Source organism: Crinia signifera, chromosome 7 (assembly GCF_055691185.1).
Source record: "Crinia signifera chromosome 7, ASM5569118v1, whole genome shotgun sequence".
In the NCBI taxonomy this organism is placed as follows: Eukaryota; Metazoa; Chordata; class Amphibia; order Anura; family Myobatrachidae; genus Crinia; species Crinia signifera.
In genome coordinates, this window is record NC_139223.1 from 118,709,920 (window position 1) to 118,998,277 (window position 288,358).

At 44.4% G+C, this 288,358-nt stretch overlaps 5 protein-coding genes and 1 long non-coding RNA gene across 14 annotated transcripts; 2 read left to right on the plus strand and 4 right to left on the minus strand.

Moving 5' to 3' along the window:
- Nucleotides 1–837: 837 nt before the first annotated feature.
- Nucleotides 838–45,455, minus strand: ERCC3 (ERCC excision repair 3, TFIIH core complex helicase subunit). 4 transcript variants are annotated; one of them, XM_083153670.1, is made up of 15 exons: nt 45,223–45,455; nt 42,692–42,894; nt 39,294–39,530; nt 38,395–38,444; nt 37,121–37,256; nt 32,162–32,326; nt 31,847–32,051; nt 31,275–31,589; nt 28,270–28,454; nt 19,500–19,702; nt 17,021–17,117; nt 16,257–16,374; nt 11,100–11,218; nt 2,930–3,082; nt 838–1,472 (listed from the first exon to the last, which is right to left on the minus strand). In XM_083153670.1, the coding sequence occupies exons 1-15, from the start codon at nt 45,248–45,250 to the stop codon at nt 1,341–1,343; spliced, it is 2,346 nt and encodes a 781-aa protein (XP_083009796.1). In that variant the 5' UTR covers nt 45,251–45,455; the 3' UTR covers nt 838–1,340. The 4 variants fall into 4 exon arrangements, 3 of the variants coding, with proteins under 3 accessions (XP_083009796.1, XP_083009795.1, XP_083009794.1); XM_083153669.1 differs by having other exon boundaries at nt 42,689–42,891; nt 45,223–45,454; XM_083153668.1 differs by having other exon boundaries at nt 42,689–42,894; nt 45,223–45,453.
- A 10,132-nt stretch (nt 45,456–55,587) lies between these two features.
- MAP3K2 (mitogen-activated protein kinase kinase kinase 2) lies at nt 55,588–111,906 on the minus strand. 2 transcript variants are annotated; one of them, XM_083153673.1, is made up of 17 exons: nt 111,523–111,906; nt 101,158–101,228; nt 91,818–91,936; nt 91,038–91,078; nt 88,991–89,090; nt 82,917–83,030; nt 82,496–82,595; nt 78,390–78,520; nt 76,945–77,024; nt 76,787–76,854; nt 73,625–73,717; nt 73,061–73,267; nt 72,805–72,953; nt 68,455–68,586; nt 68,233–68,362; nt 67,027–67,204; nt 55,588–64,047 (listed from the first exon to the last, which is right to left on the minus strand). In XM_083153673.1, exons 2-17 carry the CDS (start codon nt 101,159–101,161, stop codon nt 63,822–63,824), a joined length of 1,872 nt encoding a protein of 623 aa, XP_083009799.1. In that variant the 5' UTR covers nt 101,162–101,228; nt 111,523–111,906; the 3' UTR covers nt 55,588–63,821. The 2 variants fall into 2 exon arrangements, with proteins under 2 accessions (XP_083009799.1, XP_083009798.1); XM_083153672.1 differs by having other exon boundaries at nt 101,158–101,231.
- Nucleotides 111,810–145,286, plus strand: LOC146020492 (uncharacterized). 2 transcript variants are annotated; one of them, XR_014450798.1, is made up of 3 exons: nt 111,810–112,253; nt 128,932–129,054; nt 144,852–145,286. It is a non-coding gene; the product is annotated as an uncharacterized LOC146020492 (long non-coding RNA). The 2 variants fall into 2 exon arrangements; XR_014450799.1 differs by lacking the exon at nt 144,852–145,286 and adding an exon at nt 131,186–131,345.
- LOC146020428 (speedy protein 1-A-like) lies at nt 131,926–140,149 on the minus strand. The gene is made up of 7 exons (XM_083153557.1): nt 140,139–140,149; nt 138,923–139,006; nt 138,477–138,583; nt 137,872–138,013; nt 135,537–135,705; nt 134,737–134,951; nt 131,926–132,079 (listed from the first exon to the last, which is right to left on the minus strand). The coding sequence occupies exons 1-7, from the start codon at nt 140,147–140,149 to the stop codon at nt 131,926–131,928; spliced, it is 882 nt and encodes a 293-aa protein (XP_083009683.1).
- Nucleotides 145,287–153,696: 8,410 nt separating the features above from the next.
- On the minus strand, nt 153,697–174,967 carry PECR (peroxisomal trans-2-enoyl-CoA reductase). The gene is made up of 8 exons (XM_083153675.1): nt 174,803–174,967; nt 171,398–171,531; nt 169,420–169,585; nt 165,886–165,967; nt 164,850–164,946; nt 163,207–163,317; nt 159,846–159,957; nt 153,697–154,359 (listed from the first exon to the last, which is right to left on the minus strand). The coding sequence occupies exons 1-8, from the start codon at nt 174,912–174,914 to the stop codon at nt 154,271–154,273; spliced, it is 903 nt and encodes a 300-aa protein (XP_083009801.1). The 5' UTR covers nt 174,915–174,967; the 3' UTR covers nt 153,697–154,270.
- Nucleotides 174,968–225,880: 50,913 nt separating this feature from the next.
- On the plus strand, nt 225,881–252,914 carry TMEM169 (transmembrane protein 169). Of its 4 annotated transcripts, none has more exons than XM_083153676.1 (3): nt 225,881–226,039; nt 243,001–243,384; nt 251,129–252,914. In XM_083153676.1, exons 2-3 carry the CDS (start codon nt 243,075–243,077, stop codon nt 251,749–251,751), a joined length of 933 nt encoding a protein of 310 aa, XP_083009802.1. In that variant the 5' UTR covers nt 225,881–226,039; nt 243,001–243,074; the 3' UTR covers nt 251,752–252,914. The 4 variants fall into 4 exon arrangements, with proteins under 4 accessions (XP_083009802.1, XP_083009803.1, XP_083009805.1 ...); XM_083153677.1 differs by having other exon boundaries at nt 225,893–226,046; XM_083153679.1 differs by having other exon boundaries at nt 225,900–226,013.
- Nucleotides 252,915–288,358: the final 35,444 nt, after the last annotated feature.

Below are 288,358 nucleotides of genomic sequence, written 5' to 3' on the forward strand. Positions count from 1 at the left end.
ATCTGGTAATGTCTGAACCAAACTACAAGAAACAATTTTCTCTCCAAAGATGAAAAATGGACAGAAATGACCAGATTTTCATTCCAACCAGTCAAATTGGAAAGACATTATAGTGTGTATCCATCTTGAAGCTGGGTAACACACCAATAGATATATCTGCTGGTCAATTGATCTTCTGATAGATCTACAGACGGATCGGGACTGACATTACAATCAGGCCCATTGAGCTGTCAATCACCGGTGGCTCCTGGCACGGCTGCACGATCGGTTGGCGGAATGCCTGTACACACAGTACGATGCGCCGATATATATATGCACAACCGACGCGATAGATCAATGAACGACAGCGTTTACAGATGAAATGTCAATATATCAGCCAGTGTGTATGCAATTTAAGAGTGATATATATGACTGAGTACATGTGGTTAAAAAATATACTAAATATCTGGACTGTTAGTGCACTTTGAGGACCATGGTTTGGAACCCCTGGTCTAGGAGTCTTACGGCCCATACAGCTGAAAGCTGCTCAAAACACCAGGTTTGAGTGTCTTTCAGCTCAAAGCCTCCCAGTTTGTAAGGCCCAGCGATGCAAGCTCCGATCATCATCATCGCCAGGAAAGCCGTTCATCTCTGCTTGTGTAACCAGCAGATGAGCAGCTCTGGGGATGGCTTTGCATAACGCAGCCCCCCCTGCTGACAGCGCAGTGTGCATACACACTGAGCTGCTTTCCCCCCAGTGATGACAACAGTCATTGCTGTCCATACACATTGGGAAAAAAATCAACCAGTGTGTATGGACCTCTAGGCTGAAAATTAAGCAATAGAAATGATCAAAAATAAATAAACTGGTTATGTTTATTATGTGTTACATATAATGACACTTAACACACAATATTGATATTTTATTGTAAAATCACTTTAATGTGTATCTACATTTTTAAATAGCATAAAAAAGCAGTTTCAAAGCACCTTAAATTACACTTCAGATAATAAGGTGCTAATCTGGAAAAACAATTATTGATATTTCTTTATTGACAAGGAATAAACCTGAACAGCAAAAATGAAAGAAAATTACAAGCCAAAACATTCTTCTATTCCACGGTAAGGAATATTCCTGATTCTAGAGTCAGGATACAAGAAATTGCCTTAAGTTTTATTACTTTCAGTCATTGAAATGTAACATTTTCTGTACATTACAAAAATACTAAATGAATTCCAACTCTATCGAGTTCTACCTATGAGACAGTTTGCTAGTTTTACACACCAGGCTCCGCCAGTTCCATTATTCTGTAGAAATGACTTTCCTGTACAGCCTGTATGAAGATGTGGGATTCTTATTTTTATTTACGGAAGCGTTTGAAGAGAGGGTGCACATGCTTGCTGTTTGCGCCCTTGTTACGGTGACTATATTCCATATAAACCGTATTGTCTGCTCCAGACATAGAACTCATGGCACCAACACGCCGCGCCAACTGCAGAGAAAAAAAAAAGAGAGGATGTAAAAACCAACAGAATGCTTTACCGGGATTTATTTTTTGCCAATTAAGTTCTTCATGAAGCAGAACTATAAATTTTTAATAAATATAAAAAAAAACTTTTGTGTGTGACTTAGAGATTGACTGGACTTCTGGTTACAGTAATTTCCATATGTTCTAGCGGCTTAAAAAAAAAGTTCACTGATTGACAATATGTTGCCATTTCTTCCGAAAGACGGAAAGTGATACAGCTGCATACTTCACTCAGCATGAGCCTAATAAGATACGTCATATATTTTGATACGACCAGTAACAAATCAACTAAGCTTCTGCCTTAATCAGAACCATCGCTAAAGTAATGCGTAACTGTACTCAGTCCTCACATTCCAGTGCCAAATTTTCTGTATATTCATAGGTTTTTTTTATTGATAAAGTAATTAAGACGAATATTTCTCAATTTTTTTAAATCTTTAGAAATGGTTTCTCTAACCATAATCTTATGGTGCCCATACACGTGAGATGGCATGCGATTTCGATAAATCGCCATGACAAATCACATGGATCGCATGCCATTGCATGTGTCACCCGTCGCGATGCGCTGCCCCACCGGTCAAATCTTGCCTTGATAGATCTTATGTGCTGGACATAATATCTATCGCATTGCATGTGCGATCCCATGTGTTTTTTTACCACATGCGATCTGCAGTGGTGGTGTAGCGGAGCTGGCTGTGGGCAGAAGGAGGACTGGCGGGCAGCGGAATTTGAAAAAAACATTTAAGAAGACTTAGCAGCCCACTGATTGGCTGAGCTCTCTGATTGTCAGTGGTTGTGTACTCCCGATGTGTCTGTTCACTTCAGCCTTGCAGCTCAGCCGATGCCACAATATGGGATATATTCAATTAAAGTCAGATCCATTCCGACATACATTTGTTGGAATGGATCTGACAATACCTATTCATTTGTGCGTCCAAATCTGGGACCGGGTGAGCAGCAGCAGCGGGAGGACTGCGCCAGTTGAGCAGCAGTAGCACGACCGCCGCTGCTGCTGCTGCTCACACAGCGCCAACCTCCCCGCCTCAATCAGACTTTAAAAGCGGATTGAGATTGCCGGAAATGGGCCAAAATCTGCCAAATTTGGTCAAAGCATTCCAACCTGTCTAAAAAAAAAAATGTTTTCAGACAAACGGCAGTTTCTGACGACTTAATTAGACCACAATATCGGAATGATATATAGGTGCACACTGGCTGCACATACTGCCAACAAATTTAAATGCAGGCCCAGTATGGATGTCTGGCATTACATATTAAGCGGCCGATGGTAAGGGTGTATAGCTTACCTAATCGGATGCTCTGTCATCGCCGCAGCAGATAAATATTTAAAGTGTGTGTACCTATCCTTACATGTGTGGAAGAAGCAGAATATACACGGAACATATATACAGTACTATTCTTACATGTGTAGACTTAGATCCAAACTCCCCAGCAACGATTTCCTCCTCTGCATCGAGGTCAGAGGCCGCCAACACTTTCTGCAGAAGCTGCTGCTGGTCTTCCTTGGTGGAGAACCCCAGATCCTCCTCTTCCATCCCAGCGAGTTTTGTAATCACCTAATCCAAAAGCAGACAGCAATCAAAACCTACGTCTGCTGAATAGCCACATGCACCAAGTACTTTATATTATATGAGGTGGATAGATTGTTCAGAACAGGGATTAATAATACCTATTCTGAGTGAAAACCAGAACAAATTAAGCACTCGAGTAATTAAGATGCAGAAATCTTACACACATCAGGTGCTTCCATCATGAACCTGATAATTAAGCAAACCCATAAGAATTATGTTAAGTAGAAAAATGCAGATGAGAATTCCCAGTTGGCAAATACTTAGGCTATAAAAACATGCCTGAAGATAATAGTATGTACCATTTACTACTATTACTGAAGGGGATACTTGGTCACTATACTTCATCTAATTAAGGAGAAAAAGGGGATTTTTGGTTCTTACCTGTAAAATCCTTTTTTCAGAGGCCAAGGTGGATGCTGGGGATGTGGGTATTCCGGGCACCAAGGAGTAGAAACTTCTTGTGGCTAGTGCAGCCCCAGGCTCCGCCCCCCTAATACCCCTTCCTGTCCTCAGAGACCAGTTTTTAACTTTAACAAGCCGAGGAACAGGTATAGGAGAGGGGAACCATTCAACTTTTTGAACATTCAGTCAACAGAACACTAACTGTGAACTATAACTAAGTAACTGCAAGGTTTGGAGCGGTAGGGCGGGCGCCCAGCATCCACCTTGGCCTCTGAAAAAAGGATTTTACAGGTAAGAACCAAAAATCCCCTTTTTTTTTACGGCCAGTGGTGGATGCTGGGGATGTGGGACGTCCTAAAGCTGTGTCCCTAAGGGTGGGACCGCTCCCGAGCTGCACTGAGGGCACCCCTGCCAAAGGCCGCATCGGCCGAGGCGAAGGTGTCGAATCGATAGAATTTGATGAACGTGTGAGCCGAAGACCACGTGGCTGCCCTGCAGATGCTCTCCGCCGAGACCCCTGCCCTCAGGGCCCACGATGCCCCCACAGACCTGGTGGAATGCACCCTTATCGAATGCGGTACTGGTCGCCCCGCCAACAAGTACGCTTGCCTTATGGTAGACCTTAGCCACCTAGCCAATGTGCATTTTGAAGCAGGCCAACCCAGCTTCCGGGCATCAAAGAGAACAAAGAGAGAATCAGACTTCCTTATCTGTTCTGTTCTGGTCACATAAATTTTTAGGGCTCGGACAACGTCCAAGGAAACATCGTTATCCTGCGAGTCCGTGGTTGTATTGTACACTGGAACTACTATTTCCTGATTTATATGAAATCGGGATACAACCTTTGGGAGGTAGTCCAGTCTAGTTCTGAGAACTGCTCTATCTTCATGAAAGATAAGCAATGGGGCCTTACAGGAGAGAGCCCCTAAATCTGATACTCTGCGTGCCGAAGCAATGGCTAGCAAGAAAATGGTCTTCAGAGTGAGCCATGAAAGAGAAACTGATTCCAAGGGTTCGAATGGAGCCTTCATCAAACTTTTTAGCACCAAAGTAAGATCCCATGGGTTTGCTGGTGGACGTATGGGAGGTTGTAGGTGAAGAGCTCCCTGTAGAAATGTATGGATTGTGGATGACGTAGCGATCTTCCTCTGGAAAAGGACAGAGAGAGCCGACACTTAAACTTTCAAGGATGAATGGCTCAACCCCATGTCCAGGCCTGATTGTAAAAATCCTAGGACCCTATCCAGCCTGTATATCCTTGGGTTGAACCTCCTGGGCTCACACCAAAGAAAATACCTTTGCCAGACTCTGTGGTACACCCTAGCTGACGATGGTTTTCTTGCCGCCAGCAGTGTCTTAATGACTGTAGGGGGAAAACCTCTCCTGCTCAGGATCGACTCTTCAATAGCCACCCCGTCAAAGCCAGTCTGGCCAAGTCGGGGTGTAGGCACGGTCCTTGTGACAGGAGGTCTGGCCGGAGGGGCAATGGAAACGGTGGTGCCCTGGCCATTTGTAATAGGTCTGGATACCATGATCGTCTCGGCCAATTCGGGGCCACTAGGATCATGGTCACCCTCTCTCTCTTGAGGCGTCGCAGTAGCCGGGAGATTAGAGGAATTGGTGGAAATGCGAACACCCTTTAAAACGGCCAAGGGGCTGATAGTGCGTCTACCAGACACGCCTGTGGGTCCCTTGTTCTGGCTCAGTACAGGGGGAGTTTTTTGTTGTGTTTTGAGGCCATAAGGTCGACCTGTGGCATTCCCCACTGGCTTGTCAGGATTGTGAACGCTTCTGGATGGAGGGACCATTCCCCTGAGTGGATCGTCTGCCGGCTCAGGAAGTCCGCCTCCCAGTTCAACACTCCTGGAATGTATACTGCCGACAGGGTGAGTAGGAATTTCTCTGCCCATAGGAGGATCTGGGTCACTTCCCGCATGGCTGCTCGGCTCCGGGTTCCCCCTTGATGGTTCACGTACGCGACCGCCGTCGCGTTGTCTGATTGTATTTTGACTGGTCTTCCGTGAAGAAGGGTTCCTGATTGGTCGAACGTCCGGGAGATGGCCCTTCGTTCCAATACATTTATTGGTAACTTTGCTTCCTTTTGTGACCACCGGCCTTGGAATGACTGATCCAGGGTCACAGCTCCCCAGCCTATCAGGCTGGCATCTGTTGTCACAATGATGAAATTGTGGCTTGCAAAGGATTTTCCCTTCCTCAGATTGTCCGACAGCAGCCACCACTGTAGAGACTGTCTGACTATGTTTGATATGGTGAGGAACTGTCTCTTCAAATCCGTATGTGATCGGTTCCAGCGAGACAACAGGGTCAGCTGGAGTGTTCGGGAGTGGAACTGTCCAAATTCTAGCATCGGAAAAGTGGATACCAGTTTCCCCATTAGTGTCATACAGAGATGTACTGACACTCTGCGTTGTGTCAGAAACGCCTGGATTTGTGAGTGAATGTCCTGTATTTTCTTCTGGGGAAGAAACACTCTTTGGGCATCTGTATCTATTAGTGCTCCCAGATGTATCATGGTGGATGAGGGAGTCAAGCTGGATTTCTTCCAGTTGATTATCCACCCGTGGGATTGGAGCATGTCCAGAGCAATCTGGAGGTGGGTCTGGATTTCTTCCTGTGACTGTGCTACTATCAGTAAATCGTCTAGGTAAGGAAGAATTCGAATGCCTAGAAGGTGCAGGCGAGCCGCCATTACTGCCATGACTTTCGTAAACACCCGGGGGGCTGTTGAGAGCCCGAACGGGAGAGCACGAAACTGAAAGTGGCGATCCAATATTGCAAATCTGAGAAATCTCTGATGCTCCTGTTTGATTGGAATATGCAAATATGCATCTTGTATGTCCAGTGAGGTCATCTGATCTCCTGGTTCTAGAGTGCTTAGAATGGAGCTCAAGGACTCCATCCTGAACTTGGGTACCCGCAGGAACACATTCAGTCTCTTGAGATTCAATATCGGACGGAAGGACCCATCTGGTTTGCTGACCAGGAACAGATTCGAATAGAATCCTGTCCCCCTTTGGGAATGTGGAACAGGTATGATCACTTTCTGTTCCAACAGGGTTGAGACTGCAGTCTCGAGGGCTACCGCCTTGAGCGGGTCCAGTGGGAGGCCTGTTGTAAAGAATTGTGTTGGGGGTCTGGAGCAAAAGGTCAGAGCATACCCGTGCGATATTAGATCCAACACCCAGGAGTCCGATGTGGAACCTGACCAGGTCTCCGCAAACTCCAGAAGACGGCCCCCCACCCATGGGACTTTCTTGGTGTACCCGGCGTCAGGCCGCTGGCTTTTCAGCCTGTTTTGGGGCCTGGCGACGAGCTGCCCAACCCTGTTTGGGCTTGGACTTCTGCGTCTTTTGGGAGGACTGTTGTGACCTAGTTGGCCAGGATCCTGTATAATGTGATCTGCCCCTGAAGGGACGAAAAAAACGAAAGGCCTGTTGCCTTGGTTTGGAGGTTCCTGTGGGCAAAAAAGCAGACTTTGAGGCTGCAATGGAAGTGACAATCTTGTCCAATTCCGTTCCAAAAAGAATGCCCCCCGTAAATGGTAAAGCCTCCAAAGCTTTCTTGGAATCATTATCGGCCTTCCAAGATCTAAGCCAGAGGGCTCTGCGTGCGGCCACTGATACTGCAGAAATTTTTGATGCAAAGATTCCCGCATCCAATACTCCCTCACTTAGGTAGGAACTAGCCTCTCTAATATTGTCCACAAAAGACAGCAACTCAGATCTTTTAGTCCCTGCTTGAAGGCCCTCCAAGAGCGCATCTGCCCAGTGTGCTATAGCTCTGGTTGTCCAGGCAGCCGAATAGCTAGGTCTAACTGCTGCCCCTGCATTAGCGTATATGGACTTGAGAAAAACTGATCCAGTTTTTTATCTACTGGATCTTTCAAGGATGTTACATCAGGTATGGGCAGGGCCGTTGCCTTAATTAACCTGGTGACATGGGCGTCCACCTGAGGCGGATCATCCCATTTCTTGTGGCTGTCTGGTAGAGGATAAAAGGAAGGAATCCGCTTAGACACAAGAAATTTCCTATTTGGATGCTTCCAGGCTTCTTCAAACAGATTATCCAACTGCTTTGACTGAGGGAAAAAGGCACTATCCTTCTTTTTGCGTTTGAACACTGGTTCGGTATCTATGCCCTCTGCAGCAGCCTGTGTATCTGGCTCCTTTATGTTGAAAGTGAGCCGTATCAATTTGATTAGGCTATCTACTCTGGCCTGGGACATATGATCCTCAGTATCAGCGCCCACATCATCTGCTACATCAATAGCGCCCCCGTCCTGTTCGTCTCCAGTTGTATTATCATCATCATCTGTGTCCTGTAAAAGAGGCTGGGTTGCCTCACGTCTGGACGGTCTATTTGCACTAGACCCTGTCAGAACATTTTGTAGTGAGGATGAAACCTGCACCAAACCCTGGACTGACTGAGATAAACCTGCTACCCAAGCAGGTTCTGGCTGGGGCTGGACTTGGGGAGCCGGTGCGGCAGCGGGGTTACGTGACGCTGCCAGCTGGGAAGCTAATTCCCTCATCGCAGAGGACAGGTCTGCAGCCCAGTCCGGTCTGCAGGGAACATCCGCATTGGGTTGCGAACTAGGTCCCGGCTGAGAGCAACGGTCACAGAGGCCTACGTGGTTCTGCTCTGCACTAGCAAAATTTTCTTTGCACACTGTGCAAGTATATGCGTGCAACACTGGAGCGGGACCAGGCCTACGGGATTTCCCCTTTGCTGACATGATGTGTGTATGTATCCCAGTCAATTAGTAACCTGAGTTAACTAAGTACACCAGTAATATTGTGTGTGGGAATTGTCAGTCACTAAATAAAAGAATAAGTGAACTAATACTGCGCTCTCTGTCAATACTACAGAGAGAGATGTGGTATATGAATACTCACATCAACATAACAAACTGTGGAAAATAACAAAGACAGATAAAGTACACTGCAGTATATTCAATCCCCACACAACACATACACACAGGAATTCGGCACTTTGTTTCCTACACCTTCACCATATAAGTGAGGTGAGGATAATACAACCTGTCACTGATAACAGTGGAGGCAAAGGGGGGCGATTTCTTAAGCTCCTCTCCGTTTAGCAGGCAGGCAGCAAGTGAGCTAAAATGGCCCCCGCTGTGACACAGGGGGGAGGAGAGGAGCGCTCGCTGCGGGAACCCAGGACAGGCCATTGCCGCGAGCACGGGGGCGGAGTTATCTTGTAACTCCGTCCCCTCCTGGAACCACCAGCGTAACTCGTTCTCCACAGAGAGAGATGCTTATGCAGAAAACCCTGGTGGTCTAGCGGTTTCTCAGCATGAGCTGAGTACTGCTGCCAGGCCTCCGGCGGCGCCCCCTCCGCCGGCGGTGTGAGCCGCGATATCCAGCTCCCCTCAAAGGGGAAGCCGCTTACCTGTGCTTCTCCCGGCCGCAGCTCCCTCCAAGTGCCTGAGGTGTCTGGTGTGAGCGGCCGACAGGTCCGTCCACCAGACGCCGGGAGAGGTCTCTGCCGTCAGCCGCAGCAGCGCTGCGAGTCTGACGGCTGTGTAAAAAAAAAATATATATATATATTTTAAAATAAAATGAAGTTAACTAGGGCAAAAATTGCCCTCTCCTTAGCGTGGTGCCTGTTCCTCAGAGCACCAAGGAAAAAAACTGGTCTCTGAGGACAGGAAGGGGTATTAGGGGGGCGGAGCCTGGGGCTGCACTAGCCACAAGAAGTTTCTACTCCTTGGTGCCCGGACCTCCAGCCCGGAATACCCACATCCCCAGCATCCACCACTGGCCGTAAGAAAAATGTAAATACACTGTAAATACACTATAGGTTACAGTGATAAAGACACAGATTTTACATACAGAGTAGACTGATATAGTATACTATATCGATCACGGTGCTGGTCATGTAGTGTAGTGTGTATGTGGTACTAGTAACACAAATTCAATTTCTGGCGCAAAGTATGTGGAAGAAGCAGTAGATGGCTAAACATGCAGAGATGTCACAAGTGACAGTGATGTCTAGGGGACAGCGAGTTTAAAGTGAATCCTGAAATTACCATAAGAAAATTCCTGCAACTCATTGGCATAACATCTATCCATCCCACATGCATTGAAGCTGTTCAGATAGCACTTGATGAGCTAATTCCCTATAAAAACTGGACAGACACACAAAACCTTATTCAGGTCTATTCACTTCCCCACGCGTTCGCATGGGGGTGAGCAATGTTTTTGCACATGTGCGGCCGCTTGGAGCGAGCAATCACGGCAAATTGCTTATTCGCTGTACCAAGAACACCTAGCAGTGCAGGCAGGGGGCAATGGGCTGTGCCCATGGGAACACAGTGTTTCATGGGTGTTCCCATGCTAATGTGGTCGTGACACGAGTGCGGGCAGCTGACGTCCTGTACAAGGTAGCTGCAGATCTAAGACACCAGAGTGTGTCTTAAATTTGTGTGCACCTTAGAAATCATTCGATGGTTGGCGACCATCGAATAATTTCCTCCCCGCATGCAAACTGCAGATGGATGTTTATGCTAAACATCCATTCGCACACATGCCAGGGGGATTCGTAGTGCAAAGGGGGGCAGCATTCGTGCGGGTGGGGTTTAAACCACAGGAAAAGCGGCAAATTTCACAGCTTTGCGTGTGAACCTGAATAAGACCCACAGTCATTTTATGAGGCAAAACAAATAATCCTGAGATCGTAGCTCATTATTTCTTTAGGGCAGTGGTTCCCAACCCTGGTCCTCAAGTACCCCCAACAGTTAATGTTTTCCAGGTCACCCAGCAGGTGCACTCATTATTCAGACACATTTTAAAAGATCCACAGGTGGAGCTAATTATTTTATTTGTGTTTCTATGTGAAGAACTGGAAAAAAGTGCACTGTTGGGGGTATTTGAGGACCAGGGTTGTAAACCACTGCTATAGGGATCAGGACATGATAAATAAGTAAGTGAGTCAGGCAGGCCTATAGGACACTAGTGAGCAATGCCTCAAGGATGTCTGTTATGCTGCGTTCTCATTGCCGCCCCTGCAAAATCCCAGGTTTTTCTTGCCGGATTTTTGGCGGGGCACAGAGCTTCTCAGCTCTACAGACCCCCTTCATACTGCACCTCAGACCCAGGAATTTCCCAGGTCTGCCCCTTTCACACTGCTTTCCATGGTCTGCCTTCCAACAAGTGTGTGGAATTTGATTGGATGTTGGGAAATTTGTACAAATTGCTGTGATTGGCTGTTTAAAAACCAGCTTTTATTGGCTGGCTGTCTCATATCACATGATTACATCCCCCAATGAACTTGCTTTTTTTGCATTTTGTGAGAAAAACCCGGGTCTGTGCTGTTCACACTGCCATACACCGGTGTATTACCCAGGAAAAACCCTGCAAAAAAACAGTGTCTAATTCCCAGGGCAGAAAAAAGCCAGGAAATTCCTTTCACACTGAGACAGGACACAGGAAATTACTGCTTGCCCTGGCAAATACCCGGGTTTTTGCGGCAGTGAGAACGTGGGTATTATTACCCCAAAACAGATACCTCCATTAGGGTTTATAAATCCCTAAATGTGAAATAAACCTCCAAAATTTACCTTAAAGCTGTATCCTTGATCTACGAGGAATCTCTGTCTTTTGGTGGAATAGGCCATTTCCTGTGTGTCCTGAGACACCAGAGAGTAAAAGAAGGCATTATACTCTTCAGCGACCATTCCTTAAAGAAGAAAGCACAAACACTCTTTATATAGGGTCCCCTCATTGCTTTCCAACAAGCAGTGGTTAAGGACTAAAAATCATTATCGCTAAAGGTTTCCGGAACAGACATGTCTCTAAATTACAACAATCAGAGATTGAATTCCACTTAAGTAGCGCAGCAGATACATGTAGATCTCAAGAGATACATCTTGTAGTCTTGCTGGGAGGATATCCATCTTAGCCTGGAGCAGAGCCTGTTACCCAGGATGACGGCCACTGCTTTCATGCGCTATTTGAATGGTTTTCCATCAGTAAACTTGTCTTGTACCCAGATACGATTGGAGTATTTTTATTGTGATGTTTTAATTGATATTAAAACTGTGCTTCACTATAAATCGATTTGTTTTTCTCCCTATGTTTTAATGCCTACAAGATGTATCTATTGACAGCTACATTCCTCAGCTGCGCTAGTTAAGTGGAATTCAATCTCTGTTGGGATTTTTGGTGAAAGGGATAAGAGGAAGCCTTTATTTTTATTCCACCCTATAAGCTGCGGTTTGCGCACTTTACTCGATTTTTCACATCTTTTTGTTTGAGTTATGACTCTAAATTAGCCACAAAATGAACTTCCGCACGGCTCCTGAAACACTTCAGCAGAAATGAGTAATGTGTTAGAAGCCTTCACCTAACGTCATGGGTTCCTGAAACCTAGGAGGTCATTCTGGTCCCTACTCACCATTGGGAAATTTTCAAAGGTGAGAGATGTTTGCCGATTGGGCATAATGATTTATGCGCTTGGTGCGAGCGGCCACAGAGAATTTATTATTCAGCACTGCGGGTGGGGGCCGTGGGGTAGTGAGCCATCGTTGCGCCCTTGGGAATGCCCAGCGATTCATGGGCATTTCCATGGTAATGCACCAGTAACGCAGGTGCAGGGGGCGGGCCCTCTTCCCGTACATGGAGCTGGCAGATGTAAGACACCAGAGAGGGTGTTATATCTGCGTGCACTGTAGAAATCATTCGATGGTCGACGATCAAAGGATTTCTTACCCGCACGCAATCTGCAAATGGATGTTTATGCAAAACATCCAGTCACATGCATGCAGGGACATTTACGGTGCATGCGGCAGGCAGTATTTAAAGGACACGTAAAAGTGGCAAATTTCGCAGCTTTGCATGTCAACCAGAATGAGGGCCCTAATCTCAGCTGAAGACATAATTAAAGTGCACACATTAGTAACCACACTGATTTGCTTTACTGTTCATCATTGCAGGGATTCTAATCTAAAACATAAACAGGGGTGAGCAATGTCCGACACCCCACAGAGATCTTTGGTACAGCTACAGACATAACAATGCAGCTTGGCAAAGGAAGTGGTGGGGTTATGTCCCTGACCCTTCCCCATACAGCTCTGTTCTTGTACTTCACAGCGGTCTCCACTGACAGCAAACTGGTGACCTTTTGTGAATGGGAATAAAACCATTATTCAGTTCTAAATGGGGAGGCAGATTGTGGACACTTATGCTGATGATAGTGAAGAGGTCAACAGCATATTGTCAACTATAGTTTCATCAAAATAAAGCTGCATTTTAACCGTTGGAATTGCAGACTGATAAAATGCTTTAGAAAACATTTTTTGGCTTTAAGCAAAACGTATCAAACCTGTGCAAATGAACCTGAATGAAAGATACCAGGGTTCCCCATATAAGTATTTTAAAGGGACCCTTCTACAACAGCGTTTAATAAACAAAAATAAAAAATCTGAAAAGTAAATTTTGTAATTGAATGTTATTATACACTCATACAAATTAAATAAAAACGCCAATACAAACAGAAAAACACGATTACACTAGTTTATGTTATGCAGAAAAGCAGGAGAAATGTGTAATGCCTGTGCATAAATCAGAGAATTCCATAGGCAGTGCTAGGGATGGCGGGAATGAATTATGCTGCAGATGGGGCCCAGCGGGATGCACTGAATCAAATTCACCCTCCCACCCTCACAAGGTAACAAAGTGATAATGTTACAGGTCGTGAGAAACGTTCAAGCCAATTAGCTGTACTCAATGAGTGAGGGAAATGCGTAGGCTTGGCGCTGTGATCGCACCTCATCACCCAACTTGCCAATTCAAAGCTGCAATCTGCTACTGTTACAGGGAACTGTGTCTATGTAGCGGTCATTTACAGTGCATCCGGAAAGTATTCACAGCGCTTTACTTTTATGCACATTTTGTTATGTTACAGCCTTATTCCAAAATGGAATAAATTCAGGTTTCCCTCAAAATTCTACATACAGTACCCCATAATGACAAAGTTAAAGGTTTTTGGAGATTTTTGCAAATGTATTAAAAAAAAATTAATAAAAAACAACACACTACGAAATCATATGTACACAAGTTATTCACTGCCTTTGCTCAATTTGTTGATGCACCTTTGGCAGAAATCACAGCCTCAAGTCTTTTTGAAACTGATGCCACAAGCTTGGCACATTCATCTTTGGGCCATATTCAATGAGAAAAATTTGCCGTGCATGGCGAGAGATTTTTTCTCTCGCCATGCACTCGCCCTGTTCCGGAGGGCTCGCTGCCACTCCTGCTCCCACTATTCAATGTGGTTAAGACTCGCCGCCACTCGCGGCGAGTCTTAACCCCTGCAGCGGACGAGCGTCCGCGAAAGGGAACCGGGGGACGGTGGCAGCCAGGGAGATTAAAGTCTCCCTGGCTGCCCCAGAACATATGTGGAGGGGAGGAGGGCTCCCCCGGGACCCAGGCAGCACAAGCTGCCCCCCCCCCTATAGCCAGCGGGGGACCCAGTATTCACTGCACCTGATCGTGCATATGTAATGATCGGGTGCAGTGAATATATGAATATCTAATGAGCGGCTCGAGAGCTCCGGCCCCCTGCTGGCTGCTCTGTGTAAAAAAAAAAAAAAAATATGTATATATATATATATATTTTTGTTTTTTAATTAAATATATATTCATGTGCTATAAGCACATGAATAAAAATAACATGCTCCTTCACAGAAAAAAAATCCTGATTTTTTTACACCAAAAAAAAAAAAAAAAAAAAAACCTTTTAGTTTCAAAGTTCACATTCCAGTTCTCCATAAAAAGATGGAGAATTGCTACACGGAGAGACACGGCGAAAGTCACTTAGAAAGACGGCGAAAATATCACATTGAATAGGGTAGTTCACTTTTGGAGAGCAAAATGCTCCTTCCAACGCGAAAATAGCACAAACTCGCCATAAAACACGGCAAATTTTTCTCATTGAATATGGCCCTTTGCAGCACCTCTCAAGCTCCATCAGGTTGGATGGAAAGCGTCGGTGCACAGCCAATCAGATTCAAGTCTAGGCTCTGGCTGGGCCACTCAAGGACATTCACAGAGTTGTCCTGAAACCACTCCTTTGATATCTTGGCTGTGTGTGAAGGGTCGTTGTCTTGTTGAAAGATGAACAGTTGGAGGTCAAAAGCGCTCTGGAGATGGTTTTCATCCAGGATGTCTCTGTACATTGCTGCATTCATCCCTCTAATACACCAGATACAGTAGTTCAATTGTTGTCTGATCGGACCAGAGATTTTTTATTTATTTTTTTTAACTAAGGAGTGGCTTCCGCCTGGCCACTCTACCTGACTGGTGGATTTCTGCAGAAATGGTTGTTCTTCTGGTAGGTTCTCCTCTCTTCACAGTGGAATTCTGTAGCTCTGACGGGCCCTTCTCCCCAGATTGTTTAGTGTAGTTGGCCGGCCAGCTCTAGGTGGTTCCAAACTTCTTCCATTTAAGGATTGCCATTGTGCGCTTCAGCAGATATTTTTTTGTATCCTTCCCCAAATTTGTGCCTTGAGACAATTCTGTCCCAGAGGTCTACAGACAAACCCTTTGACTTTATGCTTGGTTTGTGCTTGGACACGTACGGTCAAGTGTGGAACCTTATATAGACAGGTGAGTGAGCCTTTCCAACTCATGTCCAATCAACTGAATGAAACAAAGATAGACTCCAATTAGGCTGTAGGAACATCTCAAGGATGATCAGTGGATGCACCTGAGCACAATTTTGAGCTTCATAGCAAAGGCTGTGAATACTTATGTACATGTATAAGTCTCTTAAAAACTTTTTCACGTTCTCTTTATGGGGTATTGTGTGTAGAATTTAGAGGGGAAAAAAAGTGAGTATTCCATTTTGAAATGAGGTTGTAACATAACAAAATATGAACACGTGCTTATCAGCGGCATTTATAGGGGTAACTCAGACCTGATCACATGGCCAGTGTTTAGTTAAGATGCCCGCCCACTAGAGTTAAATCCCGCCTTGTGCATTAATGTGATCGCTGTGCAAATGCATGTGTACGGCTACACATCAATTCACAGCCGCGCGAATATGACCAAAGCTCATTGCAACAGTCTCACCATCTAAACATTTTTAAACTGGGCCCCAGTCATCGCAGGCTCATAGTAGCCAGAGACTTACTGGGCAGCTGCAATGAAAACAGGCATATCTGGCCTGTTGCTGGCATCATACACCCCCCCCCCTAAAACCATGCTTACGGTCTGCACACTCAACGTGCGATTCCAAGACACCTACTTCCTTGCGAACGGTGTGTGAATAAAAATACAGTAGCAGGATTTCAACGCAGCATGGCCTCACAACTATTGCAAACCCTTACACATTTGCAGTGTATCGATAATGATCCTTTTATGCAAATTCGCAGTTGTGCAACCAGGTCTGAATTGGGTCCTATGTACTAAAAGTGCCGTACCAGTCCTGTTCTAAGTGAAACTATTTATTGAGAGCAGACAACCGGATTCCTAGTTGTAATGGAACTACAAATCCCTGCATGCTTTACAAACTTTCCCATTATGTTTAGGACATCCACTGATGGGATACTGAAGATTACAGTATATACATTAGGGATTTCTTGTCAGTACAAGAGAAATTTTACATTAGTTTTATTTTGTTTTATGACTATGCAGCCAAGTTCTTGTTACCAGTGGGAACTGTTAGATAATGGGAAGACAATGGGGGAGCAAGTGTAAAAGAAATCACACTTTACCTTTTTTTGCTCTTAGCACACGCCCCAAGCGCTGGGCTTCCTGTCTGCGAGACCCTCCATGTGATGATATCTGGATCAGTACATTGGCTTCAGGTAAATCAAAGGATGTGTCTCCGACCTACATCATACAACAGCTATTTAGTATGGAGCAATCTTTAAAGCAGTGGACTAATTTATTGTTTATCTTAATAGTCCTCTAGTTAACACAGCCTAAATTACCCTATAAAGTATAGACTGTTAGCTGTCGACCAGGGCCCTCTTACCTTTTTGTCTGTTATTGCCTAGACTTCCTCACTATTTTGTGCCAAACGGAAAAGCACAACAGAATAAGCTACAAGTAACTATTGATAAATAAATGACTCCAGATTGGACTAATCAGCATTTAATGGGCCCCATACATCAGCAATTAATTGTGACAATCCTCCGTTCTAGAGATGATTGTCACAATTAATCTTTAATGTGTGGGCTCGCCCTTTTGGCGATCCCAATCAAAAATTAATAGGGATCACCAATTGATTGCTGAATCAGATTTTTAAACATGTTTAAAAATCTGGTTTTATTGGAGTATCATTTTTGTATGTGTGGGCATTCTAACAGGAAAAATCTGCCGATCACTGAAACAAATCTGTAGTGTGTGGGCAAGTCAAATAGATTGAAGAAACAATTTATCTGGGAAAAAAAAAAAAAAAAAAATCACTGGATCTGAGAAGCAATTAATTATGATCGCAGGTGTATGGGGCCCAATACTCATTAGATTTACTTACCTTTGATATAAAGATGGTGTTAATTTTTGGATTGTGTTTAAAATTTTGTAGAATTTGCATTCTCTCTCCTTGGGAGGTTGGACCATAGATATAGGGTCTAAGAAGGAAGAAATTACATGAACCAGATCAACATAAAATGTGTTTTTCAAAAATCTTACTTACTTTAGAGGCCGCTGAAATGAACACACAAAAGTTGACGGTAGATTTACCTTCAATCTACCAACAATATAATACAAAATAAAAAAGGCTGCAGGCATGTTAAATTGACTTGGTACACCCATTGGCTGCAGTATACTAATGTGAACCTGTTACCACAAAAAAAAACAGATACCTACAGGTAGAAATGTTCAAATCCCAAAAGTCTAAGGGGGATATATATCAAAGCTTGGAGAGAGATAAAAAGATACCAGCCAATCAGTTCCTGTTATTTTACAAGTAGCGTTTGTTAAACAGCAGGAGCCCATTGGCCACACATTGCTGTCGCCGGCTGCGATTCAGGTAACCATTCTAAGCAATTTTGATGCTGTAGTCAAAATCACTTAGAAGAATCGCCCCGTGTGTATGCGGCTTAAGAATGGCATTACAGTCTGACCATATTCGGTCACCTTCATGAATATCCTCATTATATCAGCTTCTCAGCCACCTGAAATATAGCAAACTATGTTGATGAACATTTTAGGCTTTATGCTCCTTTAACCCCTTCAGTGGTGTTTTTTTTTTTTATTAAGGAGTGCTCCCCACTGGGCGAGTTTTTTATGGGGAGCACTCCCTAAAAAAAAAACCAACACACTCTCCCTGGGTCCGGGCAGCGCCGCTGAACTGTGAATCAGCCACTGCCCGGCCCTGCTCCACGCCACCCCGTCCCTGGCAGCCGGCTTGTCATAAGCCGGCTCCGGACAGGACAATACAAAAGCCGCAGGGGAGGGGGGAGGAGGCGCCGCAGAGGGGAGGGAGCCAGGCAGCGCTGAAGCTGCCTGAGATCAATGAGTGAACTCGACAGCGCTGCCTGGCTCTAAACTATGGCAATCCCGAAAATGTTCCGGGCTTGCCAGACTGGGCACTGAGGCACAGCCAGGAAAATTCTCGGTATTGCCACTGAAGGGGTTAAAATCGACATTTCTGCAGAAAATCCAGCATGGAGGCCACAGAATTTCCAGACACTGGGGTGGATATACAGTAAACATAACATTTTTATAAAAGGAACTTTGAGCTCTTTCATTGCCACTCACACAGAACAAGGACTGTGCCTAATAACATTAAGTGTCACTTTGTATAATCTACATTTGGGCTTATTTAAAACAGATTAAAAGCTTTTTCTCATCTAGGATCTGAATAAACTAAAATGGTGCTATTATGAGTGCCAATAAATGACTTTCAGTGGACACACAAAATACAAATACAAAGAATTTTTACATATTCTTTTCATGGACAATGAGTCCAAAAGGTATATGTTAATGAGTGAGATTTGCAGATGCTATGTTGTTGTAATTTAGAATGATTTTATAGGCACCTTTCACCTGCTCAGTATGCAGAACGGGAACTCTCTAACAGTGATAACACATATGAATGGCTCTAGTTCCCCGGTCCACAGTGTCAGCTGGGCAATGATGCCTGTATAGCAGGACTACTGCCCAGTGAGGTCATTGCACAATGCTCCATATGCAGATGGCCTCCAACAACTGCTCTTATGTGGTCGCAAGGTCTAGAACATAGTATGGAGGTTACCGCGGCTACATCTATCAATTACACACATAGAAGGTAAAGATGGCACCACACAATCAATTTCATGTTATGTCAAAGTTAATGTCTAAATACCAGCATTTTAAAAATAAAAAAAATACTAAATTACTACAGCTTGCAGGTGACTTAAAAATTAGGAACCATATTACTTTCTGAAGCTAATGGAGTGAAACAAAAAGATAATGGGGGCATCAAATCAAACCAGCAAATGGGCAAGGCAAGCAGTGAGAAAAGACTGAAAGGGACAGTGAGGATAAAGGGTAAAGCCTGGTTGATGGGTCTACAAATGAATGGGTTCACAAAGGTTGCAAAGGTGAACTCCTCTCTTAAATTGGACCTTTGTCTAGTCTCACTACAGACAGAATGCTGAGCGTTGTATGAACAGCGAGCTGGCTCAGGAAAGTGCCGCAAGAGGATAAAGAAAAGGAAGTAAACAGACTGCACATCTACACAGCAGGAAAGTACAACTTACGGAATAAAAGGGGATCACTACAATACCAGGTTTGCAGTGTATGCCTAGGAATCATCATCATTAACAAATTAGCTGAATAAAGGAGTTGTGAAGCGCGATACTACATTGTGAATGACACAAAAGTTTGAATGAAATAAAAGCTTCCTATCCACTGCCAGCAGGATACAGTGAACCTAAGAAACCCCATGAAGCCGGTACCTCAAATAACAAAGCGACTATTCACATGGCTACAGACCCTACACCTCATTGTAATGCAGGGCCACTTACTTGTTCAGCCTGATGGCATACTCCTTCAGTGCAAACACATTGTCTGCAAACACAATAATCTTGTCATTCCGCCGCTCATGGAACTTAATCAGGAACTGGCAGGCTCGAAATTTATTTGGGTTCATGGTGTACAACAAAATTCTCTTCTTTGTTTTTATGGCAACGTATTCTCTGTAAAACTCGGGAGACATAGGGCACCAAACCTGGGAAGGGGGGAGTAGAGAGGGAGCATGCAGTTAGTGTGGAAATCCAACGTACATTCTAAACACGCATTCACTGGTCTAACACAGAACGGGCTGAATAGAAACAGTGGCCATCCCCTCATTGATCGTACAATACAAGCAGCAACATCTCATTTAACCACATCAACAGGCTTGTCTGTAAATAAAGGCCTCTTATTAAGGGGTTGGAAGCTTGCATGAGTTTATTTAGAACAGCGGTTCACAAACTGTGGGTCTGGACCCCAAAGTGGGTCCCGACCTTCATATAATGGGGTCGCGACTCCAAACTGCTGACTATCAGGCTGATGACTTTACTAATCTCAGTCAGTGATTCAAGGATTCTGACAAATCTGTTGAATTTTCTGTTATTTTAGACTCCTCCCATCATTTTGTGCCTCCACAATGCTGCCATGTATGTGCTGTCTGCTGACTACACATGTGAGGTGATTACCTTCTGCAGTAACTTGCTGGGGTCCTGACATTATTTTTATGGTTTGATAATGTCAGAGCGAAAAAGTTTGAGGACCCCTGATTTAGAACATAGAAAAGGCTATTTATCAATGAAAGAAAAAAAAAAAAAAAAGTGATTTTGGTTCTGAAGCAAACAGCTGAGTCAAGACAAGGGGACATAACCATGTCATGAAGAGCAAAGTATGTGCTACTGAAAGGACATAGAGAAGTGCTAGAACGTAGAACAATGTTATATTGCCATTTTTTTTTTTGACTTTTACACACGCCAATGGCAGGAATACACCTCCCCAACTGCCAAGCAGATCAGGGCAATGCAGTCCCAATCATGATGGCGAGACAGAGCCCTCAAACAGGAACAGTTCTACCAAATTTGGGATGGTTGGAGGTTACGCGTGTCTAGGTGTTATTTCATACATGTAACCAAAACAATCATACATACATAAGTCACACTTAAAGACAGATATCCCCTCTGTCTCCTAATTAATTGAAGTCATAAATAGAAATTAATTTTTTTTTTTTTTTTTTAAAAGCAGTAGATTTAAGGAAACAAGTGTGCGGCCAAAACTCTTCTTTGGGAGAATTTCAAAAGACCTTTACACGTGTATCTTCCAATGCTCTCTGAGGAAGCTGCCAATGGGAGAAGGTGGAGAAATGTGTCAGTTTGGTACCAGGACCCCTGATTATACCTCCTGTGGCAAAATATCGTAAGGGCGGGCTCCAGACAAGGTGTGGTGGAGTATTAACCAGCTGGGAACAGTCAGACAGGAATCTATCCACAGGTGGCCGTTTAGTAAAGCCTTGCATGTTTTGGCAACACAAGAAGATTGCAGTGGAGCGGTAACTATTTAATGAATGCCAGTATTGTGCACAATTACTCAAACACCTACTAACATAAGGAAAATATTGCTGCATTATCACATATATTAATCCAACTAACGGAATCCCTCTCTCTGATCTGTCTAACATCTACTAATAATACGATCTCAATCATCTAAGATAATTACAGTAGCTATATTCAAACATTACCACCAACGCACCTGGTGTAGAATCTTCAACAGCATTAGTGTTTTAATTTACTGGTTGATATTTATTGTAATATTTTGGCTTATTTTGTACTGTGTTTTTTTATTTGTTATTTTTATTATAGCTATTTATTTTTATTAATAAATCATTCTCCTTAATATTCTTATGTCTGTCAGCTTCCAATGCTTCCTGCCTATATTATTGTCATCATTATTACTACTCTTGTTATTATGCAGAGTTTACTTTAGGTGGATACATGTGGTGTATATAATGCTGCGAACAAGTCACAAGAGAATGCTTCCTTATATACCTCCAATACAAACTTTACTTTAAGTGCAGGAGATAACCATACAGCTATCACTGCAATAAAAAGGACTACAAACAACAGGTAGTTACTGCTGCAGTGATGTTTTATCATCACAGATACTAAAAACCTTTCCTTCAGATCACACTCACTTCTGCAGTACGCTCTATGAGAAAATGACAGGGCCAAATTGTGCCAGGGAGATGTACGATATTTATATCTACATATTTAAAAAGGAATAAAGTGCTGGAGCGAATATTTTATTCAACTTCAAGTCTGTACCTTTAGTCCTGTTACGGTTGATGACCTTTTGAAACCACAGTATACAATACACAGCGCTATATAATCTCCAAAGTATTAATCACAAGGTCTGTAAATCATTTAATCACAGACAGACGTATAGCTGCCTGGAGTTTACATATAATACACACTAAGGAAAGCCTATTACATTTCTCTTTTTTAAAGGAAAAACAAATGTAATATTTATTCTATACATCCTATTATTTCAAACAGATTTCTGCAGATTAACTATAGAAACCCCTTCGGGGAGCTAATTTAAAGCCATAGTTACCTCCCCTCCTGCATTCTGCAGGAGACTCCCTGACATAGCAGCAATCTCCCTCATTAGTCTAGCAATCTCCCTCATTTCACCTAGCCCACATTACACTGTTACATCATAGTTACCTCCCCGTCTGCATTCTGCAGGAGACTCCCTGAAATAGCAGCAATCTCCCTCTCACTGAGTAGTCTAGCAATCTCCCTCATGTCACCTAGCCCACATTACACTGTTACATATTTGGGGAAAAAATGAATGAGAGATAGATACATTTACATTGAATCATCAGCAGCATTTCCCAGCACTTTACCAAGTTTAGTATCTCTTACTAACTGCTTTGGGGCTCATCTACATTTGGATATAAATCATTTTTAAAAGATTCCTCTCAGATGTAGCAGTGCACAGCCACGCTTCTAGGTGCCACGTTCACAATCTCTTTTCACAATCTCTCCATATATGGAACTAGACATGCCCTTTGGGTGGAGCATGACATGCCCCCTCAATGGGGCGCTGTGCAAAATTCTACTACCAACTATAATCTCCCTGAAACTAGTTTTCAAAAGTAGGCAAGTATGTTTAAAGCTAAATCTCAGCTTTACAACGAAATTCAAAACCACCATAGAATGTGGATAATCTGAACATTTTAAATCGCAAGCGAAAAAAACAAGTGAATATGGGGCACCTATAACTGTGGGCTAGCTGCAAGAATAGTCCAGAAATGGAACACACTTGCAAACTATATGGATAAGGTGTTGAGAGCGCCCATATACATGGTGTTCCTGAATATAAGCACCTATACAGGCTCTGAAGCACAACCCTGAAGATGTTTTGTTTTGTTGTTTTAGTTGGTGCTCAAAATCACCCGATAAAAGGGAGGTTTCTTATGCAGTGGAAGCATGTGCAATATTTAAGAAACTGCAAATAAATAAATGTTCTGTGCTAAACACTCTTATCCATCTGCTAAATTTAGCCACCATATCCAAAGTAAGTGATAAGCACCATCTAGTGGTAAAATTATGGAATTTTTAAACCAGAGAGAATTCCCATGACGACATTTACATCTGTTTATAAACATGAATTAGAAAATATGAGCATTTAAGGTCCCCATCCATTAGTGTGATATGGGCATGTTCCACTTGATTCGGCCCCTGGAATCGTATGAAAAGGGCCCAAATAGCTTGTGTTTAACCTCCAATTCGGTGCACTTTGGATCGGAGATCATAACTGCTGCACAGATCCCACAGCGGGCGATGGGATTGCATGCAAAAGGACCAAATGCGATATATCGCATGCGCACCTACCACCCGGGATCTTCCCATTTTTCTGCAGACTTAAAAAACTCTTTGGTCCACTACACAAGAGTCAGTGTTGCTCTTTAGATTGGACAGCAGAGGGCAGCAGGGTCGGAGAGCTCAAATAGTGCGCAAACAGTGTCATCCAAAACACACTCCAGTATCTTTCCGGGTGGCTCAAGGGGGATTAGCTGCTCCTTCTCCCCTCAGAGACGTTGTAGTTGTGGATGGGGGCCTTAAGCAGCATAGTTTGAAAAAAAGAGGTAAAAGTTGTAACACAAAGAGGGTCGGAGATGTAATAACCAAGATTAGACTACATTTCTCTGCCCAATACAATAACGAGGGGGGACAAAGAGTCCACTCAAACCTTCATTGCAGCATGAAGAAAGCAGTCACAGACTGCAAAGGCAACCAGTCAGAAGAAGAGGATAACCTAGCAATAAAGCAGCTCACTGTATTACGGACGGTACAATAAACAGCACCAGTTTCAAATTATAAATTATATTGTGATTGATAGCCCTGTATATCAGGAAAATCCCTTTCCTTCCTATACAGGGTAAGATAAGATAAGATAAGAATACTTTATTGTTATTAACAATACATCACAACAATGCACCGTCAACAAAACTTAAATACAAAAACCTACACAAAGGAAAAACATTTAGGGCAATTCCCATGTCACTTAACAGCATTTAGCATACGAACAGCAGTAGGAAAGAAACTATTTGTCATACGCTCTGTACGTGCCGAAATACTGCGATATCGTTTTTGCGATGGCAAAACTTCAAAAGCCTTGTATTCTGGATGGCTGGGATCTGCTAAAATACAATTTGCCTTCTTTAGCAATCTATTTTTGTATAAGTCATGGGCGCATGGTAAAGACATCCCTATAATTCTGCCTGCAATTTTAATCACACGATCTAACGCGGTCCTCTCAGCCACGGTGCAGCTCCCGAACCAAACTATGATTCCGTAAGTTAAGACACTCTCCACAATGCCTCTATAGAATCTAGCTAGTGTGTTAATGTCGGAGCATACAGCTTTAAGTTTTCTCAAAAAGAAAAGCCGTTGCTGAGCTTTCTTAACCACCGTGGTAGAGTTTAAAGACCACGTAAGATCATTTGAAATGAGTAGCCCCAAAAATTTAAAAACCTGCACCTCCTCAATAGGCTTATTCTCAATAAAAATGGGAAGTATTGGCCTACCACAGCCTCGCCTAAAATCTATTTTCATCTCCTTGGTCTTATTTGTGTTAAGGTGCAGACAATTTTGCCTACTCCATTTAAACAGTCTGCAAACCTCAGACCTATACGCTACCTCGTCGTCATTTGTTATCAGGCCAACCACAGCGGTGTCGTCCGCAAACTTCACCATCTGCACGGATTCTGAAGTTGACACGCAATCATGCGTGAACAAAGAATATAACAACGGGCTCAGGACACAGCCCTGTGGTACGCCTGTACTAACCATGACCTCGCCGGAGATATGTTTTCCGAGCTTCACTACCTGTGGTCTATTCACTAAAAATTGTAGGATCCAATTACACAGATACCCATTTAACCCCAAATTAAAAAGTTTGGAAACCAACGAAGTAGGAATAATGGTATTAAAAGCAGAACTAAAATCCACAAATAAAATTCTAACATAGGAGTCCCTCTTTTCAAGATGGCCCAACGTTTGGTGCAGAACCAGCAGAATCGCATCATCCGTAGACCTATTTTCTCTATAGGCAAACTGGAATGGGTCAAAATTTGCAGCAAAATGAGACTTTATGTGTCCCAAAACCAAACGCTCAAAGCATTTCATCACCAATGATGTTAAGGCGATGGGACGATAATCATCTAGACCCTTCAGGGGGATTTTTCTTTGGAATTGGGATAATCGTCATAGCCTTGAGACATTTCGGGACAACACAAGTCTGTAGCGAACAATTAAACAGCAATGTAAAGATCCATGCCAGCTGCTCACTACACCCTCTAAGGACCTTCCCTGGTATCCCATCCGGGCCAGCTGCCTTCCCCAGGGCAACACCCTGTAGGCACTTCCTAACTTCCAGCTCGTCTAGTACAATTTGTACTTCATCTGGTCTATTTATAATCATGCTTACAGTGGACATGTTATTTTTATCAAATCTAGTATAAAAATCATTTAGATCTTCCACCAGGATTCTATTTGCGTCTAGGGGCTCTGTTTTTTTCGGTTTATAGTTTGTAATCTCCTGCAACCCCTGCCACATATCTTTAAAATCGTGGCATTCTCTGAATCTGGCTTCCATCCTACCCGAAAATTCTCTCTTAGCCTGCCTGATCCCTATCCTTAAATTGGTCCTAGCTGATTTATAAGCCTCACTATCACCCATTTTAAAGGCGTTATCTCTAATTTTTATTAGTGAGCGTATCGTAGAATTCCACCAGGGCTTGTTATTGGCAAAAGTTCTAATCCTGCGTTTAACAGTGATGCTCTCTATGCTACAATTTATGTAGCCCAGAACCATAGTTGCTAGTAGATCCACATCAATATCCTCGCCTATCGTGGACTCCCTGATAAACAACTCCCAATCAGTAAAGGTTAGAGTATCCTGTAACCTTTCTATTGCATTTTCCGGCCATACAGTAACATCTTTCGGTACTTATGTAGTATCTGGGCTGCCGATTTCTAAATCGGGTCGGATCGGGAGATCGCATCGCATCGCATGCGACCATGCGATTCGATGCGATGCGATGCGATGACCCGATTTTTCCATAGGAATCAATGTTAAAATGGACTGAGTCCATTTTAACATGGAATTCAATGGGAAAAATGGGTCCTTTTCATACCCCTACTATCCAAGTGGGCATGGAGTTGGATATAAACCTGTGGCGAGCGTAGCGAGCCACCGAGCCCGAAGCGTGGCGAGCAAAGCGAGCCCCGCGAGGGGACGAATACCGTTCGCTCGCCACGCTTCGGGCTCGGTGGCTCGCTACGCTCGCCACAGGTTTATATCCAACTCCATGCCCACTTGGATAGTAGGGGTATGAAAAGGACCCATTTTTCCATAGGAATCATTTTAACATTGATTCCTATGGAAAAATCGGGTCATCGCATCCGATATCGGATGCGATGCGATGCGATATCGCATCGCATCGCATCTGATTGTATGCCTTAACTTAAGGCATACAATCAAAAAATCGGCAGCCCAGATACTACATAAGTACCCATCTTTCCTACTTGGTCTGACTCGTTTAACCAGTGGTTTGTACTTAGGTAACATAAATAGGGAAACATGATCTGATCTTCCAATATGTGGGCAAACAACGGCCTCGTATGCATGCTCCACATTCGTATATACTTGGTCCAAGATATTCCCACCCCTTGTTGGGACAAAGACATTCTTGGAAAATTTCCTGAGTACTGATTTTAAGTCACACTGGTTAAAGTCGCCAGCAACAATAAAAACAGCATCCACATATTTAGCCTGCATATCGGCCAGGGTCTCATATAGGGTGCCAAGTGCACATGCTACACCTGCCTGAGGACATATATAAACGGCCATAACTATTACCACCGAAAATTCCCTAGGCAGATAATAAGGTCTACATTTGACCATTAAATATTCCACATCCACCGAACAATAGGATCCAATAGCAACAGAGTCTGAGCACCATTTTTTGTTAACATAGATGCAAACACCCCCTCCCTTACTTTTCCCCGACTCGCGGGTTCGATCAGCCCTAAACAATGCTCTGTCCATAAAGTCCAGCGCCGTATCGGGAATATTATTATTTAACCATGTCTCGGTAAAAACTGTAATAGAGCAGTTCCTCAGGTGTGACTTGCTAGCCACCTCCATTTCAATGTCATCCAATTTACTTGGCAGTGATTGAACATTTGCCATAAACAGGCTAGGCAGGGGGGATCTTAGTGGGCACAACTTATGGCATTACTTATTATTATTGACCTTTATTTATACGGCGCCTCAGGGGATCCACAGTCCACTAGACACAAAAAGAAAATATGAACACACCAAGCATTCAATAACAAACAAAATTTGTAAATTAAGTTAAACTGATTACGTACAGATCACAATATAAATGAAAGTTATTGCTATTAAAAATAGGTGTTTTGAGTATACTAAGGGATACTAATGGAAATATATCTGTTCACATAGTTATTAGTTATATGCTTAACCCTTTGAGTGCCAACATCCCTGCTGCTAAAAATGCCAGCGTCGCTCACGTTTTTTATATAAATTCAAATAAAAAATGTTGTGTAAAAAAAAAAAAAAGTTAAAAAAAATAAAATAAAGATACTTCCTATATAAAAAGGAAAACATTTTAGGTAGCAGCGGTTCTTGCCTCTACGGAGATGAGGTGAGGCGCCCCCCCTCTGCTGCCGTTAATTGTGTTCGTGGTCACCGCCCATATCCTGCCCGTACTAGACATGCGCGGAACAAGTTTTTAGAGGCGTCCCAGCGGGAGGGAGCACCTCCCAATGGGGCTGCCTTTGGATGCTGGGAGGTCAGACTTCCAATAGGAAGAAGTGACTGCCAGTCAAAGTGAAGCCAGAGCAGTCTCACAGACTGCATCTGGCTTCACTACAGTGGCAGATCTTACATGGGGGGCTGCAGCCTATAGGCAAAAACCGCCACTGATTACAGGTCATTATGATAAATAAAAATGTTTGCTTGCCAATTTTTACACCTATTTTGACAAAATTCCCTTGGGACTCAAAGGGTAAACCCCATCAAAGGGAGTGTTGCCCCTTAATGGCACCTGGTTGAGGTTACTTGTTTAATATTTGATTTTAGTTAGGAGGCTTCAGGGTTTTTTTTTTATTGAATTTAGTAAAATGGAAGTGATTGTGTGAATTAAGTGACTAGATCGATTTTATGTTTTTGTGCCCAAGTACTGACAGAGCAGCTCACCTCAGCACACTGCACTTTTGCAATGTACCCATTGTTCTGCAGCTCCATCCAGTTTGCTTCATAGAGTTTAGGACCAATTAGAAAATTTAAGTCAACGATTTTGTCATCTTCTCGGACCAGAGTGGCAGTGAGTCCCAGCTTACAGTGGGCCTGGACGATTGTCAGCACTCGCCTGAACATCTTTGCTGGAACAAATAGAGATTGCAATTAAAATGAATTAGAATGGAATAATCATGAAGATGAACACTTCTTAATTTTACAATAAACAGGACATTTATAGACAAATGGAGGTTATAACTTTAAAAAGTTACATCATATGGAAGTGTCATTTAGTCATTCAGTACTGTCAGGGCCCGGTGTAAGGCTTCTCAGCACCCTAAGCAAAACTTCAACCTACTGCCCTCCATACTGCCACCAATACCCACTTTCTAAACCCTTAAGGCATACTTGCCTAACATTCTGGAATGGCAGGGAGGCTCCCAAAAATTGGTTGGTCCTCCCAGCCCCCCAGGATGGTGGGCAAGTCCCCGGCATTCCCTGGAGGCATCCTATTGAGACCCATGACAGAGTGCAAGGAATAGGGGGCGGCAAAGTAGGGAAGTATGCCTCAAGGGAAAGTATGGAGGTGAGGTCTTAGAAGTTCCACAGCAGCCACCTGCATTATCTACAACAAGGATAGACATTTTTTTTCTGTAACCATAAGATTTGATAAAAAAAAAAAAGTTACTCTTAGCTCTGGTATTCTGTGTTTTCCACTTAAGCCCCGAGAGGCATGTTACCAATTTTAGGCGCTAAACTTGGTACTCTGGCTGGTGGCAGTAACCGCGCTGATTTACCACAAACACTGCGGTAATCAGTAAAGTGTCATGGGCAGAGATTCTCAGATTGGCATATTTGGGGAATCGCAAAGCCTGTAATCCTAACAATTTGAGGAGCAGGGGCGATGTAATGGTTAGCATTGCTGCCTCACAGCATAGAGGTAATGGGTCTGACCCTGGCTCTGTGTGGAGGTTGTATATTCTCCCCTGCTTGCATGGGTTTCCTCTGGGTACTCCAGTCTCCTCCCACATTCAAAAAAATATACTGGTAGGTTACTTGGTTCCCAAATGAACCCTAGAATGTCTGTGTGTTCATGTACATGCGGTAGGGAATATAAACTGTTAGCTCCACTGGAGAATATATATATATAACTTGTAATAGGTAAATAAAAAAATACAATTATAACCTTTAAATGAATTATGAATTAATATGCCAGCGGTTCCAAATCTGAATGGAATCATGGCACTCAAAAGCATCAGATGCAGATTCAAACATTAATTGTTTCACTTATAGAAATAAAAATATGTACATACTTGTCAAAATTTGTACTAATCCCAGTTACAGAGGATCGAAAGGTGGTCATCTAATTTATAGAGGTTAATAAACTGCACCAACGTCACTTAAAGAGGGCCTAACTGTAATCATCTTAGTTATGTAGGTGCTCAGTCTCTATTAAAGAGGTTTGGTGCAAAAATGCTGGGACCTCATAGAAATTTCCCACTTATCCAAGTTTTACTGTAAATTAAGTTAATGGTCTTTATAGGTCATCCTTCAGTTCCGTTATATGGAGAGGACAAGATTTGCTTCCGTTAGTCCACATGTTTTAATGATGGGTAGCCAAAAGCACTGGTTTTGCCTATTACACTGACCATAAATCACCCCAAGGAGTCATGGCACCCAATTTGGGTACTACTGGTATATGTAATGATATTTAGACAACTAATAAATTAATACTTTTTACACAACAATCGGCTATATATACTTTTTTACCTATTGGGTATATCCCCTGGATAATTTCCATTCTTCAGTGGAATATTATATTATCTGAATTATCGGCCTTGGAAAAGTTTTGGATATCTTTCAGTTTTGGGTACTTATGTAGTATCTGGGCTGCCGATTTTCTGATTGTATGCCTTACCTTAAGGCAGGGCTGGGCAATTGCGGCCCTCCAGATGTTGATGAACTACACATCCCAGGATGCTTTGCATCAGTTTTGCTATGTGGCCATGCTGAAACTGATGCAAGGCATGCTGGGATGTGTAGTTCATCAACATCTGGAGGGCTGCAAATGCCCAGCCCTGCCTTAAGGCATACAATCAGATGCGATTTGACGCGATTTTCGGCAAAATCGCATGTGATGCGATTTTGCCTAGGATTCAATGTTAACAAGGTCCTGTTCATTTCCCCACTATCCAAGTGGGCATGGAGTTGGAAATAAACCTGTGGCGAGCGTAGCGAGCCACCGAGTCCGAAGCGTGGCGAGCGAAGCGAGCCCTGCGAGGGGACGCAGATTTCTTAAAAAGTATTCTGTGTCCCCTCACTACAGGTTTATATCCAACTCCATGCCCACTTGGATAGTGGGGAAAGGAAAAGGACCCCTTTTTCCCATTGAATGCTATGGAAAAATCGGGACCATCGCATCGCACACGATTTGGTCGCATGCGATGCTACCGATCCGACTTCTAAATCGGACGCCCAGATACTACATAAGTACCCAGTTTTGTTCACATGAAACCAGTGTTAGAGGAAGGTACAAAAAACCATACAGGCTACAGACCTCTCCACATTGGATATTGAAAGAATACATCCATTATAATGTTAGAAAAGAAAGAGCGCCACCTTTCTGGCTTTCCACTGCATTTTATATGGTATTCTATATGAATGTTAGGGGCAATTCAATTAATGCCGAACAGATTTTCCCAGCCAAATGTTACCAACAACCAACGCACTTTATGGTGTCGGGATCTCGCTCAGTGTTTAATAGCACTGAAAGGAGAAAGGGGAGCAAATCATGCCAGATGACAGGCGCAAATTGGGCTACCATTGCCGGTCTTTAAACAGCATGGCATTTCCCTCCCTTCACCCATAAATTAATTCCCCACTTAAAGTGCTTCAGGAGTGGACTAAGCTGCTATTTTGGGGACACAAGTTTAAAACACTTTGAATCTTCCAAACCTATAATTTACCTGGAATTGTATGTACTTCATCTAGTATCATCAGACCCCACTCCTGACTTTTTAACCAATCCATTACTCGTTCGGCTTCCCAAGACCTCTTTGTTGTGTGTCCCAACATGGAGTAAGTGCTGATAGCAATTGAACATCCAATTGGCTTGTCCTTGGCATCAGATGTAAAGCGACATATCTGGCTGTCATCAATAGTAGACCACATCTTAAACTGCGCTTTCCACTGTTCCACTGAAACAGCAGAATTCCCCAACACCAGGCACCTTTTTCGGACTGTGCAGGCAGCTGTGACACCCACCAGAGACTTTCCCGCACCTGCCAGACACAAGTTTCACAAAGTAAAAAACAGGATTCTTAGAAAGTCTTATTCAGTATTAATTATTCCTGAGAATTGTAAAATTATAATAATGTTTATGACAAATGCAACCAGTAAATTAAATTACACCAATACTGAGGGAGGAAATGAGATAAATGACAAACAACTGAGAACAGCTGAGTGGTTTTGTGTGACTCTTTCCCTGATTCTAAACTAAATATGCAATAAAATGAAAACTTTTTAATAACACCCTTACCGCAAGGCAGAACAATCACGCCAGAACGAGCCCGGCCATTGCCAAACATCTTTCGAAGACTCTTTTCTTGGTACGGGCGAAGGACAGCGGTGGGCTTCAGGTCAATGTTAATGTCCGGATTCATGTTGTCATTCCTAAAATCATACTCTGCCAACAGGGGGTACTCCATGCAGATGCATTGCTTCTGGAGCTCCTCAATCTTTTCCTAACCATAGGTAAAACATGATGAGATCAAAATTCACAGAGACACAAAGTCATTGTGGCCACAATGCCAAAGACTTTGAGGAGAACCCTTCAAAGAGATTGGGGGTTTACCTGTTTGACCTCAAATGACACCGTTTGCATCTCTTCTTCCTCCTCCTCTTCTTTGTCCATTTGCTCATAAAACTCAAACAAGTCAGCGGGGACATCGCTCTTATTCTGCGTTTCTGGATCCTGGGAGGTGGAGGGGCCACTGGATGGATCACTGGTCTTGGAGATCTAGAAAGAATTCCAGCACAGGCGATGGAACAGATAAGCACTTGCATAATGTACATACATGGTCCTTAGTGATGATATGTACTGTGTTATGCTGATATGAAGCCATATTTTTAAAGAAATATAAATGTTCTGATTGATTTTAAACCTACAGCTTCTCCTTCCACTACATTACGGTCAGTCTAAAGCAGGGGTGGTGAAGCTTTTTGTGCCAAGGGCCGTTTTTAACAAAAATGTAAGATAATGTAAACTTTTAACGATATGGATGTAAAAGTCCAAAATCATATGACTGATCATATGTAGTGATTGGGAAAATTCTCCATCAAATAAATAGAAAGGCACAGGAGGCCCCATTATTATTATTATAATTTTATTTATAAAGGCGCCACAAGTGTTTCGCAGCACCGTACAAAGGAACAATACAGGAAGACAAAGCTTGGCATAACATTGAATAAATAAAGGGATTTTTGTAAGAACTTACCGTTCGAATCCCTTTCTCTGATATGGTCCTGGTGACACAGCTCAACATTGGGATGTAGGAGGGTCCGTAGGAGCCAGGCACCTATCCTAAAGTTTTAGAGGGTAGGCTCCTCCCCTACTGCATCCCAGACTCTTCAGTTCAATCTTTCAAAGCCACTGGAATACATTAACTCAGTACAAACGCCTGCACACATTATATGCACATTTTTCAAAAACAACTTTTAACCATATAACATGAAACATCATGAACCTGGCATACTTACTGAGCGTAAGGGAGGGATCGCTGTGTCACCAGGACCATATCAGAGAAAGGGATTCGAACGGTAAGTTCTTACAAAAATCCCTTTTTCTCTTTCAATGGTCCTGGTGACACAGCTCAACATTGGGATGTTCCAGAGCCGGTCCTTTGGGTGGGTACGCTCAGGTCTGCAGCTCTCATCACTGCTCGCCCGAATGATGCGTCCTCCGACGCGAACTCATGGAACCTATAGAATTTGGCAAAGGTATGAACAGATGACCAAGTGGCAGCCCTGCAAACCTGCTCAGCTGTTGCCCCATGTCGTACCGCCCAAGAGGTGGCAACCGACCTGGTGGTATGCGCATTAATCCTGGCCGGTACAGGCCTACCAACTTTAGTATATGCAAACGCTATAACAGAGCGCAACCACCTAGCAATGGTCTGCTTAGAAGCAGGCCAACCAATTTTGTGTATGTCATACAAAACTAACAAGGTGTCAGTCTTTCTGACACTCTTAACTCTGTCCACATAAACGCGCAAGGCGCGCACAACATCCAAATTCCTCAATTTGTCCCTTTTCCTTGAACCCTCTGGGGGTTGAAACACAGTCAGAACTATCTCCTGATTTAGATGAAAAGCAGAGACTACTTTTGGTAAAAATTGGGGTACTGTCCGAAGAACAGCCCTATCATCATGAAATATAAGGAAGGGAGACTTGCATGACAATGCCCCCAACTCCGATACTCTTTTTGCTGACGCCACTGCCAACAAAAATACCAGTTTCCATGTAAGGAATTTAAGGTCAGCTGACCTTAATGGTTCAAAAGGTGCCTTCTGAAGGCACTCCAAAACCAGAGATAAATCCCATGGTGCTACTGGTTGTTTGTAGGGAGGTTTCAATCGGGACACCCCCTGCAGGAAGGTCTGTACTTCCGGTATTAAAGCAATCCTTCTCTGGAAGTAAATAGACAAGGCCGAGATCTGTACCTTGTTAGACCAGGATGCCTGGGTATTAAACATTATATCCCAGGGTTACAAAATTCCCTTCAAAGGTCTTCCTCCGAGAAGAATATGCCCATGCGTCCCTGAACTGTGTGACAGACGCCCCCCCACCTTGACCACCGCCGGGCCAATCCCCTGGCAGTCATGCGGAGGGTTTGTCCTCTCCTTTGGTATCTTATGAAAAGAACCAAATTTTGACTTTGGGGCCTTACCCCTGGAGGACTGAAACTTTCCCCTAAAAGACTGTCCTCGAAAGGACGCACCTCCTCTAGGGGAGGGCCGAAAGGACGGCCTGAAAGCAGAAAATCTTGATGTCTGCTTGGCTGCAGGGGCAGGCAGGAAAGTACTTTTGCCACCTGTGGCCTGTTTAATAATCTCTCCCAGTTCAGAGCCAAATAACAGCTTTCCTTTGAAAGCTAATGCTTCTAAGGCCTTCTTAGACTCGTTATCTGCCTCCCAAGCCTTAAGCCAGAGCACTCTCCTGGCATTGACAGACACTGTGGAAACTCTAGCAGCCATTTTGAGAGCTTCCTCCTCAGCCTCTAGCACATACTCTGCTGCTGCTTTCAGCTTCTACACAAGCAATAACACACAAGGGTCAGCATGTAAAATGGTGCACAAATCATTGGCCCATACAATCATGGCCTTAGAGACCCAGGCTGAAGCAATCAGAGGACGTAGGGTGTATCCCACCCCTTCAAATATTGCTTTTAGGTTACGGGGTCCTTAAAAGCTGCTCCCCCTTGCACTGGTAAAACAGTAGCTTTTGACAACCGTGCCACAGAAGCATCAACCACTGGAACTTTCTCCCAGAGATCTGCATGAGACTCAGGCATGGGGTACAGACTTAAGAATCTCTTAGGCATCAGCAGCCTTTTATCGGGCGTTTTCCAAGCCCCTTCCAATAAGTCCTGTAAACCTTCATCTGAAGGGAAAGTAACAGCTTCCTTACGCTGCCGTTTAAATACACCTTTTGCAGGAGTTTTATCTTCCACAGACAAATTTAAAGTCTGTTTAACAGCAGTAATCAAATCCTCCACCCCTGCGGCTGAGGAATCCTCAGAATCATCACCCTGCTCCCAGGGAATGTCTGCATATGCTCCTTCCTCCTCATCAACCAATAAAGGCACTGAGTAAGACCTTTTAGGGGTCCCCACAGCATCCACATCAATCTTGTCTAGCAATTCACTAAACCTGTTAATCCCTTTTGCAGTATCCTGCATCACCTGTAGGAAAGCAGGGTCTGCCTGGGTAAGAGGCAAGGAGCCAGAGGACTGCTGTGATGATGACATAGGTCTCTGAGTATCAACCAAAACATCACTCTGTTTGTCCAGCAATTGCACCAAAGCATTTACAGACCTGCCCAGGGCACTGGCCCAGGTGGGTTCCAATTGCTCTACCCTCTGGGGTTCACTCCCCATGGGTTTAACAGCAGCGCAAGCAATACACAAGCCCCCCTTGGCCATCTGCTCAGGGATAAATTTCAGTGTGCAAACACTGCAAGCGCTCAATGTATCTGGGGCTCCCTCCCCCAAAACCACAGACTGATGCACAGACATGATGTTCACAAATAACACAGTCACAGCGCAAAATGTACAGGCGTTTACACAAAGCCAATGTACTCAGTCACTTAGCTGTCTGTAGTCTTCAGAATAGGGAAAGCGATGCCCAGGAAATCCAATCACTCTGTCAGGATCTGTCAGCCAGCTCAGCTCCGCTGCAAGCGTTCCGAATGGCGCCAAAAACAGAGTGAGGGAAGAGACCAAGTCCCTGCTGCTGCGGGGTCCGTGACTTTTAGCGCCAAGCACCCCCAGACAGCCGCTCCCTTAGTAGGATCTCCTAGTTCCAGTATCTCCCCCTCAGCTGGGGACCCCTTGGAACATGCCTGTAACACACTGCTGTCCTCTCAGATAGGAGCTCAGTGTGTAAGCTCCGCAGAAAATGTCCGCCGCCATCACGGAGCGCCTGTCCCCCATGATCCCCACCTAGCGTGAAGCCGGTTTCAGAGCGCTCCGGAGCCCAGGCAGCTTCTTAAAAGAAGCTGTAAGCGCTGCACAGGGAGGCCAGACAGCGTCTCCCCTGTGCACAGCGAGCTGACAGGACGCGCTTCTGTCAGCTCCTGCTGCGCTAGCAGTGTGAGGATTCACTAATGAGAATCCTCACACTGTGCCTACCTAGCTAGAGTGAAAAGTTAATAAAATAATAAAAAAAACCTAACTACTCTAATCCTTCGGCTGCTCCCGCAGCCCTTTAGAATAGCACCCACTCCAGTGGGCACCTAACACGAACTGAAGAGTCTGGGATGCAGTAGGGGAGGAGCCTACCCTCTAAAGCTTTAGGATAGGTGCCTGGCTCCTACGGACCCTCCTACATCCCAATGTTGAGCTGTGTCACCAGGACCATTGAAAGAGAAAACAAAAATACAGTACAAATAAAGAGCGCCACAGATCAATACACATTACAGCTTAAATGTAAGTAGTGAGGACTCAATCAACATACAACTAGAGGCTTGAGGACAATGATGGAGAGGAGTATGCAGACGAAGATGGTCACTGAGTGTTGGAGTATAGGAGAGCTGTGAGTGAAATGTGAAGAGAAGTGGGCTTTGACAACAGGAGGGAAGAGGGCCCTACTCGGAGGAGCTTACACTCTAGTAGGAAGGGGAGACAGACAGATTACAAGAGGTGCAAGCGAGGGGGTGGTGGTTAGATAGCAGGATGTAAACAGGCAAGGGGTCGGAGAACCAGCTGGTTTATGCAGTGGAAGGGTATTAAGCAGCACAGTAGGCCCCATGTCAGGATATTAAGCAGCACAGTAGGCCCATTAAGACAACATGACATATGCAACTTGTATTTACAGGTATCTATCAGCTAACAAGTTAAAGAGTGAAATCTCATTTGCATTTGGCTCCTATGATTTTAGATATACACTTTGCTGCAGGGGGACCAAATTGTCAGCGTACCCCACAACATTGTTATGGACCCCAAGAGAGACTGATCCAAAAAAACTTTATGACATTGGAAAAGTGTCACCAGAAAGGCCAGTTAAAGTACCAACCAGCAGATTGTTACACTCACAGCAGACTTGCTAGTAAATGTCTCTGTAATAAGCTCTGTTTCCTCGCCCTCTTCATTCCTCAGTCTACAGCCTCGAATGGTGGAGTCTTGCAGGAGATCCTGGATGACTTCAGGGTGAGCACTCTCAACAAAGTACCTGGGGAGGACATATGATCAAGGAAACATAAAACAGTAAAGAACCAATCATACATAACCTGCCACGAATGCAGGTGCTAACCATTAATAACGAAAATCAGGTATAAAAGTATATTATTTTAAAAAGATTTGGATATTGTGTAACTATAAAATGGCTTTTGCACAAATTAAAAACCATATTGTGAAAAGTGTTAAACTGTGTCCGGGAGCATATTTCAAATTGATAGGTCATGTTGACAATATCTGCATTGGCCTAACATGGGCCATTGTTAGAATTTAGGAATACACTGAGGGCCAGATGTAACAAGCTTCAAAAATTGGTAAATGGAGAGTGATAAACAGCCAGCAATTCACCACTTAATTGTCATGTGATATGCTGGGTATGAAAAAAATGAAAGGCAGGAGCTGATTGGCTGGTTGTTTATCACTCTCCACTTTATCACTTTTGAAGCTTGATACATCTGGCACTCAGGGGTAGATTTATTAATGTGGCCATACCGTTCCTTGTGTTCCCCCTTTCGCTTCACAACTTTATCGTGGTGAAGCGGTGCCGCTCTTCTCCTAAATTTACTGTGCGTCTTGCATAGGTTATGGGAGTGCGTTATCCCCAGCCGACGGGGATACGCTTCCTCCCATAACGGATGTGCGCTCCCCCTGCTGCCAAGTTCTGCGCATGCACCGGTTACCTGCTCTTGCGATGTGTACCGGCACATGCGCAGATACATCCATCTGACGGCGGGGACCAGCAGGCGCCGGGGAGAGAGAACACTGTCAGCCGGGGAGAGGACCGATAAAGTTAATTGAAATGCACAAAAAAAAGGAGCCTTTGAATTACACAGCGCCAGAAAATTCTGGCGCTATGCACTGCACGTTAATGGAGGAGTGTGCGGCAACCTGGACCCTTCATAAATAAGGTATGAGCCAAGAGCTCCTTTAAAATACGGAACATGCATTAGCCCTCCTCCCCCATAGTGCTGCATGCTAAACACACGCATCGTGGGTGTGATAGATCAGGGGAAGCGCTATCCCCTGTCTTAGCGCACGGGGATAGCGCATATGCCCCTGATCGAATGTTAATAAATCTACCCCTCAGTGAGTGTGACAATGCAGAATGTACTGTATGTGCTACTACACTTTACCTGTTATGTTTTAAGACCAACTTCACTTTTCCATAACTGACTGTGCAGAGCTGCAGGAGATAAAGATAATATGTAGAACACATTAGTAGCTAGTAAATGATTAAAAAAAAGATGTATCAGGTCTACAGTTCATCAGCAGTGATTAGAAACCAATGGCAGTATCCATAGAACTGGGTCTCATCAATACTGCCATGAAGACCGAACGGTGATAGATGGACATAATATACAGTAGGTATATACTGTGGTACTAAATCTAAAAATAAAAAAAAAGTCCCCTTATTTGCGGCAGTGATGGCTAACCTTGAAACTCCAGCTGTTGTTAAACTACACATCCCAGCATGCCCTGCATCAGTTGTAGCATGGCCAAATAGTAAAACTGTAGCAGGGCATGCTGGGATGTGTAGTTCAACAAAAGCTGGAGTGTCAAGGTTAGCCATCACTGGTTAAGGATGTTCTTTACAGTATATTGTTCCTTTTAACTTATCTGCATTAATTTCCTGAAACAACTGGGTCTTTCAAATACGCCACACTAAAAGTATGGTGATGCATAACATCAGGAACTATCGCTATATAAAATGCTTACTTTCCCCCTATGCAAGCTACTGTAAAACAGGCAGAGGAGTGGAGAGCACAGCACAGAAAGTTCCATGCCTATTGACAAAAAATACATACTAAGAAGTTATCAGTAAAATGATTCATCAAATACTGTAAGATAATGGATGCCATCTAGTGGCCCAATAAGCCCTGACCTAAATCCAATCCAAAATCTGTGGCAGAACATCAAACCATCACAACAAATCCCTGACACAATTAGCATCCAGGATTTTAGCATGGAAATAAATGAAACATTCAGATTTAGGAAATATTCCTTAGGTTACATCAGCGCACACAACACCCACCTTAATGAACTGCACTATGCCCTCAGGGACCCCGGTTTTGCTCAGTTTCTGTAGATACTCAACAATATCACTGGTTTGCAGACCCACGCTGACTGCTGCATACAGCGAGTAAGCGGTGAGTTTATACTCATGGACATGCACTGGTCGACAGACTGGCTCCGAGATGGCAACAAGGAAATCCTGGGCGTATTTGTACACTGGAGAGAAGGCTTCAAGGAAGATGTGTCCATCCGGAGCCTGGCAACAAAGGAATACACATCAAGATGCGGTGCTGTAGAAATTATACATCACAAAATACAAATTCAGATCAGATGCAAAGTATCTTAATTTGTTATATGTTCAAATGGTGACTAACGCAAAGATTAATAGCGGGAACCAAAATGACACATTTTACATCTTACAGTATATAGGTCTTATCAAATACAGTTCTGTCAATCATAAGCATTGTTCAACATAATTGGTTACAAGCACATTACATAATTGATCACAGAAAAACAATAAACACACCTCTTATAAGATTAAGCTCTATAATGATACAACTATATTAGAATGTTCTGACCTAATCAATAATACAAATAGTATAAGTATTGCTTGCTCTGTTATGTTATGAACAGCCATTTTGCGTTCAGTAGCCATTTTACCTTCATCTAGAATCTCGCCTACTATCGTTGAACTAAAGGCCCCATACCTTCCTGTTAATTCTACAAGGGGAGAAGTTGCAGCCATCCCCCTTGAATAAACGGCACAAAAGCTTCCTGGGCAGCACAACCTTTTGAATGTGATCCCAGCAAGGACTCTGATAAAACGTCGTTCTTACTAGCGAACTATGGGCACCGATATGATGATCAGAGCTTAAACACATCCGACTTGCAAGTTTTCATCTGATTAATTGTCCCAATGTGTCAAAATCAGATGAAATCAGGCAAAATCAGACAAGTATATGGCCAGATCAAGAATCTGATTCTGAGTTAAGAGTAAAACAGCAAGTAAGTTTTGCATTTGGAATAAACCATGATGCAATGCAAGGGGTGCAAATACTTTTATTGTGTTTTTCATGCAGGATAATAATGGCTGCTTTTACATGTAGCCCACAAATTCTGGACAAAAAAAAAGCTTTATTTTTACAGAGCAATTTATATTTGCCTTTGTACAAACACCCTCCTAAATCTCCCTGCACATTTTAGATTTGCCCCACCTGCAGTTTGGATGTGTATTTGTAAATCAACAATATTGACTACTGGTAGGAAGTGAGGGAGGGGATTGCCAGGAGTTCCATCTCTACTCGAATGAAGGAAACATCCTACAAACTTTACTACATAAGTACTACACTCAAGATGAATTGTCTAATAAATGTTCCCCTCTTCTGCTCCTGGCAGAAATGTGGACACAGGGCAAATATTTCTCCATATTTGGTGGACTTGCCCACACATTATTCCATTTTGGAGAGAGGTCCTCTCAATTCTTAACTCCTGGACTTTTGGGTATTTCTACTTTCAAAACAATTTCTGCATATATGGGATTATTCAGTAAGGATCTCACATGCAACAAATCTTTTTCTAACGGGCAAAACCATGTGCACTGCAGGTAGGGCAAATGTGGAAATGTTTTTCGCAAACTGATCGATTATGTTTGAGTTGCAGGGTGTGTCCACGATGGCACAAAACAAAAATGTTTGAATTTATTTGCAGTCCGGCCGCAGTTTGATTGGGGGTGTTAACCTGCCATTTTCTGGGTGTATCAGTAAAAACCCAGGGATGCTCAAGCTGTTGAAAGGTCAGATTTACGCACACTTGTAGACTTGGGAAATGGATTTTCAGCTGGCCGGCAATATTTTTGAAAGTCATTCGCAGGCTTTCACAGGGCAGGATTTTAATTTGGGTGGCAACTATTTGATCGCAGACCTCTTCAATATCGCACAGCAGCGATCAGGTCTGGTTTATTGCAAGCATGGAAAAGATTACTGGATCTGGTCTTGCGCCCCTGCCTCCCAAAGAGGGTGATCGCCCCTCACCCCCCTAGTTTGTAGTCAACTTTGAACCTCCAGAGATCCTACACTGAATATTTGCCTGGCTGTCCCCAGAGTCTTCCTCATTGAATCCAGTTTACTTGCTGTAGGTTTGTTCCCTTAATCATTCTTACCATTTATGTGCCCAAATCTACATGGGTTGCTAATTAGAGAATTTGCAATCTGTTCAATTATCAAATAATGCGTATGCACAGAAGTTGCAGTTTGATTAACAGGATGGCCTGTTCTGGGTGTGTTTGAGAAAATGCAGGAATTTTTTAGGGTGGGTCTCGAACATCAGCGATGACCACTTCCAGGCTGGTTCTTCGAAGGTTCGGTTTTTCCAATTGGATCTGCAAATGCAACGCTATTTGCATTGAATTTGCAATTTAAGGGCATTTATTTTGTTTAGGAGGTGACTTTTTGACCGTAGTTTTGTCAAAATTATAGAACTGCAACACCCGGCAGCAGCATGCCTGGGTCCTACTCCACTAAAATGAGAACCACTCACATATTATTGGTAGTCCCCTGCCTGTGTTGGGTACAGCTACCACAAGAAAAAACATATCCGCAATCTGCTCATATCCATTATCCGTCCACTTCACAAGTATTTAAAATGTATGGAAGGTACTTGTGTAGTTTCACGGTGCCAGCATGGCGAGTGTAGCGAGCCACCGAGCCCCGCAAGGACACAGACACACGGCGCCATGAAAGTACACAAGTACCGTATGGAATCTTTGTGTTTTATCCCTTTCTAACCATTCAGGAACAGAGTGCATCAAGGCAGATAGGGTAATTTGGCACAGATCCTGACCTAATGCTGCCCATACACTTATGCGATGGGACATTGCATCTTGTGGTACCTAAAGTACCCTCTTCCAACACACAATGCCGCATGCCATATGCGATGCCACATCGGGTGCTGGAAGAGGGCATCCGGCTGAGTAGCTTAGAGCTGTGAAGGAGCGCTAGCGGGTGGCAGGGGTCTGCAGTGGTGGCAGAATTTGAAAAAAATGGTTTAAAAACACTGGGCGGCCCTCTGAGAGAACTCAGCCAATCAGAGGGCCGGCCAGTGTTTTAGACAATTTTTCAAATTCTGCCACCACTGCTGACCCCTGCCACCCACTAGTGCTCCTTCACAGCGCAAAGCTACTCAGACGGACACTGTCAGCAGTTCCTCCGGCCCCCTTTACCCAAACCAAATGCCGCCGAAAGTGTAAGTGTATGGGTTACAGAAGAAAATTGACACATCATGTTTAGCATATTTGGTATAGAACCAGCCAATCTATATAGGCTTTTTAATTCTACCATCTGCGGTCACCAATAACTCATTCCCTACACAGTATGGACAGAGCATATAGGGAGGGTTACACAAATGCAGGATACATACTACCCAAAGTGGACGGGAGGAATGATCTCCTTTCAAAGGCATTTGAAGTCTATAGTCCTTGGCTCCGTATTCGTCATGCTTAGTGCTGCCTTCTTCCACCTGCTTTCCTGCAGCAGAAGGCATGGCTTCCTGGTCGGTACCTGGTAAGTCATCTTCTTCATCTTCCTCATCATCATAGTGACGCTTCTTGGTTTTTTTCTTGTCTGCTGTGAAGAAATTTGACCAGAATGAGAACAAATTGTCAAGTAATTTTGGTCAAAATCACTGACCCCATTATAATACAGCAAAGATATCTGCTCTGTAATAGATGAACACATTTTATTTTAAGCTTCACATATATAATAGCCTCCAAGTTCAGTGGCAGACAAACTCTGAGGGTTTTTTTAACGGAGCAATCATTTACAAGGCATTATTTAACCTAGAGATGTGCAGGTTCTGATTTACTCTGATTTCAAAGCAGGTTCTTATTGGCTATCCCAAATCACATGACAGTTGTGGACAGTTGATAGCCAATAAGATCCTGCTTTGAAATCAGAGTAAATCAGAGCCTGCACATCTCTAATTTAACCTAGAAAATCATTGCCTCTTAAAAAAAAAAAAGTGTTCGGTTGGCATCCTGCACGTTGAACTCAGAGGCTATTGCATTTGGCCATTGATGTATAAAACCAGTACCTGTTTTGGCAATTTTAATACCAAATTAACACACAAAATAGATTCAATTTAAAAACTTTTTTCCCTTTTCTTTTTTAAAGTTATGACTTCACCACCTCACTACCAGGGCCATGTACCACACAACGGCAATATCAGTGGAAAATCAAGGGTACTTGTGAGTTATCCGGGCGTCCGATTTTCAAATCGGGTCGGATCGGGACATCGCATCGCATCGCATGCGACCATCGGATGCGATGCGATGTGATGCGATGCGATGACCCGATTTTTCCATAGGAATCAATGTTAAAATGGACTGAGTCCATTTTAACATGGAATTCAATGGGAAAAAGGGTCCTTTTCATACCCCTACTATCCAAGTGGGCATGGAGTTGGATATAAACCTGTGGCGAGCGTAGCGAGCCACCGAGCCCGAAGCGTGGCGAGCGTAGCGAGCCCCGCGAGGGGACACGGAATACCGTCCGCTCGCCACGCTTCGGGCTCGGTGGCTCGCTACGCTCGCCACAGGTTTATATCCAACTCCATGCCCACTTGGATAGTAGGGGTATGAAAAGGACCCCTTTTTCCATAGGAATCATTTTAACATTGATTCCTATGGAAAAATCGGGTCATCGCATCCGATGGTCGCATGCGATGCGATGCGATGCGATATCGCATCGCATCGCATCTGATTGTATGCCTTAACTTAAGGCATACAATCAAAAAATCGGACGCCCGGATAACTCACAAGTACCAAATCAAGTAATATAGAATGTGTAAACCAGCTAGCCACCAAACAAATAGCCGTAAGATTAGTGTTCTGAGGGCAAAAATTTGCATCTATTGGCATCCATATAAATAATTTCAACAAGCTAGATGTCAACAGTCGTTACTGTAGGCAAATTCTCCACCTAGTTACATCCAGCCTGATTCACAGCCCCAGCTCCAGACAGATCACACACATTTAAGACACAGAACACAAATGTATATAACTCGATGACAAGACAGACACAAAAAGCCACAATATCACTACCACAGTGCCACACTACCTTGTAAAAAAAAAAAAAATAATAATACAAACTTCTGTGGAAACCTATACGCTCCAGCATCACATGCCAGCCTCATGTGTGGAACTACAAGCCCCAGAATCCCATGCCAGCATCAGGTGAGGAACTGTAAGTCATGACATCACATGGCATAATAATAGATGGTGTGGAACTACAATACCCAGCAGCACAGGTCAGTCCCTGATGTCACACTAGTAGCCCCAGCAGTTAGTTGGTCAAGTGGAACTACATCTCCCCAAACATTAAATACAATACTCTAGTGTGGAACTAAAAGCACCAGCATTGCAGGCCAACCTCTGGTGAGGAACTAGAAGTCCCTACAAGGGGGGGACTATGTAAAAACCGGACCCGGACTTAACTCCGGACAGGACATCAAAATCTGCAGTCCGGAGCTTGTAGGGTCCGGTCCGGGGGGTGTCCTGTCCGGGGGTGTCTTGTCCGGGGGTCCCTGTTATAGCTATCACCAGGGACATGGTGGAGGGGAGATTACAGCCTCCCCGTGTGGTCCGGACCGTCCGTTTTTTGCTACATGCCCGGACCATACAGGGAGGCTTTATTCTATCCCCTCCTCCTCTACTTGGTGACAGGTGTCACAGGCAGCCCCCCGGACAGGACACCCCCGAACAGGACACCCCCCGGACCGGAGGCTACAAGCTCCAAAATGCAGAGTTTGATGTCTGGTCCGGCGGTCCGGGGGTTTTGTCCTGGTCCGGTTTTCACCCATACCCCTACAAGAGGCTGTGGTGCGTGCCAGCATGTGTACACACATAGGGAGCCCAGGTTGCTGCATGGATGAAGCAGGTATGTGCCATCTCATACCTCTGTCAGGCTTGTCCTTTTTACCCATGACACTGAGAGCAGGACCCCGCCGGGCACAGGCTATACCCAGCAAACTGGCACAATACAGTAGCTGATTATGGCAGCTCCTTACAGGCTGTTATGCCTGATGGGCACCATGGAAGCAGACATGGCTGCCGCTGCCAGTCCAAACCGTAGATGATTGGCTGCTGCTATACTCGGTTTCCCATCACTCTCCGATGGTACGCCCATACGTGCCACCTACGTCAAAGGCCACTGATTGTAGCCTTGACCAATCAGCGCTAGGGACATGGATGAGATAACGCTTCGCGTGTATGTGTACGTTAACGTTACGTGCCTGAAACCCGTGCGCGCACTCATGCCCGCTGCATTCCCACAAGGAGGCGGGGCCTAAGGCAGGCGGCTGCGAATGAAGGTCTTCGGCTTCGGTGTGTTCGCCATCGATGGTTACCATCGATCTAAACTGTGAAGAAGAAAAACCGATTGATGGTCTATGACAGAACATCGATAGTTCTGCAATCGGATATTGACGGATGATATGTGGAAAATAGAAAATAGAGACTAAAAAGAAGAGACGCAGCTCTGGAGCTGCTCGGGCTCAGCCTCAGACTCAGAGGACTGGCTCAGCATCACGTCACGGCTCAAGTCACTGCGGCTAACGTGCTCAGTCAGCGAGCGTATCATCCAGTTGGGCTGGCTGGGGTGCAGCAGACATGCGGTTACTGCTGCTGTGTGTTCTGTTTATTTTACTTAACTCAGCTGTGGCAGCAGCCAGGAGTTGATCAAACTGTTCCCTTTAATCACTGGTACTGCAACCTCATTCTCTCCCCTACCAGCACACTGCCAAGAAATACTAATTGAACAGGGAGGCAGGCTTGCTGATGACAGCAGCACTCACCACTCAAAAGACACATATCGGTAGGTAAAACTACCGAAGGTTGCTATTGAGTAACAGCAGAGTAATGGTGCTTCTCAACACCATAAGGCTATATTTGCAGTGGTTCCCAAACTGTGTTCCTAGGCTCCGTGGGGTGCCTCAGGACACTTGCAGGGGTGCCTTGGGTTGGTGGACCAGGATCAATTCATATTATAAATGGTCAATGTAACAGGCAAAACTAGTGCTGGTGGCTGCCAATCATAATATATGTGTACAAACAGGAGCAAATCCTGTCCCTCACCACATAACTGTGACATATAAACACAATGCACTTCATTTAATATTTTTTTTCTAAAGTTCTCAATAAGAAACATTTGGCCTAGGGGTGCCTTGAAAACATTTTGATGCTCTAGGGTGCCGTGATTCAAAAAAGTTTGGGAACCCCTGCTATATTGCATACAATCATTCGATTTTGACTGCATCGGTGCAAAAAATTTAATGATTGTGCAGTATGCAAATTTTGAGACCCATGTTACACGATGTATAAACCCGCCAGTTGAATTTCACGTTGGTAGATATTAGGTGCTGCTCATAATATCTAACGAATTGCATGTGGTTTTTAACTGCATGCGATCGGTCAAATGCAATTGTCAGGCGATGGTACCGCTTGCAGTCGTCGGGTTTGGGGAGAGGGAGCGCTGGTAGCATCCATCATAGGTGTAGCGTAGTGAAGAATTTGAAAAAAAAAGTTAAAAAGCTGAGAGCTTTCTCAGGCAATCAGCAGCTGTCTGAATGGGAGGCTGCTGATTGGCTGAGAGAGCTCTCTTAGCCAACCAGAGGGCCACCCAATGTTTTAAACTTTTTTTTTTTTAATTCTGCCGTCGCCCACAAGCTCTCTTCATAGCACTATGCTACTCTGCCACCCACCCTCTTCCAGCACCCAATGTGGCATTGCAGAGGGCATGTGACATTAGGTGCTGGAAGAGGGCACTTTAGGCACCATAAGATGAAATTGGATGCAATGAGACATTGCATAAGTGTATGGGCACCAGAACAGTAGGGAAGCAAAGGCGTTGTGCGCATGCTACCAGGGGCAGGTTGTCCTTGGTTGACGTGAATGAACACAAGTCAGTTACTATTATAGCTATTGTATAATGTATAAAACTTAATCATGGCCATAACTTTAGTTCCTGATATGAAATGCCAATTTGAAGTTCAGATTTGTAATCAGCACACAAAAATTAGTCACAAACACCTGGATTTCCTCATTAGCTGAAAATAAAAAATTGTTGTTGTTGGCTAGTGTTATCAAGCACTAGAGCACACTAGCAGTGCATGCTTTCCAGGGTATATGGGTCATTAGATCGACCAAATTAAGGTAGACATACATTTGGTCAACAGGCCATTGGTTGACACAGACAAAAGGTCATCATGCCTAATGTCGACACATGCATTAGGTCATCCACAGTTAATAGGTCGATGGATTTAATGTTTTTTTTTTCATCTCGTGTGTCATCAAAGTCGCCATGGACACCGTATTGGTGCACCGCTGCACTCGACATACATCGGGCACAGAGCCTCGCTACGCTCGGCCCACTCTTCTGTTCTCCCTCCACGCCCTAGTGCAGGCATGTCCAAACTATGGCCCTCCAGCTGTTATGAAACTACAAGTCCCATCATACATTGCCACAGTTTTGCTATTTGGGAATGCTAAAAGTATGGCAAGGCATGCTGGGATGTGTAGTTTCGTAACAGCTGGAGCGCCATAGTTTGGACATGCCTGCGCCTAGTGGATGGAATGGGGAGAGCGAATGCGTCTGTTGGCACATGTTGGCTAGAAAAAAAATAGCAAAAACCCTTGTTAACCTTTTGACTGTTGACCAAATACATGTGTTGACCTTTTGACCCTGTCAAACCGATGCCTGCCGACAATGTTTGTCAACCTTAATTGTGTCGACCTAACAACTGTGTCCCACTTTCCAGGCCCTGGGCCTACAGCACTGCAAGGGAACTCAGGATTTTGGGGCATACTGACCATTCCTATGACTGCAAGCATGAAATTTAGGGATCTAGAGCTCAAATGTGTTATACTGTTTAAACAAGGTGCGATTTGACTAGTCAAAATCGCATAGTACTTAGTGCAAATGGCACTGTGCTATGCAGCACCCAATACCAATTCAATCCCAATGCACAGACCTGTAGCATCATAATCACCTCCTCCCTTTTTTTTTATATGTATTTCTTTCATTATCTCTAAAATTCATTAATTAATTTCCACCCCCACTTTCTCCAATAATCTACTCCCTACTTACAAAATACCTTCTCCTTTACCATTTTCCACTCATGGTTGTCTTTCCTTCTCTTTAGTTCAACGTTATAGTCAGAACTAGTGCTGGTATCAGCCAGTCGGGAGAGAATTAAACAAACTGTCTTCCAGAACATTATAGATCTTACAGATGGAGCAGCTATTATTCACCAATGGACAGATGGGGGTGCTCACGTGCCACGGTCTGTCAGAGGCTGTAGCAGCACTCCACCTGCTCTGCCCACAGCAGGCAAAGACGCCGCTCCCTGCCCCCTTGCTGACAGGGGTGCCGGATGACTGCCCGATAGGAGGAATCCCGACGGTCAGTATCCTGATGTCGGAATCCCGACTGCCAGTGCTCCAACAAGGGAGATCCCAACTGACAGGGGCTATTCTCCCTTGTGGAGATTCACGACCCCCATAGAGGGAGAATAGAACCTGAGGCGAGCCACTGAGCCCGCAAGGGGCTTCTTTGCAATCGTCCCCGTCGCAGCACCGGCAGTGGGGATTCTGACGTCGGGATACGGACCTTCAGGATTACCCATCGGACCATCTATATCACACCCTCTGACGCGCGAGCGTGTGAGATGGTTGCGCAATCCCAACAGATGGAGCTACCATCTGCGCCAGCACAGGAGATCTGGCGATGGAGTAGGCTGGCTGACGGCTGCTCCATCTGTATGTGGTAACTTTTCTAAGAATTGTGTTTGTCCAAGAATGAGCATGCTGGGCATCACTGAGATACACGAGTTGACTAATAATATATTAGTGCACTGCATCACGTTTGCTCACATGCACGTTTAGTCATATTACAATGAAATCAATAGACCTGCATGAGAAGCTGCCTGTTCTGCAAAATCCAGCAACGATCAGTATAATCCCTACAGTAAGTACAGGGTAAGTATCTCTTACCAGCAGCATTTTAGATAAGGGATTATTCCGGAGTATCCAGACAAGGGGTAGACAACAAAAAGGTCGACAACCATTAGGTCGACAAACAAGAAGATCATGCAAAAAGTCGATATTCAAATAGGTTAACACAAGCATTAGGTCGACGTGGGGAAGGTTGACAGTCAAAAGGTCGACGTGGGATTTTTCAAATTTTTTGGGATCCGACAGGCGGTATTTCATGCCCTACCATCCACTAGGGAGTGGTGGGAGAATAAAATAGTGTGCTGAACGCAGCGAGGCACCATGCCTGAAGCATCGCTAGGGGACGCGGTGCACTTTAACCTGTGTCCATGTCAACATTCAAGCCAAAAAAAAGTGAAAAAAACCCATGTCAACTTTTTGACTGTTGACCTTCCCCATGCCAATCTAATGGTTGTCAACCTTTTTGTTTCCTACCCGTTGTCCCACGCCCTATTCCGGAATTTGGAATATTTTAATACTCAACTGGTTCAAAGGCTTCCACAACATCCCCCAGTGTCCATCTCCTGAGCATTTCCAGTCCAAATGATGCACTGCACGGGTGATGTCATGATGTCACCTGTGCAGTGGTCAGGAGATGGATGTGGGCCACTTGAACCAGGTGAGTGGGGCGGGGAGTGGGTGGATAAGGGAAACTCAACCTGTAATAGAGTAGGCTGTGGGAAGGTGAAGTTAGGATCAGGATGCGAGGGGGGTGGGTTAAGGGAAGGGTAAGGGTTACAGTACTTACCAAAATAGGACAATCGGAATGCTGCCGTCTGTATTTTGACCTTTGGTAACCTCACTAAGTAAACTGTACCCAACCTGTGTGATCCGTGCAGTGCTTCGGGGTTACGGTGAAAATAAATGGTTGAAATGAAAAAAAAAATAATAATAATAATAATCCGGTAGCAGCTGTATGCTCCCATCGTATGCCATAGCCAGAGTAACTGCTATATAAAGTGGTTGTGATTGGCAACCTTGCCCTCATGGTCAAGAATATAGCCACGGCACTGAGGGGGTTAATTCCTTGTGCTGCAGCACCATTTTCATATCTTCCATAACTATCTGTGCTAGCCCCAATGTACGGTAAATATTTATTTGGTCATGTTTTATGTTCTGTGTGCCATTGTAGAATTGCCTTATTCGGTAAATGCATGTGTAAATGTATTTAAATATTTAGTATTTATAAGGAATTGACATTTTCTGTGACATAGGAATTCATATGGTAATTTAGCTGGCATGGACAAAGACCACAGGTTAACATAATGCAGTTTATTTTACATATCTTTGACCCATGGTGATCTCCTGTGTCTCTGTAAAATGAACTGTGTAATCCACATCGATACTTTGATTCTGTGGCAGCTATATCATAGAAGGGGCGGCAGTTGACCACTTCCTGTGGAATATGGATAAAAGTCACCAACTCATCAAGTGCCATTTCACATACACCACCCTTGTGTAATTGGTGCAGCTGTACTAAGCCTTGAAAAGTGGTAAAGAACCAGCTCCTAACTGCCATGTTACAGGCTAGTTTTGAAAAATGACAGGAGCAGATTGGTTAGTAATTTCTTACTCTAGTCTCCCACCTTTTCAAGGCTTGATACATCTGGCCCATTCTGTACTGTATAAACATATGTCCTGTCAGCACTGAAAAGAATAAACCATCGGACATTCATACAGGACTGTACTTCTGAAGAATATGCCGTTGAGTAATTCGACGAGAGTCAATGGTTCGCTCATCGGCAGTCAGTAAGATGGGAGCCCAAAGAAGATCTGTTTGGGCACAATCAGATACTGAAACATAAAGCAGACAAACCCAACCAAAGTGCATGACAAGAAGAAAAAGCTATTGACTAAAAATCTGTGTCAGCCTGGCAGAGCAGGGTCATGTATTTTACCATTGGTGATATGAATAGAAAAGAGCTTACCTCTCTGTAGATGGATATAATAGATTGAAGTGTGCCACTAAATACATTGTGTATCTCATAAACAGGCAGGACCTTCAGAGAGAGGATGATGGTACATCAATCATCTATCAGAGCACCTATCATCATTATGGAATAAATTTATTGATAATCTTGGACCATTGTTTTATAGGTTTTATTCCTGAGTCTTTGTGAGTAATTTTCTCCTGGTTACTGTTGCTATGTTTTGATACGGTTAGTCCTGATACATGTATTTATGACTTCTGCATCAGTTTCATATTTCTACATCTGTTTTATACACTGTGACACTTCTTTGATTCACTAATCTTGTGTAGCTAATTTTTTAGTTATTGTGATAACGGGCACTGGAAAGTGACAATTTGCAAGCGATGATTTCTGGGTACTGACACCACTGTTAAGGTGCCTACACACGATGCGATGGTCCGATGCGGTTTCAACTTTTTAGAGTGCAATCGCATTCAGTTCACATGGCACTGTGTTTCGATATGGCTTGAGATGCAATGCATGCTTCCACACATCCCATATAGCAAAGTACACAAAGTACGTGCAGGCGGTACTTTTTGTACAAAATCTTGTACAAAATGCACATATCGCACCATGTGTGGGCACCTTTATACATGGTGAGGTGTGAGTGTTATTTGTATTTTATACGCCCGATAAAAAAAATTGGTACTTGTTTCCTAGCCTGACGCCCATCGCATGCCTTAATTAGTGGTATGCGATGGGACCCGATTTTCAGGTCCTCAGAGCCGCACTGTACAATTTTAATATCGCATCCCATGCCATTACAATGGCATGCAATGCGATTTCTAATTGTACAGGCACCCTGATGGGTGATTACTATGTAAAAATGCACCCCCATTGTTAACGCCACCCCCACTATCAACGACAACCCGAAGTGTGGCGAGCGGCGGCGTTACGCATCCTCCGACCTTTTCATACCCCCACTATCCACGTCGGCGTGGAGTTGATTTTTTATAGTGTGGCAAGCGCAGCGAGCCTGAAGCATGGCGAGCCCCACAAGGGGATGCGGAATACATGTGAAGTATCTGGTAGGGCTCACTGCATTTGCCACGCTTCGGGCTCGGTGGCTCGCTGCGCTCGCTACACTATATAAAATCAACTCCACGTCAACGTGGATAGTGGGGGTATGAAAAGGTCGGAGGACACGTACCACCGCCCCTCGCGGGCTCACTACGCTCACCACGCTTCGGGTTGGCGTTAATAGTGGCGGTGGTGTTAACAATGGGGGTGCATATAACATACTAATCAACCATCAAGGTGCATGTACAATTAAATCATCATTTTGATCGCATCACTTGCGATGCAATCAAAATGATGTAATAAGATTAAAATCGTGGGCGCCGTGCTAGGAAACAAGTACCAAAAAATGAAACAAAAACATTGATAAGGTGCCTAACCTCTCGAGTCATTTACCAGCTCCACAGGTGGAGGGCATTCCTAGACCAAAAAAAAAAAAAATGTAAACATCCAAACAACTACACATTGTTAGTTCTGACATTTCACATATAGATCAGTTTTCGGTTACAATTTTTAAAGTAGTTGTTTGCATATTTAAAGAGTTTCTTTAGAGACTGTTAGCACCATCCTCATATGGGTGGACAGTACACAAAGTACTGTGCAAATGTTTTAGGAAGGTGTGGAAAACATGCTGCAAACTAAGAATGCTTTCTAAAAAATATAAGTGAGTAAGGCAACAAAAAAGTGAATAAACAAGAAATAAATATAAATCATATCAATATTTGGTGCGACCACCTTTGCACAAAGTGAGGTACTTTGTAGGATTATAGACAGGTGAATGATTAACCAATCATACCAAACAGCTGATAATTATAATTTTCATATGTAGGTTGAAACACAGTCATTAACTGAAACAGAAACAGCTGTGTAGGAGGCATAAAACTGGGTACAGAACAGCCAAACTTTGCTACAAAGGTGTGGTTGTAGAAAATGTTTATGTTACAGGACACACACCATGGTATAGCAACATAACACAATGTAGTTATACTACATCATGCACAAGGCAAAGATTTTAAAGCAGCATGGGGTTTTAAGATGTGCTGTTCAAGCTCTTTTGAAGATGCACGAAACGGGCAACGTTGAGAACTGTAGACCCATTGGGCAGCCAAGCATCATATGAATGAAACATACTTTTCTTCTAAAGCCGAAGATGTTCAGCAGTATCATCAGCTCTGAAATGGCAAATACCAGTGGTACCAGGTACACCTATCTACTGTTCAGAGAAGTCTGGTCAGAAGTGGTCTTCATGGAAGAACTGCAGCCAAAAAGCCATACCTTCGATGTGAAAAAAAAAGCTAAGCAACTAGACTATAATCATAGGTACTAGTGTGCTGAAAAATGACAGCAGATGCTCTAGACCAGTGGTTCCCAAACTCTGTCCTCAGGACCCCCACACAGTTCACGTTTTCCAGGTCACCTGACAGGTGCACTCATTACTGACTGGACATGTAGTTCCACAATAGCTGGAGGGCCATGAGTTTGACACCACTGCTTCAAAATGTCAAGCATGCCCTGCCAGAGTTTTAGCAATAAATTATATAAAATCTGTGGCAAGGCATGCTGGGATGTGTAGTTCCAAAACAGCTGGAGGGACATGAGTTTGACATCACTCTTAAAAGATCCACAGGTGAGGGAACAGTAATGAGTATCTGCAGGCAACAGTGAAACATGGGGAAGGTTCCTTGCAAGTTTGAGGCTGCATTTCAGCAGAAGGTGTTGAGGTGTTTGTCAGGGTTAATGGTGCCCTCATGCTGAGAAGTACAGGCAGGTACTTATTCATCATTCAGTACCATCAGGGAGGAGTCTGAATGGCTCTAATTTTACTCTGCAGCAGGAAAATGACCCTAAACTGGTGTGGTATGACAGACAACAGTTGGGATTTCGATGGTCAGTATACAGACATCAGAATCCTGACTGCCGGTACTCCGACAGGGGGCGAGTGCAAAGAAGCCCCTTGTGGCCTTGCTGCGCTTACCAGGCTGGGGATTGTCTACCCCCATAAGGAAGAATAGCCCGCCAGTTGGGCACCTGAACAGTCAGAATGCCGATGTTGGTATACTGACTGACGGGATCCCGACTATCGGGCCATCAGCTGGCACCCAACCCATAAATATAGCCAATGTTATTAAAAACATTCTTCAGCGTAAGGAGGAACAAGGAGTTCTGGAAGTGATGCTATGGCCCCAACAAAGCCCTGATCTCAACACAGAGTCTGTCCGGGATTACATCCACAGAATGTGTTCAGTTCTCCAAGATGTGTGAAAAACTTCCTGTTGAGTTCCTTCAAAAACTTTGTGGAAGTATACGAAGAATTGACTGGAAGGCAACGGGTTGGCACACCAAATATGCAGCATTTTTTTCACACCTGGCTAAAGATTTTGCACAGTACTGTACAGTATATACAAAGTGCATACTGCTGCACCAGGATGCGGTCATTTGGTCTACAGCATGAGGGTCGACAGTTATTAGGTCGGCATAGGAAAAGGTCGACATGGTTCTAGGGCGAAAGGTCATAAGTTTAACAGGTTGTTAGTTCGGCATTGTCTAGATCGTCAGTCAAAAGGTCGACATGGGGTTTTTCACTGTTTTTGGAGCCGACAAGCTGTATTTCATGCCCTACCATCCACTAGGGCATGGTGGGAGCATAAAATAGTGTGCCGAGCGCAGCGAGGCACTGTGCCCGATGCGGTGCACTTTAAACTGTGTCCATGTCGACTGTGTTGACATTCAGGTAAAAAACTGTGAAAAAACACATGTCGACCTTTTGACTGTCGACCTAAACACTGTTGAACTAATGACCTGTCGACCTAGACCCATGTTGAACTTATGACCATCATGCTGTAGACCAAATGATCCCAACCCGCTGCACCTCTGTATAATGCCCAAATGAATTATCAGGTTTGAATGCAGTATGTATTTGTAAATCTACTTCTGTCACTAGCCAGTGACTTACCAGCCACTGGCCTCACCACACCAGACTGCCAGGAAATACAGCTGGATGGAGCAGGCTACCAGATCTCTGGTTAGGGAGAAAAGCACCAGGTGAATCAGCAATTTAAAGAAAATATATTGTGTGCATACTATTTACCGACATGGCGATAATAAAGGTCATTAGCTGAAGCTTTTTTTATAACATGTGAGCAATTTAAATCCATTAAAAACAATTCAAAGTCATTGTATTTGTAGAATGTTGCTGGGTATTTTACAAAAAGTTAGACTATTTTACCAGAAACTTTAAGACCTTTTTATACAGAAAAAAGATGCACAAGGACAAACACAGAAAAAATTATTGTAAAGTAATTTATAGTTTCTTTGGAGAAGTTTAAGAACATTGTAATCAAAGCATTAGCAAGAAAACAAAATAACATTTTTTCTTTACAAAACAGAAAAGACACCGTCCATCGCATAGGGTGGCCTTTACATATTATATAGTATTAATGCACCTTTTCATTTCCAAAAACGCAAAATAAGTTTCAAAACTTAAAAATAAAAAAATATTATTAGAATATCAGCCAGCTGAAAATAGATATTTTGTACATTCTCAGAAATTGTATTAGATATACATTTTGAAAAAAATATTATAAGTCAGAAATTATACTGAGAAATGGCCTTGAATTTTAAGTTCCGTCTTCGAGCTACGTAAGACAGTAGTCAATAGGATCCTTACGTACACAAAGGTAGTCATTGTTGGAGCTGAACAATTACAGGTATCTATATTGTAGGGAGGTCAGGTTTTGTTTTCCGGATATGGTTTTTATCAGTACCTAAAGTTAGAAGCCAATGCTTAAGATATAATTCACACTTTAAATATCTTACCCTCTGGAATTCTCAATGTATTGTTTTTCCGCACAACAGATGCCATATACCAGAGATGGGAGCATATTATTGCATTAGGAACCAATGTCACTGAATTAGGAGGCAGAACTTGTTTCCTATCTCATTATGTCATTAGTTCCTAGTGAATTGATTAGCCACAGATCCAAAAATATAGATTATTGGCTACCACTCCACATTCAGGAAACACAACCACTTTAAGAAGTTAAGGGAAATATTTATTTGAAATTACTGGAAAGGTTTATTATTTCTTTGCAGAAATGCCATAAAAATTTGAATTTCATATTTGAATTAAATCTAAACTCAAACATTCTAAATCAAGAAAATTTCCTCTTGGAAAGAAAGTATAGATTTGAAGCAGATTGCGTTTTACAGCCAATACATTTTGCATTCGTAAAAACGGTGTTTTGTGACAAGTAGTTTTGCCATCACCAGTGCTGACCACATAGGTGATCAAATTATTTGATGCGAATAAAACAGCACGACATGAGTGTGCTTGCATGGCATTTTCGAAACCTTTTGTATATGAATTCAAACAAGCATTTCAAATCAAGTGCAACCATTCAGTTAAGAGTAGAAAGCATGGAAAATAAAAAAAAAAGCAAACAAACCAGAAAAAAACATTTTCATCATAAAACATAACAATAGTGTTGGATCCAGCCTCAGACACATTATATAATATGTATTCAAGTTTACATTTCTTCGCTATGACAGGTCACTTTAAACGCCTTGCTATCACAGTTGCTTAATGAGCTAGCCATTGCATCAGCAAAGGTGGTGATCGGCTTCAGGACACAATTTAGTACACTATGAGAACACCCAGAAGCAAGGAAGTAGCTCAGTATTTTCACCTCTCACTGTTTGACAAGCACAGACAGTAGTACGTCGCACAAACGATCACACACACACACTCACATTTACAGCTGCTCTGAATTTTACAATCAATTAAAATAAAATCTTTAAAAACAAAAATTGTGCAAAACATTTACAGAGTATAAAAAATGCTGTACAGTGCCTAACAACTGGCTTACAATCACATGTATAATAACGGTTTATAATGGAGAACAGAATTTGGATGATTAATGAATTCTTCAGTCACAAATACCAGCACTTATAATGGAGCAATAATGCTCTTATTAAATTGTACCAGTCACCTTGCATACAGCAGAGATTGTAGTATGAACCAATATGTGAATTCACTAGGGGCTAGTAGCATCACAAAGGCACAAGTGCCTCATACATACAAACTAGTTACTTGTAGTGTGTGAAGGTGGTTGGTAAATGTTACTTTAATACATTTAAACAAGTTTTAAACTATATATCAAATATTTTAATAGGCTATGTTCATTGAAGTAGAGTTCTCACCAAAGCAATGTTACTCCTGCAAGTTTAAGATTGTACCAAGACAAATCTATACTGTGAAATATATATGTTTTGTATTAAATATAGATAAAGTTTTGGATTTGAAATGAAATCTAAAAAAAAAAAAAAATATTTACAGTTTTTAGAGCAGGGTGACTATACCCCAGCTTTAACCTGTGTTCATAATATGTCTAATTAACCCCTCCCCCTGGAGGACAAATAAAACGGTTGGTCATTTTCTGCACAGGTAACTCATATATAACTCCTCAGTCCCTATGTTTAAACGATGATTATACAGCTTAAAGTGCACACAATGAAGACCATTCCTACTTTAAAGGATGAACCAATATTCACATGTCCGGAATGTACCAACAAAAAAGGCTGAATAATGTATTTGGTTCACATAGTAAGGGGACAATAACCTCACTTTGTCAGACACTAATGGGGTGAATTGGGAATGGCGTGAATTAGGAATTGGGAATTCAATCATGGAATACAACGGAGTCATGTAACACAAATGGTGGTCGGTAATTGTACATTGTGTACATAGAATGCCTTTTATCTTCAGCAAGCTCTGCAACAACATTTAGTATCACAAATCATTAGTGGAAATACCAGTTGTATAAAACACTGCATATAAGTATAAGTAGTCTACAAAGTGCCATAGACAGAGAATACCACAAGAGTGTACGTTAGACTTGAAGACACCACACATCGAAGACACCACGCATCGTGGACAGCAAAACAATCTTACTCGCATTTTTTTGCCCTGTAATCTACACACATTGCTGCTCATTATCATGGGCACTGCTCACTGAAAACAGGGCAAGCATTGGTGTTGCCATTTTACATACCAGTATGCTGCAATTAGCCAACAGCAGGAAAGCTGATTTGTATTGCTGCATTAAAGTATATGAATAGGGCAGGAGCAGTTGCCATGAGGGAGGGGCCTGCTTTATTTTCAGTGTTGCCATATCACAATAGGGAATAACGTCAACTATTACCGAGTACAAATTTAAATGCAGAGCCCCACCCCTTAACTTCCACTGATTGAAAAAAAAAAAAAGAAAAAAAAACAGAACTGCTGCTGTCTCCAGTCATCATTACCTGGATAGCTTACAACAGGCATGTCCAAACTATGGCCCTCCAGCTGTTGTGAAACTACAAGTCCCATCATGCAGTGCCACAGTTTTTCTACCAGGGAATGTTTAAACTATGGCGAGGCATGCTGGGACATGTAGTTTTACAACCGCTGGAGGGCCACAGTTTGGACATGCCTGGACAAGTAAGTCAAAAGGGATGCAGCACCTGATTTTCCAACAGTAGGATTCTCAATCTTGCTTTGAAAACTTGTGAACAGCAACAGTCCCGATAACAGCAGGGAACACAGAAAAGAGTAGACAATTCCTACAATAAGCAGCAAGCTCCGATAACAGTGGCAGTTTTTAGCTTCGAAAGACTGAGTTTTGAGTAGAACAGTATATGACAAAACGGTCATAAACACACACAACTGAAACATCACATAAAATTGTTAGTACTGAAGGCTCTGCAAATGTTTTCAGATTCAAGGCTTTTCGTGAGAGCAGCTGAAATACACACATTGATCAAAAAAGTAATAATTCTAGTACAAACACAATACATCTTTGGCATTAATATGTTAAAAGTGCCTTAAATAATGCACCCAAAAGCTCAGCCAATCCTGTAGCTTTTTTGTGAGGGTCCAGTTTACAATTGGACAGTCTATCCAAAGCTGCTCAATATGACATTTGTGAATAAATACTATTATTGATCATTCCACACTTGCAAAAAGTCCAGTAAAACAAACATAGAATATAACAAACATGTAACCTCATTTTAGAACGGATTCGTAAAGCACTGTTTTTGCACCCAAGAAGTTATGCATTCCAGAAAGACTGCAATAACAGATCATACAGTATGCTCACAGTCCTCGAGTAGAGCTTAGTATCTATAGGAATGTACAGATATCACTTCACATTTGGCACTTTCTGTGTAAACACAGCACGAGGAACCGCATCAATTTATTTTTGTACATATATATCTTTGTCATACATACATACGTGTATGTATACAAGTATACATAAAAAACCTATAACCACAAACATGTATACAAACAGATACACGCAGACATAAGTAAAAGGCACTATTATAAACTGCTAAGGACCAAGATGGTCAATAATGGCTTTAGAGACAAACCCGTAGCCTACAGGTCAATGCAATATTTTAACAAATTATTTTTTCACCAGTTACTGTAATTAAAATCTATATGGTTGTAACGTGATACACGCAGCATACATACTGATTACCAACACCAAGCATCGTAACAGTCACTGTGCCACCACCATTGAGAGAACGAAGAAACGATTACCTAAAAATGAAAACCAGGTGATGCAAGAATACATTTCTAGAAATAGTTCTCAGTGGGAAACTTGTTTCTATAGGCATATGAGCTGCAGTTAAAGGGCAAAAATAAATACAAATTTAACCAAAAGTTCAACAAAACCACAATAACGTTTCCTGTGTTCCAGATTTCACTACCGTTAATTTGAAAAATTTCCTTGTTAAGACACTAGATAAATTATGAATGCAGACCACTTCGTTTGCGTGGGTACAATGGAAAATCTAAAATCCCAGAATATAAATGGGGCAAATGGAGCTGCTGAGAAACTCCATAACTTTCATGTAGCATGGGAAAAGACAAAATGCAATGGGGATACATCTTCTACAAACGGTGGGATACATCTTCTACATAGGTTACTCAAATATCTGCATACAGGAAAAGCTCCAGAGCTAAACAGACTGGATCACACTTTAAAAATTCCATAACTACAGCAACAATCCAACCTTCAATTTTTATAATATAATCCACTGTCAGAAAAGCAAAAACATCTGAAAGTAAACAGGATATGCATACCACGAAGCAGAAGTGGCGAGTACCTAAATAAGTAGGCAGACATGGGATCTAGACGTACAAATGTGCCCTTCCTCATCTAGCCTCCATACGTAATGAGTCACGGCAAATGGTGCATGGGAGTAGCCGCTTCCATGAAACTCTGACATAGGGCCTATATAACATGTGCAGAGAGAATTAGATTTGGGTGGGGTTTTCCTTCAAAGTGAGATCTATATTGCAGTGTAAAAATAAAGCAGCCAGTATTTACCCTGCACAGAAACAAAATAACTCACCCAGATCTAATTCTCTCTGCACATGTTATATCTGCCCCATCTGCAGTGCACATGGTTTTGTCGATTTAAGAAGGCATTTGCCTCTAATAGTGAACCAGAATAAGGCCCAGAGCCTGGAATCCTTTCCCCAGAAAAAAAAAAAAAAATCTTATTTGCATACCTATGCGAATAAGATGCACAGCATAATTTGCTGATTAAAATGATATGCGGCATACATACAGATGGAGCCGGCCTGGTCTTTGCAGGGGATGGCGGCAGAATCGCCAGCCGCCATCTGATATGCGCACGCGTCCCCTTCCCACGGCACTTCCCCTGGGTCCCTGCCGGCTTGTCGGTGGTCACCCGGGGTCCCCACCGCCTCCCCGCACCCCCTAACCCTGTCAGTTTCCCTGAAGCGGAGACGGACAGGGTTCCCGTCGCCCCGCCGCCCGGAAACAGAGACGCGTGTGCATGTGAGATGCACGCGCGTCTCAGTCAGATGGAGCGCCTTGCTGCTGGCGAATCGCCAGTAAGAGGGAGCCCGGCTCCATCTGTATACAGGTTTAGTATCCCTTATCCAAATTATTCCGAAAACCATACATTCCGGAAAGTGACATTTTGCCAAAAGCACTATAGGGGACACCTGTGACAGCACTACTGAGGACATGATATGTAACTGGCACTACTGAGGACATGATATGTAACTGGCACTACTGAGGACATGATATGTACCTGGCACTACTGAGGACATGATCTGTAACTGGCACTACTGAGGACATGATCTGTAACTGGCACAAAATATGTGCAATAAAATGATTGTTAAGCATTCAAAGTCAGTGCCTGAGGTAGTACATAAACTTTGTTTCATGTTTTGAAACATTGTTTTATGCACAAATAAAATATATTTGTTTGTATTTCATGTGTTTGATGTTGTTACCTCAAGATACATCACTGAAATATAAAATCACTGAAATATAAAAATATTCTGAAATACAGAATAATCCGTTACCCCAAATTCTTCGGGTCCCAAGCGTTTTGGATAAGGGATACTCAACCTGTATTCTGTTTGCGACGGCCCCTGTATCTGCATACAAAATGCAGAATTAGTGTTCTACTGGAAACCACTGTAATGCAGCAATTCGCATACAGATACAGGAGCGGTCGAACACAGACTATAAATATGCTGCATATCATTTAACTCAGCAACGTCTGTGTGTGCATCTTATCGGCCTAGCTATTTTAGGGAAAAATGCACAAAGAAAAGCTCTGGCTTAGTAAATGTGCTTGCGACTAGAATAGTCGTGTAATGTGACTGCAGCAACAATAAAGGATGACACATCTGTATGAGGAAAACACAAAATGTCCACTCTGGAGTCTTTACCGCTTTACTAGCCTGCATCATATATATCGGTAAGAGATTGGCCGTTATATATAGTATGCACTTGACAAAAACTTTTCAGGAAGGTACCAGCTGTAAGTAGATAAGTCTTCCACCACCTGCACACTGATAAGGCACCACAGGATCACACCTTGCCGTATTTTATGAAAGAAAAACAATTATCTATAGTCCACACAATGTTTGATACACTAGCATATGGGGGGGGGCGGGGGGAGCTTTAGAGTATAATATAATGGTAACCTGTGTCAGATTGCAAGTAGTAATTCCTCCCACCAAACTCCATGTCAAGGTAGCAACCATTCAAAATTTAGGATACCCTGTAAGTGGTTATACATTTTAGAAGTCACCCTGGATAACCTATATAATATTTATACTGTGACGCAGTACCCTGGCGACAAACAATTTCAAAAAGTGAGTTATATTGTAAATGCTTCCCCTCTTTGGTATTACTGTTACTTGCTGTAGGTGGTCTGCACCGCAACATTCTCCTTAGGCAGCAAAGTACTACAGAGAAACATTCGAACAAGAAGCTAAAAATGATCAACATTATTCATTCCCTTATTAGGTGAACTGTACTGTAACACAAGTCGCATGCCACAGCCATGGTGCACCCTGATAAATTCTAACAAACAATTTTGTTTAAAATGGTTAAATCATCCGCTTTCCTACACAAACAAATGCAATCTTGGGGTTCAATGGACTGAAGAATAAACCATATAACCAACCACAACAGGGTGGTTTCATTACACATGTTATCAGCTCCTTTTCTCAGGTCTCATGTGCCTATGCCTACATTAGTCAGTGTTACGGGGGCTGCCACAATAGCTGAACATACTACCAGGAGTTTTCAAAAAATAAAATATGAAATTGAATCTATTTAATTCTAAATCCATGATGCTCTTCAGTTCTTAAAAAATATGAATTAAAAAAAAAGTGCTTTGGGGTTGCTCAAAAGCACGATGGAGTCTAAAACAAGTAACAAAAGACAATATGGGGCCATTAAGTACAAAGGATTCCTGCCTACAGAAAACAGAACATGGACCCATGTTACTATAGTTTGCGACTTTTCTACCAATTATTCTTCAAGTTTACTTCTGACATGTACCAAATATTTCCTAGGTTTGCACTTTATTTTTTAGCAGTGTTGCTAAATCAGAATCTAAGACACAATGTTGCTTCAGTCTAAAATCGATCTAACGCTAAAACTTTGTACCATAATGTTTACTTCATCTCCACATACTTAGGACAGAAGAACCTAAATAAGTTTGATAGACAGGTCAATACACAACTGTAATACCCAATCTTATTAAAACCAGTTAGACTGATATATAACTGAATAGAAAAAGTATTAACAAAAACACAATCTACCCAAAAAAGGTGGAGCTGCCTCGTGCTGCTCAACATGTACATGCTCTTCAAAACTATTTGTTTCCTCCTTTGTAGCCTTAGGTTCCCAATTCTATGGGACAGGAAATAAGAATGTTCTATAAAGTGCTTTGACTTGGAGTAAAGGCGGTTGTACCTTGTGGAAAAAAAAAAGTCCCAAGCTCCAAAATCTGGGATTTCAGCCGCAATGTTCACTAGATCAACAAGCTGCAGCCCCATCCCAAATATCTGAGTAATCGAGAGGAATCTAATGGTCTCTCTTGTCATTTTATGAAGTCTTTAATTGGCTTTTAAAGTGCCATCAGCTTTGGAAGAATCGCAGCGAAAAAGGAAGAGCTGATCACAGGGAAGTCGCTAGTGACACTGGGCAAATGTGTGCCGCAGCAGTTCTTCAGCTGATGGCCTCATCTTGGCCTCTACAAAAATCCTTTTCAGGAAGTCCCGGGTATGGTCCGACACATGTGCTGGCAGCTGCGGGTTGGTGGTTTGGGTGGCGATTTTAAAAATGGCAGCCATGGCCTCAAATTCTGCCCAAGGTGGCTTCTCGGTAAGCATTTCCACAACCGTACACCCCACGCTCCTGACAGAGAAAACAAAGTATTTAATTAATAAGTTACATTAACATTTAAAATAACTGTTTTTGCTATGTGAATTATTAACAGAAGAATACAACCATTGGTGTCCAATTGAAAACATTTGCAAGAAACAAAATATATTACAGATGCAAACAGGAGGAGAAAGCCACAAATGTAATAAAACCTATGCATTTTTGTCAAATGACTTCAGCCACTGTTCGCACTGTATTAAAACATGCCCTTAACTCCCCTATTATTAGAAAAACCTACAGTTGATCCTAACACTTGCCCTCATTATCTACAACTGCCTTAATGCCTTTTTGTCTTCCCATTACATGCCATGTTCGCATTGCCTCCATAGCAATATCAAAGATCATCTCCGCTCAAAAGACCCTATTTACACTGCACCTCCGACCCGAGAAATACCCGGGTCGGCCCCGTTCACACTGAACATGGATCTGTCCATGCAATGGGTGTGAATAATCAAGAGAGGAGCTTCGGTTGGCTGGCAAATCAGCTCCTTTCTTTCAGACCGCATCATTCAAACTGGCGACTGCAAAGTTCCTGATCAATAGACCTTGGTAGATGCAGTCACACCCGTTCACAATGAGCCACAACCTGGATCATTAGAGCTTATCCCTGCAACATGCCAGGAATTTCGGTCAGTGTGAACGAGGTACAAGTCTGGCTTTTGTCCAAGAAAACTGCCCTTGTGAATGTCAGCATTAACCTCTTTGCTGCCAAATCAAATTGACACTGTGGACTAAGCTCTCCTCCCACAGTTCCTTAATTTTCTCGGTCTGTGATACTGCCCTCATAGCTCTCAGTCTCCTCTCATAAATGTAGGTGTGCCCCCAGGTTCTGTTCTCCTATTCTCCCTTTGTACACCCTCTCTAGTTAAGCTCAACAGCTAATTTGGTCTCCAATATCATCTCTATGCAGATGATGCTCAGAACTAACTACTTTTCATCCCCTGGCCTTCACCACGGTCTTCTCACTTAGTCAATATTCTTAATGATGCGCATCGCAACAGGTCATTAATGACCATCTGTACATGTTGGGGGTCGAGTGACATCACTGACCAATATCACGAATGATATCAGCGAGTGTGTATGCACTGTATCATTCTCCCACAGCACCACTGATATAAAGTAACTATATCGGCAGCTGCGGAAATAGTCTTTTGGTGTAAAAAGCATCACATTCTCAAAGTCCTCACCCAATCCTGTCCCAATTATATCTCTGACCTGATCTACCGTCAAACTCCCGCCCACCTGCCACATGACTACTTCCTTTCACACCCGCCTTCATGATTCAGCACATGCTGCTCCCTACCTCTGTAATTGCCTCCCTCTTAGACTCCCCCGCTCTCTACAAAACTTCAGATGGGTTTTCAAGATCAACTTCTTTATCAATCCCATCCAGCTCATCCTAACAGAGTGCTCCATGCTCCTTCCTCAGTGTCTATACATTGTGACACTGCTGTTAGTCTGTTCCCGCTCTTGAGAATGTAATATCTTAGAAGCAAGGTCCTCTTCCTTCATGTGCTTCACTTTTCCCATCATCTGGAGCAGCCAGGAGTAAGGACACCTTACTCTTGGCTGCTGTCTCCCTGCTATTTGAGTGTTAAGATCGCTGATGCAGTTTATACACCATGTCGTGCTAGGTTTTGATTTTTTCCTCATTTGCTTATGTACTTTGTAAGGCAACGCAGAATCCTTGTGGCACTATATCATTAAAGGATAACAATATTAACAATAACAGAAAATTATATATCCTCCAAACTTGACTTCGGTTTTATGTAACATTGTTAAAGAGAAATCTCATTGAATGGTACCAACATCTGTCTCAAGAGCAGTTTTTAGAAACTGGATCTATATATATATATATATATATATATATATATATATATATATATATATATATATATATATATATATATATATATATATATATATATATATATATATATATATATATATATATATATATATATACACATACACCTGTTTATGAATATCCAAGTGGATGTAAATGGCTAGGAGGTGTGGTCAATAATTATTCTATCAAACAGAAGCCTAGGTTTTTCCGCCTGAGGCTAGTCTATAAGATAACTTACTGAGATCAGTGTGACAGAAGTCTAATATCATTACTCTATACTGCAGAGAACCCTGCTTCTACCACTGTAGAAATCATTATGTGGCTTCCCACTACTTCCCTTTACACCTTTTCACATTATGACACTGCCCTGTAGCTTTGTCCTAACATAACTTTTTCCATATATACTCTGCTGATGGGGTATCATGCTCCGTACACTACGTTATATAGCCAAGTCTGTGGTTTCCTGCTGTCATCACTGCCCTTCTCATATCATGACACTGTCATTGCCACAGGCATCTCTATCCTGACAAAAAAATCATATCCTGCTATAAAGGGAAATGAGCAGGGTCCCCAAGCAGCACAGAGTATAAAAAAATGTAAGGGTAGGAGTTTGGGAATGGAACAATAAATAAATATAATAACAAAAAATCCCTATGCCTTAAATAACACAAACAAAAATATTGTTTAATTTCATAAAGAAAATCTTCCACCCTTCACAGCAATGTTTCCCAACCTCTGTCCTCAAAGTACAAAAACAGACCAGGTTTTTGTAATATCCACGCTTGAGCAGATAGTTTAATCAAAAGAACTGAGGTACTAATTAAATCACCTGTCTTTAAGGATAGGGTACAACTCTTAAACCCTGGACCGTGGTTGGGAACCCCTGCTCTACAGCCACTGCATCAGATAATGCATATGCTTGAAGTGCATTGTATAGGTTGACCCCTGAACTATGTGACACTGCAATAGCCTTATTGCATTACACAAATATCTCTGTAACAGGAATGACTATTAGCACAGTGTTCTTTTCCTGTACTTTTTGGCACTATTAAAGATTTAAAAAGTATTCCAGAAAGTCATATATTTTTTTTTATATAACTCACCATATATCTGCTTTTCGGCCATACCCTTCTCCACTGATGACTTCAGGACTCATCCAGTAAGGAGTGCCGGTGACTGACTTCATACCAGTACCAGAAAGGCAGATAGTCTGAAGGCGCTTGCTGGCTCCAAAATCCCCCAACTTCACATTGCCTGAAGAGTCCCGTAGTATATTAGCGCCTGAGAAAGAAAATGTTGGCAGTGAGATAAAAGCATGTTGCAGTAGAGACCCCACCATTAATAATGGGATCAATACCTCTAAGTACATATATGGAATTGTGCTATGAACAATTTTTTAAAGAGGCCAAAATAACAACAACAACAACAACAACAACAACAACATTTTATATATATATATATATGTGTATATATGCATGCATGCATGCGTTTAATTGTATCAAAGACATCTCAGAATTACACTCACTCATTAACAAACCAAAGTCAATAATAAATTAGATATACAGGCAGATGCCCAAAATGTGGATGTTACTCTGCAACCCTTTTTCACAACTTCTGATCCCGTGGGCACATTTAAAGGTTTTGGTACAAAATCATGAGTTAGTTATCGGACTCATCCTTCATACCCTTAAACGCTATACCACTTCTCTTCGCTAATTTTGATAACTGGAACCTCTCAGACTGAGAAACGCCTTATCCCATTCCTCACTACATTGGTTACAGCAGCTAAAAAATCTGATTCTTAAAATCATGGATATCAAACTGCACCCCTACTTTAGGTGCCCTATTAAATTTTCTGATTCAGCCAATAACCGAGGACAAATATGATGCATCTCACTCCTCACTGAGTAGTACCATTTAATTCAAAGATCTTTCCTTATAAAATACCTGCCTTACCCCCATATGTTACTAGTATCGCATGTGTTATGTGAATCTTTTCAACTTACTGTGCTTTCCATTCATTGACGGCTTTGATGTATAATGTTAGACCTATGAACCTGTTTAGTGTTAGTACATTTGTGCACAACGAAATGACCCCCCCACACATAATTTTGTTTTTATGCAATCTTTACTCCTCTCTCAATACTCTGTTTTGACAAAACATTCTTGTTCTATTTCATTTGTATATGTATATTGTTGTCCTAACTCTGACCACTAGTGAATGTTGTAAAAATATTTGAAAAACTCAAAAAAATTGAAATTCTCCAAAAACATAAAATAAAGTATACACCTCCGTGGGCTGGACCCACCTTTAATATCTCGATGTACAATCATGTTACTGTGCAAATAATGTACCCCATCCAAGATCTGGCGGGTGTATTTCCGGGTAACAAATTCTGTAAGTGCTCCGTAGGCCTTTAGTTGGTCCTTTATTGATCCCTATGACCAGAAAACAAAATGTTTCTAACTATCGATGGAATCTCTGCACAGGTCTTCTGGTAACAGAATGCACAGCATTATGCCGCACTTACCCCAGGCATATATTCCATGAATATGGAGAGGGTCTTCTCCTGAGGGTCTCGCAAGCAGCCGTAATACTGAACAATGCGCTCGTGCAGCAGATTTTTCAGCAGTTGAATTTCGCACTCCAGTGCGTTCACCTCCTTTAAAAAAAAAAAATTATGTGCCACCCCTATACAATTAGAGGACATTTCAAAGCATAGAACTTTTCTGACAAATCTAAAGTGTAGAACATTAATAATCTTCAACAAATGATGATGAGACATATCAAGGCAACTAACAAAAGAGGCCATATATAATAGCCTTGGCCCAATGGGGCTGATTCAGACTCACTGCAGATACTGGACACAGCAGAAGGATGCCTGTGGAGGGACTAATTAAATGCACAGAAATGTTGCGTCTTGTGCGAGTGGTGGTGTCACTAAAAAATTGTTGCATACAAGGACGCTCAAAATACCCATTTATTTATTTTAGTTATTATCGGTTTCTTATAAAGTAAGAATCTTAGCAAATTCCATTGCACTTTACAGTTGGAAACAAGAGTGATAAAACAAAACTGGTTAATAACAGTCAAAGAGGTGCAAGAGCTCTGCTCACAATTTATAATCTATAGGAAATGAAAACTTGATACACAAGGACTGGTGCTATCTATTGCAATATGGTCCACCAGATTGCAAAGGTTCTTGGTGTGCTGTATGATATGGTAACAGCAATTTTAGCATGGGGTCAGCAGGATATTAAATGAACTATACAGTAGGAATGTGATTAGATAGGAGAGTTCATGAAGGTTATGTATATGCTTGTCTGAAGATGTGAGGTTTCAGGGAAAACCATCAAAGGTTTGGTTTGGAGACTAGGAGTTTTTTTTGTACATGGAAGGGCATTCCACAGAGTGGGTGCAGTCAAGATATGCAAAAAAGGAATTACCAAAAGGTGAAAGTAAGCACTTGGTCTTGTGAAGCTGCTCACAATAGGGATGGTTGGTTCCCTATAATGTACAACAATTGGGGAAGGGGGGGAGGGGCTTATGTGTGAAAGGGGTATACCCAGGTTTTTCCCGGATTTGAGGTGTAGTGTGAAAGGGGGTCTGTTACTAAAATCCCAGGAGTGACCTGGGTTGAAAATCCCGGGTAGTATGTCTAAGAGGGGTATTATAGTGTGTATAGCCCCGATTGTTCCTATTGTGCTTCTTAAATATTTGTGGAATGTAGCCCTCAGGTGGATTATGTATAGTCAAAGTATAATTGAATGGGTTTCCACAAACCTGTCTTGGTTGCCGCTTGGGAGTGCAGTGCACTGCAAGGGCTCCTCTTGCACATGTACACCGGCTGCAAGGGCTGTGTGACCACGCACACTAAAAAGAAATAGTTTTGGCTTCAGCTGGAAATTTGAAAAAACAAATTTCAGCCGAAGACCATGCTTTTTGGGGATTCTGTTCTGTGCAGAACTCCGATAAAAGTGCAGGCTTAAGGGGCCAGACTTATGTGTGCTGGTCTCCTGATTATGGTCTGTGGACCTATGTCCAGATAGGTGTGGATCATTTGGTCTACAGCAAATACATCTTAGAAAGGTCAACATGGGTTAAGGTCGACATGACAATAAGTCAACACAAGCATTAGGTCGACATGGGCTAGGTCGACAGTCAACTGTCATATTTCAAACACATCTGATTGGCTGGTGCATTATCGCCTTCCACTTTATCTCCAGTTTATCTCTTCACCAGGCTTAATACATCTGCCCCATTAGCCACAAATCTACTTTACAACAAACAAGGCTTCATATAAACCAAAAAAGGTACTTGTCCAAACAGCACTACGTACGCAAGGTGCCCCTTGGCACTGGCAGACTAAGTCCCTGGTGCTACAATACTTAAGCTGGGTACACAGCTAAAGATTTATCTGTCCAATCTGTCTGGTGGAAAAAAAAAATTGTAATTGTAATTGATCAAATGACAATCAACCATTTGCTCCCAAATAAGGGGATTTTGGTCCTACCTGTAAAATCCTTTTTTCTGAATCCATGGTGGACACTGGGACAGTGGGGTGTGGGTGGAGCTTCAGCTACAGGCACCAAGGAGAATAGAGTTCTTCGAGTGCAGCCCAGGCTCCTCCTCCTCCACGCCCCTACAGGCTTCAGTTTGTTCAACAGCAAGGTACAGGAAGAGGAAGAGAAAAAGCTAAGAAACCAAGCAACCAGAAGGAAGAATAAGTTTCGGGAAGGTGTATGCCATCCCCCTTTACTGTAGATCAGTGTGCGAGGGCGGGCGCCCAGTGTCCACCATGGATTCAGAAAAAAGGATTTTACAGGTAGGACCAAAATCCCCTTTTTTCGTTCATACCAATGGTGGTCACTGGGACGTCCCAAAGCTGTCCCTTTACGGGAGGGAACGCACCTGAGCTGCACTGATGACACATTGCCCAAAAACAGAATCTGTCCTGGCGAACGTGTCAAATTGGTAAAATTTTAGAAAGGTGTGTAGAGAAGAGCAGGTGGCCGCACAACACAACTGTTCTGCAGAGGCTCCCAAGCCTCAGATAAAACCTCCTCTAGGTCTGTGCTAGAGGGAAAAAGGGCCAACTCCTTTTTCTTTTTAAAAAGAAGCGTGTCAGGTGCTGCGGTGTGGGTGTCCTGTATATTAAGAGACATCCTAACAGCCTACCCTGGAGTCTACCCTGGACTGGGACATCCTTTCCTCCTTATCAGGTTCGTCTGTGTCCAATCATCATCTGTGTCGACAAGCACCTGGTCGTCCAAGTCATCACCAGTATCTGACTGATAAGAGACTAAAAGGAGCCTGTGGTTTGCGTTTAGGTGGAGCCCTCAACGCCGACTGCAGTGAAGCAGACACCTGGACCAAATCCTGAACAGAGGTGGAAAAACCCTGCACCCAGGCCGGCTCAGATGCAGCAGTAGCAGGCTGTGTCGGCAATGGCTGCAGCTAACTAAGTTGCCAAGTCCTTCATGGCAGATGAAAGTGGCTGACCAACTGGGTTCCCCCTGCGTTGGGTCTGAGGGGCCCCCAGGGAGCCTTGTGCAGAACAGCGTTCACACAAACCGGCCTGGTCATGTATGGAGGAGTAATTCTTCTAAAGGTATACAGATGGATGAAAAGGAAGAAAGACACTATCCTCTCTGACCCACAGCAAAATACTGAGGTACAGAGGGCTGCTGAAAAACCTGGTCCTGTAGCGTGTAGAGGAGCAGGAATCCCGGTGCACTTCTCCCACAGTGAGTCCCGCGTAATGGCGTCTTCAGTACGCTGCTGGGGCGTGGGAAAGCTAAGCTCAGGCGGGAAACAGACACTGTGCCGCTCTGAAAGTGGAGGCGGGGAGCTGTGGATCGAGACCCCGCCTCCCCTGGAACCATCAGTGCCCTGCGCCCATTAACAAAATGGCGCTTCACAATACGGCGCCCTGGTGGTCTAGCGGCCGCGCAGAAAAGACTGGGTGCCACTGCCAGGGTCACCCAGGCTGCACCTGCCCGGGTGACTTGACCGCTTGCGGTGCGCGCTGCTAACAGCGCGCGTCACCCCACATGGAGGTACTTACCTGTGGTTGGAGCGCGGTGTCCTCCGTGTTATGAGGAGAGCGGCGGGTCTGGCTATGAAAGTCAGCTCGCCGCTGCCAGCCACAGGGGAGCAGCGTTGCGCTGTCTCCGTGTAAAGTAAAAAAATAAAAATAAATTTGAAGTTTACAGACAGGGCTCGGAGCCCTGTCCCTTAGTACCTGTGCCTTGAGGCACCAAGAAACAACTGAAGCCTGTAGGGGCGTTGAGGAGGAAGAGCCTGGGCTGTACTCGAAGAACTCTATTCTCCTTGGTGCCTGTAGCTGAAGCTCCACCCACACCCCACTGACCACCATTGGTATGAACGAAACATAACTTTATTAAAACAAACATATTTAACGCATTTGTTAGGTTGATTGTCATTTGCTCAATTACATTCCAAGATTTTTGTTTCCACCAGATAGAATGGACAGATAAACCTTTAGGTGTGTAACCAGCATTAGCCCCCCTACCAGGCATCAGCATGATGAGCAGCAAAGCTGAACAAAGTTTAAATCTCTTCTACTGCAATCAGCCCTCTTCCCCCCTACGGCTTTGCAGGTCTGAAAACCTGGACCGGAGCCGTGTGTTTGGGAGCCCACTCATCTCTCTCCCAAACACATCTCAGAGACTCATTCCTGCCTTTGCAATGAACCAGGTTCTGTTACCTGGCTGCTAAGCACTCTCTCTCTGAGGATGGAAGGCTCCTTAACCATTAGTCCATATAACTACTGTATACCAGATTGTTTTGTAACAAGGATGTTACTGCTGGTGGTTCAAGTAAAGAGGCACAAGACTAAGTTTATTGGACATCTTACCTTACTGGTCTCAGGACTGTCTGGATCAAACTGCACTTGCTTCACTGCCAGTTCTCTCCCGGTATCAGCATCATAACACAGATAAACTCTTCCAAATGCCCCCTGTCCTAAAAGTTTCCCAAGTCTCCAGTTTGATGGGGCACGAGGTGCTGAAAGCAATCAAACATTTATGTCAATAATTAACTGCAGTTACTACTTACAACCCTTTTAAAAACAAACTAAAAAGATCAACAAATCAGTCTATTACTGCACTTACATCGACTGGGTGGGCTTATGTCCATTACGGTCAGAGTTGGATTGTCTATGTCACTCCCCCTTCTCCTCAGCCGACTGTCTTCATACTCTGGCGTGAAGACACTACTCCCACTGCTGGTGCTCAGAGAGTGATCAGTGGGGCTGAAGCTAACAGGAGATCGGAAGCTGTTCCCTTGGGTTCTTCTGGCCCTTGGAAAAGTTTTGCGACCTTGAAATATGGGAACATTGAGAGTTTCCTTTAAAACTATATAATGTGGTACAGCTGTAAAAGCCTGTGACTAGTCAGACGACTACTTTGATGCCTAGTCACTACATAATGCGGATATTTCCCCACGTTTACATACCTACCAGAATTAAATATTTAATAAGGGATAATCATTAACCATTTTAAATGTGGAAACCTGCTATGTCGATTTGCTGAATCTACCATGTCTCAATCTAAAACACTGGGTGCAGGGAACCAATAAATACTCTGTAAAGCATTTTATTATGTAGGCACTGTATAAAATAATTGATCGAAAATAATAAATAATTCTTATCTGTGCATATATAAATGGTTACTTACCATCACAAAAATCCTGATGGTGGTAGGAAATGTGGTATCTCCGAGGGTAAGTACCACCCTTTCCAAATTTCTCAAATACTGGAATGTCATAATCTAAGACCGAGAACAGAGGTAACAATCAGCAAATAACCCTTGATGTAAACAAGAAGCTGGAATACACCATATGTGGAGTACACGGTTCACAGACCAGTCGGGTTGGCGTTGATAGTGGCGGTGGCGTGGGGGTGCATTTAACATTGTAAGAACCTATTAAGGTGCTTATATTAATTAAAAATTGTATATACAATTTAAAATCGCACCACATTGCATTGTATGCCATATACAATGGTATACAAATTTTAAATTGAATACAATGCCATACGACTGAATATCGTGGGCACCGTGCTAGGAAACAAGTACCATACATACTGATCTCAGACGCTTCTTCAACGTGAATATTTTTTAAATTAATTGCCATACTTCGCTCTGAATTTCGGGACTGGTGCAACTGGTGGCTTTCTTGTTTAGGGAGAATCAGTGCTGTAAAACACATTCCTTTTAATATCTTCTCCAGACACTTCCAGTCCATACACAATGCAGTTAGAGATTTTGTTTAGGGGAGTAAGAGGCCTCGCTTCAAACACGCTATACCATGGGTGGCCTTCAATTGCCCCATTTCTCATTGTACTAGGATGCCATAGTCCTTAATAGGATTATGGAATGGTCTTTACCTCACAATGCCAAACAATGGTTTATTGTAGAGCATGGATAGGCAAGGACACTACACGGGTTAAAGCAAGCAAAAAGTTTCGGGGTCTGTGAACCCCTTTTTCAAGGTGTACAAAAAAACAACAGTGCAAGTGACCATTTAAATACATACAGAATGTGCTCACAGTATCCTCGCTCCGGGCGGCTGAGCGGCATCCGTGTGTTCTTCCGGTCAATGCGGAAGTCGTGATTACAGCTGGCTGCGTCAGACGGTGGAGGTTGTTGTCATGTTGCCTGGCAACCCTCTCTCACTGCATAACGGAGCCGCCATGCCGCTGCTGGGACCGCTGCAGGCGGATAGAAAAGCGGACTGTCTAAACTTTTGAAACTAGCAGTGCCACACTGCTAGTTTCAGGAGTTTAGGCGGCTGCTTTTCTATCCTTTGCGGTCCGGAGATGGACCGCGGTCCGCCAAATGCCGGTCCCTGTTGTAGAGTGCTACCTTCTCCTCATCACTAGCTCAATACCCGTGGCGCTCAAAGGTCCCTGCTATCACACACCCCACCATTGGCCCTACTCTATCGCGTTGGAATAGGCTTAGACTACATCCATATGTTTCTTCCAAATTCTCCCACTTGACCCGGTTGTTTAATAATTCAGACTTTCCCCAGGCACATATGGTAATAGCTTTGACTCATGGCAATCAAAAGAGGTAACATGTGTCGGCTAGCTGGTGGAGGCAGGTGTGGGGATACCCTTTTCTACCATGCAATCTAAAAGGAACTGCCCATCATTGGAGATATGGAAATATCTTCAATTGAAACATTTTGTTCTAAGTACTAAAGTTCGCCCTGGCTCTACTAGACCCCCGACTGTTTTCTCAGGAATGAGTTTAGATTCCTGCTGCCCATTTCTTTTCAAGATGCTATGGAATTTTGATCAAAAATAAGTTCCCAGACCTACCTAAATACACGACAGATTGGAAACCGGATCTACAGCTTGATTTAACTGTAAAGGACTGGGAAAAGAGTTTTCAGGCCACTTTTGTTAGCACGATTGAGACGTACTTTAAAGTTTTGTCACACTGGTACAGATGCCCCTTGATACTTGCTAGAATGATCCCTGGTGTACCTGACACGTGTTGGCATTGTGCCAATGGCACAGATAACCCCCAATTCATATTTGGTGGGAATGTCCTTCACTTCGCCCCTTTTGGAATAATGTTATTTCAATCTCTAGGCTGACCGTGGGTCCGGACGTCCCCTCCGTGCCTGCTTTCTGGAATTCTAAATTTAGTGCTGGGTTCCCGTTCAACATATAAAAAGTCCCTGTTAAAATTCCTTAAAAGTGAGGCCAAAACGGTTATCCCTGTACGGTAGTGATGTACTACGCCCCCTACTGTAAAAGGAGTTAAAATAGCAGGATAGCTATGTACATGACTATGGAAGAGATGAGAGTGACACTAGAAAGAAAACAGAGGTTCACAGCAACATAGTTGCCATAGCTGGATTTCAAATCTTCCCAGGCATATGAGCAAGCACTATATTTTTGGCTACACACCCAGTCTATGCGTGATTATTATTGCAACGAGAGCACAGCTTTGTAGGTTTTGAATCATTTTTTGAATGCCAGAACCCTTCTCTCACCTCACCCTTTTTCTCTTGTCCTCTTTTTCCTTTTCTACTTATGTGTCAAGTATTTTATTGTTTAGCAGGATTAGATACTCAGACAACAGATTGTTTGTATTCTCTGGGACATTATTTTTGATTTCATTACTTTTTATGGCTAACAGCTGTATTCCCATTCCACTTTCGCTGTTTTCCATTGTAATGTACCTCCCTCTTTCTTTGTTTTTTCTTTATTGTGTCAAAATTTTAATAAACATTTATTGAAAAATAAAATAAAATGTATTCTATGTGAGAAGGACCCCAACTTTATAAAGTCAGGGGCCCCTAGGATGCACACATATTTTTCCCTGACTGCGATCACTGAAACTGCATTTAGTTTCCATCATACCAGTAAAGATAACACAATTCCTGTACAGAAATGTATCCTTAAGATGATTGTTTATATAACACCTATAGCAGTGATTTTCAACCTTTTTACCTTGCGGCTCACTAAATAAGATTTTAAAATTGCCAAGGCACACCATGAGATCCCCACAGAGCAAAACACATTGGCCCCACAGGGAAAAAAATATAAAAACAAAACAAAAAAAACAATCAAACTGGTCCCCACAGGTAACAAAAGTAAGATACATTTTCCCTTTACATGAAAAGAAGAGACCAGTTGAACTGGTGGTGGCTGTAAACTGGTTTGGGCATCTCTAGATCTGGGGGCACACTTGAGAACAAGCTCAAGGCACAATAGTGTGCCACGGCACAGTGGTTTTGAAAAACACTGACCTAGAGGCATATATTTCAGTCTCTCTGGACTTATGACGTTTATCAGGAGAGCACAGGAATCTGCACCTCACCTGAGAACTCCTGGTAATTGTCAGGGTAGCTCTGTGCTCGAGGCATCCTGGACTTGTGATAGCTTTCTCTAGAAGTTGCAAGACAAAAAAAACACATTAATGTTTACTTTTTAAAAATATAATCTTTTAATTTCCATACTATCACATGTTTAACTCACCCGTCTAAAGGGCTATCAAGAGACGGGCAACTGCCCGAGCCAGAGTTTTCAGGGCTACTGAGTGACAATGGATCCAGCATCTGCACCACAAGAAATCAATCAAAAACACAAATATTATACAAATACATCATTATTGCAAAATAAAAATATTACTTCTTTAAATATATGTATTTTTTAAAATCAGGTATTTATAAAAAAATGTGTAAAATAAAAAAAAGCCCAACAATCATGTCATCATTAGCAAATACATAAGTGTAAAATTGTATTCCAGTTAGAAACCAGTTTATTGAACAACAAGGTGCGCAGAGACATACAAATTATCAATTAAGCAAACCAAATACAATTTAGAGAAAGCTCAGGAACAGATGTGGTGTTGAAATCCAGAAAGGATACACACCACCACTAACTGAACACGAATACAGATAATCTAGCATTCCGTCGATAAGCCCTTGGGGGGGGGGGGGGGCCTAGGCTGCGGGGTGAGAGGGTTAGGGAGAGGGTTAGGAAAGTTAAGGTTTAGACACTAACAGGGATAGGGTGTAAGAAGTTAAGTATACTTACTGGACCTCTGAAGAGTCTATCAGGATGCAGACGATGGTATTCTAAAGCCAGCCGTGCATCAGGTTGTGCTCTATACGACCGGGTCATATGCAGGTCGTGGAGCGATAGAATGAGCGATCGTATGTGCTTAAAAAGCACATACAATCTGCTCAAGGCCGCATTGAGAGCCGACAGATTAGACGTGCAGCTCGTCTCATCTGGGGGCTGACCTTACGACCACGCATCGTTCAGTCAACGTTGGACGCTTGGGTCCAATGGCGTTTTGGTGTATGGGGGGCCTTTACTGCCGGCATCCCATAAGTTCGTAATCCTATATGTATTCCATATTTTGTATATCAAATTCACTCAGCAGCTGGAAAAATGGCTTCACCAAAAACCTTCTCCGAACACCTGACCCAGGAAAGTAACCCCTTTCAGCACCCAAATCCTATGTGAGACTTTATGCAATTCAAGTTCGAGGTATAAAGTGTTAAACCAAAGGATAAGCAAAGTTGGACAGTCGAATAGAGTGGGGATATATTACGAAACAAATAGGGCATGTCGAAGTAAAGGAGCAAGACCAGGTGCAGGGAACCAGAAAGCAGAAATTGCAAACGCGAAAAAAGGAGGACACCACCCACTCTACCAAAAATACAACCAAAGTTTAACTCTCAGTTCAAGGCCCAGCCAGACCAGTGAACCAATTATGCAGCATTGTAATACACACTTAGATTGGGGAGGCATAAATCACCCAAAAACCTTAGTCATGTACAAGTCTTTCTTTATTTGGGGAAGAAGAATACTAGAATGACCAGAAATGTTTTTATGAATGTAAACTAGAGAGGGCTGCAGGAGATAAAAAAAATATTTTACAAATATTGGAACAATGTTATGAATGTGCTCACCTGGTCCATGCTCTCTGGAATAAATTCTCCTTCACTGTTAATGCTGGTGAATGATCCATTTCGGACAACTTGGTGCAATTCATCTGGAATGTAACCAGGAGGAGGGGAACTCCGATCCCTGGTCTGATTTCCTACACAAGGCAAATATTGAACACAATGAATCTTGAAAGCAATACTGAATGTAATGTAGATCACATCCAAGAAGTTCACAAGACCGGTCATTTTTTGTATTCGAGTACCTGTATACAACATCAGGAAAGTAGAACAAGCAAGCCACCCTATTCTGCATGTGTGTGTATCCAGATGGCTCACAAACAATGTCTAGTAGACCGTCCATAGGTTGTCACCAACAAGGTAAGCATTGTCAAAAGGTCGATATGGCAATGCTCGGCACATGGAAAGGTCAAAATGAGTTTTGCACTATTTTTCCATGTTTTTAAAGAAAACCATCCACGTGGACTCCATTTATGAATGGTAAAGTGTGACAAGCTCAGGTAGTGGAATGAGGATACACACTAATTTGGGGTCTACGTGCTTAGGGGTCAAAAGCAACAGCAAAAAAAACCCGCATGTCATCCTTGTCTGTGTTGACATTGTTTCCGAGATAATACATTACCCGTTAGAATTTTGTCCTCTGTAAATATACTTTACAGATTTCCTACTGCCTTGTCTCTGTCCACCAAACTCATTCATTGTCTTAAGTATTATAATTCCACCATATCAAACCCCCCCCTTTAAGATACCAGTCATTAGAGTTTGCTCATATTTCCTAAAGGCCTTCTTTGTTTGCTTTCACACTAGTTCAGGGGTGGCCAACCGGTCAGAGGTAAAGAGCCGAAAAATATCAGTTGTCAAGCCAAAGAGCCAACGTCATGCGCGCGCCAAAAAGGGGCGTGATCGGGGGAGTGGTCAGGGGCGTGGTCATATGACACAAGGAGAGTGGCCACATGACAAAACTTTATGCCCCCAGTGCCAGATATGCCCACCACAGTGCCAAACATCATATGCCCCCCACAGTGCCAAACATCATATGCCCCCCACAGTGCCAAACATCATATGCCCCCCACAGTGCCAAACATCACATGCCCCCCACAGTGCCAAACATCACATGCCCCCCACAGTGCCAAAAATCACATGCCCCCCACAGTGCCAAACATCACATGCCCCTCAAAGTGCCAAACATCACATGCCCCGCAAAGTGCCAAACATCACATGCCCCGCAAAGTGCCAAACATCACATGCCCCGCAAAGTGCCAAACATCATATGCCCCCCACAGTGCCAAACATCATATGCCCCCCACAGTGCCAAACATCATATGCCCCCCACAGTGCCAAACATCATATGACCCCACAGTTAGGAAGCTGGGCCCTCCAGCACAGGTGTTGCCCACAGTGCAACACCTATGCTGGAGGGCCCAGCTTCCTAACTAAAGGGCCCACCTAGAGGGCCAGGAGGGCCCAACAAATAAATGAGCCACAGGCCAAGAGGGCCCGACTAATGCGCACACAGGCCAGAAGGGCCTGAATTTGCCCACGGGCCTAGTGCCCGACACCCGGTGGTCTAGGGTGGATGGAGGGTAGGAGGCCAAAGGCCCCTACCTGGTGTTGGGAGAGGCCGCTGGGGGGAGCTTCGTCAGCTCTTTTGCTTCCCACCCCCGCTGGCCTCTCCGGAAGCCATCTTCTTTTTTCTTGTAGAAGGCGCCGGAGATCTTCTGTCTTGATCCCGGCGTCTTCTGGCCTCTTCAGCGGCGCCTGAACTCTTCTCCCCGCCGCCGTCTTCTGCGCCATCCTCCGGCGGCTTCTCGCGTCTTCAGGAGCGCTCCTGCGCTCCGCCGGCGTGGAGAAGACTTTTCGCCTTCCCGCTGGCGTCTGATGTCAGACGCCGGGGGCAGGGCGGAAACGGCGCGGCGAGCGCTGATGGCTCGCCGCGGTCGTTTCCTATTGGCCGCCGATGCAGCGTTTTGAATTTGGCAGCCGAATTGGCGCCAAATTCAAAACCCCGCTTTGCAGACGGGAGGCTGGAGCCGCAGTTTACAGCTCGGCGAGCCGCATGCGGCTCGCGAGCCGCGGGTTGGCCACCGCTGCACTAGTTGATACCTCTTTTGTAAACCACACAGGCTTCCTTTACTTGGTGCTTTTCCGAACCATTTTGATACAAAAAGGTCTGTTTTCAGTATTGCACTTTTAGTTTTTCCCACCCCTTGAAAACTGTTTCCAAGTTCCTCCCTTCTCTTTTTCTGCAAATCAAAAGTGAAGCTAAAGGGGTGTACACACGCTATTTTGACAGGTTTTTAATGACATTTTACTTACAGTAGCAAAACTAAATCGAAATCAAACGGTTTTTAAGACTGTTTCGATCCGCATTCGATGCTCCCGTTTTCTCTATATCGAAAACAGAAATAGATTGTGCAGGCAAGGAAATATCAAATTCGATCCAGTAAATTGAATGTGTACATTGTGTCAAATGCAAATTGAATTTGATATCGGAATCGATATCAAATGCAAAAGTAGTGCAGATCGAATGTGATATCAAAGGGAAAGCAAAGACCAAATTGAAAGGGGGTGGAATAGGGGAAATTGAAAGCAAATCAAATGAAAAATCGATACGTGTGTACACACCTTTACTGGGTGATCAGTTTGGTTGTGGTCTTGAAATATTTTCTACAGCTGTACCGATGTACCTTTCCACAAATTTAATAGAAAGTCTACATATCAACATTACAGAAACAAAAATCTGCAATATTTCGATTAGAAAACAAAGCTATTTGCAAGAGCTAATGTCACATGCCGAACTCATCACACATCCAGTTGCTACATGAAAATAGAAAACAAACATTGAAATAAAATATTTAGTTAGCACAAATTGCAACAATTGAATAAGCGCATTTATATAACCATTAGTAGTTGCTGAACAGCCAACAACCCCACACTATGGGCCTTATTCAGAACTGAGCTCAGTACAAATGTGTTTGGAAAATGGGCAAAACCATGTGCACTGCAGGTGGGGCAGATGTAACGTGCAGAGAGAATTAAATTTGGGTGGGGTGTGCTGAAACTGAAATCTAAATCGCAGTGTAAAAATAAAGCAGCCAGTATTTGCCCTGCACAGAAACAAAATAACTCACACAAATCTAAAGGTGAGTATACACGGATAGATTTGGCAAAAGATCTGGGCGTTCCCGATCGATCGAAAAGACCACTCGTTCAAATCGTTCCGTGTTTAGGAACGATATGGCCAGCGATGCGCGCACCCGCCAGTCGTTAGTAGAGCTCGCTGATCTTTCCTGCATGCAGAAAGATCAGCGACCAATCGCTAATGATGTGCACAATCGTTTTGCTAATCGTTTCTTCATTGAACAATTTGGAATCTGGAACTAAATCAATCTACTGTGTTTTAAGAGGAACGACCAACGATATCGACTCGCTAACGACCGGTCGTTTGCTACCAATCGTTAGCTAAATCGTTTCACATTTCACATGAAATCGTTGGTTCAGGAGTTCAGACCTAATCGTTGGACACATCTATCCGTGTATACCCACCTTAACTCTCCCTATACATGTTACATCTGCCCCACCTGCAGTGCACATGAATTTGCCCATTTTCCAAACAAATTTGTACTGAGCTCAGATCTGAATAAGGCCCTATGTGTAATATATGTATACACGCTGGTAACATCAGCCGTGGGCAAGAATCACCCACATGTGTAGAGAAAAAAATGCTTCAGCTCTGAGGTACTTCAATTTATGTACCACTGGTACGTTTAGCTCCTTGTCTTCGGCCTATTCGGAATTTGATTATATTCACATCCTGATGTCTTAACACTCTGTACAGCCAAACGTGTATGGATAGAAGTACATTGTATACACATTCCGCTGAAAATCTGGTTATCCACTGTGCTGGTCTTCAAGGAGAACCAAACTGTCAGCATTTAACCTTCCATTCCATGTGGACATGCACATTGAATTGTTTTAGTAACAATTGCTGCACTTCTAAAAAAAAAAGCTTGTGTTTATGTCAAATAAATAATTAAATCTATATCTACAACAACACGTAGTACATACACATACACACACACACACACACACACACATAATTTACAACCTACCGAGAACAGCTGCCCTGTCCTTCCTCTCTGTTCCTCTAAACACTGTGTTATCCAGATCTTCCAGAGTTGGGATGTGCTCCACATCACACAAGATGGGGACCTAAATCCACAAAAAGATAGAACGTTACGGCCTCTATACAGGACATACTATACAGCGCAACATGTACAAAAGGACTTATTGAATCTATGTTCATATCCTGATAAAGTTTCATATTTTACATTTTATGAACTGCATTCCATAATTTGGGGCAGAAATAGATTAAGAGGTGATAAAGTGGCAGGTGATAACGCATCAGCCAATTAACTCCTGTCATTTTTCAAACTGTTCATTTCTAAATTACACTAGAAATTATTCTACAACATGCATAAAAAGAAATACAATAAAAGGAAATTGTGTTGACAGGAGAATATGGTTTCTGACCTGATTGTGAACATGCAGAACCAGCAATATTTTTAGACTCTTCATGTGAGCACTTCTGTCCAGCAATTCCACAGCTTTGTTCAAATCATCCTGTGTTTTCAACGGTATTACCAACTGTGAGAATCAAGAACATTTTGTTTAGACCAACTGGATCCCCATTGCGAAGGTCTTGTTGGGTCATTTACAACCAGTACCATTACACAGGAATAATAAACACTATGCACTGCACAATTATTGACAAATTAGCAAATACTGGTAAGGCATTTCTAGGACAATATGGTTCATTCATGTTCTGAAGCAGCAATGTGAGGTTACTGGAAAGCATGAAGGAAAAAATCTCTTCAGTTGGATTACCGTAGTAAAAGGCCCCAAGTTATCCGAGATGCCCAAGACTCAATAGCCTTGTTCACCCAACAACCAACCATAGCTGGTCGCAGTGTGACACCAGCTACGGTAAAAATGTTAAGGTATTTTCTATCTTTATGTCAGAAACTTCTTTTAAGGAGGTGGCTCCCTGCACTGGGAGTACTGCCTTTATGGATAAACAGGAAACAGACAAATCCACTGAAGGTAAACGGATGTAGATTTTTTGTAATTTTAGCAAAAAAACAACAACTGCTTAGACAGAACTGATTCAGCTTCTGTGATGCACAGCCATTATTAACTCTTCAATACCCAAGGAGTCAGATTCAGGCAACTTCGCACCCTCCTGTAAAGGGGGGTCCTCATTCTCCGCTACATCTGACAGAAGGCAGTACCATTGTTAGCCAACTGAGGGGCCACTGCAGGGGTAGTTGGTACTGCAGATTTAGACAGACTAGCCTGTGCCTGGGCCCAGGAAAGTTCAGGGTCAGATATAAAGGCTTCTTGGCTGGAAGACTTTGTTTAAGAGAGGCTTCCAGCTCTGTAGACAAACTAGACATCACCATAGTGAGATGAGACGCCCATACAGGGCTGTCTTGGCTGAAAACCTCTGTGTGCTTATCAGGATCACAGGATGTATAGTATAATGAACTGATCTGGCATAAACTTCTCTAAATATTTCGTAAAAGTAATCACTTTCTGTGCTGCTTTACCTGTACCGGTCATAGAGAGGACAAACATAGGACACTAAGGACAGTGTACAAAATATAAGAGGCTATTTACCAGAAAGGAAGGAGGGGGTCAGAGGGAGGAGGCAACATCCCACTGAGCCCTATGAACGTTATTTTAGAATATACACCACTTACTCAGGACTGTGATACAACTAGTTCAGCCTCGGTGGTGTTTCACACAAGCAGCCATCCCTTCTTGGCATATCTCCCATGGTGCGCCACATGTGTCTTAAAAATTACGGTCGTCTTTCTCTGAAATGCTGGGGCTGCCCCTAATGACCGCCTTGTAATAACCTGGCCACTTGTTAATTGGGTGCCAGGTTGTATTTATTTACTTTCAGACCCAGGAAAGACGAATGACAGCGGCAAAGTGTCTACTTGAGGGGGTGCAACTAAGAACAGCTCTTGTGAAAGTGGGAAGACTGAGAGGGATTGGGGAATAAACCCACACAGTTCAGGCCCCCATATACTGCTGCAACTTCTCAGAGGAGAAAAATCACAGCCAATCCTCTTCGAACCTTTTGCATCCTATAGTTCGCACGTGATCCCAGCAATTGCTGCCGGAGGATGACCGATCTGACAGATAATAAGTGCAGCACTTGCGATCTAGGCATTTCCTTCCAATATGCACGGGACTGTACATCTGATATAAAAAACATGCAATTTGCTCGGGGGAAATCGGGCAAAAATCACACAGCTTTGTGGTTGTCAGCTTCATCATCCTCCAGTGAAAAGCTGAGGTGAAACCTCTAAACAAAAATAATTCTACTTTTACTAAGCAACGCACATATAATATTTTTAGTGGGAAAACACACATGTAATAACTTTACCCTGCTGTTCTGTTAGGGTCTATTTGAACTGAAACTACATTTTTATTCGTTGTCAGTTTGTTATTTATGTAATTAGAATTTCCATATTTTCTGACTTATAATTTTGGGCAAATAGCTCTGATAAAAAAAAAAAAGGTTTTTATTGAGTTTTTTCAAGTTACGAGTAGTAAGTACAAATGTACTGTTCGGGTCAATATGATATTATACTAGTGAGTGACCATAAATGTTTTGAAACACATTACTTCTTAAAACTAGCAATACAGTGTAAGTTCATTGGTTTACATTTGGATTATATCATCTTTTCACATATAAAGAAAGACTAAAAAAGTAAGTGATAGGCCAGACAAGAAACCAAACAATTTTGGACTATAACGTGCCAGAAAGTGCAGTAGATACCTTATATAAGGGGTCCTCAAACTATTTTCCTCTGGGACCCCATCAGACAATAAAAATAATGTCAGGACCCCAGCAAGTTACTGCAGAAGGTCATCACATCACATGTGTAGTCAGCAGTAAGCACATACATGGCAGCATTGAGGAGGCATAGAATGATGGGAGGAGTCTGAAAAATCTGTTGAATTGTCTCTTATTTTAGACTCCTTGAATCACTGATTGATATTAGAAAAGTCATCAGCCTGATTGTCAGTAACATGGAGTCCCGACCCCATGCTGAGAAGGACGGGACCCACTTGTGGGTCAGGACCGCTGCCTTAGATCAACTTGTGAACATATTCCTTAACAAAAGTTGAATCTGTTGGAGCTGAACTTTGTTCGCCTCCAATTTCAATGAGTTTTCTCGTGATATTGGAAAATAAAAAATATAAAAAAAATGTGTAACACAAAACTTCAATCAATAGTAATACTATTACAAAGGGGAACCCCAAGCTTCGTACCAAAACTCACACTGGGGTAAGTGCAAACATGAACGTAAAGGTATCTTTAGATCTTCATTTAAACGATCACCAAATATGACAATAATGGACGATTATGGATAGTAGTGTTTTCCAAATTTCAAGTGCGTACCGTACTCACTAAAGTGATGAAATGCTTTAAACATATAAAGGTTTGATTATATGTTTTCAGAATGCCTTTGTCCTATGGACTACTATAAACCCAAACTGGAACAATAAGAAACTTACAAAGAGGAGAATATTTTTGGAAGAGCTTGAAAAAACACTCATCAAGCCTCACATTTCCTCAAGACAATATATGCCACGGACAGTAGTCATGTGAAGAATCAACCAAGATCTTCTGTGGGGAACGTTACAGTAATCAAAACGTACCATATGCAAATTTTGTCAAAAATGATAATAAAACAAACATAATATGTATCAAGTGCAATACACATGTTTGTAAAATACAATTTAAATTATTGGCCAAATTGTGCAAAGCAGTTATCTATGTAAAACAGCTTTACAAAAATGCCTGTAATCTTTATAGGGATGAAAAGCATAATTTTATGATACGGGTCATATTGACACAAACAGTACATGAGTATAGTAGAACCGTATTAGAATCAGGTTACACAGCATCTTTTGCAATGGATAGCTTCATGCATGCGTGTCACCTGAATGTAAAGAATATACATTCCAATAGGATTTTAAGGAAATGATCTATAATAACACTAGGTGTTTGTTTGAATGAGGTTTTACTATACAGCACTTTAAAAAGAGATGACGAATGTGGGTTGGGCTGCTTACAGAATACAAAAAAAAATAAAAAATACAACAATAAAAAGTTACAAATAAAAATTGCCTGTTTAAAAACACATGGAATTTTTCATACAATTAAAATATATAGTGGGAGGATTCAATTAGCGATAAAGTTCTAAAGGAACTTTGTACACTACTATAACATAACTTATCTGTAAAGGATAGATTCGTTCATACCACAAGATGTGCAAGGGAGTTTTCCCTCCTAATATGATAATATGGAGGGGGGTATCAATTATTTTGGACCCAGTTCAATTGTTGCTCCATTCATGTGAGGATAACATGGATGCCAATTATTTGTTCTTGCCCCCTCCTGAAGAGGAAGGTGCGAAAAGACTGACTTTTCCCTGTTGCACCCAATAGTTTAAAGGGTTTGATTCACTAAATTTGTGCAAGATCAGCACGAATATGGAATAGGTGCATTGTGCAGGGGAATAATTACATACAGTATCACTACATAAAAAGTGGAGCACATGGCACTCTAAAAACAATTGAATCGTCATCATTGTGCACAAATGGAACTTTGCACTTAATTGAATCACCCCAAAAGTCCTAGCCATGGATCAAATTCAGCATAGATTGCGAATTAGAGAAAACGCAGAGGATTGCGAGCAGAAAGCTGCTGCTCAGACAGAAAGGTACTTGTGTATTATCTGGGCACCTGATTTTTTCAGCGCACGTTAAAAAATCGCGTTGCATCGCATCTCATACAATCATATCGCATGCGATGTGACGTGATTGGACCCCATTTTTAATCGCACAGGCACCCAGATGCCTGATTCTTATGTTAAATGCCCCCCCCCCAGACCCAATTTTTGATTGTACACCCACCCTAATGGGTGACTACTATGTTAATGGCCCCCCATTGTTAACGCCACCCCACTATCAACGCCAACCCGAAGCATGGCGAGCGCAGCGAGCCCGCGAGGGGCGGCGGTACGCGTCCTCCGACCTTTTGATACTCCCACTATCCACGTCGGCGTAGAGTAGATTTTATATAGTGTGGCGAGCGCAGCGAGCCACCGCGCCCGAAGCGTGGCGAGCCCCGTGAGGGGACGCGGAATACATGTGAAGTTATACGCGTCCCCTCGAGGGGCTCGCTGCGCTCGTCACGCTTCGGGCTGGGAGGCTCGCCGCACTATCTAGAATCAACTCCATGCCGATATGGATAGTGGGGGTATGAAAAGGTCAGAGAACGCGTACCGCCGCCCCTCATGGGGCTCGCTTTGTTTCGGGTTGACGTTGATACTGGGGTGGCATTAGCAACGGGGGGGGGGGGGGGCGGCATTTCACATAGTAATCACCCATCAGGGTGGGTGTACAATTAAAAATTGGGTATGGGGGTGCATTTAACATTGTGATCAGGCATCAGGGTGCCTGTACAATGTATTATCGTGTATAATCGCATCGCATGCCACTAGTTAAGGCATGCGATGCGACGCAATATTAAAATTGTACACTCCTCCTGGGAAAGGCTCAAAATCGGGTCCAATCGCATCGCATGCCTTAACTAGTGGCATGCGATGCGATATATCGGGCGCCCACATAATACACAAGTACCGACAGAAAAAAGCAAAATTGCAAATACATCACAAATAGCGATGTTTTGAGCCATTTGCAAAAAAAAAAAAAAAAAAGACTTTTTTTTCCCCATCTGTGCCAGTATAGAGCTTCCACTAATCTACTCAAGAATCAGGTTAGAAGTGGTCAACGTTGACTTCAGAGACCTACCACAAAAATTACTGGGCACCTCTGTGTTTTCAAAAACACATTGAGAAAACGCCATGTTTCTGCCACTAACACCAATTTCCTGTCAAACTGCGGCTACTCTGACTTCCATACGTACGGATATTTTTCCACTAATTGGCCCTGCATATGCTGCAAGCGCAGTCTATTGATTTGCAAATTCTCTGATTAGCGATCCAAGCTGAATTAGGCCCCATGTTTGAGAAGGGACATAGGGGGTTATTCTAGTCTACTCAGTCCCCCGCGCATTTGAACAGGGACCAATGTTTTGATAATGCGCGTGCACATATGCTGAATGGGGGGGCGGCAGCGAGCGAACGAGCCCATGGGAATGCCCAGTGTTTCATGGGTGTTCCCATGAAAATGTTGGGCGTTCCCATGGAAAATAGGCAGTGATGCGACTGTTGCCCGCCCTGTTCCCGTACAGGGAATACGCAAAGCTAAGGCACTTACTTTTGCATGTACGTTCCAAATCATTCAAAGCAGTGTGGGGAACAAGGTGAGCAGGTTGCTGCCTGAGGGGCGGACAGCATTTAAACCACACCCAGCGCTGCATGTAGTCCAGAATAATCCCCATAGTGGTCATACTATAAATTTAGGCAGCCTGCACAAGTGACTTACACTTTCAAAAAAAATTCATACATTGAGAATTTAATTTTAAATTGTACAATGTAACTAGAAAACACATTCACCTCATTATTGCTGTAGTGAAGATCCATGGACTGGCCAAAGGCAGTTTTCGCTTTAGCAAGCAGGTCTTCCAGAAGAACAGGCCGGGGGAACTGCAGGATTCTGTAAAACCAGAAAGTCATTGCATTAGGCTTGGCTGATTTCTGCCAAATTGCTTCTTATTTCACATTAAAATCGGTCACAGAGGAAAAAGTACTGTAATTTGTAAAGTAAATAATTACCATGGTAGACAGAATGAGTCATTACGCTAAAGCTGAATAAAATACGATAAGTAAGCAATGTTTCCATAGTATCCATAAAACTAAAGAAGTCATAAGTGATGTGCGATACGTTCAGCTTACACAGATTTTGACAGCTGCAGGCGTCGTTGCCCTATCTCCCCCCCCCCACAGCAGGGACAGTGCTGTCCCTGGTTGTGTCTGTTTACAAGCTCTGGGCTTAGCAGGAGATCTTACGCATGCCCAGCATGGCCGGCCAGGCAGGGAGACAATGCGTCAGTGCTAAGCTGATGCACTGTGCCCTATAGGAGGTATCGCCGGAGGTGGAGAACTCCAGTGGACAAAATGTTAACATTTTCGGTGTACCTTCCCGCTATTTCCCAGTAATAAGGAAAAGCAGGAAGTGTTATACCGTACCACTATAATACACATTCCAGTCTATTCCTTGCAAAAATGGGAATTTAATATTAATATTTGGTTACAAGTATTTCTTAACTTCAATGATTTAATACAAGTTAAAAAAAAAAATGAAAACTTTAAACAAGGAGTATATGTGATCTACGGGCAACCAGCAAGCCTCTTTTACATTTTATGTACAGCATATCTAGTTTGCGTCTATATTTAAACCCATTATTAACATTATTTCACGTCAATTCAAATGCACAACTTTGAATAATCAAACTTAAAAGTCTAGTAGTCAGTCTTAAGAGTAGAATGGAAGCTCTCACATACAAGGCCTTGTTCCCTTTCAAGTGATTTTCCTTCTCTTAAGCAGCCCATACACGCTGCGATGCCGGGCTGTCCGTTCTGTGCTTTGAGTTGCGCGCTCCCGCGGCACCTCATCGCACAGTACAAAAAGTATGTGCTTGCACATACTTTTTGTACTTAGGTTTCATCAAATTGCATCGCATTGCATGCACAACGGATGCACATGCAATGCAATCCGTGCTATTGAAGCCCACAACGCACGCCCGCATTGGGACGTGTATGGGTTGCTTTACTTAAACCATCTTTAATGGCACCAAATCCTATGGTTTTATGCCATCCTGATGCAGATATGTTTATATAGCCTTAACTTGGCCTTTATTGTATTCAAATGTGAATCACTGTTTCCTTATTTATTTACTGTAATTGGGCACTGCAGACCCAATGTGGCACCATATAATGCTTAATAAGAATACTGTGAACACATAAAGGCATTATTATTATTATTACATCTTATTTATAAGGCTCCACAACAGAGGATCTATTTGACCGGGCGATAGCGACTGCACATAGCTATTGCCCGCTGTGTACACACAGGGAGATTGTGCCTAACATTCTTTGACGAGTTCGTCAAATATAAATAAGAAAATAGATGAAAAACTGTAAAATGTGTGATGCAACGTGTAAATAAAGCGAAGGTGAAAATTAGAAATATGTAGCTAAACTAAAACAGTGAAAGTGTGTTCATTGATAAGGAAGGTGTTTCCCCACAGGTGATGGCAATCATACATTACCAGGGAAGTCCAGAAGCAGAGCATTTTCTCCCTGAAGGAGAGGGTCAGGTAGGCAACCCTGGTCTAAAGGTGGCCATACATCAGAAAGACACTGCACCCAACCGTACAATCTCAACGGATTGTATGCGTACATTGATACACAAGGATAGGTGCTTAAGAATCCCTGCTGGCTGTTACAGATAATTTGTAGAAGATAATATTAAATGTAATGAATAATTTCCTCATAACAGCAGACCCTAATGTTCAGGTAAGATGTAGTTCATGTTATAATAGTTGTGCCCAGAGCGGCACCACTGGGACATCAGCAGTCCCTCAAATGAAGAGAATCTCACCTTTTTTCGCCACGGTGCTCAAACTTAACACGTACATCATTCTGCAATGAAACATGTAACATTAATCACACTTCCAAGGTAGCAGCTACTAAGACAGATCATTGAAAAAAATTACAAAAAAATAGGTATCTTGTACAGTAAATCTAACCACATCATATTTTAAAAAAACATTGTTAAAGCTACCGTTTAGAGAAACATGGTCTTAGTCTGTATCTAAATGTGTTATTTATACTAGTATTATCCAGTGCTACAGAATATGTTGGAGTTTCATGAACGGTAACAGATTACCGCATGATTGCTATTACATGCAACATTGGATACGGCAGCATTTCATTATTGGCCCACCACAAGTTGGACAGTTCTACTGTGTCTGTAGAGGGAGGCAATTGTTCCCTTTCTTGCATTTTCCTGTTTTTGTAAATCATCATCAGGTGGCCATCTGTTCTTATATTGAGAAGACATTTTAATAAATTGTATCTATTCAGATAGAATGGATTAGGATTCCTTAATTCAAGCCTAGATGCACCTGATTAACCAGCGTTGTACCTAAATGTGTTTGCGTTTCCCTGTTCTGCATGCTCTAGTGCGAGCACGCAGAACAGGGATCACTATATTACTGTACTGTAATGTGTTTCTCTCACAGTACAGGACTGCTCTTTATGCTGGTATCTTTAGCATCGTAAGACATTGATAAATAAATGACAAATGGGGGGATATTATTTTCATGCTCTGCAGTATGTTAGGGAAATGGTTTGCTGAATTTTACTTATAGACACTTACCTGCTTCTTGGGAGAGGTGGATTTGGTGCTGACAGATTCATGTAAAGACAGAGCAGGTCGGCTGGCCTTGTGTAAGACAACTAGATCCTGCATGATAGAATCCAGTGCCTGCTGATCATCTGCAGAAGTGAGAGAACACTTTTAAAGCAATACTAAGGATTAATTATTATTCATCTCATTTAAAAAAGAGTATTGACAGGTGAATCAGCACAACACTGCAGCACTTTAAGGTGAAGGGGGGAGGGGAGGGGGGGGGGGGGGGTCGGATGTCGTCACCTTACAGTGAATTTGGTGCACCGAACAATCATGATGCACATGGTGTAGTCTTGGGTGGAGGACACTTTTCAGAAATTTTGTACTTTTTGTGGTATATAGTTACAACCTACTACACCATAAATACCTTTTCACGTCTGTCCTGTATACTTCGAGTCTGAACGCCGATTATCCCATAAGCTACACAAGAAGAACTATCTATAATCCCACCATCACTTTTGGACTAGAATACATATTTATCTTAATTTTAACTAAAAAAAATATATATATATATATCTTCTTATTAATACATACTACTCAGTTTGCTGCAGTTAAACTAAGGGGAAATTTAATTAGCCACCAAAATTTATTGCAGGTTAATTGATCCCCCGGGGCTATTCAACAAGTCCCCAAAGACAGCAATCAGGGTGCACTTAACATGGATTTCTGTTCAGGTCTGAACAAACTCAAAAAGAAAACCTGAAGTCTATGGGTTGACACACCAAAACAGCGGAATATAAAATGGTCTGTAAAGCTGTGTACACACCTATAGAATTATTTGTCCAATCTATCTGGTGGGAACAAAAATCTGGTAAAGTTTGGGAGCAAATCAGAATCAAACATTTGCCCCCAAACACCGGAAAACAGGCAATGGTCATTTAGGTGGATTGGTTGAATCCATTTGATTTAATAAATTTACCCAAACAATCTTTGTCCATTTTTCCAGCATTTGGAGCAAGTGGTTGATAGTCATATGCTCCCATGCAAGGCCAAATTTGTGTTTCCACCAGGCAGATTGGACAGATAAATCTGCAAGTGTGTGTCTTGCTTAATTGAATATCCCTGGGTGTAAAGCTCAAGGCTACCCCCCTTTTTCACCCCGTTACATAAACTGGGCAAATTAATACCCTCTAAAGCCCCATACACACTATAAGAGAATTTCAAATATATCACTCAGATGGGCCCAAAACGCAACTCACAAAGGTCAGCCTAGGTAATATAAACAGAACCACCTCATGGTTGCCAGACATCATGTGACGGCTAGTGTCAGGTGTCTTTTCGGCCTGAAAGTACATTTGGTACTTGTTTCCTAGCACAGCGCCACCGATTTTAATTGTATGCAATCAGGTTGCAAAAATCGGGTAAATCGCATCGCATGCAACCAAATTGCATGCGATGGACCTGATTTTTTACATTGGTACGAATGTTAAATGGTCCCTGAGACAACGATTTTACATTGGCCCCAATGATAAATGCCCCCCCAGACCCCATTTTTCATTGTATGCCCCCCATTGTTAACGGAACAATCAACGTGAACCCGAAGCGTGGCGAGCGTAGCGAGCCCGCGAGGGGCGGCGGTACGCGTCCTCCGACCTTTTCATACCCCCACTATCCACGTCGGCGTGAAGTTGACTTTATATAGTGTGGCGAGCGCAGCGAGCCACCGAGCCCGAAGCGTGGCGAGCCCCGCATTACTTCAGACGTATTACGCGTCCCCTTGCTGCGCTCGCCACACTATATAACATCAACTCCACACCAACGTGGACAGTGGGGGTATGAAAAGGTCGGAGGACGCGGACCGCCTGCGCTCCCCACGCTTCGGGCTGGCGTTAACAATAGGGGGGCATTTGACATAGAAATTACCCATCAGGGTGGGTATACAATCAAAAATTGGGTATGGGGGGCAATTTAACATTGGTTCCTATGTAAAATAGGGTCCATCGCATTGGTCGCATTGTATGCCATTATAATGGCATACAATGGACCCGATTTTACATAGGAATTTAACATTACATACAATGCTTACAATGTAAAATTGGGTCGGTCACACCACATGCCATTATAATGGCATGCGATGGACCCGATTTTACATTTGTCGGGAAACCTAAAAAAAACCCCCGAAAACCGGGTCCGTCGCGTCCCATCACATACCTTAAGTTAAGGTATGCGATGGGACCCGATGGGCGCCGTGCTAGGAAACAAATACCGTACATTTTAAACTCAATGTGAGGAGAATAGGAGACTCAGTCATATATTAAATTAGGCAGTGCAATATCCTGGTGGCTCCTAGTCGCATCATGACTAAGACCCATTTTGGGGCAAAAAAAAAATGCCCAGTGTTAGCAAGGGATCTGGCTGCTCAATCATGTCAGGAGTGCTGCGGCACATAACTTATTGAGACTAGATGTATGGGACACATTTGTAACTTAATAGATCTTGGATCCCACTTTGGTTGCTCTCGGCCCTCTCACACCGGGTGTTAATCGCTGCAAAAATATTCAAATGCTAAAATCATAAGGGTTCTGAAGGGAGACTTCTAATAGATACTGAAATATGTAATAAGGTGGACTGCTGTTTATATAAATATTCTATTGGATTTCTGGAAATTTCATTGGCATTAAAATGGTATATATTTTTTTTATAGATATATTAGTAATACATGTACTGTATGTATGCAAAAAATGTAACTGCCCTAGATATTTAGCATATACAGGGGGGTATGCAATCCAGGATCACGGCTGTCGATCCCTGCTGACAGCCGTGATCCTGGCCCATTTGCGGTCTGATCTACTGCAGAAGGACAGGCGGGATTCAATGTCTTGCCTGCCGCTCGGTGCAAAGGGGGCCTGGCCGCTAAAACGGCCCTGGATTGGCAGTCTGCGGCCGGGATTGCGACAATCCACGGCCGTTATCGGCAGAACAGGCCCATTCTGCCGTGATCCAGCTTCAATGCTGTTGCTTAAGACAGCATTGAATAGGGAGCTGCTGCTATTTCCCATGTTGGAAATAGCACCGTCAGATTGCATACTCCCACAGTATTTAATTTATATGTTGTCTATGATTTTATAAATTAAGACTATATGCAGAGAGAGCGATTGGTATCCTGCAATGTTCCTGGGGCAGCCTGTAGAGTAAGTAGTGCTTTTATGACCTCATCTCTCACTGGGAACTCCACTCCAAATCATGCATACATTGTACGAGATTTGACATGTGTTTGTAAAACAAAATCCTTCCTGGGGTTTATTTATTCTGCAAAAACAAAGGCAGCTTTTCAAACTGCGGTGGCTGTGGATGGATGTTTGCTGCAGATGACATGTTCTTTTATCACAGCATATATACTTTAACCGTTGGATGACCCCCATCAGTTAAATCTGCATGATACCACTGGTGACACAATCTGTCCTGACCAGGAATACACCTTACATTACTGCCTGCCTGTAAAATTTTGGAATATTTTTCTTAGAAACCAAAAGACCGTATCTAGGTTTCAGGACACTGAAGCAGAGTGACACATATTATACAGAGGTTATTGTGTAGAAAAAAACAACATGTCATCTAGAAAACAAAGCAATAATAGTATTAGAATTGGCTCATGGTTAGAATAACTGATGTATTATTATTCTCTAATATTTATATAAATTCAAAAGCAGTCTACCTAACCAAGTACACAGATGTAGTGGAAAAATATTCAGGATCATTAAACCTCAGCTTGTTAGGTCTCCCACCACTCCAAGGGGCATATGTTATAGGGTCAGTGTTTGCCAGAGGTGCTGGACGATCTCTGACTCCTTTTATTTTATTTTTATTAAGGTTGACTTTGCCTTGTAAATAGATGCTGCTTTAAAGGTATAAGGTAGGCTGCCATTCCACACCTCTGTCAAACTCAGACAATACAACATATGCCCCCTTATCGGTCTCCCTGATATGCCCGTTCCTACAGTGGCTCACCTTTCCCTACAGAATCCAATTCATACTCACAGAAAGATAGAATAAGAGGGTAATTAAGAACCACTTGACCCATCCAGTCTGCCCAATTACCCCCTTACACAATAGGATTTATTTTGGTCTTGAGACAAACAACCAGTAATGTTGTAATGTGGGAGGAAACCGATGCAAATATCTGGAGAATATAAACCCCTTACACCATGCATTACCTCACACCTATAAAACACTTACCTATTGCTTTATATCTGCATCTCTAACCTCCCCCCTCATACTTCGCTATGCCACTGAACACCATCTCTTACCCACTTCCAAAAAATTAATTTTGAGGAGTATCGTCTCCCTTATCAACTGGATTCAGTCCAAATAATAATAATAATGGGGACAGATACATCAAATGAATTTTGAGTAATATTGTTTATATTGATATTTTTTTTTTATAATTATACAGATATGATTTTTTTATAGGTTAGCACCTAGAGTGTATGAAATTGTATGTTTTGTATGAATTATTTATTTTTATTGGGATATTTATGTTGAGAGGAGATTTTAAGTAATGATTATATGTACATGAATTGATATCCAGTCTATATCTATTTCTTGTTTTAGACTGAGCAGGGCCTTCCTATAGGGTTTCCTTTCAGTCCAATGGTCTGTTTCGGACAATTTTATATATTTTTCCAGTTTGCAAATGAGAAGTCACAATTTCTTCTTTAGGAAAGCAGCAGTTTGGTCAAAAATATAGACTCCACTGCATCATTATTAGATCTGCGCCTTATGTTTTTTTTGTTTTTTTTTAAGGTGATGAAAATAAAGTTGTGACAGTTTAGAACCTCTGGTAAACCACTCCTAATGAATAATACAGCTATGGAAGGGTTTAACCCTTTGAGTGGCAAGTGACATTTTATAAATAGGTGTTAAAATAGCCAAGCAAACTTTTGTATTCATCATAATGACCTGTAAAATTTACCTTTTACATAGGAAATATAACATTTTTTACACAACATTTTATTTATTTGAATTTGTATAACAAATGTGAGTGACGCTGGCATTTTTTTTAGGACATTTTAAACATCTCTCAGATGTTGGCACTCAAAGGGTTAAATAGTATAATTTGGGCAACAAAAAAAACCTGTCTGTTTTCAGGTGAATCTCTCTAAACAGCCCAATTATCGCATGGAAGTATTGTGAGGAGAGTGGGTTTTTGTTTAACAATGCAGGCGAGAGGTAAAAGAGCTTATTCCAACATTATATAAACTTTTATAAAAACACTGAAAAATTACTATTTAGGCCCCAAAATCCTGGAAGACTTTCATTTGATAAAACAGCGATGTTGGCTATAATTTTTTTAACCATTGACAAACATGGTAAAAATCATCCATTTTAAACTCTAGTAATGTAATGAACAGTCTTTGTTTAAGCAACTAGATAAATCATATTACAATACAAGCTATAATCTAATAATAATGTATTTCCCTTCAAATCTTTAAGAAAAAAAAAAAATCAACCACCATAGATTAAATATATAGGAAATGTCACTGCCACTAGTGCTTCTGCCCTTTACAGATCAGGCAGGCTGTTTTTTAAAGGGACTGGGTGAGCCAACCGCTCTACAAATAGAGGACTTAGGGACGATATATGAAAGCTATTCTGATGATAGTTATATGTATGAACAGCTGCATACACCACCCTTTGTTCTGCATGATGAGAAATTGACTCTTCCCATCTTGCATGAACTGATGATGGCAGAGGGCTAGTCCTTCACTAATGTGTAATTGTCATTCTTCCCGAGTGTGTATTTAGACAGATGAATTGTGCAGAGAGCCATAGGCCCTACATATTGTGAAGAGTTTAATTTATTTTTATAATTTACCCTTCTATGTCCTGATTGAAATTCGCAGGAACATCCCTAGCACAATGTAGATGTCTCATGTTTCCAGAGCATCTATACAGTATCTATATAGTGCATACGCAGTGTCAGCTTCCAGAGCCAGGTGGTGGCAGCAGGAGAGGGATTGTAAGATCCCTCTCCTGTGACAATGCCCCCATAGGCAAAAAGCGGTTTACATCATCTGAAGATAGCCTAAACTTCCAGGGCCAAACATGAATACATAGGGGCAAGACCATATCTTGCTAAAAGCACTACTGTGGACATCTGTAACTGGCACTAAATATATACAAGACAATTATTGCTTGGCATTCAAATTCAGTACCTGAGATAGTACACAAACTTTGTTTCATGCTTTGAAACCTTGTTTTATGCACAAATTAAATATATTTATATAGTGTGTATTTTATGTGTTTGTACAACATAAATGCAAGATACCTTAAAATACATAATTGAAATATATTCTTCTGATCCCAAGCATTTTGGAAAAGGAATACTTAATGCGTGTGATATGTAAATTACCAAATGGATCCCTCCCCCACACAGGGGAAGACAACAGCACCCCAACAAATTAAGGAGTACCGTGTACAGTGGTATCCCACCACTGTGTAATGAGTGTATCAAGTTTAGATTTCCTCAGGATGTCAGGAACGATTCTTATTAATCCCTCTCAAACTCCCAATGTTCTCTCATCCACAGTTCACATGGGAAAAGAGCATAAAAAACAGACGTACGATTGTGTGATAACGTACACACAATTTATTGCAACCGCAAAATGACAAAATCCGCGTGCCGTGATAAAATAAATTTTCCGCTTATCTGACATAGGTTGAAGTCAATCACCAATAGATAAGAGTCACCGACGCGTTTCGTCCTTGCCCTTCTCGCTGGACTTCCTCAAGAGTATGACTCCACTAAGCAAAGTGTTCGTTTTATATAGGACTTTCTATTCCCATATACTGTTTGAGCTTCCTGCCACCGCGGGCGCTCACTTCCGGTTCCAGGAACGCTATTGGAACGCATGAAAACCTACTTCTGGAAGTCCCGGTGGAACTTACGGGACTTCCGGTTTCTTCCCTGCTAGAATGTATTGCAGAGGAAGTCCAGCCAGAAGAACAAGGACGAAACGCATCTATTGGTGATTGACAACCTATATCAGATAAGCAGAAAATTTATTTTAACACTGTACAAAGATTTCATGTAATTTTGCGTTTGCAATAAATTGTGTGTACGTTATCACACTAGTCTGTTTTTATGCTCTTTTCCCATGTGAACTCTGGATGAGAGAACATTGGGAGTTTGAGAGGAATTGATAAAAAACATTCCTGACATCCTGAGGAAATCTAAACTTGATACACTCATTACACAGTGGTGTGATACCACTGTAAACGATACTCCTTAATTTGTTGGGGTGCTGTTGTCTTCCCCAGGGTGGTGGAGGGATCCATTTGGTCATTTACATATTGCACTAGGAGGTGCCCACCTCACTCTTTTTTTCCAGATCGTTGTAAAATGGGTTTCTGTTCAAGGAATACCCTAGGAGAGCTGCCACCCTGGATCAAAGGGACTGTGCTAAGAAATAAGTGTGCTCTGTGACACGGATTGTTTCGGGACCGTTTACATTGAGTGACATTGAAGGGGGGCTTTTGCGCTAGTACCGCCATTATATATGTTAAAAAAGGAATAGAGAAGCGCTCCATAGTGTAAAACTGTATTTATTACAGCACAAACAGTGCTACAGTGCACATAAGTTACACCTTTAACTTGTCCTGACGAAGGGGGAGACCCCGAAACGTAGGCGTTTATTGACTGAATAAACCAGTCCACTTTTCACCGCTAACAAGTCCCTGAGTGCCCTTTCTTCGCATATATATATATATATATATATATATATATATATATATATATATATATATATATATATATATATATATATATATGTATGTATGCAAGGCGGCGGCACTCACTCACAACAAATAAACTGAGTCCACTCAGTAATTCATATAAACGTTTTCGGTTTACTTAACCGTCATCAGATATCTGATGACGGTTAAGTAAACCGAAAACGTTTATATGAATTACTGAGTGCACTCAGTTTATTTGTTGTGAGTGAGTGCCGCCGCCTTGCATACATATATTTGAACTATTCGTGTTCTGGGAAGGCACCGCAAATATTGGACTTTATACACAACAGTTGGAGTGCCGAGACCAATTTATTGGTGTGTATATATATATATATATATATATATATATATATATATATATATATATATATATATATATATATATATATATATATATAAACAGCACTCACAAGGTTTTGAAAAAAGAATTGTATTTGTTGTTACAACATGGTATAGAACAAGCAGGCTGACCCAACACCCCACCCCTGATGAAGACTGGACAGGCTTCCAGTTAAAACGGCTGTTGGGTCAGTCGTTGGGTCTATACCATGTTGTAACTATATACACACATACACACACACACACACACACACACGCCTTTGAATCATACAACAGGTAAAATCTACTGGAGAACCAGTTCTAAAACTTTATAAATTGATAAATATAAATACTACACAAGGTAGAAGGATGAGCCTTGTACTGTAATTACATACCTAACATTATAATTGCCCATGAACATTATTGTATTGAAATCAAAGGAAGTATTCATTTTTCAAAATTATTGGTACTTGTGTACTAGCACGGCGCCCATCGCAACGCAGACCATATCGCATGCGATGCGACGCGCTATCGGCCGATGTTGTACAATGGCATACAATTTTAAAATTGTATGCCATTGAAATTGTATAAGCACCCTAATGGGTGCTTACAATGCTTAAATGCACCCCCACGCCACCCCCCCCCCCCCCCCCCCCGTATAAACGTGAACCCGAAGCATGGCGAGCGCAGCGGTACGCGTCCAACGACCTTTTCATACCCCCACTATCCACGTCAGCGTGGAGTTGACTTTATAAAGTGTGGCAAGCGCAGCGAGCCACAGAGCCCGAAGCGTGGCGAGCCCCGCGTGGGGACGCGGATACCTTCACAGGTATCCACGTCCCCTCGCAGGCTTCCCAGGTATCCGCGTTCGCTCGCCACGCTTCGGGCTCGGTGGATCGCTGCGCTCGCCACACTTTATAAAATCAACCTTATGCCGACGTGGATAGAGGGCGTATGAAAAGGTTGTAGGACGCGTACCGCCGCCACTCGACACGCTTCAGGTTCATGTTTATACTGGGGGGGTGGCGTGGGGGTGCATTTAAGCATTGTAAGCACCCATTAGGGTGCTTGAAAGCACACATTAGGGTGCTTATACAATTTAATATCGTATATGCGTTAAAATCACATTGCATCGCATGCCATCGGGTGTATGGCATGCGATGCGATTAAAAAAAAAATCGGGCGACTAATTATCGGGCGCCGTGCTAGTACACAAGTACCAAATTATTTTTAAAAACACTGATGCAAAACTTACCCATTATGGGAGCCAGGTATTCGTAATATATTCAGGTGAACGACAAACTTCCCAAGTGCAGCCCACTTTTTCTTCTATAAGATACAATAAAAAAATACTTCTATTATTATATAAAGGAACATAGCTGAAAAAAAAATAATAATAATGACATGCCTACACATATACAACATATTAACATGTTTTATTCCACAGCATCTACTGTATGTACTGAATGGTTCTCCAGAACTTAAAAGCATTACTGCAATGTTCCCAGGGGACCAAAAGGGAGAACAATTTTATAAACAAAGACAAATCAGTGCTGCAAAGACAAGTACAAGTCCCTGCTAAACAATCTGACCCGACATTCGAGAAAAGCAAAGAAAATATTATTAATATTATATTAAATAATATTAATAATAATAATCATCAAGCGCCTTAAAACGGACATAAATCCAAAATACCATGGTGCACTTTGCCATGGTTACATGGAAGCAGCTCTCCACAGAAGGATCAGGTCTCTTGCTTTGATAAGGTTGTGTATCTTTACTGTGGTATAAAAATAAGAAGCACCAGAACATTACGTGCAGACTCCAGAACACATTGCAGACTAAACACCAAATACAAGAACAAGTAAGGCAAACTTACTTCACTAGGGATTATCATTCAAGAAATATTACTCTATGTAAAATGCTGAAAACCGGCTGTCTAACAGTATCGGTGTAAAGAGCACATAGTACAAAAAGACTACGGTGCCCGATTGTTTAAGTGGGAGTGGATTGCTTACATGAGCAGGGATACAAGATTGGAATTACGGTTAGGGTTTAAAGCAGGCATTCCCAATCACGGTCCTCAAGGCACACCAACAGTGCAGGTTTTAGTGATATCCAGGCTTCAGAACAGATGGTTTAATCAGACTCCCTCAGATACTAATTAAGTCACCTGTGCTCAAGCCTGGATATCTACAAAACCTGCACTGTTGGTGTGCCTTGAGGACCGTGGTTGGGAATGCCTGGTTTAAAGGGTTGACAATGTCTAGGTTGACAGTCAATAAGTCGACACCAAAAGGTGGCTAAACCTCTCTAAAGTCCTAATTAAGGTGCCTAAAACTAGGACTTATCACAAATGTCGGTACTTATATGTTAGTTGGGCGCCCACTTAGCTATTTGCTTAGTTTTCCACGTCCCCTTGCGGGGCTCGCTGCACTCGCCACACTATATAAAATCAACTCCATGCCGACATGGATAGTGGGGGTATGAGTGTACTAGCTATAGTGGGTGCCCAACTAACATAAGTACCCAAATTTCTGCTTGCCACCTCAGGAAGCTGCAAGTAGAAATCCCTGCGCTGGCAGCTGATCGCACCTCAATGGAGCAATGTAAAATGAATTGCTCCAATGGGCACCTACTGCATTTGAGTACCTGCAAATCAATTAAATTCATCCTTTGCATCCTGCTTCTTCCAACTACAAATAAACAGCTTTGTAGGCTGTAAGAGGCCCACAGGTGGTGTATATTATTTGGTTATTGGAAAATTAAGGACAAAATAAGACTAATCTGCTTCCTGCTCCTTTCCATGGGTCAATAGTGTGTTAGAAGACCTGCCTCTGTATTGCACTACTGACCACACCACAGTGAGGCTGAGGATATGCAGGAGGTAATTGTGGATTTCTTCAAATTCAAGAGATCACTGGAGATCTCCTAAGTTTAGGAGAAGATTCCTTGAGTCTGACAGAAATGCCAATCCATGGCCATTGATGATCGGCGAACCTTCTGGGAAATGAACCATGCTGAAAATGTTTTGTTGATCTCGACCTCTTTGCGGAATCAGGAATTTTATGCATGTTTAATATTCCTGGTACCCTGAACAGTTCACCAGGACATGGATGAGGCATGCAATCAGATAGACGCCACACCGAGTAAAAACCTGCACTGTGCAAGTCTGCAAATGACATATGAAAATATTGCAAATCCAATCGCAACTCACTAACAGTCAAATGATTTTCCCCAATCTGCGCAAGTGTGCTTAACTCTGACCTTTCCACAACTGTGTGTCAGGGGCAGGCTGATCCATGCCAGAGCTGACATCACACGCCCCGCCCCCCCCCCCCCCCTTAAACCGATTGGGCACGCCTGTGTCTTTTCTGACACTCCGAGAAAATGGATGGTTACCACCCACAAATGGCAGCTTCCTGTCAGTCAGGTTGCAAATAGAGATGTGCGGCGGCCACTTTTTCGGGTTTTGGTTTTGGATCTGGATCTCCCTTCGTGTTTTGGATCTGGATTGGTTTTGGCAAAACCACCCTTGTGGGTTTTGTTTTTTTTATGAAAAAATGCTAAAAATTGCTAAAATAACAGAATTTGGGCCTGTTTTTGCCCCTAAAGTATTATTAACCTCAATAACATTAGTTTCCACTCATTTCTAGTCAATTTTGATCACTTTACAGCTTACAAAATTGTTTTCATTTACTGTAGTTGGGCCAAAAGGGTATACCGAAGTAGCTGGATGACTAAGCTAAGCGACAGCAGTGGGCATCACATACATGTGGACCTTACACTTCCAACCTGGCACATCTTGGAAGCAGAGCGACACTGCAGGGGCAGACAGGGTGGCAGTTTAATAAACTATCCCAAAAAGAGAGAAATGCTCCAAACAGCAAAAAATACAAAGAGGTATCGGCCTTGTCATGACTGGTGGTAGCAGCTTCAGCACTTCTATCAGGTTGCTGATCTCCCACTATTTCCTCCTCCATCATCCTCCAAAAATGTGTTTTTATTTTATTTATTACTTTTATTTATTTTCCTTACTTTACACTGGACACAGCCTGTCACACTGGACACAGCCCCTTGGACACTGCCCTTAGACACTGGACACAGGCCCTGTCACGCTGGACACAGGCCCTGTCACGCTGGCCCTGAACATAGCCCCTGTACGCTGGACACAGCCACTGGACACAACCCCTGTACACTGGACACAACCCCTGTACACTGGACACAACCAATGTACACAGCCCCTGTACACTGGACACAACCCCTTTACACTGGACACAACCCCTGTACACTGGACACAACCCCTGTACACTGGACACAAACCCTGTCACACTGTACACAGCCCCTTGTACACTGGCCACTGCAGCCCCTGTACACTGGACTTGTGTACAGCAGCCCCTGCAGACCCTAATCGAGTGAGCAGCAGCAAAATAATATATTATTATAGCACAGCACAGAGCACAACCACCCTCTTCCCTCTCCTATGCTGGAGTAAAGATGGCGGGGCGCGCGTGCGTCTTATATAGAATCCAGATCCCGCGAGAATCCGACAGCACGATGATGACGTTCGGCCTCGTTATTGGTCCGGAATTCAGGCGGGAACTCCCGTGCCGACTCGGATCCTGACCCGGATCCCGCTATTCGGATCTGGCGGATCTCGGGGATCCGGACCCGCTTATCTCTAGTTGCAAAGGGTATTAAATTAGTCATTGCTGCTTTTTGTTGTTTGGCCTTTTGTTGTTTGGCCTCACACAAGCGCAGTCATTCGATAATAAAACCACTTGCAAATTCGCACTACAGCAATTAGCTCTGAACCAACCCCCTAAGGGCTAATGCCTTTATACCTGTCACCCATATAAGGAAGAGAACACTATGGGGGTATTCAATCCCAGCCAATATTTAGCCGTTTTCAACAGGAATTGAACGAATCAGTGTCAGGTCCATTTTTCTGACTGTCGGAAGATTCAGACAGTTGAAAAGTCCAAGAATCTGCAAAAACGGCCATGGATTACACAAACCAGCTGCCCTTTTGACAATGCAGATTCAACTTTTTTTAAAAGACAAATCTTTATAGACAAATCCTATTGAAAACTTATACAGTAGCAGATATTTCCACCTGCTGGGAATCTTGGCCGGATTAACCCCTTGAGTGGTAGGTTTTGTTGGGGCAGGGCAAACCTACCAGGGCAGGTTTGTCCTGCCCCAACAAAACCCACAACAGTTGGAATCCCCCCTCCCTCACTACTGGCACGCACCTATTTCAAATTTCCAGGGCATACCACTCAAGGGGTTAAATAGCCCCCTTTGTAGCAATATGGGCACAAATTATGACATGCACCTGCTGCTGCAATCACTGAGGGCTACATTTAAATAAAATTGACAATAATGTGTTGGGAATTGTGTTCCAAATATGGGGAAATGAAAAAAAAAAAAAAACATTTCCCAGAAACGCCTTATGGTCTTATTTCCTATAGGGCAGTGGTTCCCAACCCTGGTCCTCAAGTAACCCCAACAATGCATGTTTTCCAGGTCACACAGCAGCTCATTATTCATACACATTTTAAAAGATCCACAGGTGGAGCTAATTATGTCACTTGTGATTCTGTGTGGAGACCTGGAAAACGTGCACTGTTGGGGGTACTTGAGGACCAGGGTTGGGAACCACTGCTATAGGGTATCCTGCAAACAGCTTGATGTCCCAAGTCAGAATAGTGTTCATTCTAGCACCTGCTATCTTTGAAAACTCATTCAGTTCCTCTTCCCTGCCTGGGGTGTCGCTGTCTGCTGTAGTGCTTCTAGCAGAGTGTGGTCTGTATATCAAAACTGATATGCAAACCAGACCTGTGCAAGAAACTCCACAGCAGACAGTGACACCGCAGGCAGGGAACAGGAACTGCATGGGTTTTCAAAGATAGCGGGTGCTAGAATGAACACTACAGAATATTCATATTACTAAAATTCAGCACTAAAGATGCCCATACACGTCCCGATACGGGCGGGCGTTTTTGAGCTTAAATAGCACACCTTATGCGTGCGATGCGATGAAAAGCAAGTACAAAAAGTATGTGCAGCACATACTTTTTGTACTGTGCGATGAGGTGCCGCGGGAGCGCGCACCTCAAAGCACAGATCGCACCGCCCACATCGGGACGTGTATGGGCACCTTAATATGTATGTACATAAAGCCCTGTACACACAGGACGACGGTAGCCCCATGCTGAGCAGTGTAATTAAGCATATATAGCTCAGCACACATTGCTGACACACATGCGAGACATCAGTGATGTGTGATGAGCGATCTCTGCTGAGAACACTGGCAATCCAGACTAGATTTTGACTGCATGCAAGATGGTACAGCAACTAGTCAACTTTACTGAAGAAGCGAGTGGACTTAGAGGCGCGGCACGGGGCATCATGCAGGGAAGTGTGCAATACACAAGGGGCTGATGCACTGCACTGATTCATATGCATGCCTGGCTGTGTTTCGACCGCCCATTACCCCCAGGAATTTCATTTTTATCCCATTTGGTGTAATTTACCCCTGTACCCTGACCACTGTTCTAGACAATGGCTATCCTCACTGTAAAGACACAAGCATAGAATGTCAATGTTTCACAAAGGTAGATCCTTAACAGAGTTGTAGTCCTGTCCATATACAGTATGAGTAAGATGCAGCTAACAGATTACCACACAGGTCCCACAGAACAGGAATAGTGCTTCTCTTCATACACACAACGGATATTTCATCACACAAATTCAATCTCAAACAAGTAAAGACTCTAGATTTCACAACAGATAACATTAACCCAAGGAGAGATAACAAGAAACTGCTGCATAGCAATTTGCCAACATACAGTAAGCGATAACAGCTGAAACTGTAAAGCTGGATACTTGCTATAGGAAATATTGGACAATGTTGCGGATCCCAATGATCAATGTATAGTGCAGTGATTCGCAACCTTGGTCCTCAAGTACCCCCACACAGTGCACGTATTTCATGTCTCCACACAGAATCAGAAGTGACATAATTACCTCCACCTGTGGATCTTTTAAAATGTGTCTGAATAATGAGTGCACCTGCCAGTAGACTTGGTCACCATGCACACTGTACCATCGTTCAGTTGTGTACCTAACTTCAAAACACAGGGCTAAAGGCCCATACACACTGGGCGATTTTGAGCTGCAAGTGAGCGAGTGCTGATGCGTGCTCCCGCATCATCGCCGGTCACCGGCATCGCTGTGCATATCAGCCGAGCAAAACTCCCAGTGTGTATGCACTTTAACATTCTACAGTGCATTCTCAAACGAATGCCCCTTTCAGACCGCACTTTCTACCTGTTTTTTTGCCGTTTTAAAACGGTAATTTGTGCAGTCTGAAAGGTGCAGAGTGAATTTACCGGTTCTAATTGAACTGGTATTTCTAAATGGTAATAAAGCAGGGTCCTACCCGTTTCAGACCCGTTTTTTTTCATCCACTGTTTTCTATGTGTTAAAAAGGGTTCAGTGTTGTGAAGGAACAAAAACTGCATTGAAATAACGTTTACAGACATGCGGTGTGAAAGGGGTTTTAGCTGGCAGACCCGTCTTTAGAAACGTTTTAAAATACCTGGTCAAAGTCAGTTTTGCGGTCTGAAAGCAGCATGAGAAGAAGATGATGAATGAGAAGAGTAGCTTATACAACAGCAACATTTACACAAAGACCAGAGCATACAGCAACAAGTACAGTGGCTAATACCTGAGCCTCTAATCTCTGACCACACAGCACTAACAGGTTCTTAAACATGTGAAAACAGCACATTTTCATCAAATAATGATAACTATCCCTTAAGAACAAATGTTAAACTAGTATGTGCTACAACACACCCTAAAAAGTTTGCCTGTTTGTCCACATATTTTTTTATTCAATTCCACAAGAAATGTTTTTTTCCTATTAGAAAGACCATAAATAACCTGAATTGATCCTAACCACCAACCATGGCAACTTTGCAAGTGCACCATGGTAGCCAGTTTGTCAACCACTGCTGTAGACACTTATTTGCTGATATACAGTTGCTGACACCATTTAACTGCTTCTATTACTTTGCTTATGGCCACTAAGGGCTATTCAGTTGATTTTGCATGCCTGATCTCCCATCTAAAGTGATGGGAGATCAGGAGTCACAATTCAATTCCATGGAGGGAGGGGGGACCCGCTGCACTTTGCCAGCCACAATGCAAAGGGCAGCTCTTAACGAAAAAGCTGGCTTTAGCTTTAATAATCACATATGTTAGTGCAGCGGTTCTCAAACTGTGGGTCCTGACCCCAAAGTGGGTCCCGTCCTTCTCAGCATGGGGTCGCGACTCCATGTTGCTGACCATCAAGCTGATGACTTTTCTAATCTCAGTCAATGATACAAGGAGTCTGATAGATCTGTTGCATTGTCTGTTAGTTTAGACGGTACTTGTGTATTATCACGGCGCCCATCGCATACAATAAGGCATGCGATGGTATGGGATGCGATATCGCGCAATGTTCTACAATGTCATACAATTTTAAAATGCGATGGGATGCGATTATAACTTGTATAAGCACCCTAATGGGTGCTTTCAATGTTAAATGCACCCCCACGCCACCCCCCAGTATAAACGTGAACCCGAAGCGTGGTGAGCGCAGCGAGCCCGCGAGGGGCGGCAGTACGCGTCCTCCGACCTTTTCATATTCCCACTATCCACGTTCGCGTGGAGTTGATTTCATAAAGTGTGGCCAGCGCAGCGAGCCACCGTGCCCGAAGTGTGGCGAGCGCACGCGCATAACTTCAAAGGTATACGCGTCCGCTCGCCGCGCTTCGGGCTCGGTGGCTCGCCACACTTTACAAAGTCAACTCCACGCCGACGTGGATAGTGGGGGTATGAAAAGGTCGTAAGACGCGTACAGCCGCCGCTCGGCATGCTTTGGGTTCACGTTTATACTGGGGGATGGCGTCAGGGTGCATTTAACATTGTAAGTTAGGGTGCTTATATAATTTTTCATCGCATAGGGGCTAAAATCGCAGTGCATCGGGTGTATGGCATGTGATGCGATGAAAAAACGCGCAATCACATATCGGGGGCGCCGTGATAATACACAAGTACCGTTTAGACTCCTCCCATCATTTTGTGCCTCCACAATGCTGCCATGTATGTGCTGTCTGCTGACTACACGTGTGATGTGATGACCTTCTGCAGTCACTTGCTGGGGTCCCGTAATTATTTTTATTGTCGGATTGGGTCCCAGAGCAAAATAGTTTGAGGACCCCTGTGTAAGTGCATATGCAATAATTAAAAATGTGAATGCCGGCGATGTGCGGCCAGGGTTATTAGAAAATCCCGCCCTATGTCTGTTAGTATCTTCTAAAATGGGTACATACATAATAAACCACCAAACCAGCAACATGATTAATAACTATACCACAGTCCAATATGATGCACAGTACTTCATAAGGGAAGAGGTCACCAAACAAGTCATCAAACATTAATTTGGGGGTACTCACTATAGGACAATCCTCACTTGCAATGTGGATTGCAACTGTACAGTGATTAAATGACATAACAGTAACTTTATTGCAGGAATCAACCATGTTGTGTAAAAATTTGAAGGCCTAACGTAACGAAGGAGTACACTATGCGATTTGGGCCAGATTTCACCGATTATGGTGGATTGGGCTGAGAAATCGGCCCGAATTGCAGGTGTATGACATCGGATCGGATCAAATGCGCTGTCCCCCAATCAGCGGCCGTCTAGTCTTTTGAATAGGATTTTTCCATTCTGCCACACTCTGCCTGCAGCTCCCTGGAAGTACATGCAATAAATCACATGCGATGTATCACATGTAAAAAAATGGCACATCAAGTGCAAAATCTTAGTGAGCTCTTCCCTGGGGAGCTTCCGGGTGGGGAGTGGTGGGAATCTCAGGGGAAATCGGGACTGACTTGTTCTTAGAACAAGTTGGCCTAATATGGGCCTTTAAGCTGGGTAGACACCTATAAATGTATCTGTCCAATCTATCTACTGGTATCAAAAATCTGTGAGAATTACTCTGAAACAATGGAAAATGAACAAAAATGATTGTTTGCATACATTATTTTTAAAACAAATGGATTTAACCAATTTGTCTGAGTGTCAAAGAATCAGAATCAACTTTATTGGTCTGATTTCCAGTGTTTGGATGCAAATATTCAATTCTCATATGCTACCAAATATTCGTCCACACCGACACACCCTGCCCAAGATTCCACCTCCTGCAGGCTGCCCGGGATCCCGCCTCCTACAGCCCTGCACAGCCAATCACTGCACCTCCGGCATTTACCTAGCAAACTACAGGACAGCTGAGCCGTCGCTCGGCTGCCCTGCGGCGCCGACGTCTCAGCTGTCACTCAATTGAGTCAGGGCAGCGGGGAGCCGGGTTATGCGGCGCTGCTGAGGAAATCCCGGCTGGCTGCTCCAGTGTGGAGTGCAAAACATGTCCTCAGCAGCACCTCGGGCCAGTCAAGATCGGGTTATGGCCCGTAGTTTGCCCACCCCTGCTCTAAAGTGTACCCAGCTTAGTATAGAGCAGTGACCGATACAGCAGAGGGCAGACTGAACTGCAAGGTGCATTTATAGTAAGTTTGTACTGTTGCATTTCTTACACAATGGAATGACTAGCATGTATTTCCACGACATTACGAAAAAAATAACAAAGGCAATGGTTCCCAAACTAGATCCTCAAGCAGGGGCGTAACTAGATATCAATTGGCTCCATAGCAAAAGTTTGTAAGGGCCCCCCATTTACCAACTGATGGTGATAAATGTATGTAAAAACATATTACTTAGTAGATGATGGGCCCCCCTCAGCTCTGGGCCCCATAGCAGCTGCACTCCTTGCACCTATGGTAGTTACGCCCTTGTCCTCAAGGCGTCTTAACTTATAGGATTTTTAAGACATTCGTGCTTGAGCATAGAGCAGGGGTAGCCAACTATAGTACTCGAGAGCTACCAACAGTTCACGGTTTCTAACTCACCTAACAGATACACAGGTGCACTCATTACTGACATTTTAAAAGTGGAGCTAATTACTTGTTATTCTATGAGGAGACACAGAAAACTAGAGTTGGCTATCTGGCACAGAGGTACTAATTAATCCACCTGTGCTAAAGCATGGATAGGCTTAAAACTTAAATGGTCAGAGTATCTTTAAGCCCGAGTTTGACAGCCAGTGTGCCAGGAAAAAATAAATAAAATATATATACACACACATACTTGGAGGTTTGTTTGGCACTCCAGGTCAATATACTTGAAGGTTTGTTTGGCACTCCAGGTCAATAAACTCTGCCTCTACATACATACTGAACAAACTATAAAATAAAAAAACAAGACATTTATATTGACTGGTAGGGGTCCCAAAGTGTATACACAGCCCAGCCAGCACCATAACCTAAAGGGGGTCAGCAGGTGAAAACAGCATACAGTAGTGGTGGGTACAGCAGATGAGCTTGATGTGTGTTGGATAGGCTGGCAGCCGGGGTACACCGGTCGGCACACACACACAAACAGTAGATCAGGAAAGTTACATGCGGGGGCGGCGGATACCCCTGGGGCGACACGGGAGCACGCGACACCCACCTGCAAGCTGACAGGCCGGGGCACTACTACAGTCTCCGCCCCCAGCCCGCTCCTCCCGGCGACCCGGGGGGAACTCAGGCCTGGGGGCAGCCTCTCTCTGCGCCCGGGGAGAAGTCACATGAGTCCACGGCTCCGCTGCTTCTCTCCAGGGGCCCTGTCACAAGATGGCGGCCATCCCGACAGCAGCAACTGCGAGCCCGAAGCAGCTGACGTACAGCAGGCGCCCAGTGAGACGCCTGCGGGTGGGGAGTAAGTGGGGGAATTCGGGTGCCCCGGTATATTGTGGACAGCGGCGGACGAGCAGAACTGGTGTCCGGATACACGAAGACCGTGCACCCAGCGCATGTGACGTAACGGGAGCGGATGACGGCGGAGGGGCGGGGTCAGACTGCCATATGTGGAGGCGTGGCCAGTCCACTATTATGGGAGGGGTAACATTTTAGTGATGCGGAAGCTGACTGTATTATCGCGTCATGTTCCGGCAGCAGACACAGTCACACAGACACTAGTGCCTCTGCCTGTACACAGTGCAGTAACCGGGAGACATAGGAAATAGATGCGTAAGCCCCATCTCTTGGCGGCCGGGAGCATGGCAACAGGCCAGTTCCTGGCTTCAGACTGCAGTGTAGCTGTCAGACCGGGCCTGAGGAAGCGCTGCTGGAGCGCTGTTTCTGACAACACGAGAAATCGAGGTCACCCGGTACAGGAGAGCACTGTGAGCAGTAGTTCCGGTATGCTGCTGCTGCTCTCACGTACCCCGTAGCCGTGGCTGGAGTGCCATAAGGCCGGTTTCACACACTCCGGCCGGACGGTGATATCCCGCACGGCCAGGGAGCCGTGCCGCACACATTAGTTGTGAATGGACACTATTGTGTCCATTCACACGGGACGGCCACGGCACGGCTGCAGCCGGATCCCGCCACTGGAAGGGACGGCTGCCGGGCTGTGGCCATCCCCTCCATGATAAACTAGTGTGTGCGGCACGGCTCCCTGGCCGTGCGGGATTTCACCGTCCGGCAGGAGCCGGAGTGTGTGAAACCAGCCTTACTGCCCCCCCCCCCAGCATTTCCTTGGCTGCGCATCTCTTCGGGAGCGCACACTGCACAGTGCAGCCTGCAGAGCGCCATGCCCCTCTGTGTCCTAGGCTCGGCACCCTGCAGGTTGCACTGTGTATTGTGCGTGCCTGGCTGAGGGACCGCCGGGTAGGGGGGGTAGGAATGGCCACCATCGTTGCCATTGCAATCGATGTTAATTCTGCAACTGGCCATCGATAGTGCTAAACTATGCAATGGATGACCATCGATATTTTTACATATCGATGGTCATTCCATTGTGTTTGATTGATTGGCCTGTGAAACAATCAAAACACGGGGGCAGGGGGGTCGAGCTATGCTCCGTGTCCCGGCACTTTGAAACAAAAACAAAACATTGTTTTGCTGTTCCATCGATGGAGGGAAACCATCTGGTTCTCCCCCATCAATGGCAAAAGCATTCGACATCGGCCATGAACCATCGAACCATCGATGATTTCAAATCATCGATGGCCATCCCTAGGGGGAGGCAGTGTGCAGCCATGGGGGTGGCACCATGCCCTTGTCTCCTCCAGAGGCCGGGCCCGAGACAGCTGTACCCACAGCACCCCACTGTTGGCAGCCCTGGTTATATATACGTACATACATACAGATACACACGCCCACCCATGTTTCCCAAAACTTATTATAGTGCAATGCATATATGTATACAAATAGTATATACTCTTTGTTTATTTGTTTTCACAACAAGATATTGCCTTGTGGTCTTATTAAATGAATGGTAGACAACCGTGCAGGTTCACACACATTTAGTCCAACACAATTACATATACTGCACAGTATTATACACACAGTTATGTATCTACACTTCTGTATCATGTTTATGATTTTTTTTAATCCTTTGTCATTACTATTGCTTCTTGCCAATAGCAGCAACGTCAGTATGTAAGTAGGTGAATTGCACAAGTAAGTTCATTCATATATATTATTAAGCAGTAAATGGGGGAGATGGGGCAGTACGGATGGTGTAATGGTTAGCATTGCTGCCTCACAGCGGAGTTTATATATTCTCCCCGTACTTGCGTGGGTTTCCTCCAGGTACTCTGGTTTCCTCCCACAATCCAAAAATATACTGGTAGTCTAATTGGCTCCAAACGAAAAAAAATTAACCCTTGAATGTCTGTGTGTGCGTGTATATGTGATAGGGAATATAGATTGTAAGCTCCACTGGGGCAGGGACTGATTAGGGATGGCCATCATTGCCAATGCCATCAATGGTTGCCATCGATGGCAATTCTGCAACTGGCCGTCGATAGTGCTAAACTATTCAATGGATGACCATCGATATTTTTACATATCGATGGTCATCCATTGTGTTTGATTGGCCTGTGGGCCAATCAAAACACGGGGGCGGGGCTTCGCGGGTGTCTGGGGGCGGAGCTATGCTCCATGTCCCGGCACTTTGAACAAAAAAAAAAGGCAAAACATTGTTTTGCTGTTCCATCGATGGAGGGAAACCATCTGGTTCTCCCCCATCGATGGCAAAAGCATTCGGCATCGACCATGAACCATCGATGATTTCAAATCATCGATGGCCATCCCTAGGACTGATGTGAATGTTCAAATATTCTCTGTAAAGTGCTGTGGAATATGTATGCGCTATATAAGAAACTGTTAATCAATTAGTATAAAGGGCAGGATGTTCAAACATCCGCAGCCCTGCTCTGCCCCTCTTCGTCGCTCATCGCCGACATAGTTATCGCATATGCTGTAACATATGTGATAATTATGGCAAAGGACAGCTCTTGCGTTAAGAGCTGTCCTTTGCGGTGAGTCAGCAGGACCCGGCGGCTCTCCCCTCCCTCCCTTACCTGGCACTGCTGTTGCTGCGCCGGGCTCTCCTCCTCCCTTCACCCAGAAGAGGATCATAGTGCAGGGAGGAGGAGGTCACAGGTCCGGGCAGCAAAGGTCTGTGCTGCCCGAACACAGGTGAGGGGGGGGGGGGGGGGGGGTTGGTGCGGGGCGGAGATGGGTCGCGTTAGAAGAAGCCCATAGGCTTCTATGGGGCATCCCCAGATTTTTCTGGCGATTGCCCCTCGACCCCGTCGCGGTAACCCGGCGGGGGATGCTTAGAGCATCCCAAAATGCGTAAAAACCCAGATAACGGGTTTTTACTGCATTTTTAGTTTAGAGAACTCCCCCAAAATCTTTTTGAGAACTTATCTCTCTAAAATTGCCGTAGTTTCACTATCATTCATATGGGGGTACTGAGGTCTCATTACATTGGGGAATAGAGAGTATACGACAGGCACATAACTTTTCTTCAACCAGGGTGTGCTGGCTCCTCCCCTTTACTTCCCCTTACTAGCCAGTTTTAGAACATGTGCCCTCAGGAGAAGATTCACACTCCTGGAGCTCCAGAGAGTTTTTCTTCAGTTTATTTTATTTTATTATTTTCGGTTGCTGTTTGGGCTTAACAGCTTCCCTGTGACAAGGGAAGATGGGGGAAGGGACAGTTGCAGGCCTTTCAAGAAACCAAACTGGTCCCTGCTGCAGGTCCACTGACCTGAGAGGGTGCTGTCACCGCAGGCATTGTACTGCAGCAAGCACACCCCTGGCTCAGCCTGAAAATGTCTGTGGTGAGTGTTACCCGGGGTCCCCACAGTGGAGTACCCCAGTTTTTGTGTGGCATAATGGCGATGGCTGCGGCGGTGGCCCTGCACAGGGACTGCGCGCAGAGTTTAAACTTCAAGCTGTGTGGGTTAATCTTTATTAAAAGGTTCCCAGGTGCCAGTATAAATATTAGAGATGCCCGGGCGCCATGACAAGGGGCGGGGCTTAGCTTAGAGTGGGACCTGAGCGCGCCTGTAAACTGCTTCCTGCTTCTTCTCATGCTGTGGACGCCATTACAGCAGAGCAGAGATCACTCCTCAGCGCAGCTTTGGGAGAGAGAGAGAGAGAGAGATCCATCAGCAGAGACAGCAAGTATAGTGCTAAAAAGCGTTTTAAGTGTGCTGTACAGCCACTTCTTATAACAGACAATATATATTATATATTGGTGTCTGTGCATTCTTCCAATCTACCTAATAGGGATATTAGGTTGCAGGGTGCTGGTGTCCCCCATATACCTCTGAGTTCCCCCACTGCTAGTTAAGCGTTTACACACTGTTTAGACATATATGATAAATCTGCACATTGAAACAGATACTGTACATTCATTGCTTGTGTGTTCAGTGTGATTGCAGTGTGCTCTAGGGGGTGTTATTTTCTCCAGCATGGTGAGGAAAATAACTTGCATGATTTGCAGCAACAAGTTTGCTCCAAATTCTACATCACAGGTTGCATGTGAGCAATGTATGTCACCAAAGCTCAGTAACATGTCTCCACAGCTCAGTGGTGGTTCTCAAGCTGATTCCCAGGAACCCTCATGGGCCATCTTGTAGACTGTATCATCATAGCTGGCAACTAATACTTTGCAGACTAAGCAGGATTTAAAGGTGCTCACGGCAAGGGTGGATATTCTGACACCCATGCCAGGGGTGTCCCGTAAACAGGCACTTGAAGCCATTGCACCTGGCTCTGATATAGACGATGGTGACGTGGATGATGTTGTAGATTCTCAGAAGTCACAAACTTCCATACCGAGCACCGAAAATTTGATCCTAGCTATTAGAGAGGTATTAGATTTACCCTTAGAGGCCCCTGCTGAAGGCGACCCCTGCTTTGTGTCACACAGGAGGCAAGATGTTGTCTTCCCTGAACAGTCTGACTTAGAGGATGTGTTTAAAGCTTCCTGGAAAATTCCATAAAAACGCTTCTTGTTATTCAAGCGTTTTAAGTCTGCCTTTCCTTTTGACCCTACGGGCAGGAAGGTGTGGGAGGAACCCCCTGTAGTGGATGTTTCGGTAACCCGCCTTTCAAAAAAGGTGGTACTCCCAGTCCCAGGTACCTCGACCTTAAAAGACGAGGTCGAAAACTAGATGGCATGGTAAAGGCTATGTAAACAGCCAGTGGGGCGTCCCAGTGCTTGCTAGTTGCTGGATGGCAAAAGCTATCTTTACACGGGCAGGCCAGATACAAGAAGGCCTGCTGGGTGACATGGATGTACCTACCATGGCTGAAAAGCTACGTCACATCCAAGACACGGCTAAAATTATGTGTGAAGCACAGAAGGCGTTAGGAGCCATTAACGCGTGTAACTCTGCCATGGCTGTATTGGCACGCAGGGCCCTTTGGCTGCGATAGCGGGTCGCTGACGCGGACTCCAATCGCAGCGTGGAAAGCCTCCCCTTCTCAGGGGACAGGCTATCCGGGAGTGAGTTAGATTACTTAATTTCAAAAGCTACAGCTGGTAACTCCACCTTCCTCCCGTCAGCTTCCACTCCGGTGAGACGCCCCTTTACAAGTGGTACACAACAGTCCTTTCTGACCTCCAAATTTAGGCCTAAGGCCAGGGGGGGGCTCCAACGCCAATAGAGTCGCATGAGGTAAGCCCAGAAATGCAAGGCTTCTGCAACTAGAGACCGTAGCACAGGCGCAGCTGCGCCTAAACCTGCCGCATGACGGGCTCCTCCCACCTTGAAATATTCTCGCGGTGGGGGCTCGGCTGAAGTATTTCAGCAACGTGTGGGATGTATCCTCCCTCAACCCTTGGGTCAGGGATATTATTTCACACGGTTACAAGCTGGCGTTCAAAAGACAACCCCCTCAAAGATATTTCAGGTCTGGACTCCCAGCTGCGGCGGAGGATCGCAGTATCCTCAGACACGCAGTACAAAAGTTGGTGCATGCACTGGTGATTGTATCAGTGCCTCCATCAGAAAGGAACAAGGGTTACTTTCCAAACCTATTTGTGGTTCCAAATCCAAACGGGTCAGTCAGACCCATCTTGAACTTAAAGTCCTTGAACCCCTATCTGAGGGTTTTCAAATTCCGAATGGAATCCCTGAGGGCGGTTATTGCAGGACTGGAAGAAGGAGAATACCTGGTGTCCATTGACGTGATGGACGCATACCTTCACATACTGGTGTGGGCTCCACACCAGGCATTTCTGAGATTTGCAATTCTGGATGAACAGTTCCAGTTCCAAACCCTACCATTTGGACTTTCAGCGGCCCCGCGAGTCTTCACCAAGGTGATGGCAGAAATGATGTTCCTGCTAAGGACTTAGGGGATAAATACTATCCCATACTTGGACGACCTGCTACTGAAAGCGGAGTCAGCGTCAAAGTTAATGGGGGCCATAGAAAAAACCAGACCTCTTCTGTCGGATCATGGACGGGTACTAAATATACCCAAGTCTTCACTGATACATCCCAACGTCTCCAGTTCTTGGGGATGATTTTGGACACAGTGGAAAGAAGGGTGTTTCTCCCATTGGAGAAAATTACTGCACTATAACAGCTGTTACTGGCAGTGCTGTCTCCGGAGAGAGTCTCTGTCTACCTCTGCATCAGGCTGATGGGGAAGATGGTGGCCTCATTTGAGGCTCTCCAGTTTGGGAGATTCCGCTCGAGAGTATTCCAGTGGGACCTGTTAAGCCAGTGGTTCCCAAACTGTGCGCCGCGGCTCCCTGGGGTGCCGCAGCACAGTGACAGGGGTGCCGCGGCGCCAGTGTCCCTGTCTAAAGGCAGGCAGCCTTATGTGAAAGAAAGAGAACTGATAACAAGATATCAGATAGGGGTGCAATTCCTAGACCTGGTAAGCAAAAGAAAAAGCTGCATCTTAAATTAGCGCAGTCTACTGTATTTCCTTTTTGTAGCCTTATGTGAAATTAGCACCAGCCGGGTACAGGGAGTACGCGCCGGGAGTTGGACGGAAGTGAGCGCCGTGCGGATGCAGGGAGTGAGCGCTGGGAGGGGGGTGAGAGTGAGCGCTGGGCGAGTTCAGGGACTACGCACTGAGAGGGAGGCGGGGACTGGGAATGAGCGCCGGGCTGGAGGTGCAAGGTGTGAGTACCGGGAGGGGGGCGGGGACTGGAGGTGAGTGCCGAGCTGGAGGTTCGGACTGCGGGATGAGTCCAGTCAGTGACCTGTCATAGTAATTAGCCTGCCGCAGCGGGGGAATGTTGTACAAGGTGACTTATGGTGCTTCCTGTGCCTGGGCTCAGACAGTGGTGGCTGTGGGAGTGTGCACAGCAAACAAGTGTCCTCCTAACAGGGGGAAACTGTTGCATAATAGTAGTGAGCTACGGGGGGGCTCTAAGGGTCAGCAACCCTAGGCCCCCCTCTCTGATGGGGCCCCGCTCCAACCGCTGATTAAATCTGTCAGCAATCTGATCCGCACGCTGCTCCACTCTCACTGTCAGCCATCACAACCAGCAGTGCTGCTGAGCCACGGCTGGCATCTGCGATATGTTAACCTGCAGACTGCAGGGAAGGAGACAGGATCCTGCCTCCCGCCCTGGCCATCACCTGCCCACCTGCTGTCTAGGATAGAAAATATGCAGGTTTATGCTTTATATTTTAATATAATGGGGAACAGTGAGGTGTAGCTGTGATGGGGGGACAGAGGTGTAAGGATGACGGGAGATGGAGAGATGCAGCTGTTACAAAAGGATGTAGAGATGCAGGGGTAGGGATGGAGAGGTGCAGGGGTAGGGATGGAGAGGTGCAGGGGTAGGGATGGAGAGGTGCAGGGGTAGGGATGAAGAGATGCAAGGGTTGGGACATCGCTACGTGTGTAGGGGCCATAGCAATAGTGAGGCATGGCCCCACTAGTCGCTCTTGCCTTGCCTGGCCTTGCCACCATGCTGGATATTAATCAGTAGTTATGGACCTTGGTTCTCACCGGAGAACACTGTCCCTGACAGATTGCTCAGCGCACAGCACTGACACATTGCTGTGTACTGAGCAATCTAGCATTTCCCATGTGTAGACCCCTTAAAATGATCAGATTTGCTCGGCTACTCAAAATAGCAATGAACCGGTTCTTCTTTCATCTTACTACAAACCATTAACCTCGCTATAAAATTGATTGTATTTTATTCATGAATTTTTTGCACAGGCCACCTAGTTACTCATTATAATGATTTTGGCTTAAGGGTGCCTTGAAAAAGCTATCGAGACCCAAAGGGTGCCATGGACCGAAAAAGTTTGGGAACCTTTGTGTTAAGCACAAGATTTGGCAAAAATATGTCTTGGTGTGAGCACATGAGTTTTCCGCCAGCGGACTTCAGATTGGACCGTTTTCTGCATTTGTTGCAGGTGGGCCTTGATAAAGGACTCCGGCTGGGGTCTTTGAAGGTTCAAGTATCGGCCCCCTCCAGACCTTTTTACAAGGAGTCTTGAGAATACAGCCTCCATTTGTACCCCTGATGGCGCTTTGGGACTTGGATGTAGTCCTGACGTATCTTCAGTCATCATGGTTTGAACCAGTGGACACTATCGACTTAAAATACCTCACCTGGAAGACGGTGATGTTATTAGCTCTGGCCTCGGCCAGGAGAGTTTCTGAGCTTAGTGCTCTCTCTTGTAAAAGTCCATACCTGGTATTCCATCAGGATAGGGCGGAACTTCGGACGAGACAGCAGTTCCTGCCAAAAGTGATCTCGGCATTCCACACGAACAACCCGATTGTGGTACCTTCTCGTTCGGGACATCAGGATATCCCAGAATCACTGTATGTGGTGAAGGTCTTGAAGGTTTATGTCAAAAGGACAGAGAAAAAGAGCTAAGATACAGCGCTAGGGTTTTTCTGAAAATAATTTATTACAATATCAAGTAAATATTTAATAAATGAAAGAATGAATAAAAATATCACACATAATGCAATATATATGAGAATTCTCAAGTGGTAAAAATCAATAATGTTAAAAAATGATGATTAAGATTTTTCCAGCTAGCATTCAATATTTTGGAGGATTGGCTTTTGTGTCCAAATCAACACCAGTATATATTTGACATGTGGTATGGATATCCTTGTTTAAAGGTAATTGGTGAAGTCCCGGAAAAAATGCCTAGTCAGGGATTCCCAAGTGTCACTGAAGTGATGGAATGAGGCTGTTCTTTAAGGTATGGCAATACCTGGCTTAGTAGCTGCAGAGTATGGCTCAATATGGGGATCCAAGATAGTAAAGTGAAGACTGGTCCGGATGAAGTTGAATATGGATTTCCAAGGATTTGTAGCTGGAACTGGTGTGAGATGCTAAACTGGAATCGGACTGCTGTTACCTCAACGCGTTTCGGCGTGTTCACACGCCTTCATCAGGAGCTGAGGTGTCTTGTTATGGCCAAGGTTGTCCTTTATATACCTTGAATTAATTGGGAAACTGATCCCGAGTGTGATTGAGATTCACTGACAATCTCTCAAAAAAACACATATCTTAAATCTGGATATATACAGTTTATACATAATGGATGCACAGAAGAAATCAAAACTTATTTAATATTAATAGTATAAATGACAAAAAAAACACATTATTGTGTAAACACATATTGATAAAGTTGTGGGGTTTCAAGATCACGTGATCCGGAAATCCCCTGATGGAAAGTCAGACAATTCACGGTGTGCAAAGATCTATTTATTAATGCAGTGATCAGAGATTTGTATATAATAAAGGGTAAAGTGCCTTTCAATAATGTAGAATGCTAAATTGGTTCTATCATCTCCGCTATCACAACGGAGTTGTGTACCATATAAGTTCCTGGGCGGAAGTGACGTCATGCCCCAGACAAGTATGGGCGAAAGTGGTCATATTCCGCCATTTGAAAGTGTGTATTCTCCGTTATACAAACGGAGTTGTGTTCCATGTACAAGTCCTGAGCGGAAGTGACATCACGGCCAGGACAGAGAAGGGCGGAAATAGTCATGTTCCGCTTTTTAGACATGTTAATATATGGTGGCGGGCGTAAGTGGTGTCTCATGTAGGATGAAAACCGGAAATAGTAATCCATGTCAATACCCGGAGACACACACAATGATGCACATAGTGGATGGCGGAAATCCGCCTCCCTTATGCAGATGGTTGGCAAATGGCTAATAATATAAATAGCACACCATGTACTGTATAATATATCATATCATTGAATATAGATAATTTATCAGCATACACATTATGCTTATATACAGGACCTTTTTATTTAGAAACATAATAACAGTCAAATGAGGAATAAATAAGTAAATAATCATAGAGAATAATAAAAAGACATGATAGAGAGTTTTAGGAGGATAATAATAACTATGATGAGGAGATTGAGCAGATATTAGAAAATTAAAATAAAAATAATAATGATAATAATAAGTGATATTCTTATGACTCTGGAGGATTAGTATGTGATATAATCAATTTTTCATTGCTATTATTAATGATGAAAAAATATATTTCGGTACTCTTTACCTAGATGGGCGCCAGCGATTGAAATCGCGGGCGTCGGGGGTAAAAATCGCGGGCATCGTGGGTAAATCGGGATGCCCGCGATGACCGCGATGACCGCGATTTTCCCATAGGGAACAATGTTAAAAAGGCTGATTGACCGCGATTTTACTGTTAAATGGCTCAATGGACCCGATTTGGCCATAGGAATCAATGTTAAATGGGCCACAGAGCCCATTAACCCTTAAATGTCCCCCCCAATTTTTAACGCCACCCCACGATCCACGCCAACCCGAAGCGTGGCGAGCGCAGCGAGCCCGCGAGGGGCGGCGGTACGCGTCCTCCGACCTTTTCATGCCCTACTATCCACTAGGGCGTGGAGTGAGAATAGAATAGTGTGGCGAGCGCAGCGAGCCACCGAGCCCGAAGCGTGGCAAGCCCCGCAAGGGGACGCGGATACCTTCACAGGTAGACGCGTCCCCTCGCGGGCTTCACAGGTGTCGGCGTCGCCACGGACACCTGTGAAGCCCGCGAGGGGACGCGTATAACTGTGAAGGTATCCGCGTCCCCTCGCGGGGCTCGCTGCGCTCGCCACGCTTCGGGCTCGGTGGCTCGCTGCGCTCGCCACACTATTCTATTCTCACTCCACGCCCTAGTGGATAGTAGGGCATGAAAAGGTCGGAGGACGCGTACCGCCGCCCCTCGCGGGCTCGCTGCGCTCGCCACGCTTCGGGTTGGTGTGGATCGTGGGGTGGCGATAAAAATTGGGGGGGACATTTAAGGGTTAATGGGCTCTGTGGCCCATTTAACATTGATTCCTATGGCCAAATCGGGTCCATTGAGCCATTTAACAGTAAAATCGGGTCCATCGGGCCTTTTAACATTGATTCCTATGGTAAATCGGGAGCATCGCGTCGCGGGCATCGCGGGTACTTTTATGGCCGGCCGCGACGCGACCGACACGATTTCCATGTTTAACATGGGTTTCAATGGGAAATCGCGGGCATCGCGTCGGTCGCGTCGCGGCCAGACATAAATGTACCCGCGATGACCGCGACGGGCGCCCAACTAAGTAAAGAGTACCTATATTTCTGTATATAAAAGAATGAATATGCACATTATAAAAAGACAATGAAAAAATACAATAAAACAATACAATTAAAATGCAAGGGATGCCAAAAAATTATATATGCAAAAAATACCTTTTTTATATTATATTTATAATAGTGAATGAGGAAGAATGAGCCATGTCTTGATTTATAATTGCTCTTTGTTCTATTGTTCTAAGGGACAAGAAATAAGAACTATACTTTTATAGATTTGGTATGCAAAAGGAGGGAGGAAAAGAAGTGATCTGAATATATGAGAAAATAAGGGAGTTCATAGGACACTGTTAGTCCATCGGGATGGAGGCAGTTTAGTTTGAAAGTCCAATACACTTCCTGTCGACAGAGTGTTTTATACCGGTCTCCCCCTCTCTGAGAGTGGGGGATATGCTCTAGGCCTGTTATCGGAAGATCTTTTGGGTTTTTCTCATGTACTTGTAGGAAATGTCTAGACACTGTGACAGAGAAGACCCTTAAGAATATTTCAACGATGTTCGAGGAAGCGTACTTTCAAAGGGCGTGTAGTACTTCCTACATATCTTAACCCACATGTACATGTTAAAAGATAAATTACGTAACTAGTGTCACAATTGATAAAATTTCTGATGGATATTGATTCATCATCCAAAATTATGTTAGTGGTCTTTTTTGTGGTATGTTGACACATTGTACAGCGCTTTTTGCTGCATTTGTGAAAACCAGGGGGTCTGACAATTAACCAAGAATCTGCAGTATGGGTATCAGTGTTCTCCTCGATTTTTTTCAGATAACTTGGAGCTAGAATGGACTTGAGGGACCAATTATTTTTATATATGACCAAAGGTTTGGTAGGTAACAGATCTTTAAGGATTCTATCCGGTTTAAGGATGCTGTAATTCCTATGGATTATATGTTTAATCTGTGCATGAGCATTATATACTTACAGATAAAAGCTACCTCATAATCCTTATTTGGTATATTTCTAGGTTTATGCACTAATAAAGATTTCCTATCCATAGCCTGTACTTCTCCAAGGGCCTTCTGTAGGAGAAGGGTCTGGGTATCCTCTAGATCTGAAAGAGGAAATCATTTCGGAGGTCTGGAGATTGAAAATCTCTAATGAAGAGCAATTGCGACGTATCCGCAAGAGTTGTCCTTTAGGTATAACCTTCCAAGACTGGTGGTGTGAACTATTGAAATGTAAATATGATTGTGTGTCAACAGATTTGGTGAAATTAGCCGTGGTCTATTATGTGTAAAGAAATATCTAAAAAATCAATGTGAATAGGATCAAAGTGAGAAGTGAAGGATAAATTAAAATAATTATTGTTGAGTGTAGTGACAAAGTGCTGTGCAGAAAGGTGATCACCATCCCAAATAAAAAATAGATCATCAATATAATGGCCATAGAACACCAGGTTCGCGCCAAAGCCGTCGCCCCACACATGGGTGTCCTCGTACTCACCCATGTATAGGTTGGTGTAGCTAGGCGCAAACCTGGTGCCCATGGCCGTCCCCATCACCTGGAGATAATGTGTGTTGGAAAACAAAAAATGGTACTTGTGTAGTTTCACGGCGTCAGCATGGGGCCGTGCGTCTGAGTCCCCTTGCGGGGCTCACTTCGCTCGCCCACGCTGCGGGCTCGGTGGCTCACTATGCTCGCCACGCTATTTAAAATCAACTCCGTGCCAACATGGATAGTGGAGGTATGAACTATCCATGTTGACATGGAGTTAAGTTACTTTTTTGGACATATTTCGTGGCGAGCGTACACCCGGAAGTAGCACGGCGCCGTGAAACTACACAAGTACCCAAAAAATTATTGTGCGTGAGGATGAAAAAAATTGAAGAAATAATAAAAGATTGTTGTTCCTGTGTCAGGTCACTATCTCTGTTCAATTTATTTGTAAGATGTTTGATGCGCAAATCATGTGGTATGTTGGTGTAAAGGGATTTTACATCCAGGGTCATAAAAGCATATGTTTCTTTCCAAGGGATATTCTCAATCTCTTGGAGAAAGTGCGTACTATCTTTGAGATGTGACCTGAGCACCGGAACAAGAGGTTGTAAATAAAAATCCACATAATGTGACAGATTTGTGGTGAGTGAACCAATCCTGGAAATAATGGGACGACCGGGAGGTGAGATTTGTGAATTTTTGGAAGGTGATAGTACGTGGGCGTGATGGGGTGAGCTGTAAACAAAAATTGCCAAGTATCTTTAGAAGTTGTATTTTTTGCTAAAGCATCATCAATTAGGTTTTTAAATTCAATTTGAAATGCAGAGGTGGGATCAGATTTGAGTATCTTATAAAAGTTGCAATCATTCAATTGACTAAAGGCCTCCTGCATATAGTCCCTCCTATCCTGGACAACCAGACCCCCTGCTTTGTCCGCCTCCTTGATCACTATGGATGTATCCATTGTCAATAATTTTAATGCTCTTTTTTCTGTTTTGGATAGGTTAGAAGTTCTATTGTGTTTTTGTTTACAGAGGTCCCTAAAGTCTTCAAGTGTACCTTATAGAAAGTCTCCACAATGGCGCTTTTTGCCGATAGTTGAAAAAAATCAGATTTACGCTTAAAAGTTGTGGATGAAGTGTCATAGATTTTTCTTTAATTAGATTCACCTTCTTCATTCTCTATTAAAAGCTCCTGTAGGGTTATTAAAGCTGGATCATCTGAGAAATCTAGAACAATGGGTTGTTCGAACTCTGTTAAATTAGTTATGTTTTTGTTAGCGAAATATCTCTTCCTACATAAAGTACAAATATATCAATTTAACTCCACAAAGAGTTCAAAGATGTTATGATCATCCGAAGGAACATATTTAAGTCCCTTAGCAAGTAAGGATAACCCATTTGCATCGAGTGTTCTAGAGGAAATGTTAAATACATTCTTATGGCTAGTATCTTGATTTGTATCATTTACATTGTTAGTTCGTTTATTCTGGTGTTTTCTTTGAATGTATCCCTCCTCTGGTGCCTCTTGGCTTTTATTTTCCCTTTGTCTTTTTGGAGTTCCTATGTGTTGTGGGGGGTGTGGGTTTTCCCAATGGTTGGAGTGGGGGCGTTCCAACTGAAAATACCGTTGGGGTGATATGTTGCTTCCCCTTCTATTATAATGTTGTCTATCTTTGGGTCTGACCCCCTCCCCTCTAGGATGATATGAGTAATTCTCTCGGGGGACTATATACTCTTTCTGTTGGAATTTTTGTCTGCTTCGAGAGTACGTGTTGTTTCCTCTAGAAAAATCTCTTCTGGTCTCTAGTGCCCTGTTATTATGATTGTATTGATGTCTGGACCGAGACCTGGGGTTCCTAGTTTCAGTTTTAGTTTTATTTGTATGTCCGAACTCTATCATTCTGATAATCATCTAGCTCTCTCTGTTTTTTCTGTTTTGTTCCTAACAATCCTCTCTCGTATTTTTCTATTCGCTCATTGATTAACATGTCTTTTTTTCCTTATAGTCTTTACGACTTGAAAAAGCCTCCAATCTAGTTTTAATACCCTATATTTCTTTGTCTAGTTGGTTAGTTCTCATAGTTCTGTACTTGATGACTAATTTCAGCATATTGGTGGAACAGTCATCCAAAAGTTTGTCCCAATCTTTCTGGAAGTCTGAGTTCTCTTGAAAAATGGATGGTTTCATAAGTCTCAGACTGCGGGGTATCATCTTTTTATCTACATAATGTTGTCAAAAGGACGACAAGGGTCCGTAAGACAGAGTTTCTTTTTATGATTTATGATGTACACAAGAAAGGCTGCCCGGCATCGAAACAATTGATTGTTAAGTGGATCCGTTTCACCATACAGCAGGCATATGTGGCAGCCCAATTGACTATACCGGCCTCTGTGAGAGCTCATTCCACTAGAGCCGTGGGCGCATCCTGGGTGGCTGCTCGAGGTGTGTCAACATTGCAGCTATGTAGAGCTGCCACTTGGTCAGGTCAACATACTTTCATCAAATTTTATAAGTTTGACACTATGGCCAAGGATGATACCCAGTTTGGGCAGTCAGTGTTGCAACAGGCTCCGCACGTTCTCGCGCTTTCTGGAAGCTTTGGGACCTCCCCAATGTAATGAGACCTAAGTACCCCATATGAATGATAGTGAAAATAGGATTTTAATACCTACCAGTAAATCCTTTTCACAAAGTTCATATGGGGCACTGAGCACCCGCCTCAGTGCGGTGCTCTGATTGCAATTTATTGTAATCTTGTTCCAGCCCTTCTTGCAGGTTGTGAGACAGTGGCTTCTGCACTCTTGTACCTTACAGGTCCGTTGACCTAAGTTGGAGCATCTGAGTTTTGGTGACTTCTTGCTCCCCACGAATCCTTAAGTGATTAAATGTTATATGCTAATATAACATAATGACGGGGTTAACTAAGTTTAGTTGAGAATGTTGCTGTGTTTGTTGTGGTGTGCTGGTGCGAATCTCACCACGTTACTTATCATGCTTATCATACCTCACATAAGTTATCTTTCCTTTGGGCACAGTTTCTTAACTGGCTAGTAAGTAAAAGTACTCCCAACGCCCAGGGAAAGCCTGTGTTTTCTGGGGAAATCCTATAAACCCCATTGTTACAGCTGCAGGGTGTCAATCACCCTGGGAGCAGCCAGTTAAGGCTGTCTTCGTACCTACAGAGTACCGTGCACATAGGCAGTAGTCCAATTAGATGCTCATGCTGCAATTTTGCAATACAGTGAACAGGTCTGATTTGGGCCCTAAAACCTCCCCCCATTTACCACAGGACGTCAGCTGCCTTTGTCCTGACACTCGCAAATGACAGTCAATTCCCAATAACTTTTATTTGCGAAGCAGAGACATGTGAGGGGATGTATCATCGTTACACATCCCCTCCCATGTTAATGCGGGCATGCGGCATTGATGTGGATTCGGCGGTGAGCAAACCAGAATCATCCCTCAAGCTCCTCCTCATCCCTCCTCTCCCCCTGCCGCCAGCTGACTCATCATTCTTGCTTCCCCCTCCCGGCTCTCACTCCCGACTCATCAGGACACTTGCTTCTGTGTCCACTGTGCACACCCGCATTTACCAGCGACTTACTCCGGACCTCCAGTACTATGTAAGCCCCCTCCGAGACCTCATCCCTCCTCCTCTTCCCCTGCCTCTGGCTGACTCTGCTCCCCCCCCCCGCACCCTCCTGGCACGCCGCTGTCGAAATATGGCTGGTGACTGCCTCTGTGTACACACTGGCCCCGGCACCCCTGTCATAGCGCAGCGATACCCTGGGGAGCCGCGGCGCACAGTTTGGGAATCCCTGCCATAGACAATACTTCCTGGAGATTATCCACCACAATAGACACACACACTATTATACAGCTTCCTCACATATTTATGTCACTCAATGGGCCGTATACAGTGCCGGCATGGGAGTTAAACGGCGGTGATAGCTGAAACCAAGCGACCATCGCCGTTTAACCCCAGCGCCGGCCGCTCACCCTATTCTATGTTCTGAGGAAATCCTCGTGGTCAGAGGACAGCAAGGATTCCCTCAAACAGCAAGGCTCGTGGCTAATGCAGGGAGCACGCTGCATTTATTCACGAGCCTCGCTCTTTTAGCGGCTGCACACGCCATTTCAATGCCGCTACAAAAACCTAGCAAGGTCAAAACAGCTTGTGCAAGGGGTCAGTTGAATACTGACCATTGCGAGCTGTGACAATGAGCAATACACACTGCTTGCTGGCACAGCTCGCAAAAAAACATTGAATACTACCCAATGTCAGGTACAGATGTAAACTTCTTCATAAGTTGCAGAGGATGTAAGCTGACACAGAGCTGTTCGAAATGAGATGGGCTGCAGAGTTCAAGATGGATGAAAGTGGGGAAAGGTGTGTAAGTAAGACGCGGTTACAATTGCTAAAGCAGAATATATTGAGTGGACAAAGCATTGTTTGGCATCAGTGTGAGAAAAGGCCTTATCTTGGTACATATTTTGCTTATGGCATCTCATTTGCAGGGCTGGACATATGCTATAGGCTTCCCAGCAACATACACAAAGGATAAGAAGTGGAATTTGTGTGCGCGCCGCAGGAGGTGGATCTGATACAGAAGATACAAGTCTAGAAACAGCTAGGCAGATGTAAGTGTCTTCTATGAACAGTGTGAGGTGCTTATTTGTCACAATGGACTTTTATATGCTTGTTATTAAGATACAGATGTGTCCTCATACTTTGTGGCTTCAGTCTCATCAAACAGCCCTTTTCAGCGCGACTGATTCCTGTGTAGTTCCATTCACAGCTAAGCATCCCTCTGTAGTAACCTGAGTGGTGTCCCACATCTCCTAGCATCCCTCTGTACTACACTGAGTGGTGTCTCACTGCGCCTAGCTTCCCTCTGTAGTAACCTGAGTGGTGTCCCACTTCTCCTAGCATCCCTCTGTACTACACTGAGTGGTGTCTCACTGTGCCTAGCATCCCTCTGCAGTACACTGAGTGGTGTCCCACTGCACCTAGCATCCCTCTGTAGTACACTGAGTGGTGACTCACTGTGCCTAGCATCCCTCTGCAGTACAGTGAGTGGTGTCTCACTGCCCCTAGCATCCCTCTGCAGTACACTGAGTGGTAACTCACTGTGCCTAGCATCCCTCTGCAGTACAGTGAGTGGTGTCCTACTGCACCTAGCATCCCTCTGTAGTACACTGAGTGGTGTCTCACTGCGCCTAGTATCCCTCTGTAGTATACTGAGTGGTGTCTCACTGCCCTTAGCATCCCTCTGTAGTACACTGAGTGGTGTCTCACTGCCCCTAGCATCCCTCTGTAGTACACTGAGTGGTGTCTCACTGCCCCTAGCATCCCTCTGTAGTACACTGAGTGGTGTCTCACTGCCCCTAGCATCCCTCTGTAGTACACTGAGTGGTGTCTCACTGCCCCTAGCATCCCTCTGTAGTACACTGAGTGGTGTCTCACTGCCCCTAGCATCCCTCTGTAGTACACTGAGTGGTGTCCCACTGCACCTAGCTGTAGTCTCACTGCCCCTAGCATCCTCTGTAGTACACTAAGCGGTGTGTCTGCACCTAGCATCCCTCTGTAGTACACTGAGGGGTGTCTCACTGTGCCTAGCATCCTCTGTAGTACACTAAGCGGTGTGGATGCACCTAGCATCCCTCTAGTACACTGAGTGGTGTCTCACTGCGCCTAGCTTCCCTCTGTAGTACACTGAGTGATGTCTCACTGCACCTCGCTAGGCCCTTAGTCAAAGAAATGATTTTGGAGCACACATTTAACTGAAGTCAAATAACATTTATTTAGGTCTGATGAGAGGATGTACTGGTCTATCTTATTCCTTCTCATCAGCGATAACACCTGTTTCCTCCACCCAGACATCTAGGAGCAAGGACAAGGCCACATCTCCTTTGGAGTGGAAATATATATATATTTTTTAAAGGCCCTGTGGATGGTAATGAGTACAATTGGGTAGTTGCAAAAAGTCTCCCAAGTGGCACGACATTTCCTTTCTGCTGTGTTTTCAGCAGTGATGCCAGGCAGGGGGCAGGCACCTTTTGTGCCACCTGTCACCTTGCAGTAGACCACGGCCTGCCATCCTTTAGACCCGTAGTCACAGGTTTGCTTCCCCTTTAATGCTGCAGGCTATTTGAATCTGCTGAGAAGTGTCAGTCTCCTCTACCATCCTTCCTCACAGTTCAACAGGTGTTTATTTCACTACAACAGATATAAAACAGATAAACCAGAGGTCATTACGCAGGTCGTGTAAATACCAAACTACAAAAGTGTGCCACATAACAGAACTTTACTTGTTCAAATTGATCTTCCAGAATATAAAAAGGTTATATAACGGTTACACCTGGACTTTGAAGATCTAATTAACATCCCTGTGGCCATATAGGTTTCCATATAGTAGAAGCCAACACATACATAAATAGTTTCTGGTGTTAGTTACAATGTACAGCATGGAGCCGCTGTCATCAGAGCTATCTATTACCATGCACCAACCGCCAGAATGGGGCGTGTGCACACAAGACGCTTACACGCCCCATTCTTGGCAATGGGATGCGTGAGAGTGTGAGGCGCTCCGTCCACAAGCGCTCGCCAGCTATACAGATATTTCACGCTGGCAGAAAGGGGGAGAACGGCCACATCTGTATAGCATTAAAGTGCAACAGTTATTACTCAAAATGAATGGTGAATTTGAGGGGTAGTCAGTGGGAAGTATCCTATTCAATAGTTTGTTGATTGAGACTGCTTTCTTCTCAGCGTCTCCAGTCCACAGTGCTGATAAGCGGAGGTCCAGGAGCTCAGGAAGTTTGCCAGTATGGTAACAATACTTTGCATAACACTATAACTGCTTCAACATTCTCCCATGCACATAAGGCTTTTGACATTATTACCATTGAAAAAACCATATGGAATCCGAATTGAGTATAAAACATTCTCCTGCATATTTTAAACTGATGGGTACAGGCAGACAGCTTGAGTGTTGTTTCCCTCGCACAGATATACAGATAAGCTGTAGCAGAGGTGATCAGTAGGTGTTAATGTGTCTGCAATGCAGTGTTCACACTGGCTTCCATGGGCAGGGAAATAATATGCATAATCGCTGGGGTGTTTTGCGACTAAGTAAAAGTGGGATTTTTTGACTAATAGGCTTTTTTTTTCCAATAAATAAACAACTGGGAAAGAAGGGGAGAAGTCCTCTGTAAGCTAAAAGGACAGAGGATTCAACTGGTATCTGTGTTTACAACATATTTATTTTGTGATGGAGGAGTTAGGACTGGGAAGGGGAGGAGTCAGGACTGGGAAGGGGAGGGGCTGGCAATAGGATGAGTTGGGACAAGGGGGAGGATCAAGATTAAGCAGTAAAGCGGCCCCCCAGAAGAAAAGTCTATATCTCCCCCTGGATCCTTATACTTATTAAATCAAAACACCACACAGCAGGAGATGCCTGGCATGAGTGAGCTGACAGGTCCAGTGCAAATTCATTAGCATTGGGTGTCTTATTCATATCCGGTATTAGGCTGGATTTGAGAAAATTGATGATCCACCTGTAGAATTGAAGAATCTGAATCGTCAGGGCAAAGTGTTTTTACAATGTGACTTCGGACTGGGCTGCAAAATGGTGTATATCCAGAAAAAGTATTATCTTCTTTCCTATGAGATGAGATGCAGGGAAAATATCATCACCTTGGGGAACACCAGAGGAGCCAGTAGACAGAGCAAAATGCAAGGCCTGAAACTCATAATGGCCTGAAAGGATCACAAAAAATGAAAACGCTGGTGCCCCACCAAAATTGGGATGTGAAAGTAAGCACCTTTGAAGAAGTCCAGGGACACTAAGGAGTCCTCTACGTCCAGATTCTACACAATGGATCTGGGAATCCCCCATCTTGAATTGCAAAACCAAAGGGAAATATTTAGGTGGAGGTTAGCCTGCAATGAACCACCTCGCTTTTCTAGAGAAAGAAAAATATATGAATAGAAACAGGAGCCCGTTTGGAGGAGTGGAACAAGGAAGATAACTCCTGAGGCCAGAAGGCACTTGGCAAATATCTGCAAATCCTTGGCATTATAAGGTAGCTCAGTGGGAAAAAATTACTTGGCGGAAAAACCTCAAATTTCAAATATAGACAGGTTAAAAAATCGACATAGGTTTTTCGTGATTTTTTTAAATTGAAACCGACTTGTTCATACGTTACCATCCCAGTGGACATGGAGGGTGAATATAACAGTGTGCCAAGCACAGCGAGGCACCGTGCCCGAAGCATTGTGAACCCAGTGATACACTCATACGGGGTTCATGTCGACCTATGTGAAGATACAGACCCAAAAATATTTGTGAAAAACTTGTGTCTGCTTTTTGAGCTGTCTATATTTTAAATGTCGGTATTTTGACCATGTCGGTATTTTTATCTTGTCGGTATTTTGACCATCGGGATTTTGATTGTAGGTAAATCATACCGAACCCAGACAGAGAGTGATGACAGAGATATATAGTTTGGAGAGAGAAAGGCAGCTGGGTTAGATTACCTTACCATAGGCTGTGATCTGGGGCATTGGCGTGGAGGAGGCTGGGTTTGGCGGCGCCAATGTGGAGGAGCAGGCTGCGGTCAGCAGTGGTTCAGAGGCTGTGGTCAGAGGCAGCGTTTTAGAGAATGCAGTGGTCGGCGGGAGTGGTGGTGTGGAGAAGGCTGTGATCGGTGGCGAAGATGGCTAGGTTTACTGGCGCCGCGGTGTGGATGAGGAGGCTGTGCTCGCCTGCATCGGTTCGGAGGCGGCTATGGTCCGGACATAGAGAGTGACAGCAGGGTCAGAGAGAGTTGGGACAAGTAGAGTGACAGCAGGGGCAGAGGGACAGGTAAAGGAACACCAGGGACAGAGAGAGTGATGACATAGAGAATGACGACGGGGTCATATAGGTGGGAGAGAGAAATGCAGCAGGGTAAGATTACCATACCTTAGGCTGAGATGTTGGGGTGGAGGAGGCTGGGTTCGGCTTCGCCGATATGTAGGAGGAGGAGGCTGTGGTCAGTAGCAGTGGTTCAGAAGAGGCTGTGGTAGGCAGCAGCAGCTGTGTTGAGGAGGCTGTGGTGCAGTAGAGGTTTTAGTAGGTGGGAGTGGTGGTGTGAAGGAGACTGTAGTTGACTGTGATGGCTGAGTCAGTGGTGCAGGGAAGGCTGTGATCAGGACAGAGAAAGCCACAGCAGGTCAGGTATAGTGACAGCAAGAGCAGAGGTACAGGGAGAGTGACAGCTGGGAAAGAGAGAGGGCAATAGTGAGAGGGACAGCATGGAGAGAGGGATGACAGAGTCTAAGTGACAGCAGGGACACAGAGGAAGAGCAGAGATCGGGAGAAAAGCCGAGTCATCCCAAAGCGGGGACCACAACAGCGGTGGCAGATGTAAAATACATATAGAGCACAAGCTTTATTGCATAAACCTGATACCCCCCTTCCAGCAGCAGTGACGTGATGGCCATATTTAGTGGGCTGTAATGTGCTGCCGTTTTGTGAGTGACCATGATGCAGCAACCCTCCAGCATTGGGAGCTGCTGCTCCTGGCAGCCCAGGTATAAGCTGGAAGAGCTGCAGGTGCCAATGTTGGGTCACCTACGCCCCCTTATGAGGGTGCTGCGTTCAGCCGAAGGTCACCGTGCACTTGTGCTCATCCAACTGCTGAGTGAGTTTAACCCAAGGGCCTGGGGTGCAGTAGGGAGAATAGGGATGAGAGAGGATGGAGGGAGCTGAGCGCTGCTGGCAGGGTGATAAAGCAGGGAGAGCCCACCTGGCGAGGATCTAGGGGACCACAGTGGCGTCCATTACGAAAGAGAAAAGCCGGGTCACCCCAGACATGATCTTTTAGCGATTTTAGCTATTCTGCATGCATTTACGAAAATGCAACCACAGTGTAAGTGCGGGTAGGGTGCGGTGACAGGGCGTTGGACAACGGAGGAATGTCAGGATTGTTCGCGAGGTGGGTGTGTGGCATGACATGCAGCTAGGCTGCGCAGGCAGGGGCTACTTTAATCATGCAAGCAATTGCAAGATTTTTCAATTGCATCCTGGGAAGAGACTTGCATGCGGGGCTGCCTTGTCATGTGATGGGCAGCCCCTCGCATGTTAGAGACAGCAGTTATAGTTTTGTGATTTCTCGCAAAATTACAACTGCTACTTAACTAGGCCGTTATACAGTTTTATTATATTATAGAGTGATTCATAATAATCACTTGTGAATAAAATTTTATACTGCAACTTGGACTAGGAAAAATACTGTTTTTGTACTGTTCACCCTCTACTCACCAGAGAAGTTTACTGCACAACATTCTTTAGAATTCTGGCCCGCCTACAATCCTCCTTGGCTAATTCTATCCACAAATCAGTAACGCAGTGTAAGCAACAAAGAGGGGTGATCTCTGGGCCTCGTATCTTGGTCTCATGACTGCTCCTTTTGTAACTGCGTAAAGCCCCGCTGTGATGTCTTGGGCGATACCTCATCCAGGCCCAGTGATCAGGGTCTTCCGCCATGACCTATAATAATTTAAGCATCCATGAAAATAGTGTAGAGTAACACAGCCCATCAACATACCTCCCAACTGTACCGCTAAACGCGGGAATATCCCGATTCTTGGGGACGTTCCCACGGCCGAGAGTGTCCCGCTGCGGGGGGCAGTTGGGAATCCCCCCAAATCTGACAGAGCGTCTATTCGCGACTGAAAACGGGGGGGGGGCTTAATTTGCATAAGAAACGCCCTCATTCGCCCAGCGAGTATCCCTATTCTCTCATTGAGAACGTTGGGAGGTATGCATGGAGGTGCCCATTTCTTTATAATCCATTCAATTTTAACAGAACTCTGTTACCTTTATATGGGCACGGTATACTCTGACTATGGATGACCATACCTTACCTGTCAGACTCCCATAATATACATATTTCACATAATTTAAAGAAAAGTTTACCTTTGGATTGGCTAACTAAAACCCAAGGCATAGTATGTGAGCTGCAGATCTGACCATGCATAAAGTCTCCATTCCCTCCATTATACAGTACTAGACCCTAGTAATATAGTCTATATTTACTGCCAGATGCAAAATAAGTCTCTCATTATTACTAACCCGTTTGCATGTGGCCTGATCCACCCAGGCCCTGAAGTCCATCCTCTGCAGCAGGTCATCTCTTCTCTGATGCAGACGCTGCTTCTTAGTCTGCCATGTCCAGCCAAGGGCCCAGGGGTAGATCTCTTTATAGAAGTGTTCCTCCTCTTCCATCTGGTTTGCTAAGAACCTGGAACATCACAGGGACAGTTAGCAAAAGACAAACATTGTACATGTAATATAATAACAGACAGTAACTAGAACATATATCAGAAGAGACACAAGGGGCCTTATTCTAGTTCACTCTTTCTGACAAAATCCTTCTTTGATGGACAAAACCATGTGCACTGCAGGGGGCAGATGTAAAATGTGCAGAGAGAATTATATTTGGGTGCGTTATTTTGTTTCTGTGCAGGGTAAATACTGGCTGCTTTATTTTTACACTGCCATATAGATATCACTTTGAAGTAAAACCCCGCCTAAATCTAATTCTCTCTGCACAAGTAACATCTGCCCCACCTGCAGTGCACATGGTTCTGTCCATCTAAGAAGGATTTTGTCAGAAAGAGTGAATGAGAATAAGGCCCAAGGTGATAAGAAGAGACACAAGGGTTAAGCCAGTTTGCATGTGAGTGGATGGAGGAGTCATGTAGATGACAAAGGGGGTTATTCTGATTCACTCGGAAAGGCACAATCACTCTCTACTTGACATAACCAAACGCACTTCAGGTGAGGCTGATGGAACATGTGCAGAGAGAGTTAGATTTTGGTGTTTTATTGTTTCTGTGCAGGGTAAATACTGGCTGCTTTATTTTTACACTGCAATATAGATACAGTATTAGTTTGAAGTACACCCCCCTACCCCCCACCCAAATCTAAATCTTTCTGCAGATGTTACATCAGACCCACCTGCAGTGCACATGGTTTTGTCCATAAAAGAGTGATTGTGCCTTTCTGAGTGAATCAGAATAACCCCCATAATGTGGACTTCTGGATTGGCTGTGAGCGCTAATAGGTTAGTTGTTTCCTCCATGCTAAACAGTGGCGTAACTATAAATTCTATTAGTCTGGTATTAACAATGGTTTACCTGGCTGTGATTAATATTCCAAAGGAAAAGGAAGCCACTAAATTAGTGGAATATTGGGCGCTAGTTGGTAACAGTTATACAAACAATATTTAACCTATAATCGTTTGAAATTTAATTGCTTAGTATTATAGCTTGCAGTTCTCCCTTGTGTACCAGTGTGGATACACCCAGTCTGTTTATCACCTGACTTTTTAGGGTACAGGTTCTAGACAGATATATAAAGATAATTAGAAAGCGAGAAATGGAGTATCTGCGCTGTTTTTTAGTTTATTTAATAATTTGCACCATGGATGAAATCACTTTACATACACAATTTTTATCTGTTTATGAATATTTATTTTCATTTTATTTGTATAAAAAGAATTCTAAAACAGTACAATTTTTAAATAGGCGGCCACCTATAGATATAGAAAGAAGTATTATAGCGATTGCATAAATATTATTTATCATGCAATCGATATATGCACGTAAACAATTGTATAAAGGATTGATTTCACATATAGAATAAATCACATTTAAATAGAAAAGAATATATATAATAAAAATAAATTTAAATTTTCAAAAAATATAATAAAATCAAATTATATATAAAAAGCAGTAAACTTTGTGACTTATAGCCCCAGGATGGCGAAAGCTGTATAGCTAGTCCAGGTATCTAGAATTCTGGACAGATATTATAACTTTTGAAGAAAGACTGAACTGAGCGGGTCACTTTCCATATAAAACCTTTTAAGTCTTTGGTTAAAGAGACAGTCTTTTCCAATTAAAGATGATTTTTATACGCAAGATATTCTGTACGCACACACTTGTAACTGTAGATGACTTGGCAATATATGCCTTTTGAAATAAAGTAAATTTGCACAGCGGTGCGTCTCTCACCTGCACAGATTGTGCGTGGATACTTGTCCCAGCAGCGGGATGTCTTGCTGCATATACCGCGCTCAGATGTCTGCACGGGCTGTGTAGATAATTGTCCCAGCAGCGGGACGTCCGGCTGCACACACTGCGCTTTGGTGTATGCGCTAGTTGTGGAGTGTGATTAATATTCCACCTTTAATAATGCTAATGCTATAATCAGTCCTGGGGTACATATACGTAAGTAAGAGGGTGCTAGCACTATTGGAATGGTGTGATTGTAAGAGAAGCCTATAATTCACCCAGTTTGATGGGCGGAAAATTAGCGGACCAAAATGTATCAGTAAATTCTGGACCGGAGTCATTATTTGGAGTAAAAGTTCAGTAATTAAGGTAATTGATGAGATACTTACAGGGCTGCGAAGAAATTCCTCCCATACTCCTCTATCTTCAGGCCTGCCCGTTTAAAGTACACAAGTACCATGGAAAGGAGATACTTATCAGACATCCTAAAGCCAGTGTCACGGACAAGAAAGTTGTCTATGTGGTCATCCTCTAAAGAGATAATAATAAATCCGAAATTACATTTACAGTATATTAGATCAGAACCCTCAGTAGTGACCTGCAATAGAGTCTAAATTCTAGTGTCATTTATTCTCCCCACAGTATGCACATGTACAGCTCTCTAGAACACAGGTTCTCAAACTCCGTCCTCAGGACCCACCAACAGTGCATATTTTCCAGGTCTCCTAACAGAATCACAAGTGAAATAATCAGCTCCACCTGTGGATCTTTGAAAATGTGTCGGTGAGTAATGAGTGCACCTATGCACCAGCCGGGTGACCTGGAAAATGGGAACTGTGTGGGATCCTGAGGACCGAGTTTGAGAACCACTTCTCTAGAACATTATTGCTTACTGGTATTGGACTGTGTGGTCCCTATAACTCATAATAAAATCTAAAATAGAATGTGGCAATACATGTACATCAGATACAATGATAAGAGCAGTATGTCTTACTCAGGAGCTCAAAGAAAGCCGCCCGCTCTTCAGGCAGCAGGAATGGAGCCTCCGCCTTATTGTCCATCTGACCTCTTCTCCATTTGCATTGAGATCCACTCAGTGAACTGGGAGGGGAAAGAGACATTACAGTTCAGTAGATACAACAGGAGGACATAGCCAAATACAGATCTGTTATGCGTTACTGTTTTCGGCACAATGGGAATATTATGTCATCGTGTTCCTTTGCTCGGCCCTTCTTCGGCCGCCCGTCCGCTCCGTCTACCCGGTCTCCTTTGCCTTGCCCGCCCAGCCCACTCGGTCTCCTTCGCCTTGCCTGCCCACCCATCCGGTCTGCCCGACCGCTGCTCCGTTCCCGTTCGCACCCACCAGTGTGAAATTCGCAACGCTGCATGTGGACCAGAATAAGGTCCTATATATGTATTTAGATTAAATAGTCCACTTACTGGTCTTCGCCATTCTCTTCACCAGCCTCTCTCTTCCTCTTTCTTGGTGAAACCTGGCATGAGGTGAAAGGACCTGGAGATGACCTTGATGAGAGAAGGATTTATTTTACATTTAATTTTAATTCAGTACATTGTATCTCAGTTATTCCCCTGTATCTGTCAAAATGCACCTCAGTTATAACCATGTCTGTACCATACTCACCTACTTTTGTAGTCTCCTGTCTGGGAGAGAAGACACTACAAATGACTTCCGGGAGCAGGGCTCATCAACCCTCCCCCCAAGGGCGTAACTACCATAGGTGCAAGGGGTACAGCTGCTATGGGGCCCAGAGCTGAAGGGGGCCCATCTTTACTGACTAAGTAATATGTTTTACATACCTTTATCACCCTTGGTTGCTAAATAGGGGGCCCTTAAAAACTTTTGCTATGTGACCTACGAATATCTAGTTACGCCCCTGCCTCCCCCCAAATACAGGGAAACACCCACGGGTGTGTGGTAAGGGGCAGGGCTAGGTGATGCTATTCTTGGAATTTAGCCCCGCAGACCCGTGACTGCCGGTAGCTATATCACCATCCTGACTGATTCACTAGGAAGTGGGCAGTATGCCAGAGCCCCCTATTCTTCTAGTGCTGCGGGGGATTACCCCAAAATTCGGATCCTACCGCAGCTTTTTGGAGGGAACGCGCAAGTATAGTCTGAACCCGTCTAGGCTAATCACCTAATGTGGGCGCACCTCTGTGACTAATGTTGGCGGGCCCAGACATGTAGCGCTCATTTTCCCATTTTAATATATACTTTCTATTGAGCTGCTTCAACATTATAGCGCGGTGAACACCTCTGTTTACAATTACCTATGCAGGTGCTGGGCTTCCCCAAGCTCCAGGGTCAACGTGAATAGATGCTGTGCACGCTATCTATTCAAGCTGCGGTGGGGACCCACGGGCTTGGCTGTTTTAGCAGGGCACTGCCACACGGGCAGGGCGTGTTTTGCACTGTAAAAACTTGCTCTGCTTAAACAGCCTAGAGTGCTCACTATACTGTATAATAAACTCAGCGCAGGCCGGGGTCATTATGATCGATTTATATTATTAGTACACTATACAGTATACTGACAGATAAAACACCATAAGACATTCTGCTTCTCTTCCCCTATCATGTCCTGTCTCTCCCTATATATTATATACTGGGTCTCACTACTCAGCACTCCCTGCTTACCTGCTGGCCATAGATCCTGCTGACGTACTACTGCAAGAAATAAGTAAAAAAAGCACTAAGCTTCATTTCAGTTATAATAAGTGTACAAAGGCTAATATTGTGCACATTCATTTATTATAAAGTGTAAATGATATATGTGCTACATTATTGCACTACTCAAAGAGATAATAATGGTAATTTACATAATTAGTATGACTTTATTCTTAAATGTTAGAAGCTAAATATATGTATGCTATTCCATTTGTGTAATCTGATATGTTTTATAAAGTCCTTAAAACTATGGTGTACTGTAAATGTATGGTGTATTCTGTCAATGTAGCTGTCTAGGAACAGAAAAACAAGAATATAATGTAGCTATTTTCTAAATAGTATGTACAAATCCGAATCCACAGAAATGGATCTTTATTCGAAAATTCAGCGCTCATTTCCAAGACTCAGATTCAGCTTTCAAAGAGCCGGATCTGCAAATGAGAATCCTGGCCTTTTCCCTGGCGAAATTGTCCGGGATTAAATAGTCAAATCCCCTTATTTTCAAAAATCGTAAATAAGGAGACACATTGAATATAAGAGGACAATTTACTGAAGCTTCTAAAAATGTAAAGAGGTGATGTTTCCCATAGCAACCAATCAGATTATGTCTATGATTTCTCTATTGCATCCTAGAAATCACAATTTGATTGGTTGCTATGGGCAACATCACTTTTTTTTTTTTTTTTTAATTTTTAGAAACTTTAGTAAATTTACCCGAATAGCATGTGCTCCCTTGTATATATGAAGCAGCTTCATTGGCTTTCTATAAGAAAGTGCTACAGTACCTGTACATACAGTAAATGGAAATAGAGAAGAGCAAATGTGTATATAAATGTAGTAACAAAGGTTTGTATTGCTGAAGGCGGTCAGAGCAATATGTTGGAATTAGTGAAGTGTTTTAAAGAGAGAAAGGAAAAATAAAGGAATAAGGAAAAAAAGAGAGAAAACTGTAAATTAAAAAAAAAATAGTCAGAACAACAAATGAAAAAATAAATACAGTAAAATAAACTTACAACAATAAGAAAATAGTATCAGTGATGCCCAACAGAAGGTAAAATAGTGTTTACAGCTCTATAAAGTAATTGTGCCCACTTATGTGTGGCAGAGACAGTGGAGTCTCACCCTCCCCTGTCCCTATTTGATGTCAGTTTTTTTTTACCTTCACAAGTACTGGCTGTCTGCAGCTTACTGTGGTTGCCTAAAAACCAAAGACCAATAAAAGTAAAAAATTCTGCAGTAATCTCATTTACATTAAATTTATGGGACAAACTAAATAAAGGATTTAAATGGTTATCTTCTCCTCCAGCACTAATACCCATGTGGGATAACCCACAATTTAAGGTTAGCAAAGACAGACAACTATACAAAGACTGGGCAAAAACAGAAATACTATTTATAAATGACCATGCGGTGGCAGATTACTTCCCTTCATTCGCGGACTTACAATCAAAATATAATTTCCCAAATAAATGCTTCTATCAATACCTGCAGATCCGCAGCTACTACACATCAGTTCAAAGGGATAGGGGTAAAACAAAACTAGAAGATCTGTGCCAGAAAAGGGCAAACTCTAGTGGCCTAATCTCAATAATATATCAACTAATGCTAAATTATGGTAAGGAATTACGAACACCGTATGAAACGGCCTGGGAGACAGATTTTGGAAAACAAATAAAGCCAGAGATATGGGATAAGATTAAACAAAACCTGATCTCGATTTCCCCTTTCGATCCGGTATAGGGAGAATGCCTATAAACTATATACGCGATGGTATTTGACACCCAGTAGACTAGCACATATTTACCCAGACGCCACAGATCAATGCTGGAGGAGATGTGGAGAAAGAGGTACCCTGATTCACATCTTTTGGGAGTGCCCTCGAATACGGGATACTTGGAAATACATACATAAATTAATAAAGCAAGTCACTGGCCTTTATACACCAATGTTGCCAGAATTTATGCTACTCCCACAAAACATACCAGGGACCTCAAAGCCTATTCAAAAACTCATATGGTTTATGACCAGTGCAGTTAAAATAAAAATAGCGACACACTGGAAAGCAGATACAAGTCCATCTAAGAATGCAATAAAGGAGGTAATTTGGGACTTATTTCAAATGGAATTTCTATCAAGTATAGTGGAAGAGAAACCATTAGCTTTCAGAGAAATCTGGACCCCATGGCTAACATACCATGCTTTATCGCCCTTATAAATAGGTCCGAGGTAAAATAAAATAAAAGTAGAGACACTAAAATATGGAATAAAGAATCAAACAAAGTAAATCAGAGAGAATGAAGCAATAACCACCCCCCCCCCCCCCCCCCACACACACACACACCCTCTTTCCCCCCTAGATGTCGATCCCTTCCCTGTCAAGAATACTTCACGGTGTGTGAGTAGAAAAATTTCCGTTACGGCCAACCCATGAACATATATAATGTGAACCCTCTTCCTTAAGACCTGGACATCTTACTTACATGTCGGGAGCTTTTTAAACTTATACAAAGAAGAAGATAACGTTCCAATCTCATGGGTCAGAACAGATCCGGGAAAGAGCCTTCCCCCTCCCCCCCCCCCCCCCCTTAATTTGTGTGTCTTTTGTGTTTGTTTGTTTATATGTATCTGTATGTCGGTATAGTATCCTATATAGGAATACAGATTAAGGAGTATAGATTTATGTAAATGGTTGTATTTGTATAAGGTTACCTGTCGCCAATATTCAGTGCATTGTTGGAGGGAAATTTGAATAACTATGTGAAAAAGGTTAAGATGTTATCCCTGTGACATGCGATTGATTGCTTTCGGTGATCCAATTTTGCACTTTATTCACTGTAATGTATGAATACAGACTTGTTTTTCTATATGGCAAAAAACTCAATAAAATATTAAAGGAAATAGAGAAGAGCAAATGTGTATATAAATGTAGTAACAATGGTTTGTATTGCTAAAGGCTGTCAGAGCAATATGTTGGAATTAGTGAAGTGTTTTAAAGAGAGAAAGGAAAAATAAAGCAATAAGGAAAAAAAGAGAGAAAACTGTAAATTAAAAAATCATTTAATATATAAATTAAAGTAAAAATAGTCAGAACAACAAATGAAAAAATAAATACAGTAAAATAAACTCACAACAATAAGAAAATAGTATCAGTGATGCCCAACAGAAGGTAAAATAGTGTTTACAGCTCTATAAAGTAATTGTGCCCACTTATGTTTGGCAGAGACAGTGGAGTCTCACCCTCCCCTGTCCCTATTTGATGTCAGGTTTTTTTTACCTTCACAAGTACTGGCTGTCTGCAGCTTTGTGCACAGCCGCTGTGGAGTAGTCTCTTTCAGTTGCCGTGTGCGGTTGGCTATCAGCACGGCTTAGAAACCGCTGTTTGCGGTTATGTAATCGGCGCGGCTTCACAGGTCACTGGTGGTAAAACTGTGTTCCCGTGAGCCAAACTGCCAAGATCTTTCAAGCGTTAACAACGCGATTCATCCAATACGGATTATCAAAATTGGAAAAACCAGCTGGGAAAGTCACTGCTGCTTCTTCCTCAACTGTCGCATCCAATCTGAAAGTTCCTACAGTTATGATGATAATGATGATGTCACAAGGCCTACAGGAGTGGTCACCTGCACACAGATCAAGCCTGTCTCACAATATCTTCCCTGTACAAATAGGGGCTCATACATGCTGAGTGTGATCTTAGATGATACAATATAGAGATTAGAGGCCCAATTTATCAATGAGTGATAAAACATGTTTTGAATAATGGAATTACATATGATAGATGGTGCTGCATCCAAACAAACATGGCAGTTAGGAGCTGATTGGCTGAAGACAGAGATAAGTTATACATAAAAAAAATGTTTCAATAATAAAAAGGTTTCCAATAATAGAATTTAATAAATACAATACATAAATCCAGGGATACAGTATGTATTGTGAATTTCCTTCTCTACACCACAGTATAGTAATATCATATATATTATTTCTAGAAGGTGATTTTTGGTGACGATCCCTTTTTCTCCCCAAATCATTAAATGAGGTACCATTTTAAAGATTTAGGGCATTATTCAATCCGGGATTCCGACTGGAATCCCAGGCCATTTTGTCTCCATTCCACAGATCTCAATAGGCGGAATCCAATGGGAAAACCGCTGGGCTGAAAAACACTGCTTATACACTGAGCCTTTTTCGCCTGTTTTAGTTTTTTTTTAGTTTTTGAACAACTTTCCATAGCAGGATGCTACCGAAAGCCATCCACCCCTCACTCATCTGCTGGTATTATCAGCAGATGAGAGGCCAGGCCACAATGATGCAGGAGCGGGTATCAGCACTCACTGCTCGTTGCTGCCCCGTACACACTGGGCATCTCTCCAGCTGAAATCCACTCAATTGAGTAAACTGAGCTGCTTTCAGCTCAAAGTCGCCCAGTGTGTATGGGCCTTTACTGTGTGTAACTCTTAACATGGCTGCTTGAGATTATCCTTCCTTCCATCCATCACAGATGGTTGTATAACAGTGTGCAGAGTTCAACAGAAGGAAGTTTCTGATTGTGTGCCGGACACATAGCGTGTGTGTGTGTACCTTCTCCCCATGTTTATACTTATGTGCGTTTTACAAAGAGCCAATGGCTGATAATATGCAGTGTTTGACTGATGCTTTTATGTGTCTTATATCCTGTCTCACAAGAATCAGTTACCGCACCAGTTTAATGACATCTCGGTTGGAAGATGGGAAATCACAGACAAATCCATAGGACGCCTGTCAGTCTGGACTGTTTTTCTACAAGGGAGCTAATATCACTCATAAGACATTGTATTATGGAAGGTGACTGAGCCAGGAAGCTGCCTCTCCTGCTGCCACTTTACTGTAACTCTGTTGTTTAGTAAACCGGTTCCTGAATATTCTGTAAAACAATAACCATGATTGGAGAACAATTCTGTGTGTACTGTTGTGGCCAGAAATACTCATTTTACCTGTAGGTTTGGTACAGAGGAATTGTTTGTCTTGACAATCCTGAGGGTTCATCCTGGTCAGAATTAGATACTCCCAGCGAGGTCATACAGATCAGCTGTGGCCTCTATGAGCTCTTGTGGGCTGCACTCTGGGAAGGCCAGACCATGGTACGGGAAGGTATCAGCAGGAATAACCCTAAAGGTAAATATCAATATGCAGTATTCTACCTCTATTTAGGTCATTATTATAACATTGACCTGATTTTTCTCTTGGTGCTTGGTACCACAATTTCATTGTCAAGTGTGTCACCAATCAATCTCAGTTCACTGGACCTGGGATTGTATCCTTTTTTCATCTTCTCTCTTTACCCAGTCCTTAAACATGGTTTGCTGCTACACAAACAGTATAGGTGCAAAAGAAGAGTGCACTGCAAATTGTTCTATTTTACATGGGATGTTGCTATGGGCAACCAATCAATCTACTTCTTAGTTATTTAGAACCCTTTAAAAGATAAAAAACATTGTATCTGATTGGTTGCCCATAGCAACACCCCATCTGAAATAGAACTGCCATCTTAGTAAATTCCCCCCTGCGTATTAAAACTGCAATGGTAATTTATGTGGGTTATGGAGTTACATTGTTGGAGTATTGTGGTAGGTCTACCTCTGGCTTAAGGCCCGTACACACTGGCAATTTGGAGCTGAAAGCAGCTCAGTTTTGCTGTTTGAGCTGCTTTCAGCTCAAGAGTGGTCCAGTGTGTATGACCCGGCAATGGCTCCCACATCATCGCCGGCCACGACCGCTCATCTGCTAGTATTCCCAGCAGATAAGCGATGGAATGGATGGCTTTACACAGCAGCCTGCTATGGAAAGCCGTCCACCCTCGGAAAATCGATTAGACAGGCGAAAATCATTTAGTGTGTAAGCACTGAGCGATTTTCAGCCCATTATCGTTCTTCATACACGTTGAGAAAAAATGCCCAGTGTGTATGCACCATAAGGGTGACAGACAGTAACTTCTAGGACTTCTGTAGGTGAGTTGTTCATCTTGCACAGACACTCTAAGGCAGTGGTATCAAAGTGCCGATTCTGGATCACACGCAGTGATCCGAATTCTGCCCCAATGGTCAGGGTTTGTGCATGCGCAGTTGTGCTCACTTGTAAACACTCACTCACTTGCCAGGTCGTTCACAGCAGGGCGATAGAGGCGGTGGCAGCGCTGGGCCATGAGAGTGCCCAGTGTTTTATGGACATCCACATGAAAACGCTGGGCATTCCCATGGGTATGCGGACGAACTGATGCCTGCCGGGGTGGGCGGCTGAAGTCACAAGACGTCTCCTGCAGTGGCACATGTGCGGGGATGTGTCTTTGTTACTCATCCTCTCGCATAGATGTGAGAGGAAACAGCGTGGGTGGGGGAGTATTCGGTGGGGCGGCCTTTCTGGCTCCCGGCAAGCTGCGATCTTGATCCATCACCACCGTATATGATTGTAAGTGCAGTCATTTACACTAATCAATGTATTACCCATCAGTTTGGTTCCAGTAATACCTTCTGCATAAATGATGCTAATACAGTCAGGGCCTGATTCAGGTCAGCTCGCTAAACAGCGTACATTCATTTAAACAGCGACATCCATTTGCATGTAGACGTACGGGCGATTAAATCATTTGTTGGTCGCCAACTATCTAATTTCTTTCCTCATTCGCAAATAAAAGTCAGTCTAGACTGACTTTTATTTACGAATGACATAGCCAAGAATGGGACAGGCGCTGACGTCATGACATCAGCCGCCTGCCCAGTGCAAGCTTCGCCTCACCTGTGTTCACGTAGGTATGCCCAGCGGTTTTCTGGGCGCACCCACAGTTTTTATGGGCATTCCCAGGAAACGCTGAGTATCCCTATGCCCACCCACTACCCGCCCTACTGTGTGTGCACACGCCTCAGCGACTGTGATAGTCCCCGGAGGCGTTCACACATCGGCTCTACACATGCGTATGATCGCGTATAAGCATGTGCAGAACCGAAACATTGGTCCCCGCAGGGAATCGAGTAAACCTGAAGCAGGCTCTGTACGCATTGCACATGTAAGGCTGGCTGGGGTGTATGTGCTGGGATTGTTTTACCTTGTGAAATAATCTGTAGAGCATTTATCACCATATAGTAAAGCAGTGAGGCCACTCATATACTGTATGTTGTGTTTCTCATAACAGGCAGTTCCTGCACTATTGTGGAAGCTCCAACACCCGGGGATAGAATCATGCATATGGCAGCTGGTGTCAACCAATGTTCCCTCTAATTTTACGAAGGCTGTGTGCGGCAAAAGATTTTGGCTGTGCAACTTTGGAAGGAAATTTAAATGTTTGTGCGTCACTGGAAAATGACGTTCAGCATTTGTGTTAACTTTACTTCAAAATGATATTAAACATTTAAACATTCAAAACACAGCACACAATGTAGTTATTGGGTGAAACACACATTAATTGAGTCCACAACTGCAAAAAGGGACCACTGCTGCTTTGTGCGCTCTGTTGTAATGTCTGTGCGCACGCTCATCGAGTTGTGTGCGCGCGCACACGCGCACAGCTTAGAGGGAACACTGGTGTCAACGTGATTTGGGCTGTGACCAAGGAACACAAAATAATGTGCATCATCTCAGGCCAGATCCAGTCAGACAACAATATTTAATAACCTGTTGACAATTACTCTTGGAATAAATAGGTAATCTGAAATCCGTGCGCAATAAAACCCAAGTGCTGCTACTAGTACTGTGTGATCAGAGCAAACATCCCAAATTTACTCAAACGAAACAAAAGTGCAAGAATGCAGGTGAATACAAAAGCAATGCGCTCTTGAAGTTACCAACATTGAGACAGTTAAATAGGTTAAGATGAATGTCCCCAATAATGGGTCCTGGACAAATCCTAGGGTTTGGTCCTTAAGGTCCTGGTATAACGAAGCAGCATAGATGATCAGACCTATGTAGATTATCTCTCACAGCACAGGGCAGTGGGGCAATAGAGAGACACCAGATCAGTAATCAGTACGTTGGGGCTTGTGCCAGAATGCCAAATTACCGTATGACAGATGTCCAAGTCAAATAGAAGTCCATGCTTAAGGCGTTTCGGCATCAAGTTCCTTCATCAGAATTACGCCGCATTCTGGCGCATGGTGTCACACGGTGACACCTCTTTAACAGGGTACACACTACCCCAGACCCCGCTGAACATGCAGTTGTTGACGATGTAGTCAGATTTCACTGTATTTTCCGATGACTGGGGGATGATGTTGAAAATTGTCATCATTCACTGACACTAATATATTTATTCATCATACAGGTTGGGTATCCCTTATCCGGTTGTCCCATATCCAAAATATTCCGAAAACCATAGGTTTTCAGAATATATTTCGGGTTTTTCTTTGATTCCTCTCCCTACACCTTTTTTTATACTTACCTAATCCCCGGGGGCCACGGCGGGAATCGGACTCCACTTCAGCGGCATCCCTGCTCCCAAGAATACATTGCACAATGCCTCCTTGGGACCGGGGATGCCGCTGGAGAGAAATCTGAAGGACGGCAGGGGACACCATGGACATCGGGGCACCGCCAGGGGACCAGGTAAGTATGAAAAAAATAATAATTCTGAAATCCGCAATAAACCATTATCCAAAATGCTTATGGTCCCGAGCATTTCTGATAAGGGATACTCAACCTGTATATCAGTTATAATCTTTGAGTGTAATATTACACATAAGAGTCTTTGTTTGGTTTTAAATCACATTTCCATTGTTTCGTAACACAATTTGTACAAGTATTTATGTGTATACTGCCTTTAGTCATATTTTGCTGGACCTAGCTTATTGTGAATTATTAAAAATTACATTTTATAGTTTGTGTATCGTACAAGACAATATTTTCTTTTGTTTGTTCTCTGAAAAAGGAAGAATGCAAAATGGTCTGACTATGGGCCTTATTCAGGTTGGACTCTATATGCTAAGCTATGATACAACAAAAAAAAAAAGGATTATACAGAGTAAAAAAGAGAGCTTGCAAAAAAGTCCTTAACGAATTTCTTCTGTATCCGGATCATGGAATTCCCTCAAATCAGCCAGAATAGTTTATCCACGACGTATATGTGAAATAAGCAAACGTGAAAATAGATCATTTTAAAAAAAACATATACGTCTCTCTGAACTTGGTTCTCATACCATACTCACACCAAGAAAAGTGTTTCTATGTTCATAAAGGTATCTTTGTTAGGTGGATCAATCACGTCAAATAGTATCTTCCACCACTCCACCCCAAACGTGATCTTCACATGTATAGATATGTACACTGGACGTACCACATTTTATTTCTAGTGGGGATCGAGATATACTCGAGCCTCTCAACTGCCAACGCGTTTCAAATAGATTCTTCCTCAGGTTATGCCCCAGGTGTGCGCAGAGCAGCCACCTCACCCTTTTCTGTAACTTTTCTATATGCTAAGCTGTTCACATCCTTAGCAATGAAAACCACCTCCTTCCTGCATTTGCCATTGCGAAAACTGTGATGCGATCACAATTCTAGATGATTATCACTACCATCGGTCGCAATTTTTATCTAACTGCAAGCCGCCTGAGTAAGTCTGACCTTGTGCAGGCTTGTAGTTGCAGGAAACATGCGAGGCCAAGGTAACCTATGCGATGGAGTCCTTGGCCTCACCATGCCCAGGAAACAGAGATAGCATGCACCAGTTTTCATAGATGCTGTCCACCTCCGCCCCTCCCCGCAAATGCAGGAAGTCATTCGCATTTCTTAGATGCAATCACAGGACCGTTCTGCAAAAGGGTCCTGTGTATGTGCAGTTTCACAATAATTGGGAAACTGCTACGTAGTCATCAAACCTTTCTTTCAGTAGAATTATGCATCAATCAGTCCTCTTCTGGTAGATGGTAAGAGAGCTGGCTCTGTATTGTTTCCTGTCCAGGTGTGGTTTAGAAGAGAGGTAAACTCAGACAACCCATACGGCACTAGTTGGATTGAAATGGTGGGAGAAATGTCGATCGGGATTGAATGACCAGGTAATTTTATACATGTACAGATCTAGTAATAAATTTATTCTATTCCACAATTTACCTGACTGGTTGGTTTTTTTCCTGGGTTTTAAACAAAATCTCTCATTCCATCACACTGCGATGAGACTCTGTAAGTTCCTAGGTCCAGAGTAAGGGCCTTATTCTAGTTCACTCTTAGAGGAAAATTCCTTCTTAGCTGGACAAAACCATGAGCACTGCAGGTGGGGCAGATGTAACGTGCAGAGAGAATTAGATTTGGGTGGGGTTTTTCTTCAAAGTGAGATCTATATTGCAGTGTAAAAATAAAGCAGCCAGTATTTTCCCTGCACAGAAACAAAATAACTCACCCAAAGCTAATTCTCTCTGCACGTTACATCTGCCCCCCTGCAGTGCACATGGTTTTGTCCATCTAAGAATGAATCTGTCTCTAAGAGTGAACTAGAATAAGGCCCTAAGTTCTCTATTCCCCTGCTCATCTTATTCACACTTTTATTATTACTCCTTTACCATCTGTGTTGCTGGCTTATGCTGCAGTTAGAAATGAACAACAGACTCTGTGCCAGGTGATGGTTCCCGAGGCATTGTGTATCTTGTAGGCTGGATAAGTTTGTTGCTGTGGAATATTTTTGTAAATCTTTCTACCGCTCCCTTTAGTCATTGACTATATATTGTGTGTTTTGGTGCGGTTATTATATTCTGCGGTAGTGTAGATTGAAGAGGTGACACAAATGTACATTGCTCATGGCACAACTTGTCCTTTTGTCTAGACACCTTGTCTCTATAGAGTTTCCAGTCTCTTAGAAAATGTATATAATCTCAATGGTTGCTATGAGCAACACCACTGCCTGTCTCTTTTAGAAACCTTAGTAAACCGAACACTAGTGTGTGAAATGTGGAGCCACCCTTTGTCTCCACAAAATGAAAATGTGGAAATGAAAATGAAATGTGGGGGCGGCTGATGTGCTTAAAAAGTATGTTTTAGGGGTGTGTTTTAAGTCTGCAAAAATATTGGACAGCCTGACCTGAAATTACTAAGATGCGAGTTCTATTTCACATGGGATGTTGCTATGGGAAACCAATCAGAATCAACTTATTTTTTTGGTGCCCTCTAGAAGATAATAGACAGGATCTGATGGGTTGCCCATAGCAACATCCCATGTGAAATAGAACTCTCATCTTAGTAAATTTCCCCCAAAGTAAGTCAGTTCTAGAGGATACGAACACTTCAAGCAAAAGTTGGAGTTGAGTGTGTTAGGATGTGACCAGGGTGGTGGAGAGTCTTGGATCAGATGAGAAGACAGGAGGTAGCATGAAAATAAAAATGTAACCATCACTTGGTGTATCCACAATGGTGCCATGTATATACATGTGATGTGATGACCTTCTGCAGGGACAGAGTTAAAATAAGATGTCAGTAAGGCTTACTGGCAGACTTATGCAAAATAGCAGAGTGCTTTATTTGTTTAAACCCTCTTATATTGGTTTATAGAATGGGACCAGTGTGATATATTTATTCTTGTATGTAATCATGGCACTAGCATTGCTTTATTGTATTGGTAACTTTGTTATATCCCGTGTAAGGAAAAGTTGTGAAAGGAGAGTGGAGACGGTACCTTTGCAATGGGTAGATGTAGAGATCAGAGAGTGCTATGAAATAAAAAATATTTTTATATGCGAGTTGTAATTCAGGGTCACTCATGCGGCGGTATAACATCATAACACAAAATAGTACATGCATTTAAAATAGTTTATTATGACATTCTTTTGCACATTTTTTCATATGAACATTTTTTCAAACTGTGGATTTAGAAATGAAACATAATTTTCAAAATGCATTGCTTTCTATTAGTGCAAATTTATAACCATCCAACACATATGTAGTAGAGACCATAAGGAAAGCAATATTAGTTACGGATTACTACCGTACATATGTATCCTAAATAGGTCTCGTTCTGGGTATTCCAGCATGCTTATCTACTATTGTGTAGTCCAGATCATTCTGAACTGCACTCAGCCTGCTGCCTTTGCAATTTCTTGACTTGCTACAGACTTCCAACATTTTTGATAACAGAAAATACACTGGGGAACATTGACGAGTCCACATGACAAATTATTTAAAATCAGATGATGGGATATGGCATTTACTAGGTTACGGTGGGCTTAGCAGTGGCTTTCATGCACTGTTCTTACAACATACATTATCTAAAGCATTCAGATGGTAATACATTATTCTGGAACAGCAGGACTGTATCCTTGCTCAAGAAGATATTATCCTTCTGCCTACAGCAGTGGTTACCATCCTCGACCCTCAGGACCCCACGCAGTGCATGTTTTCCAGGTCTCCAAACAGAATCACAAGTGAAATAATTAGCTCCACCTGTGGATCATTTAAAATGTGTCAGTGAATAATGAGTGCATCTGTGCACCTCCAGGTGACTTGGAAATCTGAACTGTTGGGGGTACTTGAAGGACAAGGTTGGGAACAACTGACCTACAGAATTAAAATTGATTTGGCACACTTAGTATTTTTATAGAAGCTTTGTCATGCCTGGGGGCTGATTCTGGCTTGAGCAGGCATGGTGTGTTGAAGCAGGAACACAAGGCACATGAATGAAGTTGGCCATTCTGATTTAGTTCTTGCTCACAGAGCGAAAGATGAGGTAGTGCTTACTGGGATTTGAAGTTAGAAGAAGTGGACTGGACCCAGAATACAACTGGAGCAAAGTATAGCTTGAACCAGACTGGACCCTGAATTCCAACTGGAGCTGGACTAGAGCAGAGTGCAGCTAGAACTGAATTTAACCCAAAATACAAATAATACTTTATTTTAGCAAAGTACAGCTTAAAGTGGACTAGAGTGGAATACAGCTGGAGCAGATTACCAGAGAAGTTACAGACTGAGAGCAATACTAATATAATCGGAGCAGGCTGAGAGAATTTCTAGTGTCAGGGAGCAAATCACTGGGTAGCCATTTCAACAGAAGCGACTGATGAATTGGGCTAGGCAGGAAGTGCTTTATAGCACAGAGTGGAAGCTGATTGGGAGGTGGTCTTGAAGCACTATCCGGATAGGCTGTGGAGAGTCAACTGACTATATCCAAGATGGCAGTGCTATTGTCTGATTTTTGTAGGAACGCTGGCATTCAGTACTCTCAATGGACAAAGTGGAGAGTCATACGCAGGAACATCTCAGAGACAATGGAATTTCTGTGCAGGTACAGCATGGACAGACTTTCTTGCCCGCCATGAGTGATGTGCAGCGGGAGCGGACTTCAGCTCCATCCAAGAAAGACACCTCATAGAGAAAACTTAGACTTGAGATTCCAGAGTGTGACAGGCTTTCTTTTTTTCCCCCAGAATGCTACATTTTGTGAAAGGTCAGTTATATATAGGCAGAATGTGCCTCTGCGCCGTAGACACTGTGCAATGAATCAGCAAAGATTAATTTATTTATCTCATCAGTCATCCTTTTATTATTCCATTAAACTGTGTTGACTGGATATATCCCTCTGAAAAAAATCTTAGAGGACATTCCCTAAAGTAATGCATATGTAACTTAGTAGTTTTGGCTTCATCATGGAGGTGGGAATATTTTATTTTATACTTCCTTCTGTTTCCATTATCTTTGGGACCGCAGGCAACACAATGGATTGGGGTCCCCCTAAATTCACGTTTGTTTTTTTAGAATAAGAAGCCTTGTTAGGGCAATCACGCACTTTGGAGCTCACGATGCCATAGCTGAATACATGGGCTAATTAATATGACACCTACTGTATGCTCTGGTTAGACTTGGCAACCAATGAGCACTGAAACACAAATAGCTTATGAAACTAGTATCCATAGAAAACAAAGTTAGCGCTTATCTGTGCGAATACATCTGTTCAAAGACAGGTTTACTTGCTCTTTAAACATACTGTAAAGACCTTTTGGTGCCCTTTTAATTCGGGTTACTGACTCAACCTTTCAAGCCGTTATGTATAAAAAAAATCTTATAAAACCTGCATCTGTTATTTAGTCATTCGTGTATAATTGCTGCTTGGAAATTAAGCCAGTCAGCGATGTGCATTATAGCATTCCAAGTCTTGGCTGCAATGGTCAGAGCTTCGAAGGTCCAATATCTGAATACATTTTCTTCAAAGCTTTGATGTTCTCCCCATCGGGGGCTTCTGGCCACCTGTTGTGATCTGCGGAGCAATGAAATAACAGTAATTTACCCAAAATACATCCACATCCTGGTATCATAGCAATGTGCTGCAATATAATTATCTGACAAATTACACTCAAGTGTCTGGCCTGTTATTGGTTTAGAGAATTCTCTCAGCCAATTAGCTTCCGCACAGTCTTTTCAAAATATTTTTTCAAATTCGCCCACCGCTTTCCGCCCCATCTCCCCGCAAATGCCACTACTAGTTCCCGGCCACCACTCCGACTCCGCTACCCACCGCACAGGCCCCGCTGCCCGCCCATGGACCCCGTTGCCTGACCTCCACCGGACAAACCCCGCCGCTGCACAAAAGTGTGTGCCAGCGGTGCTTCACAGCTTACACACACCTAGGATCAGACCCAACACATCGCCGGTGCTAAAAAGCACCCAAGATGTGCCACTGATGGGCCCGATCCAATAAATGTAAAATGCAGCTAGTCTGACCTCCCCACTCCTATCTACTGCACACAGAACCACGCATCGGGTCGGAGGGGATGTCAAACACATCCAATTTGAGACGACTTCTCATCCTGATCTGTCGGGATCGGGCAAAATCGACCCAAATCCGAAAAGTGTATGGCCATCTTTATTGTTGACAAGAAAATACAATTAAATTATGATGTATAAACCCACTTTTTTAAAGATGGCTGCTTATCTTATAGATAATAACATTATGTTGGATAAAACTACTCCCCCAGATGCTTATCCTCAAATGGTATAGTTGGTGAACCAAAATATAAGAATAGTAGAAACATGTAATGAGGAATAGTGCCTTCTAGTAGATAAAGGGCCTGATTCAGAGATGGACGCATCATTGAATGTAGCAGGGATATAAAAATCTACTAATTCTGCAGGAGGTATCTGTGGGGCAAAGATGCCTCTGGCTGGTATTGCAGATAAGAGTGCTGCACCCTAAAGGTGACCATAAACTACTGCGAGAAGTCACAGAAGTATGTCCAGCCGATCCCCTTAAAGGTCCCAGATGGCAGGATCACATGCGATACATTGCACACGGTCCTCCTGAATGTGACCTATCATATGCGATTCCATTCCCCACTGCCGGGATGGGGGCCTAGTTGGAGGTTGGACATGCAGCAGGTCTGACCTCCAACTCTGATTCCCACGGAACTGCGCATCAGATGTCAAACACATCCGATTTGTCCAGTTTTCTCACAATTTCTCAGCCCAATCGCCCAATCCTTCGGCATCAGGTAAAATCGGTGGTACATTTCCCCCCCCCCCCCCCCTCATCGCTCCTACCTACCCCCCACCCGGCGCTCACATCACCCTACGCCACTGGTCCCTGACGCTACGCTAATCCTCCCCATTACCAGCTCAGCGCTGCTGTCCACCATGGGCCTGAGAAGCATATGATGAGCTCCACCAAGCAGAGCTCAGCACAAGTCTCTCAGCCTCTGACCTCCTGTACAAAGTCTCATGGGACTTCATCAACTCCCAGTAATGCACTGCACACTTGTGCAGTCAGTGTGCCTCGGATCCCAATGCTCAGCACTATTAATCATTGTCAAATGGGATAAGTAAACCTCCAGCACTACCCCACTCCCATCAGGCACAAAACCTTTAGCTAAATGTTTTTTTTTTTTTTTAAATACATGCCAACCACAGGGGGCCCCTATATAGAGGGGGGCCCAGGGGTACTGACCCTCTGATCCCCCCCCTTAATCTGGCCCTGCCACGGGTACATCTCTGAATTAGCCCCAAAGTCCCCCTTTACACAATTTAATATGAGTGCCAAAAAGAAACAGCTGATCTGTAAAACATTTGGACCTACTGTACTTCAATGGGACAAATTGCTATTCTGTATAGATGCAACAGTGGCGAACCATACTAAGGGGTCAATCCTTAACTGTGAAGGGCACGTTTTAACACCAGCAACGGAACTGGATCAATCTCGCACCCTTTGTGGGCTTGTTTCAGCCCGAATTCGAACTAAATTGCTTAATTGCCGTCCTAAAAATTGCTCGCTGTCATAATGACTCAAACACGCAAGATCATTGCTTCTAATTAGATTGACTCCTTTAATTGTAAAGTGCTGCAGCACAAATAGCAGCAAACATACCCTAAGGCAGGCATGTCCAAACTATGGCCCTCCAGCTGTTATGAAACTACAAGTCCCATCATGCCTTGCCACAGTTTTGCTATTAGGGAATGCTAAATCTATGGCAAGGCATGCTGGGATGTGTAGTTTCACAACAGCTGGAGGGCCACAGTTTGAACATGCATGCCCTAAGGCAGTGGTCGCCAACCCATTGCTCGTGAGCTACTGGTAGCTCGCGGTAGCAATCCGGGTGGCTCGACCATCCCTACATCGCCTGCCACCGCCTTCTCCTGAGACAGATGTTAGAGGGCACAGCGCTAACCGCTCCCGGGTAACGCTGCAGCGCTGTGCTCCCTCTCAGACGCTAGAGATGAAATATCACCTCTAGAGCCTGTCTCAGGCAGGGGAGATTCCTGCTGCCCGCCATGACTTCACTGCTGTGATGCAGTAATGGTAACCCCTATACCGTCCGTGCTGCATCGTGCTCTAGTGTCCAGTGTGTATGCTCTGTGTCCTGGCTGGTCTCAGTGTGCAGTATGTGCCCACACCTCACATCTACACTATGGCAGGTATTCAATGCTTTCTATGGGGAGCTGCAGCGAATCCCGTGTAGGATTCGCTGCACTTTCTCCCCAATTCTCCCTGTAGGGAGATTCGCCGGGCAGCCGCCCGTTCTCCCTATTCAACGCCTCAGGGGCTCTCTGCCCCTGGTGGCAAATTTTAACCCCCCGGGCGAATGCCGCCGGGGAGCTGGGGGACGGCTGCAGGCAGGGAGATGGAAGCCTCCCTGCCTGCGCTGGACACTGCGGGGGTGAAGGAGGGTTGTGGGGGACAGAGGGAGAGCCCCCAGAGCTGGCAGGGGGCTGTGTTAGGGAGCCGCTACACACTGGCCCCGATCGTGCATGTGTAATGATCGGGACGAGTGTGCAGTGAATATATGAATATTAATGAGCGTCTCCTGGCTCGGCCCCCTGCTGGTGAATGTGTAAAAAAAAAAAAATATATATATTGTTTAAAAAAAAAAAAAAAAAATGAAAATATATTCATGTGCTGCAAGCACATGAATAAAAATAGCATGCCCCTTCACAGGAAAAAAAATCTGATTTTTTGACACCAAAATAAAAATAAAAAACGCTTTATTTTCAAAGATCACATTCCAGTTCTCCAGAAATAGATGACGAATGTAAAATGGAGATCCGGGGAAAATCACTGGAGAAAGCAGTTCTCCACTTCAGCATTGAATACACTCTCGGCGAATTCCACTAAAAACCCCATTGAAAACCACTGGCGAATCGCGGAGAATCACAAACACGCCAGACATTCGCTCTTCATTTGCAGCGAATTGTGTCCATTGAATAGGGCGAATTGTTTTTCCAGTGAGAAAATTCCCTGTAAACCCGGGGAATTGACTGATTCCCCAGAAAATATGGAGAATCAAAGGCATTGAATACTGGCCTATATGTCCTCCTCTATACATTGCCATGGTATATGCAGGTGACATGGTCAGTGTACTGTGCAGTATAAAATGTGGCATTCTCTGTACACTGATACCATGTTACTTGCATATACCATGGCAGTATACTGTTCAGTATATAATGTGGCATTCTCTATACATTGCCATGGTATATGCAAGTGACATGGTATCAGTGTACTGTGCAGAATATAATGTGGCACTATCTGTACATTATATTAATTGCAGATCTTGGGGCCCCCTGTCTTAAGTACCCCGGGCCCTCCAGAGCCTTAACCCTGCTCTGCAGCAGTGGGCAGGAAGGCAGGCGGAGGTCATTAACCCCTGGCAATGAGCAGGTACTTTATACCTCCCAACTGTCCTGATTTTTTACAAGCAAGTCCCGTTTTTTGGGGGCTGTCCTGAGTCCCATCTGGAACTGGCAGTGTCCTGCGGTGAATGGACTGAGAATCCTATGTGAGCACTGAAGTACTATACTTCAACGAACACATCAATGGATGACATCCTATTTCCAAATATTAGTGTTCATTCTAGCACCCCGCTATCTTTGAAAATCCATGCAGTTCCTCTTCCCTGCTTGGGGTGTTGCGGTCTGCTGTGGTGTTTCTAGCACAGGTCTGGTTTGCATATCAGTGCTGATATACAGACCACACTGTGCTAGAAGCATTACAGCAGACAGCGACACCCCAGGCAGGGAAGAGGAACTGCATGGATTTTCTAAGATAGCAGGTGCTAGAATGAACACTAAAATATGGAGAGGTAAGTGACAGACTGTCAGTGGCTAGAAAGAGCTACTCTTCATTACCTGTTTCTGCAATATATTTTTTAATCCTACTCCTTCATGATTCAATTATAGTTGTGCATAATTTTTGAATGCATCTAATTCATGCTTTTTATTAAGATCTGCCCAGTATTTATTTTCGATATGAAGCACGTCTTAACAATACAACCCAGTATCAATGTTATAGAACCTTTCAGTTTGTACAGATTTGTAGTCTAAAAAACATTTGCTTTACTTTTTTGTCAGTATACTTGCTAAGGTGCGCTAAGCTAGGGCCTAACAAATTTACTGTTCCTCTTGTGTCAGTGTGCACCATACAGTACTTTATTAGCCATTAGCTGATCACAATGATTGAAAGGCACAGAGGGGTGGATTTATCATTGTGTGGCAAACGGGCGTTATGGGCGCAGGTATTTTTCGCCACTTTTGCGCGGTGAAGCGTACCTGTTTCATGCCCTTATTTACTAATGTGTGTGCGCACGTTATGGGAGTGCGTTATCACTGACCTGTGGTGATACGCCTCCTCCCATAACGAAGGGTGAACCTCCGGCCGGCGGTGTCTTCTGCGCATGCGCCGGATACCTTGGTCTCGTTGTGTATCCGGCACATGCGCAGTTTTACGCTTGCTGATCTCCGGCGTCTGCAAATTCAAACTGCGCATGCGCCGGGTAATGTTCGCCGGGGATGCTGTGTACCCGGCGCATGCGCAGTTTGAATTTGCAGACGCCGGAGACAAGGAAACGGCGAAGAAGAAAGCAGGAGAGCCCCGCAGCGCCGGAAAAAAGTGGCGAAGTCTGGAGGGCGCAGAGTGCATCGCCGAGGACATAAAGAAGTTTCTTACATAAGGTAAGGCATAAGCGCACTGTACAGAAAAATGTACATGCGCTATGCCTGCGCCCCCGCACCGCCGCCGCTATTCCACCCGTCAAACGGGTTTCATAAATAATGGGAAGCGCTATCCCCTGCTATAGCGCAGGAGGATAGCGCACAGACCCCTCAGCGCAGCATAATAAATCCACCCCAGAGTGAGCAGAGTGAGCTGATCTTGTAGGAGTTGTACATTGCAACTGAAGCAATTATGGAGAACAGGGATGCATAGAACAGGGAGGACATCGTGTTGTGAATGGGTTTATACAATAAAAAGGAATTTTATACCTGGTACTTCCCAATGAGATTTGTATAGGCTTTGCCCAGCATCGACCTTCACCGTCTCTCCAGTGATGAAAGATGCAGCAGGTGACAGTAGGAAGCAGACCATGGGAGATATCTGTCCAATTAAATAGTGATAATTTTAGCAATCATTTTTCACAGAACACAAAGATTTATATTGTACTCTAACTGGCATGAGATCTACACCACCACACTTCAGTCACATTTCGGTTTGGTCATGTGGGTACTTCTGCATTAAACATAGCCATCTCTCATTCTAATCTTCTGTTTATGCTAACGTCTACCCCTTATATATCACTCATATCTGTATGCCCCTCCCCTTTATAATGTAAGCTCTCAAGAGCAGGGCCCTCTCTCCTCATGAGCTTTTCTTAGAATATTATATAAAAATAATCTGCCACCCTTTTAATTGCTTCAGTGTCCTGTTCCCTGATGTCTCTATTTACCATGTCCTAAATTGCCTTGTTTCTTTTTGCTCATTCCAATATTGTTAGGCGCTGCAGAACCCTTGTGGTGCCATACAAATAAACGATAGTAATAATAATAACAACAGCTGCAGATAGAATTATACGAATGGGCACATGATCTTAGAGTATTAATCTGGCCAATCCTGTACCCCCTGCATAAGCAGAAGAATAACAAAACCTTCCTCGCATAACCAAAAATACATAAAAAAGTAAAAATACAGAAAGGATAGTCCCAAAATTGCACCTCCAAGTCAAGGACAGACACATATATAAAAGGAACACTTAGATAAAGAGTTGTATAGTATACACTCCAATGTTGTAGCTCCAAACCGGGTTTTAGAATGCACTTCAACCACAGGAGTTAGGATGGTAGAAGTGAATGTAGAAAGCGCCAGTTCCCTGACAGGAGGGTCTTGACACCGAGCCGGTACAGGTAATACAAAGACATCATTGTCAGGATCCATAGGCACAGCCGCCGTAACTTCGATTTTGGCAAGTAGCCTCCGAGTGGAAGCATCGATAGCCTGAAGGAGTTGTAGTACAAAACCAGACATCATAAATGGTTAAGTGGCACTCAGCTTGGAAAGTAGCGGTAATGGTAAAATGGCGGTGGCTAGCACACCGCCAGTAATCACCAGGTGTCTGAGTCGGACAGCAAATCTGATATATAAAAGATCTGGATCCAAAAAGCAATAGAGCTGTAGATGTACTGACCGGGCAGCTGTTCACACATTACAGAGTCCCAAGTAATGACAGATGTGGCCCGGTCAAGCTCCGCAAACCATCTGGCTGTAGAGAGTCGCCATATAGGAGGAAGGGTTGCCAGTCTCAGAGTAATACAGGTAAACCAGTGGCTCTGTCCCCGGGAAGGTCACCCGATCAGCAAGATGTAGCCGTCAGTATATAGACTATGAAGCTGTGTGGGCATACAAGATCTAAAATGTCCGCCGGAGCCTCGGAGCATAGCCAGCCCAGGCGCCAAAGTACAAGCAGCCACCTGCAGGGAGACCAGAGGGGAGCCGCCGGGAGATCACCAGGCAGTGTGGCCCAGTCCTCTCATCGGGCGTCACCGCACCTGAAGCAGGAGGTACGCGGGACCGGATGTTCAGCGGGTACGGCAGTAAAGGATGTTAGGCCGCAGTCTTCCACCTGGTCACGCCAGCTCTGGGATCGGCGGACTGTATGTATAAAGAGCTCACCGGGTGTAGCTGCAGTTAGGGTAGCCGTGCAGGGCAGTATGTAGTGTCACCCAGGCGCAGGATGGTGTTTTCAGGATATATAGCCGGAGAGCCCAGACACCTCACGTCCTACCCTCTTGCCGCTGTGGCCACGCCCCCCCAATGAGAGATTTTTAATAGTTGTGAAGAAGGCTTTAGTGTGCCGAAGAACATCCAAAAATTGTCAGGACCATCTCCTAAAGTTGATTCAGCTGTGGGATTAGGGCACCAGCAGTGTAGAGATTGCTCAGGAATAGCAGCAGACAGTTGTGAGGCATCTGCATGCACAGTGAGGCAAAGACTTTTGGAGGATGGCTTGGCATCACGAAGGGAAGCAAACAAGCAACTTCTCACCAGAAAAATACAGATTGATATTCTGCAAAAAAGGACAGGGATTGGACTGCTGAGGACTGGGGTAAAGTCATTTTCTGATTCATGATGAATCCCCTTTCAAATTGTTTGGTGTATTTGTTAAAACACTTGTCCAGAGAAGGAAAGATGAGAGCTATCTTCAGTGCTGTGTGATACCAACAATAAAGCACCATGAGACCATTCATATGTGGGGTTGCTTCTCTGCCAAGGGAGTGGGCTTACTCAAAATTTTGGCCATGAATAAAAAATGGTACCAATACATCCTCCAAAATCAACTTCTCCCAACCATCCAAGAACAGTTTTGTGACTAACAATGCGTTTTCCAGCATGATGGAGCATCTTGCCATAAGGCAAAAGTGATAACTAAATGGCTCAACGAACAATACTATGCATTTTTGGGTCCATAGCCAGGAAAAACCTCAGACCTTAATCCCATTGAGAACCTGTAATCAATCAGCCAGTGTGTGGCCCAGAAGTTGATTAACAGCATGCCAGGGCGAATTGCAGAGGTCTAAATAAAAGAAGGGTCAACACTGAAAATACTGTACTGACTCTTTGCATACATTTTATTTTGACACTTGAACACTTGTAACTTTACTTCAGTATACCAGAGTACATCTGAAAACCAATACGTGTGTCATTCTCAAAACTTTTGGCCATGGCTGTAGGTCAGCTATGACAGGGAACTTAAGTCATGACTTCAGTGCTGTGAGGCAGTTAGGAGAACCATTGTGCCAGAGGTTCCAAATACGGTCCACAGGACACATTAACAGTCCAGGTCTTACTTATATCCACGGCTTAGCACAGATGGGTAAAGTGATTGAGGTAATAATTAAGTCACCTGCAGCCAAGCATGGATATACTTAAAACCAAGACCTTTGAGGTGTCCGGAGGACTACTTTTGGGAACCTCTGCAATATGCCAACCATGCTTTATCAGGGTATGTTCAATCTGATCTTCTCCAATCTAGAGAACAACTGAACAAAAGTCAAATTCGTTCATTGACCATGTGAAAAAAAAAACAACAACAAAAAACATAATAGATACAAGTGAAGAGACTGGGCACTGTATGTATTATGGGCAACAATATAACAGGCTATGTATACATATAGGACCATAATTTACTGAACACTTTTGCGGTTTGGTCACCAACTGAACTGTGGCTTACAGGGATTATACCACTAAGCTGAAGGGAAAGAGCTTGTGTCCTATTATTGAACCATCTCAGAATAATGCCAGAGACAGATATACTAGCAACCTCTTGCTAGGTAATGATAATTAGAGTTATACCTCTTCAGGGACTCCTAGTCTCTTTGCAGGAATCTTAGGGATATAGTTTTGAAACATTGCGGGCCCCATATCCTTATAATTCTCAACAGCTGTCTGTGAAAAGATTGTACCCTGCAAAACAAAATCAGATAAAACAATAAGGGTGCATAAGGTACTATTATTAAGGCTATAGATCATTAAATAAGGTTGTGGGTTCCCTTTTAAATCTTTAAAATGAGAAGCTGCAAATTTGCAGTCTACAGTACAAATGGTTTGATGCCATCATACGTAAAAGCATGAATAAGTGCATCAATGTACAATAGTATGCAGGCATAAAGACATACGAGTAGAAATTCACGGCATATAAGAATCACTTGACCGATCTCGTCTGCCCTAAACACATGTCCACTCACACTTTTGTTGAGAGCTAACTAACCTACCACCTATTTGAATTGTGGAAGGAAACCAAGGAACCCTGAGGAAACACCCACAAAGGCATAGGGAGAATAAGCAAACTGCACAGTTAGGGTTGTGTCATTTATGCTAACCATTACACCATCTGTACACACAAAACTTTGTATCTTCTGAAAATATGTCATTTGCATAGTCCCCTTGCCCCCAAACTCTCATGACCATTGTAAACTATAATGACAGTTCGATACTTGTCTCCTAGCATGGCGCCCGTTGTAGGTGATCGCATACCTTAAGTTAAGGTATGCGAGGGACGCGACCAATGCGATTTTAGGGCTATTTTTAGCCTTTTCCCCTACAATTACAAAATCGCGTCCATCGCATGCCTTAAGTTAAGGCATGCGATGTGACCGATGCGATGGACGCGATTTTACATAGGGAACAATGTTAAATGGCCCAATGGACCCGATTTTTCATTGTATACCCACCCTTATGGGTATTTTACATGATAAATGCCCCCCCCCCCCCCCCATTGTTAACGCCACCCCACGATGAACGGCAACCCGAGCCCGCGAGGGGCGGCGGTATGCGTCCTCCGACCTTTTCATACCCCCACTATCCATGTCGGCGTGGAGTGGATTGTATATAGTGTGGCGAGCGCAGCGAGCCACCGTGCCCGAAGCATGGCGAGTGCAGCGAGCCCCGTGAGGGGACGTGTAATACCTGTGAAGTAATGCGCGCGCGCTCGCCACGCTTCGGGCTGGTGGCTTGCTGCGCTCGCCACACTATATAACATCAACTCCGCGCCGACGTGGATAGTGGGGGTATGAAACGGTCGGAGGACGCGTACCGCCGCCCCTCTTGGGCTCGATGCGAACGCCACGCTTCGGGTTGGCGTTGATCGTGGGGTGGCGTTAAAAATGGGGGGGCATTTGACCCATTAGGGTTGGGAAACAATAAAAATTGGGGTCTGGGGGCCATTTAACATTTGGGCCAATGTAAAATCGGATCTCAGGGACCATTTTACATTGATTCCAATCGCATGCGATTTGGTTGCATGCGATGCGATCGACGCGATTTCAGGGGGGGGGGGGGTCCCGATGGATACAATTTTTATCGCTGGCGCTGTGCTAGGAAACAAGTACCGACAGTTCTACAGGAACAGTGAAACTTTTACTCTACGTTTCTTGCAAAAGTAGGAGCCATGGGATTATATGTATGAACCCCCTTTAAAATAACCATCTGTTACCTACAGGAGCGACAGAGTTTATCCGGACACCATTGTGTGCCCATTCAATAGCAAGACTTTTGGTCAGATTGTCCACAGCAGCTCTCGCAGCACCTGTGTGACTAATACAGATATTTGCATTAGATATAGATATGATATATGATGCAAACAAGTCAACAAAGGAAGCATATTACAAATGCATAACCATTGAAATATAAATCCGCTTTTCACTGATAAATGCAATCCCTAAATTTAATAAACATATAATATGGGCACCTATAGCCATGTTATCTGCTGAGAGCAGACGTACCATGAATGGGAGTGGGAAGGAGAAGGACATATAAAGAGATGGTCACACAAGGGGAAGAGGAGAGGACACAAAGTGCTTTTTGTAAAACCAACCTAAATTATGTGGGTTTCATTATTGTATATAGGTCATCGAGTTGATACAATTAAGGTTGACAGTCAATAGGTCGACACATGAAAAAAGTCTACGTGAGTTTGTTACAGCTTTTCGTGCATATGTTGACATAGGTCGACATGAACACCGTATATGTGTCCCACGTCCCCTAGCATGGCGAGCAAGCTTCGGGCATACTATGAAATTCTCCCTCCGTGTCCACTGGGATGGAAAAGTATGAACAAGCCCTTTCTGCGACAAGAATTGTGAACATGTGTCGACCTTCTGACCTTGTCAAAAGGTCAACTTAATGCATGTTGACCTTTTGACTGCTGACCAATAGTGATCGACTTTTTGACTGTAAACCTAATGACCGCATCCCTCATTAGTATCATATAAGCTCCATACAACAACTAAATACTTACTATTCAATACAACCATTCAATACTTGCATTCATTTGTCCTGAATGCAGATAAAAACGTGGATCTCTATAGCTTTACACTGCGTAAACATGCAACACTGAGAGAAATAGTAACATGCATTGTTCTCCATGAGAGGACATTATTAATGATAAAGTGTGACATGGACAGCTATTGCAGCATTTGGGTAAATAGGTTTAATAGATGGCACATAGCAGCAAATACATTGAATGACACTTACGCCATGCCTGGAAATCCTTTCCACATGTCCGCCACAATATTTACTATGGCTCCTCCATGGTCCTTCATCCACATGTTGTACACTGCACACAGATGGACATGTCAGTACATGTGGTAACATTCACTAAGGGCACAGGCTTTTCAACGTACACAGTCAGCTGACAATGGTTCAGTCTGTTCACTAGGTGATGTTTTTTTAATTATTTTATTCATTGAAGCATTACCCATAAATGAAAAAAAAATATCTATATACAATCACAAATAATAAAATATAAATAAGGTATACATCATTTAAACAGACATCAATTAAGAGCCGCTCAATTTTTAAGGAGCCAGCCAAAACCCAGATATTTATACAAACTCAGGGGAGGAATGGAGTCAATGGAAAAGGAGTAGGTTCTGTAAGTAATCATAAGATGTACAGTTGCATCCTTATAAATCTAGCATCATTACGTCATGCATCGTGAGATGCCTGGTGTGTGTTATAAACTGTATTAATGTTGGGGCTTTTGTTTGCCAAAAATGTGCCTTAGATAAAACTCAATGCACCTAGGACACATAAGGAGACTGTGCTGATTAATTTGATATATATGACACTTTGTGTTGGGAAGCATTTAGCACCTCAGTGGTTGGAATGCCGGCATCCACTATACCGACGCCGGCATCAACGGGGATGGGGGGGTGGGGTTTAGGCACTAGGGGAATACTTAATTAGGCTGCAGGCAGGGTTAGGCACCTAGAGGGAGGGGGTAGGTTTTTGTGGTGAGGTATGGGGGTTAGTGTTAGGCACTAGCTTGGAGGGTTAAGGCCCATACACACTAGGCGATTTTGAGCTGAAAGCCGCTCAAAGCCGCCCGGTGATGAGCAGTGATGCGCACTCCCGAATCTTCTCCGGGAAATGATCAACTGCTTGTATTACCAACAGAGGAGCAGCTTTGTGGATGGCTTTGCATAGTGCTGTGGTATGCAAAGCCGTCCGCCACCCCGCTGACAACACCGGGCAGGGGGAAAGTAGCTCAGTGTGTATGCACTGAGCGGTCGTCCTCCCCCCCCCCCCCTCCTACATACACGCTGGGCATAATCTTCCAGTGTGTAGGGACCTTTACGCTGCAGGAAGAGTGGGTTAGGGGGGAAGGTGGAGGGTAAGTATTTTTGCCTAATCCCTAACGTATTCTGACCACTGGTTATCTGGGATGCAGTTACAATCCCGGCGGTCGGGATCCCGGCGTTCAGGATCCCGGCGTTCAGGATCCCGACGCCGGAATCCCGACCGCCGAAATGCCGACACTTTCTCCCTCCTGGGGGTCCACGACACCCCTGGAGGGAGAATAAATTAGTGTGCCGAGCGTAGCGAGGCACCGGGCCCGCTGCGTGGCGAGCGCAGCGAGCCCGCAAGGGGGGGCGATCCACGTCCCCCCCTTGTCGGCATTTCGGCTGTCGGGATTCCGGCATCGGGATTCTGAACGCCGGGATCCCGACCGCCGGGATTCAATACTGAATCCGGTTATCTGTATGCATCTCCTTTCCTGTGATATAAAAAACATTAATTTGTCTTTCATTCCTAAAGGGCATCTCTACCTAATCAATTTTTAACTCTTTAAACAATTTTTTCACAGGGAAAAAAGTAGTCAACTCATTGGAGTTTTCTGATAGTAAGTAGCAATTTTGTACTCTCCCGTAATACTTTTAGCCCAAGAGGGAAAAAGCATCCAAAATTGGCCATTCCATTACAGCACTGAAAGTAAGCATTCACCTCAGGAATCTATTGCTCATTGCGTTAGGAGCACCCACTTTTCTTAAATGAAAAGGTTGCAAGCTTTTAATCTTGAAGCTCTAACTTGTGTATGATAGGTAGATATAGTGACATATATTTAGAATACAGGTTGGAGTATTTATGGTGTATGTCAGGGACCTTATTCTATCCCTGACTTTTTTTGGAGGATCCAGCGTTCAATCTATCAGTTAGAATGCAGTAATTCAAGACATTCATCGCCGCTACCCGTGATAAGATAAAAAAAAAATCTAAATCTTGGCCCCCTACAATATCATTTACAACTGCACACAAGGCTTCACAATAGCCACATTCAGTGTAGGAAATTTATCATTGCATTATTCATATTCCAAATTGCACAGGCTCAGCAACCCAGACATCCATGCAGTATTGTTGGGTACCTACAGTTTCAGCAATTAAAACAATGGGCCTGATTCTGGTTCACTTGCAAAAGCAATGTGCACTGCAGGGGGTGGGAGGTGGGCAGATGTAACATGTGAAGAGAGTTAGAGTTGGGTGGGGTTTGTACGTCAAACTGATATCTATATTGCAGAGTAAAAATAAAGTAGTCAGGGGTGAATTTATGAAGCTTGGAGAAGTGTTATCTATCCCCATAAAGAACGTTATGAGCAAGGTGATAATGGTTCAGCCAATCAGCTCTTACCTGTCAATTTACATATTGTAGCTGATTGGCTGAACCATTATCACCTTGCTCATAACGTTCTTTATGGGGATAGATAACACTTCTCCAAGCTTCATAAATTCACCCCTCAGTATTTACGCTGCACAGAAACAAAATAACACCCAAATCTAACTCTTCTGCTTTTGAGAGTGAACCACAGGCCCAATGTGTAGTATTCCTAGCGGTCTGTAATCTCTTCAATTTGGGTTCTGGGAGCGTATATTATTGAACAAGAATAGGTTTATTCACCAAAAAGTGCAATGCTTTTATAGAAAATAAAGTTAACAAGGAATGGTTACAAAGTACATACATTTTAACAATAAAAATACACGTGTTCAACCGAAGTGGCCAGGCAAACCACCCAAGAGGTGCCAACAACACAAGTTGAATGAGCCCGCACCAGGCTCAAGGCAGGCTTGTCATAGGACAAATAAGCCTGACGAATCGCCAAAGTGACCCAATGGGCAAAGGTAATTTTTGAGGCTGGCCAACCCCATTTGGGTGTCAAAGAGAATTACTCCACATAAAGTAGAAGAGCCGGATGAGTAAAATAAATTCTCAAAGCACAAACCACATCCATCGGTGTTAGAAGGGAGGAATCCAGTGGTGAAGGGTCAGGAGAAAAATCTGGAAGCGCAATATCCTGATTGAGGTGGAACGTTGAGACCACCTTAGGCAAAAGGGAAAGTTTGGTCTGCAAGACCACCTTATATGAATGGAGAATTATCATGGGAGGCTTGCAAGACAATTCTGCAAATTCAGAGAAAGCTATAGGTGATGCAGCTGCCGGCGGGGCAGGAGGGATAGCTGCACAAATCCCAGAAAACACTAATTTTCGGATATTTAGCTGAAAATATTCAATAGTAAAGGGGCTACTAACTGTTTTATGGTATCATTACTTTAAGATAAGAAGCAGTTATTCTAAATCAGATAAAGCCCTTTCAGCAAATATCTTAAAACACATTTCACAGATCTCATCTGGAAGTTTTAACGTGAGCAATAAATTAAAATGATAAGAAATAAGAACTTATGTAACAGGAAGCATTGTGTGATTATTTAGGCTTACTGAAAGGGATACTCACCTGCTTTACAACAGTAGAAGGTTCCATTGAGGTTGGTGTCTATTACCGCATTCCAGCCCTTGCTGCTTATGGCTTCACTTGGACTTGGGAACTGGCCACCTCCATTGTTCACTAGGAAATCAATCTGTCCATATAGGTCCAAGGTACTCTTAACCAACGACTCCACCTACATTCAGAAACGATGAGGGAAAAAATGATATGCTAGCTGTGTGTGAATTATATACAACCATTATAGTGGACTGGATATTACTATTACACATGTAACATATGATAGTTCCAGTTTTTCTAGCTTTCATTTTAGTGTTAAAAGTATTGTCTAATATAAAAATAACCAGTTGAACAAACTCATAATACAGTATTTATGGCCATGAAATGACAGTAGCTTTATAAAATGATTTATGAACAATAGATTAAAAATCCTAACTTATTTAATTTAAAAACAATGAATGAGTTTAAAAATAACTGAAATCTGAGGTTTCGGTTCCATTTGTGCAGAAGCTGACAAGCTCTTTGGGGCAGATGTATTAAGCCTGGTAAAGTGATAAAGTTGAGATAAAGTGGAAGATGATAACACATCAGCCAACCAGCTTCTAGCTGTCAAGTTACAGGCTGGGTTGGGAGGCCTCGTATGTTCCGGTTGTGCTCAATAATGTGACAGAATTAAACTAAATATTTGGCTGCCTTGTTTTTCTGTTGATTCTGCTTATAATACATCTCTTCATCCCATGAGAATATTCTGCTACAGTCAATAGACAGATGTAATGGGGCATTATGAAAATAAAAGTTAAAGCATTTATCAAAAATTTCACCAATCTGCAAATGATCTGAAAGTGATATTACCCAATCACAGTGTGCTATAAAGAACACTCACACAAGCATGCTGGGAATTGTAGTTAATCAGCTGCTTTGTTGTCCTGGTTATTTTATTATGTTTTATTTACATCCTTATTAAAGGACATAAAGGAGACCATGGTTTTATTCCCAGTATCAGCATGTGAAGTTATCCTGTATCCCAGGATTGTAAGGTTGTACCCTTGATTAAACAGATGAACCTGTGTCCTCCGACACCCTCTCTGGTAGCTTAGGGAGGAGACAATAAGTTATCTACATACACTGGAGACAGTAATTATGTGAGATGAACCAATGCCACCAGATAGGTGGATAATTTTAAAAATTCTAGCTAATCTACTTCTAAACGTAAAAGGCATACACTAGTTAGATTTGGGCCAATTTCACCCAATCCAGACTGATCGGGCCGAGAAATGAGCCCATGTGCTTTGGGTCGTACCCTACAGGTTGAACCTGCTGCAGGTTCAATCTATCGGATCGGACCCATCAGCGGCAATAGCAGGTGCTTTTGGTGCTTGGTACTGGCAGCAGTGGGATCCGGCCAGCGGGCAGGTGTCGGGCGAAGGTGCGGGAAGCGGCAGCAGAATTAAAAAATATATTTTTTCAAAAGACTGGCCGGCCCACTCTCCGCCCCGCAAATCACCTCTGCCCGGCTCTCCTGCAGCTCCCTGGGAGTTTATATGCAATAAATCACATTGAGTGCCGCATCATATGTAAGCTCCCCGGGGAGCTGCCGGGGGAGCTCGAGGGCAATTTGGTCTGACTTGTCCTTAGGATAAGTCGGACTAGTGTATGGGAGCCTTAAAGACCATATTCAGCAGCAGTACACATTATCTGACGTCACTGTTGCCGCTTTGGATTGAACACTTTTGTCTCATATACACTTTGAATTTGCAATTAGACTTTAGCAACTACATAAAACATGAGAAAGACGTATAAGCAACATATTTTAATCAGACTACCTCTCCGCCCCCAGCAACGCATTGCAAAATAGTTGTGTGAAATATAACAATAAAAAGGTGGTGAATGCTTCAGATGGCTCTGATACCCATGAATTCACATCAAGCCACTAGGGCCATCAATACATAAATCAGCTAATGAGGGTCAATGCGATGCACTTTGCTCTCACCTCATCCTCTTTGCGGATGTTACACTGAAGGGCAGTCAACAGTGAGCGGTTTGCAGGAGAGTGTTGAGAGATCAGATCTTTGGCAGCTTCCTGTAACCGGTCAAGTTTCCGAGAAGCAATAACTACACTGCAACCTGTGAACATATAACAAGCACATTTACGGTAACAAACCCTTGTTCAGGTAATTTTTTAAAGAGCGTATTACACTTTGTAAGACCGGAATATAACCTGTACGTGCCCAAAAGTTCCAATTTCAGATTTCGAATTCACATTAGTGAAACAAGTATGGAAGGCACTGAGGTTTCAGTTATTAATCACCACCTGGATAGGCTGTGACCAAACCTGGGTACACATTATACAATATATTCAACATTGTTGCAATCCACAACAGATCATAATGAACATTGTATAGTGGAACCCTCAAATCCATCCCCTTCATTGAGTGATGAATTGGATGGTCGCATCGTCCCACTAAATGTTATGCACGCCCATTCCACAAATGATACAATATTGTTTCATGTTCCACAATCATACAATGCATCATGCAGTGTGTACATTGTTTTAATATATCATTACATCACATTACCTCTTGGTTACGCAACAATTAAGTGTGTAACAAGCTTTAGTGTACAAAAATGACATGATAAATTAGAAAAATAAATGAAATTAAATAATTTGCCCTTTACACCGTGTAAAACACTACTACAATTATTCCAAAACCATTTTACTTTCCAATACGGACATAGCATCCTCTGGGAATGTTCCTGCTATTCAAAATTAATCAACTGCACTCTCGAGCACTGCTGATTAGCATATTGGGATAAAATACTGTATGTAGTATACTAAACACCTACACATTGCTTATATAATTATCAATTTTATTTATATTCAAGTACTGGTACAGTACTCATTCAGTAATCACTATTTGTATTAAATATTAATATACATGTTTTACATCTGCTTACTGTTTTAATTAGCAAACACTAGGCAATAGAAACACAGAAAATGAACTAGTGTGTGTATGTATGTATGTATGTATGTATTTATATGTTGTGAAATTCAGACTGTAAGCTCCTATGGGGCAAGGGTGTATATGACTGTCAAATATTTGCTGTGTAAATTAGGGTGCTATCTAAATAAACCAAACGGTGTTGTAAAATGTCTGACATTTCAGTTATATCATACACCAAATGGGGTTAGGCCTCAATCACTGACATCTTTAATACTGCCAGCTCGCTGACGTCATCAGGGGCGCGGCAGAGCGTCATCGGGGGCAGGCAGCGCTTAGAGCTGCCGCTGCTCCAATCGCTGCCTCTTCCATAGTGTGAACAGGAAACGGTTCGCTCGACCTGTTTAACCCATTCATACCACACAGCAACAAACCGGGAATAATTCTGTTTTCTTACCGGTTCTTATTGCCGTGTCGCTACCCGTTTGCGGCACCCGGTAACCCCTTTCACATCGCACTAATTACCGGGTCAAGCCGGCAAGAAACCGGCTTGTACCCGTTAATTAGTTGCGATGTGAAAGGCGTATAGATAAAATGTTAGCTAGAAAACACATTGGGATAGTGGGCGAAATATACTAAGCTTCAAAACTGATAAAATGGAGAGTGATAAACCACCAACCAATCAGCTCCTAACAGCTATCTTTCAAACAGCCTGTTAGGAGATGATTGGTTGATGGTTTATCACTTTCAGCAAAACAATGGGATCAATTTATAGACCTTTCATACATATGTTGAATGTAAGCGTTAAAATTGAGGTTACATGAAGCCAAACTCTGAGTGACAGGAGTTATGTTACCAGCACTGGTTCCAGTTGATAGATCTAGTGTCCATAGGTCTACTCCAAAAGGCCAACATGCAATAGTTCAACAGGGCCAAAAGGTCAACATGCATTAGGTCAACAGGGTAGACACATGACAACAGGTTTTGTTTTTACTTCATCAACTATGTCGACATACAGTCGAGGGAGAATACAATAGTGTGGAAAGCATAGCGATTTATCCCTATAGTCAGTGGTAGCCAACCCTAGCCCTCGAGAGCTACCAACAGTTCACATTTTCCAGACAACCTAGCTGCTGCACAGCTGCACTCATTAATCACTGACACATTTTAAAAGATTCACAGGTGGAGCTAATTACTTCACTTGTGATTCTGTGAGGAGACCTGCAAAACATGCACTGTTGGTAGCTCTCGAGGACTAGGGTTGGCTACCCCAGCTATAGATTGTAAGCTTGCAGCAGGGCCCTCTTACCTTCAAGTCTGTCTGTTGTTACCCAGTTTGTTTTATATCGGTTTACAATTGTAAAGCGCAATGGAATCTGCTGCACTTTATAAGAAACTGTTAATAATAATTAATAGTGAGGCACCAAGCCTTAAGCCTGGCGAGCCATGCAAGTGTACATGTTACACTAATTGGGGGTCCAGTTGTCAACACTGACACCCCCCAAAATGTGAAAAACTCATGTTGACCTTTTCAATGTAGACCTATTGACTACAGGTCAATATATTCCACACCCAGCACCCAGATCGGAGCTTGCTCTGGGTGATAGGGTGTATGTGACCAGCACTGGGTGACGGCCTGTTGAGGCCTGCGCTAGGTGACCAGCACTGTGTGACTGTATGACCAGGACCTGCTCTGCGTGACAAGAGTTATGTGACCAGCACTGTGTGACTGCATGACCACCAGGGCCTGCTCAGGGTTACAGTGTATACGTGACCAGCAATGGGTGACAGCCTGGCCGGTGCCTGCGCTGGATGACAGGGTGTATGTGACAATCACTGTGTGATAGCCTGACCGAGGCCTTCGCTAGGTGACAGGAGTTACGTGACCTGCACTAATGCTGCTTTCCCACTGCCTACCCGGGTAAAGACCCGTTTTTTTTAAACGTGTCTTTACCCGGGTAATAGCCACAAAGACCCTTTCCCACTGCAGCTTTTAAACGTTAAAATAACGTTTAAAAGCAGTTTTTGTCCCATTCACACTTACCCGTGTAAACCACAAAGCAACACGTTTAAACTCTCTAGTAAACCTTGCCTGTCATTAAAAACATCACATGCACCAATCATGTTCTTAACCTTTATTATTATTTCTAAATACCGTTTAAAACCCTTTCCCATTGCCAAAAAAACGTCTCTTACACGGTAAAAACACTGCTTTTTACCCGGTTAACAAATACCGGTATTTGTTACCCGTGTAAAGCAACCTGGAGCTTTCCCACTGCAGCTCTAGCCGTTTAAAAAGGCTAAAAAAACGGCATTTTACCGTGTAAAGCCTGCAGTGGGAAAGGGGCATGAGTGACTGTATGACTCTAGTTTGGGTGACCGTGTGGATGTCCCCGACCCCAGCACAGCCTGTCCGGTGAGTGACAGCCTGTCAGATGCTTAGCCAATCGTCTGACCTAGTCCCAGCAGCTCGGCTGTTATGGCTTTCCCAATGCCAGTTCCTCCTCCCGTGACAATGGCGACTTTGTTCCTGAACAGTCCCGGACTAAACACACTGCGGGCAGCCATGACGGGAGACAGACTTCCGGGTAGGTCAGGCAGAAGTGGGGACTGTTAAAGGAGCTGTACCTTGGCCGCGTTGCCGTGGTAACCCCTAATGCTCAATGTTCTCAGCTTACCTCTCCGGCTCCCTCCCTCCTCTACACCCACCAGCCGGGTCAGACGCACATATTTCTTCTTGGTTCTTAGACGGCTGATACATTTTATTTATTTTATGAACCATGGACTAGAAAATAAACGAATGCATGTGAAAGTACAAACATTCATTGTAAATAATACTGTATATAGAAAATATAATAACAGAAACTTGAATATAAGCGGATAAGTAAACGATTAGAAAAAAGTTTATTAGAGCAAACAAAGTTAAAGCTGGGCATAGTGTGGTGTACGTTGTACACTGGAACTTTGAATCAGTCATCCACCTTAAACGTTCTTTTTTGGGACTGTCATGCATCCCACCAGGGGCCAGCATTGTCCCATGGTGGTAGGGAAGGGGAGATAGTTGGGAGTCCACTTGCTAGCTGCTGGTGATGTGGTTTGACCGTGTACCCCCAACATGACCCTCTCCAGGAGGGACAGAATGCTCTGTTCCGGGACTATGTAAAAACCGGATCCGGACCACCGGACAGGACATCAAAATCTGCAGTCCGGAGCTTGTGGGGTCCGGTCCTGGGGGGTCCTGTCCGGGGGTGTCTTGGGGGGGGGGGGGGGGGTAATGTGATAGCTATCACCAGGGACATGGGGAGGGGAAATTACAACCTCTCCGGGCGGTCCGGACCGTCCGGTTTTTGCTACATGCCCAGACCATACAGGGAGGCTTTATTCTACCCCTCCTCCGCTACCTGGTGACAGGTGTGACAGGCAGCCCCCCCGGACAGGACATCCCCGGACAGGACACCCCCCGGACCGGTGTATACAAGCTACAAAATGCAGAGTTTGATGTCCGGTAGGTCCGGGGGTTTTGTCCTGGTCCGGTTTTCACCCATACCCCTCTGTTCCTGACTTTCCTATTTCCATCACCATCACCTATGGTGGAACACCTTTATTATCAAATAACCTGTTCAAAGCTGCCGGTGATGGCAATCATAAATTAAAAGGGAAGTCAAGGAACAGAGCATTGTGTCCCTCCTGGAATGGGTCATGTTGGGAGGTATGCAGGGGCAGATTGGTAATGAAATCCGGCCCGGGAAAAAACTGGAAGCAGCCCCGGGGGGGTTTGTTACCGCTACTGCCCGGGGGGTGGGTGGAAACACTACTGACCATGGGGGGGAGAGGCGCTCCACGCAGGTTCCATGATCCATCCGTGCTGCAGCTGCTTCTGACGTCAGCGAAAAGCGTCCAGCAGCCGCATCCTGGTCACAAAGGGCAGCACAGCCCTAATCCATACCTCCCAACATGATCCTCTCCAGGAGGGACAATTTGCTCTGTTTCTGGGCTTTTCCTGAATTTATGATTGCCATTACTTGTGATGAAGCACCTTTCTTATCAATTAACCTGTGTGAAGCAGGTGATGGCAATCATACATTAAGATGAAAGTGCAGGAGCAGAGCATTGTGTCCCTCCTGGAGAGGGTCATGTTGGGATGTATGCTAATCAAATATGGCTGCCGCATATATTCCCCACAGGATGACGCCAGCACCGGCCCTGGTAGAACAGTCGCCGGCCTAGCCAGGGGGAAATCTGCACCGACCCACCGGGATATGGCCCGGTTTCCCGGTGGGCCAATCCGCCCCTGGAGGTATGTGACGGGCCAACAGTCAGGATTCCAATATTCAGTATACTGACATCAAATCCCGACTGCCCTTACTCTGACGGGGGCGAGCACAATGAAGCCCCTTGCAGCCTTGGTGGCTCACTGCACTAGCCACATGTTCTATTTTCTCTCTATGGGGATTGTGGACCCCACGAGGGAGAATACCCCATGTCAGTCAGGATCCAGACCCTAGGCCTTCCGCAGACCATTTTGAGCAATGTCAAATTAATGGCCCAGTGCAGAGAGCAGGGTGGACCCACAGCCTGAGGGACCTGCCTCTTACCTTAGGGCTGCAGGACTGAAATTATCTGTCCCAGCTGAAGAGTCGTTAATAGACTGCTGTACAAGGGCATTACCATATAGTAGGTGCAAGGTGTGCAGCTGCTATGGGGCCCAGAGCTGAAGGGGCCCATCTTAGCTGTTTTACTAATATGTTTTACATACATTTATCACCATCAGTTGCTAAATAGGAGGTCCTTACAAACTTTTGCTATGGGGCCTACGAATATCTAGGTATGCTCTGCTGCTGTACATTTTTTCCCATTTACTGCTGTCTGTGAATTAAAGGCAGCTCACTCCTGGAAAGCACAAAGTGCAGGGCCCCTGTCACAGACAGAGTAGAGACCACTGTATTCCTGCCCCAAACAAGGTACATGCCCAAGGGCGTAAGCCAGGGTTGCCTACTTTTAAAGTCTCCTCTCCAGGAGATGCCCGGAGAGGAGACTGTTAGCAGCACTTTGGGGGACGGGGCCTGATGTAGATGTCACCAAACCCCACCCCCCAGTACAGCAAATCCCGTATCAAAAAATGGTGTCATGATCACCTCCCCTCAAGGGTTTCGGAATGTGGTCTATAAGCATGCATCAGGGACTAGCCATGCTATGTCCATATTTAGCAAAATGCATTGTGACTGGTTTGTCTGTTTTTTCTGTTTCCAAAGCAGCCCTAATAGTTGTACGATGGTTCGCCATTCTCTCACAGAAATTATGTTTGGTGAGCCCTGCATAGTAGAGGCCACAAGGGCATGTTAGGATGTAAATAACGTAATCCATTTTGTGTAATCAGTGTTTTATCCATATTTTCTTCCCACTGTGCGGGTGGGAGAATGAGGAACCAACCACCATTGATCTGCATGTCGTACATTTATAGCATCCGTTTTTCTGTGGAGACATCCAGAAATTGTCAGAGGTCGATGGTTGTAACAAAGGTCTCATCAATAGATCTTTCAGATTGCATCCACTTCAATATACACACATTGATGGAGCAGGGCTCACACTAGAAAATCTGTCGCAATAATAGGCCAATGTGTGTCATATGTATCAACCTTGCGTGGATGTCAGCGATTGGAGGCCTCATATCGCCCTCCTTAAATTGTGACCTTGCCTTGGTGAGGCACCGTGAGAGTGTATTATTAGAATAACCTCGGGCCTTGAATCTTTGGTGCATCTCCAGGAGTTGATCCTCTGTTGTTTCTCAGAGCACAAATAAATTGAGATACTGGGAGGCTCTGTTTTAGATGTGGGGGATGATGACTTGCAGCATGCAAGTCATCTTAATGATAATGTGGTGTCTTTGACAGATGATGATGCCGAGAAGGTATTGTTTAATGCCTTAGAGTTTGCTAAACTACCTGACGATACCCCGACTGATCTATATTTTAGATTGCATATGCTTAAAAAACATTACATGGTCAATTCCTCTCTGAGGATTATCGTAATAAGAGGATCCCGAGGGGTTTCAGGGTAGTCATCACTACCACCATTGGTCCCAATAACCTAGCATTCTGCGCAAAATGGTGTGGGGTATTGAACAAATGTGCCCTGGACCTCATGGTCCTCATTATTGAAGAAGTGGGAGTTGAGCTGAATAAAATTACGTCTGAGATTGAATTGTTCAACACTAACCATCTAGCAACTTTACTGGCTAATAAGAAAAATAAGTGAACGGATCGGCATAAGGAGCAGATTGGCACTTTGAGAGAGACCTTATAGCGTTCAAGAGGAGGAAATTGGTTACTGTTAATAATGACTACCGATCCCACCAAGTTTATAGAAGGTTGAAAGGCAACTCTTGATCTAATAGAACTCAATATAGACAATATCGCCAAGCACAGAAATACTCATTCATCGCAATACAACCCAGAATCTGAAAGGGGTGAGGGTGAAAAACCATATAAGTTGGGTAACAAACCCCCACTGGTACTTTTTTATGCAATACCAGGTTAAAAAAAACACCAAACTTCAGGAGACAAATCTGATACCTGTCCAGACAGGGTGGGTTCCACAAGAAGAAAGCGAGGCAAGAATCTGAAACTTTAGATTCCGTAATCAACCTTTCTAGGTACCATCTGTCCCCGGTAGAGACTTAATTGCTTTCATATGGTTTCTGGTTTGTGACTACCTGTGAAATTTGATCGAAAACTTCGACTAAGGGAATATTTTGGTGCAAATAAATCAACGACTTTGATGTTCAAACAACCCAGTATGTTTGACCCACCTAGTTTCAACCCTGTTAAGACCTTCCTACGGATGACCGAGGCCAATAAGACCCATACTCCACTCCACAACAATGACGATTTTATAACCTACAACCAGCCCAATGTACTGTCCTGAAAACCCTGATGGCCAATGACTCCCTGGTCTTCAGACTGGCCAACAAGGGAGGGACATTGGTTATACAGGATTGTGTTAGCTAGGATCAGTAGATTGTATGTCCACTTAGTGACACACATGTATACCAACAGTTGAATAGAGACCAGGGCCCTAGTACCAAGATTGAAGTTGACAACATTCTAAATCTGGCAGCATCTGCAGGGTGGATCGATGAAAATGAATGTGGTTTTCTGAAAGTTGACTATCCTATTAGCTCTATCATCTACACTATGCCTACAATCCACAGAAGCTAGACATATCACCCTGGCTGACCGATTATTTCAGCCAGGGGTTCTGTCTTGCAACCATTGAAAGAACATGTGGATTATCATTTACAACCATATGTTTTGAAAACCACCAGCTATCTAAGATATACCGGCAATTTGTTAAACAGTCTGAAAAATCTACCAGATTTACCCATGGATGCGATTTTAGTTGCCATGGATGTAGCTTCACTATACACAGTAATACCACATGAAGCGGGATTGGATGTGGTTAAAAAAACCTCTCCAGGATAGTACCCGTAATGGAATAAATTATTTTTGCAATGAACCGGAACGGTCATGAGGTCCTACTTGGCTCCGGCTTACGCCAACCTATATATGGCGCAATACGAAAATGACAATTTTTTTTCCCAGGTTTAATTCTCATGTCTTCTATTATAGACGTTATATTGATTATGTTTTTATGATATGGACAGGCTCAGAGCAGGAACTTACTGACATTCTTTTTTTGTTGAACAGCCTAGAAACAACGATTCACTTCATGTTTGAGTTCAGTTTTGTAAAAATTAATTTTTTGGATGTCACAATCTATCATGAGGGACGTGGTTGGGGAACCAGGTTGTATCACAAAAGCACGAAAGAAATTCCCTTTTGAACGCTGCAAGTCATCATCCCCCGCATCCAAACTGTATCTCAATTTCTTTGTGCTCTGAGAAACAACTTGTCTCCTATAACAACAGAGGATTAACTCCTGAAGATGCACCAAAGATTCAAGGACCGAGGTTATTCTAATGATACACTCTCACGGTGCCTCACCAAGGCAAGGTCACGATTTAAGGAGGGCGATATGAGACCTCCAATCACTGACACCCGTGCAAGGTTGATTTATGCCAATACATATGACACACAAGCACACATCAGGAAGAAGACGATGGCTAAAAATTGTCTCTGAGCTGTTATTTAGTTTAATTTCTTCTTGTGTGTAGTATTTGATTTGAGGATATGACCACTCAATTACACTCGTCAGAGTAAACAAATGGGGATAAGAATGGACACATTACTATTCCATGATTGAATGGAGAGTTTATGTTTTCATTCGTCAATAATAAAAACTAAAAAAAACTATAAAATAATGTAAACTGCAAAAAATATATAAAAATTTAAAAATGAAAAAAATGTATATACATATGTACTATACAAAAATATACAAATTGCTAAATATTTATGTACAGTTTATCATTATAGGCATGTATGCAGTCTTATTATAATTGTTATACACGCATCCTAGCGAACAGGTCTGAATCAGGCCCTTGTTGCCCCCATGAGCTAGTGGACAATTTAGCGAAAAAACAGTATCTTACCACTCTTGTTTTAACAGAAACTTATTGGCTGATTCCCTGACTGAGGCTGCTAAAGCTACAACAGCCTTCTCTATCCCAGAGGGCTTATTTCAGTATAAAGTGCTGCCAGCAACCTTCCAGAGAGCTATGAACAAGTTGCTGCGGCCCACAGGGAATATGCAGCTGCATAGTTAGAGGGCATTATCATCTTTAGCTCTGACCGGGAGTCACACCTACCGAGGGCAGAGACAGTGATAAGGTCTGTTCGGGCACAAGGGCTTCCCACCAACCCTGAGAAATGAGCCATTGGTATGGTGAAAGCAAATTATTTGGGATACTTATACCCCTTTTGTACCACACAAATAACCTGGGTCTATCCCGGGTCATTGCAGGGTCAGCGTGCAGTGTGAAAGGGCCATTTTGAATATCCCGGGTCTAGCAACCTGGCAATCTGACCCGGGATAAAAGGAGTAGTATTCCGGGTCAGACCTGGGTTGCAGGGCAGTATGAATGGGTAACCCGTGTTGAGCGACCTGCATCCCATTCACTTCTATGGAGGAGGCAGCAGCGTCAACTCAATGTTGCCTCCTCCCCCGCTCCATCTGATGTCCCTCACTCAGCAGCACCCCCGGGTGACATCAGCGACCCATCGATAAGCCGAGTCGCTGTGAGCAGCAAACACCGCAAATGCTGGGTCGCTTCTGGGACAGACCCATGTCCTAATCCTAGGTGCAACCCAGCATTTGCGATGTGAAAGGGGTATTAGTGGGTAGAGGACAAGTTAAACCACATTGTAGGGAGAATCCTGTTTGATACAATCGCACAAGAATGTGTATGATTTTATAGTCACAATAACATAGAGGTCCCCTGTTTATTAATAATATGGGCCAGAAAGGCAGAATTAGTTCAGGGGTGTGCTACCACCAACAAATTACAAATTGTATCAAAAAGAGAGGAAAGAAAGATTTGTCTTGTTGTGGTGCACCAAATGAAAGAATCAATCATAAAATATAACTTTTAATAATGTATTTAAAGCGTGTGGAATATTAAAAGAAAACAGATATTAGACAAACAAGTGAGAATCGTGCATGTTTACAACCACACGTGCGGGCAGCTTCGCATCCCCTATAGAAACCTATGGGGGATGCGGCCAGTGTCGGTGAAGGGGGGATCGCAGCAGGGATCAGATATTCCTTCAGCGCTCCCTTTTGATACTGCGGGGTGATACTTAATATTTGCCGGGATTTAGCGGAAAATATTACTTGATAAATTCGGCCCTATATCTGTATTAAATCTGGGGCTCTGCTTATATATCTGTCTTGTACTAACAGGCAACTTTATACTGCATATTAGCATTATACAGTGGACGAGTAGCGCATGTTATATATGCATTAATCGGATGGCTATGTCCCTGCACATATAGGGCCTTATTCTGGTTGGAGCGGCCGGGCCGTACGCGTACGTCCCGGGATTTTTTATGATCTGCGCATGCGTACATTCGCTAATGCGCAGGCGCAAACACCCCAAAACGCTTACGGACGGGCCTCTACGTGCGAAAAAACCTATACGCGAGTGTACGGGCATTGGGGGCGGCATAGGGGCGTGAAGAGGGGAGCGGCCGAAATAATGAGGGAAAATGGGCGTAAATATGGGCGTACACGGGGGTGTGCACCAAAAATGAGCGGTGCTACTACCGCACGATCGACTAAGGCACCGTTCATTTCGGACACAAAACAGGCGGCCGCCAACCGCCATCTCAAACCACCCCTACAGATACCGCATGCCAGCGTGCACCTGGGTTTGCTAATTTACGCTGATTACTACTCAAACACATACACCTGAATGTAATAAGCAATGCTGCAGTCTATTAAGTCCAAACCATGATTTCACTACCTGCAAGCCACACACAGCACTCAAACACATTGGAAGCTTATCTTTCTATACTTCTCGACATTTAAAGGTTTGTTTAATTTAAGGTAAGAATCTTTTTAAGACCTGCTTATATATGCTAAGGTAGCTATTTGCTAAACAGTTACACACATTCACTACGTGCTTTCATAGACTTTACACAGTAGCACACTCAATCTACACAAGTCGACATGTGTCAACGTGTTCACTCTAATACAAACATAGGTTTTGTATTTATGATACAATAACATAAACCACATCTAACACCTACAAAGGATGTTTCAGCAATGTTTTAAGCCCATGCCCACTATTTTGCACACAATCTTTGTATAGTACCCAAAATACAGAACTGTACCACTATCTGATCTGCTATGAATTGGATTTGACTACACTCTGGATGTAAGATGCCACCAATCACATTATTGCTCTCACATCTCTCTAACAAAGGATTCCTACATCTGCTTATGACACTGTAAAATGATATATATTTAAAAACTTATACATGTTTCTTCACAAGCAATTTTATCATGTTTGGCCGATTCACACATCTTTTTTTAGGGAGGACACATATGCATTCCTACACAAATGTACCTTTTGACCCTTGTTTGTCTGCCTCACCCACTCCATGAGGAAAGCATTGTTCTGGACCTGCTTTTACCTACTACTGTAGGAGCTACCTCACCTGCACACAAACTGCTTTCTCACCTATTAAGTTGCTCTGCACATGTGCTGACACAAACTAATTAGCAGGGAAAAGTTGGATAGGAACATGGGAATGGCCATGGAGAGGGTTACACATGGGAAACTTCGACCACACTTCAACAAATGTTCAAAAATACCCTGGTCAGTAAGTACACATAAATCTAGTATTTGTTTCACACAAGAAATTACACATACAACAATTTTGTTTTAATTGGTAAAATAAATTTATTTGCTGTTCAGCATCACAGCTTAGTAGACACTTTCATGTCATAAATCAAATAAACAAATAAAATAGACACAAAAATAAAAAAACAGCCAGAACAAGAGGTTGCATATCTCCAAACATGTGTTACCCTGCAAATGCAATGGTGAAAGAAATGGGGACACCAGAATACGTACTGCAACAACCAGGGTGAATACTAAGCAAGATACACACCACCAAAAATTTATCCTGCATTTGTAGAGGTCAAAATAAGAACTTTAATGCCCATGGCACGAAAATGGATAGATGGCCAACTCAGGAAGTGGATGTCCAGTGCAATTTAAACATTTGGGGTCCAACCACAGAGGAAGTGAACCAGGTCTCATTATTTGGGCCCTTTTCTCCCCCTTTTAGATGGGGCCTTGGGGACAGGGGCCTTTGGGTCAGATGGCTTGCGGCGTCTTCCCCTAGTGGACACAGGAGGGTCAGCAGAGGTGGAAGGTTGGGGAGCAGCTTGGGGTGGGCCAGCAGATGGGGGATTGTCCCTTAGGGACCTGGCGGTGGGCAGCAGCTCCGCAAGAATGTCATTCAGGCGGCTGAGGTGTTGGCCAATGTTTTGCATGCCAGCCGCCTGAGTGTCATTAATGCGGTTGAAGGCCTCACACTGCTGCCTGTTTGTGGCCTTCCAATCCTCCAAAAATTCCCCAATCTGCTGCTGACGGAGCGCAGCATCCACCCCTTGCTGCTCGATCCTCTCCAGCGTCACCATCATGCTCTCATCCCATGTCTCCTGTGGCTGGGGCTGGGGGTGTCTTCTTGGTGGAGGCTGGACCACTTGCTCCACCTGTGGCTCTGCAGAGGAAGATGCTGCCGGTACATCCTGGGTTTCTGCTTCTGCTAGGATAATAATTGAAAACAATGTCACCATCACATACGCACTAAAAAAATCTCTTTCAAAATACAATGCATTACTGTGACTTACCATCAAAAGCAGCATCAAAGACCTCCGCCGGGAGCTCACTGTCCATATTGGAGATCCCCCTGACCTCGGCCACATCAATGACGTCCAAGGCGTCCTGCTCCAGGGGGGTATACTCCAAAGTATCGGGCATAGGACCTCTCCCGGTGGACATGCTGTGGTTGTACCGGTCAGTCATCTTCCTCTTCAGTGTACTTTTGAAGTCGGTCCACCTACAAGTTTAAAAATACAAATACCACCATGAGATATGTGCACCACTGTGCTAGTGAACATCATGACTACGTTACATTTCCTAGTGTGGGTGATCTTATGTTTTTTATCCATATGTGTCCCACACACACATTAATGTCTCCATTAGGAGGCATTTCAGTGTCTCATCTCATTCATTAGGCCACTAAATGCACATACATAGATCACTATGCAGAAATGACATCATCCCTGGCCAAATTAGGCACCTCCACCTGTTGTGAAACTACACATTCCACCATAGCTTGACAGTGTGGTTATTATGGAGTCATTTAACTATGGGATGGCATACTGGGATGTGTAGTTTCTCACCAGCTACATGTGCACAGTTTGCTCATTCTTGTTTCAGTTGCATCATATGGAACATGTAAAGGTGGCCATACACGTTACAATTATTGTATACAATATTGCATCTCATAGCATATCGGTTTTGCGATGAGATCAGATTAGATGAGATCTAGTCCAAAAAGTATGTGCTGCACATACTTTTTGTACTCATCGCTAAACCGATATGCTATGAGATGCGATATTGTATACAATATTGTATACAATAATTGTAACGTGTATGGGCACCTTTACAACAACTCTTTCCAAAACACACTTTCTCTTGTCCCAACACATACTTCACATACTTCACATGAGCAGAACTGTGCCCATAACCTCACATCACACCAATGGTGCATGTTTCATATATCAATGTGGGTTATTAGACATGGTTGTGTTCACATGTGACATTGAAGTGTAGCACTATCTACAAACACACCTTTCTATTATTCTCAAAACATACATGTAACATATGTACACACATATGACATTATCAGGGGGACAAACACACTTGCCTTTTCTTCACCGATAGCCAATCTCTGACCACTGGTGACACCTGGTTCACTTCCTCTGTTATCTTGTCCCAAAGGTTTCTCCTTGCACTGGCACCCGGCTTCCTGATTGGCAATTCTATCCATTCACGTGCTCTGGGCACTAAAATTCTTAATTCTGCCTCTACAAATGCAGGGTTTCTCTTTTTGGAGGTGGTATCCTGCTCAGTCCTCACCCTAGATGTTGCAGCTCGTTTTCTGGTGGCCCCAGTTCTCTCAACATGCACCTGCTGGGTCACACCTGTTTGGAGAGATGCAACCTCTTGTTCTGGCTGGTTGCTTGGCCCTTGTGGAGCTGGTGGAGGTTGAACAGGGCCTGTTAGTGAGGGGCCCGCTTGGTCTTGCAGGCTACCTCTCTCTTGAGCCCTCCTTCTCCGCTCCTGTTCCCTCTTCTGTAATGCTTCAAGCAGGGATTCTGCTTGTGCTCTCTGCAGAGCGTCCTCAGCTGCGGAATCGTCTGAGTTAGACATGTTTGCAGCAATTCTGGCCTGCATCTGACTGAATATTTATATGTTAATCTCCCGCCATGAACAAGGGGGCGTATATTTTTCCCCGCAATGTACTTGCTAATTTACGCCGATATTTCCCGCCGATAATTGCCGCTTAAATTACGCAGGTCTCCACGCACCTGATCAATCACCTGTATATGCACATACACAGGTTGTGGAGCATTGTGTTCTGCATCGTGAAATGTGTGCACCTGTCATTCCAATGATGAGTGTTGTCAGCTGGTATCTGTTGGAGTTCGTGTATGCTTTGTGAGTCACATTTCAAAACATCACGTTATAATGCTTTCCTTACATATGTAATGAGTCTGAAATTGTCATACACCAACATGTTGCATTGGGCCCCTTTTAGCAGCGTATTTATTAGTAGACGCTTGCGTGTATTCTTTTATGCACACTGTATATACAGTACGTCTCTCCATGGAAATGGATGTATTGTGCCCCTTTTAGCAGCGTATTTATTAGTAGACGCTTGCGTGTATTCTTTTATGCACACTGTATATACAGTACGTCTCTCCATGGAAATGGGTGTATTGTGCCCCTTTTAGCAGCGTATTTATTAGTAGACGCTTGCGTGTATTCTTTTACGCACACTGTATATACAGTTCCTCTCTATACATTGAATGCATGCTGTTGGTTATGGTGTGTATATCGGAACGGTCCGCGTAAGTTTCTATTCGCATCCAGTTTGTTAATGTAAGAAGGATTAATAAAGTTAATACTAAACAAACAATTTTTTACACCAATCAGCAAGCACCAAAAGTGATATATGTACCTGCAATTAATAACTGCGCCATTGCCACTATGACTTCAACCAGGGCTAGGGCGTTTTCTACCCAGGAGCTATTGGCCTTGGTTGAGGTCATGGACCGGCGCCTGGGGCCCAGGGGCCCTTATGTCTCGAATAATGACAAGCGGCGGGCATATAATGCTGCCCGCCGGCTAATCTTCGCCCGGACCGGCGTTCACAGGAGCCTGGGCCAAGTTGAGCGGCGCTGGTCTGACCTGCGCCGGCGGCAGCCAGTGTTGCTATCATCACTTCGCCGCCATATTGCCCGATGTAAGTTTTTATTTACTAGTATGCCTGCGTTTTTTTGCAATGTTTTCTGTACTTTTTATAAATATGTTCATGAGTATGGGGGTGTATAGGGGGTGTATATGGGTGTATATGGGGTGTATAGGGGGTGTATAGGGGGTGTATATGGGGTGTATAGGGGGTGTATAGGGGGTGTATATGGGGTGTATAGGGGGTGTATAGGGGGTGTATATGGGGTGTATATGGGGTGTATAGGGGGTGTATATGGGGTGTATATGGGGTGTATATGGGGTGTATATGGGTGTATAGGGGGTGTATAGGGGGTGTATAGGGGGTGTATAGGGGGTGTATAGGGGGTGTATAGGGGGTGTATAGGGGGTGTATATGGGGTGTATAGGGGGTGTATAGGGGGTGTATATGGGGTGTATATGGGGTGTATATGGGTGTATATGGGGTGTATAGGGGGTGTATAGTGGGTGTATATGGGGTGTATAGGGGGTGTATATGGGGTGTATAGGGGGTGTATAGGGGGTGTATATGGGTGTATAGGGGGTGTATAGGGGGTGTATGGGGGGGGGTTAAGTAGTTGCTCAGTTTTTGGGTGTAGCATATCAATTAGTTTGCATGATAAATGTCTGAAATATAACAGCAATGATAATTTGGAAGGTTATGAGCATGACTAATGTGAATTTTTCTTTCCCCCTTTTTTATGAAACCCAATCTTCGATTTCTATGCCATCAACATGAACATTTCAGCACGGGCAAGAGCCCGCATAGAAGCCCGGGAGCAGGCAGCCCGGGACCAGGCAGCCCAGGAGCAGCCGGAAGAGGAGGAGGAAGAGGAGGAGGAAGAGGAGGAGGAGGAAGAAGAGGAGGAGGAAGAGGAGGAGGAGGAAGAGGAGGAGGAGGAAGAGGAGGAGGAGGAAGAGGAGGAGGAAGAAGAGGAGGAGGAAGAAGAGGAGGAGGAAGAGGAGGAGACTATGGGTCAAGCTGGGGCCCACACAATTTCGCCATCCCCTTCCCCCACCCCCTCCCCAACCCCCACCCCAACACCCACCCCCACCCCCTCCCCAACCCCCACCCCCACCCCCTCCCCTACCCCCACCCACACCCCTACCCCCACCCCCTCCCCACCCCATTTCCAACCCCCCTACACCTCTCCACCACCCACCCCCAAACCTCTCCAATCCCCACTCACACCCACTACCAGCATCCAAACTCAAATCCCATCCCCCTTGCTCCTGACCCCCCCAACCACCGCACAGCCAACCAGCGGCGACCAGGATGGCTCAAGTAGCCGTAAGTAAATAATGTGTCTAATGTTTACCTACACATTTCTACACATAAACAATCACAACAACCACATATGTGTATCCAACATCAACATTAGTTGCAACATATCACTGCAGGGCGACCATGAGGTGTGGCCTGTCCTTCTCCAGGAACAAGGGTCCCCTTGGTGGTTTTTTGGAGTGTGGCCATGCCTCACCCCTTGAATAATTGACATAACAGTACATCCAATGAGATATCCGACATTAGTGGTGTTGTAGTTATGTGGCTCCAGGTGTTGGGTAACTCCAGTTCCCAGCATGATGTGCAACATAAATGTAGAGATTGTTTTGTTAATAGTGTGTGAGGCCATGCGGATGCATGCTTTACAAACATAGCTCTAGGCCTATAATTTGTACAGCAATGTCCTAAATTTAAAATAGTAAGGAGTGCTTAAGCCGCCACAATGTCATAACCCTTAAATAGCACAGCCGAATTGTGACGTTAGAGGAGAGTCCCCCAAAACCAAACTACCAATTGGGATACAGCATACATTCATCCAAGAAGGAGTAATTGAATTAATGTTATTTACTATGTACAGTATGTGTGTGTTAACATATTATTTTTTAGTACTGTGTTTACAGCAGACCCATCTTCAATGTAGTTTAAAAATGTATGTGGCCTTCACACATAACTCACAACTTTTTATTATGTACAAATACAACAAACATTTGTGTATGTTATATATTAATTTTTTTTTTTATCCCTTCACTACAGACACTGAACAGCAGCAGGAGGAGGTGGCAGCCCTTATTCGGGAGATCTTCCTGACCCTTTTTTATTTGCAAATTCTTTTTGGCCTACTGGAGGCCCGCATTTAATTTATTTTTATCCCCCCCCCCCCCCCCTTATTATGTTTGTTATAAATAAAAGTTTATATTGTGTTATAAATTGCCTGTGTTTTTAATAATAAATATGTTAGAGGGCTTGTAAGGGTAGGTACATACAGATGTGTAATGTAGTTATAAGTAATTTGAGGTGAGGGGTAATGATTGATGTGTGAATGTGTGTGTTTTTGAGTAAAATAACACATAGTGAAAATGCATGAATGTTTAATGTTGTTCGATTAAAACATCACACATAACATCAGGGTAGGTATACATGTTACACATTTTGGACAAAGTAATTATGGACATAATTTAGTACATATACAGAAACACCAACATAACTTGATTTAAAAGTAACAGCAATATGGGGACACATAGATAGTGATTAAAATGCCACATTAGAACATAACAAATATACATGTAATGAGGGTTAAAATGTTGTTTTATTAGGGTCATTATTAAGGTAGACAATTGAGTTAATAGAAAACAATAATTGAATAACAAATAGAATAATTAATTAATTGTCAGAATTCTAGTTGAAAGGCAAGATTTGCAGGTCCATATATGTGAAGGGTATGCCAGCGTACACGGACGTACGCTCACTCTCACGAGCGGTGACATAAGCTGAGTTTTCCATTGAAAACAATAGGGACCCGTCCGTGCAAGCTGGCGTACGCTCAGATCTCCGCAAGAAGTCGGTGGGAAGACGGACGAGACGTCCGTAAACGGCGGCGTACGCTCAGTTGTACGCCAGTTGTCGGAGTGTAAGGGCTGGCCCGTCCGTGTACGTTGGCGTACGCTCATTTGTACGCCACTCCCCTTCTACGTTGTTTATGCCCGTACGTATGCGGCTGATTTGTGGGTGGACTTAACCCCAACGGCCGCGTACGGCTAGCGTACGTTAATAGTGAACGTACGCACGTTTGGCCGCACCGATCAGAATAAGCTCCCTAGTCAGCAGACGCCCACTTACAGTATATTTCTATATTGCACAATAAACAGGAGCGCACTTTGTAGTGATATACTGACAATGAGCACTACCTAACCTTTGGTGCAGTTAGAAGTGACATGCTGAATGCTGTGTGGCTTAAATTAACTTCATTGGATACACTAAGGCCCCTTTCAGACCGCATATTTTACCTGGTATTTTGCATTTTTTTTTACCATTTCAAAACGGTAATATGTGCGGTCTGAAAGGTGCAGAGTGATTTTAGCGCTTCCAAAAAAACAGTATTTGGAAACAGTAAAAAAGCAGGGTCCTATCCGTTTCAGACCCGTTTTTTTTGCAGTCTGAACAGTCAGACCCAGCCAATAGTGATCCCGCTCTGTGCATAACTAATGAGCAGGACCCAGTGCAGTGAATAGTTAATGACCGGGTGGGGACACGCACATTAAATATGCAGTGCGGTCATTAGAAATGCCCTTAGGTTGGGGTTCCAACACCCCCCCAAGGAAGCATTTCCGAAACACCCCCCCCCCTACACACACACATATACACACACAGAGGCACCCACCCCACCCACCTGGGCAGCGCAGGGAAGGGATAGCACTGGCGGGCAGAGGGTCCCTGCAGTGCATGTGAGATCAGCGGCGGGGTCCCTGCAGTTCCCATCCACTGCAGGGACCCCCTGCCCGCCAGTGCTATCCCTTCCCTGCGCAGCGCTGCCCAGCCCAGGTAGGAGGTGGGGGACCCTTTTTACACAGGCACCCTTACACACAGGCACCTGTGTGTGTGGGACAGAGAGCGAGGAGGACTCACCGCTGCCTGAGCTTCCCGGTGCTGTACACACAGAGGCGAGCACTACAGCTCGGACACCACACGCCGGCCACCAGCTATACAGGGCATGGAGTCATCACTGCTGTTCTCACACCAGAAAACCTGTTTAGACCCGGTTTAAGACCAGCTTTATGTGCGGTCTGAAAGGGGCATTAAGCCTGCTTTGACCGGTTTTAAGACCCATTTTAAGTACTGGGTCTAAGCAGATTTTGCGGTGTGAAAGCAGCATAACCAACATATTATTAGATTAACTGGCAGAGCAACAATTGCAATAGGACATAAAGGACGTTGTTTCAGTTGTATTTAAGTGGTTACCTCTTCAAATAAATGATATGACATGTGTATTCTTTTAATATTTTGCTTGCTTTAAATACATTATTAAAAGTTATATTTTATGATTGATTCTTTCATTTGGTGCACCACACCAAGTCAATCTTTCTTTCCCCTCTTTTTAAACCTCACTGTAGTAGGGAAGAACCAGTTCTCACTTGTACTCTATGGCAGAGAAAGAATGTTTGGCAATTCATGCTGCTTTCACACCGCAAAACCTGCTTAGACCCGGTATTTAAAACGTTTTAAATACCGGGTCAAACAGGTTTATGACCTTTTCAGACCGCACTTACTAAGCAGGTTTTGCGGTGTGAAAGTAAACCCCTGCATGTTGAGCACTGAGGTCCCACCCTGTGCATATCTAATGAGCGGGACCTGTTAGTGCAGTGAATATTTAATGAGAGGGTCCCCGCCCCCTGCATATATAATGAGCGGGACCTGCTCCGTGGAGTGAATATTTAATGAGAGGGTCAGCGCCCCCTGCATATGGAATGAGCGGGTCCCGCTCATTCCATATGCAGGGGGCGGGGACCCGCTCATTAAATATTCACTGCACGGAGCAGGTCCCGCACATTATACAGTATATACACAGAGCGGGACCAGCTTGTGCTCACTATTAGCTGGATCCTAAATACCGTTTCAGACCCATTCAGACTGCAAAAAAAAAACTGGTCTGAAATGGGAAGCACCCTGCTTTTTTTACCATTTCCGAATACCGTTTTTTGGAAACGTTAAATTCACTGTGGACCTTTCAGACCGCACATATCATTTTGAGATGGTAAAAAAATGGCAAAATACCGGCTTATAAGTGTGTTCTGAAAGGTGCATCAGTGGGCAGTCCTTAACATATTATTTGTTGGGATGAAAGTTTTTATTGGTCACAAACCATACATCCTTGCAATGGTTGCACACGAACAAAGAGGTGAAAGCTTGTGTGACCCATTGGTTTTTGGTCTTACAGCCATTTAAGTTTGTAGTGTGGCATCATCTGGGGAAACAGCATCTCAGTGCAGATGCTCTTTCCAGAAGGTTTATAGGTCTTAAGCTTTCAAGCAACCCTATGGCTAGGGAGGAGGAGGAAGAGGGCGAGGTAGGCGTACTTGGCGGAGGGTTGTGTACCCGGGTGTATGACACAAGGAGAGGTGGGCGAGGCAGAGTGCTTGTGTGAAAAGTTCTTAGCTTTACCAGGGTGGGTGAAGCTAAAAAGGGAGGAGTGTGGCAGTGACTGCATAGTTTCACATGGAGTTAATGGAGATCAGGATTTAGAGGAGCAACAACAGCAGGACTGATTAGAAACAGTCCAGGTTTGTTTGAAGATCTGATGTGAATCATTGTTTAGCTAATTAACAACACCTGTGGTTTGCTGTTAAGGGGGAAATTTACTAAAGGAAATTTGTAAAAAAATAGGTGTATTTGTATCCAGAAATACACTTATTTTTGACATTTACTATCCCGAAAATACGGCAATTCGTATTCGTATTGATGTGCTATCAATACGAATATGAATTGCCGTATTTTCGGGATAGTAAATGACAAAAATAAGTGTATTTCTGGATACAAATACACCTATTTTTTACAAATTTCCTTTAGTAAATTTCCCCCGAAGGGCAGAGTTCCCAATGCCAGTTAGTGGCTTGAGATGTAGGGACTATGCCTGGGACCTCTACAGTGTTGTACCCATCTGTAAAGCCTGTGTATTGACTGCTGGAAAACCTGCCAGGATATAACCTGTGAATCGCCAAGCTGTCGAACCTGTATGCTGTCTACCTACTACAAATAAAGGCAACAACTTCTGTTTATCCAGATCTCTGTCACACTCTCTCTATATAGATATAATAGTACTGATACTAAGCTAATAGACTAAATATATCACTGTGTAATTTAAGTAGTAGCTATCCCCAAATAATCCCTTGCCTAAGGGGATCAAATGTAAGAATGGATCTTAAATGGTAAGGGTAGCACTCAGATCATTTCAGACTCAACTGTTTTGATACAATGGATAACCAAAGGAACAAACAACTGATGTTATACAACAAGATTTTTCTTTACTAATATCACAATAAAACAGTTACAAATATATTATCAATCAATACAACAAGTGTATTTGTGTGAGGTGGACCTTGCTGAAGACCACTTTTTGAGTTTCAAAAGCATTGGATGCGTTTTATCCTGTTAGTACTTCCTCATGAGTTTGGAGACACTGCAGCAGCTGCAGACAAGGATGGTGCTATAACAAGACAAGCTGTGTGGGTGGATGGGGAGTCAGGGGGTATACTATGTTTTTTGCCCAGGGCAAGGTGCCAGTGTAACACGTAATATATTGGAGCATAAGCAAGTATTAAAGCTTGAAAATGGGCAGGCAGGACAGCAGAGAGGACATATCTAGACTGAACCCAAGATCTATATTACTTTAGATATTACTACACAGTAGTGGCAGAGTATTAGAGCACTGTTTCTGAGGTATGTTTTTTATATTGCATGTTTCAGCACATGTGTGTTGATTGCTGACTGACACATTTTTATAAGTTCCATAGGTGATACTAATTAGTTCAATGATTCTGTGAAGAAACCTGAAAGTATGTAGTATGAGTTCCCCAAGGACTGGAGTAGGGAAACACTGGTCTTTACGAAGAGCCAGAGGTACACTGTCAGACACGCCTGCTTTTCTAGGTGGCCAAATGTGCTGGAAAGGTAATGTCAGGTTATAATTGCATTATACCATGGTATAACTAACTGAAGTACTACATAAATCACATGTGCCTTACATGAATATTCTTAAAACCTGGACAGTTGTGTTATCTTGAAAATTGCGTTTGGGAACCACTTGTTGTAACTTGAGGTGTAATTTTCTCTGTACCAGAACCAGTATTATTTGAAAACACGGTAGAGTGTTGGAAGGGGATACGGTCGTATTGTCGACCTGACTTAGGTCGACAGTCATTAGATTAGGTCAACACCGTTGGGTCGACAGGCAACAAGGTCGACAGCATTCTCGGTCGACAGGTGTCTAGGTCCACATGGGGCAAGGTCGACAAATGCGTCAGTTTGACATGGGTTAGGTCGTCAGGTCGCGAGGTCGAAATGGGTTTTTTCACTGTTTTTTGAGCTGACATGTGCCGACAGGCGGTATTTCATGCTCTACCATCCACTAGGGCGTGGTGGGAGAATAAAATGGTGTGCCGAGCGCAGCGAGCCACCTTGCCCGAAGCATTGCAAGTGAAGCGGGGGCTGTGGTTGACTGATTTTAGAATATAAATGTCCAAATACAGTTTATATGGTCCACATCCAATGAAGCAACAAGATGAAATCTTCCGAAATCTTCCGATATTTGTTTATTAGTCTTCACAGGATTACCAAGAATAAAAACCGCATGTAGAGCATGCGGTTTTTATTCTTGGTAATCCTGTGAAGACTAATAAACAAATATCGGAAGATTTCGGAAGATTTCATCTTGTTGCTTCATTGGATGTGGACCATATAAACCAGGGCTGGGCAACACCGGCCCTCCAGATGTTGATGAACTACACATCCCAGCATGCCTTGCATCAGTTTCAGCATGGCCACATAGCAAAACTAATGCAAAGTATCCTGGGATGTGTAGTTCACTAACATCTGGAGGGCCGGTGTTGCCCAGCCCTGATATAAACTGTATTTGGACATATATATTCTAAAATCGAAGAGTAACAGGGCACCCGACACTATACTCGCTGCCCGATAGTCCGCCCTCTGGGTGCCACCCATCCGCAGTTAGGCACAGAGTCCGCCCCGGCTGTCGCCACAGAAAAGACGCGCTACATGTCCTGCATCTGTCACACTGACAGATGCCAGAGGTGCAGGAGGATCTCTAGCTGCTGTCTTCTTTGTAGTGGCAGCCATTTTTAGAGGGGTGCAGGGTCTCTGCAATACTATCAGAGACGGCGGACAGGCAGGTGGACCATTTTATTCCCCCTGTTCAATGAACATGTAATCCCCCCGGCAATGAGCATGTAACCCCTTTTGGCAATGGTCCTGTAATTCCCCCCTGGCAGCCAGAATATAGGTAAGCAGCACTTCAGGAGCATTATGCGTTTAAACAGCACTAGTGGGGGTGTTATATATGTAAGCAGCACAAGTAGGGGCATTATGTGTGTAAGGCAGAGTCACTAAAAGGGGGGCATTATATTTGTAAGCAGCACTAGTATGGGCATTATGTGTGTAACGCAGTGGCACTACAGGGGGCATTATATGTGAAAGCGGCACTACTGGGACCATTTTGTGGGTAATGGGGCACTGCTGGGGGGCATTATATGTGTATGCGACACTACAGAAGGCATTATGCATATAAGCAGCACTACAGGGTGCATTATGTGTAAGTGGCACTAAAATGCCATGGGGGTGTGCAAAATGTATTGTTAGGCGCCGTCTCAGGCACCGCCGCCGTCCTATTCCATCAGCAGCGTCTGCGCTGCTAGGACGGCGGCCATCTTCCCGGGACGCGTCACTGGAGAGCTTCGGGGACGTTGCTAGGCAACGCCCCGAACTTCCGCCGCGGCCGTCTCTGCAGGGGGAAGACTCTGCAGGACGGACCGCACGTGACGTCACGCAAGGGGCGGCAAATTTGAAATATAAGCCGGCGTCTCTCACAAACAGACGCCGGTTATAGCGTTCTATCAGCCCATGTCAGAGTGTGTTCCTGGTCCTGGTTCCTGGTGGAAATCCTTCCTTTTGATCCACGCTTGTTCTGTCCTGCCTGGTCTGGTCTTGCTGTGTCTTGGATTCTACTTCTGCCCTGCTGTTCACTCATCTGCCCGAGAGATCTGCAAGTGGTTGTCTGGGACTCCATCATCATCTCAGATAAGTCAGGGGTTACCCTGTCTCTCTCCTTATGCAGTTGTGACACACGGTGTCACTGGGCATTAGATTAATTTTCTTATATTACATCCTATTAGCATTGTTGCCATTTTACGTGTTCTTCTTCTGGGCATTGTTGCCAGTTATATTATATAACATCTCATTAGCATTGTTGCCATTTTCTTATATAACATCTCATTAGCATTGTTGCCATTGCATGGGCTTATAGCACACGTGCTCTATTGCCAGTTAGAGTCACCTGCTCAGCCCATACTTCTTTTGGGCTTTTGGGAGTTCCCCGGTATAGGGATTTAGTTAGCTGTTCCCCTTGCTCTCTCCTGGTCTCGGCGGACGTGTTGTCATTTCCTAAGACCTGCCTGTAGCGGAGTGGGGCGGACCTAATTCGCCCTTCAGCCGAGACGGGCCCAGGTGAAGCCTAGCACCGCACACGTCCGTCGACTCCAGTCAGAGGTAACGGAGTTAGGGTACCGGGGATACTCCCAGAATCCTTACATTATAACCGGCCAAAGAAACACTATCCCCCAGCGGTTCTGGAGGATCTCTTTGTACTCAGTTGTTGTGCCCGGGTGTCTTGTGTTTTTTCATCCGTCATGGATCCCTCTGCAGGGGGCCCAGCGCAAGTACTGTCAGATCAGGTTCGTCTCCTCATGCAGCAGATGGTGGAGTTGTCCCTGCGTGTAGAGACACAAGAGGAGGTTAGGAGAGTAGTCCCGGCTGGTGCTCAACCCATCAAAGAACCTAAAATGAATCTTCCTGATCGTTTTTCAGGCGACCGGAAGTTGTTTTTTAATTTTAGGGAGAGCTGTAAACTTTATTTCCGTCTCCGGCCCGTTTCCTCAGGCTCAGAGATTCAGAAAGTCGGGTTGGTTGTCTCCCTACTTCAAGGGGATCCACAAACATGGGCCTTTGGTTTAGGGGCAGACAGTCCTGAGCTCAGTTCTGTGGATGCCTTTTTCACAGCTATGGGGGTGCTTTATGATCCTGATAAAGCAGCCTCCGCCGAGGCTCACATTCGGGCCTTGAAACAAGGTCGCCGTACTGCAGAGGCCTACTGCTCTGAATTCCGACGTTACGCTGGTGATACCACTTGGAATGACCCTGCGCTGCGGAGCCAATTCCGTCTTGGCCTAGCAGATCAGGTAAAAGATTTCCTGGTACAATATCCGGCGGCAGCCTCTCTTGATGATTTGATGCAGTTGGTGGTCCGCATTGATAGACGCATCAGAGAGAGGCGCTCCGAGCGAGAGTTACCCTCGTATCCTCTGGCCGAGACAGGAGGTGATTTGGCGGGTGGGTCTGAAGAACCAATGCAAATTGGTGCATCTCGCCTATCAAACCAGGAGAAGGCCCGTCGTCGCTCCCTGGGCTTATGTTTGTATTGTGGGGGTAAAGGACACCTGGTGGGCACATGTCCAGAGCATCCGGGAAACGCCAGGGCCTAGGGGTTCTGGGAGGAATCCTTCTAGGCCAGTCCCGTTTATCTCCCAATAATTCTCTTCTGTTATGTATTTGTTTGGGTCTGGGGGTTCAGCGGTGGGAATCTCAGGCCTTTGTGGATAGTGGGGCAGCCGGGAATTTCATCGATTCTCGTCTGGTTCAGGATCTTGCCATTCCATTAGTCCCTCTTTCTTCTGAGTTATCTGTTTTTGGCTTGGATGGCAGTCTCCTTCCCAAGGGTCTGATTTCACATCGCACTGTGCCCTTAGACCTAAGCATAGGCTCCACCCATTCCGAGACTCTAGAATTCCTTGTTATTCACAGTCCCTTAGCTCCTGTGGTGTTGGGGTTACCGTGGTTAAGGGTACATAACCCTCAGTTTGATTGGCGGACGGGGGAGCTGTTGCGGTGGGGTGAGACATGCGCGGACTCCTGCCTGCACCTCCCTGTCAGGGTCTCTAGCCTCGCCAATCCTCTGCTCCCTGCTCCGTATGTTTCTTTTTCGGATGTCTTTTCAAAAAAAGAGGCAGAGATCTTACCTCCCCATCGCCCCTATGACTGTGCCATCAGTCTCCTCCCTCAGGCTAAGTTACCCAAGGGTCGTTTGTATGCATTGTCCTTACCCATTCTAGACCCCCTCCAATCCGGGTTCCGCCCTTTACATTCCACTGAAACTGCCCTGACCAAAGTCACTAACGATCTACTATCGGCTAAATCCAAAGGCCTCTTCTCTATCCTCATCCAGCTTGATCTGTCGGCTGCCTTTGACACTGTTGACCACCCTCTCCTGCTCAACACCCTCCGCTCCTTTGGCATCACTGGCACGGTCTTCTCCTGGTTCACCTCATACCTCTCCGATCGCTCCTTCTCTGTCTCCACTCCCAGCTCCTCCTCTCCTACTACCCCCCAGCCAGTCGGTGTTCCCCAAGGGTCAGTCCTTGGCCCTCTCCTCTTCTCCCTCTACACCACCTCTCTGGGCACCCTCATCAGCTCCTATGGTTTTCATTACCACCTTTATGCTGATGATACCCTAATCTATCTCTCCTCCCCCGACTTATCCCCATCACTCCTGTCCAAGGTCTCCGAATGCCTCACGGCCATCTCAGCCTGGATGAGCCAACGCTTCCTGAAACTAAACATGGCTAAAACTGAACTTCTAATCTTCCATCCCCCGAACATCCCCTCTTCTCCCACTATCTCCATCAGCATTGGTGAAACCGAGATCACCTCCACCGACCAAACGCGCTGCCTCGGTGTCATCATTGACTCCTCCCTCTCTTTCACCCCCCACATTCGTGCTCTCTCACAGTCTTGCCGCTTTCACCTACGCAACATCTCACGCATCAGACCATTCCTCTCCACTGACGCGACCAAAATTCTCATTCACTCTCTTGTCATCTCCCGCCTTGACTACTGCAACATCCTTCTCTCTGGGCTACCTCTCACCCGCCTCGCACCTCTCCAATCCATTCTTAACACTGCTGCTAGGCTCATCTTCCTCTCCCGCCGCTCTACCTCCGCCTCCCCCCTCTGTTTATCTCTTCACTGGCTCCCCATTCCTTTCAGAGTTCTCTTTAAACTCCTCACCACCACCTACAAGGCTCTCTCCTCCTCCACAGCTCCCTACCTCTCTTCACTGATCTCTATCCACACTCCCTCCCGTCCTCTTCGCTCCATCGCTGACCGCCGACTGACCTCTCACCTAATCACCTCCTCCCACTCCCGTGTCCAAGATTTCTCTAGCGCTGCCCCCCTGCACTGGAACAACCTCCCGCCACCCATCAGGCTATCTGATTCCCTTACCTCCTTCAAGCGCTCCCTCAAAACCCACTTTTTTCGACTAGCCTATCCCTCCTCCTAACCTCTTTTGATCCTCCGTTCCCCTCCGTTCCTACTTATCCTATTGTATTTCGTTCGTCCACCCACCTATTTTTAGTATGTTAACTCTTATGAGCAGGGCCCTCCTTCCTCACGTACTCACCCTACCTCATTACCTCACCTGTCCTGTTCTTCCCTTCCTCTACTTCATCTTCAGTCTCCTTGACAATTTTGACACCTACTTCTGAACTGATGCTGATTTTAGTTCGACCAGCTATACCCCTATTTATACTGTATCTTTCAACACACCCTGTACGTTACCTTGTAATTTGTTTTTTTGTTTGCTATGTACGGCGCTGCGGACACTTTGCGGCGCCTTATAAATAAACGTACTACTACTACTACTACCCGAAGCTAAGGCGATGGAGGAGTATATTACTGACAACTTAAAGAAAGGCTTTATTCGTCCCTCAAAATCTCCTGTGGGGGCGGGGTTTTTCTTTGTCTGTAAAAAAGACGGTACCTTACGTCCATGTATTGATTACAGACAGCTTAATTTAATCTCGGTAAAGAACTCTTACCCGTTTCCTTTAATTTCCGTCTTGTTTGATCAATTACGCTCTGCTACAGTTTTCTCTAAGATTGATCTCCGGGGGGGCATATAATTTGATAAGAATCAAAGCGGGGGATGAGTGGAAGACCGCTTTTAACACCCATACTGGTCATTATGAATACCTGGTAATGCCTTTTGGGCTGGCCAATGCCCCTGCAGTCTTTCAAGACTTCATTAATGACGTCCTTCGGGATTTTTTGGGGATTTTTGTGGTCGTTTATCTGGACGATATTTTAATTTTTTCTTCTTCTTTGGAGCAACATAGAGTACATGTTAAGAAGGTTTTACAGAAACTCAGAGAAAACTGTCTTTATGCGAAACTCGAAAAGTGTGAGTTCGAGGTCCAGAGTATTTCTTTCCTGGGCTATGTTATTTCTCCTAAGGGCTTCTATATGGATCCTGTCAAGGTTCAGGCTATCTTGGATTGGGTGCAGCCCACTACTCTTAAAGCAGTCCAGAGGTTTTTGGGGTTCGCGAACTACTACCGCAGGTTCATTCCCGCGTTCTCTGATATAGTCGCACCCATCGTTGCACTCACCAAGAAGGGGGCAGATCCCGCTCTCTGGTCCTCAGAAGTCCACAATTCTTTTCGTCTTCTCAAAGAGGCCTTTGTATCTGCCCGGATCCTACGTCATCCAGATCCTGATCGCCCATTTATTTTAGAGGTAGATGCCTCCGAAATTGGCATAGGGGCTGTGTTGTCGCAGGTAGATTCTAAGGATGGTCTATTACACCCTTGTTCCTTCCATTCGCGTAAGTTCTCGTCCGCTGAACGGAATTACGATGTGGGGAACAGGGAACTTCTGGCCATAAAATGCGCTCTGGAGGAATGGCGGCACTGGCTGGAGGGAGCCAAATATCAGGTAACCATTTTCACTGATCATAAAAACCTCTCTTATCTTCAAGATGCCAAGAGACTAAATGCCCGTCAGGCAAGGTGGGCGTTATTCTTTGCTGATTTTAATTTTCGCATCACCTTTAGGCCAGGTTCCCGAAACGTCAAGGCGGACGCCTTGTCCAGGAGTTTTTTGGGTTTTCAAGACAAGGAGTCGGCGCTTGAGACCATTATTCCTTCTTCTAGGATTTACGTTGGTATTGCGCAAACACTTCTGGATAAAGTCCTGCGGGCTCAAAAGGAGGCACCTGACCTCACTCCGAGGGAAGGTTCTTGCTAAATTTCATACGGCCAAGACCGCAGGCCATCCTGGTTGTACCAAGACATTGGAGTTAATTTCTCGTTCTGTATGGTGGCCTTCAATGAGGGGGGATGTGGAATCTTTTGTCAAGTCTTGCGAGGTTTGTGCCAAAAACAAGTCCTTCCGCACCCCTCCCACGGGTCAACTTCTTCCTTTATCTTGTCCGGAGAGACCATGGACCCATATCTCCATGGACTTTATTGTGGATTTGCCCTCGTCCTCTGGTCATAATACCATCTGGGTGGTTGTGGACCGTTTCAGCAAGATGGCGCATTTTGTTCCCCTGGTCGGTCTTCCTTCTGCTCAGAGATTAGCTGCATTATTTTTGCTGCATATATTTCGCCTCCATGGTCTTCCCACAGACATTGTCTCAGATAGGGGGGTGCAGTTTGTCGCCAAGTTTTGGAGGTTCCTCTGTGCAGCTTTAGGCATCAGTCTCAGTCCATCCTCCGGGTATCATCCCTAGTCGAATGGACAGACTGAAAGAATCAATCAAAGTCTTGAACAATTTTTGAGATGTTATGCTTCTAAGTGTCAGAACAATTGGTCAGAGCATCTGCCTTTCGCAGAGTTTGCATATAATAATGCATGGCATTCTGTTTCGAGGATGTCTCCTTTTTTCTGTGTCTTTGGTCAACACCCCAGAGCCAATTCTTTTGATTCCGGAGCTTCCGGGGGTGGTTCTTGGTTATCCCAAAGGAGGCTTATTTGGAGCAAAGTTCATAAGGCTCTTCTTGCTTCTTCGGCTTCTGCCAAACGGTTCTCTGACCGCAACAGGAGGCCTTGTTCTTTTAGAGTGGGAGACTGGGTTTTTCTTTCGACTCGGAACATCAAGATTCGCCAGGCCTCTCAGAAACTGGGACCCCGCTTTATTGGTCCTTTTAGAATCATCAGTCAAATCAACCCGGTGGCGTTCAAGCTCCAACTGCCCCGGGCAATGAAAATCCACAATACTTTCCATTGTTCTCTTTTTAAGCAGGCATCTCAGCCCAAACGCAAGGGACCTGCACCCATCCTTGTCCAAGGTCACAAAGAATTCCTTATTGAAAAGATTCTTGATTCCAAGGTGACTCGCAATCAGCTCAAATTTCTGGTTCATTGGAAAGGATACGGCCCGGAGGAGAGATCCTGGATTCCGGACCACGAGCTTCACGCTCCTACCCTCAAGAAGAGATTTTTTGAGGAATTTCCCCATAAACCCAGACTTGGGGGTCCCTTGACCCCTCCTCAAGGGGGGGGTACTGTTAGGCGCCGTCTCAGGCCATCTTCCCGGGACGCCTCACTGGAGAGCTTCGGGGACGTTGCTAGGCAACGCCCCGAACTTCCGCCGCGGCCGTCTCTGCAGGGGGAAGACTCTGCAGGACGGACCGCACGTGACGTCACGCAAGGGGCGGCAAATTTGAAATATAAGCCGGCGTCTCTCACATACAGACGCCGGTTATAGCGTTCTGTCAGCCCATGTCAGAGTGTGTTCCTGGTCCTGGTTCCTGGTGGAAATCCTTCCTTTTGATCCACGCTTGTTCTGTCCTGCCTGGTCTGGTCTTGCTGTGTCTTGGATTCTACTTCTGCCCTGCTGTTCACTCATCTGCCCGAGAGATCTGCAAGTGGTTGTCTGGGACTCCATCATCATCTCAGATAAGTCAGGGGTTACCCTGTCTCTCTCCTTACGCAGTTGTGACACACGGTGTCACTGGGCATTAGATTCATTTTCTTATATTACATCCTATTAGCATTGTTGCCATTTTACGTGTTCTTCTTCTGGGCATTGTTGCCAGTTATATTATATAACATCTCATTAGCATTGTTGCCATTTTCTTATATAACATCTCATTAGCATTGTTGCCATTGCATGGGCTTATAGCACACGTGCTCTATTGCCAGTTAGAGTCACCTGCTCAGCCCATACTTCTTTTGGGCTTTTGGGAGTTCCCCGGTATAGGGATTTTGTTAGCTGTTCCCCTTGCTCTCTCCTGGTCTCGGCGGACGTGTTGTCATTTCCTAAGACCTGCCTGTAGCGGAGTGGGGCGGACCTAATTCGCCCTTCAGCCGAGACGGGCCCAGGTGAAGCCTAGCACCGCACACGTCCGTCGACTCCAGTCAGAGGTAACGGAGTTAGGGTACCGGGGATACTCCCAGAATCCTTACATGTATAATTACACCACTGAATGTAAAGCGGTGCCTTAAGGAATTACGGTGTGTGACATAATGTGTAATAAGCATTATGGTGTGGCATAAAAGTGAATTAAACATTATGATGTGTGGCATGTGCAATGGACATTACAGTGTGTGGCATGATGTCTACTAGGCATTATGGTGTGGGTCATCATGTGTAAAGGGCACTACGGTGTGTGGCATATTCTGTAATGGGCATTACAGTTTGTGTGGCAACACGTGTCAGGAGCATCACTAGAAGAAGGAAAAATGTATGGAGACATACCATACCATTGTTCCAGTCACCTAGCTACTCCTCTGTTGGGAAACATAGTATGATAGTGAGATTATTAACATTTAACTTTTTTTTTTTTCAGTTTTCAAAACATCATTACATACAAAAGGGATATATTCTCCCTTATATACATTTTAGACAAGACAATACATACAAGACTTACAATTTACGACAGTCAAATCAAATTTACTTGATGAGTATAATCAGTTCTATACATATCTCTAGCTTTATCTCTATATTGCAGGGGAAAAAGAGAAGGAGGCGAGAGTTAAGTAGGACTCCTTAGTATTCCTAGCGTCTAGTTTCTCTTACTCTCTATCTGTTTTATCTGTGTTCATCTGATTTTATATTATTGTCTGGAAGTTCTCCCATTCCTTCCATAGCTTACGTATCTTGGAGTTTCCTGGTCTGTTTAGGGTTTCCATCTTAAAATTAAACTTTATTTTGTTTATAACCATCTGCAAGGATGGAGGCTGTTCTTGTTTCCATAACTGGGCTATAGCTGTGATAATAGTGCTAAGGATTTGGTTATCAGGTACCTCTTTGGTAGGTCAAGATTAAAGATTCCTATATGTAAGAGGACCATTGGAGCATTTAACTGGAGTCTCATCCCCACTACCTCAAATATAAAATTTCCGATGTCTCTCCAGAATCCTTCTAATTTCTTACAGGACCAAAAGATATGTATGAGGTCTCCTCTTTCCATGGAGCACATTAACATTTAACTTTTAATATTCATTTATTTAAAAATTCAGCGTACACATATATACATAAAGACAACACATGTACATTCAAAGGGAAGTATTCAATGCATTTTTCTCCATGTGCAGCGAATCCTGTTTAGGATTCGCTGCACATTCGCAGGGCTCCGGGGGGCTGCAGCACTCACTGCCAGCCCTCCCTGTTACCCTCTTCAACGCCGCAGGGGCTCGCTGCCCCTAATGACTAATTTTAACCGCCGCAGGAGGGCGGCAGGCAGGGAGATGTTAGTCTCCCTGCCTGCCCCAGAATTTGTGGGGGAGAAGGAGGGCTCCCGGGGACACAGGCAGCAGAAGCTGCCCCCCCTGTTCGGACAGCTGGCAGGGGACAGGGGTAGGGAGCCGCTTCACTGGTCCCGCTTGCAATAAGCCGGGACCAGTGTGAAGTGAATATATGAATATTTAATTAGCGGCTCCCAGACCCCTGCTGGCGAATGTGTAAAAAAAAAAATATATATATATATATATATATATATATATTAATGTGCTTCAAGCACATTTAATTACACCAAACCCCCTCCCCCCCCCAAAAAAAAAAAAATGTCTTTTAAAAGATCACTTTCCAGTTCACCTACAAAAAGATGTCGAATGCAAAAAGGTGAATCATGACGAAAATCATGCTAAAAGCAGTTCTCCATCCTAGCATTGAATACACTCTTGGCGAATCCCAGTGAAAACCCCATTGAAATACACCAGCGAATTGCAGCGAGCATGAAATGGAGAACTGGTCGGCATTCACTGTTCGCTTTTGGTGAACATTGAATAGGGTGAATCAGGTTTTCAGTGAAAAAGATTCACCGCAAGGAGTGAAAACAGCCCGATTCGCCAAACAAAAATCATTGAATACTGGCCAAAGACATAAATAGTTGATTCCAGAGGGGTAGAAAGTACTTCTTAGGCCCCTATGTAAATATAGTAAAAAGTAGGACCACATGGTTAGGTATTTTGTTTGTCAGAAATAATACACTGTAACCTGGGTCTGTGAGTTGTCTAATGATAGCTGGCAATGTAGTATGTCAGCCTAGTATTGTAGTAACAGATAGAGGAAATGTTGTTAGGCTGTTGAGAAAGTTATCTGAAAGCACAAACACCAGATATCAAGGTCCTAAAGCTGAAACATTGTAACATTATGTCTGCAGGATATGTATCCACAGTTCATGAAATGTTATTCAGCCTTCTATCATGTGAAGGATAACATTGCCTGCACAAGGAAAAGCACAAAATATATATATAATATATAAATATATACCAGCAAGTTGCATAAGTCAGATGAAATAAACATTCTGTACCTGGTGCCGGTACCAGTGTCGTTCTCGGTCACAAGGGATGCGAATGGATGTTTAACAAAGGCTGCGGGGGAACACGCACATCCTTTGATAGTCATCTACCATCGAATGATGTGGAAGGCACACGCACATCTAAAGTTACTCTCGCATAACCTTAGATGTGCATGTGCATTCGGAGGGAAGTGTGCGGGCAGCCAACATCCGGTGATGTCAGCTGCCCGCCCTCCTCGCCCACATCACCGGGAGATTTCCATGGGAACGCCCAGCGTTTTCATGGGATCGCCCATGAAACGCTGGGCGTTCCCATGGGTGTGACTATCCTCTGCCACAGCAAATGTTCCCTGCCCATAATGTTGGGTGCGTGCACCTGGCGAATAGTCTGTTCTCCATGGCCGCACGCACCCTGCATCTGCGCAGAAATCTGAACCCTTGCGAATGAAGGGGTCCGAACAAAGGAACCAGAATAACCCCCAATGTTCCCGCCTCCTAACAGTCATCACAGTATTAATTGCTCTTAATCAGAATAATTTAATCAGAATATAGATTCCAAGAGCAATATGTACGTTCTTTATAAATTTCGGTACTTGTGTACTAGCACGGCGCCCATCGCATCGCAGACCATATCGCATGCGATGCGATGCGATATCGGACGATGTTCTACAATGTCATACATTGGTGCTTATAATGCTTAAATGCACCCCCACGCCACCCCCCAAGTATAAACGTGAACCCGAAGCGTGGCGAGATCCGCGAGGGGACGCGGATACCTCCACAAGTATCCCCGCAGGCTTCACAGGTATCCGCGTCCCCTCGCAGTGCACATAAAGTGTGGCGAGCCCGAAGCGTGGCGAGCGCAGCGAGCCCTGCGAGGGGACATGTATACCTTCACAAGTATACGCGTCCCCTCCGGGCTTCACAGGTATCCGCGTCCACTCGCCACACTTCGGGCTCGCCACACGATTTATCGCCGGGGCACACTCCCATCACTGGCAATATGGTCACCTGTGACCATATTTCCAGCGATTTCAGCCCCTATCGCCCTTGTGTGTACACAGCTTTAGAGATAAGGGAATAGTCTCCTTGAATTGTCTTAGCAGGACTGCTACTGCCCACTTTATATACCATATGCAAGGAGTGGTTGATGGCTTTCCACCGATACCAGTAAATGCCAGCTACTATCTAATGGACTTAAAGGTACTGTATGGTGGGTGAGCGTGTCCTATTTGCACACACATATATATATATATATATATATATATATATATATGAAAAGAGCATCTGCTATCCTGACCACATCAGGGTCACCCTGAATAGATGAATTCCAGTGCAGAGTGATCTCCTTAGATGGCCGGAGTGAGAGTACTAAGGGGCAGATTTATTAAGCTTGGTGAAATGACGATATGGCTGGTACTTTATCACCGGGCAATCAGCTCCTATCTGTCATTTTTTAAACCAAGGCTGTAACGACACAGTTGCGAACTGATTGGCCGGTGATAAAGTACCAGCCACATTATCACTTCACCAAGCTTAATAAATCTGCCCTTAAGTGAGGAAGTGAAAAAAGCAGGGAGAGTGAAGGAATAGTCACTTGTCCATACTGGATTCGCTGCTGCCTTCCACATACAAGATTAGTACCAAATAGAGTATATCCAATTAAACTTGGTAGACACATAGGAGAAAACTCTTATTCAATGAAGTCGTCCTAATATGTGACTGGCGTCCTGTGAATTCGCAGCCCAGCGAGTGTCTGAATTGAGCTCTATATGTGTAGTAGACTTCTGGTAATACTAGCATTGTATACACATTTCCTGTAAGGTATGAATCCACTGTGCCTACTGTCATTAACATTCTGGGGAAAATTCCCTGTTCAGTATGGAAGCTTGACGGGTAATTGCTGTGATTTATACCAGCTGTGCTGGCACTCACCACTTATCTCTAATTTCCAGGACAGTCTCTGTACCGGACAACAGAAAACTCCTAATGTTGGGCACAAAGCCATATTACAGTACATCAGTGTATCCAAAACACCATTATAACTTTGGAACCAGCCCAAGATAGACATTTATTTTATACTTATATAAAAGTGATTGGTTTATCTATTTTCTTATTGACATTTATTTAAATACTGCCAGCATACTCAGCTCACTTCTCAAATGGAAACACAGGAGCTGAGAACCCTTTGAGTGCCAACATATCTGTAAAGGTCCATACACACTGGGCGACTATGCCCAGCGTGTATGGACAGCGATGATGTCAATCATTGCTGCGGAGAAAGCCGCTCAGTGCATACACACTGAGCGTCTTTTCCCCTACCCGGTGCCAATGGAGGGAGGGGTGGACCGCTTTGCATAGTGCTGAGCTATGCAAAGCCGTCCTCAACGCTGCTCATCTGCTGGTATAACCAGCAGATGAACGGCTTTCCCAGCGATGATGCGGGAGCGCGCAGCAGTGCTCAGCGCTGGGGCATACACACTGGGCGGCTTTGAGCTGAAAGCTGCTCAAACCTGCTGTTTTGAGCGGCTTTCAGCTCAAAGTCGCCCAGTGTGTATGGGCCTTTAGAGATGTGCAAAATATCTGCTAATAATGCCCGCATCGCTCACATTTGTTATATACGTTCAAATAAAAAATGTTGAGTAAAAAGAAATTATATTTCCTATATAAAGGTAAACATTACAGGTAAACATTATGATGAATAAAAATGTTTGCTTGGCAATTTTCACACCTATTTTGACAAATTCAGTTGGCACTCAAAGGGTTAATATCTATTTATATATTATATTTATATAAGGACCCTCTTCCCTCTCGTGCTCATTCCATATGCAGGGGGTGGGGACCCGCTCATTAAATATTCACTACACTGGGTCTCGCTCATTAGATATGCACAGAGCAGGACCAGCTCAGTGCTCACTGCTGGCTGGATCCTAAATACAGTTTCAGACCCGTTCAGACTGCAAAAAAATGGGTCTGAAACGGGTAGGACCCTGCTTTTTTACCGTTTCCAAATATCGGCTTTTTGAAAATGGTAAATTCAGTCTTGACCTTTCAGACTGCACATATTACCATTTTAAACAGTAAAAAAACAGCAAAATATGGGGTAATATGTGCGTTCTGAAGGGGCGTAAGTGTACAAAAAGCAGATCCAAGGTTACAAAAGTCCAGCCACCCCTGTTCTAGAAAGTGCTATATAAAGAAGAAGTAGATTCTGATTGGTTGCTATGGGTAACATCCCATCTTTAAAAGAACTCCCATCTTAGTAAATAAACCCCATGGAGTCACACAATCAGAATATCTAGGCAGCATTCTAGACCTGCCTCTTACTCTGCAGCCAGACAGTGAATGGCTGTCCTCATGCTAATTTCTAATTGGTGGATGGCTCAATCACCATCAACTCCTCATTCATAATCAATTGATCTGCTGATATATCTGCCAGTGTGTACCCAGCTTTAGGAGCAGAATCAATTGTACTGCGATCAGATCTAAAACCTGGGTCTGACCTCGGATTTTGAACCCAGGTCCAAACTTCACATGGAAGCCGGCTCATCCATTATACACACTGCAACCCTTCTTTTAATGGGTTGAAATGCTGGGTTGCTCAACCCAAGTTATTCACTTTGGTGCTTTTACACTGCACCTTGACCCAGGTTATTTGTGCAATATTAGTACCCCATTCACATAGCAAATGCCGGGTTGCACCTGGGATTCGGCCATGGGGGGGGGGGCGTTTAGAGCAGCAGCGTGTCATCGGAGGGGGGGGGGGGGAGATGCTGCCTCCTCCCTATAATGTGAATGGGACCCAGGTTGCTCAACCCGGGTTACCTGTTCACACTACACAGCAACCTGGGTCCAACCGGGGTAAAACCCTTCTCTTAACCTGGTTCAGGTTGCCGGGTTGCTGGACCCGAGAATTTTTAAAAGGACCAATGTGCTGCACTGTCCCGTGTGCATTGCACCTGAGCCTGTGACTTGCACTGGCTGCAGAAGCGATCTGTTGGATCGCATCTGAGCCAGACAGGCTTGGCTGGGATTGCTTGCTCTATATTGTATGAGAAAGGACCACGTTCGAAATATTGCATCCTGATGCCCGGGAAAGTCAAAGGAGTTCAAAGGTGATTATGTGTGGCTTCTCGGAGGGGAGTAGTCACACAATGTATGCCCAGCTGTCGTCACTGAACAATTTAATTAATGGTCAATATCCCCCATGTGTTAAGGCCACAATTTTTCCTCACTGCTCCTGCAAGGAAAAATTTACATTTTCCTATCTGCATCCTTCGGCACGTCATGCATAAGATAACCCATAAATTCCAGTACTTAAAACAGTATCAATGGGTTAACATGTGTTACCCATTTGTTTACCACACAGGGAAAATGCAGAATAACTGAAATATCTGAAGCTTAAATACCGCAAGCTGCAGCACTGACTTTCTAGTGCAGGTCAAGGTGGTGTATGCTAAGCACATATAAACATACATGTGAAAATGTACAGTATGTAACATGCATGTTGGCAGCAGGGACAGATTAAGAACAAAATGAAAGGGGGCACCATGAGAGGGGTAGAGGGAGGAGGTATTTGCGTGCACCCTTTGAAAAGCGCGTGTATAGCCTCACAATAGGGGTGTGGCTTGAACGGGATTCCTGAAAACCTATGATGAGGAGAGGGTGATGTCTTGGAGATAGTGATGCAGGCAGGGCCGGATTAACAATGGGCCTGATGGAGCTACGGCTCCACGCCCACTCTCCAAATAGGCCCATTTTGTAGCTGAGGGCCAGGGCTTTCCAATGAGCCCAGCCCCGCATCGCTAGCCCCCCGGGAACCGGAGATACCGTCAGGCAAACCTGGAACGTTTTCCCCATAGGATAACATGGGACCCGCTAATTCCGACCTCCACCCGGTTCCAACAGCTGGCAGTTCCCCCTCAGGCATCACAGAAGCTTGAGGTTGATCTCAGTCAAGCTTAAATCGCTGGGCCTTCAATCTGATACCTGGTCCATATGAGTTCATTAATTCTAGAGATATTGCGGGTAAACCAATTTTTTTCAGTTCTGAAATGTAATTTCATGGCTGTTCATGTTGTTTGAGGACAGATTTCTCTGGAAACAAACGGCCCAGTTTCACGGTACCAAAATCATTCGAAGCCCACATGTAAATGGGTCAGTTGGTTCCGAAGATATAGCTGGTTATTTAAAGCGGGCGGGGGTGGTTTTCTCTTGGCTGATGTAAAAGGGGCCAGTCTGGGAATGTCCCTGCATGATCCTGGGACCATATTCCTGGGTAAATCCCTGCATTTTCTGGTGTGAAAGGGGTATTATTTCAAATAGCAGTGCTCTAAATAAAGCCGGGCAGCCCCCTGCTCTCTGCCCGGCTGTTAATGGCTGTCATTTCTGCCCAGCGAAGGCTGTCCCCAAGTTACCACGAGCATGTATTCCCCCTTGGCAATGAGCATGTAATCCCACATGGCAACGAGCATGGAACCCCTGGCAATGAACATGGAACCCCTGGCAATGAACATGTAGGTAAGCAACACTTACAGTATGTAGCATACATTTTAATAGGCATTATGGTGTTTGGCATAATACGTAATGAAGATTATCGTGTGTGTCTTAACATGTAATGGGCATTATGGTGTAAATTTTTAATGCGCGCCAATGCCCCTATTTATGAAGCATATTATGCATTATTTCTCAATCTGTTTGGTATAGCGCAGGCATATCCAAACTATGGCCCTCCAGCTGTTGTGAAACTACAAGTCCCATCATGCATTACCACAGTTTTGCTATTAGGGAATGCTAAAACTATGTCAAGGCATGCTGGGATGTGTAGTTTCACAACAGCTGGAGGGCCACTGTTTGGATATGCTTGGTGAAGTATGTATTTTGGCTCAATCCATGTGGCACAATGTGAGTTTTGCCTTAATCTGTGTGGCATAATGTGAATTGTGACTCAATCCATGTGCCATAGTGTGAATTTTGGCTCACTCGGTGTGAATTTTGTCTCATTCCATGTGGCATAATGTAATAGAGGCAAGTACAGTATAAGGGGGTTACTATTGTGTTGCATGATTTGTATAAGGGGTATATTGTGTGGTAAACTTAGGTGACCACACAAAAGGTGCTGAAATGTTGTCTACCAAGTTTCGGCTTTCAGTATTTTTTTATGACTGTAGTGCCGCCTCACCCCGCAAGTATCTTAGGACATCGGCGTCCTGCGGGTGCACCTTTGGAGTGCACCCGTCAATATATCTCCATGCATTTTTCTTATGCCAGCCCCCTGCCTTTTCCAGGCATATATAATTAGTTGAAAGTATATACACAAATACAGACACACGCATGAGCAGATCATCCAAACAGAACACTGGTCATGCCACCCACATTATTCGGTGCTGGCCACAATCCCTATTATTGCACATAATAGGCCCTTGATCGTTCAGCTCCAGGCCCATTTAGACCTTAATCTGGCTCTGTGTCCCGGGCCGGCCGCCTGTTACATTGACATTCTTGGCCAGATTCCTGGCCAACCACTCGTGCCTCTAGGGGGGAAGGGGCAGGCCGTGGTGGACGAAGGACTGCTACTCGGAGGATGGAGCCTCAGCGTGGGGAAGCAAGGCAGGGCAGAGAGACGGGAGCCGCAGCAGTGGAGCACGGACCCGGGCCTAAAAGCAAGTTACAGTACTATGTATTGGGTGTTATAATGGGGGTGGGGGATCTGCCTGTGGTGTCCTGGTATAATTATACAGGGGGAGCAGCCTGTGGTGTCCTGCCAGGACACCACAGGCTGCTCCCCCTGTATAATTATACCAGAAAAGTCTTGATGTAATTATACAGGGGGAGCTGCATGTAGTGTCCTGGTATAAATAAACAGGGGGCGCAGCCAGTGGTGTCCTGCCAGGACACCACAGGCTGCTCCCCCTGTATAATTATACCAGGACAGTCTTGGTATAATTACACAGGGGGAGCAGCCTGTGGTGTAAGGTATAATTATACAGGGGGAGCAGCCTGTGGTGTCTTGCCAGGACACCACAGGTTGCTCCCCCTGTATAATTATACCAGGACAGTCTTGGTATAATTATAAAGGGGAGCAGCCTGTGGTGTCCTGGTATAATTATACAGAGGGAGCAGCCTGTGGTGTCCTGATCTTTGAATATAGGGGAGCAGCCTGTGGTGTCTTCTTGTTATTATGCGGGGGAACAGCCTGTGGTGTAAGGTATAATTATACAGGGGGAGCAGCCTATGATGTTCTGGTATGATTATACAGAGGGAGCAGCCTGTGGTGTCCTATTCTGTTATTTTAATACTGGGGGGCAGCCTGTGGTGTTCTGATATTATACAGGGCAGCAGTCTGTGGTGTCCTGTTATTATACAGGGGGAGCAGCCTGTGGTGTCCTGTTATTATACAGGGGGAGCAGCCTGTGGTGTCGTTATTATATATTTTTTTTATTAATACATATTTTTTTACCGAAAAGCCGCCATTTAATGATGCGTTGTTACTTATGGGCCAGTGCTCTGGACTTGCCCCCCAGGCTAAAAGTTGCCAGCCAGCCCCTGCTTATTGTCCAGTGGTAGCACACCCCAGAAAAATGACTCATGATCTGTGTAGATAGACACCAATAAAGGGGTACTTTATAGGTGATTAGTATCTGTGCGATTGACAAACCCAGACCAATGTGTGTATATACTCTGTATGTGCATTTCCATGTGGCTCTGTACAATCCAGTAGTCCTGGCAGCAGATGTGAGATAGTTTGAGTATATGCCTTAAAACACCCTGTTCTTGGTGGTTTCCCACCTGTCCCCCTGTGTAACATAAGAGGGAAGAGAATAATGTGGGGTATACTGTAGATGTGATGTGCCGCATGACCATCACCAACTGCCGCCCGCATGCCACATTGCAATCCTCAGTGCACAGCAATATCACTGGCATTTCCTGGACAGCAGCTGATGTGGACACTGGAGAAAAGGCCTCTCAGGTGAGAACAATTTGCAGGCGATTATTTTCTGACAGTGATTCTCCTAGTGAGTTATCAGTGAGTGGAGCTCAGCGCACAATTACATCTGTGCTTTTTCTTTCTCTTTTTCCCCCCTTTTCTTTTTTTTTTTTTTTTAATTTGATCACCTTCTGCCTCCGGCTACAATGAGCCGCCGAGAGTTATCCCAGCTGATTGGAAATGAAGGTCAGTAAAATGTTTGTTTAGTAAATTAAATCTTAGACCAATGTCTCATCTCTAGCAGTTGGCCATTGTAGTGGGAGGGATTATAGTAGTGGTGGCTGGCCAGTGTCCCTGTGTTACTGGCTGGCACCTCCCATGCTGTCAGTTACAGATCAGGAACCGCTAAGCATTGGGGCCTGCATCCATACACTCATACTGTTACTGCTCTGTTTTTCAGTTGTATAGTAATATAATACATAAATCATGTTACTGCTGGAAGTCTTATTGTACACCAGCAATATCTGATTCTCACATGTTACATATGGCTATTTGTTATATCTACAATATATGAAATATCGTTTTAGATGGACCCAGCCCGAACATCAGAGGGACATGGCTGAGGTCAGGACGCCGCAGACCATCCCGTGGGAGTCAGTCAGCAAGAAGATCTGGACCAACATCGGGAAGAGGAAGATCTGGACGAAGAGGAAGAGACCATCAGGCAGTTGCAGACAGAGTAGATCACCTCCTGCTGGACAGCATCATGCGGCTCGTCCTGTCCCATCTCCCCACCTACAGCAGGCGCACCATTGCAGACGGAGAGGAACCAGAGTACTGCTCCATCTGTATCTCTGACATTGGGGTAGGTACAGAAATGGCTGTATCGTACTGTCACCACACCTTCCATGTTCCCTGTCTGACAGAATGGCTGCAGGTCAACAACATCTGCCCTCTGTGCCGCATGAGACTCTTGAACCCAAATCATTTCTCCCACCTTTACTGACGGCTCCCCAGCAAAGCAGAACAACCAAACATAAGATCATGGTCTAAAGCGGTAAGTTCCTGTTTAATTTTAAAGTTCAAAATATTTTACACTTTTAGAGTGTTTTTATTTTCAATTTACAGTTTTTGAATTTTATAAACAATTAAAAGACTTGTCACTGATCCCTCCAGTTCCAACAATTGTTGTTACATGTTTACAGTGTTTTTCTCTTTTAATTATCTGTTTTGAAACTGGAGGGAATTGACGTGAACAAGATGGGGATTAGGGCTACTGGCGACACCCCAAAAAAAAAACGACATTGAGCAGCCACCTCATGGGTGTGTTGGAAGAGCTGCTAAGCTGCTAATTATTTTTAAAGTGTTGACAATTAAATCCAACTCATTGATAATTTAATAATTTGAACATTTAAACTCTGGTAAACTTCAGCTATTAATTAGTAAACCTGACCCTTTTCATCGCCAATATGTCTCCAAGTCATTATTTTACACTTATTATTGTTTACATATGTATAAATGTGGGCTAACATTAGCTGATTCAGTATAACATAATATTTTTATCATGATTTATAGAGCTCCAAAATATTACATGATATTGTGGGTCAGTGTCACGGGTCTTGCGATACATCTTGGAATTAACACCACATGATCTTCAGAAAAACAGTGTAGGCTGAATTTCCCAAATTCTGCAATTACTGTCCAGGGTTTAAGGATGTCCATGTGAGAGAACAGAATTACATCAGTCAACTGAATATAAACAACTGGACTCAAGCCAGGATATCCTTAAAACATGGACTGTGAAGGTGCCCATAGGCAGCGGCGGATTGGCATGCTGGGACACCGGGTCAGATTCCAGTGGGCTGGCCCTAATGCCCTGCAGAAACGGCCGCTCACCCTACTTGGAGGGCCGCAGAGTGGGGACCGCAGCTACGTGTCTGCCTCTGAGATCCCCTGCAGACAGCGCTGGGGATTTCCATTAAAAAGTGTCTCGTGTACGGTGGCTAGGGCCGTCGCTACCCGCACAGCAAGGTATGTGGTGCTGGTGCAGGGACGCGCAAGCCTGGAGAGCCACTCCCTGCATCCTCTGACAGCACTGCTGCTGCCCGTGTGACAGGCGCCGCAACAGCGCAGACTGGCAGCCAGTAGCGCACGGGGTATGAGAATACCCTGCTGTGCGCTACTGGCTGCCAGTCTGCGCTGCCGCGGCACCTGTCACACAGGCAGCAGCGGCACTGTCAGAGGTCTCTACTTCTCACCCTGTCTCAACTGTGAGGTACTGACATACATGCAAGACCATCGCCCGGCCCTCCCCTCTCCCACGTCTCCTTTTCCGTCATTTCCTCCCCTCTCTTGACTCACATGGTGCACAGTCACTGGAGACTGGACTGGAGGAGCCCAGCTGATGCGACGAGTGGAGCAGCTGAATAGCATGCACAAAAGAGACTCTGGTAAAAACTACTTTTTGGGGGGGTCCTGGTGGTGATTTCTGCGGAGAGTGCCACAGATTAGTGTAGTGGGGGGAAGACGATGACACTAACAGAGTGTGCTAAGGGAGTGTCAGCTTATTTTGCTGGGGGTCACAGAGTAATGTGCGCTGGAAGGGATGGGTGGTGTATGATTATGTGCATTGGCTGTGGGTGTTTATAATTATTTGCACTGAGAAGGGAAGGAATGGTGTATAATTATTTGCGCTGGGGGGATGGCATATAATTATGTGTGCTGCAAGGAATGGCCTATAATTATGTGCGCTGAGAGGGGGGATGGTGTATAATCATGTGTGCTGGCAAGGGGGGTATATTGTGTTCTGGGAGTGGGGTTAATGGCGTATCATTTTGCCGCAAAATTTCTGGACACTTTCGCCATTCTGCCACTGCCTTCCGAAGGCTGGAGCGGCAGAAAAAACTCCACAACCTGCCCTGCCATCACCTAAAACAAGAGGTGGTGACGCGCTGGAACTTCACCCTCTATATGCTGCAGAGGATGGAGGAGCAGCAAAAGGCCATTCAAGCGGAATCGGTACATCTATCAGAATGAACTTAGGTCTACAGTCATTAGGTCGACCCCACTAGGTCGACTGGCAGGAAGGTCGACCTGACTTAAGGTCGACAAGGGCCAAGGTCGACATGACTTAAGGTCGAATTTGCATAAAGGTCGACATGAGGAAGGTCGACATGGGTTTTTCACTGTTTTTTATCCGAATGTCGACACAGTCGACATGGACACAGTTGGCAATGAGAATCGGACCCTCGCATCGCTCGCTTCGCTCGCAATGCTTCGGGCACGGTGGCTCGCTTCGCTCGCCACAGCTTTAATAACCTCCTCCACGCCCTAGTGGATGGTAGGGCATGAAATACCGCCTGTCGGCACATGTCGGCTCAAAAAACAGTGAAAAACCCCATGTCGACCTTATGACCAGTCGACCTTTCTCATGTCGACCTTTATGCAAATTCGACCTTAAGTCATTTCGACCTTGGCCTATGTCGACCTTAAGTCAGGTCGACCTTCCTGCCAGTCGACCTAGTGGGGTCGACCTAATGACTGTAGACCTAAGTTCATTCTAATAGATGACCGCTTCCCATTCAAGCCTACACGGCCACCTACGACATAGGCAGATGAGCCGGGATGCACCTGACTCAAGTGCAGTGGAGACTGATTTCAGTGTTGTGTAAGGTTCTCCAGCAGTTTGAACTTGCCACACATGAAGTCAGCTCCAACACTGACAGCTTTAGTCAAGTTATTCCCTTGATCAGGCTGTTGCAGAAGCAGCTGGAGAAAGTGAAGGAGGAGCTAAAGCATTGCAATTCTGCAAAGCATGTAGCTCCTATGGATGAAGCCCTCCATACACTTTGTCAGGATATGAGGGTGGTCTGTTAGAGGAATACATTCTGGCCACTGTGCTCGATCCTCGGTTTAAAGAGTATGTTGTGTCTCTGTTTCCGGCAGTCTCAAGTCTACAAAGGTGCAAAGACCTGCTGGTCAGGAGATTGTCATCTGAAGCGGACCATGACACGGCAAGAGCTCCTCCCTCATTTCTCCCACACCTGTGGTTGCGAGGAAACAGCTGAAATTTCCAACACAACCCGCTGGTGGGGATGCCGGGCAGGCAGGAGCAAGTTTGGACATCTGGTCCGGACTAAAGGACCTGCCAATGATTGCTGACATGTCTACTGTCGCTGCATTGGATGCTGTCACCATTGAAAAAATGGTGGAGGATTACTTTGGTGACAGCATCCAAGTAGACATGTCAAGCAGTCCATACCTCTACTGGCAGGAAAAAAAAGGCAGTTTGGAGGTCCTTGTACAAACTGGCTCTATTTTATCTGAGTTGTCCCCCCTCCAGTGTGTACTCTGAAAGAGTTTTTAGGGTACTTGTTTCCTAGAACGGCCACAACGATTTAGATCGTTGTGGTCGGAAGATAAAAAATCGGTCGGTCGCATCGCATGCGATTTGGTCGCATGCGATGCGATCGACCGATTTTTCACCCGATTTTTTATTTTTTGTCACCCGATTTTTTGTAATAGCCCCCCCAAATGTTAGTAAGTGGGCTAGACCCCACGATAGACGTGAACCCGAAGCGTGGCGAGCGCAGCGAGCCCGCGAGGGGCGGCGGTACGCGTCCTCCGACCTTTTCATTCCCCTACTATCCACTAGGGCGTGGAGTGAGAATATAATAGTGTGGCGAGCGCAGCGAGCCACCGAGCCCGAAGCGTGGCGAGCGCAGCGAGCCCCGCGAGGGGACGCGTCTAACTTCACAGGTATACGCGTCCCCTCGCGGGGCTCGCTGCGCTCGCCACGCTTCGGGCTCGGTGGCTCGCTGCGCTCGCCACACTATTATATTCTCACTCCACGCCCTAGTGGATAGTAGGGGAATGAAAAGGTCGGAGGACGCGTACCGCCGCCCCTCGCGGGCTCGCTGCGCTCGCCACGCTTCGGGTTCACGTCTATCGTGGGGTCATGGCGGGCACATAAAAAATGTGAAATGGGTCATATTGACCCATTTCACCTTTTTTATCATTTTTCCCTATGTGAGATGGACTTAATCAAGTCCATCTCATCTTGTGCCATTATAATGGCACAAGACCGACCGATTTCAATGTTAAAAGATTTTTTAACATTGAAGTCTATGGAAAAATCGGGTGAATCGGTCGGTCGCATCGCGGCCGATTTTAATTGGTCGCGACCGACCGATTGACCCGATTTCTGTCAATCAAAGTGAAAAATTAGTAAAAAATCGGCCACATCGGGAGGATCGTGTCCCTTAATTAAGAGCCACGATCCCTCACGATTGTGGCCGTTCTAGGAAACAAGTACCGTTTTTAGTGCAGTAGGGAACCTGGTCAGTGAGCGGTGTAGAAGGTTGCTTCCACAAAATGTGGAGAAGATGATGTTCATCGAAATTAATTATCAATTCTTGAATGAAGACCAGCAATTGCCGCTAGAGACTACAGTGGGACCTGTGATTGTGGAGTCTAGCAGGGATGAATTGATAATCTGTGAGGATGAGTAAGTACACACTGAAGAGGGTGAGGAATCAAAGGATGAGGACGACATCTCTGGAATTGAGAAAGCCACCCTGGAGTGGAGAAATGAGTTTTCCTAAGGAGTCTGGTCAAACTGACACCCGGCCGCCCGCATATTTATTGCCACAAGGGACCCGACTGGTGCGTTAACATCTGCGCTGCCGGCGCTGTGGCAGAGCTTCCGACAGCGCTTCTGCACAATGTGAGTCCGGCAGGAGAAGCGGTGCTAGCTGTTACATCTCAGCTGGGTTGACAGATATCAGAGCCGGGTGACCTCCATGTGGATAGGAGGAGAACGGCACAGCCTACGACACAGACTGCACTAAATTGGTGAGCCGTGTGAGCTCACAGATGCAGGCACTCCTTTCCATTTACAAATACACGGACACCTGCTGCCTGGACTAATTACCTATGTGGAATCTTGAGAGGTAATACACATTCTTATTTGGAGCTAAATATTCGTATTGGTCCATTGAGCAGACTACACTGGATGCTGGATAGATTGCGATTATTGCACTTTACAGCTGAGTCTTGGTCCTACTAATTGAGCAAGAACTATTCAGCCATTGCAGTATATTATGATAATTACCAAAACGGACTAAAACTGCTAATCCAGCTATTGGTTTATCGATCAAATAAGAGTTATTAAGCCCATATGTGCATATATGAACCTTTTATCATTATAAAACATTTTTTAGTGTCATTTTATGTTATTTTGTGTTTTTAGATTTAATAAATGTTATTAAATATTTGTGTGTACCGTTGAGCGCCCCACGCTGTTTTCTTTCTTGTGGTACTTTTTGGAGGTTGACAATCCTCCAGCATAGTGGCTGCAGGGCTACACTACACACTGCGAGACTCCCTAGTGATTTAGACAACTGTTTCTCTTTACTGCCCATAGCAACCAACAAGATTCTATCTATTGTCTTCTAGATTCTAAAAGCTGCTAAATTAGTAAGAAGGAGACTCTGATTGGTTATTATATGCAACATCACATCCTCAATAGAACTTCCATCTTAGTAAATGTACCCTTTACCCTCCTATAGCCTATCCTTAACCTCCCATCTCATAGCCCAATCCTACCCATCTAGTCCTTGCAGAATATTAACATTTTCACATGTCTACATTTCAGATGCTACTAAGACGCATGTGACCAGGTGGCTCACTCATCACGTGCTGCATGGCGTGTTGAGGCTGGATGTATGAGGACACATCTTGCATTTCACTACTGTTTTAAGAGGCATACACACGTAGAGATGTATGCTAAGCAATTTTGCTAAGCTATTTAGGGTAGGCGATTTTCTGGTGTACAGATCGCCCATGGGGAGCACATACAAATGCAGCGATTTGTGCTGACATTAGTTGGGGGAGTGGTAACTCCACTTGAATAAATACAAGAAAAGATACCGACAAATTCTTGGTGCGAACAGAGATTTTTTTCACGTTCATTAATGTTCTCACCCAAAATAAAGGAACAGAAAAACCACAATAGTGTAATACAGTTTTTGCAATTATGCATATATTTTCATTTGGAGGAATTTTGAAGTAGATGAGACTCATACCCTATAAGGTGGTCTACTGTTTAAGGTAGACACAATTCACTTGTTAGGGAGCAGTAACGTCACCATCAAGTCACCAATGCTTCCAATTCCAATTGTAGTATATGAAAGAAAATGAAGCTGGTATAGTGTAATACCGCTTTTTTATTCACAACAAACAATTTAACATAAAAACAAGAGTGTATCACAGCAGACTCTCACCGAGTAAAATTGTCCACAAAGCATTTGTAGACAAATCAGGCACTTGGTTTTATATCACAGGCGTCCCTGGAGCCTTTGTCCCAGTGAAGTCCAGTGTTGTCCACCCTTCTCTCCACGGCCAAAGCGTTTCAAAACCAAAAAGGTTTCTTATTCAAGGCATGTGGAGAGGCGGACCTACTTCCTATATTCATTCCCCAAGTGGGGAAATCCTATTTCCAGACATGGAGGGTGACATTTAATAAGATGCGCTTTTTTTTTTTTTTTTTCGATTTTTAGGCAACAAAATGGGGTTATTGCACTTTTTGCCGAAATCGCGTACTTAATCGGGTGCGCTAAATCCCGTAATTCGCACATTTTGTGTGATAACTCGCACTTTCTCACTTGCCGGTTTCAATTCACATTTTTATCGCATCCAGATGTTTTCCCATACAAAAGTATACATATTGCTTATTTTATGGAATGCGCAAAAGGAATTCGCATTTCAAAAGTGTCTAAAAATCCCCACTGGTGCAGACCCTGCCATCACCTCAAACAAGAGGTGGTGACGCGCTGGAACTTCACCCTCTATATGCTGCAGAGGATGGAGGAGCAGCAAAAGGCCATTCAAGCCTACACGGCCACCTACGACATAGGCAGATGAGCCGGGATGCACCTGACTCAAGTGCAGTGGAGACTGATTTCAGTGTTGTGTAAGGTTCTCCAGCAGTTTGAACTTGCCACACATGAAGTCAGCTCCAACACTGACAGCTTTATTCAAGTTATTCCCCTGATCAGGCTGTTGCAGAAGCAGCTGGAGAAAGTGAAGGAGGAGCTAAAGCATTGCAATTCTGCAAAGCATGTAGCTCCTATGGATGAAGCCCTCCATACGCTTTGTCAGGATATGAGGGTGGTCTGTTAGAGGAATACATTCTGGCCACTGTGCTCGATCCTCGGTTTAAAGAGTATGTTGTGTCTCTGTTATGGTGTGAAGGTTAATATGTAATGAACATTATGGTGTAAATTTTTAATGTGCGCCTTTGGCGCGCAATGTCCCTATTTATGAAGCATATTGTGCATTATTGCTCAATCTATTTGGTATAGTGCAGGCATGTCCAAACTATGGCCCTCCAGCTGTGAAACTACAAGTCCCATCATGCATTGCCACAGTTTTGCAATTAGGGAATGCTAAAACTATGTCAAGGCATGCTGGGACGTGTAGTTTCACAACAGCTGGAGGGCCACTGTTTGGACATGCCTGGTATAGTGTGTATTTTGGCTCAATCCATGTGGCAAAATGTGACTGTTGCCTTAATCTGTGTGGCACAACGTGAATTTTGACTCCATCTGTGTGCCATAGTGTGAATCGGTGTGAATTTTGTCTCATTCCATGTGGCATAATGTGTAAGAGGCAAGTACAGTATAAGGGGGTTACTATTGTGTTGCATGATTTGTATAAGGGGTATATGGTGTGGTAAACTTAGGTTACCACATAAAAGGTGCTGACATACTGTCTACCAAGTTTCGGTTTTCAGTATTTTTTTATAACTGGAGTGCCGTCTCACCCCGCAAGTATCTTAGAACATCGGCGTCCTGCGGGTGCACCTTTGGAGTGCACCCGCCAATATATCTCCCTGCATTTTTCTTATGCCAGCCCCCTGCATTTTCCAGGTATATATAATTAGTTGAAAGTATTTACACAAATAGAGACACACCCATGAGCAGACCACCCAAACAGAACACTGGTCACATCCCCCACATTATTAGATGCTGGCCGCAACCCCTATTATTGCGCATAATAGGCCCTTGATCATTTTCAGCTCCAGGCCCATTTAGACCTTAATCTGGCTCTGGATGCAGGGGATAAGTCAGAGGGTGAGGCAGTGGGTGGAAAAGAGAGATGTGACAGGAGAGGGTCACAATGGGCCTTATTTTGGTTCATTCTTTCTGACAAAATCCTTCTTAGATGGACAAAACCATGTGCACTGCAGGGGGGGCAGATGTAACATGTGCAGAGAGAATTAGATTTGGGTGAGTAATTTTGTTTCTGTGCAGGTAAAATACTGACTGCTTTATTTTTACACTGCAATATAGATCTCACTTTGAAGTAAAACCCCACTCAAATCTTATTCTCTCAGCACAAGTAACACCTGCCCCACCTGCAGTGCACATGGTTTTGCCCATCTAAGAAGGATTTTGTCAGAAAGAATGAACCAAAATAAGGCCCAATGAGATGAAGTTGGTGACACCAGGGAGTGGGTGGCAATGGGAGGCAGTGAGTAATGCCAGCTAATGAATGACAGGGGAGACAGAGGGCGAGCCCTATAAATGGTTGTCAGGAGGAGAAAATGAAAGGGTGACAGGGATTAGGTAATATTGGGAGACAGTGGGTTATGAGGGAGGAAATGGGTGACGCCAGGGAGTGGGTGACAAGGGAAAAATAGTGGGTGACTCCAGATAATGGGTGGCGTGGGAGCTATTGGGTGATGCCACGGAATGGGTGATACGGGAGACAGTGGGTGACTCCAAGGAATGAGTGACGGGTTGAAAGTGGGTGACTCCATGAAACGGGTGATGAGGGAGGAAATGGGTGATGGGGGAGGAAATGGGTGACACCAGAGAGTGGGTGATAGAGTGGAGATAGTGGGTGACCCCAGGGATCAACAGTAAAAAAAAGGTTGGGTACTTGTGTATTTGCAGGGCGCCCAATTTACATACGTACGGCACCGTAGGAAAATCGCATCGCTTTTTGCGGTGCTATGCGATGCGATGCTGTCGCCACGCTTCGGGCTCGGTGGCTCGCTGCACTCGCCACACTTTATAAAATCAACTCCACGCCGACGTGGATAGTGGGAGTATGAAAAGGTTGGGAGGACGCGTAACCGCGTCCCCTCGCCACGCTTCGGGGTGACGTGGTACCATCACATCTTATCGCATGGGTGCTTATACAATGAAAAATCGCATTGCCCCGCAAATAGCATGCAAGGCAAGGGTGCACTAAAAATTAACTAAGGAAAATGGCATAGCACCGCAAAATTGCATGCGACGCGTTTTCACTACGCAGAATAGCCCACTAAGAAAATACACAAGTACCTTAGGTTGACACAAATGTCAACATGGAAAAGGTCATTGTATAGAACGGTCTAAGTGAATTTTGACACCTGAGCACGTGGACCCTCAGTAGCAGCGGGGACCTGGCCGGGTAGCTGGCATCGGCGAGTGCGTACACATTCAGTGACATTGTATGCAGGGCTATTTTTCAGCAGGCTCCAGCAGGAACTGAGGCCCTTATTCTAGTTCACTCTTTCTGACAAAATATTTCTTAGATGGACAAAACCATGTGCCCTGCAGGTGAGGCAGGGGTTACTTGTGCAGAGATAATTAGATTTGGCTGGGGTTTTACACCTGCCTCACCTGCAGTGCACATGGTTTTGTCCATCTAAGAAATATTTTGTCAGAGAGTGAACTAGAATAAGGGCCTCAGTTCCTGCTGGAGCCTACTGAAAAATAGCCCTGATTGTATGTATACACTGGATGATATTTTGATTTTGTTGTTCCAACCCGTCAGAATCAGCAAAATCGTTACAATTATTGTCCAGTGTGTAACATACCCTGGTCTTTTGCAGGACTGCACAGTGTGTGTGCACTGTGTGGGTTATTAAGAGTTGATTACTGTTGTGAGAGTTTGCAACCCATTAGATTATGGAACAACTGTGCGTGTGTGCGGTGTACGGATCATTGTGCGCATGCATGAGGCCAAGCTATGACAAAAATCATCAATAAATGTAATCACACTCCCCTTGCAATTTGACTGATAGGATACCGGCGCAGACTGGGAAAAACATTCGATGGTAAATTGCGAATGGATTAGTGATATATACGCAAGTAATTTGCAGACTTGAACGGAGAGCGATTCACTCAGGTCTATAACTATCTGATCGCAGGTTGCTGCACATTCGCACAGCAGCGATCAGGTCACAATTATGCCCTATATCATTTGTCTGGGAGTTCAAGTGAAATAGCTGATGACATAGATATTGGGGGTTATTCTGGCTGATTCACAAGGCTGCGAATTCGCAGCCTTCCCAGTCCACCAGATGCCGCACTGCAAATGCCGATAGGCATGCCCCCCTCACACGCAGTGTACGCACGGGCTGCAATTAGATAATTTCCATTCACAGGCTGTGTGGGAACAACCACATCATTCAATGGTCACATGTGCAGAATTACAGCTCTGCATACGGTCCCGTGTGAACGAGTGGTCCGTGTGAATGGACCAGGATAAGGGCCATTGTTTGCAAATTGTATAGTGTGTACCCAAGTTTTGCATTACACTGCTCTTTAGCTATGTAAAATGCCTGACTGCTTGTTATGACAGTGTGCTCATTTTCAGCATAAGACTTATTAACAGTGAGTACCATTACTATAAATATCAACAACCAAGCTAGTCAATGGACATCAGCAAATGGCAGTAAACTAATTCAATGTAGTATATGAAATATTACTGAGGATAAATGCAAAAATACATGCCTGACTCATCCAGACCAACTACCAGCTACTGCAATACAGACAGGATGGCAGGTGTCCTTTAAATGCATAGCAGCAACTAAGCAGTTAATGAGCGACAAGCACCCTTCATTTGTGGGTGAATGACGTCATGTGATACAGCTCTAGCTCCTCCCAGGGATGTGTCTGGTGGGCGTGGCTATTTCCTGAAGAGGGGTTTTGCTCTGTCCTTTGTGCAGGGAACAGCAGTTCTGGGATGTACACAGGCAGCTCCTAAATCCTGCCTCATATCTGGGGATCCACCTTCCCCATCATAAATCCAAGAAGAGGAGCAGGTACCCCTCAAAGGCTCTTTAACATGGTACCTAGTAAGCATTTTTTCTTAACTTGCACTGCAAATCTATTAACCTTATGTTGCCAAATATCCGTGCACACTCTGCACACATAAAATCTACTGTATGTGTGTGTTGTACAGTATCTATTGCTTGCCATTCCTATTAACAGATAAAAGGGCTGCTAAAGTCATGCTAATTAAATGGCTGTCTAATTAATTGCAGTGTGACTATATTCTATATAATGGAACTGTTGGAAGTGTTTAGTGATCTAGAAACGAGGTCAAAATGTTGGCGTAATACAGTGCATTCATCTGTGATTTTAATTGATACAATGTTTGACTTTTTAATGATACTATCTCAGCAGGTTGATGTATTTATATAATGTAAGCGTTCTGGTAATGTTTTAAGGTTAATAGTCTATATCTGACACTGTATATAAATTGTCACTAGCCTGTTTAGACAATATATTTAAATAATAACCGTATTAATGCTCAGAATGCTTAGCTGTACATTTAAATTAAATGTTTGTTATGTGTAGCAATTTTTACACCACTTGTTTATTTTCTATTAACCCCTTTTTCCTTTGATCTATTGCCCCACACATCAGACAACAGCTGCTGCATATCCTGTAATTACAAGCTTCTGACATTGTAGAGGAAATAAAGGTCTGTTTGCTCACTGAGATCTCAGCTGAGTTCTGAATGCAGACACCAAGGGTGGGAATATGCTGTAATATAAATGTAGCTCACCCTCCTCCAATTCTATTATTAGATGTATATATTTTCATTTCAAACTTGCCAATTCTCCCTGGCTCTGCAGATGCCTGCCGCACAGTGGCGTAGCCACCGCGTGGCAGCCCCCGCGACTGCTTGGAGGCGCAAGCTCCAGCGGGGTCTGCGGTGGGCGCCTGCGCTGTTTGTTTAGTTGTCATTGACAAGCTGCTCTGCAGTGCTCCGGGTCCCGGGGAGAGCCAGCTCCACAGGCGCGCAGGAGCCTCACAACCCTCCCCCTCCTACAGTGAGCAGTTAGACTCGAAGTCGACACAGAGTCAGAGACACAGCACGCTATTACAGCTGCAGTGCACTCCCGGGTGACCCCTCCTCCAATCCCCTCCTGTGTCACGACCTCACCATTCATCATCCACTTCCTCTCTGCGTCCTCAGTCCTCCTAATCCTCACGGGCAGCTTATTTCCTGCTCCCTCCTGGGCTGGGTGAGTGCTTTGGAGGGAAGAAGGGACAGGGGTGGAGTATGGATGTTTTTTATTATGTGTGTGTGTATGTAAAAATATATGTTTAACTGTTGCATACATGTGTGTGTGTGTGTGTGTGTGTGTGTATGTGTGTATGGGGGAGGGGGGGTTGCTCGTCTTTTCTTTGTTTAATGTGTGTGTCTCTGAGTGTGTGTTTATGTAGGAGGGGGAGGCTGCTGTTTTCTTTATTGTCTGTGTCTGTTTAAGTTTATCTGTGTGTGTGTGTGTGTGTGTGTGTGTGTGTACATGTGTGGGGGGAGGCTGCTGTTTTCTTTATTGTCTGTTTAAGTTTATCTGCATGTGTGTGTGTGTGTGTGTGTGTACGTGTGTGTGTGTGTGTGTGTACATGTGTGGGGGGAGGCTGCTGTTTTCTTTATTGTCTAAGTTTATCTGTGTGTGTGTGTGTGTGTGTGTGTGTGTGTGTAAAAATATGCATGTGTGTGTACATGTGTGGGAGGAGAGGTTGCTGTTTTCCCCCTGTTGCTGCTCCATACTCATATTAACCATTTTGATGCCTATTTTACATTTCATTTGTGTGTAAAAAAAATGGGGCCACTTGCCTGTGTGTGCCCCCAGCCAGCCCCTGCTGGCTGCCACTGTCAAAGATGGCTGCTGCTTTGTTTGGAAGTGATAGAAAAAAAAATATATATATAAAATATATGTATATATATATATTTATAATGTAGTATGGCAAAGGCGGCACTCAGAGAATGCAAATATGTTGCTTTATTGCAAACATAAGGTGTTTAACCTTGTGTTTGCAATAAAGCAATGGATTTGCATTTAAGAAGACTTTGAGTGCCGCCTTCGCCATACTACATGTTTGTGGGCCCTTTGGTCAGTGGAAGGCACCAGGGCAGGTTGCCTGTTAAAGTACTCAGCGGAGTGCCGAATCTACCTTGTTTATGTGTATGTATATGTGTGTATATATATATATATATATATATATATATATATATATATATATATATATATATATATATATATATATATATATATATATATATATATATATATATATATATATATATATGATATGTTGCATAATGTATAAGCGGCAGTATGGAGAGGGGGGCGCCAGAAAATAATTTGGCTGGGGGGAGCAAAATTTATAGTTACGCCCCTGCTGCCGCACTGTGGATATCCGGCTCTGTGAGTACAATGTACTAATGGATTGCATCAATAGGAAGGCGCTGCCAGCTAATGCACCTCTGTATCAATATTTAAATCTTACTCCAGTTTCTAGTCTGTTGTGTATGCATTAACCAAATCGCAAAAAGTTTATTTGCATCCCTTGTTCTGAAGGTAGCAGGTATATTGCCACCTGCCTGGATTTCAGCAGCTCAGATGGGAATGCAATACATTTAGTGTAAAGATTAAATCATAAGTTCTTCACACAGATCATGTTTTGCAGGCCTCCACCCAAAATCACAAGAGAAATAAATAATTTGCTTCACCTATGAAATTATCACACTGGGACTTTGAAACTGGTCGGTCCCAGTGAGACCCTGCATTTTGGTCTGTTCAATATTGGCCAGCAATATTGCCGGTTCACTGACATCATCTGGGGGCGCGGCGGAGCATTATCCGGACGGGGTGGGGGAGGAGGCAGAGCTTAGAGCTGGTGCAGGTCTAAGTACTGCCTCCTCCATTGGTGTGGATGGGAAACGGGTCAATCGACCCAATTAACGTGTTCACACCAGTGGCAGCTTTTACCTCTGTGGAGGAGGGGGCTACCGCAATGTTGGGCCCTCCTCTCCTTTGCTGCCACTGCTGGTCCCTGTTGCCAGTCCTACTCCTGACCCCTTTGCACTCGCAGGACTGGCGCATGCACAGTAGCTTCTTCAGTCCTGCACATGCGCTGACCCCCAGCCTCTATGGGCTGCTTCGGCAGCAGTCCATTTTAACATATTTACGGTCCCGGGTCCGGTGAATGCGCAGTATCGTCTTCAGTACTGCACATGTGGGGGTGGGGATCACACCATAACGAACCAGTAAGAACCTTTCTTTTTTACCGGTTCCTATTGCTGTGTCTCACCAATTATGCTGCTTTCAGACCGCATAACTGGCTTTGACCCTGTACTTGAAAACGTTTCCAAAAACGGGTCTGCCAGGTAAAACCCCTTTCACACTGCATCTCTTAAACGGTATATTACCGTTTTTAAGTGCCTTTTTTTTTTTACACTGGCAGACCTGTTTTTGGAAACTTTCCAAATACAGGGTCAAAGCCAGTGCAGTCTTCAGCGCAATCCCCCCTAGGGTTACCATCCCCCCCCCCCCCCCCCCCCCCCTAAGGTTAACATCCCCCCTATGGGGCAGCCATTTTCCGAAAGACACTTTTTTTCATAAGTGCCTCCGTCCATACAGTACTGCCGGGATCTGCAACGGGAGGTACTGGCTGCACGGAGGGAGGGGGGGGGGGGGGTTTCTTAAACACATTGCTGGAGGGGTGGTTCTTAAACACATTGCGGGGCTGGGGTCGGGGAAGTTAACCTGCGCGGGGGGAGTGGGTGGGCTCCAGTGCTATGAATATTTAATGAGCGCTCATTAAATATTCACTGCGCTGAATTTAGGACCCAGCTCATTGGCTGGGTCCTAAATACCTTTTCAGACCCAATTTTGATACCAAAATACCGGGTCTGAAACGGGTAGAGCCCTCCATTTTAACCGTTTACAAAAACGACTTTTGTAAAACGGTAACGCGGTCCTGCACCTTTCAAACCGCACAGATTACCGTTTTTAAACGGTTAAAAATCTGCAAAATACCGGTTTTTAAGTGCGGTCTGAAAGGGCATTACTGGGTCAAACCGGCATGAACCAGGTAATTAGGTGTGATGTGAAAGGGGTATAAGGAATGAGTACACCTGTGTACCTGCTGGGTTACCTAGGAAAAATTGACTGAGGAACGAGTTTGAGAACCTATGGTTTAAACCTTTTGATTATCCTCTTCTGTATCAGAGGTACATATACAGCTGTATAAGAAAGCTTTTGCTGCCAAACTTTCTATCCATAAATGACTAACCGTCACAGTTAAATCAAGTCTGAAGTTTAAAGTCATGCACACACGGTGAGATATTGGCTTAGGGCCTGGTATTAGATCTGTTCGCTTAGCTGTGAGTGTTTGGAGCCCAGCAATCAAGCTATTGCCGCCTCGCACGAGCCATGCACACAGGGGAAATCCATTAGTAATCACTCGCCATCACATGGATCCTGTTCACAAGTACCGAGTAAGTCTAGACTCACTCAATGGCTGTGGGGAGAAGAAGGCTGATGTCAGCGGCCCTCTATTTGAACAGCCGGGGAACACCAGTGTTATCTGGGGCATGAAAACGCTGGGTTACTGCCCCCAAATGGTCACAAGGTATTGATCACCTTGTGTACAAACAGTAAAGCCTAGTTTTTGCTTTTTCTGTTCGTACAGACGGATCGCGTATGCGCGGTCATCCAAAAATAGCGCGGCCTGCAAATTCTCAGCCGACCGTGCAGGTCTGAATCGGGCTAAGTTTTGACTAAGCAATTTGACTTAAGCAGTGTACACACAGGTCAATTTGGCCAGGCGATTTTGACTAGATAGTCAAAACCGCCCAAAAAGGTTAGCTGGAATAGTCTCGTGTACACTGCCTATAGCAATGTGCGGCCCTGCAGCATCACTTTCGCCCAGCCAAATAGACTGTGTAGGCAAGTCAATCTCATGTCTCCGGCGGCTTCATCTTGACTTTTGCCAAATCGCTTAGGAAAAAGGCCCAGCCCGAGCACATGTGTAAACCCCTTAAACTGATTTTGACTGTGTCATTTTGCCGTAGTCTGCATTCGAAATCCGGTCGTGGCACTGGCCAGATCCTGTTCTGTGGCATCTGGTGGGGAAAAAAAGGCTCCTTCCTGCGAAATGGGTTCAGCGAAAACACTGTGTGGCTTGTTTCAATGCAAATGAAGTTTGGGACCTAGTCCCTTTTTTGACTTGAAGATTAGCCCACTGATATCAGATTAAGGGCCTGTTTCTGGTTGACTTGCTAAGCAGTGGTAGTTCGCTGTTTAGTGAGCCTTCAAACGTTGCCCTCTGTCCGTGCGAATGCCTGCCTGGCATCACCACCCAGCGGACTATACCGGCCGCACTGCAAATGGATGTTTTGCATGCCTGAGGAAGAGACCTAAGAAGTCTCGAAAGCTTGCATTTTAACAACATTTATTTTTGTTAGCCATTAAAAGGTATCATATTTGCTAGATTGCTATTTTGTTTTTCTCACTGAGGAACAATAAAACTTTTCTTATCAACTGGCTAACACGGTACCTAACTTTTTTCTTTTGCATAAACATCCATTCACAGACAAGAGTGCGGGCCCGAAATCATTTGATGGTCGCCGACCATTGAATGATTTCTACAGTGCTCACAAATCTAAGTCTAATCCTGTGACATCAGCCGCCTGCCCCCGGAAGCCAGGTGCCCACCAGAGTTCGCGTGGGGATGGCCAGTGGTTTCCTGGGCACACCCACTATTTTTAAGATACGCCTAGGAAATGAAAATGCCCCCCTGCCCGTCTACATCCCGCCCACCCCTGTGCATGCGCCACACTGTCTAGGTTAGCAAAGGCGCTCCTCACAGAAACCCTGCATATGCGAATATGTGCATGCACATCTGAGTATTCACCGGGGACGGAGCCAACCAGAATTAGGGCCATTTTTTTTTTCTTTTCTCCAAACATCGCTACCTAGAATACATTCACAAAAACATGACCGGTCTATGGAAAGCTCCATCTTTGTGCACACCATGATCACAACATGCCTTCCTCACATCCAGTGTCGGATTGGGGGCATGAAGGGCCCACTGGGCGGGATGCATTGGTAGGGGCCCATGTTTATGGATGTAACCAGTCTCCAGAGAGGGTGCGGCCAGCCACCACATTGGTTTAGCTAACCATTAGAGAATAATACATGTATACTGTAAATACTGCTAGTGTATGCCTCATAATGTACCAGATTATTAACTGTGATGCCTGCAGAAAATACACCCTAGTCCTGTGGAGTATGATATAACATACAGTATGCATAAATGTATATAATGCATTGAGTAGGAGGTGGGGGCAGAGCCGGCCCTACCCAGTTTTATGCCCTAAGCAACATTTTGGCTGGTGCCCCTAGCAGCACTGCTACAATGCCGCAATGCGTACACACGAGTAGTGAGAGGTAGGTAGTGGTAGGGAGATGCAGAGCACTAGGAAAGATACAGTGAGATGCAGGTTGCTAGGGAAGATGTAGGGAGGGAGAAGGGAGACAGAGGGAACAGTAAGATGCAGGGCGCTACGCAGCGGCGTAGCTACGTTTTGGGCGCCCCCCCGCCGCCCATTCAAACCCCCCCCCCCCAATCCCCCGCAGCCTTACCTTTTGCGCTGGTCCCGGCGGCTCCGTTCTTCTGCTGAGGACCACCACAAAATGGCCGCCCCCATACAGCAGACAGTTTCAGAGAACTGTGTGCTATATGGGGGCGGCCATTTTGTGGTGGTCCTCAGCAGAAGAACGGAGCTGCCGGGACCAGCAAAATAGGTAAGCCTGCGGGGGATTGGGGGGAGGTGTAACTATAGCACCGCAGCCCCCGGCGCCCCCATATGCACAGCGCCCCCCCGCGGTGGCTGCGGTGCTATAGTTACGTCAGTGGCGCTACGGAGAATGTACTGAGACACAGGGCACTATGGATGATGTAGTAAAACGCAGGGCGCTAGGGAGGGCACATTGAGATGCAGATAGAGGGGCCTGTGTCACAAACACACACGTTGACACTCACGCTCCTTACCTTCTACTTCCTGGCTGGGTTACTCTATTCCTTCCTCTTGCTCCAGCATGACAGGGGAGCAGGCAGGGCAGCACACAGACCCTCCAATGAGAAAGTTTGCACCAATAATCTTATAGTATGTATCCAGCTTTAAGGTGTCTTTCACTGAATTTCTTTTTACTTTAATCCAGAATGTGGTCTATCACCTTTAATATCTATTGTATCATACTTGCCTACTTTTGAAAACTAGTTTCAGGGAGATTATAGTTGGTATAGAATTTTGCGAGGCTCCCCATTGAGGGTGTGTGTCATGCATCCCCTCAAAGGGCGGGTTTAGTTCCATATGTGGAGAGATTGTGAAAAGAGATTGCGAACATGGCACCTAGAAGCGTCAGTGTGTACTGCTACATCTGAGAGGAATCTTATAAAATAACTTGGATCCAAATGTAGATTAGCCCCAAAGCAGTTAGTAAGAGCTACTATACTTGCTAAAGTGCTGGGAAATGGTGCTGATGATTCAATGTAACAGTGTAATGTGGGCTATGTGAAATGAGGGAGATTGCTGCTATTTCAGGGAGTCTCCTGCAGAATGCAGGAGGGTCGGAAAGTTTGTATTGTATACAACATATTTTTTTCATGGGTGTGGCCCTATGCCATGTGGGGTTTCTTTAGGATCCCAGTGAACAGAACTCCCACCGACACCACCCATTCCAGTGAAAGAAGTCAACTGTTCTGAAATACTAGCATACCTCCCAACTTTTGATTTGTAGAAATAGGGACACTCGCGCGGCGGAGCCGCGCGAGCGACCGAAAAGGGGGCGGGGCGTATGCAAATGAGGGCGCGGCTTATGCTAATTAGCCGCGACCTCATTTTCATACGAGAATAGACGCTGTGCGCATGCGCACAGCGTCTATTCTGCTAGATTGGGGGGTCTCCCAACTGCCACCCCCCGCAGCGGGACAATGCCTGCCGCGGGTGGGACGTCGGGACAGGACCCGAAAATCGGGACTGTCCCGACGGAATCGGGACAGTTGGGAGGTATGTACTAGGATTGAAAAAAGAGCCTGGGGGTCTCTGCTACATTGTTCTATGGTCTACAGCTGCATTCATCATTGTCTATAGATAGTGTAGCTGTCACACATGAGCAGGGGCGGATTGGGAATTAAAACCAGCCCGGGAAAAATCTTGAAGCAGCCCTAAGAGGGGGGGGGAGTGTTGTTGCGCGCCGGAGGCGCGCCCAAATTTTTAGGGGGATGTGGCCTATCAATATGGGGGTGTGGCCTATTCCAACAAGGCCACGCCCAATTTTTGCCGCTGTGAGGGCATGGCTAGTGGCTCTCTTAGCTGCTGGCTATGTCCCCAGCCCCTCAGGCTGCAGAATAGGCGCATGCGTACAGCGTTTATTCTACAGCCTGTGGGGCTGGGGAGATAGAGATGGGGGGGGGGGGGGGTGACAGGGGGTCTCCCAACACAGTAGAGTGGCAGGGTGGAAGAGGATGCAGGGAGGGAGGGGGGGGATGGAGGGTGGCATAGAATGCTGGGAGGGGAGATGCAGAGTGGCTGAGAACGAAGGGAGTGAGGACTTACACAGGGTGGCACAGGACGCAGAGTGTGAGGGGGCATGGTGGCACAGGATGCAGGGTAGGAGGGGGGATGCAGAGTGGCAGGGGATGCAGGGAGGGGAGTCACAAAGTGGTGGAGGAGACAGTGATGCCCATTATAGATATGCCATACACCGTGATGCCCATCATACATATGCCACACATCCTGATGCCATTATACATATGCCGCACACCGTGATGCCCATTATACATATGCCGCACACCCTGATGCCCATTATACATATGCCGCACACCCTGATGCCCATTATACATATGCCCACACCGTGATGTCCATTATACATATGCCGCACACCGTGATGCCCATTATACATATGCCACACACCGTGATGCTCCATTATACATATGCCACACGCCGTGATGCCCATTATACATATGCCGCACACCCTGATGCCCATTATACATATGCCCACACCGTGATGTCCATTATACATATGCCCCACACCGTGATGTCCATTATACATATGCCCCACACCGTGATGTCCATTATACATATGCCCCACACAGAGATGTCCATTATACATATGCCCCACACCGTGATACTCCATTATACATATGCCACACACCGTGATGCCCATTATACATATGCCACACGCCGTGATGCCCATTATACATATGCCGCACACCCTGATGCCCATTATACATATGCCCACACCGTGATGTCCATTATACATATGCCCCACACCGTGATGTCCATTATACATATGCCTCACAGTATGAACCTCTCTCTCACACTTTAGTTACCTTAAAATCAAGCTGGCTGGCACTTCATCTACTTCTTCCTTTCATTAGATGTGTGCTCCCGTGTAGCTCCGCCCCCTTCCACTCGTGTAGCCCCGCCCCTCAACTCCGTGTTGCTCCGCCCCCTTTCCAGTCCCTGCTGTCATGACTGATGACACATGAAAGTGGGTTGGAAGCCAGGGAGAGAGCTCTGTGCTGCCGGCGCTGCTGCCTCTAATGTAGTGTGACAGTGTACTGGCAGCCGGCAGCTACAGAGTCTGAGGACAGAAGCGGCCGGGGATGTACAGCAGGGAGAGAGCCTCCCTGCGCAACCATCCTCACAGTGAGTGCTTGCCACACACAGGGGTGAATTTATGATCTGACGATCAGGGGTATATGCGCTATCCCCGTGCCTTATGGCAGGGGATAGCGCTTCCCCTGATCTATCACACGGTGCAGTAACGGCGGCGGTGGGGGGACGGCGTCATAGCGCATGTACTAGTTTTAGTACAGGGCGCATACTGCATATCTAATTTATGAACGGTCAGCATCGCTGACCGTTCCGCCGCCTGCAGCTATCGACTTCGACAGCTGCAGGCGGCGATGCCCTATGTCTACAGCAGGGACAGCGCTGTCCCTGCTGCTGGCTCTGAGCTGCGCTGGGATCTCGCGTGAGTAGCAAGATCCCGCGCATGCGCAGTCCAGCCGGCCGGGGAGAAGCAGACAGCGCGTCAGTGTTAACTGACGTGCTGTCAGCTGGAGGGGACATCGCCGGAGGGGGGAGTTAGCGCTCCCCCGCTCCGGCGGCAAGATCTTAGTAGATCTTGTCGGTGTCCCCTCCTGCTTCGCCTCGCTAATGAGGCGAAGCAGGAACTGTTATAGCGGCGCGATAGGCGCCGCTATAATAAATCTACCCCACAGAACCGCGGGAGCAGCTGCGTGCGGTCGCACATGCGCACCAGCACTCCCGCGGCCATTTTTATTTCTGTAATAGCCGAGGCTGCCCGCAGCCATATTTGTTTGGGGCACAGTGCTGCGGCCACAGCCGCCCGTTAACCGCAGAGATGGCGGTCTGCGGCCCCGCCAATGGGGTGAGCGGCCTTTTAGTGACTATTAGGGGCCGGCCCACCGGGAAATGGCCCGGTTTCCCGGTGGTCCAATCCGCCCCTGCACATGAGATTCAGAGCGTGACTTTTCCTAAAGGGGAACCATATACATAGGGAATTCTGGTCTTTTATATCAGGATGACTTCCTGTTCTTTATCTGTACAGACTTTTTTTTCCTTCTGCATCATGAGAGCATAAAGGCTTAATACTTTTTCTTGGTAACTTCTGACAATCCTGTTTTCTTAAAAAAAAAAAGAAATTATAATACAAAAATAGATATATATAATATCTATAATAATAATTAATGGCACTGAGCAATGGGAGCTGAGGCACACTGAGTGCACAAGTGTGCAGTGAATTACTGGGAGTTGAAAGTCCCATGAGACTTTGCACAAGAGGTCAGAGGCTTGTGCTGAGCTCCGATCTCATTATGGGAGGGTTTTTAATCCGAGGCAGTGCTGAGCCTGTGTGGTCTCCTACAAGGTACAGCATACCTGACGACTTTTTTTAAAACTCCCGGGAGTTTTCTCCGGGAGAGGGGTGAAAGGAGGGCGGGTGAGGCTACATTTTGGGGGCGGGGCAAGGCTGATGCCACTAAGCCCCTCCACCATCGACAGGCAGCCATATTAATTTGTGGGTCTGTGGATGGGGGGAGGGGCTAAAATGACAGGATTTGTGGGATTTTAGCCCCTCCCCACGGATCCGCAAAATTCTGAATTTTATACCACGGGGAAGGGGGGAGCAGGGGTTGTGGCGATAATGCGGGAGACTTGCCGGGGGGCCTGGAGGGGGACACCATTGTGGGACCCTCCTGGCCGTTCCAGGAGGGTAGGCAAATATGCCCTGCAGTTACCCATTTACTATTGATGCTTTAAACTGAGCCCCTTAGGGGCACGTCTCCATTAGAGCTTTCAGATTATCAGCCATTGCATTGTAGATCCCACAAGTCATCTTATACCAGCAAGTTTGTAAGTACTCTCCCACGTCATTTTTCCCTATTCTTTCTGATCACCTCCAGTTGAAAAACAAAATTAATATGGGTACAATTCTCTGATAATACAGATGCCTTGACTAGCATGCTAACCCATGGGGTTTACATGTACTCTTCCAACAATTTCAGGTTTTACATGTACTCTCATGGCAATGTTTCTACCTTTGCTTTATAACATGTCCTTACATTTGAACTTCTATTGATGTAAGATGTACATGAAAGGCTTTGCTGCAAATATTGGCACTTTTATCTGCTATTTTAGCGACTCTATGGACTTTAAGTTTATTCTTCCTTTACTCTGTGCTTTGACAGTGTAGTATTCTCACGTGCAGTTTGCGGCCAGTAACCACAAGAGCGAGAGGGGGCCCCCTGTCTAAAGTGACCCGGGCCCCCCCAAAGACTTAATCCGGCCCTGCTATTGAAACCTCTTTTGCAGCAAGTGACCACTGATATTGGATGTGGTTAGGAAGAAAAGGTGTTTTTAAACTAATTTTCTTTAGGAACCCATGAGACAGTAAAAATTATTATTTTGGGGCACGAGCAGGTAATCACTATAGTAATGTTACATCCCTTCAAGGTAACATAACACAGGGTTGCCAACCATCCTGGAATGGCCTAGAGCAGGGGTGTCAAACTCAAATTCATCAGGGGCCGCATCAGCAGTTTGGTCACCCTCAAAGGGCCGGTCCCCCAAAAAGTACAAATGACAGAAAACTTGTACAAGGTGTACTTTAAAGCAGTATGAAACAGGACATGCATATAACAATAATGCGATAAAAAAAAATGGTGGGCCATCAAACACAGAGCTATGCTGCAGAAATGTAATTCCACATCCAGTACTAATTATATTGAGGTGCAGGGTTCAGTGGTAGACAGGGACAGAAGGTACAGAGCTGCCTTAGGGATGCTAGAGGAGGTGACACCATTTTGGGAAAGACATTTTAATGTGGGCTAGCAAGATAGACACGCTGTGACTAGAGGAGAGCATGGCCTGGTGTGTAAATGTCACCCTCATTGACAGAGATCCCCACGTACAGCGACCAGACCGAGCTATACACTACTAACCTATTTCAGTCAGCCGCCTCGCACACACGGTTACCGCTACTACCAGCAGTCCAGCACGGATCGCCAGCTGCGTGACGTCCCAGTCCCAGCAACCAGCCCCGCAGCTCCGGCGAGCAAGTGCGCGCGGGGTGGGCGAGAGGAGGTGGCCTAGGCAGGAGCTGGGACACACTGCCCCTGCGTGCTATCTCCTCGTGCGGGCCACATGACGAGGTCTGGCGGGCCAGATTTGGCCCGCGGGCCTTGTGTTTGACACCCGTGGCTTAGAGGCTCCCGAAGATCAGGACCCCCCCCCCCCGATTGTTCCCGGTGGTTTTCCGGTGGTAGGGGTGGGACTAAATATTCAAAGTGCACATATTTAGCCCCACCTCCCTCACCGGAGACCCGCATATTTCAGGATTTGCACTGGGGGTAGGGACTCATGATCTCTCCATCAGGCCCCGCCCCCAGAAGTGCTGCTTCTCCCGGAGAGGAGACTGTAAAAGTCGGCAACCCTGACAAAACTTTAATGTTAAGTGAAATTAGACCAGGTTGGATTCTGACTTTTTCTGTTCAGGGTAAGAAAACACAATTGTATTATTGTTATTGCCAGTTATGTATATAGAAGAAACTGTAAATAGTGCACTGCACACATCCACAGCGCTTTAAAGATCATATTTGACCATTCAGTCCCTGCCCCACTGGAGCTTTCGATCATTATTCCCTACCACATGTACACACTTATTTTTTTATTTTTATTTTCAAATATTTTTCTTTATTGAAGCATGAAATAAAGTACATCCAGAATATAATTGCATTCCCATTGTGTGAATCACAAAATGTAGCATAATAGATTTATGCACAAAAAGAATAAAACAATTTGCAACATACACTTTGTAGCAATGTCTTTCATTACAAACAATCAATACAACATATAAAAGGGACAATAGAAGATTTATCTGGACCCGCGCCTATACCCAGCCCGGTCCCAACTAGTGGTGCGTATCATGCGCAGCAAGTGATATTGGGGGATCCCAAATACACACGTGTTTCATACCACAAAGTATTCCTGAAACACTTCCAAATCTGCTCCTTCAGAGACTCTGATAGGGTTTCTATGTTGCTTTCCCACGTATCAAAAAATTTCTCTGTAAATTTTTCCTTTTGTAACGAAGCCTCGAGCCACTCCATTCTAAAAATAAAAAACAATTTATCCATAAACAGTGAGAGTGGAGGGGCTGTTGGCTGTATCCATAATTGAAGGATGCATTTTTTTTGCAGCCGCGGATACAATTATTAGTAACTTTTTGACCCCTAATGCTATGCGAGTCCGTTCCAGAGTTATACCAAATATCGCCCACTCAGATGTCAGGGGTAGGCAATTTACTAGGTGTTGAGTGACAAATCTTCAAACTTGGATCCAAAACCTCCTTATTATTGGGCAGTCCCACAAGCAATGAAATATGTCTGCCCTTTGGGAGCCACATCTAGGGCAGGAGGGACTCGCTAGCATTCCCATAAGATATCGACGATGTGGTGATAAGTATGTTTTATGAAGTACATTTAAAAATAGTTCTGTACAGGACGTGGCTGATACTAGCTTAACCGACATATCAAATGTTCTCAATATTTTTTTGAGGGTAAGGGATGGGAATTGTTCTCTCCATTGTGCTAATCCTGTTTGTTGGGTCTCGTAATTTATGGGGACATGTAGGAAGAGGTAATGCACTGAAATGGCCTTGAAAGAGGGGTTCGGGGTTGCTAATAAGTTATCAAGTGGGTTACTATAATCTCTCGGAGAGAGTATCCTGGAGAGACTAGCTACATAGTGTTGGGCTTGTAGGTAAGCCATGGGGAACGGTTCTAGCATTGGGAACTTCTCCACGGCCTGTGCAAACTGTAATGGTTTTTTGGTCTCGCAGTCCATTAGTTGCCTAACAGTTTTCAGTCCTTGTCTATTCCATAGTGGAAAGGGGTGACCTGCAAGCCCATTTTGAAATGAAGGGTTACTCACAAAGGGGAGAAATAAAGATGCATGTGAGTTTATTGACACACTTAATTTTAGGTTAATTTGCTCCCAATGAAATCTATCTGTATAATTTTGGATTATAAGAGGAAACTAGACTACCCCGGGGAAACCTAAACAAGACAGAAATCCCTCTTTTAATGTATGTAACAAGGTTTATTTTGAATCCTACAAGTAAGCTATCCACGTCTCCTCCACAGAAATCAAGCACCTGCTTGACTTCTGTGGAGAAGGAGCCGTGTATAGCTTACTTGTATGATTAAAAATAAACCTTGTTACCTACATTAAAAGAGGGATTTCTGTCTTTCCACTTGCATATCCATGTATGGTGAGAGGAGTCTTATACCCCTTTCAGACAGAAAAAAAAGACCCGGGAATTTCCCTGCTCTTGCCGCGTCGACCCGGGTTTTTCTTCTGTCTGAAAGGGTGAACACGAATCTAAAGTTCCGGGACTTTGACCCAGGTATTTACCTGGGTTTTTCCCGGGTCTGTATTCCAAAAACCCGGGTCGCTGGCTGTCTGAAAGGAAACGACCCAGTTTTTGGGATTATTACACATTGTTAGGCACTGATTGGCTCTGCTGGTGGGGTGCTGGCTGATTAGTTGTGAGGATAGGCTTCTCTGATTGGCTGGGAGGGCATGGCAATGGAGCTGGCCTCTGAAGTCATTAAGGAGCTGAAAAAAGGATAGCATGGCCCACTGGTAATAGCAAGAGGTGAGAGCTGCTGGCAGTGAGAGGGGAGGAGGATATCGGCAAACAGATGACTGGGACAGTCAAAGATGCCACAGTGTACTCAAACATTGCAAATATACGGACAGCCATGTGAGGTAACATGTACCTTCCAGTATATAAAAACAATAAAACTTGTTTACACCATATCCTTGTGTCATGCCATGGTTAATGCAATGCAGTGAGCAGTCACCACCCACTTTTGATGACCTCATCTCTGTGTGCCTTTTAAAACTGTCCTATTCTTATGACACACAGAGTTTTGCAGGAAAAATCCGGCTTCTGTGTGAAAGGGGTCGACAAGGGAAATACCCGGGTTTTTGCTCCTGTGTGAAAGGGGGTCAGCACCTTGCTGACTAGTTCTACCAGGGTTTTTGTATCCGGGAAATACCTGGGTTTTTGGGATTTTTCTGTCTGAAAGGGGTATTACAGTGACAGTGGACTCCTTTAAAGATACCCAGATGTGTCTGTACTAATACATTTATTTGTGAGTATGGTACGCATCCTATGCTGTATTTCTGGAGTTTACACCTGTAATGAATCCTACTTAGGCTATAAAGAAACCTTTATGTGCACCATCCACCTATTTTAACCATGAGTGCGGACTATTCATCGGATGTGTTGATGACTTCTCATCGCCCCTGGTCCATTTCTCCAAACAAATTGCACTGACACGAGGTTGAGTGGTGACCCCTACTTCTGGACCCAGCTGAAGAAAAGTGTTTGCGCCTTGGGACTAATTCATCTGTTTTGTCCTTGTGCAATTATGTTAGCACCACTGAAAATGGTTTTGCTCGTTAGAGAAGCTATAAATTGGCCTTCCTTCTTCTTCATTCTGCTGCTGCTTGCAAAGATGTAACACCAGATCATCTATATCGGGCATGGCCAAACTATGGCCTCCAGCTGTTATTGAAACTACAAGTCCCATCATGCCTTGCCACAGTTTTGTTAGTAGGGAATGCTAAAACTATGGCAAGGCATGCTGGGAAGTGCAGTTTCACAACAGCTGGATGGCCACAGATTGGCCATGCCTCATCTACATGAATATATGACTTCTGCATAAACCTGCCATTACTTAGGGTGACCGGTAATTTAACACTGCTAAAGCCATTGAAGCTGCTTCCATGGGCTCTGTGGCTTCTGTGCAGATACAAAAATATTGGAAATGTTCGTAATCATCAGACTTGATTACATTTCTAAATTAGAGCTTGTGTCTCATTGTGGCTTGCATGTATGATTCTATTAAACAAAAGAATTGTACACAATCTTTGTTTTTACTAGTTTTGCACACTTCTTCCCAAATGTATGTGATTTGTACCTCTCCATCTACCCAGTACTTTTTGAAAATTACAGTGTTCTTTAAAGCTCTAATAAATGAAACAAGACCTCCTCATCCCTGAGTGGGTAATGGATGCCCCACTCTGCTAAACCTATTGGGCATATATCTGCAGCTAATATCCATTTTACTCCAAGTCCAGGCCCATTATCAATTTCTTCCTTTGCTCTTTTTTGACCATTTTAATTGAAATTATACAGAAATATGTATTGCAATTGTTGTATAATATGCTTATTCAAGCATTAGGGATAAATTGTTGGATAAACTTTAATGTGACAGGTAGTACATATAGTCTTCATAAGCTAACATGCCGGGTTGAAGTGTGGTATGAAAGCACCAAACTGAATAAACCAGGTTGACCTAAATGTTTCTAGCTAAAACTTTTTATTTCTCTTAATACAGATCCATCACCATTTCATGCCAGTACCACACATCATGGAAAAGTGACAAATCAGGATCTCTGTAAGGCCTAAAACATGCAAGGGGAGGTCATTTCCAGTGACACTGGAATTGAGGAGATTGCTTCAAATTCAAATAAGAATGCCCCACAGAGCCCTTTACGAGGTACTTTACGGAGAGCTGTGGCTGCAGTGTCCTTTGAGGGGATTACAGGAGATGCTACTATAGATAGGAAGAAGAGAAAGAAAAAGGAACCTCGTCCAGAGTCCATCATAGTGTATCGTTCTGAGAGTGAGAAGGTCCTGGAAGATGAAACGGCCAATCAGGAGGCAGGAGAGAGAAGTGCAGAAGAAGGCTCTAGATTTCTGGGAACCCCTCTAAGTGATGGTAGGTAATGCTTCTTTCTTTATTAAAGTTTAGATCCAGTTACTGCAAAAAAATTGTTTTTTCATTCATGCCAATGGTGGTCACTGGGACAGTGGGGGTGTGGGTGGAGCTTCAGCTACAGGCACCAAGTAGAATAGAGTTCTTCAAGTGCAGCCCAGGCTCCTCCTCCTCCACGCCCCTACAGGCTTCAGTTGTTTCTTGGTGCCTCAAGGCACAGGTACCATGGGACAGGGCTCCGTGCCCTGTCTGATATCTTTTTTTTTTTTTTTTTTTTTTTACACGGAGACAGCGTTACGCTGCTCCCCTGTGGCTGGCAGCGGCGCGCTGACTTCCATAGCCAGACCCGCCGCTCTCCTCATGACACGGAGGACACCGCGCTCCACCACAGGTAAGCGGGCCCTCCATGTGAGGTGACGCGCACACCTTTTAAGTGCGCACCGCTAGCGGTCGAGTCACCGGGCGGGGTGCAGCCCGGGTGACCCTGGCAGTGGCACCCAGTCCTTTCTGCGCGGCCACTAGACCATCAGGGAGCCGTACTGTGGAGCGCCATTTTTGTTAACGGCGCAGGGCACTGATGGTTCCAGGGGAGGCGGGACCTTGATCCACAGCTCCCCGCCTCCACGCTCAGAGCGGCATAACGCTGGTTTCCCGCCTGAGCTTAGCTTCCCCACGCCCCAGCAGCGTACTGAAGACGCCATTACGCGGGACTACACGGTGGGAGAAGTGCACCAGAATCCCTGCTCCTCTACACGCTACAGGAACAGGTTTTTCAGCAGCCCTCTGTACCTCAGTATTTAGCTGAGAGTCAGAGAGTATAGTGTCTTTTCTACTGTCATCCATCTGTATACCTTTATAGTTTCAGAGGGTGTTACTGTCCACTGTATTATTGTTACTCAGTGCACACAGGGCCTGTCTGTGTTAACATGTCACAGAAAAACCCCAAAGCAAAGCCAGCTAGGGATACACCTAAACTGCATGCTTATACATGCGCTAACTGTAAGGAGAATTATTCCTCCATACAGGAGCAAGCTGGTTTGTGTGAACGCTGTTCTGCACAGGACTCCCTGGGGGGCCCCTCAGTCCCAACACATGGGGAACCCAGTTGGGCTTCCACTCTCTCAGCAGCCATGAAGGAGTTAGCAACTCAGTTAGCTGCAAACAGAGAGTCTGCTGCGCAGCCATTGCCAGCTCAGCCTGCTGTTGCTGCATCAGAGCCATCCTGGGTACAGGGTTTATCCTCCTCTGTTCAGGATTTAGTCCAAGTGTCTGCTTCTCTGCAGTCTGCATTGAGGGCTCCACCTAAACGCAAAGCACAGGCCCCTTTAGCTTCTAATCAATCAGATGCTGGGGATGACCTGGACGACCAGGTGGGGGTCGACACAGACGATGATCCTGACATAGATGATGTCGACATAGATGAACCTGACAAGGAGGAAAGGATGACCCAGTCCAGAGTAGACTCCTTAGTTAAGGCTGTTAGGATGTCTCTCAATATTCAGTACACCCAGGCCACAACACCTGACACACTTCTTTTTAAAAAGAAAAAGAAGGAGTTGGCTCTTTTTCCCTCAAATTCAGACTTAAATGAGGTTTTATCTGAAGCGTGGCAACACCCTAACAAAAAGTTTTTAGTGTCCAAACGCCTGATTTCCTTCTTTCCGTTCGCGCCAGCGGACCGTAAGAAATGGGAGGAGCCTCCACAGGTTGATGCTCACGTGGCCCGCCTAGTTAAGGCTACTACCCTTCCCATCCCTACAGTGGCCTCTCTTAAGGATCCTACTGATAGGAAGATTGAGCACTGCCTAAAGTCTGTGTTTTCCAATGCTGGCGTGTCAGCAAGACCGGCTATGGCTTCAGCCTGGGTGGCAAAGGCGATTGCAGCTTGGGCTGACTCCCTACAGGAGCAGATATCCTCAGGTACACGTCGCTCTGAATTGTTATCAACGGTGGACCTCATTAGGGAAGGGGCCACATACCTGGAAGAGGCAGCGATAGATGCAGCGGCACTCTCCTCAAAAATTTCTGCCTCTTCAATTGCTGCCCGATGTGCACTGTGGCTGCGCACTTGGAACGCAGATTCTGATTCCAAAAAGGCATTAGAGGCCCTTCCATTTTCAGGGGAGGTACTGTTCGGCTCTGAGCTGGACAAGATTGTAGCCACCATTGCAACGTCCAAGACAGCTTTTCTGCCTTCGGCACCAGCTAGGCCTAGATCTCAGTCCTTTCGGACCTTCCGTCCACAGGGGAGACCCAGGGGTCAGCCTTCATCAAGGGCACAGCCCGCCACAAGGCGTCCATCCGCTCCCAAGACCAAACAGTCCTGGGCGGGTCGCCGTCAGGCCCCAAAACAGGCCGACAAGCCCTCAGCATGAGGATCAGGCGGCCCACCAACCACATCAGGTGGGCGGTCGCCTGTTGTCATTTGCCGGGGTTTGGCAGGCCACTACCACCGACAGGTGGGTAAACACCATAGTGACCCAGGGTTACTCCCTCTCCTTTCAGGGACGTCCGCCATCTCGGTTTTTCACAACAAGCATACCCAGGGAGAAGGACAGAGCGGCTGCTCTGACCAGCTCCATTCACTCCCTGCTGGCAGCAGGGGTCATAGTGCCTGTCCCGCTTCCTCAGCGAGGAGCAGGTTTCTACTCAAGCCTATTCCTGGTGACAAAGCCGGACGGGTCATTCCGGCCCATCCTCAACTTGAAAGGCCTGAACAAACACCTCTGCATTCCCAAGTTCAGGATGGAGTCCCTCAGGTCTATCCTGCAAGCTCTGGAGCCGGGGGACTTCATGGCATCCCTGGACATCCAGGATGCCTACCTCCATGTGCCAATTCGGACGGACAGCCAGTGCTACCTCAGGTTTGCGGTCAGGAGCAACCACTACCAGTTTATAGCCCTCCCCTTCGGGCTGTCAACCGCGCCACGAATCTTTACAAAGATTATGGCCACCATGGCAGCGGCCCTGAGGGCCCAGGGCGTTCGTCTACTACCATATCTGGACGACCTTTTGATACTGGCTCAATCCGCACAGACACTCCAGGGGCATCTGGAGCTAACGATTTCCCTCCTGCAGGCACACGGCTGGCTCATAAATTGGAAAAAGTCCTCAACAACCCCGTCACAGCGGATGGTGCATCTCGGAGCTGTGATAGACTCCAAAACCCTCAGGGTTTACCTGCCGGAGGACAAGTGGATACTTCTCAGAGACCTCATCAAGCTCTTCCTGAAGCAGCACAGAGTCTCGGTGCACTTGTGCATGAAAGTCCTAGGCAAGATGGTCTCTTGTTACGACATGGCGGAATTTGCGCAGTTCCATTCCAGGCCACTGCAAAGGGAAATGCTGCGTCACTGGAACCGTTCCCAACCAGGCCTAAAGTCACAGACCTTTGTCCTGTCCAGGCAGACACGTCTATCGCTCACATGGTGGCTCAGTCCTCTAAACCTTCAAAAAGGGCGCCAGTTTATCATTCCTCAGTGGGTGATGTTAACGACGGACGCCAGCCTCCGAGGGTGGGGAGCTGTTCTGGCAGAACACTCCTTCCAAGGCCGTTGGTCAAGGGAGGAGGCGCTGCTCCCAATAAACATACTGGAGCTAAGAGCCATCCTGCTAGCCCTCAAGTCGGCAGGCCCTCTGATTCACTCCAAACCGGTGAAAATACAATCGGACAATGCCACTGCGGTGGCATACGTCAACCACCAGGGGGGGACCAGGAGCCTAGCTGCCATGAGGGAGGTAACATCCATTCTGCAGTGGGCAGAACATCACCTGTTAGCTCTGTCAGCGGTACACATCCCAGGGGTTCAGAACTGGGAGGCCGACTTTCTGAGCCGCCAGGAGGTACAGTCAGGCGAATGGGGGCTCCACGAGGACGTGTTCCAGGAACTAGTCAACAAATGGGGTCTCCCGCAAATAGACCTAATGGCCTCAAGCATCAACAAAAAGTTACCCCGCTACGGGGCTCGCTCAAGGGACCCGCAGGCATATCTGGTGGACGCCCTGTCGGCTCCATGGCAATTCTCCCTGGTCTACATCTTTCCCCCAGTAGCACTGCTTCCAAGAGTCCTCAGGCGCCTCAAACAAGAAGGAACCACAGCAATCCTTCTAGCCCCAGACTGGCCCCGCAGAGCCTGGTACTCGGACCTTCGGGAGATGTCTCTGCAGCCACCTTGGAGGCTGCCAGCTCGTCCGGACTTGCTAGTACAAGGACCATGCCTTCATCCGAATCTAGGCAGGCTAGCTTTGACGGCGTGGCTCTTGAGACGGAAGTTTTAAGAGAGAAAGGTTTTTCTTTACCGGTCATAAAAACCATGATAGCAGCAAGGAAACCGGCTTCTTCCCGGATCTACTATAGAATCTGGAATGCCTTTTTCGCCTGGTGTGCAAAGAAAAACTTTCCGCCTAGGGAGTTTCGTCTTTCCAGGATCCTGGCCTTCTTGCAGGCGGGCCTGGATTTGGGCCTTAGGTTGTCCTCCTTAAAGGTCCAAGTTTCCGCTCTCTCTATTTTGTTTCAGCGGAAATTAGCGAAGAGGATGGCTATACAGACCTTTTTACAAGGCGTCCTTCACATACAACCTCCCTTTGTGCCCCCAATCCAGCCTTGGGACCTCACAGTGGTACTCTCAGCACTGCAAAAACCACCGTTTGAGCCCCTAGAATCTGCAGAGCTCAGGTGGCTAACATGGAAAACGGTGTTCCTACTGGCTATTTCTTCAGCCAGAAGAGTTTCCGACCTGTCAGCATTATCCAGTGCATCTCCGTATCTGGTGTTCCACCCGGACAGGGCAGTCTTAAGAACTAAAAAGGAGTTCCTGCCCAAAGTTATTTCCAGTTTTCACATAAACCAGGATATTGTTGTCCCTGCCTTCTCCCAGTTGGAGGACTCCCCAGAGTTACGCTCTTTGGATGTTTCAAGAGCTTTAAAAGTTTACGTTAATAGGACTCAATCCTTGCGCAAGACAGAGGCCCTGTTCGTGCTCTATGATGCAAACAAGAGAGGTTGGCCGGCAACGAAGCAGACATTGGCTCGATGGTTGCGGCTAACAATAAAACAGGCTTATGTATCTTCTAATAAGCCAGTTCCATCCTCTGTCAGAGCCCACTCCACGCGTTCGGTAGCAGCCTCTTGGGCGGCTCATCAGGGAGCCTCAGCAGAACAGTTGTGTCGCGCGGCCACTTGGTCCTCTCCACACACCTTTTTAAAATTTTACCATTTTGACACGTTCGCCAGGGCAGATTCTGTTTTTGGGCAACGCGTCATCAGTGCAGCTCAGGTGCGTTCCCTCCCGTAAAAGGGACAGCTTTAGGACGTCCCACTGTCCCAGTGACCACCATTGGCATGAATGAAAAAAGGGGATTTTGGTCCTACCTGTAAAATCCTTTTTTCTGAATCCATGGTGGACACTGGGCGCCCGCCCTCGCACACTGATCTACAGTAATGGGGGTCGGCTTACACCTTCCTGAAACTTATTCTTCCTTTGGGTTGCTGGTTTCTTTCCTATTTCTCTTCCTTTTCCTGTACCTTGCGGGTAAGCTGTTGAACAAACTGAAGCCTGTAGGGGCGTGGAGGAGGAGGAGCCTGGGCTGCACTTGAAGAACTCTATTCTACTTGGTGCCTGTAGCTGAAGCTCCACCCACACCCCCACTGTCCCAGTGTCCACCATGGATTCAGAAAAAAGGATTTTACAGGTAGGACCAAAATCCCCTTATAGCTCACAGGCAACCTCAAAATAACAAGATTAGACTTGTAAAATAAACAAGGACTAGAGGAAATTATTGTAGGTAAATTTAAGTTTTTGGATTTAGGAAACGTAACTATGTTTTGACCATTACATATTTGCTGTACAGCACACCTACTGTAGTTTAAATATCCTTTGTGATCCATTCCGATTCCTCTGTTCAAAGTACAGTAAAAGAGTTGCATAGTTTAAGCTACATCTTTAATGCTAAACTGAATAGAGAACATACTGCTCCTATAGTATACCAATCTCTTTGAGCTATTTAAATAGCATAAACTTTAGTATTATGTCAGGTGGTCCAGGACCAATTCAATTTTAAATACGGTTAATGTAAAACTAGTGTTTTTGACAATCATAAATTATGTGGACAAACAGAAGCAAATGTTGTCCCTCATTACAAAAATAAACCTAAAGATGTTATATTTTTATAAAAAACGATTTCATTTCTCCATAACAAACTTTTGGCATAGGGGTGCCGTGGATACTATCTGGTGCCTTGATTAAAAAGTTTGGTAACCCCAGATTTAGGCTTTCAAAAGCATTGGGTATGGATCATTGGATAGACAGCAACTAGGTACAAGCATTAGCTTGACACCACTAGGTCGACATGGGGTTAGGTCAACAGGGTCACTTTTTTTTTTTTTACTCAAATGTCAATATGGACACTAAAAAAAGTTCACTGTGTCCCCTTGCATGGCTCTCCTTACTCGCCATGCTTCGGGCATGGTGCCTCGCTACGCTTGGCACACTACTTTATTCTCCCGCGACGCCCTAGTGGATGGTAGGGCATGAAATACTGCCTGTCGGCAAATGTCAGTTCAAAAAAAAGTGACAACCCCCATGTTGACCTAATAATTGTGTTGACCTAACCCCATGTTGACCTTCAGTCATGCCAACCTGGTGGTGTCTACCTAATGCTTTTCGATCTAATGCTTGTAGACCTAGTGACTGTATCCCAATACATTTTAGGCAAGAGTATTGAAGTACTGGCTTCTCCGCTTTGAGCTTTTCCCATATTATGTACCATGGCCACCATGACGTCAAGCTAAATCGTTGATAGCTTGTAAAATTGTGAGCTGGGCCTTGCTATCATTTTGACTCTCTGTAACTACCCAGTTTGTTGCCCTGTATAAGAAATGGTTAATAAATAATTTGGTGGAATGCAAGAGGGCACCAGTGCCTACAATAATTGTAATAAATAATGGAGCTAAATTTTTTAAAGAAAATACGGCTCTAGAAATGATCTAATCAAGGAGAGCAGTGGTAAGGCGTATTTGTCCCCAATTATCCATTGTTGGTGAGGTTTCCATCTTATTTAGAACATGACGGTTATTTGTTTTCAAATTAACACATTTTGAAAATCCCTTTATTTAGAATTTATGGATAATCCTGTTTTGGAATTTATAGTGTCAGGAGGCAAATGAATGATAATAGCTACATTTAATATAGAAGATAAGTAGACCTAACAATAGCCATCATTTGGCTGACATGCAGTAGGCAATCTACAGTAGTTTTGAAACAGCTGTAAAGTAATAGCAAATGTTATGACTTTTTACTATTGACTGCTCAATGTCCCTTAAAGAGAACTGAGATGTATTGCAAACCACAAATAATTTCTTATTGCCGCAATATGTGGTGATTTTAAAAGTAGAACTATTGGGGAAGTTGTAGTTTATAATAAATTTGTTCCTTTGCATTTGTTCTAGAACATGTTGTCTTTGTATTATATAGTCGATCTACATTTAATTCTTAAACTGTCTCTTCTGCTTATGGTATTACCTAATATCTACAGGCAGAATATAAAGATAGGAGAAACATAACCTTTTTAGCCAGATGGCCCTTGTGGATAAGAAAATTGAATTGTTTACTCTCAACATCCCTTGGATAGCATGCATTCACATTCATATTTGGAATTTCTGGGAAATGCATTTGGCACACTGGGCCATAACATGATAACTTATAAGAGTGTCCTTACCTAAGAACTTTTGTATATTTAATTATAACAGGTGGATGGAATATGCATCCTGATAGCCGCTATGTCACATTAACTGGAACAATCACACGTGGAAAGAAGAAAGGGCAGATGGTTGACATCCATGTAACCTTAACGGAGAAGGAACTTCAAGAACTTACAAGATCCAGGGAGCCTCTGCAAGACGAGCCAATGGGGGGAAAGAAGACCTGTTCGGTTGGCCTAGATAAAGGCCCTCATGTCCTCCTCTGGAGTATTCTTTGCTTGCCAGTCATATTTGTTCTATCTTTTGTGCTGTCATTTTATTATGGAACCATTACCTGGTATAATATATTCTTAGTTTACAATGAAGAAAGGACTTTCTGGCACAAGATCACTGTTTGCCCCTTTTTAATTATTTTGTACCCTATTATTATCGTAGCAGTGTCTTCATCTTTGGCCATATATACAACAGTGACCCAAATATCTTGGTCATTTAGTGAGTGGTGGCGTGCTGTGAAGGACATGGAAAAAGGTTTCTGTGGCTGGATTTGCAGCCAACTTGGTCTAGAAGACTGTTCCCCTTATAGTATTGTGGAATTATTGGATTCGGACAACATTTCTGGTAGTTTGTCAGTGAAAGGATCCACTCAGGGGGTGGAGACCTCAGCAGTATGAGACCATTACATAGACAATGCCATCATCTGACCTCAGTTTTACACAACTTTTTTTTTTTTGCTTTTGTTGATCATGGAATGTCAACACAAGTTTGGTGCCATATGGATATATGCTGGAGATTAGTGAACATGATGTTACTAAGTTTTTTTAATTTCTCAGCTGATATGAATGATCAATGCTGGGGATTGAAAAGATGCTCACAAAAATGTTTATATTGAGTCTTAAGTTAATCAGTTGCCATTTTTTTTAAAAATGTATCTGCCCTAGTTTCCATTATTAATTGGGGTAAATTTGGTTTTATGAGTATATATGATTAGCGCACTATTCGTAAATTATCCTTTCCTCTGATTAGAGCTACTGTCACAGTAATATGTTATAAATATATATTTTCCACAGTAACTATTTTTTTCTGAATTTGCATCAGAGAAAAAAATATCATTTGAGATGTAGACTTTCTGACAGGAAAAAATCAAAATGGCCCTTGTGGCAAAGCTCTTCTCCCCGCAACTGTCCCTTTGTGGCAAAGCTCACTTCACTGCATCTGTCCCTATGTGGCAAACTCACATCCCTGCAATTGGCACTGGTGGCAAATCTCCCCTCCTTTGGTTTATTATAACTCTGCCCCACCTACATTGCATATAACTTCTATAGTCAAAGGGTGTATTTATCATGTGAATTTGCAAAAATGTGTCTGTGGCAAAAGCAGCTTTTTGGGTGGCCATCATAGATTTTCCTGATTGGCTGATTTAAATTTTATTCAATGCCTACATTCACAATTGTATTGCCTAATACGGTTTGATGGTGGAGAAGGTAGGATGGCTCTTTTTTTTATTCTAATAACCATTTATATTTTATGTTTGATCACATTGAAAATAAAACCCCTTGACTTTGGTATCAGCATTAACTACACATTGCAGCTGGATTTTGTACTGATTATCATGGTCCTCTTCATTCCCTGCAATGTTAAACCAGACTTCTTCCTCTTACTGAATGCAAACTTCACTTTTTTTTTTTTTGCACTTTTTTTAATGGGTGAATGCAATACAATATTTCAATAGGCATGTCAATAGCCAGGGTCATTAAATGATATAACTTGCTGCTTTAGTGTGAGTTCATTCAGGACTTCAGGGTGAAGAAAAATAAAATTAACACATTAAATAAAAGTATTGTGGGTTTTTTTTTTTTTGTTTGTTTTTTTATTTCCACTATGATCTGGTACAATAGTGTTTCCAGTGGGTTTTCATCACTCCTGAAACCTACAGTAACACCCATCCTGTGGCGAGAATCTCTCTAACCTTCAAATAATTCTGTCAGAAGCCAACTTTCACAATCATGACTCATTCAATATTTTTGGCCAGCGGTGGACCTGACTATCATTGCTTGAAAGTGCATTAGTCGGGCAGTGTGTGTGGTGTTTTATATGTGTATATGTGTGTGTGTGTATGTATGTATGTATGTGTGTATATATGTATGTATGTATATGTGTGTGTATGTGTATATATATATATATATATATATATATATATATATATATATATACTTCAGAAATAACTGCGGCACTCCTCAGTCGGTGTGATAAAGATAAAAATCCTTTATTGGCGCCCAACGGCGTTTCGGGGTATATCCCCCCGTCTTCAGGGACTAAAGGTACAAGTGATATGTGCAGTACAAGCATATATATAGCATATGTGACACTCAAATAATTAAAACAAGAGTGCTCTCACCTGTCCGGCGTCGCCGCCCGCTCCGGGTGTTCCACGCTGTTTCCCCGTCGCGTCCAATGCACGTGGGACGGCGGCGCCGTACAGTGACGTCACTCCAGCAGTGAATCGTGGTTGCTAGGCTGCGCCCACTGATGTAAACAAACGGCGGCCATTTTTTTACAGCATAGCGATTCCTGCATAATAACAAAACATATAAAGATTAATGTTTAAAATATCAAGATAAAAACTATTTAAAAACATTTGAACATTTGAGGTTGTGGTCAGCAGTGAGTGATTACCTCAAAAGAGGCAATATTACATAGAAACTGATACGGTATTCATAATACATTATACATCCTTTAGGGGGGATAATTTCCTCTACCTAAGGGTAATAGTGACCTAATGAAGGGACAAAGAAACAATGACAAACACTGAGGTAGATACATTAAAGAAAACACTGCAGTCCAAGGGCCTCATTCAGGCCCTTAGGAGCGATGGTATTTAATGAGTATATCCATTTGCTTTCTCTTTGCAAAAGGATTTTGGCCCTGTTCCCACCCCTTAAAGCAGTGGTCTCCAACCTTTTTTGGGTCGGGAGCTACTCGCGACAAAATAAACCGCCCGAAGAGCTACTAAAGTAAAAAAAATTTAAAAATCTGCATAATATCCAAAAAAATGCCCTTTACACATAATGCCACAAACCGTAATGCCCCTGACACATTATGCCACACACTGCAATGCCCCAGACACAATATGCCACACACTGCAATGTCCAATATGTCACAAACATACCTCCCAATACTGGAGGCAGAGGAGAAGAGACATCTGCGCGTGCCGAAGGCACGCGCCAAAAATTAGAGGGTTCAGCTACTACCGTGGAACTCCTGCGAGGCTACATCCCCCAATTTTTTCCGCTATGGGGGCATGGTCAGCTCTCTAAGAGCTGTAGCCACATGGGGTGCGGCCATGGAAAATGGGGATGTGAAACACATATGCCCTCAATAGTGCAGTGCCAGATACACATGACCCCAATAGTGCAGTCCGTGATACCCATTATAAATATGCCCCGCACCGTGATGCTCCATTATACAAATGCCCCACACCGTGATACTCCATTATACATATGCCACACCGTGATCCACCATTATACATATGCCACACCGTGATGCCCATTATACATATGTCACACCGTGATGCTCCATTATACATATGCCACAATGTGAGGCTCCATTATACAAATGCCCCACAGCGTGATGCTCCATTATACATGCCACACACACACAATGCCCATTATACATATGCTTAACAACGTGATACTCCGTTATACAAATGCCCCACAGCGTGATACTCCATTATACATATGCCACACCGTGATGCTCCATTATACATATGCCCCACACTCTGTGATGCACCATTATACATATGCCACACCGTGATGCTGCATTATACATATGCCACAATGTGAGGCTCCATTATACAAATGCCCCACAGCGTGATACTCCATTATACATATGCCACACCGTGATGCTCCATTATACATATGCCCCACACTCTGTGATGCACCATTATCTATATGTCCCATACCGTGATGCTGCATTATACATATGACACACACCGTGAAGCTCCATTATACATATGCCACACCGTGATGCTCCATTATATATATGCCACACACATGATGCCACACACATGATGCCCATTATACAAATGCCCCACAGCGTGAAGCTAATTATTAATGAGCATCAAGGTGTGGGGCATTTGTATAATGGGCAACATGTGTGTGGCATCATGTGTGTGGCATATGCCCCACACACCTTGATGATTATTAATTAATGAGCATCAAGGTGTGGGGCATATGTTTAATGGGCATCATTTGTGTGGCATATGTTTAATGACTCATTAAACATATGCCACACACATGATGCCCATTATACCTCAAGCAGTGAAAGTAGAATGCAGGCTGGAGTCACCCCTAATGTATTGCGCACACACAGTTTAAAAAAAGATTTTTACCTAACGCAGGAGTTGAGCAGGGCTGTGGTGTCGATAAGAAAGTGCGGCATGTTGCGCGAATTCTATACACTGGGGACGTCAGGAGGTCACTTCCGACAAGTGAGGAACGCGACATGAAGTCACTTTCTGACCTCCTGCCGCCAAGCGAGGATGCACTACGCGGCAGGAGGTCACTGCCGCAAAGTCAGGTAGAGAAACGCGGCATTAAGTCCCTTTTTGACCTCCTGCCGCCAAGCAAGGAACCGCTATGCGGCAGCGGCAGGAGGTCACTGACAGCCCTGAAAAACATGCCGAGCTACTGGAAATCACCCGGCGAGCTACCCGTCGCTCGCGAGCGACGGGTTGGCGAACGCTGCCTTAAAGTGTTGGGGACATGGTCTATGATAATAGCTTTTAGACTGGGAACAGTATGTTTATGTTGGGCAAAATGCCTGGCCACAGGCTGTTCACTCGATCCGCTGCTAAGGGCTTGTTTAATGGCGCTTCGATGCTGCGCCATGCGCTCCCTGAACTGTCGTTGGGTCTTGCCCACATACGACAGTCCGCATGGACAAGTTAACATGTATATAACATACGTGGTGGTACAGGTGACAGCTTGTGTAATATTTATGCGTCTACCTGTATGTGGATGATTAAATGTTTTGCTGGGTGTTAGGGTATTGCACGTAGTGCAACCCAGGCATCTAAAACATCCTGTTTTTTGTGTTAAGAAATGCGTATGTTGTTTTTTGAGGAGGGGGGTTACATCCAATTTGACTACTTTGTCACGGATGTTGCTACCCCTGGTGTAACTAGGCAACAATCTGCTGGTTTTCAGGGTAGGTAGATCAGGGTCTGAATTTATCATAGGCCACCATCGTTTGGCCTTTTTAATGATAGGATCTGTATCTGTGGTGTATTTATTAACCCAGGGTATCACTTCGCCCAAATTTTTCTTGGGTTTGGCAATCATGGTTTGAGGCCTGGGTATGGCCAACACTTTCTCTTTAATTTTACCCAGTTCTATACGGTCATATCCCCTTTCAACAAATTTTTCTATCATTACATTTAATGCTTCCACCGTCTGGTCCGGATCTGATGTAATTCTACGGACTCTGAGAAGCTGAGAATAGGGGAGTCCCTTTTTAAGGGATGTCGGGTGGAAACTATTGGCTTTTAGAACAGTGTTCCTGTCCGTGGGTTTAACATAAATTGAAGTGGCAATCTGGCTGTTGGAAACCTGGATGTTAACATCTAAAAAATGGATGTTATTCTCACTGATATCATAAGTGAGTTTTATCACACTATCGGTGTGATTGTGAGCATCCAATAGATTACTTAAAGATTCTTTAGTTCCCATCCAAAAAATGATTAAATCATCAATAAATCTTCGATATAATCGAATTTCTGATATTAAGAAGCCATTCCTGTAAAACAAATCCTGTTCCACTGAAAACATAAATGCATTTGCATACGATGGGGCCACTGAGGACCCCATCGCACACCCTGCTACCTGTAAGAAATACTTCCCATTGTACAAAAAATAATTATGGGTTAAAACCATCATTAATAGCTCCAAAAACAAAGAAATTGGGGGGCCTCTGTAATAGACATTGTCAGTGATGAGCCGACGGACTGCCTCCACACCTGCCCCATGTGGGATGCAGGTGTAGAGGCTAGTCACATCCGCACTACACATGTGGAATTGAGGTGGTAAAGGTCCTATATCTGCCAATGATTGTAATATCGCAGTAGTGTCCTTGATGTACGATGGTATCTGTTGAATACAAGGGTTTAATATTGAATCCAGATACACTGCGATGGGTTGGTATAAAGATTCAACCGCCGACACTATCGGTCGTCCGGGCGGTTTGTTTAGAGTCTTATGGACCTTGGGGACCGTATAAAATAGCGGAATACGGGGATGTTCAACTTTAAGTGCGGAACATAATTCACTAGTAATTTGTCCCTGTTGAGCTGCCACATTCAGGACTGTATCTAGCTCTCTTTTATAGATACTGGTGGGGTCGGCTGTTAGGGGGCGGTATGTAGTCGACACTGATAGTTGTCGAAGACATTCTTGATGATAGTCAGTGACATCCTGTACCACTACCGCTCCCCCTTTGTCCGCTCCTCTGATGACTATGTCAGTCCTCTCAGACAATGTCTTAAGGGCCCCTTGTTCCTCCTTGTTCAAATTGTTATATCTGTTTACCAACCTGGGTACGGTTGATGTCGCTGCAGGTTCCTCCATGATTCTAATGAGAGACTTGATGGTATGATTATTACTTAGAGGGTCAAACTTGGATCTTGGTAGCAGTTTTTTCAGCTGTGGTGGTATTTCCTCGCTTGCTTGTTTAGGTGGTGGTGGTACTGCTTTTCCAAAATATTCCTTGAGTTTCAAGGTCCTGTGAAGTTTGTACGTCTCTACTTTATGTCGAAATGGATCTGCTGGTGTCGTGGGCACAAAAGACAGGCCGTGTGAGAGTACCTGTGTCTCCATAGGGGTCAGTTCTTTAGTGGATAAATTAAAAACCAGATCAGCTTTATTCATACTTGATATTTTCTGCCTCTCTTGCCGCCGCCATTGCTGCGCCCGCCGCGTCCTCTTTGGGCTGTGTTTTTTGCGCCCATGCGGGCGCGTGCCCCTAAAGGGGGGATACTTTGATGGGATGTTGTGGCTTGGGAGTCAGATTCACTGTATGAAGTGCTTGAATCGTCTCTGTTGGACGTAAAGTTAGCCTGACGATACTGTCTGGGTTGCTGTCGACGCTCCTGACGTGGACGGCTATTACTTAGCCATGAGTAGACTTTTCTCTGTTCATAGTCTTGCTGTACTTTCTTTTGCTTTTCTTTTTTAAAAGCTATCAGCTCACGTTTATACTGCGTCATTTGTGCGTCGATTTTTGTAATCCACTGGACACTGGTGTCTTCCACTAAGGTCTGCTTATGTGCCACTTCAAAAGTTGTAATCTGTTCTTTAATGTTGTTCAATTCCCTGGTTGACTCATCAATGACTAATAATAATAGGTCCATTATTAGTCATTGATGAGTCAACCAGGGAATTGAACAACATTAAAGAACAGATTACAACTTTTGAAGTGGCACATAAGCAGACCTTAGTGGAAGACACCAGTGTCCAGTGGATTACAAAAATCGACGCACAAATGACGCAGTATAAACGTGAGCTGATAGCTTTTAAAAAAGAAAAGCAAAAGAAAGTACAGCAAGACTATGAACAGAGAAAAGTCTACTCATGGCTAAGTAATAGCCGTCCACGTCAGGAGCGTCGACAGCAACCCAGACAGTATCGTCAGGCTAACTTTACGTCCAACAGAGACGATTCAAGCACTTCATACAGTGAATCTGACTCCCAAGCCACAACATCCCATCAGAGTATCCCCCCTTTAGGGGCACGCGCCCGCATGGGCGCAAAAAACACAGCCCAAAGAGGACGCGGCGGGCGCAGCAATGGCGGCGGCAAGAGAGGCAGAAAATATCAAGTATGAATAAAGCTGATCTGGTTTTTAATTTATCCACTAAAGAACTGACCCCTATGGAGACACAGGTACTCTCACACGGCCTGTCTTTTGTGCCCACGACACCAGCAGATCCATTTCGACATAAAGTAGAGACGTACAAACTTCACAGGACCTTGAAACTCAAGGAATATTTTGGAAAAGCAGTACCACCACCACCTAAACAAGCAAGCGAGGAAATACCACCACAGCTGAAAAAACTGCTACCAAGATCCAAGTTTGACCCTCTAAGTAATAATCATACCATCAAGTCTCTCATTAGAATCATGGAGGAACCTGCAGCGACATCAACCGTACCCAGGTTGGTAAACAGATATAACAATTTGAACAAGGAGGAACAAGGGGCCCTTAAGACATTGTCTGAGAGGACTGACATAGTCATCAGAGGAGCGGACAAAGGGGGAGCGGTAGTGGTACAGGATGTCACTGACTATCATCAAGAATGTCTTCGACAACTATCAGTGTCGACTACATACCGCCCCCTAACAGCCGACCCCACCAGTATCTATAAAAGAGAGCTAGATACAGTCCTGAATGTGGCAGCTCAACAGGGACAAATTACTAGTGAATTATGTTCCGCACTTAAAGTTGAACATCCCCGTATTCCGCTATTTTATACGGTCCCCAAGGTCCATAAGACTCTAAACAAACCGCCCGGACGACCGATAGTGTCGGCGGTTGAATCTTTATACCAACCCATCGCAGTGTATCTGGATTCAATATTAAACCCTTGTATTCAACAGATACCATCGTACATCAAGGACACTACTGCGATATTACAATCATTGGCAGATATAGGACCTTTACCACCTCAATTCCACATGTGTAGTGCGGATGTGACTAGCCTCTACACCTGCATCCCACATGGGGCAGGTGTGGAGGCAGTCCGTCGGCTCATCACTGACAATGTCTATTACAGAGGCCCCCCAATTTCTTTGTTTTTGGAGCTATTAATGATGGTTTTAACCCATAATTATTTTTTGTACAATGGGAAGTATTTCTTACAGGTAGCAGGGTGTGCGATGGGGTCCTCAGTGGCCCCATCGTATGCAAATGCATTTATGTTTTCAGTGGAACAGGATTTGTTTTACAGGAATGGCTTCTTAATATCAGAAATTCGATTATATCGAAGATTTATTGATGATTTAATCATTTTTTGGATGGGAACTAAAGAATCTTTAAGTAATCTATTGGATGCTCACAATCACACCGATAGTGTGATAAAACTCACTTATGATATCAGTGAGAATAACATCCATTTTTTTAGATGTTAACATCCAGGTTTCCAACAGCCAGATTGCCACTTCAATTTATGTTAAACCCACGGACAGGAACACTGTTCTAAAAGCCAATAGTTTCCACCCGACATCCCTTAAAAAGGGACTCCCCTATTCTCAGCTTCTCAGAGTCCGTAGAATTACATCAGATCCGGACCAGACGGTGGAAGCATTAAATGTAATGATAGAAAAATTTGTTGAAAGGGGATATGACCGTATAGAACTGGGTAAAATTAAAGAGAAAGTGTTGGCCATACCCAGGCCTCAAACCATGATTGCCAAACCCAAGAAAAATTTGGGCGAAGTGATACCCTGGGTTAATAAATACACCACAGATACAGATCCTATCATTAAAAAGGCCAAACGATGGTGGCCTATGATAAATTCAGACCCTGATCTACCTACCCTGAAAACCAGCAGATTGTTGCCTAGTTACACCAGGGGTAGCAACATCCGTGACAAAGTAGTCAAATTGGATGTAACCCCCCTCCTCAAAAAACAACATACGCATTTCTTAACACAAAAAACAGGATGTTTTAGATGCCTGGGTTGCACTACGTGCAATACCCTAACACCCAGCAAAACATTTAATCATCCACATACAGGTAGACGCATAAATATTACACAAGCTGTCACCTGTACCACCACGTATGTTATATACATGTTAACTTGTCCATGCGGACTGTCGTATGTGGGCAAGACCCAACGACAGTTCAGGGAGCGCATGGCGCAGCATCGAAGCGCCATTAAACAAGCCCTTAGCAGCGGATCGAGTGAACAGCCTGTGGCCAGGCATTTTGCCCAACATAAACATACTGTTCCCAGTCTAAAAGCTATTATCATAGACCATGTCCCCAACACTTTAAGGGGTGGGAACAGGGCCAAAATCCTTTTGCAAAGAGAAAGCAAATGGATATACTCATTAAATACCATCGCTCCTAAGGGCCTGAATGAGGCCCTTGGACTGCAGTGTTTTCTTTAATGTATCTACCTCAGTGTTTGTCATTGTTTCTTTGTCCCTTCATTAGGTCACTATTACCCTTAGGTAGAGGAAATTATCCCCCCTAAAGGATGTATAATGTATTATGAATACCGTATCAGTTTCTATGTAATATTGCCTCTTTTGAGGTAATCACTCACTGCTGACCACAACCTCAAATGTTCAAATGTTTTTAAATAGTTTTTATCTTGATATTTTAAACATTAATCTTTATATGTTTTGTTATTATGCAGGAATCGCTATGCTGTAAAAAAATGGCCGCCGTTTGTTTACATCAGTGGGCGCAGCCTAGCAACCACGATTCACTGCTGGAGTGACGTCACTGTACGGCGCCGCCGTCCCACGTGCATTGGACGCGACGGGGAAACAGCGTGGAACACCCGGAGCGGGCGGCGACGCCGGACAGGTGAGAGCACTCTTGTTTTAATTATTTGAGTGTCACATATGCTATATATATGCTTGTACTGCACATATCACTTGTACCTTTAGTCCCTGAAGACGGGGGGATATACCCCGAAACGCCGTTGGGCGCCAATAAAGGATTTTTATCTTTATCACACCGACTGAGGAGTGCCGCAGTTATTTCTGAAGCATATCTGGAACCTGCAAGGGCCATTTGAGGGCACCCCCAGCAAGCTATCTCTGGAGCCAGTGAGTGCCGGGCATAAAAACGTCTGTGTATATATATATATATATATATATATATATATATATATATATATATATATATATATATATATATATGTGGTCCGGCACTCGAATAACCAGGAATACTTGGGCGGGTGCCTCCAATAAACCAACCTAGTGAGGAAGGTTCAATACAGCATGCTAGGGTAGATGTGGCACTCGCGTCACTGGTATAATGAACGACACGTAGTCATAATTCTTGATCAACGTTTCGTATAATGAACGACACGTAGTCATAATTCTTGATCAACGTTTCGGTAATTTATTTTACCGTCTTCAGGATATGACATACAGTAAATACACTCACCTTATATAACATGAACACCCCGTGCAAACACCACGCTGGAAGCCGCGCGCCACATAATAATTATGATTGACGATTTGATTCTGCAACCATGATAAGAATTTTTGTATTATTATTCTAATCCTCTACTCCTGCAATTACGAACATTGGTTGTTTCTTAATTATATTGCTGTGATATTATTGTACTTCTGATATTGTGTTTTTTTCACTTTTTGTATTTTTGATATCTATATGTCTTTCCGTATATTATAATGTTTTATATTTGTATATAGTGACTGACGGTTGCTGGGGATACCGGCTGGCGTCCCTTGCCTCCGTACGTCGTGGTGGCTGGTTGCTAGGAGACGCTGCTATGCGTCCTGGCGCTCCGCACGCTGCCCCCGCCCTCATGTTCTGACGGCGAGTGTGGCGCGCGGCTTCCAGCGTGGTGTTTGCACGGGGTGTTCATGTTATATAAGGTGAGTGTATTTACTGTATGTCATATCCTGAAGACGGTAAAATAAATTACCGAAATGTTGATCAAGAATTATGACTACGTGTCGTTCATTATACCAGTGATGTGAGTGCCACATCTACCCTAGCATGCTATATATATATATATATATATATATATATATATATATATATATATATATATATATATATATAATGATGTACAGCAGTATATTCTACAGTGTAGTATAGTGTACAGTAGTCTAATCTTGCAGGAATCTTGGTACTTGTGTATTATAGCGGCGCCCATCGCATCACATACCAAAAGGCATGCGATATCGCGCGATGTTGTACAATGTCCTACAATTTAAAAATTGTAGGACATTGTATATGGCATACAATGCGATGCAATAAAAAATTGTATAAGCACCCTAATGGGTGCTTACAATGTTCAATGCACCCCCCCCCACTATAAACGTTAACCCGAAGTGTGGTGAGCGCAGCGGTACACGTCCTACGACCTTTTCATACCCCCATTATCCATGTCGGTGTGGAGTTGACAATAGAAAGTGTGGCGAGCGCAGTGAGCGGACGCGGATACCTGTGAAGCCCGCGAGGGGACGCGGATACCTGTGAAGGTATCCGCGGGGCTCGCTGCGCTCGCCACGCTTTCTATTCTCAACTCCATGCCGATGTGGATAGTGGGGGTATGACGAGGTCGTAGGACGCGTACCGCCACCGCTCGCCACGCTTCGCGTTCATACAGAGCCAGATTAAGGTCTAAATGGGCCTGGAGCTGAAAACGATCAAGGGCCTATTATGCGCAATATTAGGGATTGTGGCCAGCACCTAATAATGTGGGAGGGGTGACCAGTGTGGGTGGTCTGCTCATGGGTGTGGCTCTATTTGTGTAAATACTTTTAACTAATTATATATGCCTGGAAAAGGCAGGGGGCTGGCATAGGAAAAATGCAGGGAGATATATTGGCGGGTGTCCTCCGAAGGTGCACCCGCAGGACGTCAATGTACTAAAATACTTGCGGGATGAGGCGGCACTCCAGTCATAAAAAGAATAGTGAAAGCCGAAACTTGGTAGACAACATTTCAGCACCTTTTATGTGGTCACCTAAATTTACCACACCATATACCCCTTATTCAAATCATGCAATACAATAGTAACCCCCTTATACTGTACTTGCTTCTTACACATTATACCACATGGATTGAGCCAAAATACACACTATACCAGGTATGTCCAAACAGTGGTGCTCCAGCTGTTGTGAAACTACACGTCCCAGCATGCCTTGACATAGTTTTAGCATTCCCTAATAGCAAAACTGTGGCAATGCATGATGGGACTTGTAATTTCACAACAGCTGTAGGGCCATAGCTTGGACATACCTGCACTATACCAAACAGATTGAGCAATAATGCACAATATGCTTCATAAACAGGGGCATTGCGTGCCAAAGGCGCACATTAAAAATTTACACTATAATGCCCATTACATGTTAAGCCACACACCATAATTTCCATTAAAAATTATGCTACATAAGTGTTGCTTACCTACATTATTGTCAGGGGTTCCATGCTCGTTGCCATGTGGGATTACATGCTCATTACCAAGGGGAATACATGCTCGCGGTAACTGGGGGACAGCCACCGCTGGGCAAAAATGACAGCCGGGTAGAGAGCAGGGGGCTGCCCGGCTGTATTTAGAGCACTGCAGGTCCCGGCTATTTGAAATAATACCCCTTTCACACCCGAAATTGCAGGGATTTAACCGGGAATATGGTCCCAGGATCATGCAGGGACATTCCCGGACTGGCCCCTTTTACACCAACCTAGTCCCTGCATTTTCTGGTGTGAGGGGGAGAGAAAACCACCCCCGCCTCCCTTTAAACAACCAGCTATATCTTCTGAACCAACTGACCCATTTACATGAGACCAGTATCATATTGAAGAACTTTTGAGTGGGCTTCAAATGATTTTGGTCCCATCCCATGAACTGGGCCGTTTGGTTCCAGAGAAATCTGCCCTCAAACAACATGAACAGCCATGAAATTACATTTCAGAAATTAAAAAAGTGGTTTACCCACAATATTTCTGGAACCAATGAACCCATATGGATCAGCCTGGTATCAGATTGAAGGATCAGCGATTTGGGTTAGAACCACGAGCTTCTGTGATGCCGGAGGGGGAATTGGCAGCTGTTGAAACGGGGTGGGGGTCAGAATTGGAGAGTGGGCATGGAGCTGTAGCTCTATCAGGGCCATTGTTAATCCGGCCTTGTTTACTATAATAAATCTTTCATGTCCCAATGCATTCACACACCATACAAATCTGCTTATCTAAAATAACAACTTGGACAACTGAAATTGGGGTGAATGGGGTCGTCTTTTTATTTTCTGAAAGAGGGCGGCCTATTTGATCTAACTATAAAAATTTACTTTAACCCCTTCCTGACACAGCATGTTTTTGCCTTCCTGACAGAGCCCTTTTTTTCAAATCTGACATGTATCACTTAAGTGGGGATAACTTTTTTTTGCTTTTACTTATCCCAGTGATTTTGAGATTGTTTTTTTCGTGACACATTGTACTTCAAGTTAGTGGTAAATTTTCGTCGATACAGTCTGTGTTTTTTTGTGAAAAATACCAAAATGTCGGAAAAAAATGGAAAATTTAGCAATTTGCAAAATGTTAAATTTTTTGCTTGTGAGACAAATAATCATACCACTCAAAATAGTTAATAACTAACATAGACCATATGTCTACTTTATGTTTCCATCATTATTTTAACTTCCTTTTAATTTTTTGGACACTAGGAGGCTTACAATATGAATAGCAAATTTTCAAATTTTCAAGAAAATTTCAAACACTGATTTTTTTAGACCAGTTCAGTTCTGATGTGACTTTGAGGGACTTGTATGTGAGACACCCCCATAAATGATGCCATTTCAAAAACTGCACCCCTCACAGTATTCAAAACAGCATTTTGGAAGTTTGTTAACCCTTTAGGTGTTTCACAGGAATTAAAACAAAGTGTAGGTGAAATTTCAAAATTTCATTTTTTTTGCAGATTTTAATACATTTTTCTAAGGAACACAGTACATTTTACTAGAGAAATGTGACTAAAAATTGATTCCCCCAATTCTTTTGTTTTCATAAATATCCTATATGTGGCCCTAGTGTGCACGTTGACCAAACCACAGGCTTCATAATAGAAGGAGCACCTACTTGATTTTGGAGCCTCCTTTTTATGAGATTATTTTTTAGGCACCATGTAGGTTTCTAGGCACCATAAGATGCTAAAAGTTAGGAACCCCCCCACAAGTGACCCCATTTTGCAAACTACACCCCTCAGGGAATTCATCTAGGGGTATAGTGTACATTTCAAACCCCCAGGGGTTTCACCAATTTTGATACAACTGGGCAGTGAAAATGAAAAATTACATTTTTTACACAAAAATGCAGTTCTGGCTCCAAATTTGTAATTTTCACAAGGAATGAAGGAGACAAAGCACCCCAAAATCTGTGCCCCGATTTCTCCCGAGTACGGCAATGCCTCACATGTGACCAAAAAATACCAGTTGGGTGCATGGCAGGACTCAGAAGGGAAGGAGTGATTTTTGGATTTTGCAGCTCAGATTCTGGTGGAATGTTGGTGGGTGCTATGTCGCATTAGCAAGACCCCCGAAGCACCAATACAGTGGAAGCCCCCCACAAGTGACCCCATTTTGCAAACTACACCCCTCTGGGAATTCATCTAGGGGTATAATGTACATTTCAAACCCCCAGGGGTTTCACCAATTGTGGTACAACTGGGCAGTGAAAATGAAAAATTAAATTTTTTACACAAAAATGCAGTTCTGGCTCAAAATTTTTCATTTTCAGAAGGTATGAAGGAGAAAAAGCACCATTTCAGAAATTTAAAAAAAATTGGTTTACCCACAATATCTCTACAACCCATGAACCCATACGGACCAGGTATCAGATTGAAGGCACAGCTATTTGGAATCGACTGAGATTAACCTTGAGCTTCTGTGATGCCAGAGGGGGAACTGGCAGCCGTTGGAACCGGGTGGAGGTCGGAATAAGCTGGTCATGTTATCCTATGGGGAAAACGTTCCAGGTTTGCCTGGCGGTATCTCTGGTTCCCAGGGGACTAGCGACGTGGGGCTGGACTCGTTGGAAAGCCCTGGCCCTCAGCTACAAAATGGGCCTATTTGGAAAGTGGGCCTGGAGCTATAGCTCCATCAGGTCCATTGTTAATCCGGCCCTGCGTTTATAGTGGGGGGGTGGCGTGGGGGTGCATTGAACATTGTAAGCACCCATTTGGGTGCTTAAAAGCACCCTTTAGGGTGCTTATACAATTTTTCATCGTATAGGGGGCAAAAATCGCATCGCATGCCATCGGGTGTATGGCATGCGATGCGATAAAAACATTGCACGACCAACATCGGGGGCGCCGCTATAATACATAAGTACCGGAATCTCTTTACTTTACTCTACATTTGGCTGCAGTTTTCATACAAGGAAGAATATTTTGGTAGAGTGGTTGGAAAATCCTGGTCATTATGACCATCCAACTATCTTATATAGCCCCAAGCGCATTTCTTTTCTTCTCCATGGCCCTGATTCAGATGTGTGCGACTGGTGCTGCTTATATGGAAGCAGCAGGGCTGGCTTAAAGTGGGGGGCACAGGGGGTCAGTACCCCTGGGCCCCCTCTATCTACGGCCCCCCTGTGGATGGCATGTATTATGTATTTATTTTTTTAGTTAAAGGTTTTGTGCATGGGAGTGGGGTAGTGCTTCAGCTTCACCTATCTGCCAATGTGACAATTATTAATGGTGCTGAGCACTGGGAGCCATGGCACACTGACTGCACAAGTGTGCAGTGCAATATTGGGAGTTTATTTATTTATTATCAGTTTCTTATATCGCGCATACACATTCTGCAGAGCTTTACAGAGAATATTTTAACATTTGCATCAGTCCCTGCCTCAGATGAGCTTCCAATCTACTGGCCTTATTCTAGTTCACTCTTAGAGGCAAATTCCTTCTTAGCTGGACAAAACCATGCGCACTGCAGGTGGGGCAGATGTAACATGTGCAGACAGAATCAGATTAATAAAGCCCTATATTCCCTACCACATGTACATGCCCACACAGACATTCTAGGGTTAATTTTTGTTGGAAGCCAATCAACCTACCTGTATATTTTTGGACTGTGGGAGGAAACCGGAGTACCCGGAGGACACCCAAAACTCACAGTTGACTAAATCCCATGAGATTAGGAGGTCAGAGGCTGAGAGACTTGTGCTGAGCTCTGATTGGTGGTGTACACCAAATGCTTCTCCGGTCCAAGGAGGACAGCAGTGGCCTCATCATGGGAGGGTTTTTAATCAGAGGCCGCATTGCGCTTATGAGGTCTCCTACAGAGTAAGGCTTTACTTGTGTGTATGTGTGTGTATATATGTATATGTGTGTGTGTATGTGTGTGTATATATATATATATATATATATATATATATATATAATTATAAATATTCCCCCCTCCCTGCAATTACCCATTGACCAAGTTATACTGCCTTTACTCTGTGTTTTGACAGTGTAATATTCTGCCTTGCAGGTTGTGGCCAGTAATGATAAGTGGGAGGGGGCCCCCTTGTCTAAAGTGCCCGGGCCCCCCGAAGGCTTAATCCAGCGCTGGGAAGCAGCAGTGATGAACTAGTACACCAATGCAGCAGGAGATGTCTGATATAAGTAGACACTATGGTAGTTTTTTTTGTTACAGCTGATGTAAAAACTTTTATCCACTGTAGGCTCAACCTGGAATATAGGTCTAACCAAAATGTTTTCATCATATATGACAGTTTTGACTGCTAACAAGATATGATACATATAATGCTATCTTCAATTATTTCAATTGTAAATGGTTTCTATTATTATTAATACTACTGTGGTAGTAGCAGTCTACGGCCATCCTAAATAAGGTTTTAGCTGATGTGGAGTGACCACGCTCTGCAAACAACATCAATCTCTACCGATGGATTTGATGGTAATCTGAAGCTGTGTATTCAGATACAGCATTTAATCTTGTAGATACATGGGTACTTGTTTCCTAGCACGGCACCACCGATTTTAATTGTATCCATCGGGTCGGAAAAATCGTGTCGATCGCATTGCATGCCAACCAAATCGCATGTGATGCGATCGACCCGATTTTTACATTGGAATCAATGTAAAGAGGTCGATGAGACCCGATTTTACATTGATTTCAATGTAAAAAGGGCAAAAACCCCCCATTTTAATACCAAACCCCCCTCATGTTTGAAATGTCCCCCCCCATTGTTAACGCCACCCCACTATTGACGCCAACCCGAAGCGTGGCGAGCGCAGCGGTACGCGTCCTCAGACCTTTTCATACCCCTACTATCCACGTCGGTGTGGAGTTGATTTTATAAAGTGTGGCGAGCCCCACGAGGGGACGCGCATAACTTCACAGGTATATGCGTCCCCTCGCGGGGCTCGCTGTGCTCGCCACGCTCGCCACACTTTATAAAATCAACTCCACGCCGACGTGGATAGTAGGGGTATGAAAAGGTCGGAGGACGCGTACCGCCGCCCCTCGCAGGCTCGCTGCGCTCACCACGCTTCGGGTTGGCATCAATAGTGGGGTGGCGTTAACAATGGGGGGCATTAAACATACTTTCTAACCATATTCAATGTGAAATGGGCCATATTGGCCCATTTCACATTGTCACCTATGTAAAATTATAATGGCTCGCGACCGATGGAAAAATAATTGAACATTGTTCCCTATGGGAAAATCGCGTCGGTCGCATCGCGGCCCCTTATTAAGGGCCGCGATGGATGCGATCAATGCGATTTTCTCTTTCACCGGCAAATTAGCTGGTGATTGACAGAAAATCGGGTCTGTCGCGTTGATTGAAGTACCTTAAACTCAAGGCATACAATCAACGAGATGGGCGCCGTGCTAGGAAATAAGTACCGATACATGTAGGTGTCTGTCTCCTACAGATGACTCCTGCTGCAATTGCATTTGATTTGCACTGAATTACGCATTGGCTTTCCAACAGCTGTCAAATTCCTTACAAATCTGAATCAAGCCCTCGGTTATATTGCAAAGTATTCATTGCTCAAGCATTGATTAATGCTAGCTCTATGAACCAACACTCAAGAGGAAGGCCCATTGAGACACCACCTCCATTGAAGTGCAGGATCAAGTCAGAGGTACCCCATGGAATCATATTCAGTTAGGGAAATTACTCGCCAAAGCCTATGAATGTAAAACGTCGTAACAGGTGCCACAATGCATCTACCACATGTAAAAATAATGACATCTGCATGCATGAGCTTTTGTATCCAGGGTGCAACTTTGACACCAAGCATTAAAATCAGGCAAATTTAGCTTGTTAAAAGGTTCCCTAACTAAGGGGATAATGCAGACCTGATCACTGCTGTGCGAATTTGCACAGCGGATGATTATTAATGAACTCAGCGTATGTGTTGCAGCGCCTGCAAGCGAAGGAACCCTGCTATTTTTTTTCCTTCACTTGATATTTGCAAGGTAATTGACATGATATATGCTTATATTAATCGCAGCCTCCGAGTTAGTCCATGGCTAAACGGCACTTGCGATGAGTGGTGACCAGTAGAAAAATCATTCTAATTGGGGAGCAGCTTGCTACAGGATTTGGACATTTTCGCTTGGCTGTGAAGTCCTCCAGTGCTACTCATCCACTTGCACAGTGTAACATTAATTTGCAATGGGGGATTTAACTGGTTTTGGGTGGCATCTATCGGTTTGCTGCCCATTGCACAGCAGCAATAAGGTCTAAACTATGTCCTAGTATAAGAAACAAAATCAGAAGTAAATTAAAACATTTGTGTTCTAAATACTAATGACAATTTTTGTTTCTGGATTAAAATATCCATAGTGGACATATAAAATTTCAACCAAACAAACAAAAAAGAAATACAGTAACATAAAACAAATTGGAATATGATAAACGTTATTTATTTTACCTTACTCTTTTGCAAAAATGTAAAACCATTTACAGTTAAATTACTATTCAACAATAATAGGAGAAGAGGAAAAACTTTGTTTTATAATCTCTGAAGAACAAAACGTTTTTTTTTATTTTATTTATCTTTATATCTCGTTTTAGGTTATTCTAATTCATGTGTATTCATTTGAAACTGAGGCTTGCCAGTTGGAGCTGAAAAGTAAAAGGAGCAATACCTTTCAATGTAAAGTCATATGTCTGTTATATACTCGGGGATATATAATGTAATTGAATGTGTTGCTCAAGCAAGCATTTTAAAAAATTCAGAGGCAAAACCAAAACTTTATGGGGCCCACAGTGACATAATGACGGCCCCCTGACCCAAAGCTCTGAGAGAAACCTGTCAGCAGAACTTATTGCGGTTATGCTGCATAACAGTGCCCCTAGTTCTGAACCATGGTATTGCCTTAGCAAATTTTATGCACATAGTAGTGCTCTAGTTTCTTTTATAAACCATCGTAGTTGCTTAGTTTACATGTCGTTGCATTGTAGGGCTGCCAGTACACATTATGCCACACAGTATCCCAAGTTTACGTTATGACTTAAGGTGTGTACACACGGTGCAATGCAATATCAACGTGGTGCTGGCATCGACTGGGAGGGGGGAGTGTTCTGAAATAGTAGAAATAGACTGTGCTGCACAGTCTATTTCTACTATCTATTCTGCTACTGCGGAGCTTAGCCACGGGATCAAAACACGATTGAGTTTGACTGAATATGGTGTGATTTTTTTTTTTCAACCAGCTTGCTTTCAATTTTGAGTATATAGTCAAAATCGCATTGTGTGTACACAACAATAGTGTCACCAGTACATATTACGTATTAGTGACTGCATCACATTAGCGTGTACTCCAGTTAAAATTATGCCATGACAGTTACAATGCCCTGATTCATATTATGCCTCCAGTTCATATTTTCCCTCTAAGTTACAATGAGCAGATACGATTTCACACATTACTGTGTCCTCCATTTTGTGTTGTGCCACGTTATAGTGGCCTTCAGTTAATAATATGGCACAGTACAGGCCCCCCTACCATTATAACATCCACTATACACTCCCTCTTAATGAAATAGTAGTATCATGTAATTCAGGCCCCACTTGACTTAGCAGAGGGCTCCCTTGCACCTACTATTCATATAAGTAAGCAGGGCCGCCGATGGGGGGTGCTGTGGGTACAACTGGGAGGGCCCAGGGACAGATAATTCTGGCCACCGCACCCCCCCGATTGACTCAGCTGTGCTCCTGCACTGCACTCAGTGCAGGTCTGCTGGTACACGAGTGCTGCATTTTAATTGGCCGCCGGCATCCTGCTTTGCGAAAGCCTGTGCTTCAAGACCTTCAGCAGGAGGGGATAAGGGACTCAAGGTGCACACACATACACGCTGTGTGAATCGCATGCCTTATAGGCTAGATCGCATCACATGGCATGCGTTTTGCATTCAATGTGCATGCGATGCGATCCGAAAGCAGTCAAAAAAGTATGTGCAGTACATAGTTTTTGTACTGTGTGATGCGAAGCCTGCGGGAGCGTGTATCGCATTGCGTGTATGGCCACCTTCAGAGCAAGAGTAGGATGGTAAATGAAGGGATGGTAGATGGGGAGGAGGGGCCCAAACTGGAAATCAGTCCCGAGCCCCGAAATTCCTAGTGGCAGCTCTGTAAGTAAGACACCCAGCGAGTTCTTAATTTTAGCCCTATTGATGTGTATGATTGCCCATAAAGCACAGCATGTATTTGCCCAAAAGGTCACTGATACTTTTTCATCAGTCCAACTACAGTGCATCTTTCAGACTTGGCCAAATACATCTGGCTGAGAAGTTGTATTGGCCAGTGTATGTTGAGCTTTAAGTATTTCGCAGCCTTGAAAATCCACCAAACCCCGCCTGGTGAATGATTCCCCCCCCCCCCTCACAGCCTGGGTTCACCCGCACAGGCTGCAAATGGTTGTTTAGCATAAACATCCATTCGTATGCCTGCGGCTTACCTCCCACATCTTTCGAAGGTCGGTGACCACCAAAGATGTGGAAGGTACACTCATATATAAGTGACTTTTAAGTCACTTACATATGCGTGGACGCTGGCACAGATATGCGTGGGCAGCTGCATACATTGACGTCAGCTGCCAGCCCCCCCTCTCCTGTGTCACGGCCTCATTACCATCAGAACGCCCAGCGTTCTCATTGGAACGCCCATGTCTTATTCTCATATGGTAATGAGGCAGCCTGGCGCCCCCGCCCTTCTCCGCCCCCTATACGCCGATGTGGGTGCATACACCCGGTGAACCGAAAGTTCGCCATGGGTGCACGCACCATACGTCTGCACATGACCAGAAACCCACCTGCGCATGTGCAGGACTCTGAGGAAGCCGCTGACAAAGTGTGAGGCGGGGAAACGCGTCATCAGCAGAGTCCCTGTTTGTTTGCATCGGAGATACCGCCGCGTGGAGACCTGGAAGCCGGAGCAAAGGAGTTCTAGATAAAGCTGCAAGAATCTTACAGACCAGCTGGGAACCCGCTCAAGGCAGGGACAGTCACCCTCCCCACAAAGTGGATTACAAACAAAACAAAGCAGCCTACAAGCCGCAGAGCATAAGTATACCACTCTTTTATCTGCATTGTTTTACTAACTTTGCCAGTTGTGACAGCACACATGTCTGGCTGAATGACTAACCACTAGTGAAGTTGATAATAAGCACATTCTGTGAGATCTGCACGGTGCTAAAAACTGCTAAAAACTGTCAAATAACATCGCTTTGGCAAAAATCTGTCACTAACCCATTTCTGTTTGAACAGAAAACCAAGCAATTAACCATATGCATGCTTAACCAAGCTGAGAGAGCTATTACCAAATGTGATTGAACTGATTTTTTTTTTTTTATTAGAGTGTATGTCTTGTGTAACTGCTATCTTAATATTAATATTATTCTAATTGTGTTGGTCCCACCGGCCGGTGAAATTTCTTAATGATTTGAGAGAAATTGTCACAATAAATTTAAATTGATTTTTTAACCAATTGGTATCAAGTGTGTCCATTTTGCGCTGTCTATTTGTTGACAAACTTGAATAACCCCCTATGTTTCTGACTGTAATTCTATTTAATTAGACATCTAAAATCGTGACTGTATTTTATTTATTAATGTCCCCAGCCGCTAATAATCCTGCGGAAAAATGTTTTCACATGATTGATGCAATTCTAATCACCTTATTTATTAAGGTAGGAAATATCGCAGATAACTCCCGTAGTGCTGTATGTATTGGAGCACATTACTATCAATAATCAATTTCTGGGGACATTGGTTTGCGATATTTATCAAGGTCTGAAATTGTTTGGAGTTTAACTCTAATGCCAGGTTGTGTTAAGCTACACCTACATATTACAAGTGGGAAGATTCCTCCTTAGGGTCCTCACAGTGCACATCTATGGCATAAGATGTCCCTAGGAGAGGAATATGTTCACTGAAACGTGAATGACACCCAATTTCAGCAGTGTTTTCCAGTATTGTGAGTGCCACCTACTGCTAGGCACCAGACCAAGCTAACCCATGCTGGGGTGCTGGAGTCCATTGGAATTGGGTGTGTTTAATATATAATTATTCTAATTGTGTGTGTGTATGCAGGGAGGGGTTTGTTGAGCACCAGGAATAAGCCACTAGCAGTACCGGGGATTAAGAAAAACGGTCTCAGATAACACTCTCTATTATTGTAAATATTAGGATATCTGCTAGATTCTTGGTATAAAAAAACGTTACGGAATAGATGTTAGACAATGACTAGGTTGACACTGAAGAAGGGTCGACATACACTACCATTCAAAGTTTGGCGTCACTTACAAAATTCCTTATTTTTTAAAGAAATTTTTAATGAAAATAACATTAAATTGATCAGAAATTCACTCTATACATTGCTAATGTGGTAAATGACTATACTAGCTGCAAACGTCATTTTCACTAATCACGTTAGAAGACTAAAGGCCCCCATACACTAGGGCGACTTGTCCTTAGGACAAGTCGCCCCCGACTTCCCCCTGAGCTTCCCCGGCTGCTCCCCGGGGGAGCTTGATTAGATTGGCACTTGATGTGCCATTTTTTACATGTGATAAATCGTCTCGATTTATCACATGTAAAAAACCCGGGGAGCAGGGGGGGGAACTACAGAGGTTGGAGCTGGTGGGAGCAGGGGGGCTGGGGACGCTGCGGGGGACACTTCTGTGTCCCCCGCTGCTGGGGACAGCGTCTGTGCGGCGAGGCTATAGAGGGAGCAGGGGACGCTGCTGGGGACAGCGTCTGTGCGGCGAGGCGGTAGAGGGAGCAGGGGGGGCTGGGGACGCTGCGGGGGACACAGGCGGCATAGAGCCGGGCAGGGGGAGCCGGCGGGAGCTGTCAGTGCTAGAAAAAAAAAGCCTATACAATGAATGGGCAGCCTGTGATTGGCTGAGCGCTCTCTCAGCCAATTGCTGACTGGCTGAGAGAGCGCTCAGCCAATCACAGGCCACCCATGCATTGTATGGGCTTTTTTTTTTTTATTCAATACTGACAGCTCCCGCCGGCTCCCCCTGCCCGGCTCTATGCCGCCTGTGTCCCCCGCAGCGTCCCCAGCCCCCCCTGCTCCCTCTACCGCCTCGCCGCCCCACTAGGTCCCAAGTCGGGTGGTCGGACGTGCAGCAGATCCGACCACCCGACGCAGATCCGATGCGCACGGGACCGCGCATCGGATCTGAGGGGACATCAAAACTAGCCGATTTTGGTCCGATTTCGGCCAGATCCGACTGATCTGGCTGAAATCTGACAAAAATCGGCTAGTGTATGGGGGCCTTAATGGATGATTAGAAAACCCTTGCAAAATTATTTTAGAACAGCATATGGGTTTGATTGTTAGAGCAGCTATAAAACTGGCTTTCCTTTGAGCTAATTAAGTATATGAAGCATCACATTTGTGGGTTGGATTATATGCCCAAAATTTGCCAGCAAAATAAACTTTCATGTGAAACTCAACGGAAGCGGGACCATTTGTCTACAGTAAAAAGATAGACAACCATTAGGTCGACACCATTAGTTAGACAAGCCAAAAGGTCGACACTGCCATTAGGCTAACAGTGTCTAGGTCGACAGTCAAAAGGTCGAAATGAGGTTTTTCACTGTTTTTTTACCCAAATGTCGACACATTTGACATGGACACAGTTTGAAGTGAACCACAGCCCCTCGCTTCACTCGCGATGCGAAAACACATCTTGGTAGCTCTTCACCAAGTTCACAACTTTCTGTTTCTGTCCAGGAGTAAGCGTGACTTCAATGGGTACCTAACATTCTGAAACATTTTTAGCTACCAATGAGGGCTGACTGGCACTTTTACTCCAAGTTTTTAACAGGCTTGCATGGTAGATTGGTACCGCCCTCCTTCTACCCTTGTGTCAGACCTTGTTATTGACTGGTCCCATCATCTTTATGATCTCATAAGGGCGCTGCCATTGTGCATACATCTTACTTTCTGTTAAGGGCACCACTACTAACACCTTGTCTCCCGGGTTAAAGGACCGGTTGACTGAGGTAATGTCATACCTTTGCTTCTGACATTGTTAGGCCCTTGCCATATGTTCATTCAGGAGTGGCACAATCTGCCTTAGACGGCAATATAACTGGGCCACAAACTGCATGATGTTAGGGTTCTGCATGGTTGTTCTTCCTACTCTTCTTTTAAGAGATCGAGAATCCCTCTCAGTAGCACACGCGGGGGGGGGGGGGGGGGTTATGAGTACCCAGAAACCCCCCAGGCATCTAAGGACCCTAGGGTGAAAGCTGAGGGTCCCCTCTTTCCATGGGTACAGGAATTTTAAAAATCGTCCCTTGGCAACTGGAGATATCTGACTTCAAAGCAGTGGTCCCCATCCAAGCCTGTTAATTGCTCTTTCCATTCAGATATTTCAGATTCTGCCTGACTTAGAGTTTATTGCGAAAGCTGGGACTCTCCCCATTTGATGGACACTATTAGCTTGTCTCTATTTTTCCCAGAACCAGAGATATCAGCCTTCCAGCAGCTGTTTACTGCTCCAGCTCCACACACCTGGTATGTAGTTTTATATACTCGTTGGCAAATTGCTCTGCCTCCTGATCCCCTAATCCCCAGTACCATTTGGTAGGTGGGGTTCTCTAGTTTTTAATTCCATTAAAATCTAAGAAATCTATTTATGGGAACTGGAGATATCTGCAGTCAAGCAAGCTGTCCTCCCACCAGAAAATTATGAATAATAAGCCCAATCCACTATACACCCCTCCTCTGCGTATTAAACATCCTCTACCACCCTGGAAGTTATGTATCAGGGCCCCTTCATTCAGCCCAATGCCCCCTTCTACCACCTTATCTCCCACCATCTGTGCAGTAAAGGGGTAATTAGTGGAAATTACTGATCCAGGCCCTACATGCTGAGCGGTTGATATAATACCCCCTACCACCTGCGGGACATCAAAGCTTCCCCCACCCCTACCGCTGGAGGATCGGTAGGGGCCCCAATACATTGCTATGCCCAGGGGTCTACACTGCTGTTGACGCCCCTGTATGTATGTGTATATATATATATATATATATATTTTTTTTTTATTATTATTATTATTTATATACATTATATACTGGGTCACCTAAGTGTCCATCTCCGTGCTTTGCTCCGCCCCTCTGGAAACCCCCTTCTGAAAATCCTGCGTTTGCCACTGTCTCTGGGCTGTCTCCCATAGAGGAGCTCAGAGGGACTAAACACTGTAGAGGTTTGGAGACCTCTCTGACTGCACACATCAAACAAGGTAGGAGCTGATCCCAATCTAATTTTTGTTGTGACACTGCTCTCGTTATCATTTGTTTAAGGGTTTGATTAAACCTTTCTACCAGGCCATCTGTTTGTGGGTGATCCTGTCTATTTTTAACAACCAGCATAAATCTTTCATAAATTTAGAAACAAAAGGGCGTACCTTGATCCGTTAAGACCTCTTTTGGCATTCCCAAGTGGGTATACATGGTTAGTAGCACTCTGGCAATGGTGCCAGATTTCCTATTACAGGGTGGTATAGCCTCCGGGTACCTGGTGGCAGCCCTCGAGCAGACTTTTTCACTAGCCCATTAAATCCATACCAATCTGCTCAAAAGGCACAGAAATAATAGGGTGGATTACCAGTGAAGCCTTAAACTCTGGCCGTGGGGCTGCCCTCTGGCACACTGGGCATTCCTGATAATACCTCTTAGCTGTGGGGGGGTGGGGGTGTGTGTGTTGGCGGCGGCAGCCGGGGTGGTGCTTGGTGCTGGCGGCGGCGTGTATGTATTCAATTTCTCGGGGGGGGGGGGGGGGGGGGGAGGGGGGATATTAGGTCATTGGGGGAGGGGGTAGGCGGCGTCCTATGTAATGCAGGGATGCAGGGGGTGGTGGAGGTGTTGTGGTGGCCGCTGATGTAATGCAGGGGGAGGGGTGTTTGTAATGCGGGGGGCGGGGGGCTCACCTGCTCCGTTCTACAGCCTCCAGATGGGGGAACCGGAGTGGAGAGCCCGCTGCCGCCGCACATGACTGTCCATGGGAGGTGCTGTCGCACATGCGCAGCAGCAATCCCGTGGCCATTTTGGATGTGGGCAAAGTGCCGTGGCCCTGCCAGTCCGGGGGGGGGGGGGGTTCCAGGAGTTTTGGGCCGGCCCAATGGGAAATCCGCCCCTGTGTGCAGCACAGCATTGGGGTATTTTTTTTTTGCCAAAAATATCCCAATGGTACTGTGGAGACCCATCGCAGGGACAGAGCTTTATCGCAAGCTCTGTCCTAGCATGCAATAATTGATACATCTGTGCGATGTGTGCAAATATCTCATTGCTAGTTGGGCCGATGTTATCACAAAGCATCCGCGTCGTCAGATGCAGATGGTGATAAATCAGCCGCTTAGAGCTCTATTTAGTTACTGTGCAATGCAGATACTATAATATACAATATAAAACATAACGTAATCTGCCATAAAAAGGCGGAAGTGAATGTCTGCAATTACACCACTCCTGAGGAAGCCGCTGATACGTGCAAACGAGGCGGAGAAACGCGTAGAGAGGTCAGAGGGGATACTATTTGGCGACAGACACGAAGCGCTGGTTCTTGGATATGACCAGGTAAAAAAACATCAGCACCAAGGTCGGAGAAAACAGCGTGTGTTCTTCAAAAGCCGTAAGGATTGCCCCATCTATGCCTCAAAACTGGAGATCAATATGAGTATACTCTAATCCTGCATGTGCACAGCAAGTACTGTCTCTAATTTCTAACCAATTAGGAATATTCCTATATATATATATATTTTTTTTCTTTGCATGCATCTAACAAAATACTAATTAACCAGTTGGTTGAGATGGGAATGGACTAATCAAGTTTCTAAATGTTGTAAGTCTTGTCTGTCATTGTTGGCCATAAAATTGTTATCATTTTTTAATAAAAATATTTTATTATATAAATATTCAACACAGCGCTGCACTCATTTCCTTTTTTTTCAATATAAAACATGCCTGATTTTGTCTTGAACATGTGGGCATCACCACGTCGTCCCCCCCCCCCCCCCCCCCCGCACAGAGCATCTTCCTGCTTAGCCACACTGGCATGGTCCGATTAGGCTGCCCCCTTCCAGAGGAGGGGGCAGAAAGGTCGGCCAATATGAACTGAAACCAGTGCGGACCTGTAAAACATGCACTGTTATGGTTGCCTGAATTGGGAAATATTGATGTACAAAGAGCAGCGGTTCCCAAATGTTTTTGAATCACGGTAAAGTAGCAGAATTTTTTAAATGCCATTTTTTAAATGCCATTTTTTCGGTACTTGTGTATTATCTGGGCACCCGATTTTTCCATCTGGGCACCCGATTTTTCTTAAGGCATGCAATGCGATGCGATGCAATGCAATGTGATTTTTCATTGTAAAGACCAGATTTTTAATTGTATAGTCAGCCATGGGTGATTTCATACCCCCACTATCCAACTACGCATGGAGTTGATTTTATATAGTGTGGCGAGCGCAGCGAGCCACCGAGCCTGAATCGTGGCGAGGGGACGCGGATTACTTTACATGTATTCTGCGTACCCTCACGGGGCTCGCTGCGCTCGCCACGCTATATAAAATCAACTCCATGCGTAGTTGGATAGTGGGGGTATGAAATCACCCATGGCTGACTATACAATTAAAAATCGGGTCATTGCAATGAAAAATCACATTGCATCGCATTGCATCGCATCGCATTGCATCGCATCGCATTGCATCGCATTGCATCGCATTGCATGCCTTAAGTAGTGCGATGCGATACAATACAATGAAAAAATCGGGCGCCCAGATATTACACAAGTACCAAAATTTCTTATTGAGACATTTTTTTGTAAAATATATATATAAAAAAATGATTAAATTGTATTTATTAGTAATCCTTAAGGCTCCCATACACTATGCAACTTCTCGGAGGGGACATCGCATCCAATTTCCCCATGAGCCGTCCGGCAGCTTACCAGAGGCTCACATGCGATTTGGCACGTGATGTGCCATTCTCACATGTTATAAATCAAATGCGATTTATCTTAAGTAAAGACTCCCGGGAAGCTGCAGCAGTGGGCGGATGCTGATTCTTATGAATGTTCTTTTGGTACTTGTTTCCTAGCACGGCGCCCGTCGGGTTGACCGCATGCCTTAAGTTTAAGGTACTTAAGGCATGCGATCGACGCGATGGACCCGATTTTCTGTCAATCACCAGTGTATTTGCCGGTAAAAGAGAAAATCGCGTTGATTGGGTCCATTTTATATAGTGTGGTGAGCGCAGCGAGCCACCGAGCCTGAAGCGTGGCGAGCGGACGTGTATACCTGTGAAGTTATGCGCGTCCCCTCGCCACGCTTCGGGTTCGGTGGCTCGCTGCGCTCGCCACACTATGTAATATCAACTCCACGCCAACGTGGATAGTGGGGGTATGAAAAGGTTGGAGGACGCGTACCACCGCCCCTTGCGGGCTCGCTGCGCTCGCCACGCTTCGGGTTGGCGTCAATAGTGGGGTGGTGTTAACAATGGAGGGCCATTTCACCTATCAGTGGGGGTTTGATATTAAAATGGGGGGTTTTGGGGCTTTTTACATTGAAATCAATGTAAAATTGGGTCTCAGGGACCATTTTACATTGATTCCAATGTAAAAATCGCGTTGATCGCATCGCATGCGATTTGGTTGGCATGAGATGCGATCAACGCGATTTTTCCGACCCGATCAATACAATCAAAATCGTGGGCGCCGTGCTAGGAAACAAGTACCATTCTTTTTTTAAAGCTCCTGCCCGCCACACACTGCTTGGCACACAGCTACGGACAGAATCAGACGTGATACGTCGTGAGTGCTAAAAAGCACACATCGTATGTGTATGACATCTGGTCCGATGTGCATAGGATCAGATGTCATACACATATGATTTTGGGAAGATTTCACTTGATTTCTCAGCCTATACACTGTCATTGGTTATATATATTGAAATAGCATAGTGTATAGGGGCCTTAAGGTTCAGTTATGTGTTCAGAACAGGATTTGCTTCTGTTTGTCCACATATTTTATGTTTGTAAGTCACAAACACTAGTTTTGTCTATTACATTGGCCAAAAATCATTTGAATTGGACCTGGACCTCCTACCCAGGGTACCCCTGGAAGCCACAGCACACAGTTTGGGAACCACATGATGCGCAACGTGTGTTTTGAACAAGATCGCATTGCATCTAGTTCAAAGCGCAGGAGATGAGCATAGCAGCGTGCGTTTTGAACTAGATACAATGCAAGTTATTTAAAAAAGTAAGGGCAGCACTTACTTTTCGGACTTTACGATGTAATGTGCATGGGAGCGCGTATCGTAAGCCCAAAATGCTCTGTGTATGGGCACCATTAGAGCAGGGTTGCCGACTTTAACATTCTCCTCTCCGGGAGAAGCCCGGGGGCGGGGCTTACTAGTGATATCACTAAGCCCCGCCCCCATACTGGTAAAAGCAGCGAATTCAGGGATCTCCATGGAGGGGGCGGGGCTAAAATAACGCGATTGTGTCGTTTTAGCTCCGCCCCCTCCTCTGAGACCCGAGGATTGCGGTATTTTAATGCCGCGATCCAGGGGGTCGGCGGGGGTCCCCCCTGAATCCGGGAGGGTTGCCCACCCTTCCGGGGGCCGGGAGGGGGTACCCGATTTTCGGGAGACTCCCGGAAATTCCGGGAGGGTCGGCAACCCTGCATTAGAGTGTTCTCCAGATTTTACAATGGGCAGTTTATTACTTTTGGCCCCTGCATCTATTTTCCCACACATTTCTTTGTCCATAATGCAATGTTTATATCCAGGGGTTAAACCTCTTTGAGATGGAAGTAGGTCAGAGCAGCATCTAGTGCCCTGTCACTGTGATTTAGATGAACGTAATCACTAGACAGCGAGGTGCTGAGTCTGGGGAGATCTCTAAGCTCATGCTTTATTTATAACTTTATTTATAACAAAAGGATGAGGGCAGTGCTGCACTGCAGAATATCACTGGCATACTGGAGGCATGAGTGGCAGCAAGCCACTAGTTCATGTAATAATATACATTTTACATGAGGTGTAAATGTACTGTAGGCATTGAGACTTGCAATTCCTTTAATTATTATATAATATTATAGATAATATAGTTCGAGACCTAAGGAAAAATTATCCACTTAACAGACACACAATTTTAAATGCTGGCAGGTGAAGTAAACAATATAGATTATTTCATTACAGTCTCACCTGTCTAGGGGTGAATTATATTATGCAAATTAATGTAACTCTGACAATAGGCAAATTGAAGATGCTGGATCACAGCATCTTCAAAACGATAGGCCTTGTGGGGTTTTCCTTGTATGCAGTGGCATATCTCCCAACTTTCATTCCTCCGGAGGAGGACACTCATATGCGTGCCCAGGCATGCCGAAAAGTTTGGGACATGGCCTAATGAAAGAGGGCAAGGCCTATACTCGCAGCTCCCCCGTGAGGCCACACCCTGTTTTCGCTGCTGTGGGGGCTCTGTGAGCTGCTGGCTATGCCCCTAGCCCCTCCTGCTGCAGGAAAAGACACTGTGCACATGCACACAGTGTCTATTCAGGGTGACAGGGGGGACTCCCAAACAGGGGCTGGCTGGCATCTTTTAGCCTGGGGGGCAAGTCCAGAGCCCCGGCCCATAAGTAACAGCGCATCGTTAAATTGAGGTTTTTCGTTTAAAAAATATGTATTAATAAAAAAAAAAAAAATAGGACACCACAGGCTGCTCCCCCTGTCTTCTAATAATAACAGGACACCACAGGCTGCTCCCCCTGTATAATAATAATGCCATGACACCACAGGATGCTCCCCCTGTATAATAATTTAGGTACTTATGTATTATCTGGGCTCCCATGTTAAATGCACCCCATTTTTTCATACCCCTACTATCCAACTACGCATGGAGTTGATTTTATATAGTGTGGCGAGCGCAGCGAGCCACCGTGCCCGAAGCGTGGTGAGCGTAGCGAGCCCCGCGAGGGGACGCGGTCTCATAAGAAAAACGGGAGCCCAGATATTACATAAGTACCATAATTTATTATACAGGGGGAGCAGTCTGTGGTGTCATGGCATTATCATTATACATATACAGGGGGAGCAGCCTGTGGTGTCATGGCATTATCATTATACATATACAGGGGGAGCAGCCTGTGGTGTCATGGCATTATTATTATACAGGGGGAGCAGTCTGTGGTGTCATGGCATTATCATTATACATATACAGGGGGAGCAGCCTGTGGTGTCATGGCATTATTATTATACAGGGGGAGCAGTCTGTGGTGTCATGACATTAATTTTATTATACAGGTAGAGCGGCCTGTGGTGTCATGGCATTTTTATCAATAATAATGCCATGACACCACAGGCTGCTCCCCCTGCATAATAACAGGAGGACACAGCAGGCTGCTCCCCCTGTATAATATAAATGCCATGACACCACAGGCCGCTCTTCCTGTATAACAAAATGAATGCCATGACACCACAGGCTGCTCCCCCGTATAATAATAATGCAATGACACTACAGGCCGCTCTCCCTATATAATAAAATGAATGCCATGACAGCCTGTGGTGTCATGGCATTATTTTTATACAGGGGGAGCAGCCTGTGGTGTCATGACATTAATTTAAAATGCAATGACACCACAGGCTGCTCCCCCTGCATAATAATAGGAGGACACAACAGTCTGCTCCCCCTGAACACATTAAAAGAAGGACACCTCAGGAAACAGCAGAATTTTTTTTTTGTGAGTTCCTCACCTGATGCTGCTGCTGCTGCTGCGGCGGCTCCCAGCCTCTGTTTCCTGCAGCCACAGTCCCCCCTGTCCACTCCAGTCATCCGTCTGCCTGCCTGCTGCTAATAGTCCTACTTCCTTCCAGACGCATGGGCGGGCGGCGTCATCGTCATGACGTCCAGTCCACACCCAGCGTCTGTCACCGCCGGGCAGCAGAGGGAACAAAATGCCGGGCTCTCCTCCACATATCCCTGGAGGCCGGCGGCCATGTTCCTGTAGCCGCGGGCACATTTTAAAAGCCTACAGGAACATGGCTGCCGAAAGTGGAGCAAAAGGTGAGGCGGCAGCGGCTGCGGCCCACAGCTCTCCTGTTAGACCGGCCTGGGGGGCACATGGCACTCTGCCCCCCGGCCCAGCCCGCCCCTGCTCCCAAACAACCAAAAGCATTGCCCAAAGCATTGCGAGTACAGCGGCACACTTTCACAGTGTCCATGTCGACATTTTAGGACAAAAAAGATGATAAACTCATGTGGACCTTTTGACTGTCGACCTAGCCATTGTCAACCTAATGCACGTGTCGACCTTAGACATGTTGACCTATTTCATGTGTCGACCTAGGCCATGTCGACCTGCTGTGGTCCATCCAATGCATGTCAACCTAATATGGATCAACCCAATGACCCATACCCTGCCAGATGCAGATACAGCAGCAAAACAATCCCTGCACATAGCATAGTCTCAGTACAAATGCAGAACTGTCTGACTCTGTGAATGTGTCATTGTTCTGTACAGTCTGCTAGAAGAAAAACCATTAGAAGAGGAAGGAGACAATCACCCACTATTGGTAATCGCACAGCTGGTATAATGAATAGGTTTTTCAAAGCATATTATCCTGATGAGGTCACTAGCTCAGACTCCAGAACTGTCTCTGGGACCCTGACTAATATGAGGCTCCCTGATTTAGAATGTCAGAAACAAGAGGACTGGAAACATGACCATGAGTCAGGTCAGCAACTGATGATAACAGATGGAATACCCTTTTAATTTTCCACCAGAGCACAAATCCTACCAAAGCATGCATAGACCACCAGAGCTGGCCGCAGGGCATGCTGGGAGGGATCCGTGACGGATCCCTCACACAGGCCCTTATTCTGGTTGGTGCGGCCAGAGCCGCACACGGGGCTCTGGCCGCACAAACCAATCCCCGCCCACCCTACGGATCGCCACGGCCGTCCGTACACGGACGGCTGGCGATCCGCATAAAAATGGTGGAGGCGTACGCCTCCACCATGGTGGGAGCTGCCCCCTGCATTCGATGGTCGTCGACCATCGAAGGCAGGTCCGCACGCCCCGGCAGCTCCCGCAAGCTGAGACCACACGGACAATCGTCCGTGTGGTAGCTTGTATGGGGGCTGAAAGCTGACATCCGGCGACGTCAGCTTTCCGCCCCCATGAGTTGCGTCATGCCCTCATTACCATGCATACGCCCCGCGTTTGCATGGGAACGCCCATGAAACGCGGGGCGTACACATAGGTAAATGAGGGCATGAAGCCTCTCACGCCCCTATACGCCCCCTTTGCGGCGGACGAAATACGTCTGCGGCGAAGGGGGCTGCACATGCGCAGATTGACCTCTGCGCATGTGCAGAGTCAAAACGTCGGCGGTACGGCCGCACGCGGGCCGTACCGCACGAAACAGAATAAGGGCCACAGTGCTGCGGTAAGAAGCCCATAGGCTTCTGCAGGGAATCGCCAGCTTCTGCTGACACTGCGGAGGCGGGGTTAGGGTATTGAGAAAGGCAGTAAAAACCCTGGTAACGAGGGTTTTACAGCATTTCTGGTTTAGAGCATTCCGCCCATTGTGTGTTTTTAATTCCGTATTTTGGAATATTTTTATATTTCAATTAGGTACAGTATCTTGAGGTATCTAGCATTTATGTTGTATATGCACATCAAACACATGAAAAACACACAAATATATTTTGCATGAAACAAGGTTTTAAAACATGAACCAAAGTTTTTGTACTATTTCAGGTATTGAATTTGAATGCCAAGCAATTATGTCATTGCACATATTATGGGGGACATTTACTAAAGGAAATCTGACTAAGCCTTGGCTGGCTATAGAAATCTGACTTTAGGAATTTTGTCAGAATTCAAAGTAGGAAGATTCTAAGTAGGAATATACAACCGCACACTGTCGCCTAGACTTAGCCTGGACTTGCTGTGACATAACTCCCATCTTATTCTCTTCTCATTGCAGGTAAAATTCCATTCATGCAACAGTCATATTTGAACTAGCATCACTGTGTTTAGTATACTGCTTTGTCCTAGGTAAAATTCCATTCATGCAACAGTCATATTTGAACTAGCATCACTGTGATTAGTATACTGCTTTGTCCTAGGTAAAATTCCATTCATGCAACAGTCATATTTGAACTAGCATCACTGTGATTAGTATACTGCTTTGTCCTAGGTAAAATTCCATTCATGCAACAGTCATATTTGAACTAGCATCACTGTGATTAGTATACTGCTTTGTCCTAGGTAAAATTCCATTCATGCAACAGTCATATTTGAACTAGCATCACTGTGATTAGTATACTGCTTTGTCCTAGGTAAAATTCCATTCATGCAACAGTCATATTTGAACTAGCATCACTGTGATTAGTATACTGCTTTGTCCTAGGTAAAATTCCATTCATGCAACAGTCATATTTGAACTAGCATCACTGTGATTAGTATACTGCTTTGTCCTAGGTAAAATTCCATTCATGCAACAGTCATATTTGAACTAGCATCACTGTGATTAGTATCTTGCTTTGTCTTAGGTAAATGTACAAATTTATTTTTAAAATTAGATAGTGACTTAAAATTGACTAGTGACTTGGACATGGTCTGTAACATCTCACCATTTGCTTATCTCAGTTTTATTGCTCACTTTCTCTAGTGGGAGAGGGGCATTGGGTGCGGTCTTAATTACTGAAGTTAGAAACAGCTTTTACAGATCTACTTATTAGAGTATTGGAGGCTGACTAAGCCTTGGCTGGCTATAGAAATCTGGCTTTAGAAATTTTGTCAGAATTCAAAGTAGGAAGATTCTAAGTAGGAATATACAACCGCACACTGTCGCCTAGACTTAGCCTGGACTTGCTGTGACATAACTCCCGTCTTATTCTCTTCTCATTGCAGGTAAAATTCCATTCATGCAACAGTCATATTTGAACTAGCATCACTGTGATTAGTATACTGCTTTGTCCTAGGTAAAATTCCATTCATGCAACAGTCATATTTGAACTAGCATCACTGTGATTAGTATACTGCTTTGTCCTAGGTAAAATTCCATTCATGCAACAGTCATATTTGAACTAGCATCACTGTGATTAGTATACTGCTTTGTCCTAGGTAAAATTCCATTCATGCAACAGTCATATTTGAACTAGCATCACTGTGATTAGTATACTGCTTTGTCCTAGGTAAAATTCCATTCATGCAACAGTCATATTTGAACTAGCATCACTGTGATTAGTATACTGCTTTGTCCTAGGTAAAATTCCATTCATGCAACAGTCATATTTGAACTAGCATCACTGTGATTAGTATACTGCTTTGTCCTAGGTAAAATTCCATTCATGCAACAGTCATATTTGAACTAGCATCACTGTGATTAGTATACTGCTTTGTCCTAGGTAAAATTCCATTCATGCAACAGTCATATTTGAACTAGCATCACTGTGATTAGTATACTGCTTTGTCCTAGGTAAAATTCCATTCATGCAACAGTCATATTTGAACTAGCATCACTGTGATTAGTATACTGCTTTGTCCTAGGTAAAATTCCATTCATGCAACAGTCATATTTGAACTAGCATCACTGTGATTAGTATCTTGCTTTGTCTTAGGTAAATGTACAAATTTATTTTTAAAATTAGATAGTGACTTAAAATTGACTAGTGACTTGGACATGGTCTGTAACATCTCACCATTTGCTTATCTCAGTTTTATTGCTCACTTTCTCTAGTGGGAGAGGGGCATTGGGTGCGGTCTTAATTACTGAAGTTAGAAACAGCTTTTACAGATCTACTTATTAGAGTATTGGAGGCTGACTAAGCGTTGGCTGGCTATAGAAATCTGGCTTTAGAAATTTTGTCAGAATTCAAAGTAGGAAGATTCTAAGTAGGAATATACAACCGCACACTGTCGCCTAGACTTAGCCTGGACTTGCTGTGACATAACTCCCGTCTTATTCTCTTCTCATTGCAGGTAAAATTCCATTCATGCAACAGTCATATTTGAACTAGCATCAC

Excerpts from the sequence above, each read along its gene's own strand:
- ERCC3 (XM_083153668.1), bottom strand. The coding sequence starts at position 45,250 with ATGGGTAAAAAGGACAAGCCTGACAGAG. Across the intron at positions 38,445-39,293 it reads GCATAGTGCAGTTCATTAAG|CTCTGCACAGTCAGTTATGG; the intron begins GTGGGTGTTGTG and ends TATCTCCTGCAG. Across the intron at positions 37,257-38,394 it reads TTGGTCTTAAAACATAACAG|GTACTTTGTTGAGAGTGCTC; the intron begins GTAAAGTGTAGT and ends TGTCCTCCCCAG.
- TMEM169 (XM_083153676.1), top strand. The coding sequence starts at position 243,075 with ATGCAAGGGGAGGTCATTTCCAGTGACACTGGAATTGAGGAGATTGCT. Across the intron at positions 243,385-251,128 it reads GGGAACCCCTCTAAGTGATG|GTGGATGGAATATGCATCCT; the intron begins GTAGGTAATGCT and ends TAATTATAACAG.
- PECR (XM_083153675.1), bottom strand. The coding sequence starts at position 174,914 with ATGGCTGCCCGCAGTGTGTTTAGTCCGGGACTGTTCAGGAACAAAGTC. Across the intron at positions 171,532-174,802 it reads AGCCGAGCTGCTGGGACTAG|GTTGCAGTGTAGTTATTGCT; the intron begins GTCAGACGATTG and ends ATATGTTCACAG. Across the intron at positions 154,360-159,845 it reads ATCTCATTGGGAAGTACCAG|ATCACAACAGGTGGCCAGAA; the intron begins GTATAAAATTCC and ends ATTGCTCCGCAG.
- MAP3K2 (XM_083153673.1), bottom strand. Across the intron at positions 89,091-91,037 it reads GAGCACCGTGGCGAAAAAAG|AATCCTGCAGTTCCCCCGGC; the intron begins GTGAGATTCTCT and ends CTGGTTTTACAG. Across the intron at positions 67,205-68,232 it reads TGTACATCGAGATATTAAAG|GCGCTAATATACTACGGGAC; the intron begins GTGGGTCCAGCC and ends TTTCTTTCTCAG.
- LOC146020428 (XM_083153557.1), bottom strand. Across the intron at positions 138,014-138,476 it reads GGCTTTCTTTGAGCTCCTGA|AGGATGACCACATAGACAAC; the intron begins GTAAGACATACT and ends TTATCTCTTTAG. Across the intron at positions 134,952-135,536 it reads ATCAGGCCACATGCAAACGG|GTCATGGCGGAAGACCCTGA; the intron begins GTTAGTAATAAT and ends AAATTATTATAG.